This window comes from Homalodisca vitripennis, chromosome X, assembly GCF_021130785.1.
Source record: "Homalodisca vitripennis isolate AUS2020 chromosome X, UT_GWSS_2.1, whole genome shotgun sequence".
Classification (NCBI taxonomy): Eukaryota; Metazoa; Arthropoda; class Insecta; order Hemiptera; family Cicadellidae; genus Homalodisca; species Homalodisca vitripennis.
This window is the reverse complement of record NC_060215.1, coordinates 70,319,932-70,576,350: the sequence shown is the minus strand read 5'-3', so window position 1 is coordinate 70,576,350 and position 256,419 is coordinate 70,319,932. Positions and strand designations below refer to the sequence as shown.

At 32.9% G+C, this 256,419-nt stretch overlaps 3 protein-coding genes across 4 annotated transcripts in view; 2 read left to right on the top strand and 1 right to left on the bottom strand.

Annotated features, from left to right (window-relative positions):
• The window catches only part of LOC124368523 (mucin-4-like), a 23,254-nt gene extending 15,956 nt beyond the window's left edge, over positions 1-7,298 (top strand). The window contains exons 3-5 of the mRNA XM_046825765.1: positions 1-600; positions 1,883-2,032; positions 5,596-7,298. The exon at positions 1-600 is cut by the window's left edge and continues 81 nt beyond it. Of these exons, the coding sequence (XP_046681721.1) occupies positions 1-600; positions 1,883-2,032; positions 5,596-5,814 (969 nt within the window). The 3' untranslated portion in view covers positions 5,815-7,298. The remainder of the gene's footprint in view (positions 601-1,882; positions 2,033-5,595) is intronic.
• Positions 7,299-19,923: 12,625 nt separating this feature from the next.
• LOC124369165 lies at positions 19,924-151,516 on the top strand. 2 transcript variants are annotated; one of them, XM_046826959.1, is made up of 14 exons: positions 19,924-20,037; positions 48,745-48,794; positions 84,740-84,891; positions 85,672-85,767; positions 88,378-88,472; positions 92,635-92,701; positions 118,215-118,317; positions 123,823-123,962; positions 125,129-125,318; positions 128,809-128,889; positions 129,571-129,697; positions 132,949-133,232; positions 134,852-135,114; positions 146,300-151,516. In XM_046826959.1, the coding sequence occupies exons 2-14, from the start codon at positions 48,771-48,773 to the stop codon at positions 146,721-146,723; spliced, it is 2,046 nt and encodes a 681-aa protein (XP_046682915.1). In that variant the 5' UTR covers positions 19,924-20,037; positions 48,745-48,770; the 3' UTR covers positions 146,724-151,516. The 2 variants fall into 2 exon arrangements, with proteins under 2 accessions (XP_046682915.1, XP_046682916.1); XM_046826960.1 differs by lacking the exons at positions 19,924-20,037; positions 48,745-48,794; positions 84,740-84,891; ... (1 more) ...; positions 88,378-88,472; positions 92,635-92,701 and adding an exon at positions 107,564-107,800.
• Positions 151,517-165,165: 13,649 nt separating this feature from the next.
• On the bottom strand, positions 165,166-201,757 carry LOC124369164 (pyrethroid hydrolase Ces2e). Its single transcript, XM_046826958.1, has 3 exons — positions 201,283-201,757; positions 171,599-171,708; positions 165,166-166,678 (listed from the first exon to the last, which is right to left on the bottom strand). Exons 1-3 carry the CDS (start codon positions 201,674-201,676, stop codon positions 165,365-165,367), a joined length of 1,818 nt encoding a protein of 605 aa, XP_046682914.1. The 5' UTR covers positions 201,677-201,757; the 3' UTR covers positions 165,166-165,364.
• Positions 201,758-256,419: the final 54,662 nt, after the last annotated feature.

The window sequence follows — 256,419 nt, the reverse complement described above, 5'->3', positions numbered from 1 at the left end:
GTAATAGACATGGTAAAACAATTGCCACCTCCACCAAAACCTACAGGAGTGAATAAAGTCAACGCGACGGCAGAGGTAACAACAATCACCCCGAGTCGTCAGACTGAGTCAACACCAGACGTAACAACAAGCACTCCGATTAAAACTGAATCAACGACAAAGGTAACGCCTAGTACTCCGTCTCAGACTGAGTCAACACCAGCCGTCACACTAAGCACTTCAGTTCAGAGTGAACCGACAGAACGGATAACATCAAGCACTCTAAGTCAGACTGAGTCCACGGCAGAAGTAACACCAAACCCGTTGAGTCAAAATGAGACATCAACAGAGACACCCCCAAGCATTCTAATTCAGACGGAGTCAACATCAGAGTTCACACCAAGAACTACAATTCAAACTGAGGCAACAGTACAGATAACATCAAGCATTCCTAGTCAGAATGATTTAACAGAGAAGATAACACCAAATAACACAATATCGTCAAAAGAACGTATTCCAGGGTCAATAAGTTACACCGAGTCACCAGCAGAACTAGCAACACAAGGCATAACTCATAATATCGAAGAGCACACACGATTTGGTTTTGAAGACACCGAAGAGGTAAACTATGAACCTTTTTTTTATTCTTCAATCAAGCTAAGATTAGTTAAACAACCACCTGTACTTTTCCCATTGTTGGACTAAGAGCCGTTTGTAGAAGAACTACCCCACAAAAGCAATGGCGTGTTACACTTTAATTTCTTATTTGTGTTTGATCTCATATGAAATATGTGGTCGGTCAATATACATTCAAATGCCTTTTAGTTCTTCTTGTATAGTGTATAATTTTTGAATATTTAAACGATCAAGTACAAAATGTTTCGGATTTTTTATAAAGAAAGAAAAACATAAAAAATAGTAAAAAAATCGTATAATCATACCTTTAAAATGAGACATCTTTCATAATCCTAAGCCTAAAAATAAGGCCGTTAAAGTTTAACAATCCGTGTTGAATTCAGTATTAGTGGAACAGAAAAGAGCTCAAATTGTAAATATTGGTTTCCACGTTACATTAGGAGCATGATTCAATAATTAAAGCTTATAATGAATTATAAAATATTTTTGGACTCTTGTCACACGAAATTTGAGTTATATTTCAATTATATTACTCAGTTTCTTTTCTAGCAAAATTTTCTATTTTTAAAATTATTATTGTCTTCAATTCGTGTTTTAAGTTACCTAATTATTTCATTATTTTAATAAATAATTCATTCCTTTAATTAATCTGGTTTGATAGAGTAATAATATCGCAGAGAGCGTTATTCTGAATGTTTTTAGATGTGTCATGTCTATACTTTAAGAATGCATTATGATTTGATATTATTTTTTGTATATTTATGATATCCATAATGGTCATTTGTAGCTTGCTCTAGTTTTCCAGTTTCATCAGCTAAAATTTATTTGCTAATTTACACTTCAAAATACACACAAAATCACTTGATTATGCAATAATTTATTATTGTATATTTTGTGTTAATAACATATTATTAAGGAACGTCTGACAACTAAGCCAGATTGTGAGCGACTTGCATAATCTTTAACCTGTGTTTTTCTTAGTAATAAATGTTTTAATACCAATATTAATACCAGCACTCCAATTGTCTGTCTAACTTACTTAATTTAAGCTTAATTACCTTAGATATGAATCTATTGCAAATTACTAAATAGCGCTTTTAAGTGTATTCTAGCAAGAAGTAAGAATATAAGAATTTCTAAAAAGCTATATTTGCATATTTTTTAAAGTAAAATACTTACTTGGATGTGTAAAACTGATCTAATTTTACTTATTATTGGATGGATATGTAACATTACAGTGAGTATAAAACATGTATCTCTGCTATAGTCTCTTCTAAATTTCGACAAGGACGCACTACGGGGATCTTCAAGATTTACAAAGAGGCCAACAACGAAATCCAGTATTTTGATTAGGCTGATCAAGCTTGTGAACGCTCTTAACAAAGAAGCTAAGCGACAAGGTTTTACTTCAATTCAGGTAATGTAGTTTTAAAAATATTTATACTACTTTTACTCACCCTTGTAAGTCTATAAATATGGTATGCCTCGAAAATTGCAACATGGGGTAAAATAGTAATTTTGTAAAAGAACTGTTTTCATTAAAACTATTGAGATTAACTCCATTCCACCTTCAGCTTAGTGCAGTGTCTGAAATCAGAAACTGGTACAGAGAGATTCCTGGAATCAGGAGTATACGTCTATCTGATGAGACCCACAAAAAGTCGGAGACGAAAACGTTCTAAAAACAATCTTTGGGTCGTTTCAACATCAGTTTCTTTTGGAGATCTCTGAGGTCGTAGAAAGAAATACTCGATATTACAAAGTTTACTTATAAGTTTAATTATGGCAAACAAAACCTAAAGGAACCACTTTTAGATGTTTAATAAAAATATGACTACCAAAATGGACTAAAACTTAATTAATGTTATATCTTGTAAGGTGAGCCTGGTGGTTCCAATGCTCTTTGGAATTTTTCCTACAAACTTAATCACTTAATACAACTTTAAAACGACTTCCCTTTCCGTTTATGTCTCGTTTATTCCGGTGTTTAACCGTGGCGTCAGCTTATTGGCTCATCATTGAAGCTGTAGTAACGTAAAGCAAGATTGAATGAAAATATTCCTCAAAGAAGCATCATTCTAGGATTCAAGAACTCCCCTAAAACAAAATCGCGACGGGATTAGCAATTTATCTAGACAACTTATAATCACGAGAACGTGGTCTCATCAAAAGGACATCACCTCAACTATATCACTATCAATGTGACAAATAAAACATCAAAATATGTGTTACTTTATTATTTAAAAATTTATTTGATAGTAAATTCAAAATAGAAGTTTTGCATGAAAGGACTGATTTATAACACGAAAATATTACCTACGAGCAATGCGCGCGAGGTAGTAACCGGTTGTCGAACTTATACAAAGTCTAAGAGAGAGAACATTACTATAAGTACGAATTAGGTTATTATTTCACCAAGAATGTGTTTCCCAGAACATTGGAGAAAAATACCACTATCCAGTAACAGATAACTGGCTTGTGAAAATACCAGTATATATAGTACAACTAAATAACGGTACAAGAGGTATTCTCATTGTCTCATCAACAGTCATATTGAATGAACCCTTCCTATCCTAGCCATGTTATTTGTTATTATTTGGTCAATGGATTGATTTCCATCTGAAAAGTACGAATCTTATTAACTTTTAGGACGATGTCTTGTAACAATGAAGGGTAACTCAATCCATTTCCGTAATTAGTAATACGATATTCCAAATATTCACAAACCAAACAAAGTTTCTGAATCGTTTCAATCCAAGAAACTAAAACTAAATTAATCCAATTAATTGTTTTGTGATCTTAAAAAAAGTAAAACTGTAGGCGAACGAAACAATATTAGAGCTGCCGAGTTATCTTTGATAAGCTACTAGTCTATGATAATGTAGACTTAATATGAATAAGATGTGAACGATATTTGTTGAACTGAAGTGGCAGAAATGTAACTGATTCAAAAGGTTAAAGAATTTTAAACAGTTAAGCAATTCAAACTTAGACGACGCTCTCAAGACGCACAACTTATATTTTAGAGTGGCTGACATAAATGGATTGCTGTCAACATTTCTTTTCTCCGTGAATTTATTTAACATAATACTATTTAGATAGAGCCTAGGATTTCCTTCGTTACTATATTAGTGTGTATCTAATTAAGCGCACACTGTACAGCATGTAAGTATAAATAAAAAACGACAAGTGAAATTTTTATAATAAAACACATTTTTTAATGAGAATATTGTAAATAAAAATTAAAAATATTTATTTACGAGTTTATTTTAAAAGCTATAAGTACAAATACAGTTGTAAAAGATAACCCATGTCCATACCTGATTATCAAGGCAAGTAAAACTACACAAGTACTGGTAACTCAAAATGTTATATATTTTACAAAGTTTATTTTTATTAAGGTCGTCTCTTCGTATTACTAAATTTCTAACAACATTGCAGCTTTCTAAAGACCCAACACCATCAAAATGTATACAAAGAAAACGTAATCTATTAAATTTTTTACACTACAAAATACTATTTGCTCATTCATAACAATAAATGTACGCACGCATTTATATGTTCATATAAGCATGTACGTACAAAATATCAATGCAAACACCGACCGTATGTATTACATCTTTTCTCGCTAAAATCTGTGATAGTTATCAGAACAAGTCACCGTTTTCGCACCTTAACTCTCCCTACTGCACAAAGGCCGTAATATTAGAAACTTTGGATATCATCAAATACAGTTTCATACTGGTAAGTAAACGTTTTAAATTTTTATTCAGAGTATATTTTAAAACCTGATATCCAATATTTACGATGAATATTGAGTCACGTGGGTGGTTGCATCGCGGAGATAGTATAATAGGTGCTTGCGATTGGTTATGATAACATGCAAAAACTCGTCTTGTGTGTGTTTATAGGACTCATGTGCGATTCTAATGGCAATTTTAATATTTTAATTATGATTGATGTCATAAAAATTATGATTAAAAGTATTAGGGGTTTTCTCAGATTTCTGCGCTGCACAATGTGCAAAACCGTTGATTGGTTAGAGATTAGAAAAACATATGAATCCGTTCTGTCGTTTTGTAGATACGTTTGTGATAAGTTAGACAGTGGTGTTTTCCCATTTTTTCCATAGATTAATTTACACTCTGCCTATATATTAAGGCTTGCTTTCCGTTGAGTGGTTCGAACAGCAAGACAGAAACTGTATATTTGTATTACATGCAACCTTTATCATAAACCGAATATGACATTTTTCATTTTTCGGTTAAAGAATACAAAAAACATTTTTAGTATAATATAGTCTGTGTCCTTTGAGTAGGACAACCCTTGAGTAAGTTGAAATCAGCGCCTGAGTTGGGCGATGAGTTACATCGACTGGCAAGCATTCTATGGACTGCTGACTAGTTTACTACCCTCATGCTGTATGCTATACAGTTTTATCCTCATAGTGTTAACTAGTGAGTTTACCCTGAACTTTTACTTAGGCAGTTTGCCCTCTTTGCTGTTCACTTGTCAATTTATTTACCCTCATGTTTCTATTTAGGCAGTTTATCCTCTTACATTTCATTATTTACCCTCATGTTTCTCACTAGGCAGTACCTCATGCTTCTTTCTAAGCAGTTTGTGCTCATACTGTTTACTAGGCAGTTTACCCTCATCCTTTTTATTAAGCGGATTTTTTCATGTACGGGAGGGATTTAATGTTTTATATTTACAACAAAATAATAAAACAAATCAGCATGTACGTTTAGAAAGAGGAAAATAAGTTTGCATTACATTTAAAATAAGTAATAATAATGAAGTCGTTTTATATTGAATCATGGAGTGACTTTTGCTTAAAGAGATAAAGTGATGTTAAAAGTGGTTTTTGAACCATGAAATCGTGAAAAAATGCGTATACAAGCTATATGATTGCAATTAATTACTCCATTAACTCATTTCTCTTGAACTGTAATATCTTATATTTATTTTTCTTTGAAGGGATATTCGCAGGCTGTGCTGGAGACGTTGGAAAAGAGTTCTCTGCAGAGTACGTCCCGAGATCAGTTGCGGACTTTAATTCAGCTCATGCTTAAGAATAACAACATTAGGACAAAAGATGCTATCTCTAAGACTAACAACTTACTCGAGATCTTGGGTAGGCCAGGCCTAATGCAAAATGCCCTCAACCGTATTCCACCACTTAAATACACTTTATAATTTAAATGCAACAAATATAAAGGTTGAGATTTCGAGTATATCAATTTTGAACAATATTCATATGGTGTAATATTGTAGGTAATGCTAATTTTTGTCATTATATTGTATTTTTGGTCACTACCGAATTTTAAATTTGATTAATGTTAACCAAGTTTTTGCTCGACATATTTTGTTTGTCAATGGAAGATAGAATTGTGTTTCCTTCTATGTATTGAAGTCCAGATCAAAATATAGTTTATCCATGTGGATATGTATTGTAAGATTTTACATTTATTTAATCATGTAAATCGTTTTACTTTTATTTTATCGAGCGTGATTAATGTTAATTAATGTTTTTAATGAAGTTATTACTATTTTAAGTTCAGTAGGTATGGACAAAATTTAAACTTTAAGCTTTCCTTGTAAAACTTTCCTTTGAACTATTCAACTGTGCTGTGAATGATGAGTCTGATAAGTTATTCTAAGTATCAAAAGGCTATATTACAGCTATAGCATAGAAACCTCTAAAATAACTTACAGAAAGATCATCTAAATATTTTCCTTAGACTTTGTGTACAGAATGTGCCAATACTGGAGGGTACATGTTTTGTTCTCAACATTTTAAAATGTAAACCTGTCTTTAATGGCATATTGTTTTAAAGCTATTTTTAACAAAAATATATGTAAAAATTGGTTCTCATAATATCAAACTATTCCAAAGTAACCACCTAAGACATAAACTAATTGAATTTTCACACAAAACTCGCATTTCTTTTTAAAGTTAAAAAAAAATAATGAAAGAAGGATATTCTTAATCTGCATTGACCTTCTTTCAGAATGACATACAAGATAGTCGTATTTACCAAAATCTTTCTGAAAATAAATATTTAAACATAGAAGCCATACCAAAGACAAAGTAAGAGAGTTACGTCATTTGGTGCCCCATTTAAAGGTATTTGAATCACAACTGATTTATAACTATAACAGTTATCACTCTATAACTATTTTAATTAAGATATTTAAGCGTGTTTCAATATTCAATGTGTCTACTCTATGTTTATTAGCCTAACATTTCTAAATAAAATGAATATATTAATATCTTCTCTTAAAGAACCACTTAACAATGGACATATATACTAAAATTAACATTTAACAATGTTATAAAAATAAACATGACTAGCAGTATTGATTTAACTTAGCAGTAGACGTTGATTCTATTTAGACAAAATATGACAGGGCTCTTCTTCTTACAATATGTCGGAAACGTAATTAGAAATATTAGTTTTACGAACAAACCTGTTGGGATAAAGCATAGATAAATTTAAGAAAATACAGTTGAAGAAGCAATCAAAATTTAATATTTGTAAAATTTAGTATATACTTTATTTTTAGTTGATATGGTTGTAGTATAGAATTTAATTTCTTAAGTATATATAAAAGTTAATTTCCTTTAAACGTACTCTTTATTATACTTTTCATTGGAGTAAAATGTATTTAGTCATTAATTGCCATTTTGACCGTTTTTTTCCTTTTCTGTGTATGTTTATATACCAAACTATTGGTTAAAACAGTCATTCAGATAATCATTAGGCGTAAGACATGATGCTGGTAAAATTGTTATTAAGCAAAATGTATACTAACAATAGTTCAATATCCAATTAGTCAGCACCATTCGAACGCTCAGTGAATAATTTGAACGACAAAGGAGTTTGTAAATATACAAAAGTGCATAACAGGCTTTGTTCATTGCCTTAAGAAAACTTTCGATTACAAAGAAATGTTCAATTAGTCTAACCACGGTGTAGGGGATAACTTGTTTAACGATGATTTAATGTGAAACTTCTGGATCCTGAACTTTCGGGTAATCTGTCCTGGCCAGTTCATCGACGGGACGCGACGCCGTGATATTCAGAATGAATAGCTATGGGACTCAGATCAGAATCAACGGGCCCAAAAAAGGCGGTGCCACAGACTGATGCATGTGCAGCAAAAACCTAAGACCCTTGGCCACGTCGTCTGAGAATTTATCGAGAAAAAAACGTCCGAGAATCGAAATTGGGTTTGGCACAATTGGAATGTTCGGCTAATTTAGGAGCACTGCCGCAAAAGAGGAGTAGTCGTCTCTAGAGCGAGGGTATGTATCAACCAGAGTAAGCGCAAGAAGTTCGCTTTCGTAATTAATTACGGGAATCGGGTTCTTTCATTGACGTCACAGTCACCTGCGAGCTCCTTGACTCGTTAACGGAAGCCGTCCTTTGAAAGGTTAGGCTGCGGCGTCCTGGCTGGACGGAAAGAGCGCAGCGATCTACGAGGACGACGGTCGCTGCTTTCGGCCGCAAAATGTGTGTCCACGTTGAGCGTTGCGTCATCACCTGACGAAAACTAAAGTTGCCGTAGTAGATGCCGCTTTGTCGCGATGCCGGTGTAGCTCTACAAAATACAAAATGACTCCTGCGGCAGCCGCGCTTGCTGCTCAGCTAGGACACTCACATTACTTACTATGTGTTTTGTTATGTCGCCTTTGCCGGTCACGTCGCTTGCAATTCTCAACTTCCAGGTGTCCCCCTAATGCGAGTACGGGGCGACTAGAGAAGAAGTAATACTGTGGCCCTCAGCTCGTGTGGAGCGTGACTTCGTTCTCTCATTACAGAATTGGAGAAGTTGTGCACAGCTGTACGCACACTTCGTGACTTCACCACGGTGAGCGCTAAGATCGTCGTTGGATTTCGCAAGGTGTCATAATGACACCTGGTTAGACATGCAGGTGTGCGCATCATACATTTCATGCAGAAGAGGGCGAAATTGAGCTATTAGTTCATAATATGTGTTTAAAGTGTTAAGTAAATACTGCTAGGAAAATCAATAAGGGTTCCGTTCTCACTATATGTAAGTGGTTTGATAAGTGTTCAAATAAATCATTTTAAGTTACGCTTTGACGTAAGAAGAAACGTTACTTTTCATTTTGAGATTGTAGTTTTCTTTGGGTGACAAGAAAAATCTATCTTTAAAAAAATTAATGCATAAGTTTCAGAATAAAAAAAGAAGCAAAACAGGAATAAATTATCCACACAATGCACGCACTAGAAGTTACAAGTATAAAGTATATGCAAAACAGAGACAAGTGTCAATAGCTAAAAAAATATTTAAATGTCTTGTTATAGTTAGTGACAACCAGTATATAACGACTAAAATCTTCCACTAATCTGCGCACATTGATTTTCTGCAATAATCACGGTTCTCTTTGTCTCACACTGCAAAGTGACGCGGTGTTGGCCCCAACCATTGATTTGTAACATGTGAATTCTAGTACACGAAGATACCACGTGGAAACAGTTGGACTATGAGGTAAGAATATTAGACACGTAGAACAATATTGTGATTCATGTATGTTAAACCAAGGTTTTACTGATTTCCTAGGAAGGTTGAACTGGCAAAAGGCATAGCCAAGTGGAACTGAGAATCAAGTGCTAGTGGCCATTGCGCTTTCATCCTATGACGTTTACATTGATAGTGCTAAAGAGACTGGTGTACAGAAGGAAAGTCCAAAGCGAGGTCCTAAGATGGAGTACGTGATGAATAAATGATCGTATGAAAAATTTTAATAACAAATAATCCCCTTTCAAAAATTAGATTTTCAAAGTCACTAGTTAAGATTTATCTTTTTTAAAGGGAATAATGATTTCGTCTTACCTGCAATGTTGCGTCTCTACTTTACTGATAACAATTCTATATAAGAGGAAAATCGGATAAAGTACCTTTTATCGTTACGAAAGGAACAATACTATTGCCGTTGTGATTTACGTTAGTGTATTATGAGAATGCTATAGAAGCGTAATGAGTTATGCAGTCTGACTATAAGGACAATATACACTCATAACTTGTATAACGCACTCAAGTTTATTTTTCCGTAAGGCTTTAAGGATTCTTGTTAAAAATGTTTCGTTCGGAAAAGGATATTCAGTGACCTTGCCATTATCGATTTCACTATAATATTGCTCTTGCCACTGACATCGTCACTTGACTACATTATAAACATCCCTGACGATGACACCTGTCATTAAAATAGACGTTAACGACATTTTTTAAACTCTTCGGATATCACCAACACTAAATAAAAACCACAGAATGCCAAAAACTCTTTCCTTATGTAAAAGATACTCTCCTATTATACCATTACGCTATTAGAAATACAAATATGATAAATTCAACGTATTTATGCCAAATTTGCAAGCCAATTTACGTAGGTTTTCGTTCTCAGGTAATAAACATGTGGAATTGGCAAAAGTAATGTGAGGAATAATATTGTTATCATTCCAACTTACATTACTCCACATATTTATGAAATCTACCGCTGTTATGCAGAAGCTACAGTTCTGTCACTATCTGATATTAGTAATGTCGAATCTACTATTGTACTGACACTGAAGTGACAGCTAATTTGCACTTTAAAATAACATGACCTAGTTTTTCGTGAGTAATTCCCAATTACAATTTACAAACAGATAAAAATATTTATTATAGTGATACATATTATTAATAATAATTTCAGGGCACTTTCAATCTCTTTTATGCCGTTGGCTGACGTATATAATTTACAGGTCTGACGTCTGATTTTAAGTCAAGGTAACATATATAACCTGTAGGAAAGTACATCATTATTATTTAACCCTTTCACTACCCTCTCAACGAAGTATACGCAAATTTCCTACAACGATGAACATGTATGCTACCATTATAAAAAGTCTCTGCCATTACTTCTAGGCATGCTTTTTTAAGAGTTATTACATCAAACTATGCCAAAACATTCTGTCCTTACACAAAAATATTCGTAAAAGTTCTTTAGTAACAAAGGTTTATAGTTTGTAATGATAGAAATGTTATTGTACCCAATATCTCTATCAAATATTTTACTAGCTTCAACAGTACACAAGCAATATTATTTTAGCAAGCTGCTATGATATACTCTGTTATTTTTCAAACACCTTATTAATATTAAAGTTATCCTATTATTTATTTCGTTATGCTACATAATCAAGTACTCGTTCATATGAGGAAAGTTGTATAAGATCGTTGTCAATCGCAGAATATAGTTTCTGTGCCTGTTCGTAGATATATTCAGTACCTAACAAACTATGTTCCTATAGGAGAGTAAACCCGAAACACTGTTTGAAGCCAATAGGAGGGTTAGTATTACTCATCAACAGTACCTAATACTTATTTTTTAAAAGGTAACTTTTCAAAGCAGTCCATATTTGTATTTAAAAAATATTTTGTTTGTTGGATGATTATTCAGGTGTAGGGAATCTTTTCCTCTGCTCCACACAAAAACCTTAAATGGAAACTTTGCCTAATAACACTATTCAAAATTAAATTCGGACAACACTTTGTTCAATTTTCCTTAAACTTTCTTTACACGGAGTGTTAAAAAAATTGGTTAATATCTGGAATATAGTTCACTAGGTGAAAATAAAAAGGTTCCTTTGACACTATGGTCTATTTATCTTGAAATCCCGTCGATCCGTCTGTCTATGATTTTAGCTTTCAAATCATATTTTAGAAACGGTTTAAGTTACGGCATGTCTTACTAGAGTGTTATTTCCTGCTGAAAAAGTTTGTTAATAATTTCAAAACGACCTTAAACATCTTAAACGGACTAAAAGAACATCAACATTTTTAAGACACGTTAGACAGCATGTAAAATCAATGATTCAATGAATATTTATTTACCATCAACTATTTTGTCATTTGCCATCCGTTTATAACTACTTGTCTTTGTACAAGCTATCTTTTAAGTGTATTGATAATCTTTTGTAGTAGTAAGTTAGTAATACGTCAAAGTCAGCCACAAATAACAAGAAAAGTTTGAATCTGTTGACTAAAATATTATAATGTTATATTATGATTAGAAAAATTAAAATCTAGAATAGCATAATCCGTACAGAATACCTGTTATAATCTGTCTATATTATATAACTGTACTTTAAAATGTATAATTGAATTTTAAAACAAAATTAAGTCCGTTGTACAGTTGTAAAATTCATTGAAGCAAAGAACATTTTTTGGCTGAATGTATTTTGTTATTTCTAACGCAACAGCTTAGGATTCTTATTCAAATGTTCTGCTGAGAATTTTCGAATGTTAAATCATTCGGATCATCATTGGAGATCAAATAGTCGTTAAATCTTTTAAACTATCACACTCTCCACTCATTTTGAACAAAATAATGTTTAAACGTACTATAACTAATTTGGCAAAAATGGTTTTAACGCGACATTGTATAGATGTTATAAACAAATTACTTATTTTAAGGATATTTTAAATCTACAGAGAATTACTTACCAAAAACGTACATTCGCCGTACCCAACTTATTCAAAAGAACTCATGAAATAGTTCACCATAACATCATACCACAATGAAATTCCTTATAAAGGATAGTGGTAGCTTACATTCGTTCTATCTCCAAACTTAAATTGTTATTTGTGTCATAAGAGCGGAAAGAATCACTTTGTTGCTCCGAAGGGAAAATTTGCTGCACGAGCGCAGCTCTTCGCCCATAAAACAAATAACATTTCCTCTCCAGTTACAATTGTAATAATTTTATTGCAATCAACTTCCCGAGATATCTGGAAATATATTTTATTTTCTTTGTGAGAAACGCTTGTTATTTTTGTCTCTTCTATATTTAACTTTACATAAGTTAACAATACAATGCACTTTCCGCTCATACAAGGAACAAAGGAAACAGTTACACCTTTGCTTGATAATTCCATCTCGACATCTGGCTAAATATAGGCTTGTTTCAGACTTATTTAATAATAGTACGCAGTGAAGCTTATCTTTCTGATTTCAAGTATTACCAGTAATAACCAAAATAGTTGTGGATTTTATTATTCAAAGAGACAAAATTAATATTACAGTGTGTCCATCCAAATAGGGGTTTACCGTTTCAGACAAAACGACGTCTTGTCTTCATAAGTAGTGTTATTATTCTACTGGTGAAAAATTAGCTGAGTTATTTTTATTAATAGAGATTTATTGTATTGAAAATAAAACACTAGCTAAACCTGATACTATGGATATGTTGATTTGGGCTACAATTAAAAGGGATGCTTAACGTTCTTCAGCAGGAAGAAAACTGGTTTCTGGCTGCAGAAGTGAATACTGAATTACCATTGTGGTCCAGAGAGAAATGATGTCTTGTTCATGATCTCATTCCTCAGACCTTTCAGTTGAGAAATAGTTTAGTGCTAATAATTTCTCACTTGTTTGGAAATGCTATCACGTTATTATTTTCTTGGTAGGGATAAAAACCTGGGGGGGGGGATTTCACACCATAAAGAGATTTTTAGAAAAGGAAGAGCTGAAAGTTTAGAAAATTTGAATTCACCGTCAAATATGGCAGGTAAAACCTCAAGCACTCTCAAAAGTCATTATGTGTGTTGCTCCAATATTTATTCCGAACTGGTTACACATTATGTACTCAGGAATATGGATTGACTTTAAATCAGCTGTTCAGAGTAAAACTCTTTAGAAAACTATACTTCCTGTTGTGTAGTGTGTAAAACATGGTATTATGTTTAATAGTACTAATCAGTTGTTTGTTATCCGATTTTAATGAAACAACCACTGTTAGATGTAGAATAAAGGTTACAACATTTTAATATTCTTGTGAAATTTTCATACAGGGTATCAATTTTGCGGAATTTAACATCAAAATTTATGATTGGCTGGCATTTTGAAACGGGTAAAGATAATTTGTTCATTTTTTTTTATCAAATGGGCATAAAAAGACCAACACAACTGCAAAGTTTCATAACTTTATCATTACTGGTATAAAAGATATAACTTTTTTGGTAAAAGTCACGTACAGACAGACGGAAAACTAAACGTTTTAGGACATACCTCCATATGAAGTTTTTTGCTCATTTTCACGTCTAGATCAAAATACCAAAATATTGGAACACCTTTAGGAAACACCCTGTGTAAAAAACTTAACCTTAACGTTGATGGGACTTTTGTATTAAAATTGTAAACTTCTAGAGCTTCATTTCATATTCCGGCTCTCATAATACGAGGTCTCATTAGGCTTGAATTTTTTACAATAGCAGTAGGCCGCACATGAGAAGAAAACAAATTAGTGACGCAGTAATGCGTCTGACACAATTAACGTGAGGTTTGACTGTGCATTAACCAACAATCCCAACTATCTAAAAACATATGCAGACAATAAATTTTTCTGCTAGCAGCTGGCCAGTTCAAAGGAGTGAAACCAATCCGCAATCCTCACTGAAGTAAATAAATCAGTAGGTTATGTGCATTGATATGTATACTGTTTCAACTTGGTACTATTCTAAATTTTGTAAGCACTTGCATTACCTAAAATTACAACACTTTAGTACAACGATTTTATTTGTTGTACATACATTTAATACAAAAATTAATTCATTTAAGTCTAAATAGCGTACAGTTTTAGAGACCTGAAGAAAAGCTGTAAATCGAATTCAACAGCTTTGAAATCACTATGCTAGATAGGGTCGTTCATTAAGTAACGGCTCGATTTGCTAGCATTACACTGGTAATTAGTTGAAGAAATCGTCAACTAATAAAACTAATCGTCAACTAATCGTCGTTGTTTGTGTTATTGAAAACAACAGCAACGGGAAAGTTAATAACTGACTTGACAGTTCATAAATGGACCATTATAAAGTTGTTGAGAACACAAAAGATTTTACACTAGATCTTGTCTACGAGTAATAATGACGCAGTATTTGTGAAAATGTATGAACAAATAACTGGTTGTATTCCAAATTAAATGCATTAGTACCTACTTGAAACAGAAGAGTATCTGCTTTTGAATTTATTTACTGCGATTCCAGATATGCAACAGAAAATATAGCACAGGACTATTAAAATCACGTTCCTTATAACGCGTTACACAGCTCACAGATCGTATTACCTCTAGTCCCATACGGTGAAGATTATTCCTCTAATATCCGTGCTTTGTGAATATTATCCGTGCATGACCATATGAAAGAGGTTGCTGAGGTATACGATAGTAGTGTCACTTTGGCTTAACCAATGTTCATGCTGCTTAACTAGTTGCCGTTCCGTCATTAAATCATACATAAAATGTCGCTAAGCTAAAGTTAACAACAATGTATGTACATCTAGTTATACCTAACAGCTTATCCTCCATTTATAATGTATTATTTTATGATTTTTTGAAGCAATGTTTTTTCTATACTTTTGGACTAAACATCGAATGAAAGGACATAACACATTTCTTCTCAGATTATTCCAGTAAATGTTAGTGTAATATTCTAATTAAATTAAAGTTCTGCTGGCTTATACTACTCACTACTCCTGTGTAATATCAAAAATTCACTAATATTGTAAAATGTAGATTGGTAAAACGTAAAAACTGTAATTTACACCAAAAGATACGTAAGTCAAATAAATTATAATGAAATTATAAGATAATGTGTATGCAAGTAATAGGAATATGGAATTACCTTCTTCCGTTTCCTTAAAATATTTAGTAGGATTTAGTTTTTGTTTTATGAAAGCATGCGTTTACACAGGATTATATTATATTAACATAAATAGTTAAGTAGAAAATAATTGCTTTTAATTAAGTGAAGGTATATAGGGAAAACTTTATTTCGTGATTGATAATTTACATTAAACCTAGAAAGCATATACAATAATAAACCTTTGAACACTGTTGATATATTATTTTTATTTTGTACGATGTACATTTCAAATTCTATTAATTCATCTTCAGCTACATGTTTAGGAATCTTAGGTACCTGAAGATGAATTCATAGAATTTAAAATGTACATCGTACGAAATAAAAAACATATCAAAAGTGTTCTAAGGTTTATTATTGTGTATAATATCATCAAACACTTTTTGAGGCTACATCTCTAATTAAACCTAGATTATTGTAACGTAAAATACATGTAATGAAACAATAATACACTTTATCAACAATTGCTTTATAAATGTGCAATTTGAAATAGTGTGAAATATTTAATTGATTAGTTGTTAAAAATGTATTCCACAACATTTTTTACTTACGAGACGTAAAGTTCAAAAGTATGATTTTAGGAATGTAGGTCAAGTCCTAATTTTGACGAAAGTGGATGACGTCACGTTTTTACAATATGTGACAATGAGTCCACGCCGACAACCCGTAGACTACCGATTCTATTTCCAACACTGACCTGGCTGTGCACTAGTGTCTTTACATTAGCAACAATTTATTCAAATCAAAATTTGAGCTATTAAACATGGAATCCTTACTATATTAAAACACTAATGTTAATCTGTGTCGACGATCTAAATAACGGAAAATCCAAGAACAAGGACTAAGATATAAGCTATCACCTTAAAGGAAAGCAAAGTGAAATGAAAATCATGTACTATACTCACTTTATAGCTCTTGAGAATTTCATTAAATAATAATTTTTTAAAGTAATTGCTTGGGTATAAACTAGTAAATGCTTGATACTAGTAGTTCGGTAAACAAGAACTCGCATTGTATTGAAACAGCTGTTATTGAAAACAAATATTGGCACGATAGCTCATTAAATGTACCATGTTACTTTTTAATTAACGAAGTTGCAGGTTTCAGTGTTTATAAAGACTATTGTTTTTGTACATGAAACAACTAATGTTTACTTGATTGAAACATGCTTGATTGCTCGACACATTTGTTGATAAATTATTGCATTTATTGTATTCACATTAAAGAATCGCAGTGACTGAAAATAATTTTCAATTCTGTGAAAGGTCTATGAACAAGAAATATTATATTAAAGCGTATATTGCAGTAGACATAAAACTTGACTTACACAACAAATACTAATTTATTGACCATTGTATGGATAACTGTACACGTAAAGTTATTTTTATTAATTGTGATTAGTCGAACTATTTTCAGAAGTCGGAATTAATGAATTCTATCTTACTAAAATTAATGTATCTAAATGTAATGCTGTTTTTAGTAGAGCAGAAGAAACATCCAGCTTCAACACAAACAATTACCAACGAACCTTTGATTTGAATCCAGTATAAGTCATATCTGTAGTTGAAGAAAACTACTTTAAATGGTTAATTATACGATACCAAGATATTTTGTTATTTTAAAGATCATTTCGACCCATAATTGCATAATTAAATTAATCTTATCTATCAACATTACTGTGCGTATTTTATAACAAACTAACATGTCTATCAAGATCAAAATTATATTAATAAAGTTTTACAAGGAATAAAATACAGTTTAGTGACATTGGCCAATTATTTATGCCGATAACTTTATTCCTAAGCTCAACAATATGGAAAATCTGAAGGATAAACAATTTGTCACAAATTATTTAAACCTAATAATTATATCATATTGTAAAACTATTTTAGAACTATGCTATTAGTCATTTTAATAACATTTAGAAATGGTATATGTCTACAATAATGTACTAAAAGAGTCAATTGATTATTTTCTCTTGCAGCTCTGTTTGGATCTCGAAACATTAAAACCTTTGAATTACTGCAGTGTGTACAATTCCTTGTCAACCCTTCGTCAAAAATCCCAAAGTCGGACAGTGGGTACCAGACCGTGACTGTGGACTGAGTGTCCGCCCTTTAAGAAGTAAGTAAGAAATGGTCCCGGCAGTTTTAAGGCGTGGATCTACAGCCCAGTTATCCAAAAGTATATGTCGTATACAAATATTTATATGCAAGTATATAGACCAACACACATTATAATGTACCAAGGAAAGAATACAACATATACGTGTCTTAAATCAATAGATTCATGTACAGTACAGAATTTAGTTAATTTTAGTCAATTTACTTTAACTAGTTAATGCAATTCGAGTATATAGAACTATATAGAATACAAGGTGCGGCAATAAAGTAATGAGATTTTCTTTGGAAAATGTGTCAACCCTGCAGGCTTGCACAGGCACAATATCTTTAACCTTGATCTATAAGCTGCTTCTAATCCAAGCGCCACATTGATGTAATTGCTCAGTTGTGAGTTGTGCTGTAATAAGTTAACACGTGTTTATGTCTCTCGTCACGGAAATGGAACCGCATAATTTTGCACAACTGCAAACCATTTCTTTTTACGTTAAATTGGGTAAAACGCAACAACAACTTACGGTAACATTCAGAAGGCTTTTGGAAAGGAGGTCATGTAAAGAGCTCAAGGTTTTAAAATGTTAAGTGAAGGCAGAACGAATGTTGAAGATGAAGATCGCACCATCAACCTCACGGACGGATGTCAACTTGGCTAGGGTGCGTGAACTCGTACGATTTGATCGAAGATTATCCGTGAAAATGATTGCAGAAGAACTGAACATTGATCAATAAACGTGTCGATTTTTAATAACTGAAGATCTTAGTATGAGAAAGATATTTGCAAAATGGTCCCCAAAAATCTCACACCACAACATTTAGAAACACGGAAAAGATGTAGCAGCCGATCTGTTAGAGCAAACGGAAATCAATCCAGAATTGTTGAGACGTGTTATCACTAGTGATGAAAGTTGGGGTTTTCAGTACGATCCAGAGATAATACGCCAAAGTTTGCAATGGTGCTCAAAGGGATCACAAGACCAAAAAAAAGCTCACATGTCAAAGTCGAAATTGAAATGCATGCTTGTGTGCTTTGATTCAAAGAGAATTGTTCATGAAGAGAGGGTGCCTCCTGAACAGACAGTTAACCAATATTACTACAAGGACATTTTAGAAAGAGTTCGTAAGAGAGTTTTAATTTTTAATCTCAAAAGAAATTTCAGTACTACCACAGCCTCCTTACTCACCAGATATAGCTCCATGCGACTTTATTGTATTTACTAGAGTCATAACGGCGGTCATGGGAAACCATTTTCAAAGAACTCAAGATATCCAAAAAGCTGTGACGAGGGTCTTTGAGGATATTACAGAAGCTGAGTTCCAGAAATGTTACCATCAACGGTAGAAGCGCTAGAAAAAGTGTGTTCAATCAGGTGGGAACTAGTATGAAGGAGACAACACTACACTTGACTGTAACGATAAGCACAAATGTTTATCATATCAGTCTCATTACTTTATTGTCGTTCCTCGTATAGCTAATTCGACTATAGAGACTGCCGCAGCGGATAGAAGAAAAGAATATTAACTATTGTTTATGGTGCCTAATTATAGCGTTCTGCTGAAAAGTAAATAGATATTAAAGTATTGATGTAGTTGAACAATATTTATAAAAGCATCCATTCTTTAACACGACAAGTAAGAAAATGTTAAACTACGATATAAATATACAAACAATGGAAATCATAATAAGTTAGAAATGTTACTTGTAAATGTTATTTTTTTATCACAGTTTGGCTTTTTAATATTTAAAAGGTACTGGTAAGTTTTATTATTTTTTCAGAACATTACTTTGATAACTTTGATGCCAATTTTCTCTGCACCCACATAAGATAGATTCCCAAACTATTTAGAAATTTATCATAGCATGGTTTAATTTTGAATTCTACCAGGGTTAAAAATGTGTGCAATTCTTCAATTCGTTTTAGAAAGTAAATCTCTAAAAATATTTAAAAGTATTCAATAGTTATATATATATATATATATATATATATATATATATATATATATATATAGTAATCACATTAAGTTAAACTCTTGCCTCGAAGCTAATAATAAACTATAGTATAAATTCTCCGTACGTTACAATATTACTGTTAAATTGAAATAGAAATCATCGATATTTATATAAAATAGATAGCAATTGTAAAGAAATTCAGTTATTTTATTTTGTAATAATTTATTCAAATATAATCACAAACAATTAACCTGTTTTTACTTTACGTAAGTATCAATATGGAGTAAAATTAAAATAACATTCAATACCAAAACAGTTTTTAAATACTGATGGATTTCTATTTATAGGTTAGCTGTTGGTCTCATTTTCATAATGGATGTCTCATTATCGCAAATGATTTAACCCGGGAGAAATTGATGATATATTGAGTAGTGTTGTTGCCAGTCACATGAATGGGTGAGCAGCATTGAGCGAACGAGGCAGCAGACGCGCAGGTCCGTTCTCCACAAGACTTTGTTAGTCGACTCCGGGCTTCCAAAGCCTCCTCACCACCCTGTGACCTCTTGACCTTTTATAGGGCGTACTCTGACCCCATGAGTGAGGCTCCCTAGTCTCTCCTAGGCTCCCTTCTGCATCATGTACAAGGTATGTATGCGAGTTACACTAAGTTCTTCTACTAGGATCGATCGACATTTTTATCCCTCACTAGTATCAGTTCTAGGGTTTAGAGTTCACGTGAATAGTAACTGGTGTACAGGTTTTTACAAATTGACTATACCTAACTCCTCAGAGAGCGTAAACAGAGATGACAGTTTTTACAATTCGAAAACATTGATGCATCCCCTGTAGAGACGCTGTCACCAATAACAATGTAAAGATTCAAAATCACAATAAGCATTCAGAATTTTTAGATTTTACCAACCGGTAGAATCTAACGTTGTGTAGAACATGATCGTTTGTGTTTTGCTGCTTAGTTGTCAATGTAGCTATACATCACACTAGAAGCTACATACACAAAGCAGTTTGTGATGTCATACAAGTCAGTGTTTTTATTTCTGTGTAAGTATAAAAAAATAGTTAAAGTGAACTTCCTAGGTATTTAAAGTTAAACGATCGATCTTATTCATTTTTCAAGTATAATGTTATTCAAAAATGTGTCAAATATAACTGTTTTGTAAAATCTGTATTATGTAAAATTAATACAAACATATACCACCTTAGTATTGTTATGTTGTGTGTAAATCTCAATTACGTGCTCTTATTAGCTTATTATACTGTTTTCTCGATTATGGTCGATTAACACAGTACAGTAGCTTTGTAATATATTTTGTGGCGCAAACATCAAGATGAAAATCTATGTTGATAAACTGAGTGTACTTCAGAAAGACACAGACACATCAACTGATTCACTAATTTACAAATCAACTTACACTAAAAACAGTAAGTTAGAATCACCAAAAGATATACAGGGTGTCACAAAAAAGCTTTTTCTGGCTATCCTGAACTGCATTTTACAGATGAAAAGAAGTCGTAAACGTTTAATAAAATATTTCCATTTGAATTAGTTTAGCATCAATCCGTCATTTTATGTGTTTTGTTGAAATGTCCATTTTTTCCAATGTCCAATACGCATTTAAAATATCTGAAACTGTTGATATGTAAGCCTTGTATTTCATAACATTTTAAAATGATTGTTTTGAATACAAAATATATTTCAGAGTCTTGAATATTGAAATTAGTTCACAAATAAAGAGGAGGGGGCAATCTTTGTTTGGCGGAGGTTTTCTTTAATAACATATTTAAAAGTAAAAAAGAATTAAAATAGCTCAAATCTGTTATATATAACAATTTCAATGAAAAAGATATGGTCACGTTTTTACTGACCGGTCCTAAAACTTTTTCATTTCACATTTCTTAGACCTGCTGGTCTATTGAATTTGATCTTAACAATTTTAAATGTGTCCAAGTTTTAAAATTGGTGAAATATAAAAATATATATTTGAAATTTTAAATATCGGAATGATACTTTACAAAAATGCGTTAAAGAATTTTTAAAACAATAAAGATTTTCAAAAAAATACTAAGTAGTGGTTTGATTATAGCTACGGGTTATTTAGATTTTTTACCTATTATTGCCGGTTAAGCATGAATGATAACTTGTAAAGAGAAAGTCAACCTTATATGTTAATAAGACTAAATAAGGTGTCTTAAATGTTGATATATATCATTATTGTCATTTTTTAAAGGAATGCAATGTTTCTTTCCCATAATTTTAAAAACTCCACAAGCATCTACACAAATGTTGTTTGTAAACACTTAATTATCGATGAGTAATTAAACACATATAAGTAATGTATAAATGATACAGAATTAAAAAATATAAACAAAAGAAACAAATTTGAAATTACGTTATTTATAAACACGTCTTTAAGAGTGATTGCTTAAATAATATTATTTCGAGAGGTGCGATAAAAGATATGACTAAATTAGTTGTAAACTAAATTGGTGTGGAAATAATGTTATTGAAAATAACTTTTATCACAGCGAGAAGTTTTCCTCATTCTTATGCTTACTCCTCTCGCCACCAAGCCTGGGAATATTTTCCAGATTAAAAAAAAAGTTATTTATTTACAAATTAAGGAAACAATACTTTCTCAGTCTTATTGTGTTGCTTTATTACTACACTTTCTAGAAGAGTAGTTCCACTGTCAAAACAATTTACGAGAAATTTTATAGAAGTGTATTGGAGTTTTGATTAACTATAAATAATTGATAGATAGCTCTTTAGCTACCTGCGCCTATGTTGGTGAAATTTCATAAATATTTCTTCCAAATGCTTGATGAAACATGGCTAAAAATGAAATGAGTACAGGAGGTATCTAAAATGAAATGAAAAAGGATAATACTAAATCATAATAAATACGTGCTCTCAAATTATTCTCAGTATATCAGGTAAGCTCATATTATTTTTTACTAATTAAGTTCTATAATAGTGATTTCTTTACTCATGTTTCTCGAAGTAAAAATGAAAATAACTGATTTATTGATTTATTTTTAATTTATTTTATTTCTTGCAACAAACCTGAGTTAAATTCGAATTATGAATCTTTTGTGTGTTACTAAAAACCATTGGCACTAATTAAATGACAATAGTTAACAATTTTGATTTATATATTTTACGCCGAATCACGTGTTTATAGTTATGACTAAAATATTTAGTCTCTATATAACTGAATATTCATTTTTTAAATGTTGCTTTTATGTACCAATTTTTTATTTCTCGATAGTTTTCGTAATATTAAGCTGAACTACAGTTTAATTTACCATTATTTCCTCCAAATTTATAATAGTTGGTAAATTAGTATTCTAAGCTTAATGAAACATTTTAATTAATAAAACTGAAAAATTGTCTATTGTTATTTTTAGAAAAAATTAAGCTATAAGTTTATTCAGTTTTATTTAAGAATATCACATTTATCCTATTTTCTGAATATTGAATTAGTTTTCATCTTCAAGCATAAATGTAAAAAGTGCTATATACCTTTAGCTTTATTTTTTCTTTATTACCTTCAGAAAAAAGAAACAATTTGTATTACTAACCAAAATATTTATTACACAGTTACTACACAATATCAGAATTATTCGATTAAAATACAAAACTTTTGTACTGACAGAACTGAACAAGGAAAATGGCCCCCTCACGAGTTAAAAACAACCCCCACCCCAAGTGGCTACATTATCTCACGCAATCTCACCAGTCCAGGCCGCAAAGATACAAACAGATGACACACTTGCTTGCTATAACGAGGTTCTTGTCTCGGAACTTCCAAACACAACAGTTTCCAATTAACAAACTAGTATAATCGTCCATGCCGTCTTGGTTTAAGATAAATTATCCTTTAGGTTCAAAAACAAAATTAAAAGTTTGTTTTGCAAAACACCATTCCAAACATTGTGTATTTATTTATATTTAAATTTGTTATATATTATATATATATATATATATATCTTTGACATAATACATGGTGTACAATATAATGTGTATTTAAGGTTTCAAATAATTTGGTACAATGTTAAAAAATTACATTTGTAGGACGTTGTAACTACTAAATACTACCTATCTACTTCTTCATTATTTATTTATTTTATTTATTTATTTTATTTACATGCAACAATACAGGTTACACACCCAATTACATTGTGCATGTTTCAATCAAGATGACATGCAATAATATCCACACATTCAAATATAATCCAGTCCAGTCCAGTGTTCCACCAAAATAGTTCCCATTAAATAGATAATTAAGCCTAAAGATAAATAACAGATATATATATATATATATATATATATATATATATATATATATATATATACATACATATATATATATATATATATATATACATACATACATATATATATATATATATATATATATATATAACAACGTAACTATAATAAAATTGTAAACAAAATAACAACAATAATAAACTATTGTAAATATTAACAAAGTCAAGATAAGCCATAACAAAAAGAACATTTTATGTTTACATGATACATGCTATATTTACCTTTCATTTCAGGGAGGATAAATTACCACTAAAAAGTCAAACTTGGCACACCACTTGTTCTCTTGACGATGAATTCTGTGTATTGTGTGGCATGGCGCAAGACATCTTGGCATAGTGTACTCGTATTGACAGGTTAACCGTCCCATTCTGTCGCTGGAAACGATGATCAGTTGATTGAAGCGGTTGGTTACAGTAATGACGGACTCGTTACTCCTACCACACTAGTGGAATAATAAAGGTTATTATATTACGGAGGGGGCACCCAATAAATACATTGAAAGATAATTATTTAAAACAACTGTACACAGAGTTTATGGAATGACGCTTGCAATACAGTTTTCTTAATTGTTTTACTAAAACAAACTTCAACAGTTTTCATCAGTTTTGAATGTTGAATCAGTTTACAATGATAATACGCTATAAGTTACAGTAATTAAAAATAAATAGAATGATATTAAGGACAGAATACAACATATAACACAAATTTTTATAACAGAAGAAGTGTGAGGTGCAATTATAACACCAAATGTTTACTACCGATAAAAAGATCTGAATTATTAAAGGATCTGATTATGCAAAATATTTAGTGTTTGAAATAATGTATATGCAAAATGAAATAATCTATAACGATTATTAATTTTATTTTTAAATGTTAAGGGATTTTAAACAACACTGTAAATATTAATTTCAATTAAAAACTTTAGAATTGATAATTTTTAATATGCGAAGCTGTCATTTGTATGTTATACAAAATATAAGTAAAAAATTATACAACTATACTAGTTGTCCAATATTAAGCAATATTGTTGTTATAGTTGTTGTTATTTATTTGGCAATTAATAAATATGTCTAAATAAAGAATCATTGGATTCACTCTGAATCTTATTGTTAAAAAAGTACTTATGCACTTTCAAAACAGTTAAAGAAGCACGCTGAAATGTATAGAAGTTTAATCACTCCAGCCACTTGATAAATGTATAACAAATATTTGAGAAAATGCCATTTATGAAAAAATATAACTTTTCTTTGGTCAAAATTTCAACGTCAATTATGCATTGAATTTAGACACATCATTAGGCTCAGAGGCGGATGTAAATTTATCCTGTAAACAAAATGGCTATTCAGGAATATCTACCTGAAACGTTTAAAGCAAACTTTTATATTCATGAATAAAATTAAAATGCAAGGAATTAGAGTTTAAAATATTTAAAGATTGAAGAAAATAAAATTAAGACTTCTTAAAAACACAAAATGTATTTTCAAAATTTAAAACTGGTAGAAAATTATGTCTGCAATGTACTCCATATTCAATCCTTTGTAGCACCCATTGCTAGATAATGTTATTAAACTGGATGTAAATTTCCAAAACTATAAAACTAGTTATTATTGCCAATTAATTAAAAAATGAAAAGTTAAAATGATCTGTAATTAACAACTTACAAATACTATTTCTTGATAGAATTTCAAGTTTACTTAGCTATAGACATCTCAGTCCCAGGAAATAACTTGCTGAGTATTTAAGAAGTTGTATATATTCAGCCTTTCGAACAGTCCCGTGATTGTTAAAACGTTTAATTGAAGAACGAAATGTTAAATGCCTACTGTAAGTTCTAAAAAAAATTTACAACTTCAAAAACCACAATTTTATTTCGATAAAACGACCTCAAAATCTCGTATGGTTTTTCTCAACCTCTTTACATGAAACTACACACTAAACAGAACAATGAAACATGCGCGCGCAGGCTGGTCTAGTTTCCACCTAACGTCCAATGAGCAAGCCGCAAGTCCACCAATTGAACAGCCTAATCAACGATGAACAATACCTCAGACAATCGCATAGGCTTAGACAATGCTTTTGTACTAAAGTGCGCCTTTATACTTTGTGAATTTCCTACAAGTGTCTATAAGTACATTTTTACATCCATCGAGATTTAAAATTCCCGTAACATACCTATAATAATACAAACATATATTTTTCAATTTATTTCTAATTCTTTTTATTACAAACATTTCAGTTATATTTGAATCTTATTATAATAACCAAACTGCAATCATACTTCCCTTACTGGCATATATATTACATATCTTAGAACCTTTTTGTTTATAGTGAAGCTCAATAATTTGTTTTGTTAAGTAAGCCTTTTCTTCAATGTACGAGTATTACATATACTGCGTTAGTGCTATTCTGATTTGTCGTAGAATCCAAACACGATAAAACCCCAACATCGATTAAAAAACCTGTCGAAATAAAAAAGACGCATGGACTTTAGTCGTTTACGATTAGGCGGTTAATCAAGTTTCTCACTAAATACATTGGGCGAATAAAAAAGGGAAACATGAATAAAACACAAAACATACACCAATAAAATATATCGTATTTATTTATTTCAACGGTACACACCATTTATACAAATAGAATAGTACAGAGTATCTTAGTGTTTTAGTTTTATATATAAGTACAACAGTAACAAGAATATGACTAGGATTAATAATTACTACATAACAATAACAAAATATGAAACAAATAGATACATTACTTAACGAATGGTAACAAAACAATATTGAATTAAACTAGGAAAATAAATAACAAGACTGACATTAGTACCTATAGGCTAGCTGGCTAGCTAAATTACACATAAAATAATGGAAGCTACCTTACATTTAAAAGACACAACAGATTCATTGAAAAAGTCTACATGAGTAGCAATATCACTTCCAGTTCCCAGGAGTCTAGAGAGTGGTAGGAGTAATAAGTCGAACGATGGCGTCTTTGAAATATCGTTCTGGAACGGGTTCCTCTTGAGACAGAGAGATCAACACTGCTGAGTAGAACCGGGCAGTCAATCAATCCATTTACTAGCTTGTATAACGTAACCAAGTCACTGATTTGACGCCTCGAATCCAGTGGACGGAGAGCAAATTGGTTTTCAATCTCAGCAATGGGAGTGCTAAAATAGGTCCAGCCAAGCCGGCAGCCAAGCATCCTGACAAAGCGTTTCTGTACGTATTATTACAAATATGCTGTAGACAGAACTTTCGGCAATGGTTTAGAGAAGCATTGAAGCTGTTGTACAATGCAGATAATGTACGGAACCTTAGAAAAAACTTACCTCAAAAAATTTAAAATTTGATCTCAGAAAACAAGACGTATTTGTAATGCAATAATATTAAATTAAATAACATAAACACCACAACAAATTTTAAGTTCAATAATTTCACACAAATTAAACAGCCTAACTGCAGTAACTTTAGTTGTAGCTGAAGTTGATGAATTCCATACGACATCAACTAATCACAAACATTGTCTTCAAAGACGTCCGATGCATGTTTCGACCATTCCAAATATTCTACTAGTCCAAGTAGTCTATTGCAGTCATTTGGTGGGGACCACTATTTTTAAGATGTGAAAGGCGTCCAACTTGGGGACATATATTTTCTGAGCAGTACAAATCTGGGAATCCCACCATACCCCCGGAAGTTGCTAAATTTTGGGCGTACCTTTTTGGTATGGTAAGAGTTGATGTCAGCACTCCATTGTTTCCAGTAATGCGTTTTAGTGAACATAAGTTACTGTGGAAGCAAATGTGGGTTAGGTTAAATCAAAGTACTTCTTATATAGGAAGGGCCTAGCTAGAGCTCAATGTTGACTATTGTTGACAAAATACAGGTACTGAATGATTGGTAAGTCTAACCTACTTGATTAATAAACGGAAATTTTACGTATTCCAGTACCAGAACTAACATGGATTTTAAGGAAATGTTTCAACTTAAATTACCCCCACATTGAATAGGGTAGCATTAAAGGCATCTATTTTGCATCATTCCCAATAACCATTCCCATCGTGTTGTTCTTTCTTTAATATCTAAAAAATATATTACTTACCCTCAAACTGCACCGTTTCCAGGGGAAGAGTTGAAATGTTTTAGACATAAAAATCTCCTCGGTTGGTTACATAAGACAAATAAGTTTACTATTTATAAAATAAGTACTCGTATGTAAATCTTATTTATTATTTATAAGGTATTAATAGGGTGATTGGGAATTTCATACGCATCATTGTATATGCACCAATACTTAGTGTTTTTTTTTAAATCGTACATATTTCAAATGAAGTTTCAATACATTAAATCGTATAGCAATCTTTGGTTGGTCGTATATCATGTCTTTTTCACAATTTGCTAAAATATTAATAGATGGTTAGACTTTTAAGGCACTCTGTTTATCAAGCAGCATCTTAACTGATGTTACATGAGATAATGTATGAGCTTACATGTTATTAATCGTACGATAAAAAATATCTTAATTAATATGAAGACCATCACGTGGTCCACGTTTCGTTACTATAACTTTTCCACGCGCTATGATGTTATTGCCAGTACCAGGAATACTAATGATTTTATATGTCATACTGTTATAGACTTCTGAATAATATGGCCAGCGTTGTTCATAACTAGGGTCACTTCCTGAGTCAAGTCAAGTCAAACATTCTTTATTGATGTCACAACGTATATGGTGTATACAAAGCGTCACTCAGCATGACAAAGCGTGCCACTCACTCTCTCAACCAAACATACAAATCTCAACATTTATACAAACATTCATACACTTTCTGTGCAACCCCCTCTAGTCTGAGCCCGATATATTACAGTCTTCAAGTTGCTAGGAAGGAATTCCCCCACCGAGTAGAAGGCTACAGAAGCTAATTGATATTTTAACCGAGGTTTGAACGCCTTCGGTGTATGACCTCTTTTCAGAGAGTCAGGGAAATTGCTGATGAAGACAACACCGGCCTGAGAGGGCAAGCGGGTAAAAACTACCGTCCTGTTTTGTTCAACTCTTAAGTTATCTCTCCTGTAGTATCACCACTTTAGTTATACAGTAAAGAGTAGTTTTGAGCATATAGAGGCAGGGTAAGGTCAACAGCCCTAGCTCTCCGAAAGCTTGCTTGTACGACTAGGAATCACATTAGACCGTAACAGCTCTTATTTACAGTCTAAATAATACTGCGACTGCAGTGTCTGAACAGACTCCCCAAAGTGGAATCCCATACGAGAGGTGGGTATAAATAAGGCCAAAATATTCGGCTAATAGTGCTTGTGTCGTGCAGAACTTGGAGGCCTTTCTCAAGACAAATACGCCCGAGGAAACAGTTACACAAAATGTTCGATTTGTGGATGCAGCTGTTAAACAAAATGAGTTTCATTTTCTCTACAGGATAAATTGATGGAGATTCAATCTCAAAGGAAAGTCGTGTCATCGGTATACTGTAAGAAGTTTCCGTACTGTAGCGATGAACCAGCCTTGTCCATATACATCAGGAACATCAAGGGGCTACGTATTGACCCTGATGGACAACATACTTCAATTTTATTTGGTATGAAGTCCTATTTGACATTTTGACCAACTGTGATTAGTCATCCAGATACGAGTTGAGCCATGCCCGATGACCTCCTGGCACACCGCAAGATTCCAGCTTGTTAAGAAGAATGCTGTGAACTACGCAGTCGAAAGCCTTCGAGGGGTTAAGAAAGACACTGAGCGTGTCTTTTTGGCACTCAATGCCATCCACAACCCCACCATTGAGATTAAATACCGCGTCCTTCGTAGACAGTCAAACTCTGAAGCTAAATTGTTCTTCTGATGGAATTATACACTATTCAAAAAAGTCTCATTGATAGCTGAGCTGGTCAAGAAAGGGTTGTTCAAGAAATATGCTCAGAACCTTAAGAATTGAAGCCGGTTCAAATTTTGTGATCCATCCATTTTATAAATTGGGATAACCTTTGCTGCTTTTAGAGGCAAAGAAAATGTTCTAGCGCTGAACGAACCATTGATAATCTCCGTCAATGGACGAAGAATATGCTGAAAGCATCTCTTTATCAGCCACATTGACATTAAATTTCAATCATTGGTACGTTCAGGAGGAAGCTGTTGCCATACACGGGTGATATTCACCTCGGTGACTGGGGCTAACAACATGGAGCCCATCGGACCATCTCAAATATTTTTTTGTTGGAGTTGTGATGTTAGGATGTCCTTCCTCCGCTACTTTTGAGAAATGTTGAGCTATTAGCTACAACCTTAGGGCTTCTAATGAGTTCATCGTTAATTTTAAATTTGATTGTGTTGGTGGAACTAAATTTCTTTTTGCCATTGATTATGTTGCAAATAGGTTTTGAGATGTTATTTGAACTTTTCATTGTGTTTTATATGTAGCAGACCTTTGCCGCTCGTATCACATTTCTATACACATTTTTAATTTTATATCTTAAAATTTGTATATACAGTTTCTTAATAAATGATTGTTGAGTAATGATACATGAATGTTAGAGTAAGAGTATAACTGAATTACCTCGGCGTTAACAATCCAGTTACGCAATTCAATTACTTTGTTGTTATTGTCTCCGTTCTGACTCTACTGACTTGATGCTATATACAGGGAAGTTTTAATATAGATATTCCCTTCGCGTTTTAATATAGAACACTGGTTGTTTAAGAAACAGCATTGAAATTTATAAAATCGACTAGACGAATGTATCCAAGAGTAAATGGTTGTTAAAATTTAGAGAAGAGATTAATTAAGGATAGTATTTCTTAGTAATGTTGTGAAAAGGCCTGTAAAGGATGCATCAATAAAGGTGGAAATACTGGGTTCATAATACGGCCATAAACACATTGTGCAGATCCCGTGCTCTTCGGTAACAAATAGGCAACAGTTTATCCACTAACGCCGCCCACTTGTACTATTAGCCTTCCACTATCGACCCGGCCGGCCTTGCACACTACTATAGCAACTGAAACTGAAACTAGGGGTACTATTGAATCTACTAGTGCCTTGACAGATATAATCATGTCTACCGTAAATATCATCCTGAAGCATGACCGCAATATTGTATTAATTATCTGCGACCGTAAATATAAAAAATGCAGCTCCCCTTCTATCTAAGGACCTGATAGTTAACATATATTCTTATTAGGGTGGAAAACTCACGGTTTAGGAATGGCCTAAATATAGTGCAATTCACTAGAGCACCTGAAATTTCAGCACCTCCTGAACGTTGCCAAAATTATGACGTATAAAACCATCACCACCTATTTGTTCACGATTCTTCCTCCAAACAGGGATTCCTTGTAAATGGATTATAAGGAAACAGAGGATTGTCGCCATTTTGGATTATATGGAATTGTCGCTATTTCAAGACCTCTTGCCAATGAAACATAGGTTCTCGCTTGTAGCCATAGGTAGTCTCTCCTGAGTCACGAGACGTTGTATGTCAACAACGTAACATACTCGTACATCACGAAGAAACAAACAGAATTATAGTTTCCATTCGTTGCCCCGAACAAGAATAAAGAAGTTAAAACCTCAAATCTGCCCTCCACTCCTTTTAAATCTTCCAACCATTTAGAATCATTGATAAACAGGGTTTTCAATTTTACCAAATTATACCAGTGGTGTGTCTGTGGGTGACGGGGATGGATCCCACCTGTGGCGGTGTCAGGAGGCTCCTTTTTGGGTGAAACAAATGTTATTTATCCAAAAGTACTAAGTATCATGAAGGTACAGGGACTGGTGACTTACGGACAAAAGGAGATCATTTAACGATGAAGGAACTACAAAGGGCTATAGAGAGAGTAAGGAGCAGAAAACAAGCCCCACGGACAAATGGATTAAATAGTGACGAGATTCAGAAAACGATACCGATAGTGAAAGAAGAAGTATAAGAGGGTTAGTGGTGGCTAATATGTATATGAAGAAAAGGAGTTTCCTGAAAATTGATCCCTAATTGTGAGATAATATTGGCTTAATGTTTTTTATTTCTTTTATGGAATAGATGCGTGTGAGAAAATGCAATTGGCATATGCGGGTGGATTGTCTGGTGCTGGTACGGAGTTATAACAGAAATGGTTTGGACAGGAGAGCCACAAAGGTATGGAAAGACATGCGCTTCATATTAAGAGACGAATCTAAATACGTTGAGGAAGTCTGTGTTTATGATATAGGAGGAAATATTAAACAGGAATCTGCCTTTGATACCAAGCGTTTGTATATTGGAGGACAGTTTGACAGAGGGGTAGACAAAGTAAAATATCTAGAAGTCGAAATTGGAGTTGATTTAGATTAAAGACATCATGTTTCTATTTATTTGGGGTTCCAAAGCCTTTTTGATACTCTTTCGAATTATTTACAGCAGGTTTTAACCAATCAAAAATCTAATTTTTATAAATTACAGAATATTATTATTTTATTTTCAAATTCCTCATGTACCAAGTTGTGGTAATCATTTCTAAATGACAAATCATATTATTTATTCTATACACTTTATTGACGGAGTTGTTCTATTATTTCTAGTTACTTTATGTTGTCTATTATACAAAATACTATAAAATACATACAGTATTAATGTTCAATATAGTAAAGATAATCAGGATGGTGTCAACCTGGTTGTCAAAAACAAGGGTGAACCATCATACTTTTTTATCAGTCTTAATTTGTAAACTACATTACACTTATAAATACTGAATTTCAGTATCGTATCCTCATTTCAATAGATATTAGCACTCAATCCGCTCTCAATGTAATATGATTTTCAAATTAAAACTGTAAGTATTACAAGCAAATTCCTAAATAATAGTGTCAAATCTCAGACAGCTCATAGAAGAACACTCATATATCACAATTACCAAATAAATAATAAAACAAGGAAAGGCAATAAATAACAATGATTTTAAACTTCAAAAATCGACTTTATAAATAGAAATTCTTCTTACAATTAATGCAAAATATCATTTAAAGGAATTTATCTAAATTTAGCCCACTTTAAAGTAATCCACTAGGCGTACTCTACCTATCAGTAGTTTCACGGAAAATGGAGTATCGTTTTCAAACGTAAAGTAATAAATGTATACATTTGTTGTAAACATACGTCACCTTTCTGGAATTAAATTTAACCTGCACGATTATTTAGATTTCTTCTCAGACATAAACGTTTGTATTTTCCTTTATTTTCTCACCTGAATTCCTTTTCAATGAAACAATGTTTCTAAAATTGTTCATTTCAAGAGTAATTATATTGTTTCTGAGATTTGTTTGTAAAACTGACGTAAATACTTATTAAATATGTAATTGTTCTTGTCACTGTTATATATGTGACAGCCACTACTTATGTTTTACAACAACCCCCGAATGAAACTGTACAAAAATAGTTGGGGTTTACTATTTCCTCGGCTGCGGTCGAATTAATACTACAGTCAAACCTACTACTCTTGTTCTACACATTTATTACAAACCGATGAATATTTCCATTCCTCATGCAACCTCATAACTGTAGTACTCCTTAATTTCACTAATATGCTAGTGTCTTCCTTCTGTCCCTGGTGGACTCATTTCGTTTTTTTCATTCTCAACAGCATTAACCTTTTTTTTAATTTATATTACTTCTTATTTGTTTTATATTTATTTATATTCTTTACTGCTTTCTCTGTCAGTAAGGTCGTACGTAGTTCTACATTTTGTACAATGTTATTGCAACCTAAGTTTTCAAATGCACCTTCAAGGTACTTTTTCACTCTTTACAATGATGTCACTCCAGATTAGGTTCCGAAGTAATTCCTTATTAATCGACTTAATATGATTAGATTTCATTTCATTTCAGTTCAGTTCAAATGGAACAAAGGAAGTGGCACAAACATATGTATTTGTTTGTCTAAGAATATTATTTCCACATGAGCATTTTATTCCACAGAGACTTTTATTAGTGTATGAGCGGAGAAAATAGTTTGCTAATCTGTACTGAAATTACACTCAATATCTTTCAATGATGCAAAAGGGATCAGTAAAAAAATATATTAAATTATACATATAGAAACTACAATGTAAAATTTGGAGCTGGGAACACTTATATCCATGTTTGCCAATATATAGAAGTAAAACAATCTGGCCTAGATGGTGGTAAACTAAAAAAGTACTGTAAATAAAAAATATTATTAAATAATTACTGTATGTCCGAACCATACTATGTAGGCTACCCCTATTAATAAAATATTACTTAGTTTTATAGATTGATAGATACATTTCTGGATTTCCTGCTTATTGTCCTGCGCAGCTTTTGACATTAATCTCCAGGTTTTAGGTTTAACTTGACTTTTTTTTTAATAGAAGCTCTTATCCCAGGTCTTACAAATAGTATGGACCCAAAATGGTCTGTACCGTTTCATGTATGTATATAAGTTATGATCCTCAATTAACATTACTCCTATCAACTTAGATTTCGTCACTGTGAGTCGCAATCAAGAACAAAATAAATATATACTTTATGAAACAAAATTTAAATAGTACTTTCAACACGAAAGCCAACAAAATCCCCAAAAATACGTACTTCAAAGTTCAATGATATACAACCTCATTTTTAAATAGATTTTTCATATTTTGCGTAATTCTATTTCAAATTTTATTACAGAATAATGACCTAATTCTTTTGGTTCATACACTGGTTTCACGATAGTAATGTTTGGAAGTTCACTTATTGTTTAGACTTAAGTTGTTATATTGACAGTCAAATACTCATTTATGATTTTATCAACAGCAATAACAAACACTAACCAGTGTCAGTAAAACAAAACAACACAACAGGTAGGTCAGATAACAGCAGTATATGTTTCTTATTGGCCGAGAGAATACGTGGAATGTTGTTACAACCACAGTATCTGTGCTGGGCGTAATGTGAGGTTATAGTATTTGGTCTTGCATTTCACCACCTTATTTAAAATATTTCTAGGTTTATTCTTGCTTTAGACCTCTGAACTAAATAAAATATTTTACTGTTTAATCAATCCAAAAAACAGGCCACAAAAAGTCCATCTCGTCATAGTTTTAAAATATAAACGAAAAGTAAAATCCCCTTATATTTCGGTCTAGTAACATTTTGGTATTTACTTAAATCTTGTTTATGTATTAGGGCGTTATCGGAAGAACGTAATAAACAGCATGCAATCCCTTACAGATCAGAAATAACAAAAAACTAAATAACATAGTTTTAACGTTGTTGGGTTTTACGTGTGCCGTGAGGTACATGTGAGGTGTTTAATATTAATAATTGTAGGGATGTGTTCACTCCTATAATGCCCAACCTTCTGGTTCAAGCATATATACAAAAATTACAAAGTTAATAGGTTTCAAAAATTGTTTGACTCTAGCAATCCAAACTGATGAATAATAATTAGTTCGAAGAGAAGAATGGCATTCTGTAAAATACATGTACTTCAATTTAGAGCACATTCTTTGTGGTCAGGAATCGATAGTATAATAATTTCTACAAAAAGTCCTGTATAACTATAATCATGGTTTTTACAGAAAGAAAACATTAATAATCTGTCAGCTATTAGTCATTAAAACTATGGATGACAAAAGCAAATAAGACAAAAAACCTAACTGCAGTAGGGTAACAATGCAAGCAACTTTTTGACATCAGGAATCAGACAAACCTGCAACCAAAAAACTGGAAAATCATTTGACAACTCCGACAAGCCCAAGCCACTCATTGGACATCAGGAATCAGGCAAACCTGCAACCAAAAACTGGAAAATATTTTGACTACAACTCCGACAAGCCCAAGCCACTTTTTGACATCAGGAATCAGGCAAACCTGCAACCAAAAAATTGACTGTGTCCCCCAACAAAACAGAACCACTCCCTGATTATCAGAAATCACACATGCCATTGACCAGAAACTGACTGACTCCGTGATAGGCTCTAAAACACATCAACACATCTGGCCGAGAAGACAGCCTGACTACTCACAGTACCCAGCACACATCTCTCCTAACCAAGAACACAAAAGGAAACTTCTACAGTGTTTCTTTTCAGTTGCAAACTGCTAGAAAACATAAAACTCTACAAAACACAATGTCTGTCAACTCCTAAAATAAAATTGAATGTGAACAAGTCACCACCAATAAATGCAAAAATAAGACTAGCAGATGAAAAAATATGAAGATTTCTTTTTAAAAACACATAGAGTTCTATAAAAACCTTTTGAGAATAGATAATACCTATGTCAGGACCAACCCGCCACTAGGCGACAATACTTCTGCAAACTGCACCCTTGACTCAAGAGCTCTCTACACAACAGATTCACATCTTTTCCCAAGACCCCAAAGTCAGAAACTACTGCAAGCTGATGTGCAACAACCTAATCATTTTTTATTACACAGCAACAAGACAAACAGCAAAATAAAAATACAATAATAAGCAAAGGAAAAAGACACTCTTCAAAAATTAGTATCCTCCACCAAAACATAAGGAACCTAGGAGAACAAAAGAGAGCAACTCAACCACTTATTACATGACACCTCTCCAAAACATATTAGTACTAACAGAACATGGTCTAAAGCAGAATGAATTGTTGAATACAATAATTCCTGGATACAAGCTAGTCACAAATCTCTGCAGAACACAACATAAATATGGAGGAGTAGTTATTTTCACAAAAGATGACACAGTGATTGAGGCAGAATCTATGAGTGTGGGAGATCTTCTTAGTGAGGAACTTACATGTGAAATAGCAGTAGCAGCCCTAAACATCAGTAAAACCAACATTACTATAATTGGAGTGTACAGACCCCCACAAGCAAATTTAGAAGATGCACTCAGAATTTTGTCACAAGTTTTAGAGCAAACTGAACCACATAAAAGTAGCGTTGTTCTGGTAGGTGACATAAACATTGATTGTTTAAAGGTACACAAATCCAAAAACAGATTTGAAGAGACTCTAGCAGCTTATAACTTTAACAGACTAAACCTTCCGCCAACTAGAAATTACTTATCACTCAGCTTCCTCACGATTGATTGTGTTTGTACAAACTTCCCCATAGAGAGCCTCAAAGTGCACATACTTGATACAGGTCTATCAGATCACAAAGGACAACTTTGTGTGCTAGATATTACCACCGAGCAACCAAGACAGACATCCCAAATCAGAAGACAAATAAAATGTTAATACACTTAACCACCTTAAACTTTGGCCTTGCACAACAAAATGTGGACCGAAGTCTAGTCAACGATATCAGCCGATGAAGCCTATAACAATCTTCTAAATACTATGACTATGGAAATAAATGCTGCATGTCCACTAAAGAAACTTAGGCAGAGAAAAAGCAAAAACCTATGTTAACTACAATGGACATAGAAATTACCCAACTAAAGCAGGACTATCTTCAGTTGCTTCGTATGTATGAATTGACAGGGCTAGAGAGAAACAGATCTGCCATGGCTAGTAAAAAGAAGCAATATGACCTAAGACTGAGGAAATTAAGGCAAGAGAGTGCAGCAAACCATATACAGCAGTCCAGCAATAAATCCAAAGCAGCTTGGGAGATAGTGAACTCTGAGAGGGCTACAAAAAGAGGGGAGAAGAACAATCCACTCATCAAATTAATTACTGAAGGGAAAACCATAGAAAAACCTGAAGACATTGTAGAAGAACTCAACACCTATTTCTCAAACATCGCAGAGGACACATTAAGAGCACTAGCAACCTAAATCAACCATCTACTAGAGTCACAACACCTAGGCCTAGGCTAACACAGACAAAGCTTATTCTAACAGACACAACTGTGAGGGAAGTTGAAGAAATCATCTCCTCCCTGAAGAATAAAACCTCCAGTGGTCTAAGATGAAATCTCTCTGCTAAGCTAGTAAAACACTGTTCTGAAACAATCATTGCTCCTCTTGTTGATGTTATCAACAAATCCTTCAAAAGCGGCATTTTTCCTCTCTCTCGGCTCTCAAAGTATCAAAAGTGTACCCAAAACTGAAGAAAGGAATCTCAACCAACCTCAGCAACTATCGCCCCATTTCAATAATTCCCACCTTTTCCAAAATCTTTGAGAAAATCGTCCTGAAGAGACTCATAGACCATTTGACACAACTTGACCTCCTCACTAACTGCCAACATGGTTTTTTAAAGGGTAGATCTACAGCCACAGCCTTAACAGACCTATAGTAGAATTAATTAATTATTCATCACATTGACAAAGGCAAATACACCACTGCTGTTCTCCTTGACTACTCAAAAGCGTTCGACTGCCTTAGCCATGATATCATTCTTGATAAGTTAGAGGCACTAGGGGTCCAGGAAACTGCTAAACACTGGTTTTGAAAGCTATCTCAGAGGGACGGAGTCAACTGGTAGAGCTCAGTTTACATGGAAAAATGGTGTTACTCGAACAGTAAAATCAAAGTTACGTTCGATTGAAAGAGGAGTACCACAAGGAATCGGTGCTTGGGCCTGTACTTTTTATACTTTTGACAAATGACTTCCCTGATTACATCAAGGACTACAGTTCGGTGGTGATGTACGCAGATGACACAAACCCTTTTACTGAAAGGAGACACACCAGAGGACATCAGCATCAGTGCATACATTGCCCTAAACAAGACATACGACTACTGCCTTACAAATAACTTGGTAGCAAACCCTTCTAAAACAAAACAGATCAATTTCAGCAGAAGAGTGTGAACAAATCCCGGCCCTTCCTGATATTGACCTTGCAGACCAAACTGACCTTTTGGGTCTCACTCTAGACTCAAATTTTGACATGGGCCCACATGCTGACATCCTGTGCAAGAAAACTCAACTCTGCTCTCTATGTAATAAGAAGAATTAAATGCATCAGCAACATAGAAGCAGCAAAGATGGCATACTTTGCTTTATTTGAGACATACTTGAGGTATGGTATAGTAGTATGGGGTGGCACATCAACTACCAACTTAAATCGTATACTCACCATCCAGAAGTCAGCTATAAGATCCATAGCAAACCTAAAAGCACGAGACAGTTGCCGAGAAGAATTTAAAAACCTCAAAATTAAAAACAGTAATCTCAATTTACATACAGGCAGTCATACTCCATGTTGATAAATTAGGACTCCCAAAAGAAACAAGATTACATTTTCATGACACTAAGACATTCATCAAGAATCCCCGTTGCGAGACATAGGACAGCTCTTTATGAAAGAAAAACCATCATTCATCGGGGCTAAACTCTACAACCATCTCCCTGCTGACTTCAAGCTACTGACAGGCGAAGCGCTGAAACACAGATTGAGCTCCTGGTTGACAGATAATCCAGCCTACTCAATCGAAGAGTTTTTCTTGACAAGACCAAAGACAGTGGACTTAAACTTAAGAACATGATAACATTGTATATTCATCAAATATTGAATTGTCTAACCTCAACATACTTGACACCATTCTCTGTACTTGATGTTCAAGAAAATAAAGCATTATTCTATTCTATTCTATTATATTCTATTCTAAATAATATAAGTTTCTTCACTAGATGCGATTTACATTGTTACTAGTAACTTTATTACTTTTTACTTGTCGGTTTTTACAAACTTTGATAAAATCGGTGGTGATTGCTATACCATCTTTAACATTATTAACTAATACAGTTGATTAATATGAGACTAAACAATAGAATAAACAATCATATCGGGCTCGGAGGATTAGTGATTAATTTGAGACTAAAGAATGCGGTTAATCATTGCTGTACAGATTAATTATATTATTTTTACTCTAAATATAAACAAAGACTAGACCAAATTGAGACGTAGATGGGAAGGAAAATGTAGAGCGAAAGAAAAAGAGTTGAATAGAGGAACGATGACACTCACCGAAGTCATACATTCATCTGTTACACGCACAGGCGACACGGCTGAGATGCCTCATCCTCTCAAAAGACTCACACTGTCTATAGGCACACTTGCAGGTGAAATCAGATATAAAGTATAAACACAGTTCACAACAAGAATCACTGGCATCAGAGGACAAGTATTTACACGAGAATTAACATCTGTAGTGTCGCAAAAGACGCACTCCACAAAATCTGAATCGGGACAAGGAGAAACTAGTCCACGCCTTCTGTGAGGGAAAATCACATAGGATTTAAAGAACGAGTACAATTAGAGTTTTAAAAGACATAGGTCCGTTACAAATGAACGTCGAGATGCAAACCACTCGTATCACATTGTTTTGAATGAAGACTAGGGCAGCGACGCGAGTAGGGATGCCACCGATTACAGGCGATGTCTTTATAATCTAAGCCCTTGTATTTTAAATTGTATCGGCCAATGACGAGCAACCTCCTGATTATACAGTGCAGTATAGCTCTCTTGTTGAGTACTTCATAAAGAATGCAAATATAAATCAAATTAATGTAACAAAGACATGACATTTTACACTAAGGAAACAGAGTTGTAAATATTGTACAACACCTTTTTCGTGGTGTCCTAATTTATAGTTGATCTGTATTTAATTTTAAAATATTCTTTTGTAAGGTCCCTCATACTTACAAGCGACTAGAAAAATAACACAAATCCCAAAAACATTTACCACAGCACAAAGATTAAGCGTCCCAAACATTTATGTAAATTTAGCCATGTTTTGTTTCTGGGAGGAGTTCCTTCCTTAAGTCTCATTGTGAATAAACAAACACACGCCGGTGTCTTCCTTGGCGTTTCAAAGGCTTCCGACTTTGTAGATAACAACATTCTTCTTAAAACGCTAAAATCCTGCGGACCAAATTTCAAATAGGGTTTATCCATATGGAATTGAAATATGGTGTCCCCCAGGGATTAATCCTCAGCCCCGTTTCTGATTTATGTGAACAAGGCTGGTTCAACGCTACAGTACGGAACCTATGACATTACTCTTCTTTTTAAGTCTCCGTCAATCGAATCTGTATAAAAGCTGGCGTTCGTTGAACTGACCAGATAAATTTAATTAATTAATTAAAGGAATTAAATCAATCTAAAAATCGACATTTAAAATCAAAAGTTCTTAAATTCCGACTAAGATCGAGTTTCCTCGAGTGTAGCGACACTAATATGTAAAGATCGACGACACTATTCTCGCTTATCGTGACTCAGTCAAGTTTCTTGGTATTCACCTGGATAGAAGGTTGACTTGGAACTATCATGAGGACAGTGTTTATGCAAACTTTTCCACTGGTATACGAGGATTCATATTGAGGAAGCTTTCTAAGTCCTGCTCGAGACAAGTATTATTAGTCGCTTATTTCAGCCTTGTTTATACTCACCTCTCATACGGGATTCCACTCTGGGGAGGCTGTTCAGACACTGCATTCGCGAGGTTATTTACACTGCAAAAAAGAGCTTTAATTGGTGTCATTAAAAATTTTAAACATACTGAGTAGAGCAAGCCAGCTTTAAGAGTGCTGGTGCTGTTGATATTACGCTTACCTCTTGTACTCGAAACTATTTTATATTGTACAACTAAACGTAGTTTCATACGAGGACAAGACGTGAACTACACACTCACAAAGTTAGATGCAGGGATAACTTTTTACGCGCTTGTACTCTCGAGCTGGTGTAGGCCTAACTAAGTTTCCTTGATCCTCTGAAGCGAGCTTATTCAGACGCAGAAGGCGTTTAAGTCACAGTTAAACCGCCAATTATCATCTGCAGCCTTTTACTTAGGTGGGAGGATTCCTTGTTTGCAAATGGAAGACAGGTTATACATCTGGCTCAAACTAGAGTGGGTAGTGTAGGGAGAGAATGAATGCAAATTTTGAGATTTGTATGTCTGATTGGGGGATTAAGTAGCACGCTATGTCGACTTGTGTACTGAATGCAACACACAGGATTATTACTCCATATTCATGCCATATTACTCTGGTATTTTACCAGAAAATTTTATATGAAACGCGTTTATTTGGTAGGTCAAAAACAACTTTAGAAAGCTTAAAGTACCACATTTCAGACTTTTAATTAGATAGTCATCACCAATTAGAGTGCAGTCTCAAACATGAAACTTTTATGTCAATCTATCTCCTACCTTTCCTGAACTTCACCTAGTATTAGATGATGTGAATCAGTGAATGAAACATTGGCAATGATGAAATTTATTTTGATTCTTCTTTATTACTAGAAAGCAAGACGGTAAATAAAAATAATTGAGAAATGATAACCAGTTATAAACTTTGGCAAAATAAGAGCTTGTAATTTTGTTTCAGCTAATTAATAATGACTTCAACCTTTGTTTATTAGTATGAATGTTTCTAAATATTCTCTTTATTTCCTCATTATTTTATTACAGTCTTAAGCTGATCTATGAGATCTTTAGTCAAGACTGAGTGTACATGTATACTGTACTGTAGTCAAGAATTTCTTTGGAGTTTTTTGAAATCATATGCATCTTCAGTGTTTACAGTAAGTTTCTCAGAGTTGTAAGATGAGTACTTTGGAGTTAGCTTTTACAATAAAGCTCTGATCTTCCGATGTGCAAGAATGGCGAAAATCCAACTTGTGTTAAGAAATATATTTATTTTGTGGCTTCTGTGTTGGTTCTGACGCTGCAGTTAATTCATTACTTCCGTAAATTCTGACGTCTAAGCATCTTTCGTCTATTGAGGAGATATTCTATGAAAGAAGTTGAAGTTCCTTGAGTCTTTTGATAAGGAGATTAATAAAATGCAATCCACCGTAACATAATTAGCTAAAGAAAACACCAACCTCTACACTTTTGTACCCTTTAAGTTTTATTTACTTTATATTTTCTTTAATAAATATTTCAAAATAAACTCGCATCGTACTTGTGAAAAGTTGTCTTTCTAGTTTCATGATATTAAATTACGATTGGGGTATCTTCCACACTGAATCGCTATACTGCCGTATTCTATTTATTTTCTCAGCTAACCTATCAACTTGGCACATAATAATAAGCGAAGTGACATCCATCGCCATCACCGATGTTTCACATGCATTTTGTGACGTGTGTTATCTTAGTAAGTTAAGACACTTACTTCGTAATCCAAATTGCCTCAGCCGAGCTGTGAGCCAATCCAAGGTTCAGAAGTTGAACGTTTGTACTCTAGAGATTGAGAAACGAATCCTGTCTTAGTGATTAGGATATATATAAATTTCGCGTAAACCAATTAAAAGACAATCTGGAGTTACAAAATTAAATTACTGTCGAGACTGAATGCAACAAATGATTTACCCTATGTATTTTATGACATTTATATATAATTGTAATTTACCACTTGTTTACTTGTATAATGACATTAAGTCCACACTAAAAGTTTGGATCATTCAAACACAGAGAAAATCACTAATACAAGAATCAAGAATAATGTATTTTCCTCAAATGTAGGTATAAACAATACATAGCTTACAATAATTCCATTTTATACCAAAAATTTACCCACACAAAGGGAAAACAATAGGGCCTCAAAGGTAAGCCTGTTTTGAGGTTCCTTTATATTTAATAGCATAACCTGCTATCATCAGAATTAAATAATGGTATTATACTCTTTAGATATAATCATTGCAGTCTTAAATAACAATTTGTCTTTGTAAAATTCAAACTAGACACAAAAAGATAAATACAATTTACATAACAATACAATACAAACAATTTATATAAAAGATACAATGACCAAAAATCAATAAATAATACTTTATCACCTAAGAAGTTATATTTAATTCAGCAGATCTTCTATGTTGCTTATGGTAAACAGCCATTTTAAAATGCCCTTCTTAAATTTTTTAAAACTTTTTACACTTTTTAAATCATATGGTAGCAAGTTGTACATTTTTTGGTGCAATAAACATATAATTTTTTTTATAAAAGGTTATGAATGGTCTAGGGACATAAATATTTTTCCTACTTCTTAATTTATTTCTAAACATATTAAAATTTTTTTGGGAAATTACAACTCTGCTTGTAAAATGCTGCCATAACTTTAAAAACAAAAAGATGTCTTAATGGTAGAATTCTCAAGCTAAGGTGGTTAAATGGCTAATTGGTTTATTAGTCGAAAAATGAGGCAAATATTTGATATATTATTATTATACATACACTACCGTATTTGCTCTGAACCATATTTTGAAAAACATATATAAATTGAAAAAAGCAACAAAACAGGTTTAATTTTATTCATATTTTAAGTAATAAATTACATTAAATTGATATAAAGACTTTTAGCAAGATAGTAGACTAAAATTTGAACAATTAAATTTATGATTGTATAACAAGGAGATTACTAAATTACTAAAATTTTGAAGGTTATATCTCTAGTTCAAATTATCATGACTTTCGAACTATCGGGGCGAGGGTTGAAACCAAAAAGGCGTGTGCCGTCCGCTTCTGGCTCCTCTATAATTCATGTGACCTTGGGGTATGTGTGGTCTTATCACGTCGCGTGAGTTAATATTGGTCTTATTTAATAAGAAGATTACGATTAATTTATTACCATCCATTGTTACTGATAGTTGGGCCACAAGTGTCGGCCCAGTGTACTGGAAAATTTATGTTGTTATAATCAGAAATGACGCTCGTTTGTCATAATCTGAAAATAATTACAGGGCCTTTAAAATTATTAACCCATATAGGTTGAATTAATTTATAATCCATGAATTATAAATTTATATTTTCATAAATACACTAGTTAATTTGACCTGTGTTGGTAAGTACTCAGAAGTCATTAACCTTAATTCGGAATGCCTGAGTAGAACAAGATCAACGTGACTGTCAAAGTTCAGTCTTTCAATATACATATCAAGGTACTTAGTAGGTTTAAGGTAATGCTAGAAAGACTTCATGTAAAAAAACATATAGGGGTGTTCAATCTTTTGCCGTTGATGACAATTAGGACTTTGATTTCTTACATTTTCTTGTAAGCGTGCCCCAGAAAATACTAGATGCATAATTGCTATTTAAAGAATGAGATGATTTCAAAGAAACAGATGGTATTGTTTTTAAACAGAATCAAGTTATCAGTGTATTTAACCAGATCTAAATTTATGTATGAGCTTGAACTTGCTGAAGTAAGCAAAAAAAGTAGAATCCCAAGAATTGATTCATGAGAGTCACCATGAAGACAGACTTTCTGAGTCTGTCAATATCATGGTGACATTATTATAGTAATCTATGCATTCTGATATATTAATTTAATTATGTTACTAGTGCTTGTGACTGTTGGTTTGATAAAACGATATTGGCACTCTGAGTCATTTTCGGTGTCTTATAATAGTACTAGACTAATTTTTATATTCAGTCCTAGTCCACTTAGAAAGATATTGGGGTACTTCCTAAATTGGTGATGGCTTTAATAGCATTACTAAAACCAAAGAGCTCGTGATACCCCATGCTATTTAAATGTTTAAAAATTGTATTTAAACTTGTTTGCTTTGTCGTCGGGGAGGGTGTTCTATTCTTCAGATTAAAGGCAAGCCATAAAGCAATCTCTTAAAAGTATTTCCTTTATAATGTTGATGCATAGATAGAAAGATAAAGAGTTAATATCATTAACAAAGGAAAATGCTCACATCCGGATTTAATTATAATGTCACTAGGAGATGAGGAGATTAGGAATGTTATCATCAGATGATTTAGCGTATGAGAAGGTGTGGTAATCAGGCTAAGTTCAGCAGCTTGAATTTTTTTAATCATCTGTAGTACAGTTTTACTTTGATTAACGTAGAGAAGTCACGAGGCAAAGTATGTCCATTGGTATTTAGAATCATCTGATGAAGCTACAGTCATTAGTAAACGGTGATTTAAACAGTTTCCTATTCTATATCCGATGAAATCATTCCATCTTTGACAAGCACAAGTACTAACTCTCTCGCTCTGATCTTGAAATGGATGTCTTCTAAATATGTCGCTGTATCGCTCTATGTCTTATAATTTCCTTGTTTCCAAAGCTGATATTCAATATGATAGTTAGAACTACATGGAAAGGGAGGGGAGAGGTATATCTTGCTCACTGTCACCAAACATTTATTTTGATTCAGGAGATCTGATCGGAAGTTTTCTCTGGAAGAGTCTGTGTTGGGGTTCACTTAGTTGGAGGCCACACAAACTTTTTGTCACTTGTAATCACTTCTCTTCTTCAGTTCATCTGTCCTCCACACTTATTGTGAAATACTGTTCGGGAGAATTGACCTTATCAAATATAACTTCCTAATGATTTTCAACTTCAGACCTCAATATATGGATTGGTTAACTGCTGTTTTCCCAGTATAATATTATTTAATCTAAAACGTAGAATAGATTCTCCTAATAATTATAGACTATTTGAATCTGACTATCTTCATAAGAACAGAATATGCCATATATAATCCTTACGAACAACGATTACCTTTGTTCCTGACCTGACGGTATTGCACTGGGCTTCCTTCTCAGAACCTGCATCCATATCGTGAGTTGATTTGTCTCCTTAGATTCAGTACTCCCATTTTAAATCCGAAGCATTTTTTGTTTATAATTCCAACTTCTATCTGGACTAATTAATTCCCTTTCCTTTATATTGAAGTAGAACTTGTTCGTTCTTTGATTGTATATAAATATACAAGCAAATTTATTTTGTTAAAAGTCAACTTACAGGTGAAGATGGACGACTGTGTACTGTTGTTGGTGTCTTGATGGTTTAGATTGAGGTGAAGTAGTTCTTATTGAGATCCTCCAAAAGAACCCAAAAAGTTTGCTTTTTCATTGTTACAATTAATATGATACTATTATTTATGCCGAATTTATATAGGCAAAAAGGTAGTAGATGGTATACACTAATAGCTATACACAGTCGTAATCAACGAGCTCCTGTAACTGGTGGAGTATGCGAATAAACATTATCCAACAGTAATCTGCTCTGACGTATTATGAAGTTAGGTCTTTGGTGGAGGCTTGCAAATGAATACACGAAATTTCAGAAATACCTATCTTTAAAACTCATAAAAATATACTCTAGGCACATGTTATTACTAAAGGAACAGAGGTTTTTGTTATTTTTCGTTACTATCATACGTTTAAAAGTAAAAAGAATAAATAATAGTAATAACAGTATTGTGTTTTATTTTTTCAAACAATTACTGTGGTTGAGTCGTAGAAAGAGCTTGATAGCCTCAACTCTACCTCTTTAATAAAAGAATTTTGAATTTCATTATTGTTATTTTGTATGATTTTAGGTTATTGATTGAGATTACAGCTGTCGTTAGCACAAATTTTTTTTAATTTTACGAACAAGACACAACTTGAAAAATGTTTGAACTATTACCTTCAAACACGTGAATAACCCAGAGAGTTTTATATTTATGATAAGCTTCAATGTGAATATAATATAATATATAACATGAAATTTGAAAATATTTTGGTTAGTGAAATACTTTTTAAACTGTGAGCCTTAATCACAATGTTATATATATATATATATATATATATATATATATATATATATATAATATATATATATATATATATATATATATGTATATATATATATATATATATATTTATATATAACTTGGCTATGACTTTAGAGTCTAGAATCAAGTCTGGACAGCGTCAGATTTCAGTCGCTGTACCAAGCAAAAGGTGAATTGAAGCTAAACTCAACATTCATATTCTATGTATATTGAAATACTCGGTAAATGTGGTAATCGCTCATTTTTAAAGCTTTTAAGCTCTTTTTTTTAGTTTAAAGCTTATCTCTGTATACAAAATGCAATGCCTTCACTCACACATTCATAATTAATTCTCCATTTTTCCGTTAATGCAGAAAACTGTAATTCGGCACTCTTATGCCTCATGACTTGAATAGAAAAATTAAAGAATTGTCATGATGATAAAATATCCATAGAGGGCAAAATGGGGTTGCAACCCCTAAATGAACTAAATTTTAGTTTTTCAATATTCCCATGTCCAAAGAAGATGAGATTGAGATAGGGTTGGGACCCTAGAAGAACTATATTTTATGTTCTTTAACTTCCGGACGTCTTATAATGAAAAATTTTTACACAAATGTGTCTAACGAAAAGACAAAGATTATATGTGCAGTTCAACCAACCATTGAGAATGAAATATAATTACAACCCCTTGAAGAACTATATTTTTCCAACTTTCCAACGGCCTAGACAGATTAAATTTCACACACATGTGCCTCATTACTTAAATAAATACAAAAGTATCTTAGTGGAGGAAACCACCCATAGAGTTCTCAATAGGCTTACAATTCCATAAAACTATAATTTGTTCTTTTACATCCAGATGTCCTACAACGACGAAATTGACACGCATTTGCCTCATGCTCAAGATAAAAAGGAAAAAATTGCTTTTCCATCTTTGCAATGTCCCAAAAAGATTATATTTGGCACATACGTGCCTCATCCCTTTCAATAAAAATCAAAATCATATTCTTGAAAATCAACGAACAAATAGAGGTTTAAATAGGGTTGCAATTCCTTAAGAAGTATATTTTTGTTTTTCAACTTCTATTTGTTCTAAAAAGGTGAAATGTGACACATATGTGTATTTAATTATGACTCACAACAGACTACTAGCTCCGTAAATAGCTTGGGTGGTAAGTCGACTTCAACAGCCTGGAGTGGTCACTCTTTCGCCAAAGAAGACTTCCCTGCCCTATCTATGTACATATTTTATTGATCGGCACAACAATACAATTACTACTACGGCGGTCAAATACAAATACCGCCGATCGAAGTTACAATGGGTGAAGTAGAATTTTTACACCAACAAATTATATATTTTTTGTGTGTTTATTATGCCAGGAGTGTTTATTATGCTATTTAAAAAAGATGTGTTTATGACGTACATGCTGTCCAATGTGAAATTGCTTGCAAGCTGCGAATAAATACTAATATAATATAATACACCTAAGATATCAAAATAAATGTTTACTAAAGTTTAAGTGAATCGGCCCGTGCATAATATAATATTGTTATGTCGAATGTTGCAGAGGGCAGGGGAGTAGGGCTTTATCTGATGAGCTCATCTGCTCGCTCTCCGGTAAGTATCAGTGTAATACTAATGTTTATACTTCACCGTTTTATTGTTTCAGAAATTTACAAAAATGAAAAATTTACATACTGCATATTATTTATGTATGTATGTAAAATATTGATTGTAGCTATCTCAAATCACTAATGTTATTATTTTTTGTTGTAATGTGTACTTATTAATGCCCAGTGTTTATCAAAAATCGTAGGTTGTATGTGTACCACGTCTTTTCTATTAGAGGCAATATCATGGAATTAATCACTACTACCTCGAGCACTTGAATGGAGTAAAAGTAAAGTATATTTTGATATAAAGTGGCACATTTAGAATCGGTTATTTTTTGTACGTTTTGTAACACGTGTTACTTTCAAATACAAAGCAGTCTGAGTGTATGGGGCAGCTGTGATTAAAATCTAAAAAAAGTATCTATTATACGACTAAAATATACGCAGCTGTAATAAAAATGTCATTTTTATAATCACGGATGTATTACACGCTTTGAACGGACAGATTCAAGATTTGAATTTGAGGGTTTGGGAACTAACCATTCAGTCCATTAGACCTATTTCCTATTCCTTCCGTTCACTAGTAAATGAAAAATACGGCTTTAAAAGTGACGTAAGTAAAGGTTAACTAATATAAAGCACTTTTTTCAAGAAATTTTAAAAATAACGTGATTATATAATAGTTTCAAATCAAGTGAGATTTGGAAACAGTGAAAAAAGGTTTTATGACCACAATGCTATAACATATCTTCGACGTTCATATTTTCTTTCAAAACCATACCTTAAAATTGTTGAATTTACGGTACTATAGTATCGGAAAAAATGGAAAAAGTACATTACAATTATGTATTACTATAATTATCCTATAATTATTTGTTTAACGTGTTTTTATAAATACAGAAAACGTTTATTTACCTCCCAATATTTTATGTTCCACACTAGAACTTTTTCACTCTTCTTGAAATAAACTAGTGTTAAAATTCTTATGAACACTACTGTATTCTGCCTTGAGATTAGACTTAAATATGTGAACATTGCTATTGAATCCTAATTTATTTAAGCATCTAATTATTGCATAAAGTTTGTACGAAAGAGCAATGCATTGGTAAAATATAGTTCTGCCATTAATACACTTGGCAATAAATATTTGTTAAGTTATCTTCAGGCTTTATCAAAGGTGAAAGAAAGGTGGAAGGAGAAATAATAATGTTCATCACAGAAACTACATAAATAGTCTGCATCACCAACTGTCTGAAAGCAAAAATGTAATTGTGAAATTTCCTCATAACTAAAACAGGAATATATTAAAAACCAATAAACTTGAATAGAAACTAACTAAAGTACTAACAAAACCAAAGTAAAACCCCATTATTCATGCATCCTAAAGGTTTATTCTATAAAAATTTTTGAATAGAAAAGTAACACTTATAATTATTACAATTCCGTATCTATTTTCATTGAAATTGAAATAAAGATAAAGTATAGTAAATATTCAAAATAATTTTAACAGCATCAAGATTTTTTGCAACAACAAATATTATTTCAATCAAATCACAGGTGGTACATTATAGTGTTTCTAGCAAAGCATGGTTATTCCAGTAGCACCTTGCGGATGAAGATACAAGGTTGTCGGCAATGCCGCGGTATTTTCAATGCTGGTATTTTCCAAATCCAAGCCAATGTACTCGGGTTACCGAGAGAGCCTGTGTATTCCAATCTGTGAATAGGATTAGATAGATAGAACTGTTAACAAAACCATCGTTTTGTCCTCAAATATTATGTAAAATTTTACTATAACGGTTCAACCCGGTGTATTTAATAATACATCCGGGACAGCCAAGATAGTTTTCATTGTAGATGTTTCCCAGATCCATCCTTAAAATTGGTGCAACAGAGTTGCTGGTGAAGCCGGTGTGCCTTTTGGCTAATAAAACTGAGTTTTCCGGAAAGCTGGTTTATTCCTAACACAGCTTTGAATGGTACGATATAACATTGTAGGCGCAGTCATTTTTTACCAATGTCTGTAGATTCTGCCATGAAAAGCTTCTTGTAATGCTAGTTTAGTCCCAATAACATCCTTGAAATTGGCGAGAGATTAGTTTGTTAGTGTTTGCCTAATAAAGAACAGTGGAAAGTCTACTGGAAATATATTTATTTACTGTGATAGAAATAGCCAAAAACTTTATTGGACATTTTGAACTAAGGAATGGAAGAAAGATTGTGCTCTGTTATGAGGTATCATTTATTATTTCGTTGGTTCGTAAATTATCGATTTCAGCTTTCACCCTTTTTTCGACGGAGATGAAACACCTAGATTTGTTTCTTTGTTTGAATTTTGTTTTGGATTATGGAAGAATAGTGAAGAAAACAGGATTTTCCGAACATTTGCCTCCTTTCAGTGATACAAAACCAGTAACACTTCGTGGTTATATGTGGTTCGCCTGTGACAGCAGAACTATTGTGACTTGTACTGTGTAGCTCAGTTTAAAAATTAATGTTGTATTTCCTTTATATTAAGTGCATTTTTAGAGTTAGTGGTCTTGGAGTTGACATACAAAATGGTTGTTGTGATTCCTGACTTATCCATTTCACAACGCTTTAGTATAATTTTTTTATTTTAACCTAGACTGTAGTTAAGAAACCTGTTTACCTGAGGAAGAGATCAGATTGCAAATCTCGAAACGTAACATTACTGGCTATTTAATCAATAAACGATGGCTAATGTCCAGAAAAATACAGTTATATTTGTTTGTTAACAAATGAAGAAAGTTGTTAGCGTTCTTAAAAACTTAAACTTAGAACTGTTATTATATGAGGACAGGAAATATGGAATTTAGATTTATTCCCTTTATTGGAATGGTGATTTATGGGACATGCAGATCAGTAGATAGATAAGGTACATGAAAAGGTAGGTTAGTTCGAATCAACGTATTAGAACATATACACACAATAGAAAATGATGTTTTATAATATAACTAGATGCTATTTGATACCTTAGAATCTAAGCAAATACTTGTTTTGTATTCGAACCGGTTGATAGATAAGAAACTAATTCTTTTATTTTTTTATATTTAAGGAAATTGTATCGACCGACATGGTTAACAGGTGAATATAAGTGGATAAAAACTTAAAACGGGTTATTAAAAATGCAGGCTGTTCACCAATTACTATCTACTAATCAACTGATTGTAATCAACTAACCACTATAATTACTTACTCATATTTGTATTTTTTGTACAATTTTTAATACTTTTTCTTGGATGCAATACATGTGATCGCTGAATTGAACTTCAAATCTTGTTTTATTTGTTTCTGTATTATAAACAAATACCAGTTATTAATCTTACAATAATTATTTTAAACTATTTTATTGTTATATTTTATGCATTAAATGATTCAATTTACTAAAGAAAATATCAACTATTCATAACTTAAACTTTCAGTTTAATATTATTTCAGCTATTACTAGTTTATAGCTGGTTCTTGACAGAATTTAGTAAATAATGTCATTAGGAGTAAGAAAAATATACAATAATGAAACTATGTAAATCGACTAATTCTATGTTATAACCTATATATGGTTATAACTAATAAATAAACCAAATTTAAGGATGAATCCGACAAAATAACACATACTGCATCCAAAAATGTGTACACATTGTCAACAACGGGCAAGTAATTTTAGCTGTTACTTGCAACAATCAGTTCATTATTAATCAGCAGTTAAACAACAATAACAGCCTGATTAGTGCATTTAAGTGAGGGATGGCGCTTAACAATTACAAACCTATACAATTCCAGTGTTACTGTCGTATCGAAATAGAATTGGTATCACAACGTTCATATAAAAGTAATCCATATATCAGTATCCATATAAATATTTTATAAGCTCCCCCGTTTTCGAGCTATTGTAGTTTGTAAAGTGTGTGGCATTTTAAAACCTGACATGATAGTTATCTGAAATTTTTGAAACAGATCTTAATTAGATTACACATTTTGCAAAGTTTGAACTGTATTTTCTTTAAAGATATTTTTTCTAAGAAAAGCAAAAATAGGCACACAGACGGTAAATTAAGCAAGATAGGGTCAGTTATCTGCTCCCCTTACCAGCCCAACTACAGCAAACTACTCGGCCTTCTACAGCAAACCCAGAACCCCTCTATCAGGATACTGAGCCATCGGCTTGGTTACACCTTCTGCAATACCCCTGTTCGCTTTGTGGAGAATCAGCATGGTATTACTCCACTGCATACAAGGTGGCAACGTAGTGACCTGCTCCATAGGCAGGTTAATGGCTCCATTGGTTGCCCTGTGTTCCTTGATACCATTGCAATGTCCATCTCGCTGGAGACTCGGTCCATGACAATCTTTTTCAGACGTTACCATCCAACTAGTTACAACATTTCTCGACTGTTGAGACTTGGAGTTACAGCTGTCAATTAAATTGACTGTTCCAATGAATGTGAGTCAACCACGAAAATTAAGTTTGCAAAGATTGCAATCAATTTGTTTAAGATACATGTACATTTTTAAACAATGATATACTTTATGTGTTTTGCTAGAGTCGGTTGATTAATGCAATTGACTATTTTGTCGCATGGATGGAGTCGGATTACTAAGAATACGTTGTTTGTAAATCATTTTTAATTCTTATTGGTTTACTTAAAACGGCTCTTGTATATCTTCATGATCAGTTGGTAAGTCAGCAATAAACAGGTGGCTACAGTTATGTTCACGCAAGCAGGTCATCTGCCACGCCATTGGTGGTGGTTCAGAAGTCATCAAGGTGTTAGTTAGTCTTCATGTTTCTGAAAAGGTTTCTTAGTCCTAATTTTACCTGGTAACGAATATTCTATCATGTTTAATACTGATTTTCGTTTGGATTGGGTATATAAATGATCTCTTTGGGTCTATAAAGTGAAAGGCTTGGTTACACTTTCCGCAGTACCCCTACTGATTTTTGTTATATAATTTTCACTGTATATAGAATATATATATATATTTCGCGGTTTTCCATTTTTTAGATTGGTGAATTCTTTTTAAAACTCCTAAGGCTTATAAAAATGTGGTCTTGTTTCAAATTACTTCCATACAATTAATGCTAGTTTATTTTATTTTTGGGACTCTGTAATGATTTTCCGATTTTTGTGTCAAACACAAATTTTTTCCTAAACAATAAATAACTCTGTTTCAGTTTTATTTTGTACACGCAGAACAAAAATGTCACAAAACTAAACATTTTGTATTTAAAGAGAATTCTACCCACTACTGGGTGGAGCTGGGTACACTGTTTCATACCTGACAAGATCAATAGTCTTATTTTATTTCATCGCTGGAAACATAATATACAGATGCGGCTGTGGTCTAAGAGTTTATTTATGCGTCTAACACTTTTCATCTAATAAGTATGACCAATCGTACCGGCTAGCAATGTTTCGGTGTGCAATGTTTATTGCTCACCGAAATGTATTTTGAGAAAAAATGAAGTGAATCCCAGAGAGAAATGTTTCCTTTCATTAACGAGCGAACATGCCATATTTATTAAACTAACCTTTAAACCTTTTACTAATAAGTTTATTCACAAAACATTATAGTCAAGTTGAGTGAATTCCAAATAAACTATATTCTTTGAGATTGTAGAGTATAAAAGAAGATTTATGCATTAAAAGTTGCTATAGTACCTTATAAGTTTCCATTTACACAGCAATGCAGCGGAGTAATCGGAGCGAGCATTCATAAGGTGAAACCTTATTCAATTGATGAGGTGAAATGTATATGAAACACTCAATTCAGTAATAGGATGATTTTCACATTTCAGATTGGTTGTGTAATTTGTCCCAGGATGTTGCAATTAACATATACATTATGTAATTTTAAGCATTATTAAGTATCTACAGTAATCATTGTAGTGAATTAACGCCAACAATTTCATCGTGATTACTTTCAATGTTCTTTAATTAATCGAACACTGAATAAAAAGTTTTGTTTATCGATAAAGAACTAGTACTACTCAAGTACCTGCTTTACTCGATTGTTACTGTTTACTTAATATATTCAGTATTCATCCATCCTATCATTTAAACCTTGTATAAGCTTGACTTTATATACAGCATAACATTTTCTAAAGCAGATATTTTCTGTTAAATTTACCAATCTAATTTTTAAAATATTAACATTTTGAAAGTACTGTTCGATTGTCTTAAATTAGTTCAATTTTAGATTAGCAGTATCGAAAGATAAGCATACACTGAACAGAACCATATCTAATCAAATTACAAATCGCCAATTTTTATTCTAAAGTACTATTCTTTATCATAGATTCAATTTAACTTTGTATCATTAGTTGTTAATGTTACATTCCGTCTCGGAACATGAAAACATCAACAACTGTTACAGTACAGAAAAACACGAACCTCGACATCATAAAAATGGCAGTTAAGATGCCAGTTCTACAGATGTAACTTAGCCGTTATAAAAATAGCAGTTAAGTTTCCAACTCTCAAGAGATAGCAGTCGTTATAAGGAAGTAACGATTACAACTCGATTAAGGTAAACTCCCCCATAGCCTCTATTACACCTCGTCTTTAAACTAATTCTCGACTGAGAATAAATTTTTCATAAATTATAAAGACAAACAATAACTTTTTTTTATTGACCTTGAAGTTTTATAAGCGAAAAGCTACGCTCATAACGTAGTAAAATCACATTAAAACTCCTTATACTAATAGCATACACGTTTTCTGATGACCTTTCAGCCATGGCAATATTGATGTTTTTCATCAATCTCTCAATTACAGGACGAGGAATGACAGAAAGATAAAACTTGGTAAACCGCTATCTACCCATCATCTATATAACAATGAATTTTTTATGGCTTTCATACAAGTTAACATATTTAAAATGTCCCGAGTTTTTTATTATATTTTTAATACTAAAAGTATATTTATTCTTATATTATTATGAAGTTTTAACAATATTGAGGTTTTGTACAAAAGCAGTACGTATAAAAATACAATATTTCATACAAACACGATCCTGTGCTTTTGATGTCTATTTTTATTGAAAAGCTCTTAGAGGTTTTTTACACAATTAAATTTCAATTCCACCAATTTACTGTATACATGACTAGGGAGTAAATTTACAAATTAAGAAGTTCCATACAGTGTTATCCTGACAGAATACAAAACATGAAACTCATGGTAAAAAGAAACTTAAAATTTTGATTCAAAGCCTCCCAAAAATATAAACACGGTCGAAATAGATATTATATAACTTAATACTAACAAAATAGGATGGGATATTTTCACACTTGGCAAGAACTAGCTCCAGGTTTTATGACCTGATGTTCGGTCATATATCAACTAGCTGATATATGACCGTAAAGCTAGGTCGTAAGCGAAGAGGATGAGGAACAGAAGAATTGACAGATAGTAGGAGACAGACTTCCATTAACTCAGCGGCACAGTATGAGGGCGACCGAGGTTTCAGCAAACAATTCCGGGATTTCAGGATATGGCTCCTTTTTTAAAGAGCGACTTGATGTTTGATACTCTGGGCATTACTAATACCTATGATAGACTTCATAATTTATTGAATGTACATTGAGCTTTTAAAAAATCTTTTGTTATTACAATTTTTTCGGATTTTAATTTAAACTTAAAACCTTGATATTTATTTTTGCTTTTTTTATGACGATTTATTACTTTCCACAACTTTTTGGATTTATTTCTGGCCTCATTGATTTGTGTCGTACTTGGCCTAACTACATTTTAATTTTAAATACATTCTATGCGATTTTGAATGAATTATTATTGTTCCTATTTCATTGTTGTTTTTTCCATATACCGTAATTATCAATTACTGTATATCAATCAACCATATTTTCACCCTCCATTATCTGAAATAGTATTTTTAAATAAAATATAACGAAATCAATACATTTCTGATGTCACTTAGTGGTTCTGAAGCATTATCGAAAAATAACGGTCTAAGAAATTCGAGATAAACCTTTCGTCTAAGAGGTTTATCAAGTCATGTGAGCTTGTATTTGGCTGTACTTTTAATGTTAATGATTTTTAAACTAGTTATTCTTCATTGCCATCAATACTAAGTTAAATACCAACTAAAACATACGTTGGTAACAATACGTACGCATTTATTTTAGTGATAAAATAAGCTCAAGGAGAAAGAATGCCATGAGGTCTAAATTTAGTATTAATAATGAATCCGTCAAACACGATGCTCCAAATGCAGTTAGTATATAAACCAGAGTGTGACATGCGGTCGAGGTTGCAACATTTATAATAGGAACAGATATAACAACTGTATTGTAAAGCTAATAAACATACTAATTGAAGCACATAAATAATCGGACCTGGCCTAAAAAGGATACTTAAATTATAATAAATATAAATAACATATTTTAATTATATAGAACTATTTAGCGATTGTTCAGTTCACAGAATTACTTTATAAATACTAATTAATTCAAGCAAATAAATTAATCCCAAAATATATCAATAGCAGATTAAATTCATCAAAATAATTTTAGTACTCAAAAGATACTGTTAATTGTACTTAAGTAATAACAAACTTAAGAAGAACAAGGTTTAATGGGAAGGGAGGAGAGTTGATTAGTTTTACGGTTTATTATTAGTTAAGAAAATCGTAAAGTATTTGTAATAATAAATTATTTCGAGAGTGGCTAGACTGTCATTAAAAGCATACTTAGGGTAAAGAAAATGTTTTGTAGAAATATGTAGATGAGCTACACTACTATTATAGAATTCACAACTGTAACAAAATGTATAACTCACTGATCCTAGAACTGTCAGAAATTGTATTTCAGTCGAGGGAAAGAAGGTTTATACAGCATCAGTCACTTACAACAGAAGTTTCGGAAAACCTTATTAAATTGACAACATTAGTTTTGAAACATTAGTTCGTGTCTTACGCCCAAAAGCACGATTTATGAGGGAGATTTAGGTTTTAAAATAAAAATAAGAAACAAAAATTTAGATTTTTTAAAGAATGAGCGTACAAGCGTGCTGACACTGTAGTTTTGGAGAGAAAGGTGAGAATAATATCTCTTCTACGTACTTGAGCTGACTACATACTTAAAATAGGATTAACTTGGTAGTAAAAGTTGAATTACCAATACGATCTTTACAATAGAATAAGCTGGCTTTCCTTGTTTGGTACACTATTAGACACATTAAATTAAAATTGAGTTTCTTTGCATACTTAACCTGCCTCCTCCAGTTTGGTTTTTAACTTCAACCCATCTTTAAATTTCTAGCAGAATAATAGAATATAAAGCTGCAGAGCTATTGCTATTGCTATGAGCGGTAAAATGAAGTTATTGTGAATTGTGTAATTGTTTTGTATTTCTTTGTTTGTTTTGTAATTTTTCATCCTTGCAATTAGATTGTTTGTTATATTTAATTTTAATATCACAGTTAATTAGTGTTAGTTATAAATTTGAATTTTCATATAATGATGATGTCAGTTTCTTGTTTAGGTAACATTTGATTACAAAGTTCTGATGTTCTTCGTTACCTTGTTATTGTTTTCATAATACTAAATTATGAAAATTTCATTATTTATGTTATTATTGTTTTAGAAGCAGAATAAATATATTATATCTAAAACTCGATAATTATTACACACAGTTTATTTTTAAGTAACTGCAATTTATATCAACCACACGTTTCGGTCCTTATATTATGTACCATCTTAAACGAGATATAAAGTTAAACTTTAGATGGAATTGTTTTATATATATATATATATTTGTCTTATACAAACACTATTTAGTTAGTAATATTGTTGAAAATGTTAAGATAGACCTTATGTTAAAAAAATGTATTACATTAGATAAAATAGTCATACACATGCATGAACAAGGATATTTTATCAATTTATAAGTTATTAAATTTGAAAAATATTACAATTTTATAATTTAATTATATAAGCCGTACAAAAATGTATTTATTATAATTTACAACTTAGCACTTTTCATTTGCTATATTTAGCGGACCGTTTAAAATGTGAAAACCTCGGATTACAGATACAGTGAATGAATTTATACGGTAGACGTGGGATTTTGTTTTTGAACTATAAATTGCAATGTTTACCAAAAAAGGTTTTGTGCTTTCGATGTTTTTCATTATTTTAGCAAATTATTATTAATTATTAATTTTTGACTATAAGGCCTAGTTATATTTTTAATAGCATTTTTTATATATGTGTGAAATTTGACATTAACAGATATAGACGAACTAAAGACAATTATAATTAAAACTAATGAAAGGTAATTATAACTTAGTATATATGTGTGTATCAAGCAAGTGCAGTAGATATCTTGAACAGGTAGTAAGGAGAGCGGAGCTGCAGCTGCAATGTACAATTAAATTTCTCGATGAGAATTAAGGAGAATAAAGGAAGAAGATTATGAATAAAACAATTTGTTTATATAAACATTTTCAACTTGTATACACATCAAATACTTTCTTCGACTTCATTTATTTTTATAATAGGTGAATTATTGTAGCTACTATTTTTGCTGCATTGTAAACATGATACATAACAATTAAGCCACTTTTCTGGCATCTACACAGAGATGCACATCCCTTTTTAAAATTACAAAATAACATTTGCAATAGATTATCCAGAGCAGGTTATTGGGATGTAAATGTTATTGGAATACTTGAATCCTCAATTTCCAATAACTACGACATTTCATAACTACATCTTTATTTGCAGGTACACGTTGTTTACGAGTTCAAATGCTACATCTAATATAGGAGTTAATGATGACAAAATAACACTAAGAAGGAAAGAAACATACAGTTTGGGAGTTTTTGTTGAAGCTGCATATAAACTCAAAGTATATGCTACACCCATTTGAAATATCTTATTGGAGTCTTCAATGATATTTTCAAATACTTCTAGGATACTTTGTCGTGTAAATCATTTCTCAAACTTTCTGGCAAACCTAACATTTCTTTTATTACGCAGAAGTAGTATCACAACCAGTGAAAGCATGTTTAAAGAATATGTTTTTTATCGATTTTTCAAAGCTTTTCAATGAAAATATTTTCTATTGAACTTTGCCTCGAGATGGTATTAGAGGGTATATTTCATAATGCACCTCCACCAAAGTCGTCAATAACACCAGGATATCGATATCTTTTGAAACTATAATAAGTTTTTATATTAAAATATAATAGCTGTATCAACAATTAATTTGTCAGCATCGCTTTCTTCTTGGCACGTAAAAATATTGTTGTCAGCTAAGTTAATTCTGACCAGAATTAATTAAGCAACTTTTATTTTAATTATTTGACAAAGTTATTTGAGCGATTTCTAAAGTCATGTTTTTATCTAATTCAACATCAGCACAAAAATAAATTCAATGTTTACAGAGTTTACAAAAACCTTTATTTCAAAAATTTACATAAATTTACAGAGTCAGGTGCTTGGAAGCAAGTGTGACTTATTATTACAATATAATGCAATACATTAAACAAAATATACATGCAGTTGGCAACTCAATTTTTTCCCCTTTTTTATGTTTTCTTCCACCATGGTGCACAAATACTATACTCTTACTATCAGCCCATAACATATACTTAATTTACTACTTATACAATCTAGATTTTAACAAGAACCATGTCACAAAAACGAGGTAAAAAATTAACAAGCATAAATATATTAAGTTTTAACAAATAAATAAATATATAAATAATAAAATATTAAATATCAAATATCAATTTTCAATTTTTGGCCAGAACATTTTCTATCTCCATGAACAACCTAAAAACAGTAAGATCAACAAACAATATTCAAAATATCGATAAGCATAAATATTTAAATAGATTTAACAAACAAATAATTATCAAAACAGCAATAGAGTATTATAAATTTCAAAAATATCAACAAGCATAAATATATAAATGTATAAAAGATAACAAATAACAAACAATATATAATAAACAGTAAATACGATAACAATAAACATATAGCAATAAATATCTAACAATAAATATACAACAGTAGATGTGTAAAAATAAAATAAATTATAATATATAAATAAATAAAGACTTTCGATAAAAACTATAATTTTCTTCACTGTTTACAACATACCCCTTTACTTTCATTTTAAATTTTGGTTTGGTTTCAAAAATTAGATCATTACCCATATTTGATATGAATCTGTCTATGATCCTAGGACCCATATAGCTGAACTGTTTTCGTGCAATTTCTTTGGAATAACAAGGCAATTTTATAGAAATTATATGCGATAGTCTTGTATTGATGTTATATCTTTTTATTAATGTGCGACGGTTCCTTTCGGCAGATTTAATACCGCCTTTTTTATACTCCTCAAATACCACATAAGTGTTACTATTATATATTAGAAAGAGTGACCTCCCAATGATCTAAACAGTACATACTATTCTTTAAATATCTTACCTAATGTTCACATATCATTGTAAACATTGCATTTATTTGTCATTTATAACGATTTACTGACATGCCTCCATCAATAACGTAATGAACATTTTAATTAACTTTTTTTGTATTATTTTATTAATAGAAATTTCCGGAAAAAAGTTGGTAAACAATCGGGTTTTTGCCTTTTGCAGGTAGCCATATTCAAATACAGCGGATATTGTGCCAGTTCATAAAGCATATAATTTTTCAGTACTTCGTCGGTTGTGTTTTCTAAACACAAATTCATTGAAACAGTAGCTATGGATCACCAGAAATAACATCGCCATGAATTTTAATTATTATTAAAATTTATTTCGCCATTTGAGGATTTACTTTACGTTTCCTTATAAATTTCAATTCGCATAGATTTTGTCCCTCTGTTTTCTTCGTGATTTTCAATCCTGCTTCAAAAGCATCGTAACAATATATTTCTTTTTCCACAGTAATTCCCATAGCTATGCACATATCAGCATCTGTATTAGGAAAAGAGATGTATTTTTTGAAGAAGTCCACCGATATTTTACATCGGTATTATCCCTTTCCATTCCTGCATCTGTATAACCAGTGTGTTACTTTTATTGAAGGTATATAACATAATATTCTATAGCTTCAAAGTTATCTGGCTATAAATAACTCTCATGATTCATTTATATACTGCGCTTTCAGTGGCACCACGTTAAAAGTTCCTCCTTCAACACTCATTCCTTTCTTCAATGTTTGTTTAATACTTTGATCACTTGCAATATCAGAAAAAACTATCCGAACGTCTACATGTAAAATAAAATAATCCTTCCGTAAACTTTTTAAAGTCCGTACGGGCCATTTTATACTGTAATTCTTTCGTATACAACAGATTAATTTGGACATTCAAGTGATTGTTATTAATATATTTTGCCGACAACTTGTAAGTTTTTTTAGTATTTTTAAAACAATAGCAGTGTGTAAGTAAGGAACCAATCCATGATATCGTTCGCTTGTAGCATCTCGTAAAGAGGTTACTCCTCTACTATTTTTATTATTCCACGAAAATCTTAATTTCTTTTGCAATAGGAACCCAGGTGTTTAATTATGACGCCGATATGCTCATAAGTCATGCTACTCTTAGCTAATACATTGTTAAAAAACTAATAGAAAAAAAATTATAAACATTCATTGTATTTTATTCTTTATTATATGCTTATACTTAAATAGTTTTTTAATCATCGCTGTCTATTTTTTTACTGATGATTCATTAATGAACTGCACTTTTAAATCAAATTAAAACTACAATACAAAAACGAAACCAAACGTGTTGTAAAAGTTTAATATAAAAAAAAACGTCTTGAATAAAACTGTTGATAAAAATATAAATAACTATTCGTAAAACACAGAATTTTCACTTTTATACGAGTATATACAAAACATATTCGGAGCACGTATCATTTTATAACTAAACTAGCCGAAAAATTCCGCCCTGCTTTGCACCAGCCGCTCCACTCTTCCCTCCACGTTTTACAATTGTTTTAGGGGCCCTACGACCCTTCATATATACTGGTATCTTTAATAGATGTTTCTCTATATCTATTTAGGGTAAAATTCACATATAAAATAAAAAAATACTATTTAAAGCAAAAGTATATGCTCAAAATAAATTTTTATAGTAACTTGTATAAATAATGAAACAATCTAGAGCACAAAATGTGTTTGTAAATATTTAAATTTATAGTTTTAAAAAAATACGGCACCGACCATATAAATTCATTCGTTTTACTCGTAATCAAAGGTCAAAACCTTCAGGCCGTCCACTAAATTTTATTAAATTAAAAACAATTAATACTTTCGTTAACCATATACTACAAAAAATAATGTTTATTCAACAAAAATTATAATTTAAATTGGTAGATTTTTAGGAATATCTCCTAATTCTGAAAACACGTGTATTGGTGATGGATCGCAAAAAATATTGGAATCTAGTATAAGCATTTCGACGATAATTCATTTAAGGCTGCTATACTGTACCTCGAACACAATTAATACACCATACAAAACGTTAAAGGAAAAGGATGTCGTATGTTATCATGCGAAGTTAGCCCCCTCTAACACTTAATCTGGAGACCAACGACTTCACCACCGGCAACGGCCAACAAGACGGACTGCTTGGCTGAAGGACAGGATAGCTCAGCGGTCACCTATACAAACAGCAGCCACGCTCAACATTGCTTTATTCGGTTACACTATAACCTCTGTACCCGATACACTGTGCCATTGGCGATTAACAGTCATACAAGGTTGGTCCTCTGTAGGTTTTGCGGCCAGGAGCAATTCAGCAGCATATTTTACAGTCAAGTTTTAGTGAAAAAATGGGAGATTGCCTATATCGATTGTTTAGTATTATTTTCTTATTTTAAAATAAATTAAAACATTAATTCAGTATCAGAAATATTTACGATACTGCATACTGTTGATGCATGAAAAGCAATTAACTGTTACATTCTACGCTAAGTAAAGAACATAATTATTTGTGGATAGCCCCGGGTCATTTCTCGTGCTATGCAGAAGGTTCATGAAAACAATTATAATCACTCTTTGCAGCTTTTAGTCTGTGACTTTTAAAACTCCCTTCTTAATTTTATTAATCCCACTATATTAATTTTCCTTGGTTCTTTTTGTTCTTTTATTTTGTTCATTTGTAGCGAAGTTTTAAGTGTCCCTACAAGCAAGCGCGCGTTCCACTATATGAGGATAAGGCTAAAACTCTTGTTGCCCGGCATCCAGAGTTTTTATATTTTGTATTAAATAATGCATTGATCATGCAGATTACAGTACATGCTGAAAAGCAAACTTAGGCTTGGAAAGTTGATAAGCAACAAAAACTATTATGGTCAAAGACCATTACTAAACAGCACAGGGGAAGCAACGTTGAACCACGTAGTGGTTGTGCACTAAAGAGCTCTTAGATTCACCCTTACCCATAGTTGTGTGTGCTTTTTATGTATGTGAGAGATCAGCGCGTTGGTGAGATATGACGACAATAAATTACACTTCACACCCTCACGCATACTTATTAAATACCCAAAATAAAATAGTTAAATGTTGTTTTGCATTTTTCTAAATTCAAATTTATTTGTTGTGTTATATCGTTAACATTCATTGAGTAAAAACCAGGCTATGTGATTTCATTGTATTTATGAATATTTTACCTCGTAGAATTTTTACCACTTAACCAATAACCTTAGTTTTCTTCATGAGCTTTGAACTTTTGAAATGAAACTATTCGTTTTCTTAACAACTAAATTTAAATAGATCTTATCCACGATCACAGAAATACATTTAGATAAAAAATACATCTTTAAAATAAAATTAAACAGCTCCTTAGAACTATTGCTTGCAAGATCAGATGGTATTTGTATTTATGTACAAATAAATGCAATAAATGTAAAAATAAATATATGATTTCATACAAAAGATAACCAATTGGTTTATAATATAATACAATTAAAGTAGAGTAATGTAATTAGTTAACGCAAATATAAAACACTTTTTGAAAGTCATAAAAGCCTATTATAACTACGAGAGTTTTTCCATCACACGTGGACAAGTACCAGTCTGCAGAGTTGACTTGCAAGCGGTACACATGTCTCTCAGATTATCTGTTTCTTGAGTTATTAAACTCTGTTCGAAGGGCTGTGGTATTATTGTTACAAACCCTTAACGACGTCAGTGCTCTCATACACGCACTTTCTTTTCTTTTGCAAAAATGAGAAGCCGAGCCCATTTATATTATTATTATATTCATCCTCCATGGGCCTCAAACGAGGATTATATCAAACAGAATAAGATGGAGAGTCGGTATAGTACAAAGTCGACAGTACTGATAAGAATTGTAATGGTTGCACACAAGATTTGAATACATAACTCACAAAGATTGAGATTAAAATAAGTCTGTACGCTGAAGGAATGCTTTACAACTATTGCATGCAATTTTAATTTGCACTTATAGGCTGTGAGGCAACCTGATCCCCTTTTGACTCATCGACTTTGATCCCGATCTGTATTAGCTTGTTTTTACAATTCTTATTTAATCCAGCCAATGTGAAATATCTAATCTTCGTATCAAATAAAGACAATCGGTTCAATTCAACGTCCTTATGAAATAATAAAGCTCACATGTAAATGTATAGGAATATATTAAAACACCTGTCTATCATTTTATAATGTCATATGTGTGCTTTTGTTTTTGTTTTTTCATGGATTTGTCGTATTTTATATTATTTTTCAATATATACGAAAACAAAAATTAATTTCATACGCTATGATACCATTTAATGACACACAGCATCGAAAGAGAGAGAGAGGTTGCGTCTAGCATTTGTGGTAGTGTGTAGGTACTTTAATGTGTGTGGGAAGTGTATGATCAGAAGATTAGGTGTCTCTGGAAAGTTCTACCAAATTTAATATGAGATATTACGTGTTTGTCTGTAGTTTGTGAGTACTGAAGGTTTCGCTCAGTGGTGACTTGAGGGAAGGTGATGAGGTAGAGCCTCGCCACACAGAAAACGAATAGGTATATACAGACTCAAAAAAAGAATACATAATATTTTTAGGATGTAACATCTGTAAACATTTTGCTTACAGAGTAATTTAAGAAAACTAATTGAGCTCACATAATTTTGATTAATGTCAACATTTTCACTCTTGAATAATATCACACTGCCCCGCTTGGACTGTCACGTCGGGGCAGAACCGTTTTAAGATCAGCTCTCTTTGAAGAATTCTCAGTAGATTGATCGTTCTCTACAATCCCCGCATCCTTTCGCAGACTCCTAGGCCACGCCTACGTTACCAAACCCTACGTACTCTCATGGCGGTTGGTTTTTAATTCAAAGATTGCTCGATAGCAGGATACGCCTGGAATTAGTTATAGAAGGTTGGATAATTTGCAATAATTTCATAATACTTTGTAAGTATCAAGCAAATGAGGGTTACGAAGGATAAAAGAGTCTGCAAAACTTGATAGTTCAGGCTTCAGGGGTGCTTAATGTCTGTAAGATTAGGTTACTCTGGACAGTTAAACGAAGTTTATGATGAGACAGTACGTGTTTTCCGTAGACCCTGAGTATAGATGTTACGCTCAGGAATAGGTGGTGACAAGAAACAACTAAGAGTAATTTTCAACAAAGATTATAATTTTTTTCTCAGAACCAAAAGAATAATATAAATCACAAATATGGCATTATTTGGCAATCATATATCACTAAATTATTAAAAAATACACAGTTGTTCTACATTATTTCAAAACTAAAATTTATCTAAATAATTTGACCGGTCATAATTTGATAGGCCATGAACATTAAATTTAATGGCCAATCATTATTTTTAGAATTATTTCATTGAACTATTTTGAATTATTATAATAAAAATTGTAGAATAAATACATTGACGTGTCACAGTATTAGAAAACGACATGTGTGTTAAAGGAATACTAAATGAGATAACTAATGCACCGCAGTACTTAAGCTAAGTAGGAAGGCCAAGCTACACGCCCACCATGACTTCTTTAATCTTATAGAGGCTATAAGATTTTATCCAGTCATGAAACGCATTTCAAAAATGGTGCCAGTAGTTGCAACCATAAAATCTTGTTAATTTTATTTTCAAAAATGTTTGTTTAAAAATTGCTGATAGCATCTACTATAGTACATTATATTACCTTTACAGTAAGAAAAATGTGTCATAATGTCTAACTGCTAAGTATAAATTGGTCTATCTAATACCTGCAATATATTTTACTAATTAATTATGAAATAAGGTGTGTTTTACATTTAATTACTGGGCTACTGGCGCTTTGTACCTGGGTTTGATGATGGGGCACCCAACCACAGCTCCACGCCACTTCACTAGCGATCCACTACACTTACACACGGTTAATCGCAGCCATTGAGGACACAAACTTGATAGTTAATAACATTTTATCCATTTCTCTAAACAGTAACATTTTGTTTGATTTAATGTAGGGTATGTCAGCACTATTTTCTCATTTTCCTGACCACCACAGCAGCGTGTATTCGTCTTATTTATCATTTTAGGAAGATGATCCTTGGCGGGTTTTTTATTTATGTATTTACATGTTTATAGCACAAATCGGTTAGAATAGATTATCCTTTGTAAATTATTATCTGAGACTAGAAGGAATAACGCCTGATACGGCGAATGTGCTGAAGATACGTGATTACGGTTAATTCCCTGGGTTGCTCTCAGGTACTGCCAGTTATTACAATATATCTGAAATTCAAAAATGCACGGCGAAATAGCTCACATTCCTGAATTTGTTCAGGATGGACTCCGGGATAAGAAAACTCGTACAATTAGTTCAGTTCCACATGCAATACAAACACAGGGGACTTTCTAAGTTCGATGTATATCGGCATGAGAATAAAGTAAGCTGGGTGGAGAAAAGTGTTGATTCCACCCTTGGTAGTTTTACCTGATCGCTTTTGAGGAAATTGCCGATGTTTACATCATCACAAAGTCTCCTTTTGCACTTTTTGACGCTCCGATACAGATAAAGGTACTGCACCTCTTATATGTGTGGCATAACTTTATTGAGGGACTCGTTTAAAATTGTATTTAAACTTACAACAATTGGATTTAACACTGATCAAACATGTAGTGACCAGTTAACGTATTTTGGTTGCTTTGTATATTCATCTACAGAATAAATTACCGTTTATAGAAAATCTAATTTTTAATTTCTGGCTGGTACGGCTTGTTACCTAATAGATTGTGCCTTTCCCAGTGGTGATATTGCATACTACTTATTACTTAATTGGAAGTTGAAGCGGAAGCTGATGTGATTTGAAGAGCCTAGATTCTGTTATCAGTTTTAATAAAGCTACATCTAAACGTAATCACTGCCTGACATATTCACTCTTTGACGTAAAACAATGTATGTTTCCATATATGTGTCAGATGTTTAACAGTTAGAGAGTAGCAGCTTAATACAAGATTCTAAAATTCATATTTAAAACAAATTTACAGCCATCTTATAGAGATCAAATTACCTTAATTTTTTCTTGGTGGATACAATGGAAGATTTTCTTTTTTTTAAACAGAAATTCTATAAAAAAGAAGGTTGGCATCCGTATACTCGTATTTTAAACATTCTATACTAGTAATATGTAGAAACTCCTTGAAGTCACGTGTGTACATTTCAGAAGACTCTAAAAAAGAATGGTTTATATATATATATATATATATATATATATATATATATATATATATATATATATATATATAAACCATTCTTTTTTAGAGTCTTCTGAAATGTACACACGTGACTTCAAGGAGTTGAAGTTGAATGAGAAATACATACCTTTACTCAGTATAGTATATTTCACAACATGCATGACAATATCTCACAACAATAGACTAAGATAAGAAAAATACCACAAATTAAACATTCATTATTTTGGGTTTATAGCAACCTTATTTTAGCCTATATAATTATTTTGTAAATATAAAAATATGTGAATTATTGACCAAATGCAGTGAGATATCAAATGAAATATATTATATTACTTATCATATTTGTTTCTTTTGGTGCCCTCATATGCTTTTAGTGCTTTTGATCGTAGAAAGAATTATATTTACACTAGGAATCAGAAATAAAATACATGAATATTTTGTTTTAATACAGAAAACAAAAAAGAACCCGATTGAGATATAAAACTTTAAGCTCTTTCTGAATACAAATATGACTTTTGGAAAAGAATTTAAATAATATAAAGACCTTCACTGTTAAACATTACTATACAATTATTGTACCATTTTTCGAAAACTATTACAATTAATAGTTTTAGAAAAATATGTTTTTATAACGTGTTCATGTGAGATATCACATTTAAATGTTACTAATTAATAATAATTACTCATTGATTATAGTTATGACACGAGAAATAAAAATGTTGGCCTAAATTGTCCTGTTAAAACTTTTATATTTGATTCATATTATACTGAATGAATAACTTATTAAATCCTACATCCATTTAATGCATTTATTGAAGGATACCTCAAGATATGCTACTGATTAGAAATCTAATACAACAGTGCGTATGGAATTGGAATAAAAGTTCCAACAATTCAGATTTTTAGAAACTACATATTGAGCAATGTAACGATTTCTGTGATATCAATATGAGCTCCAAAAAGAGGCAATTTCGAACTCATGTTTAAGGAGAGTCTGATTTTTACTTCTAGAATAGGTTCTAAATGGTTTTAACTGTAATCAAAATTGTCTTCCAGTTAAAAAAATATCCATCACAATCTTTTTAAGAGCTATCATATTTTTTGTTTAATAAATCCTAAAACTAGGGAAGTACACACAGAGTGCACAGAAAACTCTTCCTTGAAGAGAGTCAATACATTTTTCTGGATATTGAGGATAATTAGTCCTGGTCCCAACCACATCAACAATAGTCTTACTACCGAGAAAAGAGACGTCTGTGAACAAATTACCTAATAATTTTAAATTTTTTGCATTCACAGCCTGCCAGGATTTCGTAAAAAATAATTATACTTGCTGGACATCAATGTATTGAAGCATAGAGAGTTTTTCTGCTATGTCTTACAGTCTTTAGGAGTGACAACTAAATGCTTCAGCAAAACGTGCGGGATAATCTATTCACAGCACCAACAGCAACAATTAACCTATTGCCTTGGACTTCATATAAATGTAGGCTTTGTTCTAACAAAAGGTAAGTATTGGTTATTGGCAAAGATTGTTTCTAATAATAAATCAATGAGATTTCTCACCTCTCCTAAATCCTTTAGAAATTGCAGAGTAAATGTGGATAGAAATATGGGAAATGTACATAGAGAGAAAAGGGTTGAATAAAGGAATGATGATATTCACCTGACACAAGCACAGTACAGCTGATATGTCTCGTCCTCGCACAGGGCGATAAACCAGACAGGCATATAGACATAGGCACATTTATAGTTGAGAGTAGAGCACATTTCACGCTCAGAGTTCTGAGGCACCAAAAGATATTAATATCAAATCACATGGGAATCGACATGTAGGGTCGCGAAAGACGAAAATTAAAGAGAGTTTAAGGAAGATTTATCCAGCCCAAAATGAGTAACATCACGCGACTGTTACAAGAACGATCCACGCACTCAAGAGTTACATTTTGGAAATGCATTTAAAACCGAGTACAATTAAAGAATTTTAATTGACATTGACTCAAGATCCTCCACTGCCTCAAATGGATGGACTATTTGAGAACTCTATGTAGATATATTTGCTGTATAATAGGATGTAGGTACATGGTAACTTCGAAGAATATCGTTTCTATATACCAAGCTAATTTCAAATGCGTAGATGGAGCCTCTTATCAAGTATTGACTAGGTCATTTGGTGGAAACATCAGCAAGTTGGGTGACATTTATTGGCCCATTGACCAGCTGATCTAATGAACACCCACTTTCCTATACAAATTTTGTCAATCTTTCCAAACAATCAACATCTATAACTGCACATTTTATCTGTACAATATATTGAAAAGAAACATGCTTCGCGGTTTCATAATATATCTATTATAAAAAACTATTCTAAATTGAGACGTAATTTCCAATATGTGTGTTTTATTAAAATATTAATTTATCTTCATCCATTTATGAAAAATAGCTACTCAACACTTTTTGACTTTGGAGACGTGGACTCGTTATTTAATTTAATTTTGTTTCACTATATTTTCATTCAATCAAAGAGAATCAAATATGCCCACGGATCGGAAATCGAAACATTTTGTTTGAAAATGTTTGTATGAAACAAACTGGACTCCATATTTTTAGTGATAGTCGTAAATCATAATTTTGCATGTTTACTCCAAACCTTTGCTTTATACATCAAACCCGTTATTCCATTCTCATGACAAACCCGTTACAATTACTGTTCAATTTTCACGTATTTTATGTGCGCACGTATTACTATATATTAATGTAATTACTAAGTCAGAAATCGTCAGCTAGATTAAATGTATTTTTGAGCATAGACTTACAGTATATAATTTTGAACTTTTGAATTCCTGTAAAAGGCTAAAATATATTGTTCATTGTAATTTATTTTAGTGACGAGAGATGGAGTTTGCGATGTCAGGCAAGCAAACTGGAAGAAGTGTCAGGAAGAGAGACATCATTCGGTGAGAGGTTGCATGGGTTCTGCGCTCTGAAATCCGCATTAGAGTTCAGTTGGTGTGATATTTAGGCTTTTTAAAATGCATTTACTTATAATTGTGCACAAATATCTTTTGCAAATACTACACAATATTGCCTTTAATTATTTATATGCTTTATAACAATATTTATCAGTTCTATTATAGTAGTAACATACCGATCAGAATCTACTAAAACAGCAGATTTGAAGTTTTGGAAATCATATAGAAGATATCAAAAATATGACGTTTCAGGGGACTTGTTTTATACGGTTAACAAATTTTACAACTCTAATCTGAGAACTATGCTGGTACAATAAAGAGGTTTATATGTGTTAGGTAACATATAGTACCTCTTACTCCGCACCATTATATTATTTATGTACTGTCAATTTACGCTTTTACAAGGTGCTTTCAACAAATTTACAACTGCAATGTAAAATAAAGATAAAATATTGAAATTTTAAATGTTTTGGTATAGTAACGAAACTGTGCAATTGTTATGGTCATGATTCTTTCTATCTATTTGTAGCTGAGCTTCTATTATTTGCATAATATAAAGAGACGATAATTAACAAACCATTATGTACGAAGGTATTCTACTCTACAACTTATAACTTGATAATACTTCACCCATTCTAGCTAGATCAATTATTTTATACCTAGATCCAATATATCCATGTTAACCTTACAGCCATGTGCGACTTCAGAGGCTATAGTTTTGCTTGACAACAGCTGCTGGCATTGAAAGGGTTAATCTTTTGATCCTGGTCTCTGTGTGAATACACCTTTTTCTCTGCCAAGTTAAAACTCTTATCACTGTTTTTCAATGATTGCAAAGTGTGGTACTGTTTCGTTTATATTTTTAAACCGTTGAATATGCATGTCTATATATTAAAAACACAACCATAAAGGGCTAGTAAACATTGATCATTTGGAACATAAAGTATTTTTAAACGATCACCTCAGTACTAACGATTCTTAAGTTTTAGTACCAATATATAATGAACAAACTATCTAAAACATTGTGTGTACTATGTGGCTAATTAACAAATATTTGTGTTACAGATTCTTCAACAATTATTTATCCGTCTTCCGTTTCTGTAGACCAAAGATCACTTGAAGTTAGGGAATTTATTAAACACTAAGTGACCTAAACTCTTCCCATTATATTTATTTATGCCTTACAATTTGAATGTTTAAAATAAAACGGATATCTTATTAAAAACTTTAGGAATCCAGTTTTATGCAACTTTTTTTAATAATGGAATAAATTGACTACCTGTATAACTAAGTAACCATGTTGCCACAAAATACATATTAATGATGTTAGTATAAATGTTGCCACCAAATCATTAAAGCTAATCTCGGAAGGAGTTTGGTTATGTGCGCAAAGATTCTTTAATATTGTCTTTTATGCCATCTCATCGCAAAATGCCGTTGAGATTCGTTTAATGTAGAGCTCCCTATTAGACTAACCTCTCCAATATGCATCATAAATGTAGAGTTATTACGGTAAACATCTAAAGAACTATTAAAAATTGCATTTTTCATTTCATAATGATGAAACCTACTTGAAGGGAACTCACGGACTACTTATTTGACTTAAATTCACTTATATATTTAAGTTAGTACTGAAAAACCATCAAATGAATACAAATATTAATACTCAAATACAATATTAGTTAAACTGTTCTTTAAAATCTACGTCTTGTATTTCACCCGCTTTTTACAGATTGAAAGCATATTGAACATTTCCCTAGACATTCTGTAAAATGTCTACACGCTCACTTTTCCATTGATACACTTTTTAAGCATACAATCTTTAATCTTCACTAGCTTTTCAACTATCGATAAACTTAGTACGTCGAAACATTAGTTTTGGCTTAACACCTTTTGACTGAATAGGTCTCTACTTAAATAATTTCAAGTATTTAATTGTTTTAACTGTGTTTCCACCCTGTGTGAATCGGTAGTCATAGTACCGGCACAACCACGCGCCCGCGTAAGCATCCCATTACTGGTAAACACAGTCTAAAATCCTACATTTGTTTTTACCATAACATTTCTTAGATGCCGGGTATATATTTTGTATAGATTCAAAACTATCGACTATGTGCAGTAAAGAAATACACAAATTCTCAGAATGTTAATAAATGTAATGAACGATGTCTTTCAGCATCAATCAATTATTACACTATGCCATTTTCAAGTTTGGATTAAAATAAATTTAAATTATTAAACAACTGTGTGTTTCTTTTACTGTAATTATTTTTCCAATACGAAGACCTCCTCTTTCAATTAAATATCGACTCTTCTTTCATAACCATAAAGGTAACACAATGGCAAAACCTGTATGTTTCATACAATGATTTTCATACCATTCTGAAACAAATAACAATGATACACTTCTCAACAACAAAGCTACTAACAATGGAAACAATAGTGATGTAGTTTAGTTTGTGTGGAATGGTTTTATGTACGTTTAGACTTTAATTCAACATTTTACAAGCGAACTGTCAACATCCATGTCTAAATATTTCATGTATTAGTATTTATAAGCTAATAATAACAATGAAACAATAATAAAGCTTATTCATGTTTGGTTTATACAGATAAGAAACATATCACGTTTGTTAAGGCTCTTATATTTTCACCAACAACAATTTGAGAATATAATTTATTTATTGTTTAACCAAAACCAAAAAACAAGAAATCGTTCAAAAATGAAACAAATACTTTTTTAACGTAACAGTTTATTTTCATTCAAATAATGCTGTGATTTATTTTCAATGTTGTATGTTATTTTAATTAAGAATTTTCGTCATTTTGAATAGATTTAAATAGAAAAATTATGAAAATAATTGAAATTACTAGAACGTTAGTAAAAATATTACTTAAAGTCCAAAAACATAACTCTCTTTCTCCCTAGGTAAAAATCGTTATTTATTAATGATTATCAATTATTTAGCATAAATTTTCTAAAATATGGAACTCAATGTAATAAACTTCTCTATGAGCATTTTAAATGGATAATTTTTATAGGCTAAGTGTCTTATGCGCTATAAGTACAAAACTGATTTTATATAAAAAATGTGAATACACTTAAAATCTTTACAACAGAATTCTAAACAATTACAAAAACTTATCCGAGAATCCACTAAAGACATTGCGTGGCAAATGTTTTTAAATTGTTTGTTTACGCATATGAATCAGTGTTTTTTTAAATATATTCAAAACATGTTACAAATAATATATTTATAAATATATTTATTTAATAGGAATGAATATATAAGTTTTTTTAGTTTACCAAAAATTGAGTTTGGTGCCAACTCGCCTTTTAAAAAAACACTGATTCGTTTTCGATAATTATACAAGTGGACATTAAGCATTTATCACTCTTATGAGTGATTCAAAATTCCAGGATATTTATCCTGGAAAACATTATTCAAATTTTCGGACTATGACAACAATGTTGTAAATAAAGTATTAAACAAATGATTAAATAAATTAATCATAATAAATAGATTAGTAATAAAATAAATTCCCAGAATGTCTTGCGTACTTCTTTTAAGCAATAATGAACAATATCAAAAAGTTGTTAGATATCAGTAAATCTTATGATTCATTGTATTTTGAACTAAGTGTAGTTTTTAGTGAATTGAAGAAAATAGATCATGTTTTGGTTAATTACATTTCTTATACTTATATTGATGTACTGTATCAAAACAATAAGAAACCAAGATTAGTTAGCTTAAATCTTACACAAACTAGCATAATATCGACGCATATTTGTGTCTTATACCAAACTTTATACACAAAGTTATTGCACCTACACTTAAACAGCACCGAAATTAGTATTTCCTACAACAACAGTAGTGGCTGCAATAATGCGCTTGTCTCTGTCAGGCAGGTAGAGCTAAGGTAGCAGTATCTTTCTTTATTGCGGTACGTCCTTCAGTAGATTGCTTTCTTTAGAAATTGTCAGTAGTGTAAACGCCTTTATTTGTGCTTAGTATTGGTACTACATTGAAAGAAGCGAGTGTATCAAAATACAGTATGTAATTATACCAAGACGAGTAGCAATCGTATTGTTTAATATATGGACATTTCAAATATTTAAACAGCATTGCGTGCCTTTATACCAGCTTTATTAAAATTTACGCCTTACTACATAACGCCTAAAAAGTAAGGATCTACGGTTTGGAACAAAGGACTATAGGTCATCTAGTTGTTTTTTAATAATTTAATATCATATTATTATTTCTTACCGAGCTCTTAAAAATACACCATGAAGTCATACATATCACAAATTGTTCCACAGTTCCATATTTAGATTAATTTATTTTGTACTTGTATTAATATATTTCATGAAATATATAGGCTATAGATTAAATGTATATAAGATTAAGAAAACTCCTAAGCTACTTGATAACATTAGACAACATACTTTAATCATGCTTGTATTATTTGATAGTTTAAGTTTCTCTAGACGAATATAAAAAAGTGGCGAATAATTATGAAAGTATGGTCCTAATTGCAGTCCTTGTCAGTAATACTGGGTACTATCTCAGTCATGCAAGTTGGAAGGATGGGAGGCGCTGTTCCAAGAGTGAAATCTGGAAGAAAAGGGTTCACACTAACGTTTAGGCTGCTAAAACCCTTAATACTATTAAGTCCCACTAACTCCAGCGATTATCTTCCACTGTACACTGGAGATATCGATCAAGTTAGTCTTTGCCCTAAAGTATCTCGACAATTTATCCTGGATGTGTAAGGTCCAAAATAAATATAAATGCATGGTAAAACTTTTTTCCGAAAGGTATGGTAGACCGTACTGGGACTCTGAAAGAAGTTAATGAAATGCAAAACTGAACAAAGAAGGAGTTGTCGTCAATTGTTGAAGGAATTGTTGCAGAACAAAATATTTGACAAATAACTTTTTAAGGAAATAAAAACTGGACAAATCTGTTGTTCTACCAGTGATCAGATATTGTTTAACAATTAAGAGCCTAGAGAAAGACTACGATCACAGCTTTCTGGGGTGGAAGTAATGATACTGGCGCTTTAAATCTGGCTCAGGTATTGGTATGTACTAAATGCATAACATTTCTGTAAATACGTCAATACAAACACTAAACTTTGGCAAAACATGAGATTATTGTAACAATAAAAGTACTTTGTTCGTTCATTTCTATAAATTCTACTGTCTTATTAGAGTATATTATTCTTCAGTGCCAGCACAGACAATTGAATACAGAATTTACAGACTTTGGGGTATTTACGCGGAAACCTTTTACTTAGAAGTAATTTATAAATAATTAACTTTACATGAAAAATAATATAATAGATAATTTATTATCTAAAATTACCTAATTATCATAAAGCTAGAAAAGTTACTCCTTGGACTACTTGATAAACTAAAATACAAATTACAGCTTAGTCATTTTTAATATAATTTGACAAAAGCTTCGAATTTATTACAATAATCAAGTAATAGAATTAAACTGTAAATATTATTCTCTATTTAATTTGTTTGTTTTCTAAAATTTGAATTATAATGTTAATACTGATTTGATCTTATAGTTAATTCAATTATGAATGTATTTCTGTACCTTCTAATTAATAAACAATTTACAGATATCGTTTGATAAAAACAACATTGACCATCTAATCTGGATATTGATACTAATAAGAAGCCTAGTACAATCAACACACAATAGACACATTTGACCTATACAAAAATCACGATTTTATTAGAAAATATTAAAATTTAGTGTTTAGTTTAGAATTTCCTTAAAGGAGTAAATGCTTTGAAGAATTATTTGGACTAAATCATAAAGAAGTACACAATTATCAATATTATACTATATTACATTAAAGGCTTTAAATCATGAAATTCTTGCTAACTAACATTTTAATAATTTACGAATATATTAATGATATAATATTAATAATATTATTATAATAATATAAGATTATAATATTACTAATATATTAATTATTGATTAGTATCAAGAAAAGTAAATGTAATATGTGAATATGCAATATGTGAATGGTCAATTAGCTAAAAAAGTTACTGATTTATTAACTGCTGAATTTAGTTCGCATAATTGTAAGATAATTAATAGCAAAATTGTGCACTCCATAACACTTTACCGCTTAGGCCATCACGTCAGTCGTAGCGGATCTCTTTCGCACGCAATCTGCAATCTTTAAAGAAATCCCCATACATTGATTGTTTTTCATTATCCAATATCCTCTCGAAGAGTCCTTGGCCATGTCTACGCTACCAGAACCAACGAACTCTCATTGGTCGAGATTATTGGTTGATAACAAGGTATGTCTGGAGTTAATTAATTATAGAATGTGGGGAAATTCCAATAATTGTATAAAGCTTTGTGAGGACCATGAAATGAAAAATGCCTTTATTTACAGAGGCGAAGTTAGGACTTAAAAGTCCTCTCTACCACTTAACCTCCAAACAAAACAAACAAAGTAAAATATAATCATACCTATTACAACATTGTAACTGACACTTAAAACTAAATCACTTTAATAATTAATTACATATTGGATGTAACATAATAATGTATATATATAAATTATAATTAAAATTAACCATTTAGATTAAACTCTAACATAAATCTATTTAATACAACAGGCAACTAATAAAACTATCCTATCCTAATCAGCTTTCATTCCCCCATCCACGCCCCTTATATACAGTTACCACAAGTGTGACCACAAGAAAACCGTCACTCCCCCGCCGAGTCCGCAGCAGAAAGGCTCTAACCTCCGCCCCAAAGCGACCGCGCTTGTCAATATTTCTGATGTTGTCTGGGAGAGCGTTCCACAATCGACATGCGGAAACAGTGAAAGATTTATTATATAAGGTTGTCCTATGAATTGGAGTTGATAGTAAAGATGCACCCCTACGAGTTCTACGTGCACTATTATCAGACATATAAAAACGAAACTTTGGGCCAAATAACTTGGACAACCATCGTGGATTAGTGCGTGCAACAGACTAAGTACATGAAGATCTCTAAGTTCTTTGGATTTTAATAGGAATAATTGCTCAAAATAAGAAGATACGTGATCATCACGTCGTAAGTTGAAAATAAACCGAATACAATAATTCTGTGCACGCTGAATTTTACTAGAAAGGTCAACAGTCATGTCATTGATCACCACGTCCACAGTAATTGAAGTGAGGTAAAACTAGAGTTTTTACCAACATCACTCTAAACATTCAACGGCAAGTATTGTGCAAATCGCTTGAGGCCAATGTATACAGGCAAAAACCCTATTACAAATTAGTGACACCTGATCAGCCCATCCCAGGTTTTTGTTGATAGTTATTCCCAGGATTTTACTTTTTCATTGTAAACTATTTCTTTGTTTGTTCAGTATCAGTCCCTTGGAGCAGTATTAATGTCGATTTTAGTAATAAGCCTTTGATAGCCCTATTACAATACAGTTAGTCTTGGTTTCATTAAGTTTCAGTCCATGTCTGCAAGTCCAGTAAGCTATTGAATCAATATCAGAGTCATTACTTGTACACAAGTGTCCATCTCATTAGGTGAAAAGTGGCGGTAAATTTGTAAATCGTCAGCGTACAGATGGAACTTTGAGTGGTCGGATGCTAGTAGTTTATGTCATTAATGTAGAGTGTAAAAAGAAGTGGTCCAAGTACAGAACCCTGAGGCACCCCTCGGGTGACAGGTTTCCACTCGGAGCACCCATTGTCAGTCTTGACACGCTGCTGTCGCTCGGAGAGATATGACCCCACCCACCTGACACAACCATCAGAGAAACCATACCTCTTCAATTTGATCAGTAAAAGAGGGTGATACACACAGTCGAAGGCCTTGGAAAAATCGAATAGAGTCAAAATTGTAGCTTGTCGCTTGTCTATAGCAAGTCTTATATCTTTCTGTGATTTTTAAAAGGGCTGTGGCAGTACTGTGGTGAGGGCGAAACCCAGATTGAAATAACCGACAAAATATTGCCACTGTCAATAAAACGGGAGAATTGTTGGTGGACTATTCGTTCTAAACATTTGGATAGCGCAGGCAGTATACTAATAGGTCTTAAATCAGATGGAGCTTTAGGGGAAGAACACTTATTTAAGGGACGGAATTTGAGCACGCTTCCATATATCTGGAAAAGTTGAGGACATTAAAGATTTATTAAATATTGCAGTAATATCTGGGAGGGTGACTGGCAGAGTGCTCTTAATGAACTTGATTGGAATTTTGTCGGTCCCTACTGCATTGCTAGACATCCTCATGACCGCCCTGAACACCTCAGCCTCAGTCACCGGAGTGAAAGAAAACTGATGAACAGGTCTGTCAAGCGGAGAAGCCTCTAGCTCTATGACATAATCACGAGCACGGGACAGATCAATGGGGACGTTAGCAAAAAAGTTATTGATTATATTTGGATTTAAATGGGTTTGTTGGTCACCATCAGATTTGCCCACACTCCCAGCTCTTTCAGTTTCGTCCACAGGGTTTTAGTTGATTGTTTCTGAGAAAGAGAATTGTAGTAAAATCTAATTTTAGAATTTCTAATTTGTTGCTGTGTCTGATTTCTCAATCTTTTATATAAGCTCCAATCGTGCTGATTCTTTGTTCGCTTAGCCCTTGCGGAAAGCGGTGTCTCTCTGTCTTTGCAGATGGCGAATAAAGTCAGTAATCCAGGGAGCAGGTTTTTTTGTTACACGTTTGAAAGACTATTGGAGCATGTTTATCAAACAATTGAAGAATTAGGGAATTAAATTGAAAAACCATATCATTCACGTCATCAGAAAATAGTATTTCATGCCAAGAAATATTGGAAGTATCGAAAATCCGAAGGTCAAGATCAATATTTTTGTAGTTTCTGTATTTAATAAACTTTGGTTTGGGTTTGGGGAGAAGAAGTTTGTAGATGCAAAATATCAAATCATGTTTTTGAAAGTCCAGGGGCAGGCAGTTGTCCATGGTGCGCAATGAGGGTTGGGTCACCGACAGCAATTATGTCCAGCCCAGGTGTCGGCAGCGGCAGTATGGTGAGTGGCATGAAGTGGTAGTATAGTCATGTTACAAGAAAAAAACATGTCGGATAAAAAGGTTTGATCGTAGGTAACTGGTCCAAGTAAATCAGTGTTAAAGTCCCCCCATCACAATAACATGACTGCAGTGAGCCAAGAGGTTTAAGAAAGTTCATGTTCGAATTCAGCAAGATAGCCAAGGTTAGGAGCTCTGTAACAGACGGCAACTAAGATGTGTGATCTGTTAACACTGACATCTAGAAACATACATTCTGGGCGTCCAGCTCTGGATGTGTCAGATGATAGAAGGATAGAAGCAGGAAGGTGAGACTTGACATAAACGGCGACACCTCCGCCACCCTTATGTAGACGGTCATTCCTGAACAAGGAGTATCCCGTCAACTCAACAGCCCTGTCACTCAAAGAAGGTTTGAGCCAAGTCCTCAGAAACTAGAATTAAATCCAAACTGTGAAGAGCAAAATATAGTTCTGAAATCGTCAATATGACAAAAAAGCGATGAGCATTAACGTGGGCTGCCTTTAGAAAATTATCGTAGGGAGAAAGTGTTCGGCAGATAATTTGTGAGAGAGGGAGAGCGCTATCGCCCGGGGCGGGACCATCAGCCGGGGACCCCAGCCCGACAGCGCGGGCAGCGAGCTGCAGGCGACTCCGACAGACACGAAAATTGTGGGTAACCCTAGCACACAATATACATTCTCACATACATTCGTAAAAACATTGTAAATTTACACAAGATGCACACTTAAACTTACGGCTAATCATGACACTGCCAAGGTATCGGCTAATTTTGAAACAAATAAGCAATATGTAAACATAAAAATTTATTTCTACTTATACTAAAAAAAAATAAATAATAATAGTCAGAACTGTAAAATATTTGAAGAAGAATATACACATACCTACTCAAATATACATACATACACATATACACAAACACACATACGTACATGTGCACATAAACCTAAACTACAATATGTAGTAAAAAGGAATTATGGAAACACTTGTTTTCAAAAGAAACATGAAATGTACAATTAATTGCTAAAAAAGTAATAATAATAATAATTGTTATACAGCATTATGCTGTGTTTTATACGAAACTAAAAATATATATCTGAGCTTACAACAAACTAAATTAAATCATTGCTAAATTAGTAATTGGAATATAAAACTGCATATTTAAGTAAATGAACATAAACAATACATACATAACATACATATATATATATATATATATATATATATATATAATATATATATATAAATATATATATATATACATACACACACACACATATATATACACATATACATACACATACATATATGCACACATACATCATAAAGTGTTGTAAATTGACAAAATAAGTGTATTACTATACTGTAGCTTGAATAAAATACTTGAGTATGGAATTTGTTTAAAGTAAGATAAAATTAGAAACTTTAGATTTAAATTGTAGTGCAAGCATTATTGGTGAAAAATTTATATTTACAGTCAAAGAACCTGAATTTAAGGCATTTAACATTAAAAAATAAAGATATATAAATATTTATGTATACCTATGCTTTGTGAAAAATAATAAACTGGAAAAAATAATAATAATTTAGCATTTGTAACTAAAACTAAAACTTTATTGCCAAATTATAAATAAAAGCGGAAAAGAAAAATAAAACTTACAACTAGTTAACGTTGGTGAGAACTCTGCGCCGAGGTCAGCTCTGCCAATCTTGTCGCCGCGCCTTTGTTGCCGTGTCGGTCGTCCCACAGTACTCTTCCGTCCAGGGTCCAAGTACTCTTCGGTCCATGTTGTGTGACTGCTGCCCTGTAGACCTCCATCCGGCGCGCAGTCAGGTCTTCTCGGATGGAGATACCGGACCCTTTAAGGTTCTTCTTGGCCCGAGAATGCTCGTTGACGCTGACGATAGCTGGTGAACCGCACTATGATAGGGCGGTGCCGTTTCACTCCCGTCAGCCGCTGGACGGGGTTGCTGACCGACGCGGTGGCTTCTGCTGATGGACTCCGGTGGCAGCTCAACCCCCAACTTGTCCCGACACAACTCCTTCCACCAACTTGTCCGTGTCCTCACCAACAGTCTCCTCGATTCCGAAAAATCCGCAGGTTGTCGCGCCGCTGGTATTGTTCCAGATCGTCCGTCCTTTTCCGCCAACCTACTGTCCAGCTCAGTCACTACAGCTGTCAAGTTGGTCACCTCATCTCGCAGTTTTCTCACTTCTTCATTGACGGCCGTAAGGGCTGCACGCACCGCCACTTCAACAACGGTCCTTATTTCTTCGGACATCCGCGAGACAAGTTTGCCATGCACGTGGAAGTTAATATTACGTGGGGTTAAAGAGTCGATAAGTGAGAAAAATTTAATAATTCATGATCAAAGATAGTTAATGTCTGTGGGAAGTCACGATCGGAAGATTAGGTTACTCCGGAGAGTTCTAGGAAGAGTAAGATGAGACATCACGTGATGAGACACATACTCACATAGTGTCTATAGTATGGGAGTTCAGATGGTATCGCTCAAGAAAAAGTTGGGACATTAGTTAAGTGAATGTCTTACATACCCAATAATGTAGAGTAAACCTATAATCTTACGATTTTGAAATAATTCAAAACTACATATAAACCTTTATTTAAATCCTATACTTTGTTACATTCAAATTCAATGGCATGTTTCTTCTACTAACAATCAGATTTGGGGGATTAAAAAATACCGCATAATCTAAATTAGTTAAAAATGCCACTTAATAGGCACGTTTTAAATAAGTAGATTTTTAAAGGTGGGTTAAACATTTAAAAACAGGTGTAATGATTACAAATAATTAAAATGTAAGTTAAACTTAAGTATATACTTAAGTTTAACGTACATTTACTATGCATTTCCATATGGAAAGAGAACAGTTTTACCACAAACGTAATACATTTCTAAAACCTTGAAAAATCCAAAAAGACAAATGAAAACCAATAATATAATACTTAAGTTTTAATACTGTATAAGTTGTAAATATAATAAAGCACGTTATTATATTATAAATAATTTAAAACTAACAATTTAACTAACAACTAATCATTTTGAGTCAAATTTTATTTGAAAACCTTTCTTAAATGAATCTAGTTTCTTAAAACTACCATTCAAAATTCTTTTACTCTTTACCAGGAGCATTTCTGGAGAACTAAGGAAACGTAGAAATCTACGCAATCAGGTAGATCTTTCGCAGACATTTATAATGCATTAATACTAAACATATTTTGCGAGAATCTTTGCTACACAGCTTATGGTTATAATGCTATTGGCTACGTTGCTAGTGATTTATGTATAGTTTTGCAGCTGTGTAAGCCTTTTCTCTTTCCCGATAAGCCGTAATGAATTATGTGAAACTTGTAGACTCGTCATTAGTACGAGTATCTCGTTTGGGCTGAGGCGGTGTTTATGGGTGACATTAAAAAATACCATAACTTGGTTTAGCTAAATACACGACCACTCTTAAATACATTTAAATAAACATAGATATGGAGTTCTAGAATTTTATTTCTTAATTCTGGAGAAATCTATTTGGTTTTTGTATGACGCATTAAAAAGTAATTCAAATCAAAGCAAAATCTTTTAAGAGCCCTCTGTTTACAAAGATTAAATGTATAATATCGAACATGAAACGCCTATGGTCGTCGGTATTATGTCGCCCATTGTTTTGCCCAGGTGTATAAATGATAAAACGTTTTCTACTGTATCCTTTGCAGGTTCTACTAACAAGTATGAACCAGCCAGAAGTGAGCTCTCGTGAGAAAAGAAATGTAACATGTTTAACTTCGAGATTACCCTACCGTAGTAACACGCATATTAAGTAATGTAATATTACGTATATGCTAACGAGGATCCACTTTCATCATCACTAAGATGGTCACAGATAACTTACATATACACGTTATGTATAATGTGTATTGCTGACATTTATAACGTAAATACCAACCATTACATGAAATAAAACTATAAACTACTCTATATCGAGCTAGTGATGGATAATGCAATGTATAATTTACGTGTTTGAAAGAAATTCAAAATAGTACACGTTAAATTTTCACTAGGGTTGTCATGTTATAAATATATCGTGTTACGTTACTGTGGACGTAGTTCACTGCGAGGACAGCGCGAAACATGATACAATTTTATCATCGGATGTTATGTTTCAGGGCGTGGTACCACAGTCACAAACTGGGATCGCGGTCTCTGGGAGTAACAAGTACGTGTCTTTGTACGTTCTTCTCTCAGGAATAATTGGCGGCGTGCTGCTCATCCTTTCACTCGTCCTTTTCTGCAAATATTGTCGCGGAAAATTTCAAGGGTCAGTATAAATAGATTAATATGATGGTTGAATCCCACAGTTTCCATTCTTTCATTCACACAAAGTGTTCAAGAAATTTCTCTACAATTGATAGTTATATTTTTATGCAAAGCATACATAAATCAATATATTACCTGTAGTTTAGGTCATAATATAGATAATACGTTGGATCGAATTTTATTTTTAAAGGAACAGAATAGTGCAGTAAATCATAACAAAACTATTTCTTTTAGATTTCTTAAATTTAAACCTCTATTATAATTGTTCAACTAATAATGCATTTTTATTTTTCTTTGGGACTGAATTTACATTGCTCTTTGCTCAATTAATCCCGAATTTTTGCTGCGAAAATATTTTTAAACCATAATTTTCACTTATTTATATACGTTTTAGCTTTTTAATGAATGTGTACTTTTTAATACTCTTATAAGAATTATCTTATTATAATTAAATATCTATAGAAATGTTATGGTTTAACCATATTTGACAGTTCTGTTCAGATCAATTGCAAATACAATGTTTTTGGGTAGTTTTCTACATTTGTCTCCACAAATACATTTCACACTTATGAACATGTGAAACACTAAATATTTCCATTGGAATATGAGATATCATACTCATCTCAGTGTATTGATCTAAGTATACCCAACATGTGTTTCATATTAAATTTGCTATACTTTGTTCTGGTTGTCAAATATTACACTGTCTATTAAATTATTTTATTACGTTCTTCAAATAATAAATATTCATGTGTGTAATGGAGAATGTGGTTTTGTGCAGGGCAGAAGGCGTGGGGGTGAGCACAGGAGGTAACTGGGTTTTGAGGGAAGCTTCCTTCAGTCTAGAGCGACCTGATCATGAGGAGGGCAGTATCAGGTATAGCATAACGCTGAAGTTTAAAACTACGTTATAAATATGTTTTACTCTACAATACATAAATGTTTCATCATAGAAACTTTGGCGATAGTGTCTTAATGCTAATATCAAAAAAATCGATTATCTGTTACTGCTAATGATTTATAATTTATATTCTTTATTCAGTTTCTTGTAGAATAATCTGTACTGAATATAAATTATAAATCATTAATAAATTTAAATAATATTGCTTTATAAAAATCCGTTTAACTTTATATTATGTGTTTCTAAACTTTTCGAACTGTCTAACCTTTGACTTATGTATATTACAATAGTATTTTTTTATTGGGTTTAGCCTATTTCATATCCTTCAAACTAAGCCCAGCAGAATAACTCTCGGAATAACTATCTAGTAGCTGTAAAAACTATACATGTGTATTTGTAATGACTAGTTTTGGGATAAATTCATGAAGGAGCACTAATAAACCTAATACTTAAGGTACATTACTTTAAATTACTTAGGCCATTATTTTGAATAATTAAGCTGTTAATACTCCAATCGTTTGTCCTTATTAGAAAAATAACATCCTTTAAATAAAACTATCTGAGTAAAAAATTTATTAAACGTACGAAATATTATATACGGAACATTTAAAACATAAACTAAGTTCACTGGTCTATCGAAACATTCACTCCCACCAAAACATTGTAGGATAACGATAAATTCAATAATGTAATTTCCATTTGAATTTATTTCAATCTAACATTTTTAAACAGTTGAAGGAAACAGGATTTTAGGGACACTTGCCATCGCTCAATGATCAATCACATCATTCGTTTGAAATAATGTCAAAAAACCCTGTTTCCTTTGCATACTTCCATCACCTATAACAAACAATTTAATTATTTGCTAAGCATGCATGGTTTAGTTCCAAATAAATTCAACAAAATGATATAATTTGATCACAATTACCAAAACGAGCCTTTATGAGTGGTAATATATTTTATAGGTTTTAATATAATTTTTATCGTTGAATAAACCAAAACAAAACTTTTACCGTTCAAGAAATTAAAAGAAAATTTGAGCCTTAAAATATAAATAAAAGTACCATCGCTTCACATCGTTTTATTTAAAGTTTTTAGTTAAAGGGATGTTATACTCTTATATACTCATACGAGCTTCCAAGGTGGTAATCTACTAATGATAAAAGTAAAACTTGTCATCAGGAGTTTAGCAAAATACTTATATAAGGCATACTTAACGATTTCGTAATTTTCCCATACACAAATTAAACTTAACCGTCCCACTTTGCTGCAATCCTAGAAAAAAGAATATTTAAGGAAACTCGCGATAAAAGTCAATATACATTGTATTATTTTATTGCAACTTTTCATGTACAATAATATAAATTTTTAAGTATGTCGATTTTATTCTGTTTATTTATTTGAGAGCTTCTGGATCCAAGACATTTTTCCCATTTCGTCTGATTTGTATAAAATAAATCAGGCTTTCCTGTTAGATTCGGCCGGACTTGAGAAAGAAAGAAAAGAAAGAAAGAAACACTTCTTTATTGAGGCGAAATTAGGACCATATATAGTCCTTTCTTACATTTAACCTCTTAAACAAAATTAATCTTAATAGTGCAAAATAAGGCTTATTAACTAAAACTTACACTTACGGTATTCCATTCACTCTTCCATTCACACAGTCACGTTTCAAAGAGTAGCTCCGCCGCCCGCCACGATCATCCGGTTCAGGTATCTTCGTCTCAGCTCCGCCACAAACGAGCAGTGCATAATCGATTTCAATCTTGTCTCATGATCGTTGCTCGTCTATTTTTGAACCTGATAATGCCTTTTTCTTTCGTGCTTGACATATATATCGACTTATCAATTGCTATTTCACATAAGTGCTTGCACATTTGCTAAGAAAATTTTCAGTATTCCAAGGATTATGAGGAATAGAAGTCGATTAAACTCACATGAAAATATTATTCCGCGTCTCACACTGCGGAATGAAACATTACTGTTGACGACATACATCACCCATGAACTGAAGTGGTATTGTTTGCATTCAATTTAACAATGGTGCGTTGTATTGTCTTTCGTGTTGGCCGGCTGGCGTTTTGTCAGCTGTAATAGCACCAACGTAATTACCAGCTGGCATTCGCTCGAGGGCCACCCTGAAATCGTGTAATGCGTCCATTACTTCTCGATTAGTGATAGTATTGAATCGACAGCGTCTCACACGTCGAAATTAAACCCAACTCTTATACATATCTCCAAACTATCGTAGTATGGATGAACTATAACAAAACCCTTTGCTGGAATGTACTCTTCAACATCCTAACATGTTTTGGAAATTTGATGAATTTCGTAGTAAAGCGTAACAGACATAATACAAATAGGGTTTCATAGGGTTAATGAAATGCTATTTCCCCTGAGTCCAACCCAACAGACAAGTATAAAACAATTCCTATCCCACCCTTGTTAAATTAACTAATTTAAAGTGTTTCATGAACCATAAAAACAACGTTTTCCAATTTTGCAAATTGCTGTAAAATCTAGTTTCTGGCTGTTTTAACCCATCGTTTAAATCCATCGTTAAATACTGACTGGTATGTTGTGTAGTGCAGGTGACAGGGACAGAGAGGAGGTACAGGACAGGCGGGGGTCCTGGTCGAGCACTCACAGTAGATACGACCCCAGTGAGGAGAGCATTCCAGGTAAAATAATAGTAAATCATCTATAATAAGAATAGTATGGTCTAGTGAATGTATTAGACGTAGTTCAATTAATATTTACAGTTTGCAAACGCATTGAAAAGTTAAGGAAATATGTCGATGGAAAATGTACAGGTGGTAACCGTTTGTTGACAAAACATAGCTATTGTTGTTTGCCAGGCCGAGAAACTCGACCCAACCTTTAGAAATTCCGTTCACCGAGGAGTCCAATATATTCTATTACAAGATGCTTTATCTGAACTGAGGATTCCAAGTAATTGATGGCGTCTATTTTTATCGACATATTGACACGACATTGTTACAACTGAGAACACAACGTTTCCTTACTGAGGTTGGCCTACCACTAATATTATTATACATCGCAATATACTAATGAAATATACGATTGTTAAGTAACAACGTATACAAATATATTACGGAACGTTTTTTAATACACACAGTTAACTAATAAAACATATTTTTACAGCTAAGAAATAACATCAAGCACTACACCACTACATGAAACGTGGTATTAGCAACAAGCGTATTCTGTATAAAAACTAAAGTTAGTCAATTTCCGGTTCAAGTATAGAATACTGATTACAAGAATTGGAAAAGCAGTAATTGTGAATAACATTATACCAGCAGATGAAAATCCAAAAGGAAACTGACAGCTACAGTCATGTAATGAATATTCACCTGGAGTCAAGTAAAAACGTAACTTTACTAACTAATGGGTGCTGCATTTTCATTTAAATAAATATTTAGTTTATATAAAAGGTACTGCTATGTTCCAACACTTTTAGAAGTTCTCTGTTAAAAGTTTGTTATTGACGATAGAAGCTTGAAAGGATAATAGGATTTCGGACATTTGGCGTCGTTATATGCTATAAAGTGTACAACATTACGTTATCAAGATCCGCAATCTGATCTATTCCTCAGGTGCATATCACATAACTACAATCTAGTTTCAAATAAACAAATTTTACCAGAGCTGTTTGGAGTCCAGTCTGTTGAGATGATGAAAGCTTCAAAAGCCAAGTTGATTTCGGTGATATCTTGGATGGTCTTTTAGAGTGTCCATTCAGAGGTATTATCCATATAATCCATGTATAAACGTCTTTTGAGTGATTGGAAGCTACAAACGTGAGTGAAAAATTATGGAATTTACTATCTGAAAAGAGCAGGTTTATGGACGAAACCTGACCAGATATTTTACCTTCTTTACCTTATTGGTTCCAGCTTCTATAACTGGAATTATTGCTTTGTTCTAAACATGGCTGTCAACTGACCAATTTTGACAGTTGTACAGTTGTACCATATTTGTATTATTTACAGATTTCAAATACTATGCCATTGCACCAAGAGGTAAGCGTCTTTGTCTTTCTCACTGTCACCAAGGACTATTTTCTTTCTGGATAAACCTGATCTGGAAGATTTTCTTGAAACGTGTAAGGTTCGACTACCTTGAGTCTATACTTTTTATTTTTGCAACAGATCCTCCTGATATCTTCGACTCTTATTACACATTTACGATTATATATTAATAATAATAATAATAATACGAATATATATTACGATATATATTAAATCGATATATAAAACACAAATATATTGGCGGTGTTGCAATGTCCATTGCATTCAGGTATCATCCTCCTCTTGAGACATCATTTGCATAAACAAGTATCCTTTGCTTCATACTAGTACTTTTCACCCGGAGATTATTAGTTTTCATGCTTCTGGCTTTCATCCTATAACTTAGTTAATAATCTTCTCTCTTCTTCTGTCAAATGTGTTTCAGTAACTTGCGTAAGCGGTACATTACTACTTAAGCGGGTGTGCGTAAAATATGTATAATAAAATTACAGATGACTAATTTAATTGAAGCCTGAGATAGGAGTTAAAAGAAGAACTTCTGAGGGCAATCTAGAAATGTATAATGGTATCTGAAGTCGAAAGTGGCCAAATTTAGAAACAATGTTTTTACAGGTTCATGAAATATTCACTCTTACTTCCAGTTGCCAGTATCTAATAGCCCTGTGCTGTGTTAGAAGTTTGGAAAATACTACGTCCCTTTTATTGAGTTAACTAGTTACACAAGGAATCTGAGATAAACATATATGAGCGATCTATAAGAAGTATATACATATATACCTCCCGTATTGGTTGATACTGTCCAATCTGCCATAAAAAACTTAAAATTCACCCAGTTTGTTTTATTGATGGTAGTCTTGTAAAACAATATAATATCGTTGCTCTTATTGTGCCTTTTTTAAGGCAGATTATATTAACAGTACAATTTACTTCCCATACGGAAAACTGCGCTAGTCATGATTTTAAAATAGGCCCCAAAACTCTATACATTTTAAACTAGTTTTCTTCCGTAAATGTCGTACGAAAGATGTTCAAAAAGGTGGTACATATTTTACTCTTTAAGAGAGTATTTCATCTTGACTCTAATTATATATCAGTACAAAATATAGGTTTCATAGTTTCAGAGTTTACATTTTAACATGAGGGACTTTTGACCCTATAACACCTCAAAGTCGCAATGTAGGTTTTTCACGTTCCTCGAATTTTTGCGTGGCGTGAAACGATACCTGAGTTTGTTCTAAGAAAAGCTTAATTTCTCTTAATCGTTACTTGCTTGGGTCTCTTTACTGTTTTTTTACTGATTTTTACTGACACGTGATCTACCGAGAGGTCTACGAGTCTGATGTTATTGGCCAGTAGGAAGGCTGGTGAACTGTACGCGTGAGTGGGAGCCTACCCAAATAAATATAGTAATCTGTAGTACCACTAAACGTAATTAGATAAATGTTTCAGGTTATTCCCACCTCTTTAACACTCCACCTTTCACTAATTCGCTAAGATACAGTTTCGAAACCTCGCAATTCAACAATTGCGCAGTTGAAATCTGAGAAAACCGGATATGTTCAAACAATAAATAACTACAATAATTTTAATTTCATGCTTGAAATTTGTAACTTCAATTATATTTACTTTATAAAAATTTTCCAAACAAAAGATATCTGTGACAAAACACGCGTCTTCAATCTCAATATTCTCTCAATCATTGAGTTGTGATGCTTGAAAGTTTAAACTACTGTCGCATAACTATTAACGCAGTTATTATTTGCATTTCTTACTATTCGTATGAACGTCCGCATAAAAGCATGAGACCTTGAACCTTTTTCTGAATTAAGCAACTGAACTAGGTCACATAAAATGTTGCGTAAAATGTTTATTCAAGTCGTGTCTCAAATATCCTGTAAAATACGAATTTTTTCTCTCATCTCAATAGGTCTCATTTCAAAATTAGAATAAATTTAAAATACAGAACAGAAAAACTAAACCAAGTACCATAAGATTATGCAAATAACTAAATTTAAACCCGTGGGTTCTCACTATGAAGCTGTTTTGATATCCAAATACAGTTGGAACTCCGAGTCATTGAGTATAAAATAAAAAGTACAAACATTTCAGAAACTGCTGTTTAACACACTTATTAAAGGCAAATAAATTACACAGGCGTTGATATTACAATAAAGGTCCTGTCTAAACAACTGGTTTCCTTCTACTTCATTGTTTTAATTAGCCAATATGGTGGAGCCCTCCACCGTACTGGCTAATTACAAATAATCAATTAATATTACAATTAATGTTCTGAAGTACATACCACGAATATTTTTACATTTACATTTATTTGTGTAATCACTAATCGGCTTAACAACAAACTGGTATGCTCTCCGAGTTAAGAACTTTGTCTCATTAGCCTTTAAATCCCAACGTGTCTCATGCCGTTGTCAATAGACAGTTCTGCTAGAATTACAAAATGCTTTCTAGATTAGAACTTTGTAATACTGAGAGTCTAGTAAGAAAGTTGCCGAGATACAAGTCTTGATGAGTTAGAGTGCACAATTTTCTGGGTGCGTTGGAATGGACTTTCCTACCAAGAGTTACAATATGTATCAAAGTCATTTTATTTAAATATAAGCAGAGACAATTTATTTCTTTTTTTTATTATTAAATTTGCAATTTTATGACATAATCCTATTTATGAAAAACTCGATTTGAATTCATAATTTAAGGGATTCTGAAATAGTCTAAGATTCAGTTTATATGTAACGAAGAATAATTGAATGATTTGATTTTGATTTTGTAGGTGCAGAAGGTGTTCATACCGAAATGGAAGACTCACCTAGAATTTGCAAGGTTTCCAATTCTTCCAGGTAAGCTACTATTCCTTTAAGTAAACAAAATTAATTAGTATAGACAATTTATATTAGTGTTCATTTAAAACTCTTTGTAACCATAATGTGAGGTATATTGAAAATCAACATTTGACTTAAATATACAACATTTACTATTTTATATATATTTTATCTGGAAAAGTTAAATATTTTTTCTTGATCGTTCGTTTCAATTTCAGCCGTAATTCACATGTGCTACTTTAACTTCAAATAAATAAAATTGGAATATTATTTTAGAAAATGATATCTTAGTTTCAAATCGCATACACGTTAGTTTTAAAACGGTTGTAAGATTAGAACGTGATAAGAAATGTAATCCTACATTGTAAAAAAATAGAGATAGTTACAAAGAAGAAGCAACACAACTTGACCCAAGTTGGCCGCGCATAGTTATATAGTAGACATCATTAATGATAAAACTGTTCAAACAACCACTTTTTATTGCAGGGCTGATCTTTGTAATTCTATTCTACCATATAGATTGTACTAACGGTTTTAGGTGCTGTGATTAGTTGTTTTCATTCATAGTCACTCACAACCTCTAAGATATATCTAAGACAGCCCTCTAAGATATCTTCACTGAAGGGATAAAAAATTTTAAAGTTTTTTTATTATTACACGAGGGATTGTAGGCATTTAAAGTAGCGGTTCGGATCATCTTTAATCAGGCCCTCAAAAATTGGCTCAAGATAGACATTTTTCCTGTATATACGCTTACTTTAAAAATGACAAGGAAAATATAGGTTTTTTACAAAAACTAAATTATTTCTTATTTCCTATTCTATTAAACATCATACCATGTTTCATTTTAAAATGTAATCTCGTCATACATTTCATTAAAAAATGTATAATTCGCTTAGGTTATAGCTTAAGAAAGAAAAGCTTTCACCAGACATTACTATATTTATTGGAAATTTAGATTCAGCAGAAGGAAATGGGTGATAACAAAAGATCAAGATTAAATTAGACTTAGAAACTGAACCACATCTAGACCAGAGGGTTATTGTTCTAGCATGACCCTGTAATCAAATTAATGAAAATGAGTTTAATTTTAAATATTTTTAGATAAACTAAAAGCATATGCTTTGAGTGGTGTACCTGCGAGAGTATAATGTGTATTATGCGATATCTTGCAAGCTAAACTTTATTATAATTTAAATGCAATTTGAACTATATTTTTAAATATATAGTTCATTATTAATAAATGCGTGCCAAATTTACGAACGTGGTTCTGCAATTCTGCTTTTAATCGTACAACTACTAACTTATCGTATAACTAAAACTCCCTTACAATCCACTTTGGTAGGAATAATATTCTTAATGACATTAACGAAGTGATTACTTCAGCTGAGGACTGTTCGTGGTCGTGAAGCATACATACACTGATGAATAACAGGAATGAGCTCAAAAACTACTTTGATTTCATATGGTAAAATTAGTAAAATTTTACTGTCACGTTATATTTTTTTCTGCTTGTATACAATTAGTGCTTTTGTCAAAAGGTCTTACAGTGAGATTTCACTTAATACTAGTACAGTGCTTAGAAATACAGTTTATGATCTTTACAGAAGACAACTTTAATTCCATTTTCGTCAAGCATACATATTTCAACAGTTTGTATATTATACCTTTCCATTTACGCTACCATTTGTGATGAAATTAGACAACATGCCATGAATTTCTACAAAATGCAAAATTCATCAGCGAAAGTTTACCAATCTTTACTATCAGACCTATTGTTTTAATATTGCACAAATTATGTACATACAGCATAATATTTATATTAATAATGTTCTACGTTCAGGAGAGTTTATACCCCAGTTCCAAACCAATTCAGGAACTCAAAATTTAATGTATACGCGACAGTACAATAAACTCCTTTACCCTTGAAATCTTCAAGCGAATTGCAGCCCACTTAAAATAACAACAACATATCCATAGACTCGTCTCTATTAAATAGCTTCAGATTACCTCCATCAATACCTCCGCCTTCATCCCCAAACCCGTACTCATCGCTACCTCCATCATCTCGACAAAACAATATGCTTATACAATTTGCAATGCATTGTTGTCTAAGGAACGTAACATGCTCCAACTCCAACTTTTGACCGCATTCAATTAGTGATGGATACTATTCAATTTGCCCGAAATGTCAGATCAAACAAAAAACAACTTTGTTGATAGTAAAAAAGACTCTCAAATGAACACACAAAAATAGTAGCAATTTAAATTGCATGAATGTTGAAATGAAAACGTTCACTGAAGACTTCAAGGATACGTACAGTTGGGAACCACCACCATTAAGTCCAGACCATTCAATTGAACAATTTTTGAATGTTATTTTATCTAATATTGCTAATCCAAATTTTTCTGATGATTTTTCGACGTCAACCAATCTTTTTAAGGAAGAATCTAAAGCCATTTCATCGCTGAAACATAAAAAAATATTGTAATTTTTCCTGCTGACAAAGGTGACGTAACAGCAATCATGAACATTTCAGATCAGTCGTCAATTGTAAAATGAAGACACTTATCAGTTATTAAAATCTGATATGACAATCCACTTCAATAAAGAAATAACTAAATTTTTGGAGAAACTATAGAGTTTAAAGAGAGATTTCCAAAAGAGATACTTGATATTTTAATAAATATAAATCCTCCAACACCCGTTTTCTACCTGTTACCTAAAGTCCATAAAACAAAGATATCACCACCTGGTCGTCCTATAGTCGCCTCAGTATTATCCCCCACAGAAAGAATACCAGGGTTTGTAGACGGTTACCTACAGGAGTTTTTTAAAAAAATGTACCATCTTACTTGTAAAACACTGATTATGTTATTGAAAGATTAAAAGAAATAACCCGACATGTTGCAACAGATGTAACGTTAGTAACGATTCATGTTCCTTATATACCAATATTGACCACACTAACGTTATGGAAGCTGTGAAACAATTTCTAAATAAAAGGCCTGGAAATTCAAAATCAAGCACTAACTTTATCATTGCTCTCATAAATTTTATATTATCTTCCAATTTGTTTTCGATTTCAAAACCCGAATGGCATATGCCCTATCATAAGCAAATCTTTTTATGACGAAATTTGAGCAAGAGTTTTTATATTCTCAAATGTTTAAACCTTTATTCTGGACTAGATATATAGCCGACATTTTTATGTTATGGACAGAGAGGAATAAAACACTTTTAGGTTTCTTAAACGCATTGAACTCTTCGAAAACAATTTAAAATTGACTTGGGAAATTTCATCAGGTTCATTGACATTTCTGGATATTGACGTTTACATCAAGGAAGGTTACTTGAAACATAAAAATTAATGTAAAACCTACTAAAACCAATATCTTCACTAAAACAGTTGTCACCCTGTATATGTAAAAAGATCGATTCCCAAAAGTCTGGTTTGCAAGAGCAACAAAATTATGCAGCGATGGTGAAGATCTTAAAAATTACTGTAGTGACATATATGATGCGTTTTTTAAAACGAGGATATCCTGAGAAGCTTTAGAATGAAAAGCTACAGCTCAATGAAAGTAACCTGAATAATACTTATGACAAAAAGAAAGATTATAATGAGCCGAAATTAATACCACAATATCATCCTGGTCTCTAGAAAATTAACAACATTTTTAAAGTAGCTTACAAAATTATCCACTGACAGACTCATTTCTGAAAAGTATTCCACGCATTGTTTTTAAAAGACCTCCTATCTTAAAGGACTTTATATCAAAGCAAAATTACCAGCTGATTCTGATGTGGAAACTAATTTCAAGGGAGCACATCCTTGTAATAAATCAAGATGCATGGTACGTAATGAAATAGAAGAGTCATCAGAATTCGAAAGGAATTCAACTAATAAGTTTACAAAATTATTGTCAATTTGACATGTGATACAAAAAACGTAGTGTATCAAATTAAATGTAAAAAATTCCCGAAAGACTACATTGGCTCTACAACAAATAATCTAAGAATAAGAATTAACAGATCACCGTTATAATTTCAAGTATTATGATGAAACAAAACCATTAGTCATTCATATTAAAATACACAAATAATCTTTTGAATATTAATATAAAGTGAAACCAATACGATAAATTAATCATAATTCAAATACATCAAAATTAAGAAATTTAGATCAAGCATGTCAAACTGTCACAAAATCTAAATTTCCTTATGGATTGAATCTTCGATAGTAAATTTAAATAGTCTGAACACTCACCACATATTTTTTGAGCACAGTTTGAACAAATGTTTTACATTTCAAAAATATTATGTTTATTGATTTATTTATCTGTTTGTATTTATGTTTTTGGTAATTTTATGTGTTTCACTTTGTTAATTTTACCTGAAGAAGGGTAATGCGAAATACATAGTACATCAGCGTAAAAAATATGCAATAACGTTAAAGCCTACAACAATAAAAATATTAAACCGACAAAGACTTAATGTGTAACGTTCTTGGAAAACGATGAGATTTTATACTTGTAACTCTTTACTAACCAGGAAAGCTCCCTTATTCCGAGGGCGTATTACAATTCCAAGAAAGTAATGCAAAATCCAGTGAAAACTTTCCGAGAAAGAAATATGTGGTACTTTTTGTTATGGTACAATAAATTCTATAATATAACAAATGAATTTTGACTACGTTTCCTGCTCTTGCAGTTTTTGTTGAAAAAAATACATTTTTGGAGTCCTAGTGTTTTTCTGTAGGATAGTATTATAATTGGGTAATGAAATTTAAAAAGACACAGATATTTTTAGTGAGGTATATAGGATAACAATACAACAACTAAGGATAAACAGTTGTTTATCATTGTAACGAACTATACCGTAAGCACTACGACATCGTAGTGTAAGCGACTAGTGTTGTGACAGCACTGAAGCTGTAACTCTTTTCAATATGAATTTATAAGTTTATTTGTAACTAGTTTTTTCTTGTGTTTGTTAAACGATCGGGTAAGGATCTTCTAAAATAATTCCTTAGCTAACTTGTTACACTAATGAAAACTAACAGTGCCTATTTTACCATATGAACTTTCATCGATCTGTTCCACAGGAGACTAGTATTGTGATACATAAATGACCAAATTAAAACCTGTATTTCTATATTGTATGAAGTAAAAAAATCAATTTATTGCTTGTGCGCCTTTTCAAACCTTGCACAGGCTACGTTGTCTTTAACCTTCTTCTATACCATCTGGTTAAGTGGATTGATTGATCAGCGACCAAAGCTTCTTTATTCCGAACAGTAGACAGAGTGGTATTAGTTTCATTTGAGATCTGGGAATAAACTGATGAGAGTTTGCAGCCAGCAGACTCTTGTATCTCTTACCCCACCCACTCCCTTCTTTGGCTCCCTTTATTGAAGACTTGTATAATTTCTACAATAAATTATTAATAATATTGATTTTAATGTATTTACAAAATATAATTTTAAATGTTAGTTGATGTTATACCAATTTTATAGCCAGAAGTATCGCGTGTAGTTTATTTTCATAGTATTAAAAAAATAACGTATGACTTTTTTATAAGGAAATAGTCATTTGATAGTAAACCAAATCTTTCTAATAACACAACGGAAATCCTAAAATTTTCCAAAACTTCCATAGACTAATTACCAAATGATGAATGTGCCGATAAAAAGTTAGTGTTATTACCTTTTTTTATTGCTTGTTGTATTTTGGTGTTATTGCTTTCTTAAGGGGCCACCAAAATTAAAGAAAAAGTTTCGTAAGTACCCTAAGAATATTTTCATGGAAATTAATGTAAAAAAATGTGTCCTCCAATCCAATAAGCGTTTACATCATTCGACGCCCATAACTCATAGCCAAGCTTTACAAATATATTATACCAATACCATTCATGGTAGAGCTCATGGCGGGCTCTGTGCCGTCGAAGGAGCCTGAGATTCGTTGGCAGAATGCGTTTGGCTGTATGCGACCTGGTGTTCAACGGTATGAAATATCCCCTATAAGAGGCCAGCTCCTTTGCCCGAAAATATTTTACTCCTCTTGTTATTGTCGCCACTGGTTCCTATGCTAATGGGATTGAGTGTGAGGGAATTCAGTCGACTGATGCAGGATTATCGGAAGGATGGGCTTAGTCACGGCAAACGTCGCGGACATCGATACCTGACTAAATGCAGACCATTCCTGACGTAGCTTTTTAGGTTTAAAACCTTTCTCTCGGAATCAATAACAGAGGGTCATTGAAGTCTGCCATAGCTACAAAAATAAGAACACCAAACTCAATCTTCCAGTTAGAAATCAATAGACCCGTTCTGCCCATCTCTCTAGTATCAAGAGTGGGACGTCGCTTCCTCAGTAAAGTCGCTCTAACACACTGGAGTTGATTATCGAAAATACCTATTTATTGAGAAAAAAAGTTGGACCTTAATGGCAATTTAAACGTATTCTATTGTAATTTCAATGTACTTACAACACATTTATGTTGAAACTATAAGTTAAATACTAGTCGGTTTACTAAATCTGAAAAAAACTTGACTTTAAAAAAATCGGTGAAATAATTATGTGTTATAGTAAAAAGTACAAATAATTTTGCTTCAATTTCCATTCAAGTATTATTATACACACACATCCGACTGTCAGTACCCAGCATAATGCTTTTTAAGCGTCAGCCCAACCAAAGTGGTTGTCTATTATATTCACGAAGAGAGTTCTATGTTCGACATGCAGTGACAGTAAATATCTGTTGAATGCCGTTGTTCTGGGTGGTGAGGAGTACACAATGCAGAAACGACAGAGCGAGTATTTCTTGAGCTTCTCTCAATATATTATAGAATATAGCTTGCCACATATTCAAAATTGCGTGCAATGTAGAGAATCAAACCAGTCTGTAGTATCGTATGTAACAGCGATGCATCTCTCATTTGTCTCTAGTGCAATACTGTAAGTATATTAAGTTGAATCGAATTGAATTGAATTGAATTGAATTTATTTCCAACAGCAAATATGTACAGTCATTAACAAAATACAATCTTTGGAAAGACTGACCACTTTTACAAGTAGTGTGGCCAGTGCGAGTACTTAAATTACAAGTATCTTATCTACGTCCAGATACAAGTTCAATTGTTTCAGCCGGGCTGCTCTCTGTGGCGTCCACATAAGTCTTATCACTACTATTGATCTAAAACACTACCAACTTAAACTCAGAACCAAATCTAAAACTGAACTAAAATCTTCCTGAAGTACAACTTGTTCCTTTTACTCTAAAATAGTTTTATTTATTTACACACAACTACTTTTCCTTTATATATCATAAAAATAAGTTTCTCTGTTGAAAATGAACTACATTAAATAAAAATAAAACTTGGTTAGCAGTTTAAATGAAATTAAAATAAACTTTGTACACAAAAATAATTCAAATTCAATAATAAAATAATAATAATATAATAGATTACATAACATTACAAACAAACTTAAAATTAATCCTAGTTTATTTACATGGTTTTTATTATTTTTATTTATTCAGTCTTTATTTGTACAAGTAATTTTATTTGAAAAAGAACAAACAATCCTCTATTGTCAGTAAAAACTCTTTTAATTTCCTATAAAAAAAATTGTTGTTAACGGCAATTTTCAACTCATATGGTAATTTATTGAATAGTTTCGGCCCATTGTACATAAAAGACTGCTTTAGGATTGATTTATTGACTTTTGGTAGTCGAAACATTCTCTGGTCTATTCTTCTAGTACCGTAATTTAAGTCCGTAGTTCCCAAATTACCACTTTTAATGTAAAATAGCCTAAGTACCTTAAATACAAATAGATGTTGCAAAGTTATTAAGTTATTAGTGCAGTGTTATTAAGTTCTTTGTATTATTGAAAAACATTTGATTCCCACGTCGGATTAAAAAAATTTAATGTATGCAATAATTTTGTGTTCGTTATAGTTTAGTCTGTTACTTAGATGTACAGTCATATCATTTATTTATATCAATGCTAAAGTAGTTAAAATGAGAAAAGAAATATGTGACTATCCAAACAAAACTTTTACATGAAACGCTATGTTTAAACCGATATATACCTGGAAATACGCTGTTACATGTATTAATCACTGTCTCATTCAATTCAGTAGTGTTAATTATAATTAACCCTGAGCTTTTTTACTTTGTTGAAGTAAGGTAAAAATGATCAATTGACTTTAACTTTCGCCATTGTTCCTTATTCAAAGAGTTTCGAGTCCAATTAGTATTGATTTATTTTTGTCTCAATTAAGTTTGAGTTTACCGTACAATATGTACAATATCTCAATATGTTGATTATCTTATGAACTTTAGTAACTTTAAAGTGAGTATATATTTTTAGATATCAGCGTGATAGTCAAAACGAGTGTGTTAAAGTATTTTGTACTAACACCATTTATGTAAAGATTAAACATCAATGAGCGTATTGAGGATATCTGTGGCACACTGCATAATTATATGAATAATTAACTTATTTCCACGGTTAAATATATAATACATAATAATATTAAAACTAGGAAATTAGCTGATCACTTTTCCAAGTAATTGTGATCAGGGGATACAAAATGAACAAAAAGTAAACAACGAAATATTGAGCCCAGTTCAGCAAAAACAAACATTGTCCTCAGCCGATACTGTGGTGGTAACTCAAACTTAATTACTTCTTTTACAAATAACATGAATTGTTTGAAACATGGCATGTGAAAAAAACTAAAATAAATGTAATGGGTAAAACAAAAATACCTGTTGTTAGTATAAAATAAATTAGAAAATAAAATAAATCACTTCAAAATAAATTCACATAATACCCTATATAAACAATCAAAAACAGCCTCGCAATTTAACAACCAAGTTTTTAATGATTTGAATTTTTATTAGAGCAAATATTTTTATCACTTGGTAAGTTATTACAAAAATGTGGTCCCAAAAAGCTTTATGTTCGTTTGAATTTTATTATTTATATGAATTTTATATTTTAGCTTTATTAACTTGGTATTCTAAAATATTATTACTTACCTTTCTTGCGTTGTAAAATAAATTTTGAGTACCAGTATTACCACTGGAAATGTAAAAGATTCATAAGACTTTAAAAACAAACAAATGATGTGAGTTGTTCTTAATTTTATATGTGAACTATAAAAAATTCCCCCCCCCCCCCAAACATACAATAGCATATTGCAAACGTGAATGGATCAATGCAAAATATAATGTTTGAGTAAGTTTTCATCACAATTATTTCGCAAATTATAAAATTGTCTTATGGACTGTCTAGCTTGGTTTTGTAGATTTGAAATGTGCTTTGTCAATGTGAGCTTTTCATTCAGAGGCACTCCTAAATCTTTAATACTATCAACGTTTGATATTTGTTCACAAAAACAATTATTATGTAAGCAATTAAAATTTGGAAAAACTAAAGTAGAGCTCAAGTTAAAAGTCATATCAAAATTAACGTATTTCGTCCTAAAAAGTTTGACTTGCATTATATTTTCAATACACCATTCACTCAGAGTTACAAGATCAGCATTAATTGCATTCCAAAGAAACCTTACGCCAGAGTGTGAATAGAGTAAGTCTATATCATCAGCGAAAGATTGAATGAGTTCGTGAAATAGTTTCCATAAAAGGTCATTTATAAAAACAAGAAAAAGTGTGGCGGAAATCACTGAGCCCTGCAGGACTCCGACAGCGACAGGATGAAGCGAGCTGAGGCGATCCCTGACTCTCACCACCTGCTCCCTGTCTTCAAGAAAACTGCTGAACCAATCAAGCGCAACACCACGTACACCTACAGCATCTAACGTTTTCAATAAAATATTGTGGTTTACTAAATTGAAACGTTTCTTAAAATCTATGAAAAGTGCAGAAGCTATTCTGGAGTTGTGAAAGCTACGAGACAGTAGTTACATAGATTTTGTTTGTTAATCTAAGAAGTGCGTTTTCCGTCGATTTCCTCTTTTGAAAGCCAAAGTGGTTAGAACTTATTATTTCTTGCTTATCAAGAAAAGATACAAGTCTCTATTGCATTAATTTCTCTATGATTTTTGAAAAAAAGTTACAAAACTCTAATCGGCTTAATAATGTCTAATTTTTCTAAGGGTTTTCTTTCTTTTGGATAGGAACAACTACACTTAATTTAAATATTTCTAAAAAATATTGGGGGTCGGTGATGAAGGCCCAGCTCTACAAAGCTCGGAACGTTGACTATCCTTATCAGTTTGGGCCAAATTGACCAAATAACTATTTAACTTATTTGCTACAGATTTTATCTCGCTGATAATTGATCCGTCTTCTAAATCAATCTTATCAAACCTAACATTACTCTGCGTTACTATTACTATATTACCTAATATTACTATAATAACTATTACTATAATTAATAATTGTAATAACTATAACTATAATTAAAAGAAAACTTGTTTTCATAACTTTTAAAAATGTTGTCGTAAGGCCTTTTCTTTACTTCTTATAAATATTATTTCTGTTTTTAACTTTATTTAATACTTTTTCTGACATCCACGGACTAATTACCTTGGCTTTAGAAATGTTTTTATTTCAATTCAATTATATTTTACTACTATTAATAATATTACTTAAAATGTGGTAAAATCGATTGAAACCAAATATAAAATTATATATTATCGATTAAAAACAATGCTCAATAACGTTATTAATCAAAAATATTTCACTGTAATCAACTGAATTTATTTTTTATAAACGTTACTGTAATCAATAATTGAGTTTCTTAGTTAAATTTCTAGATCATTTCCTTTGACATTTAAATTATCGGTTTCTATTTTCAGGCCTAATACAAAATCATCTGTAAGATCTGTGTCAAATATTTCACAGTTAAAATTGAGAATTTTTTCTATTTCTGATAAAAATATAGTCATACATGCTGGAGAATTAGAGGTTGATTTTGTTGGTTTATTTATTAAAGGAAAACACACATTATTATTTCTTAAGCTTAAATATTAAGGAGTAGGGTATCTGCATGTTTCATACTATTAATATCAGATTCAGTTGTACAAATATTATTTAAAAAACGGCATAAATCCCCTCTCGACCTATAGCTACTATTACAGTGCGCATGAATATTATAATTAGGTAAACAGCATAAGTCCAGTTTATCTTTGTTAACCCATATCTTGCTTAAAACATGAAACTAATTGTTTCATTCAGTTGAGAAAAGTATAATAAAAACTTATTAAAGTTTTGTCTTACGCTTCCTATATAACAGTAAAATGATTTGAATATAACGTTTTACAACCGCCTAGTTCAAAAAAACTGTGATCAAAAAAGGAGTATTCCATTTATAATATTTTTATAATTGCAGAAATTAAATATTTATTTGTTATAACCTATTTTTAATTGTATTGTGCTAAAGAAAGAAAGCACAAACTAAAACTTATTTTCTTAAATTTGTCCAACTTTAGTCCAAATAACAACTAACATACTCAAGTTTTTGTCAGTCAGTCACCTTGTATATCCGATAGCATCTCTCACCGCTGACTCTTCTCGCAAAGAACTTACTTTCGCGGCACCACACGAAGGCAATGCCCAGTTCCTGGCTTCTTTTTCGTTTAATCCTGGAGAGGAAGAGCTTGTTGTCCGGAGATCGGTGCTCATTTACACACACTCTGCTCTTGGAAAATGAGCCATATACCTCATCTGCTGTGAAAAGGCTTTTGTTCTCCTTGAATTTTGAGATCCATGTGTTCTTAAGCGTTTTGGTACAGAACCCGACTACCAGAGATGGGGTGCGCTCCTACTGACGTGTCACTCCTCCACCTGCACACAGATAGCCGCTCCCACGTCCTTGACGATGCTCACGATGTCTTCCTGGGGAGTCAGCACTCCGCTGATCTCAATGTTTGTTCTGCGACTGTATTACTCCAGTGCTCTCACTCGGTCTTGCTTCTCACACATTAAAAGAGTGTTTGCAACGTTTCCCCGCAGTGACTTATACTCCTTCTTCAATGCAGACAGATCACCCCGCAGCTCACCCATCAGGTTGTTAGCAGTATCTACCCTGTCAGAAAGGAAGTTCATGGACACAGTCATCTCTGCCATTTCACCCTTAAATGTATTCAGCATAGGGAAAACCTCCTCTTCCATTACAGTTAGTAAAAACACCTTTGCCGAGGCGCAGTACTGCGCTCAGTAGCTGCGCCTTTGCAGTACTGGATTCAGAAGTAGCACTGCTCCGAGGTGAGGCTGCTTCACGGTAATCCTTACTTTATCATTACCTCACCGAACGCGTCTTCTACTCATCCAAATTGTCTTTAACATACGTTATATGAAACACTTTCCCGCAAACACCCGCTCCTGAGCGAGCCACCTGTAATCGCACCACTCGCATTACAAACACTACATAGCGACGGCATGATTAAGTAATTAAAATTAAGTAAAGAAATCACCTTAAAAGCACAGGTTGAAACCAGCAAGCAAGCACAAGTGTGTTACCTGACTTTGACCGCTGCTGAGCCGAGACGTTTTATCAGTTCAGCTGTCTGAACTAGACTCATATCTGTGGTCTCAAGTTGGTGGTGTCCTTCAGGCATAACCCTCATACTGCCTCTGACCACCGAGATATGGTCGCATCCAAGTGCAGCACTAGAGAAACCGATATTTTAGCTTGGTTTGGAAGTAAGCTACGGTTGACCGTGTCGAAAGCTTTGTAGAATTCAAAAACACAGCCAAAATTGTGCAATCTCGGTGGTCCATGGCTAGTAGGATGTCGTCAGTTATTCTCAATACGGCTGTCCCAGTGCTGTATAGTTTATGGAAACCGGATAGAAATATATTTTAATATTGTTAGAAGACATAAAATCCATAACTTTAGAGTTCAGAATGCGTTAAAAACTTTTAAATTGAACGGGTAAGGTACTAATCGGTCTATAATATTGTGAAAGATTTAGTAATGGGATCTTGTTAAGTACATAGACAAGAGCACACTTCCTTTAATCTGGAAAAACATACCAGAAATCAAAGAACTGGAAAAATTCTGAAGATACTGGAGAAATTACAAATAGAGTTCGTTTTACAAGAAGAACAATCCTGTTGCATTGTTTCGTTTGCACGGATGTGAAGTGGCAAGACCGGCTTAAAATTAAAAGGATTAGGGTGGTGATTATGTTAAATTAAATTTGATAAATAATTATCTCATTTTGAAGATTTAAAATAAATCATTAAATTATACTATTATATCTTAAGGGAAATTAAGGAAATTATTTCACTAAATTAAGCGTTTTTGTAATTGCACCAAATATTACGTAAAGATTGGCACTAATCAGCAATTAGTGGATTAATATATATTTGCTTCAGTTTCTTAGTTTCACCTGATCAAGAAACCGATGATATAGGTTCATCTCATCGACATCCCAAGACTCACTAGTTGTATACGAAGTCTCTTCGAGTGAATGTCTTGCGTCTGCTACGGAAATGGATGCTTTTTGTTGATTTTTAGTTATGGGTGCATGTTTATCATAAAAACGTGGAACCAGGGAATTATGAGAGTGCGCTATGTCATTTAGGACTTCATCACAGTCATGAGAAAGGATGTGTTTCTGGAATTAATAGATAATGCTGGTATTGTAGTCAAGACGACAACTGACTTTAATTTACCGGTTTACAACACTTCGAGGAATAGAAGCAAGGTGAGGTTATGGAAGGAATCGCACCACTTCGGTGCTGCAACACAACATAGGTGTAGGAAGACCTGTGGTCGCTGCATGGGAAATGTCGTTAGGGTGGAACATTTTAACTAGATAACAAAGTTAACTTCGTTCCCGGCGCCCCAAACTGCAGTTGTAATGTTATGGACAGTATATTGGATGCATTGTTTTCGACCCATCCAGTTAAGGAACACGAGAGATTACCTTACAAGAACCTGTGGAGATCACACTTTTCACAAAAACGTAACATTCAGATTCATGCGGTGCTCCAAGTTACTGGTCCTCGATTTAGTTTCAGTGGAAGTACTTGCATGCACGCAAATCCTGCTGAATATAAACAACCACTACAAAATCGAAGTCTCGATGGAAGGAGTATTCTTCGCTCTCATCAGTAAGAGCAAGGCGATGCCGGAACTCCATATTCAGTCCTGTACGGTACATACGGTAGGAACTTTTCGTGTGGATGTTGATGACAAGGATTGGAAAAGCAGTCATATCTCAAAGTGATATTTCGTGACTACCTCAGGAATAAGAAGGCAAAGTTTACGTCATCTGATCAGAGGGGGTTTACGGCAGGGGCACATGAGGGCTCGATCCTCGGATCAAAAATTTTGACGTCTAATGTTTGATATGATGTCATTCGCTATATGTAAATTATTCGGAACGTAGCTTTCTCATTGGAATCGGGAACTATATCACCTAGGTTACTATCACTACAATATTATAAACGGCACTTTTGTTGCTAAATGAGTATTCAAAACAACTAAAATACTTAAAATCTTTGCATCTATTTTAAGTGCTATAGTTAAATTACTGGAATACTAAGTAGTTCATAAATACTATTTGGAATTTCATGTCGTCTATTTTTATCAAATCTTCGAGATAAAATAGTTCGATGAAGACTATAATTAGGTTTGCGCGGTGTAGTTGAAGGTCATGAACTCGTCGATTCCAGTTTTCGGAGAGGAGGTTGTGGCCGGTGATGGAGGGGGGAACGGGGCATGATGTGACGGAGAAGATCAATGCGAGAGGAGCGGGAGGGTATCAGAAAATTGTTTTGTGTTGTGACGTAGGGTGGTGGGTGGCCATTGATTGAACCACCCTCCACCCGCCGTCCGCCTCCTACCGCGACCACCTCTGACGTCATTGCACCATACGGACCACGCTGCCACTGCCGTTCCATTCACCAGGTCCTGTCTCCACACGCGCTGTTGACGTTGGATGTGCCCGCCGTGCCGAGCTTACACAGAAATGTGGTTTTGTTGTCAAATATGGCAATGTAGTGTAAAAAGCTGTTTCTCGCCATCAGTGCCGTTCGACATGCAGTGGAAAGGATGGACACACGTAGTGTATCCGTCCAGTTCAGCTGAAACGAACAGCCGTTCTCTCACTTTCCTAGAAACCAGGTAATTCATAGCCATCCACAATATTTCAACCGATTCATAAGTAAGCATTAGTATATAGCATTTATGATCGGTTGGAAAATCTATACGGTATAACGTAATATGTAATATTAGAGAATTTTAATGTTGCTTAATTTATAGCACAACGTTAAATGCTAGTTTTGAATTGTTTTGAGTCATAATGATGTAATGCAGTCATTTTTTTAAGCTTTGGATTGGTGTACTATTTGAAGTAAAAGTATCAAGAAGTACCTATTTCATGTTTTACGGTACACGATATTGATATACAACCTTAAGCCAAACTTTATGATAAAATTATAAAATAACTGTTTTTAACTGAATATTGTGTCACGATTGGAAGAAAGTACTGTTTATGTTAGTAATACACGTATATGTTACAACACGATACATTCTTTTAATATATTATATTACGTAATGTCTACATTGCGGATGACGTATTTATAAATATGATTTAATTTTGGTACCGTGTGGGGGTGTATGTATAGTGATAGCGGAAAGGGATGGGAGGGGGGTTACGAGGGGCCTACGTCAATGTGAGCACTGTTGCCCTCTCCCCCTCCCAAGACGCCAACTCCAACATAGGATTATTGTGAGTTCCTTTACTAAGGTTTGTTTGAGTTCACTCCTGCGTCTTTAACTTCTCTGCTTTATTAATAAACATGCACAGGAGACATGGCATACTAACACTGCTAAACATTTACTGACTAAGCCATGCAAACAAGACAGTTTCCTTATAATATCAATGGCATTCAATTATTTAATAAAGTTTTTATATAAATATATGGTCTTCCATGTTACAAAAATCAACCGGCACTCTACGAAATTCAATAAAATTACTTCTCCTCATTTAAAAACTAAATGGAATAGTTTGCATTACTAGTATTAATTATTTTTTATTGTTTCATTCTACCCTAACAGCTTTTATTTTATTACAATGGGATTAGTATTTAACATTCCCACTCATAATTTTTCCTACTTTATTACAATTTTAAGAGTTCCTATAATATGTGTTTGGACATGAATAAAATTTATTATCCTACATGGTGGGTAAACACAAATATGGAAAATGCTCTATTTCTTGAATAGCCACGTGGTTCCAGAATCTGAAAGATTGCCTATCTTTGTACATTACACATCGATTATCTTATCTCAGTTATTGAAATTCTCACATAATATGACCAAAAACCAACTTTCTTCGTTACTTTTTGAAATGAAATTATTTCCGATTCAGAAAAACTATTTCATAATATTATTTAATAATTTATTTATTATTTGGCGCTTATACGAATTTACAACATTTTAAATTGATTTAAGAGGTCAAACTGACGTAAATACACTGTATCGCAGACGTCTTGACCGTAATTAGAATATAATGGCTTAACCAGCCTGCAACTCTATCTTACCAAGCACATGTCGGTATTAGGAACTAACCGGATTCGCCGTCAACCAATGTCTGCATAAATACAGAGATAGGAACACCACATCTTCACTAACCTAACATCTCCGGCTTATATACTGTCAATAATGAAAATTATATATGCGCTATAATTTATTAGGTATCAATATTAATAATGCGCAATACACTAAATTTACATGTATATTTTATATAATAAATTGTGTAAAAGGCTCTTCTGTCTATTTGGCAAGCTGCGCTCAGGTATTAACAGCACTGTTTCAGCCAATGACGGAATATCTTATTTTAACCTCAAAAGCAGTTTAAGTTTCACAAGATGTCCTACTGTCACTATTAATTGGAAATAATCACTGTCTTTCAAAAATAAAATTCTACTGACCAGAAAAAACAAAACGTATATTAATTTATATAACTTAAAAATGACTTATAATATTTGTATATTGTAATATATATATGTATAAAGGTAAAAAGGGAACTTAACAAACTGCCACCTATGTAAAACGCATAGATCTTGTATTAATTATAAGGCACGTTTAATTTTAACTTTTCTGAAATAAATATAATTTGTATGTGATTTTGTACTTCATTATGAATATCATAGTTACATGATGTAGTGTAGCGTAAACTGTATTTTGATATTCAAAAGAGTCTAGAAGTACTAAGCAACTGTATTTGATTTTTTTAGAAACTTTTTACTTTTGGGATTTTTTCTTGAGCTTTTATTACAGTTGGCCTTTTATAAGGACCTAAATTTTTTATTCTGTAAAGTAAAGTGTTTCAAGACAATCTTGTTTGAGAACAATTTTTATTTATTATTTCGAACTGAACTATTCCGTAGCTCAAGCAGACATTTCAACTAAATTGTTATGGAATTTTCTTAGAAAGTGTTCTTTTAACTAGTTATGATAAGGGCTTATACTTAATTTATTATAGATTATAATTTAGTGGCTCTAACGTTCTAAAGAAGACTCATACCATTAAGATAATTATAGATAAGTTTGTAAATATGACAAGTTGATATATTTTAATAAAACCCTACCTTCAGCTTTGCTTTAATGTGTGGTTTGAATTGCAGTTTTTGATACTGAATGTTTATTGATCTATATCCATAACAATGTGATTGGCAATATTGGTAAGCGTGGTCTAATAATATTAAATTTGAAAAGCGATCGTTAGCACAAAATTAGATTTGAAGCAGAAAATTAAAAAAAAAATACGTCTACAAAATAATGCCAAGATGAAAAATACTAACCAATCGGTTACTAGCAGTTGTCATTAACAGATGTAGGTACTCGAATAGATATAGGCATAATTCTTTACAAGGACTAATTTTTTACCTCAATGTACAGTATTTCAAAATTAAAGTTTCAGTGTTTTATTTTTATAATTGATAGTTTAATTTATATTAATATTAGTTAATCAATTTAATGATACTATTATTACATTGATCAATATAAAGCTAAATATTATGTACATTAATTTAATATTAAATGAATTTATTGATCACTCACTGGCACCGATAAATAGGTATGAACTACTCCTAAATTATACAGAAAAATTGCACAAAAGTTTTGTACATTATCATTTTAAGGACAGGTCTCAAAACGACAACGGGTCATTGTAAAAACTAAGCTATGTTTGTTTTCTTCCAAAACTACAAAAAATTGCCAATACGTGAGTAAACAAAAACTTCAAAACTAATCTGTTGTTTTTTAGTTTCAAAAGTAAAGCCTTATAGGCATAAATCTAAAACACTGATCATTTAAAACTCTGATCGATAAATTACGAATCTCTCAAAATTATTTTTTACGTATTATTTTAAAAAAGCAGAAAAGGGAAACCTCCTTTCCATTATACCAAACGTTAAATGTACTACCTTTCCGTCATATTTTCGTGTTTAAAGTTTTAAGTCTGTTCTACAGGAGAAGTGGCAATAAAGAAAATAATTTAATATATCACTATAATACTAGGAGCTGTTCTGCAGGTAATGTTAGGCTAATTAAAGTAAACAAATGCATTTTTAGGCATTCCTATAGTTACCTTGCACCTAAATATTTTAATCAAGTCCCTTATTATATAAGACAGAGCATTAGACTTAGGGAATTTTGTTCACTGTTGAAAAGTTGGCTAATGACTAAACAAGATGTAGAATTTTTGAATCTTGTAATTAGTTAATATAGTTTAATTATTTCCATAGCATACAATATATGTCATAAATTAATGTTAACGCACATTTGAAAAACCTTTTCACAGTTCTAATTAATGAACAGTTATTACAATATTTAAGTAGTCTAGTTTAGAGTTTGAAAGCATAAACATTGCAGAGAGTGTCTTTCTTGAATATTTAAACTTTATGTGCTAGACTGAAAAAAAAAATATATTATTGTATTTTTATCTTTGCCTTATAAAAACTGGCCACACTACTGGTTACGTGGCCAGTCAATTTCCAGGTTTTGTATTTGCAATTTCTGTTGTATGATGCTGATGGAAATAAATCATTTATTCATTTATTCGTTTATTCATTTATTCAAATGTTAAAAACAATTTTAGTAGATACAGTACGTGTGAAAGGTCTTGTGAAGCTCAAAAATGGTTTAAAGGGACTGACCTAGTATTTACTTGCACCCACAGCATTCCATATGTTAACTAATAACGTATTAAAGAAATTGAGAACCATATTACGTATCTTAATTTGCATCTTATATGAATTTTAACAAAAAGCTTATTTTTCAAATATGGCGTATTCTTTCGGTCCCCCTTTAAAAATTACCGTAAAACATTGGAGAAATTGTTACTTTAGTGATTCGACCTTTTATAATGTCCCTCGATTACAAATGTATAGAAGGGGTATTACCACAGTAATACCAAAAATATACTTTTTTAATACTATACAACCACTTCCATATTGCCTGGAATATAAATAGTGGTTTTAAGCCCCTAATTTTAATGTACTCGTATACATATTTTTGTATACAAATTGTTTCGCTACCTTTATCTACCCACTTTATCTACTCGAGTCATTACCAAAAAAGAGTCACAGGAAATATGCATAATTCTTGTATTAAGGATAATTTGCAATAAGACTGACTATACACCTTCCCGATTTTCCTATTGACCATTGACGTTTGTTTAGTAAAACTGTTAAACATTCGAGTGTACAAAACAGCTCGGGGGCCCAAAAGCACGCAACATTTCAGTAAAAAGGTCTTGCTTGAGTGTATTTAACTACCGGGTCATACTCCATTAAATAAGTACAATCAAACCAGTACTTGGTACAAAAGTACAAAATTCTTGGTATATGGAACCCAACGGCCTATGTTTTATTTTGTTACATAGTAAACATGCTTGTATAGAAAACTAAAAACAAATTTATAGAAGTACTACAAATTGGAAATGGGAAGATGACGCTTTCATCGACATCTAATTCAACTCAAAATTTTCAGATCATTCACAAAATAAATTTCATGTACATATCGTTAAATGTGCCTGTTATAAACTCTACGTAAGACTGGCCTCTGTTCCACACAAAAAAACATTATGTAGGTATTTTTGGACGGAGAATGTGTAAACAACACGCAAGAATGTACGTAGTTAAATTATGTACATAATAACTCAACTACCTTCAACATGTCCAAACAAAAATGCATAAGAATTTAAGAGAAAGGCCCCATGAAATTTATAAACACTAAGTACTACACGAGTATTCCGTCCAAGGAGTTGCCAAGAATATGCATCTTCTCTAAATTCATATTTACCATATATACCTTTAATGATCCAGTAGTTATTATTTGATTTGGGTCCTAACTACAAATATGTTATTATTAAGAATGCCACGTGTGTGAAATGCCTTTCGGATGAGGTAAATTCCGAGATTCGCCTCAGGAATCTCATCATATGATAGAGAATCATCGTCGCATTTTGTTACTAATTGAGCATTCCTCAAGGGCGCTGTCCAGGATCCAGTTGCACGGCGATTACTCTATAATCTGTATAAAACTATAGTTATTCTTTCTCGTTCATCGTCCAGTGGTACTGGAGGCCTTTACTCGACGCAGCTATCCCCGGCGTCCAATATCATTTGAAATACCTTCCTCTAAGTGGAGTGCAAGGATCCTTGCTGTGCTGTACGATGTTCGATTCCAGTAGTATAACTACGAACAACTAACATAAGACATCTTTACTAAACTTTTTTCTTGTTATTAATAGGTGGCATACATAACACCTATGAATACACCCACAAAAGTTCATAGGAACTCTTGTGGGAATATCTTTTTATATATGTCCCTTAGGTGAACTAGATAGGGATTTATGGACAATCGTTTGGTGGAGGTAAGACACGTAAGAGTGGATGCAGTCCGGTTTTCCAGCAGTTTACACACTTTTACGACGGGCCGAAGTTAACGCTATTCTCTTGCTAAACCTCCAAATAAGATTTTGAGGTAACGGGAATATGTACGAGTCTCAAAATTGTACACAAATTATATGAACAGAGAGATAAGAACATTCCTTCTGCTAATGGGTTGTTGGAGCATTGAGGTCGGCGTATTGGTAATTGCACCCACTTCGCACAGATTTAACTGTTCTTCGAAGAAGTGGTTTGTTTTTCCTTGGAATTCAATGGATTTTGAGGAGATTTAGGCCATCACAATCATTCTCCCTCTTCTGAAACAGAAATCTATGACGTTACCTGTGGCTGAGAAAAGTTATTTCAATTCGTAATGAAGCTCTTTTACTGGATCTCGTGCTTGGTTCTGGAGGTTTCCCTGACAATGTTTTTCGTTTTAGAGCGATTTCACTCCTCAAATGACCGACACTGTCCAGTTAGACGCTGACCAACCCTTCAGCATCGCTTAAGTAATTGTCAAATATCTCCATAAGATTTTTAACTCACTGTCCTCCGTAATCAACACTCATAAGCGTTACTTTTTTTAATTAGTACTTAGTACTTTAAGTTATTTATTTTGTTATTTTACCAAAACCACGATCAAAGACGCATCGATAGATGTCACTATAACGTTTGACAGAGTCAGTTTATGTTAAGCTTAAATTGCTCCACTGGTTTTTGTAGTACGTGACAATTCTTTGTTAGTGAAGTTTAAAAGTGTTTTAAGTGACAGACAAAAGGTCACTGCCCTATTGTGCGGGACGTGAGATAAGACAAGGTGATCCGTTTTCATCAACATTGTTTTACCTCTTTTTGAATGCTATTTTGAAGACCGTTCTCCGGAATATTAGCTTGAGAACTAGCGAACCAATTCTTTCCTTTTGCTATCTTCCATGTTTACTGAGGCAATTTTTATCTTCAGAAAACGCTAGATGAGGAGCCACACGGTTTGAGCGCAATATCCAATTGCCAATGCGGTAAAGTCTCTTGTTACGACGAGAAAAGTTACGAAAACCAAGAAGTAATTACAGCTTTCACATTCACATCTGTTATGTGATTTTTTAATTTTAATTCTTGGAAATGGCGATACCTCTGTGTGATTTGTTAAAATGTGTTGTTTTCATGGTTTTCTCGTATAACCATTTACTACCACAATGCTAAATATTTTCGTGGGTTCTCATTCAACATCACTTCCGCCCTTCCTACCTACTCAAATGTCATTAATGCCCTTCATCTTTCAATATTAACGTGTCCTAATCGATATTTCATAATAATATCTTCAATGTTCCTATTCACAATTCTGTCGTACATTGAACATCGTCTCCAACTAACATTTTGCCTATTATCCATATTTCCCGTTGATTGTCATTTGAAACAATATACTGTCTACTTTGACAATCATTTATTAATAATGAAGATTCCCTGTATTCATTACCTTGCTACATGGACAAAGACTTGAAACTGTGCCTCTTAACACATATATACTCTTTCAATCTTTCTTTTTGCTAGTTGTTTTATGCACTGATGCTCTGTACTACAATGTGAGACTTCCAACCAGAATTTCTTCATACTCTTGTTCACCGATATCTGTACGTGAACTCATCTTCTCTAGTGGTTCTAAAAGCCTATCCTTAATATTCAAGTTTACTGGCTTAATTCCTTCATCTTTTAGCTGCCCACCAACATCGTGGTGGGCAGCTAAGAGATTGGTGATTTCATCTTAGTGAACATGTCTACTTTTAAATCTGCGTCCCGTATGGTATTACTCTTTACTAGATTCTCTGTTCAATTAATTATGTTATACTCTTCAGGATAGCCTTTCGTTCTTCAGCTTAACTGGTGAGCCGTGCAATTAGCACCATTCAGGATGAAGAATTATTCTCACTTTAGATTTAAATTATCATCATATTTGCATTCTTAGCCTTTTCCAATACCTCAGTGAACTCGTTTTTTTTACCTTCGCTTTCCACTACTTTTTCCTTTATATTCTATAAACCATTTCCAATCAAATAATGTTAAAATATGTATCGGAATACAGTTTTTATACAGGGTTGTACTACTAGTATAAATATTTAACTAATTTAGAGCTTGAAATATTGATTTTTTCCTCTGCATTTCTGTTAGCAGCGACACGGTGATCGATGACTAGTTCCGATAAATAGAGCCATCCTAACCTTCAAATGATTCATGAACAATTCCTTTACAATAAACACGTAATTTAAATCCATATGTAATGTAACCTCAATAATTTACATTAATAATTACCTCTCTTAGTTTCTCAGACGATGTTTTCCATTAGATTGATATCTAGAAATTGGACGAAAACTCTAAATATACTGTAAATTGAGATTACTCAAATAAATTAATAAACTATGAATAGTAAATATTAAATTACTAACCATACCCGTATTCTCCACTCACAGTCTAACTCCAACTCCCCTACAACATTCCTGCATTTTGAAATTTTCAGGAGGTTGCGGCCGTCAAGATCACTTTCTCATCCAAACCAGAAACTGATAACATTAACCCTAGCGGTTAAAAGACATATATCATTATAATGTCTCAAATGTTCCGTCATAGCCCTCTCGTACATTGGACATCATGTACATGCTACGTCTTGTCAATCATCTAAACATGCCTCTCTTTCGCACCTGTAACAAGATATATCTCATTGTTTACAACTATGAGAGGATTCCTGTATTCGTCACCTTACTATATCGACATAGTAGTTGAGCTTCATCTCTCACCACATATTCTCTCTCAGTCTCTTTCTCTTAGCTTGTTATTATCACGCACTGACGCTCAGAAACACTCCTTAGTATTCTATTGTGCTCTTAAATTTAAAAAAAGCTTTCTGGTTAAGCACATGTGAGCTGAACTAGTCTACATTATTTTACGGAATAAAAAGGTGAATGTACCATAACTGTACGTGTCATATATTAAACTTTTTTTATTTAACAAGTGGCCTATGACTTATTAAGATTATTAGTTTTAGCTACAATTGCTCACGAACAAGTTTTTAGAGATCAATGTGTGGCTGAGACAATGACCCTAATATTTTAATATCACCTATATAATGTAGCTCAGTCACAAAACAATAGGGAGTGTTCAATAATTGCAATTATAGGATCGTAAATTACTATATAATTAAGATCTACTATAATCGGTTTAATACCTCATATACTTTCTCTAGATATTACCACGTTTTAACAACAGATAACGCGTTGAAACTCCGCTACACCTCCAACCAAACGCCAGACTTTCTGAGCCGTGCGCAAATTCCAGAATGAAAATTTTGTTGAATAAGTAGATGATATAGCATCTAATAGATGACACCGGCTTGTTGATTTTCTCAGATAGCCAAATATGTGTGTATTTAACTTTATTAATAAATTCTATATTGGTAATGGCTACCCCAATAGTCTAGATGTTTGCAATCATTCTTTCAACGGCAATGCTAATATACATATGAGTGTAACAAAACGACAAGATGCACCGAAGTTGAATGAGTAATATACAAAACAAGCTGTTAACAACAGTAGATGACTAGATACAATGATCATAACCATTGAAACCAAAATAATAATTTGACACATAACACTAACAAGTACACATATCATAACAGTAATATACAATCAATAATACAGATACAACCAATAAAATGGGCAATGTTAACAAGGCTAACAGTTATGCAACAAGATTGGAAAACTCATCAGGTTAAATAGAAAAAATTATGCATTTTAAGAAAAGGAAGAAAAATAATTATATAAAGGCTTTGTAAATGAAAGAGACGTGACTGTATATAGGGTGGCAAGCCATGACCTTCCTCTTAAATATTCGTAGTTTATTCTGTAGTTAGCTTCACCCGCAACACAATTACCAAGCCTACGTAATGTAGCGATAGTTCCAGCCTTCTTCAAATTCCAGGTAATTTGACCTGTGGTGGTTGTAAGCAAATCGTCCAGTGGACCTGGTAGACCCTGAAAAGTCCTGAAGTCTATTTTGCTAGTAGAGTTGGACATTCTATAAATCTGTCGGCAAATCAGTGCCATTTGATTACATGCTAATTTTACTTCAAATTCTATTGCATGCAATATCTTTTTATGATTTTATGTATTAATAATTTTTTACCAAGTAGTACAGAATATAAGTATGAAGTCTGTACACTTACCTGGTAACAGAAATTCTAGTGTTCAGTATACCATAAATTTTTTATTTCGAAGAAACCAAAGCCAAACGAATAAACTAGGATGAGACTGTACGACCTTGCTAGTGGAAGATGCTATTAAGAGAGAATAAATTACAAAAGTATTTAAAAAGATACGAACTTCCAGTTTTAGTTTAGCGGAATAATTTCATGTAGGAAGTACATAATAGTCCTTAATTTTCAATATTATTTAGTTTTTAATCATAAATCAACTATTCACCAAATTGATAATATGTTTTGACGTTCATTTTGGTGATAAATTGCAATAACCTTTCTTTCTGCATTGCTTGACGAAAGGTTGTCTCGAGCAGCCAACTGCAGTTGATTTTCTGTGCAAATCATTAATACCTATTATTTAAATCAATATAATACCTTGGTACCTATTTTTCAGATTGGTGGATGACCATGTAAAGACAAATATTTTTCTTCATCGACAAAAGTCTTCTACACACCACTCGCCACCTGTCACTTGCTTTTCCAAACCGAATCCAGAGGTATGTACAACTATTTATATAAACACAGTCCAATTAATGATTTTAATATAATCATTCAGCACTTTAGTCTCTCAAAAAGCTTGGCTTACCTCCATAGGTACGAAATACATATGAATTTCATGACAAAACAAAAGTATAAAATCTTTAGTATTATTTTGTTTTGATTGTAAACTGACTTTATATTTTAGTATTATTCTTTACTAGTAAGTTGTACACATATAAAATACGTGGACGGCCTAATTTTGAAGTCATAAACCTCATTAAAATAAGAATAGATTAATTTATAGCTCACACAAAAGTTGACAATATTAGTGAAATTAAACGATTTAGTGACGAAATTACAACCTTTCATGATTCCTAAAAATTGTATCGGTTATAATTAACGATTTCTTACAGTTTTTTTAAATAATATACATGTTATTGCATATCTTAAGAACCAGATAATAAGTTCAGAACATAATCAAAATCAGAAGAGTGGAAACAGACTTGAAATAGGTGACTGTATTTTATTTGAATGGGATCCCGTGATATAGCCCTTAAAAGGTCGAAAATCTTCATTCCTATTAATATAATTCAAAGAAACCAAAAATTTAATAAGCAGTCATTAATTTTATTTATTATTTCCATTATTGTTACAAAAATCAATATAAGAGTTTCATTTAGGGGTATTTAATTTTAAAATTTTAAAATATTAACTAAATATAATTAGTCTAGTAGTTTTAAAGCAGTGGTGATGGTCAAAATAGATTAAACCTGTACTCAACTTACACGCTTGCCCTGCAGATTGCATCAAGTAAGATGCTCAACTTTGATTACAATAATATCCTGCTTTAGCGGTTCGTTAGCGATGACAAAAACTATGCTCACTTTGGAGAGAAGGGTTAACTAATCCCACCAATTCCAATATGAACGCCAGCTTTAAAGTCGCACGCTGCAGAACAGAATTATAAGAGACCAAATTTTGTCTAGTATTGTATGTTTCTTAGTAATCACTTTTAATTATTGTAAATTATTAACACTTAATTAATTTATTAAAATAAAATAATTAGTTAAAAACATTTAATTGTTGGAAATTGCGATATAAGCAATAAGAAAAATATGTTTAAAGTGTGTTAAAAACATCAAAATATGTAATTAATCTATAAAATTTGGTGTAGTTGTAAAGCTAATGGAAATCAGTTCAACACTGAAATAAATGGATGGATACAAAAGTTTCTATTCCCTTGGCAAATACTTTTTAATGTACGGGCCAATTTCTTTTATAGATACATTTAAGATGATGTAACTTTATTTTAATTCCAAGGGCAGGATGTCGAGTTTTCTAGTGTACACACCTGGCGTTAATAAGTAGGTACGGTTTTTAAGTTGAGGTTTTTAAGTTTTGTATGTGTTTTATATACCATTTTACCAACATTTCTAAACATAAAATAATGTTTGTACGTTTGTGCTTATATTTAATTTTTATAAATATTAAATATATACATATAAACAAACGAGGTACGATAAAGGAGAGCGTGCATTTATTTTACAGCTTTTATCATTTATAAATACAGAGAACGACAATGAGAATGAAGCGCTGTGACGCAAGTATGAATAAGTTAATGCGATGTTTACTATTTAATTAGATAGACGTTTTCAAAGAAAAATAATATTGACTTTTTTATCACTTGTTGAAGGAGCTACATCAAATGGTGCTGATTAAGAAATAATTCTGAATCTTTATAATTGTGTGCGTTATTGCTTTTATTTTTATATTAATGTTCTCTTAACTAACATCTAAGTTTTCCGAGCCACGCCAAATTGAAACATTGCTTACGCAATTAAATTCTTGAGATATTTTACGAAACTCTTATGAAATTCAATTTTAGATGTTTCAATAATAATACCCAGAGTGGTACTCGTAATTTAGCCAAAATTGAATTTGCCAAAACGTTCTGAAAGACAATGGAAGATAATTGGATATAGCGAGACATTCAAAATTGATTCAAGATTTAGGTTCTTAAGCTTGCTGCCCAATTCTCTTATATGACCCCTGAACTGGCTATTTGCCTGCCAGTCAGAATGACAATAAAACTCAATTGTACACTCTGAATCAGTAACTGTATCGTCTTCTAGGGCCCGATAAATATGTTATGGCGCAGATTTTGTCTTTTTGTCGAAGACTGAGCTAAGGTGGACTAATTCAGTTTTTATTTTAGTCGTTCTTACTTGTGGAAATTGGACCGCAATATTGCGCAGAGGGTTTGATCTCTTAAAATAGTCTCGGTTTTGAGCACTTGAACTTCGATTTACTGAAGTTTAAAATGTCAGAAATCGTTCTCTGCTCACTAGTAATAAACTATGGCTTAACCGCTGACACTGTTTAACGTTGTAATCGCTCTTGGCAACATAAAATAATCTAAAATCATGAAGAGCTGGGGAGTCTTTTTAGAATCGACCAGATTACCGGACTCACATAACAATAACACAAAATCAGGAGGAATAATATTGTATATACATTAGTTAATGAATACAGGAATGCCATTTATCCTACAGGCGAGTGTTTATGTTCTCGGTGGCAGACTGAACAGCGTCAAGTGATACGGGAGGAATGTCAACAATTGCTTCAGATATGTTCACCATCTCAGATTTCTCTCGCAACTGTCTTTCTTCAAAAAATTGATATACGGAAGTAAAGTTTATCACGTTTTATCACAGCACTGTGACGTCAGTTACATTTCCATCATTACTTTTTTCACCATACAAATTTCCAAATATAGTTCAAAATTAGGATATTTCAAACTCGTAAAACTCAATGACTATAATGAATATACGTAGCCAATCAATGGTATATTCATTACCTCTTAAAGAATGCTTTTTATATTGTAAGTTTGTTTTTATCATAGGTGGTTGAGAAAAGACGCCAAAATTACAAATTTTAATGACGTTTTGCTGTGTTACAGCGTTTTGAATTCCTGTATTTGGCTTAGGTTCCTTGAATTAATGTTTTTTTTTTATTATTTTAAACACTTTTACTCGTTAGACGCTGTAATTTAAATCATTAATACTCCTACAATTATGTAGGTACTAACTATTTCGGTCCAACAATTGTGTTATTCTTTGGCTAATTCCTGCATTGGTAGCCACTCTTCTAGATGAGTTACGTGGATTGAGCTGGACCGCATCCAAAACATTTGGTTCCTTATCATCCCTTGCATGCCTAGTGAGCTGCTTCCCTTTTTTGTGATCCGGTTGTACATTTCTAGTTTCACGGACACGAATAGGAAAATCTTTCGTAAATGATATTCACGGTCCGGGTATCGTTTAGCAAACAGAGCAGCAGCAGCTGTGTAATTCTGTAAACATTCACCTTACACCATCAACATCTAGAAAACTTCTCCATTGGTGAATAGCACATTTTACAGAAAACAATACACGTCTTCACCGACACGGCACAATCGTGACTAACTAAAAAAATTGACTAACTAATAAAATCTGATAAGACATGATTTTCATCTCATAATTTCTCCCAAACCTGTGCAAAAAGGTTTAATTGTTGTTGAAGATAAGCTTGTCCGTACTGATAAACAGTAATTGAATGTACGAACACGTGTTTAGATTAATTAAAAACTTCTTAAAACATTGCTGGCATTCGTATGTCATTTTTTGTCAAACAAACCCATCACTGGTCACGAATAGGCAATTCGTAATCAACGTTTAAATTTGATAGGAATTATCACTTTTAGTATACGGTGCTTCCAATTATGTGAAAAGTGGTTAAAAAACAATTGGTAGAGACTTTGAATGCCATGAGGCAAAGTTATGAGAACACAACGCCGCATTGCACCGTAGTAAATGCATAAAAACGTGGTGAATATTACTACCTTTGGTGCCATTTCTCAACCATCAATTAAGCTTAACTTCAGATACAAAAATGTGAAATATGATTTGAAATATCCTAAATTTGAACTACACAAATTGGAAATGTAGTGAAAAATGACAACTTGTAACATGTGTTTTAAAAGAGTACTTCTTTAGTAACCTTGGATAAAATTTGAATTTGCTGAAATTTTAAATGAGGTAACGATTAAAGAAAATTGTGAAACCGTACAAGTTTGAAATTTTAAACCATTCTGTATACAAGAATCGAAATAATTTAAAAGTGTTTTCAAAGTGATCAGTGAATAGACCTTTAAACTGAATGAGGTAGGCTCGACCTACCTTTACATTTGAAAATGTTTAAAAATATGACCCCTACCCCTGACAAAAGTGCCATTTCGAGTATTAAATTATCTTCCCGAATTTGTTGGTGTCAAAATGTGGGAGGTTTTCGTTAAAAATAATAAAGTAGGTTTCTCGGTTCAGCCGCTATACAACACGAACGGGTTTTGTCTGTCTCGCTGTGTATATAATTGAAAACATGAATTCAGGTGTATTGATACCCTCCTTCGTTTTAAGATGGTACAAAAATGTAATTTAATACATGTAATAATGTAATACGTTGAACATTGTTTTACAAACAAAATAATTTTACCTTTACACTTATGTATACAAAAAGACCCGTTAGTAGTCACGAGCACCCAGAAAAATTAGAACTACAGTTAGAGGGAATTTATGGGTGTCATAATTTATTCACAAAATCTTAAAATTTTCTAATAACCTACAAACATAACCGTATAGACCATCTGCGATGTTATCAGAATTTTATTTGGGGTAAGGTTATGTCCAACCCAACAGAGAAATCAGATTGTGCCACACGATGGTTAGTTTCTATTGTTATAATGGGCCGAGGATAAATCCGTCTCGCTTGACCCGACCTGGCCGGTACAACATGCTAGGGTTGACGGCCCTGCTCCGAAAACTGAGATTGTAGCTTCTTGAATCAAGGTGCCATGGCTGTTTGGGCATAAATCAAAGACTGGTAGCTCACACTGCTTGCAGTAAGTGCTATCAGAGACTGTGGTTTGCACTGTAACTCTGAAATAAAAACTTGTACCTCAAAATAGGAACACAAGTAAAGTTCTATCAAAAATTGATTCAATATTTAAATTAAAAATATATTTACTGTAGTACAGAATATTATTAATTATGTTATGCCCATGATATTGTCTTAAAACAAACATATAATACATATAAGGGTCTTAAAAACTAAAAACTGGGTCAATTTCCTTCTATATTAAATCTCATAACTTTAATTACCGTATTGTAAATATAAAAAGAGAGTAAGCAAGTATGAAAATTACAATTTTGGAAGTAATAAGGTAACTGTAATGTACTTTAGTCGTTAAACTGTATTCTAGCTAACATTGACTAGTAATAAAGTTATTTTTAAAAAAATTTACCATAAGTATATAGGCTATATAGATCAGACGAAATATGGTCTTGCTTTTTATATCACAATATCTATTTAGAAATTATTTTCTCTAGTTCTTTAAATATTTTAGTAGTACTCCATAATTTTGTAATTAATTTTTAAATGGACATCTACTAACTACACGGCAAATAAAGTGGAAAGTGGTGCTGTAGGCAGTGGAATGTGAGGTGGCGGTAGAGATTCATCCTGGGCCCAACGTCAATAGTTCTTCCTCTCTGAAGGGCGGACAGCCTCCTCTGATACGGCACGCTAGCGTCTCAAGTCTCGACCCTTGCCACGCTGTCTCCAAGGGGTGAGTCTACTCTCAGTCGTCACCGATCATAAGGGTTCTCCAGTCGTTCTTCTTTAGTTGTACTGGTCAAGATGTTTCTTAAAAATTTTGTTGGATCTAACGCTGGCACATTCCCACTGTCTTATTTCAGAAACTAACTATTAAATGAAGATTTTACAACACTTTCTTAACGATACTTGATAGAAAAGAATAGAAAATTATACAGAGATATCATTAAATATATATTTTCTTCAAACAATACATTGAGGAACCACAAAAACAATTTGAACTCTTGCACATTATGAATTGTATACCATGAAATAGAAATCCGGAATGACCAGTTTTATGTGAGAAGACACGTGTAATCCAGAAGTTTCAAACGTATGTCTGCAATAAACTGTTTAACTGCTCAACATTAAAGCTTTATATCTTCTGATAAGCCAAGTAAAGGATAAGTTGTATCTATATATCAACTTACCATATTCCCTAGTCGTCAAAAGTGAATATGACATGAACCATTTCTTAGCGTACAGTATTTATGGGAAATATTGTGCAAACTGTTTATAAACTATAAAGATTATATTTAACTAATAAAATTAAAGGTGATAAAAGGCTAAAGTTGACCCGAAGTCAAAATTCACATTTACTTTAAACGTCAAATATTTGCTGATAAGCTGTCGTCCTTGGCGTACAGTGTTTCAAAAACTCATTATGACTCTTACATTACCTCTTGTATAGGTACTTTTCGTTGAATTATTGCATTGAATATAAATGCTAAATTTGAATATTACCATAGCTTACGTTTTAAACACTTACTGAGCTCATAATAAGGGATGAACTTGGTCTTTTATAGCAATAGCTAGTCTTTACTATAACTCCACATCCCCCTTTCGTGGGTCGATACAGTATATATAGATTTCTATTTGTAAAAAAATATTTAATCATGACGATTATTTCTTAAGAAATTACCTTTACCACAAATTTGATATTTTTTTAAGATCAAACTAACTTATGTAAGCGTATTTAAACATTTATAATGATTTTTATGTAATTAAAGAAGACTAAATTAGTAGAACAGTAACGTAATATTGTTAAAATTATGTTGAGTTAAACGAAACAACACCTAGAATTATTCGTATTTTTATGTTTTGTGTTCGATTATTAAATCTTTTCGCATGGGAACATAGGAACTGGGAACGATCAGAAGAAGTAGACGGTGAAGGCGAGCAACGTGTCCCGTGGCGAGCTTCCAGCACTGACTGGACCAAGCTGGAGACCAGCCTGGATTTCTGGAGACAAGAGCACTCCAGAGCCCAACAAGAGGACTCTAGCCGGCTAAGCAAAGTGCGCTACAATGATACTGGCAGTCTCGAGGAGGTATGATAATAGTTTATTTTTCATCTGCATTGAACAGTTTTGGTTTTCAAACATTAAATCTCCTATTATAAGAGGCGATCTTCAAGAACCAATGTGAATATAATATTCAGGTATTTGAGTAACCATTAGTAATCAGTCACTGTTCTAGAATCAAATAGGTCCTCTTAGTGTTGAGTACATAAAAACACGAGAATCGTCTCTTTTTTTGAAAAAAGAAGTTGTCTTGATGTCAAATCAGGATGTTTAGTCTTAAAATGTGGAAAAGGTTTATTCGGACCAATAGAAGCAAATGTCCAGTCATGTCTTCTTGCTTCGTCACTACAGTCTTAGATAAATAAGAGAGTTATATGTCATAAATAAGGAAAACATTTGGATAGTTAACTTCTAGATCCAGGATATTTTTTTCAGCAACATAAGAAAAAAATGCAGATTGGTAACTCGTTTTCCCAAGGACGTTTTAACGATGCTCCACAAAAGGTAAAAGCCCGTACATTAAAACATCCGTAACTAGACGTTCATTTGGAAGAAGAAGTAGGAGTGGAATTTTCTCTATGTTTTTGAACATCCCTATGGTAACTGGGTTATCCTGATTATTTCAGCATGATTATTTAAACAAACAACATTAATACCATGCATCTTTGCTAATTTCTACGGCTACCATTTCTTATGAGATGTCTTATCTGCATCCCTTCCACAGACAATTTTGTTATTAGTATTAAATAAAACATATCATGTAACAAACCACTAGCTCTGGAATTTTTGTTTTATTACAAATGATATACAATTGCTTAGTCTTTAATATAGATTGATATAATAAAATATTGGAGATTCTCCTGCCTGCTGCCTTTAAGTTTGAATAATATATTGAGAATACAAACTAGTTGATTTATTGTGCAAAACAGTTATTATAATAGTACAAAAATCTAAACAAATGCAATAGATTAATTCAGTATATGAAAGCAAATAAAATTTCATGTATGTACTGAATATAAAATACATTTGATGATTAATATCAACAATTATTTTCAAATAATTACAAAGAAGAAACAAAATTAATTTCTTTTTTATTTTCACAGCCGCAGCCTTCAAGGTGCCTCCCCTGATCATTTTAGTTTACAAACATGTAATGTCCTTATTAAATTACATTTCATTGAAAATATATTATTCCTTTTTAAGCTTTTTAACATTTTTAATTCTATATTGACACTATTTTAATTATTCAAATTTATTTTCAATCGATTAATACATTGTGCAATAAAAAGACATTTAGTTATCATCGGCACCCGAACCATCTCAATCTCTATACAAGTATTTGGAAATTATCTGACATTTTTATATCATTTGGATAAAAAGCGATAAGTAACATATGCAGACAGCAAACTATGTTACATCTAACTAGAGTTTGACAACTTGTCTGTTTTCACCTAGTCAATTATAGTGTAAGAAATGGCTAAACGCCACATTCACTGGAAGCATCCTCGTAACTTTTAAAACGAATACGTTTACAGTAAAATACAAGAAGTGGAGATTTTAAACTTAAAATTGAAAATACTGCCTTGTATTTATAATGTAATTGTTTTCTCTTTACGTATTAAAAACTTTACCTAAATAGCGGAAGACTATATCCTGTTTATGAATAACATAGGGTACTTGGCGTGTTTGTCCCGTGGCATTTTGCTATATCTTCAGTTTTCAGACCAGGCCGATTTTCGCAGAAATTTTGTACGAGGGGGCAGACTTCTGTGATGAATATGAGATTTCTTCTTCTATAATACTATTATAATGAAAGTAAACGATTACACAAGGAGCTGATGTTGATATAAGATGAACAGAGTTGTTTGTGGCAGGCTAACAAAAGTGTTTCAAGACTTGTTTGTGACGCGAACTAGATTCTCATTCAACATTTTGGGAGCTTACAGGACGTAACTGAATATGATAACAAAAATTACAAACTATATATATTGTGGAATTCATTTTAAATTTGTCCATATGTGGTGTTCATACACTTCTCGAAACGTGCTTATATTGCTTGTTAGATGATTATTATACTTAATAGAGATTTAAAATTAATCTCTTGGTAATCCAAAATCCTTCCAATCCCAGCCCCACTTTTCAACCTCATACAAAATTATAATTCTTGGTGGAAAAACCCAAATTCAGGCCATTATTTCTCTTACGAAGGTACTACATCTATAATACATTAACACCATTTTAACTCTTCGGTCATTTTTATATAAGTAGCATGCTGTATATTGTAACCCATCATTTTAAACCCTTTACAATTACTATGATTCTTATATATAATTTTTGGAAATTTCAGTTACAATTAATTGTGCAGTTTTTTATCAATCTATTGAATTTTATATAAACAAGCAGACTATAAATATAAGAACTCAACAATCATACAGCTAATTTTACACTTTTATTATTACTTAGTAACCTGGAAGCTCTTTAATTGATATCTCATATGTTTGTAAAAGGTATCAGAAAACGAAAATATCTTAAAGATAAATTCGGTAGTTTGGTTATTAAGGCGGTTAAAAAATAATGTGTGAATAAGAACCCCACTAAAAAAGAAAGCAATAAAGAAAGTTTGAACTAAGCTTAGATATCTTTTAACAAACCAAATGAGTATTTCAAAACGTTTATTAACATTATGTAATGGGTAATTTCAAAATACGAAATCTGTATGGTATTCTCTTACTTTCTATCTGTTGCAGAATGACCTCAAACCCTTTGATTTTCGCAATCAAAATAGATTCTTATATTGAAACTGTGTTAAGTAGACGGGATTTACATGTTAAACCTATCTGAAAAGGTGTTGGTTAATTTTTATTATGCACTGTTGCAATAGTGAACAATTAAGTTTCAAAATAATATTTACTCATTACCAAGAATATCGATAAAAATTAGGACTCAGGATATAAAAAAGAAACAAATTGTAAGGAGAAATCTTGAACCATAATAATAATTCCTTTTAATATACACACAGAAACAGGTTATTCTCTTCCAACAAATAAACCACTCACTATATATTGGTTCAAAACATTTATAAATTTTCTTGCATCTAAGTAAACTTCTTCAGATAAATATAAATTGTATAAATATTTACATAAATTATGATATAAAAAGTAGGTAAGAACTCAAACAACAAAAAACATTCCAAAAACATTATATATATTTGCAATTTATACTAATTTTACTTATTCTAAAAGTCGTTTGACAGGTTTTCGGTCTTCCGTTCTTATGTTAGTTTGGTTATCTACTTAAACACATGTGACAGAAACGATCAAATACAAAATAATTGAAAATCATAACAAATGTAACCATTTCCAAATGAGTTATCTCTCTATATGCATAATTACGTATTACGTATATATATTTATATATATGTATAATTTATTTGATTCTCTAATATTCTAGTCTGTCTGTATCTTACTAGAATACTGACTAAATGACAGTTATACTGACTACTGTTTTTACGCTCTAGGTCAGTGTAGATAACTGTGTGGACTACTTTGTGGAGGATGAAATAATGGTGCATTTGGAGGCTGACAGGGAAAATATGAGAGTAAGTATTTACAAAGCATCTAAAATTCAGAACGCAATTATTATGTATTCAACATTTGTTATGTAACTACAAATAGCCCCATATTTTTTTAATTAACCTTTTGCATGCCAGAAAAATCCCAAAACATTTTTAATTATGTCATATTTTTCACTGTAATGTAGGGGCTTTACTAATAGTGCAATATTAATGTTTATCGCATTTCTATTTTTAACGGTAATTTCAATTGTGTGTAGCAAGTTATTTGAAATAATTTGACCACATGTTTTTGTATTAGACATATACATTGCATTTGCAATTAATTAAAATGAAATAATAATATTCTATATCATGTCACGTTAGTTCTATGAGACACGCAGAATTTCAAATCGGATTTGAAATATTTAGGATACATTTTTGAAGATATTTTGCATATATTTTAAAATTATTTTTCAGCTTTCAAGGATGCAGACAACTTTTATTTCAGTTATACAAACTTATTTCTTGGGTTAAAAAGATAAATGAGACAAAACGATGCTAAATTAGACCAAAGATTTAATAGCATCTCATTATTCTCATATATTTACTCGGATGTTTGCTTTAAATCAGTGGTAAAATTGATAAAGTTCATATTATCATTATTATAGATATAATAATAATAATGTGAAATTACAGATGTAGTGTCTGATATGGCTGATGTTTCAGCAACAATACCGGAGATTGTGGCAGTTGAGGGCGACCCTAGAGGAAGACGAGGACAGCAAGAAGCCGAGTGTGAAGCACCAGTCCGTACCCACTCAACCCGCTCCCCCATCCCCTGACCAATCACCTGGTAGGTCATATGGTACAGTACACTATATAGATTAACTCTGTAGACGAATGAGGCCAATAGCTTAGTTCAACATCTACTGAATTGTATGTAACTGCGCAAATTTGTCATATTTGCGATTGTACATAAAGGTTTTTTGCTATAGTAAAATTGTGAATAAAATCTATTTTTACAATTTCATTGCATACTTGACGACCTATGGATATTTGGAGTGAACCCACTAAAATTAGAACCACCACTCCTAAATTTATCCCAAAACCAATAGGTCAAAGGTCTTCATTTCCCATATACACAAAAATTTAACATTCAAATGCTCCATTGCACATCAGATACATCGACTTCTCCCTTAACCTTCACCTTTCTTTCCTTGCGCCACATCCGTATTTTCCGAAACACCTTCGCGGCTCTTCTTTCCAAACTATTCCTGTTCTCATTTACCAACACCTGACCTGGTCATTTGCGTAGACCATTCTCTCAACATCATCTCCAAAGTTTATCCCCAACACTCCGTTTGCAGGAAATATCCCATAATAGTGGCCCTATGTAAGAACCCTGGGCACCCCTAGTCATCAACTTTCTTAAATGCACCTCCACCAATCGTCTCTGAAACATCTCATATCACTCTTTAAATTTTTTAGTAGGAACTACCACTTTCTTATACTATACTCAGTTTATTTTGGTAACATGTACACTTCCCGCTCTATTTCTTCTGTACCTCAATGGTAACTCGTCTCTCCTGGAAACCATATTGTCTGTCACTAATTCTCCTTTCCTGTATAAGAATTTCTTAATCTTCTCTATTCCCACTACTAGCTTTATTCATCTCTGTCTATGACCTTTCTCGGATAAACACTATATATAAGTGGTCAGTTACCTATTATATTGTTTGCAGAAAAAAGTTAAGCTAACCCGCTTACAATGTCGTTAGAACTGAACATTTTGCTTCTTTCTTCGAAAAATACATTTTCGTGTAGTATTTTCATCAATAGAAATGCCTTAAGTAGTATCTTAGGAAGTATCGTTCCTTTTCAGAGGGAAGTAGAACGAGATGGCAAGGTAATCATAACTTAGGGGCTTCATACTTGGTATAAAATTATTTTAAAGAGCTACGATTTTCTTAGTCATTAATTCATACCTACAGGGATCCTTTATATATAAGGAGTCTGTCTTGGCCCTAATCCTGGGGTGCCATAACTGAAGGCAATATTTGCACACTCTCTAACGACCTCAGGAGTCTATTAGTATACGAAACGCTTTACTTAGCTGTTTCCCCTCATGGAATAAAGGTTTGGCATTCTGATATTTCATTACATATGATAATCATAATCTATTGTGCTTATGAGCAACGGTCACAAATTTAATTTTAATGTTTTTGCGGGCCTGTACTGAACCATCGAAATTCCCCATAAAGTCTTTCCTGAGTACTTGCGAAGTTCAAAACATACATATTATTGGCTATTCAATTTCTTAGTAGCAACACACTTAATGTATATATTAGTTTGGTTAATTGAACTTTCGTAAACGAAAAGCTAAATACGGTGTGTTGCTGGCTCGATTGATGTAAAATATGGCACGAATATCCTTCAGAATACCTGAAAATAATTTAAGAATGATTTTACGATTGGTTATGTTAATATATATTCCTATATTAAGTCGTAGTATTTGTATTCAAAAGTAGTAGCCGATCGGCAATATGTTCAAGTTTGAACCTTGCGTCATTCCTGATTGTCTTATCTAAACGGGCACTAAGATGGAACTAAAGAATAATGATCGTTTGCTATTACTAAGAAACTCAAGACATGAAACCTTTCACCATTCTAAGTCCCATCTTACCACAAGTTTAGATATGGAAATCAATAGTGAATGTAACGTAAGGTTCGGCTGAACACGTTACCGAGAGTCTTGTATTTCAAATTATTAAAGTCTACATACTTCCGTGGATGCTATATAAAGAACCTAAAGCTAATGTTGACATTTTATAAGCGTAAAATCTGGTCACCGTTTTATAAACTAATGAAGATGTAGATTATGAAGATGTGTGATGGTTGTGGTGTAATAACGTGTATTTTATTGTCTTGTTTATTGTTCTAACTATTGATCTGAAAATACGTTTGCAAAACTACAAGTTGTACTAAATTTACATGGTGCTAAATTAAAATCAATAAAGGAAATATCAGAAATATTGTATTAAGAATGAACTAACAGTTTAAGAATATGGATGAAATGTTTATAATTGTTTAAAATCGTTGGATTTTTGAAACTCGGTGTAAACATCGAGCAATGATTAAAAAAATGTAAAAGTGTTTTACTTTATAAGCCCTACTACTGTTTATTTGAAAAAACTTTCAAATAAAACACTACATTTTATACAATCAGCTGTACATTTTTAAAGTTTTATATTATACCTGCGCGATGTTTGAAATCCACCTAGTATTCCATTAGATATACTGAATTGTTTTTGTCATCAGTCAATACAAAATTTATTAACTTATTATAACCGACTGCGTTGGTGACAAAATTTAAACTGGATACTCAATAACACTATATACAATCATTTGATGTTAGCAACCGAGGAGTAAGCTACTAAGATTATGACATGAGGTACGTGTGTTTGGTCTCGGTTCGGGCATGGTATTTGGTGAGGTAAAAAATAGTCATGTGAGCCTAGTCTGTACGATGATAAACTGCTCTGGGCCAGAGGTTCCTATCTCTCACAATAATCTAACTCTAACATTGTGCACAGCAAACATGTTCGGTTGGTGTTTGGCATTTACCGAGAATCCTTTTTCCCTGAATGCAGTTTACTCTTAGACAGAATAAAATGAGTACTCACGAGTTATGTCATGTCAATGCAGACTCAAATACAATGAGAGAACAATTCCTTGGTTTAATAAAACTTATCCATTTCTAAAATTATGGAAATGGTGTTATAACTACCTATATTTTCAAAACACACTACCGTTATATTGAAAATACACAAATTCACTATTTTGTAACACTGTTGTAGGTGTCGTACGAAAGGTTTCATACATTACCAGACACCCCTTGAATAGATTTGATAACAGCAGTCAATGTAGATGCAGTTGTTTGCCATGTACTGAAGCACTACAATGAATTCGTAAATGTCAAGAGATATTTGTAGTTAAGTAGGATCTGGAGTTATTTATTCTTTCTCCAACCTTAGCACACGAAACCCTTAAATATTCCTGATTTTATACCTCCTTTTTTGTATCATGCGAGATGTCATCTTCCAGATCCAGAGGCACCCGGCAGTCACACGACGTCGTTCGAGTCGAATACAGAGCCTCTTCTCGAGGAGACCAGGTTCCCACCTCATTTACTGCAGTTGCCGTCTTACGAAACGCGACGGCAGAACTACCGCAACATTCTCAACTGGCGACTGCGCAAGATGGAAGCGAGAAACGCGCGGAGGCACGGGACAGTCGGCCGACAAACCTCCTTGGAGGATACGAGCTTCGATTCCATGGACACGGTAGACACCGAAGAGTCCTCGACGGACGCAAGTCGTCTAGACCAGGTAGGTAAACCATTATACTCGTACACATTGTATGTGGTGCTCGATGAATGGTGACAGGATTGCCAACTTGGATTATACTTCTTTGGTCTTGAATGCTGAACGTCACATCGTGAGTTAGTGTGTGTGTGTTTGTGTGTGTTTGTGTGTGTGTGTGTGTGTGTGTGTGTGTGTGTGTGTGTGTGTGTGTGTGTGTGTGTGTGTGTGTGTGTTTTATTATGTTAGGCTTAGTGGCTGATTCAAACTGATATACAACTGGTATGATGTGAATCCTGAGAGTCGTGTCACAGCGCTGATGTTTTGTATCTTTTATAGACAAGATACAATAGGAGGAGATGAGGAAGATACAATATTGTAGGCACCGAAATGCAGGTTTTTGTGTTTTGAAACATTTAACGATGCCAAATATTAGTGACAATCGCCCGTATGAAATTAACCGCCATTGTCAAAAATTACTTACTTATGAAATATGACGTATTTATTAAAAACTTTTAATCTTTGGGTAACTGATACAACTAAAAAGTTAATAAATATTATAATACTAGCACACTAAAGTATTGCCATTTATAATATTAGACTTAGTATTTTCTATCCTAATGATAGAAATAATTAAACATGCCTTTATTACAATAGCTACCCTCAATGGGTTCGTGTAATGACCATTATGTACAACTGTCCTTTTCTTTATTTAACAGATTTGGTGTAATGATTCCAGTCATATGAACAAATTATTCAAAAACGTATAGTTTATATTAGTAACTCATGTTATAAATATATTCACTCACGACACGGCGACCAATATTAATAGGCCAAAGAGGCAATAAATTTTATATTTTCACAGTATGTAGCAAGTGAAAAAATAATGAGTTGATAATCATACGTTAATTTATTTAATTTACTCTTAATTGTGCTATAGAATTTAAGCAGTTATTAACTTAGTTATTACTACACCAAATAAAATAGTATTACACTAGCAATAATATTAACTTTAGTGTATATGAAAACTTTTCTGGTTAATCAGCAAATCTAAATGAGTAATTAAAGTATTTATTGGATTTTAGGTTATACAAGATTACATTATTTAAGTTCTTTGTATTTTCGGGTACTTATGTTTCCACTCATTTTGTTGAATATTGATTATCATAAAACCGATTCAAGTACACTTTTAATTTCTCTTACCTTTGGAATATTTGTATTTCTCTTTACACCATTATAATTATTCTGATTGGTTGTCTTCTTAACGGGGACGGAATTATTCTTCAGTCAATATTATAAGTCTCTGGTTCATGATCGTCGTACCTTTTTCCGCTATTTTAGTTGATTACACATTTCACATGCATTCCAGAGAACAATTTTAGTAAGACAAAGATGCCTGCATTCGTTTTATATTAAGATCTATCTTGATGGTTTTTTGCTATGTACATTTATTTTTATATAGTTATCAAGTTTAAATTCAGAGGTTAAATTTAGAAAATTTCAATTTTTTGAATCTTTGTGTTGTGTTTGTAAGTATGATTGTTCGTATTTTGGTCTTATTGTGTTAATGGATGAATATTTGAAATAATCTAAACTGTGACAAAATTAATTCGGTATGATAATTCTGTATGGCAAAACAATTGCAGGCAACAACGAGTTTCGAGAGCACAACGGACAATACGGACAGTCCAGGCGAGCAGCAGGTACACAGGCTGCAGCAGCTGCGCGCTGACAGTGGGTATCGTAGCCTCGAGAACCCAGTACCCAATAGTCTCAAACTGCTGTATCCTCAGCAGCACGTGATCAGCTCTGACGGTGACCCTCCACACCGCATCCCATCCCTCGGGGAAAGTTTCGAGGACGTGTCAGAGGCCGAGGAAGCCATTCTAGACGATATTGACATCGAAGGGTTAGTAGTCAAGCCACGGTATATATTAAACAATAGTTTGAAGTCAAAAGATTAGTGAATCTAGTTGAACTAGGCAAGGCTATAATAACTCCAATGAATGATTATAATATGATTTCGGGTATTTTTCATCGTTATATTTTAACAAAAAGCATGTATTGAAATCTCTTTTTCAGGTGTAGAAAACACTAATACATAAAAAACGTAAAAACAGTGAAATACCATAAAACTTAGGATAATTGCAATGCATTACATTACTAATTTTAAATACCTACTACTACATGTTTATATTTTTTTAATGCTGCAGACAAAAACATTGTATTTAGTGTAACAATATTACACCTAAAAAAATTCGCACATAGTGAATGGTACATTGGGCAAGGCCACGTGTTAATTGAGGGCAGCTATATAAAGCATCTATATTCACTCACTCACTCCTCAAGAAGTCTCAAAAACCACAGAACGGATTGCAATGAAAGTTTGAACACCTTCCTCTTGTGTCTTAGTCTCACTAAGAATAGATTTTGAAAAACTTGGTCTGGATTGCGGCTAACTCGCGAAAAACACGATTTCTCACGCATTGTAAACTCTTTGAAATAGCATTACGGGTCGTACTAAAACTTAATGGATTGTTTTTATGACACGTTATATTCGCAATAAAAATTATTTTCTAAGTAGTTTGTCCTGTATCGGTACTACAAAGCGCGAAAACTAACATCTATATTACATCACGTTTCAAATAGTCCAGTGCCTTTAAAAGTCGGGAAAAGGTGCTAATCTACAGTGAATCGATATATGCGATTGTCAACTGAGTATTACTGTTAGTACAATTATTTGTATTAGGGCTCCCTCTATGTGAAATGAGTCTTTAAGTGAATAAGTTTGTTATTGGATAATAGTTTTCAATTTTAGCTACAGTCGAACTAAAAATATTATTGTTCAACCATTACGTACTCTCCTCGTATGACTAATATAAAAAGTCAGTGCAGTAACAGTAAGTAAAGACTGCGGTTTCGAAGCTGCTGTTGAGTCTATTCCTAATGATCTTAAAGATTTTCCAGGTAGTTATCAGTGCTGACATAAAGCCTTTGAATGCTCACAGAGGAAGTTACAACAGTACTTCCACTAACGAAGTTGATGTCTTGATTTTTGATAAGGTGTTCGAAAAGCGAGACGTTGTTTTTCACAGCAGGGACAAAGAACTAATAGTAATAAGTGAGCTCCATCGAGTGTATAATTCTCAGAATCCTTTAATGTTCTGCTGTGGAAAAGATGGGAATTGCATTAAAATCCTCACCAAACACCAACTTAAGATCACTCCGTAACAGATTTCAACTATTCATGTTGATGGAGCAGAAGGCGAAGAACCTTATTCACTTTTGTTTCGTAATCTTCTCAACCAATTTTTTATTGTTAGGTACGTAAAAACAGAAACGGAAAGATTATACTTTATTCAGACCAATCAAAAAAGTTGGGAAGTGAAGACAATATTTACTTGAAGGATGCCATGAGAAAAGCTGATGGTCAGATATCGTATCGCAGCTACGTAAGATGGTAGTGCTACCATCAAGCTTCACTGGAGGCCTCGCTACATGCATTAGTGTACTCAGGATTCCTACTACGCGGGTTTTTTACTTAAATGTGAAAGATTTTATGAAACTTCTTACCAAATGGTCAATATTTGGGTCATGTAAACACATTATCCTTTGGCTGAAAGAAAAGATAAAACTAGCCATGATTGAAAAAGTTTTGTTCAGATATACCTGGCTTAGAGCTAGCTAGACCCTGCCTTTCATGAGGCTCTCAGGTCAGCGATGATCCACGGCCAGTGTGAAGCTCTCAACAGATACTGGCCCTGTACAGATCCTGCAAAAAGAAGTATCCCCGTCCTCTTCTGAGAGAAAAACAGATTGGTGATGACGTTTATCCTACATACCGCAGGCTTTCTCCTTCAGATGATGGATATGTTGTTTACATTTACGGGATGCAGCGTGACAATCAATGGGTGGTACTTATAACCCTATTCTGTCTTCTCAGTCGAGTAGTGCAACTGTGTCAAGTCCATCAAATAAATTTGTAAGTACGTCAGCAAAGGATCCGGTCAAGCTGTATTTACAGTTGAAAATGAACTTAACACGGTATCAAGGTACGAGTAAGGGCGCTACATAAACACTTCCGATGCTGTCTGCGAATCTTTTGCTTTCCCATACACGATTGCAATCCTCCAGCCATTTACCTTGCAGTTCATCTTGGATTTTTCTTTACATTGACTATACAGATAGATGATGGTAAACTGTTAGAATACAATAAATTTAAAATACCTCAAAATCTTTGTCATTCTGTTAGTGATAAGAAGTCACTGCTTGACATGATATATCCTAATTTAAATTACAATGTGTACAAAAGTCCAACGTGGTTGTAGGAGAGGACAATGCTTATTCCAACTAATGACTCTGTAAATGTAATAAACCTTTCGTTGTTGAAAGAATTACTTTTTGCAGTTTTGAAGTATGAATCAAGGTACTCAGTGGTTGAGACAGAAGACGCTATTAACTATCCAGTGGAGTTTCTTCACACTCTGAACTCCCCTGGAATTCATATAAATATTATTTCTCCCTAAGATGGTTCTTCTATAATGCTACTCCACAACTTAAACCCTCCCAAACTCGGTAGCGGTACCAGGCTACAGGCGAAAACTCCACATATACATGTTATTAAAGCGACAATATTTACAGGCGCAGGTCAAGGAGAAACAAAGGTCGTATTTCTCTTATTCCGTCGGACTGTCATTTTGAATGCAACCGTTTGCAGTTCCTTATAAATTTATGCTATGCCATTAGTATCTACACAGCACAAGGGCAGAGTTTAAAGATGGCTGGCGTCACTCTGAGGAGTTACTGTTTCTCCCATGGCTAGGTCTACATGCTCCATAGTAAGCCCAGCTGCCAGCCAGGTCGCCAGAAAAAGACTTAAAATTGTGTTTACAAAGAGGTACTCAGGACTTGGTGAAAAATAAACATCAACTTTGGTAGCCCTCACATGCACAGGAGGGTGTTAGCTGAAGGTCTTCAACTAACTGTTAAAATTGAATTAAAATTCAAAAGTTTAAAAAAATTAAATTAAAGTTTAAAATCTACAAAATGTATACAACTGTAGTATTAGAAAAATAACTTTTTGAAATTATTTTTAAACTGGAATTCTTTGGGTTTATTTAATTAATTATCAACGTTAATCTTAACTTTAACTAATTTCAGTATTCCTTAAGTCTAATGATAAGCGGAGCACTGGTGCTTTCAGATAGTAGTTACATACAATTTATGTTCTGTTTATTCTATTGGTCAATACAGATTTATATATTTTAAGCTTAGACATACAGAAGGATGGTATACTACACGGATACTAAATTTACACATATTTTTAGTATATGGAGCCTCCGTGATACTTTCAGTGTATATCCCTTAGTAGAATTAAGGAAAATATTAAGTATAACTGTAGATCGGTAAATATAATTAAAGTACTGCTTGAATAACACGTATTCAACCGAACCGCACATACAGCTGAATTGGTTCAGTTGTGGTATTCATTGTAAATTAATTTATTCGTGGTTATTTATTAATCAAAAATCTTAAATCGTTAACTGTAACAATTGAAATGTTCTTCATGGATTATATTGACAATGGCTCAGGTAAGTCAAGCTGGATTGCATAGGCTCGAGTATCGTTAGATCCTATGGTGAAGAGATATTTATTTCAAACTGTAACGTCAACCGACTTAACAATAAATATTAGACATACGTCAAACATCCTCTTTGGTCTGACTTATACTCAGTCCTTTCTCAGTCTCATCTAAGATTAAATTTCATGTTGAGAACCTACTAATCATTATTGGTTTCTACTATTAGTGACCTAAAACTATTATGCAATTATTATTCTTTGATCTTAATCTGAAATTAGTTGTTACAACTGGTATTATTTTAACACGTTGACTGTGACAAACGCCATAAGCATTCAATCAGATTACTGTTTCTCAGTATCACTCAGTATAGAGTCACAGTGAAGGTTTATAGTAATTGTGTAACTGGAGTTAACTGGAATTGAGAGCATCAATGTATCTTACTCATAACAGCGGTTTTATCAACGAGATTCAAATGCAGATATTCATGACAGGAAATTTATTTTGTTACTTATAATAATTTATAGAGTTTTTGCACTGTCCAGTGTTTTGGGAAATGGAACGTTAATGAAATAATAATAATACGATACGTGATTTAAATTTTTTCTTGAAAATTCTCATCCTCGAAGGTGGCAAAAAGTCGATATTCATAATGACGTGTTAACTCTGTATTTCTCATGTGTATACAGATGTAACAAAAATACCATTATAAGTTGCGTCTTCGACATGAAGTGTCCCAGGATTTTTTAGATCATTAATTCTGTGGCACAATGATATCAAAAGTTATATACATATTCTAATTGTTGACAACTATATTTACTAGTCAAATGCAATTATAGGTGAATCAAAAATTATTTCAAACGGAAACGTCAACTGACTTAACTATACGTATTATATTTGTACAAACAGACACATTTTTCTGGCACAGGTTTATATTTAGGACTTCTTCAGACATACAAAAGGTAAATTTCTGGTTGGGAAATTTTTAACTCAACATAGTTGGTCCTTTTATCATTGATAGTAGTTTGAACGTACTACCACGATTTTACCAAATTTATGGAATCTACAAAAACCAATCCAACAATATAGAGAAATTCATGACATGGCATAGGTACGATATCTGTTAAATATTTCAATCTTTAGAGGAACGTTTGAGAGGTTAGAGAGAAGAGATTATTAGATGGTCTACTAAGTTATATGACATGCCCTCTTAGATTCATCTTTCTTAGAACATTCAAAAATAGTTTTTACGTAACAAAGCCTTATGATATTAACGCGCATCTTATCAGCGCGAACACTGTATTAAGCGGTAGAAGTTACCTCCTCAGCACCGAACAACCAACGATTTAAACTAATATGTACTGCAAAATGTTATAGTGGGTTACCATCGATTAGTCCAAATACAACCTGCCCAACCTGTCAAACACCCTGTCTGTTCAAATACTCTTATTACTACTTTAGTTAGCTATGAAAATTATGACTACGTAATACTTTTTACTCTCTGTTTCCCACTTACTGCAGAATATGGTTATTTCGAGAGATTTTTCTGAATAATAACATGGTGGTTTGCAAACATGAACGTAATTACAGTTACTAAACTGGTTTTGCTGCTTTAATATGTAGTACTGAAATGAATGAAATGACAAGTATTTACCTTTACCTTTTTTTGGTTGCCGAAAACACTCAAATACTCTTATTACTACTTTAGTTAGCTGTGAAAATTATGTCTACGTAATACTTTTAAGTACTCTCCTTGAAGTTGACGTTTTTCGACGTCCACTGAAGGGTAGACAAAAGCGCCAAATACTTGAATTCGTGTAAGATTTAGTCCATCTGTGTGTCTTTAAAGAGCCATCTTAAAACGTCCTCTAAGATTTTATCTCATTTTCGATAATGGCTTAAAATTTATGTTTGTAACAGTAGTAAACATGGAATAAACATTTTGCAGTATCTGAAAAAGTTAAAAATGTACAAACAACTACTAAAATAATGTTTTAACAGTCTGTATGTTTAAAACACGTAAGACTGAACTTCTTGGTTTTGATAGAAACATTAAATATTATCATAACGGAGACGGTGTATGCTATACGGACCACTTATGCCTTTTTCTACAACCTCAACTAGAGAAGCTGGAGGAGTCAACCTGCCTATTACGTGCTCTGTGGTTCAGGAAACCAGTGATTTACTGCATCGGAAACCAATTGGTCGTCTTCCTCGACGCGCGATGCTGACGACAAGTGCCGTAGGCTCCGCACCTTTCCGTGTTTAGTCGACTGTTTCCTAGCATTCAACCAATCAATCATGTGGCACGCTGCCCTACAGGCAGGTTTGCATTTAAAAAGATGCAAAATAAGGCAAATGGTTCTCCTACGAAATTGATTGAATTGAAAAAATGTATGAAATTTCTGTACACGAAAAATTTATTATTACGAAAATTAAGTGATTTCAGGAAAAACTTTTCTGAAACCTTAGGATAAAAAACCTCTTTGAAATAAACTATATAAACAAATTTTAGTTTCAAATCCCCGGTTTTAAGACGAATATATATTATTAAAATGTAGCATTTAGAACAACAGGATAAACGTCGATAACCACTTTCAGTACAGGAATCAGAAGACCACAGGGGAATTTCCTGGGATGGTTTTCAGCCAGTATGGGGTGTACATGATTAATTTATTACTGTGTCTAAATGCTCAGTAAAACCTTTTGTTCTTTGTTACCAACTCAATAAACATAGTCTTAAAGCGTTCATGTAGAAACAAGCCATTCTTACTATTCCTATAAATTTTGCATAAAATCTCTCTTTTGAAAATTTGAAATAGCCCCCATTTTCAGACCTGAAAATTATAATAGGAAGCAATTTCAGATTTACAGTTTTATTAATTTAATAGTTATTTATTCTGATATTAGGTATACTTTTCCAGGAGTTTAACTAAACAATGTAAAAACTATTCTTTAAATAACATTTCTTACTTCTTATATTGAATTGTGATAGTCTCCATACCAATCTAGATTTGCGTTACTATGCTGACCTATGTTATTAATTGGATTGGGAATACTGTTAGTATTATGAGTTGGGAACCTATATCCTAACAACACAATATCGTATTTATCGTTGGAACCATAATAAAAGGTGAAAATCATCATCAAACTTAACACAATGAAGTTTAGCATAATCAAACGCGCTCTGTCATTGCATAAACAATGATTGCTTTTTACACTGTAAACAAAGATGAGGTTGTTATTACTATCCGTTCAATTTACTATGGGAATCTGGCGAATGATACTGAGTATTAACTATTAGCTTTGATGATGAGTAAGTTGCTAATATTTAACGATTCAGATTGAAAGAACGTTGAAACCCCCCTTTCGAGGGCTTTAAAAACTTACCACAGTTATCTCAGATTCTCCACACTGTACATATATCAGTTTACACAGCTTCCATGATTCATAAATAACTCATTAGTAATCATGATTCATTAATGCCATATTTAACACATATGTGCCATATTTGTATGCGCCATTTTCCTACAAACTTTTGTAACCAAAATACTCTTTTTTTAACTTTGTTTAGAGTATTTTTTGATATATTTGTCGTTAAGAGGAAGAGAGGATTCATAGTCTCAATCTCTAATAAAGCCAAGTTTTATTTCATTCATTAATTTGATACTTTTCATGTATACTATTGATTGTGGGAAAATTAGTAAACAATCTTACAGTTTGAGTGTTTATCTGAATAATAGTTATGATACTTAAGATATTTTAACAATTAAGTTAAAATTTTACTTTTCCCACAACATTTAAAACTGCGAACATTTAGCGTATCAACAATTCGTCATATCGTATTGTAGACTAAGTATTCACTATTGTGAAAACTTTTCTTATTCCCTTTTTAATATCCACTACTCAAGATTTTCTTATCGTTACCATCATTACCCAACCACCTCTGGTTTAGCTAAAAGTATTAGATATTCGATAACTGTAGTTCTACAGTAAATTCTGTCCAATAAATAGTTATTTGAAACTCATTTATTCGGTCAAAATCATAAAATTGTGTAAATGTTCAAATAATACTTTTTTTATCAATTATGCTTATATTGTTAGACCGAAGTAATTAAATTTATCTAAGCATAAAATCCATATAAAATCGATTCAAGTGAACGAGTACAATAATCATTGATTTAGGAAAATATTTTATGCGTGAGTTTAAGTGTACTATATAAATATACATAATGTCAACTAATAAATACAGTGTGTGCTGTAAAACTGTTTAACTTTTTACTTCAAAATTATGTAGTTTTATTCTCTGATTCTTAACAAGAAGATTTATACGTAACTTCTTATACATATACTGCACATACAATTTTTTTATGCAATTTAAAAAGGAAACCTGAAAATATCAAAAACAAAACAGGCACACTCATTATAATTTCTGATATCCACTAACAATAATTTATCACCACTTTATTCATAAGAGTGCAGACTTGGGTAGAAGTGCGAAGCATTTCCAAATTCGTATACTAAAACATTGTACTTGCACATACTTCCATATAACATGATACACTCATTCATTCTTAGGATCAATCACTCAAGCAATAGATCTCAGCTGACACACAAATTGTACCAAATTCCTGTCTATTCATACACACAGCACTTGTATCTGAAAGTATTTTTAAGGCTGTATTTTATTCTAAAACAAATCAATCATACTCTTTTTGCCCTGCATTACCACTACTGGCATCTCTTGTTTGTTTCAAATCGCATTTCCTATTTAATATATGTGTAAGGACAATATTGTATCCATAAACGTATTCATCACACTATTGCCCTGCATTACCACTACTGGCATCTCTTGTTTGTTTCAAATCGCATTTCCTATTTAATATATGTGTAAGGACAATATTGTATCCATGAACGTATTCATCACACTATTGCCCTGCATTACCACTACTGGCATCTCTTGTTTGTTTCAAATCGCATTTCCTATTTAATATATGTGTAAGGACAATATTGTATCCATAAACGTATTCATCACACTATTGCCCTGCATTACCACTACTGGCATCTCTTGTTTGTTTCAAATCGCATTTCCTATTTAATATATGTGTAAGGACAATATTGTATCCATAAACGTATTCATCACACGATTGCCCTGCATTACCACTACTGGCATCTCTTGTTTGTTTCAAATCGCATTTCCTATTTAATATATGTGTAAGGACAATATTGTATCCATAAACGTATTCATCACACTATTGCCCTGCATTACCACTACTGGCATCTCTTGTTTGTTTCAAATCGCATTTCCTATTTAATATATGTGTAAGGACAATATTGTATCCATGAACGTATTCATCACACTATTGCCCTGCATTACCACTACTGGCATCTCTTGTTTGTTTCAAATCGCATTTTTCCTATTTAATATATGTGTAAGGACAATATTGTATCCATAAACGTATTCATCACACTATTGCCCTGCATTACCACTATGGCATCTCTTGTTTGTTTCAAATCGCATTTCCTATTTAATATATGTGTAAGGACAATATTGTATCCATAAACGTATTCATCACACTATTGCCCTGCATTACCACTACTGGCATATCTTGTTTGTTTCAAATCGCATTTCCTATTTAATATATGTGTAAGGACAATATTGTATCCATAAACGTATTCATCACACTCTTGCCCTGCATTACCACTACTGGCATCTCTTGTTTGATTCAAATCGCATTTCCTATTTAATATATTGTGTAAGGGACAATATTGTATCCATAAACGTATTCATCACACTATTGCCCTGCATTACCACTACTGGCATCTCTTGTTTGTTTCAAATCGCATTTCCTATTTAATATATGTGTAAGGACAATATTGTATCCATGAACGTATTCATCACACTATTGCCCTGCATTACCACTACTGGCATCTCTTGTTTGTTTCAAATCGCATTTCCTATTTAATATATGTGTAAGGACAACATTGTATCCATAAACGTATTCATCACACTATTGCCCTGCATTACCACTACTGGCATCTCTTGTTTGTTTCAAATCGCATTTCCTATTTAATATATATGTGTAAGGACAATATTGTATCCATAAACGTATTCATCACACTATTGCCCTGCATTACCACTACTGGCATCTCTTGTTTGTTTCAAATCGCATTTCCTATTTAATATATGTGTAAGGACAATATTGTATATCCATAAACGTATTCATCACACTCTTGCCCTGCATTACACTACTGGCATCTCTTGTTTGTTTCAAATCGCATTTCCTATTTAATATATGTGTAAGGACAATACTGTATCCATAAACGTATTCATCACACTATTGCCCTGCATTACCACTACTGGCATCTCTTGTTTGTTTCAAATCGCATTTCCTATTTAATATATGTGTAAGGACAATATTGTATCCATAAACGTATTCATCACACTCTTGCCCTGCATTACCACTACTGGCATCTCTTGTTTGTTTCAAATCGCATTTCCTATTTAATATATGTGTAAGGACAATATTGTATCCATAAACGTATTCATCACACTATTGCCCTGCATTACCACTACTGGCATCTCTTGTTTGTTTCAAATCGCATTTCCTATTTAATATATGTGTAAGGACAATATTGTATCCATAAACGTATTCATCACACTATTGCCCTGCATTACCACTACTGCATCTCTTGTTTGTTTCAAATCCCATTTCCTATTTAATATATGTGTAAGGACAATATGTATCCATAAACGTATTCATCACACTATTGCCCTGCATTACCACTACTGGCATCTCTTGTTTGTTTCAAATCCCATTTCCTATTTTAATATATGTGTAAGGACAATATTGTATCCATAAACGTATTCATCAAAACTATTGCCCTGCATTACCACTACTGGCATCTCTTGTTTGTTTTCAAATCGCATTTCCTATTTAATATATGTGTAAGGACAATATTGTATCCATAAACGTAGTCATCACACTATTGCCCTGCATTACCACTACTGGCATCTCTTGTTTGTTTCAAATCGCATTTCCTATTTAATATATGTGTAAGGACAATATTGTATCCATAAACGTATTCATCACACTATTGCCCTGCATTACCACTACTGGCATATCTTGTTTGTTTTCAAATCGCATTTCCTATTTAATATATGTGTAAGGACAATATTGTATCCATAAACGGTATTCATCACACTATTGCCCTGCATTACCACTACTGTCATCTCTTGTTTGTTTCAAAATCGCATTTCCTATTTAATATATGTGTAAGGACAATATTGTATCCATAAACGTATTCATCACACTCTTGTCCTGCACTACCACTATTTGCATCTCTTGTTTATTTTCGTTCCAACCTATTTCTTGTTTAATTTCGTCGAGATAAGACGGGGAATCACTAAAAAAGTAGTCAGTCACATTACGGTGCAGAAAAGTGCATTATCATATAACTACATGTTGCAAATGTATCAAAGAATACAATTAACTCTGAATCTTTTATTGTCCAGGTGCCCGATTCAGAGGCATTCTTGTGCGGAGTCGGAGCTAGACGAAGGGGTAGCGGGACTGAGGTCACCACCGTACTCTCTGTACGAGAGCACCTCGTGGGACGGGCGGAGGAAACCTGGAGGCCAACCTACGTCCAAGAAGAGAAGAGACTTAGGTGGAAGTGCGGAATACACGAGAGACTACTCGGTAGACGAGAAGAGTGACGCGCTCTTCAGAGAGTTCAGCAGATGTGAGGTAGACAGCAAACGTCACCACAGGCTGACGGCGTACCGGAGACTGCGAGGACCCTACCCTTACCCCAAACTGAACGAGCCTCAGGCAGACTGCGTCCTCGGATTCAGTCTCATAGACGACGAGGTCACATTGGCCTCGGTTCCTATCATCAGGGTAGCTCCTGACGAAGACTCCTCCGACCACGTCTAAATATGAGCCGTCAACGCCAAGTACTTCGTTTACCAAACGTGATTTGAAATCAATGGTCCATTTTAATCATATGTGATGTATTTTTCTGATAATGTTTATAAGCGAAGACGATGTTGTGTATATTCTGTTTTGTATAGTTTAATAAACTAGTTTGCAGTAGTTACGGACTTGTTACCTGACTCTCGGTTCATTGTAATGTCACGTTCAATGTTTTCTCCTTGATTTAGATGTTTACGTTATCTTTTCATTTGCTATAGCATGTTGTAAATACGTTCATCATACTTTCACTATGTGTAAATAGCAAAACAGCAGGTAAATTAAAATTCTATAATTCGATTATTTTTATTTGATCTCGACATCTTAGATAAATTGTGAAGTAAAGCGTTCAAAGGAAGCTTCAGATGCCTCAAACAAGATATTAGATCATACAAGAAAGAAACTTCTATAAATAGTGTCTTGACATACAACTACACTGTATATCCAGGCACAAAAGGTTTAAAGATCTGTATTGACTACCTACCAATCTAATAGCCCACTATTTCACTAAACCAATGACATTTACGTCATTTAAGTTTGATTCAGTTTCATAGTTTTCAAGAGTTGAACAGACTAATTTGTTTTAAATTTTAAATTTATGTTATCCCTTTCCAAAAATACAGTATAGGAATCATTTTCAACTTTTAAATAGTAACATAAATCTTTTGTATTTCTATAAAAAGACCAAAATAATTTAATTGCAATGTTATAGTGTATATACAAGATTTCGATTCGGGTATGTATTCTTGAAGCCAAACCTGAAGTTTTACTGTGTTCAGATCCATCGTCTAAAACAGTTTCTGTACTCAAATATGCACGGAAAAAGGTTATAAGTCAACATTGCTTTAATGTTTACACTTAATTTTGTTGCTTCTTTGATGAACTGTAGAGAACTACTATAAAATGAAAATAAAATATTTTGAGGCATCAGAGCAGTAATGGAATGGCTAGGAAGAAATAATTTTGCTCAATACATGTTGTTTTGTAATAACTCACCATGCTTACTAGTGATAGATCCAGGTAATAGGGATTGGCCGATCGGGGGTTAATATAGACAATAACAGTTTGATTGAACTATCGAAATTGTTATAAATCACGTGTATCAGACGGACTGTCATCAACACCATACGTTTTCATTATTTAGCTCTTAATGAGCTGCTTAATTTTTTTTATTAAACTATTAATAATAAGCACATTTTCATATTTTCTTTGTGTATTTAAATGTGTTACTAGTTTCATAACAATTTGCACAACCTACTTGAATAAGCTGATATTTTTTTAAACCTGACTGATTTAATAAGGTGCAAGCAAAGTGCTTAAGGTGCATTCTTGTAACTGATTATACTCGTATACAAGCTTTACAGTCATGAAGGATTTTTCTAATACAATAAAAGGTCCATCTATAAGTTAGTTTTCAATTTAAGTTATCGTTGGAGGGAAGTATAAATTTAATGTAAGTGGTTACACTTTGTGAAAACACTAACTTAAGTTATTGCAGTACTTATGTAAGTGATCTATCTACCTTGAAACCTAATTTAGGAGTGAAATTATCTTAGATGTTCATTTTTTACCTCCATTTATGGCCTAATTCACATGGTACGATCATTATTTTGAAAGGTTTTAATGTTAATATTGGTTTTTACTATATATTTACGAATTATTTATTTCTGATATCTGAACTGTATTGCAATGAAAATTGCAGGTCACAGAACACAAATATCATGAATGTAACTTATGAATAACAATTACATATCATAAATGTGTTTGCATAAGTTCATGTGTAGTTGAGTTTTCGAGCACGTTTTTAAACTAAAGAATAGAATGTTTTATAAAGATGTTATAAGGAATTTTTATTTCACCACACTCACTGTTATCTGTGAGTGTAGGCTACTTGTCTCTTATATAAATCAGGATAGTTCATAGAATTAAATAACCGTCACATTAAGAAAATTGTTTCGTACAAATATACGTTACGTTTATATCTTAGGTATATCTTGCTTTCACTATTTTGCACACTAACTGAACATATAGTGAACAGTATTTTTAAACCACAATACTTTTTAGTGTATGTTTTTAGAAAAATCAACGGACATTAGCTAGTAAATTACAAATCTTTATTTATAGTATAATATTATCAGTTATTGGTGCACAAAAGTTTCAACGCCAGCGTTATTTACGTTTTAATATTAAATATATGTGGATTATTCTAGATTGTTATTATAATTATTTTGCCATTTGTTGAATAACACAAAGATTTCAAGGTTGTTACTACTGTGATGGTTTATTGTAAGATTTTGTATTATATTCGTTATTTTCTATTGGGTAATGTTCTACACGAAACCACCTGTTTGTAAAATACAATACATGTTTCCAACAATGACACAATATTTTTATCACTAAATATTTAATAGTTTATATTACTTATACAACTGATTACAATATTTAGTGAAGGAATGGTAGATCTGCACCTTACATACTAGAGTACCCTAGAATATCAAGTTTTAAATAATTGATTTAAAACAGAGATTTAAACCAACAGACGTGTTGTCTCATAAAATGTACTACTCTTAAATAAATTTCATAGCGTTCAACGATGTTTATAGAGACAATTTACACTGTTCGATTAAGTAATACTATTGTTTGCAATAATTTACTAAAACACAACACTCAAGTATCCCGACTTTAAGTCTAAAAAGCAATGTTTTAGGGAATTTTATTTAGCGCTCGTCCATCCTACTTCTTTTATTTAGTATTAAAACAATATACTACATAATAATTGTTTGTTGCCTATGAATGGAATGTGTTACAATAACAATACTAATTTGTATATGTTGTTCGCATTTATATAATTATTTTATATACTTTACTAAGTTTGGTAAAATGTGGCCAAGCACTTTTACTGGGAGTAAGTTAAGAAACAAATCTTTATGTATCGTGCTTTATTGATTTCTTCTTATAGTATAAAATGAATATCTTTCAAAACCCACGGAGCCATTGATTACAGGTTGGCTATAGATTACGATATTAAATAGTAATTACCGTACTCGCAAAGCCATAACAAAAAGAATGAAAATCTGAAAGATAAGATCGATCTGATGTGACATGTAAGCTGAATTTTAGCCAATAAGAGCAATCTTAAACCTCAAACCCGTTTACACCCATATTTGTATCCATGAAGAATTATGAAAGCTGTGTCTTTTTATAATTATCTACGCATCTGAATACGTTTAGTTTTTCAATAATGTTATTAATTATTGGGGGGGGGGAATTCTCTAACTTATTACTTATTTGTGTATATATTCAAAAATACACGCTTTACAAGTCAGATGCTCAAGCATTTGAATGCATATTAATCATATATTTGAAATGAAACTCCTCTCTTTATTCTACGGTCGGTCACAAATAAATGCCTAAATGCGTTTGAAGACTAACACATATATTATAGGGTAAACTTCAAGGTCGTTGTCCTACAGCCGATTCTTTACGTCACTTAATGGCTTACACTTCACAGTTAATGTCTCAGCTTAGTTATTGTTCATAAACATAATAATTTGACAAATCCTTATGTTTTGAACGTAATGACAACATTTAACTAGCCTTAGGCTTAAGAAATCTAAATGTTCTTTTATATAAAGTGAAACAATTTTCATGCATTCACAGTGTGCACAAAACAGTTGTATCTGCATCTGTCAAATTTTGGTATAAGCCATATATTTTCGGGTCAAGTTTGTGAATGTAAATTCTTAAGTGTCTTGGATATATAATCTTTTTTCTCTGGGACACATTTGGACTCTAGTGGATCTTCTACTGTACAAATCTCCAGGTAAAATTTGATAACTTTTTATCGATTTTGTTATATAAAAATGAAACTATGCCTATCTACATAGAATCTAAAAACTACTTTCTACGCCATCATGATTGACCCTACACCCGTGAGAAGTCCCTCAAAATTTGAACTGAAACTTAATAAGTGAATAATTTCAAAATCTTTTGATAAAAATAAAGCAATAACTCCAAATAACGTGTAATTAAAATGTAGAAAAGAGCATCTTTCGTTTACAGTCAAGTAATAGAATCAGTTTATAACCGTTTTACGATTAAACTGACAAATTCTCACCAAAGATATGTCGATAAGTTAGCCTGGCTTTAAATACCACAGATCACTTGTGACTATTATGTGAGTAGAATGGTATATGCTTTAAAATTTTAAAATTAACATTTCCTTTTCAATATTTTTAGTATTTCATGCATTTCGATACTGTGATATACAATGAAAATGATGCTCTGATATTGTTCATAGAATATTTTGGTGTTCATGGAATCTTCCAGAATAACATTTTGTTTAACTACCATAGCAATAGTTTGCATTAAAGTTTCAAAATTATCTTTTTTTTTTACTCTATGTATTTATACTTACGAAACTGTCTGTAATTTGGTCTTTGACTATATTTGCAGCCAAGGTTTCACACAGTACTAGTGTACTACTGGACCTCAAAGAAACGTTAATTTCTCTACATTCTTTAATGGCGAAAAACTTACTTTTCAGCGACTTATATTCATACAAAATGTTATATAAATGTGAACTTGTTTTAATCGACCCAATAACATTGTATTATTCGAGAAACTGTATCAAGCTAAGTAAGTGATGTGATCTTTTATGATAAGTTTTTAATAATACTTGTAAACTTGTAGCCTTGAACTTGTAAATTTGAAATTGCTATTGTATAAATGATAATAAAATGTTTTGTTTTTAAACAGTTTCTTTATCATCAATATTCCTTTTCATACATTTTTCATGGAAAATTTAAGGTAAGTTGGAAATAAATAAATACCTTGATATCACTATGTAATGGTATGGGAGCTGCTAAGGGGGTTGGGAAAAACTCTAAAATGAACTTATAAAACTTTATTCCTCTTCTTTTGAAACAAGTTCCAAGGTGATGGGAGGAAATAAAAATCAATTTTAAAAGTTAAGTTGTAACTTTTAGGCATTGATGTTAAATAATATAAATTACAGTAGGAAATTTGTTTTGTTCATTACCTATAATTTTTTGTTTTAGTTCAATATCAATAAAGTTTGAAATATTTAATTACAGCCATGAAAATCAATAGGCACTGGATAAATGGTTCTGTTACTACTGCAATACTTTCCAGTAGATTTTAAATTTAGTGTTTTGAGGTTGAAACTGAATCCAATTATTATTTCACCCAAGTTTCTTGTTTCAATGCTTTACTTTCAAAATAACGATCTGACAGTATTTTTCTGTACATTATAATTCTCTTGGGGAGTTTTTTTATACATTATAACACTTTTTTATTTTATATTACTTTAACGTGTAGTATCCTTTTTTGTGAACTATTTAAAAATGATAATCAAAAACCAATAACTTAACACCCGGAAACTCAAATTGTTTATGTTTGCGCTAACATTGTATTTATGAATATTTTTTATTGAACCCTCTTTTACTGTACATATTTCATACACTTCCTCACATTTCTTTCAAGCTATTTCCAAACTGTGATCACTTAAACAGTAAGGGATATGGCCCTTTTATTTATTACAAAGTATGTAAAATTCAATAAAAATTCAGAAGTTTTGCTATTATTTCACCACATTTTTGGTCAATAATCAAAGGTCTGCTGGGAAAATGTCAAGTTTTAATTTTCGCCGCTGGCAAAATACATTTGCCATGAATTAATAACAAGTTAGACGTGTCCAATTTGTATACTTAGAAGTATTTTGTCGCGGCAAGTCTGTAAACCTGGAGTAAACTTAAATCAAACGTGTTAGTTGGCATTCGCCAAATGTTCAGAATATTGGCTTCTGAAATTTTGCTACAAAGTGTAATCCTACATGTACACACCAAACATCAAACATATTATAAAATGTTTGTTATGACAAGTTTGTATTATTGCATCTAGCCTGAGTCAAAAGTGTTTGTAAAATGTACAGAAGGTATATAACATCAAGTTAGCTGCAATTATACTAAAAGCTTTAGTAGTGTAGTTGCAACTTTCCATCAAACAGAAAGACATTGTACAATATAGTTATCTAATACAAAACTTAAAATTTCGCAAACAATTTCCCTCATTAAATAATATAATTGTATCACCTACGTGACCTTTCACCTACAATATAGTTATCTTCAGTTTGATACAAGTAACATCTATTGCGTATTTACTCAAAATTGGATTGTTTTGTTTGTTATACTTGCGTTTTAATTTTTTTTAAGACTTGGATTATCAGATTTAACAAAGTTTAAAGACACAACATTTTAGACTCCTCATACAAGGAACGTATTAAGAGCTGCCACAAATCTATCACATTAGTGTGTTAAATAATGACAAATAAACCAAACCATTTGAAAGTTTAAAACATCATTTTTATATAAAGAATAATTTGGATACGATGTCAATATCTACATAATACGTAGGTATTAATCTCTACGTAAAGGTATTACAATAACTATGTAATGTCTTGATACGAGAAACATTTCATTATATAATATTATGATAAACCAAAACTTCTACGTATAAGACTGTGGAGGACTCACACAAAATTCGATAACTTCGTCAAGAAAAACATAAATATATATTAAATTGTTTGTTATATACAGTATGTGACAAATCAGTACTTGTAAATGTTGTTTTAATTACAAATAACCCAAATTATCCAACTGTGACATTGGTTAAGCTTTAAAGGAACAATCAAAAAAAGTTTTTTTTTTAAGCTGGATTGAGGTTTTATTATTGGATTTATTTATATTGTGTCATTAGGATACAACATTTTCGGTTCTGGAACTCTGACCCAGTTGATAAATAAAATAATTCAAAAATCATGTAACTAACAAAGACGTTGTCAATAAAAAAACTAACGATATGAATTCGAAATCAACTATTTACTAATTAGTGGCGTATCTATCCAGCATATGAGTTTGGGAGGGATGGGCCAAACTGTTATCCCTCTGTAACGCAAATAAAGGCATGTTCTTTGTTTGAAGGTTATTTTCCTATCTACTTGGTTGCGATAACACGGACTACTGCCCTTTTTACGTTAGTGGCATCCCTCCCTTAGTTCCTTTCAAGAGCGTTACAGCTTTCATAAACTTGACGCATACTAGATACTAATAAAACAAGCAGTGGGCAACACCAGATTTAACTGAACATCTAGCTTTTTTCTATGATATACGTAATAGTAACATGTCCATGAAACGTGGAATTATGACTAGATAATTAAATGTAGGAATATTTATTACGACTGCTTTGATATTAGTCGTGATATTTTAAGCTTGGCAACCTTGAATTAATCGGAACTACTTCATTAGATTTATATCGGGTTTTTATAAATTTATCACCCCTATTTGTTTTTATTCGACATTATAAAACGAAAATTAAGTAATAGTTCATATTAAAGGTATTAGTAAAATTAAATTACTGTTAGAATATTTTGTTTGTTTTTATATGATTTGAGGAGAAGGCGACCTGCGGCCCCTCCCCTTCAATATGCCACTGTTTCTTATTTGAGGTGCTGATGTTTAATTCCCATGTGTGTATAAAAATGATATGAAGAGCTTTTACAGGAAGAAAGTATTTCGGCATACTTGTCAGACACGAGTAAGCCTTCCTGAGTATTTAAGTTTTTCTCTCTCGTCAATGAAGAGCGTCAGTGCTCTCGGATACTTGTTGGCGGCTGAATTCTGTGCTCCTGATAGCTCTTGTGAATTCCATCTATGTTGCGACATGCCGCACGCCGCCGTGCCGTGTTGTGCAATGCTTTTAACTGTTCACACCTTCCATCGCTCATTTAGTAGGGGCCACTAAATCGAAGTTTCAGTTTCCTCAGTACTAGTAGTTTCAAAACGCTCTACATTAAGTAACAATACTATCAAATATTATCTGTAAAAGTTGTGTCATAAATCTGCGTTCTTTCAAAGCTATTGAGGAATTAAGATTAAGTATCAACTGCCTTTTGTGTTGTTTATTGATCACAGTGTTAACAATGAAGTCCCTAAGTATCGATCGTAGTTCTGTGCTGTTTATTGTAAGCAGGATTAAGTTCAAATATAACGGTAGTTGTAAATTTCAGATCTGTTATTACTAAGGTGTCTTTTTAAAGTGTGCTGTACTTCTCTGCGTTTTTATAAATCGAACGCACATTGCTAACATTTTGTCTGAGCCTACTCTGTTTACAAAAGCTTTTAGTTTAGAATAAATAAATTTTACATATATTACCTTTCACCCTGTAAACTTTGAAACTTAGTTTAATCCAATAAAAGGGCGTTTAACAGGATTTTCGACATTAGCCATCATTATGAGTTAGTAAAATAAATCACTACGTTTCTAGGATTGAAATATTTTCTTCTCCGCGTGTCAAAGCAAGCACTAACCCTCTTATGTATATTATTCTATGTTTTGAGATCTGAAGAAGAGTATAGATTCAAATCTTTAAAATTTCTATTCCTAACTTATAACGATGACAAATGTCGGAAATCTTTTCAATTCGTACCAAGTACGAAAAAAATTCGTGTGTGTTCTTTTCGTTTTCAAGTATATATTTTCAACAAAGGACAATAAAAGGGTTTCTATACTGAGCACTTGTTAAAAAAATCCTTATGAATGATGGAACGAATATTGATTCATTGGCTTCACATTTCTGCATGATTTATTCCCACGAGTTTTCAATAGACTACAATAGGCTATAAGAAAAGTCCATTTTGCATTTGTTTTTTTCTGATCCCTTCATTAGCAATACTTTAATTAATTGAAGTGTTCTTAGTGAAATTATTAGAACAAAGAGCACATTGTAATATAATTTATCTAAAAATTTTCATAATAATTTTTGTACATACAATATTGTACCTCAAAAATGAGTAGTTACTTCAATTATGGATTTAAGAATGTATATATACTTATAATTCTAGAATATAGGCTACAGCATAATGTTTGGCATTATATATATATATATATATATATATATATATATATATATACACTGTATATATATAGTAACATCTTTGAAAAAATATTAAAATAGAAATCTTTTGCATTTTTAGTATACGTTTTCTGTAGTAGGTGGTTAGTTAATAACGAATTTAAGAAGCAACTATTTGATTGCTATATATGAAATATTGTAGCTACATGTTTCTACATGCGAACTGGGTTCGCCACTTTAAATTCAAGGATTTTACACCAATTTAATATTAATTACCTCAAAACCTTAATATGTATCATTTTAATGAAATCTGCCGGAGAAATTTAGGTGTTAGCATGCTTTTTGAGATTTAATCACGAATCTAGAATAGAAAAAAGTTTCACTTCTTGGCTGCGCGGCAGTACTCTACACTAGTCACGTAGTAGAAGTATGTTATTGATTTATGCCTCCCTGATACCTGTCATTTCCAAACAACATAAAAAGTGATGACGTTGCCGTTACTACACTGACATCATGTAATGATGATGTCATGTAATACAAACTCGTACTCATACTTCGACTCATTTCTGTTTTCCTAATACACCAGTGCCGTATCTAAAATGCAAAAGGGGGGCAAACCGGGGGCCCCAAACCCCCCCCCATTATTTGTTATTTTTATATTTTAAATATATAATGTATATAAGCTTCTTACTAATTTCATGTGTAAATAAGTCGGCTGTGTCAGGAAATTATGTACTTTATAAGAATTGTTTTTAAAATTATTACCTGTCATTTAACTTTTTTTTCTTTTTTTTAATTAGGTGCATTAGAAAGATGCACATTATCAAAAACTAATGGGTTTTTGAGGATTAAATCACTACACATGTCTGTGAAAACGCAAATTTATAAAACGTATATCTTGTATAATAATAATAATGGATTCCATTATTACTATTATACGTCTATCTTATGTACTTACAAAAGTACCATATCGGTACATCTCACTGTGATTGCCCTCCAAGTCTAGACACAACCCCCAGAATGACCAGAGTCTATGGACAGTTTATGTTTGCAAGAGACACAGTTACAAGATTACTCGATATGTTGGAGGCACAGTTGGCATAATGTGAGATTAAGGACTCAGTTCATTGCGATCAGAATTGGCCACTACCCAACTTTGTATTATAGGCTGTCCATGATTACCTAAATGTACCAATCCCGTTAGATGGATTGGTCATACTACAAAAGATGTATCCTCCCCTGCAATCACCAGACTTAATTCCCTCAGGTTCTCTTGCTAGGGTTTGATCTAGTCTGAGGTGTACCGAGTGAAGATTAACAGCATACCACAATTACATTTACATTTATTTACCTCATTTACATACGTATACAAATCTAGTGCCAATAGATAACAAGAGAAGGTTCCCACAAGGGCATAAGCCTGTGTATGAGAACCGAGTCCACCTTTAATCGAATTTGCAATAGCAATATTACTAATGTACGATATACGACTTAGAACAAAATTAAAATTGTTTGATTGAGTAATAACTAAATATGACTAATAATAGCATACTCTGTTTGGATGTATATAATGTAAATTCAAGCAGAATAAAAAAGGTCGTCTGCTGAACGATAATCATATATGTTAATTAGATAGATAATGAAACTACGTGACAAATATGCAACAAAACCAAAAAACCATGTGTGATTGTGGACGAAGAGTAAGATTCATAACAAAAACGGGATGCACTTAACTTCTACACAAACAATATAAAACAGACAAAAATATTTTATTCCAGCCGATTTCTAAAACTGGACTGTTACAAAATTAAAACACACCACTCATACGCGCTCACACGCGCGCAGGCACACACTGAAACACAATTACGCAACCGCATGCACTAAGGATGCTCGCCTAATTATATTGTTAAATTGATTCAGGTAGTTTTACTGTTTACAATATTGTGAGAATGCAAATTGATAAAATAATAAAATTACATCAAAATGAGTTTTGGTTAGACATGGACAGTGTACAGTTGATGATGTCCTTATCACACTGTGAATGCTTCAAGACCTCAGAGAGAGTGTTGTACTAGATATTCAGATTTTACATGACTTCACCAGTGCTTGTTGAAAGTTGGTACGATCCATAAGAAGTAGGTCCAGTGTATGACTTTGCTGTCAAGGAAGACTGGACTTCAATCTACAGGTCCCAGAGTCTTTGAAGTCTAGTTGAACAGTGTTCTTTATTTCGATTTTCTGCAGCACAACTTTCCAACATTTATTGCTGAAATTGAATCATCAGGAAGATTGGAAATACTATTCCAACAAGCTGACGTACCTTTTGTACACGTTTGTTAGAGGAAGTTCGGTTGAAGTTGATTGAGAAGTATCTAATTTATATTGGACGTGGAGATATATTGGCGTGCCCCCCTAAAGCCCCAGACCTAATCAAATTGAACGTTTTCGTGTACATGAGGAGTTTAGTGTATGACATATTTGTAAATAATAAAGAAGAACTAAAGCAAAGTATGATGGATGCAGTGGTAAAAGTTAGAGAAAAGCTTTCCAACAAAGTCATTGTAGGTGCTATGCGCAAGCGGGCAAGGGCCTGTGTGAAAACGAATAGAGGAACGAAAACTTTAAAATGTTTATATTTGTACGAATTTATACTTGATATTTGGTTTTGTTATTTACCAATACATTAAAACAGTTTTGAAGTGCAGTTTCAACGGTGTTCAGTTTTTGGTCGTACAAACTTCATATGGTAAGTTCTTCCAACTTTCTTACTTTCTAACCCCACCGTGTTTTATTCTATTTAGACCTACCTTCCTCCATTGCAGATAATAGCAATAGATAGTTGTATCATCCCAATTGAAAGCTTATTGACTGAGGAAGCTGTTTATAGTTAACACATTCCAGAGTGTATAATTTCCTAAATCTAAAGTTGCTAACGTTATTTGAAAAATACACAATTTACACCTCAGACATGAACAAAAGCCTATAGATATACTTAAATGTAAACAAATTTGTACTTATTCTTATGATAAATGCTATGTAAATTTCTGAAAACTACTTTAAACATAACAAAAATCAATGTTATAACTTATTAATGTCCATTATACTAGAACATTACCCATTATTTTGGTAAATTTTGAAATAAACCTTTACTCCCTCACAGTTATAGTATGACCCCTTAAATATGCATATTTAAGTAGTTATTACCAAGTATTTTAACATAAATTTTCTTAAAGCTTTTCTTTAAAACTAATTTGTACAAGGTATACAATGCAAATTTGAGAAGCATACTTTTTACTAATTCAAATTCAAAATTCAAATAAATAAATTGCATCAACAATCGTCATTACAAACATTTTCTAAAAGCTAAACATATTTCTTATCTAAACAATCCTTAATATTATAAAAAGTATTTTTAAGGAGAAAATGTTTTACATTTCTTTTGAAAGTAATTGCATTACATTCTTGTTTCAGAGCTATTGAAGATTTTAATACAATTATAAATAGTGTGGTTTTTGAAAAACTTTGATTTGTGTGGTGGTATATTATAACTGTGCTTGTTCCTGGTTTTACTATTCGAAGATGGTTAAAATTCAGAGAAAATGTGCTGGTTCTTTTTCATGAAAATAAGTGATTCCAAAATGTAAATAGATGGAAAGGTGAGCAAATTAAAAGATCCAAAGTAAGCAGCACATGATTCTTTTCTGCCAATTCCTGCAATAATCCTCGCAGCTCTTTTTTGCAGAACGAAAAGAGTCCTCGTATATGAGCTTTCAGGTCCCCAAATCACAACTGCATATGAAAGGAAAGGATAGATGAGGGCATAATATGCTGAAAGAAGGATTTCAATACTGGAGAAGGTGGACAGACGTCTTAATACAAAAACTCCTGACGACAAACGTTTAGCGACATTTTCTATGTGAGAGTGAAATTTTAAATTTGCATCAAGGTGAAGTCCCAAAAATGTTACGTTATCCTCCGCAGTAACGATACTTTCACCTATGTAAAATTTTTTATAAGATGGTTTTTATAATAGTCTTTAAACTTATAGTAAAGGTTATATGGTAACTTTGTCTTTAATACCTGCATTACAGTACTTATCAAGCACTGCAACTTAATATTTGCTAAGACATGCAGTACAAAGTATATATCTACTACAACTTTTAAAATTCTTATCTGGATATTTTATTATTTGTACTCAACAGCGTTTGCAGAAAATTTTTAAATAAGAAATGCTGTTACTATCAAGTTTGCATGTTTTCAATATTATAAAAGCAAACAAATTGAAGATGGCGGTTAAATTAATTAAACATGTGGTTATGCTGTTATAAAGCAATGTTTTCATAAAACACTTGATTGACAGTAATAGGCTCTTTCAATTAATATTTCTCAACTTTTGAGACCACGATATGATTTTAAAACTTTAAAGACCAGTAGTGCGTAGCCCAGAGGGATTTTCGAAATAGGCATAGGGACCCTAAGAATACCAATGTAAAACTTCACTGCAATCAGTCAAGAGTCAATGAGTAACACACAGAGAGATACTTATTACATTTATATCTATTACGAGTAGTATACATTAAGCAAATTTTCCAATTGTAAATATCAAAATATGAATACTGAATGCTTTAATCTCAGTGTTATAGTACAGTAGTATATAAGTGGTTTCTCGATTCAAATAAGTTTTGATTGGGCTAAAACTATTTCCCCCAATTGACCAACAAAATATCGCTTAGCGTATCTAAGTTTAACCTTGTACGTTATAAAAAAAATTGTATTTACTGTAATGCAACATAATAAAAATGTATATTTATCTTTATATAGTTAATTAGCGAATGCAACTGCTTACTCTGAGAATGACAATCTCAGTTACTCAATTTGAAAATCGAGCAGGGATTTTTGTAGATAAAACCATATTTGAGTGTCCATTGTATCCTACTTAGAGCAAGTGGGTCAAAGACATTTCCCCAGTACTTGGACTGGAAGGGGAACAGGCCACTAGGCTGTTCTATCGAAAAGAGGATCACATTCCTACCTTAATTTACAGATTAAGACGTGAATCGAATCGCTAAAGGATTAATCGTTTAAAGTGATATCGGAAGTACAGATTTGAGCATTAAATAGTCGGAGCTATTCGATTTAGGACACAGAATATATTCCGACTCAGAGCTAGCACAAAACCAGGTTTTGAGAAGTTGTAAATAACAGCCCTTAAATACCTTTTATAACAGAGAGACCAAAATCTTAAATTTAACTTTCTATGGATTTTGCAGTCACAACAAATTCTGTGTGTCTTTTTATTTTGTTACAATAGCATTCATTACGCTTTCTGTTTTTTGTTATATATGACTTTCCTTTGTATATTGTGTACACTAACTTATTACAGAAAAGTAATCATCTTAAATAGCTTTATTGTCTCTGTGGGTTAACTTTACGTTGTATGAATAAGCTTTTTATCTAATTGTATTTATGAAATGTAAGAGATGACTCTACAGTTCTAACTTTGCCTCCAAAAAAGCTAAGTTTCATTTCATCTTTGTTGTTGCATTATTACCTGAAGCATATTTTTACGATGTAAACAATAGAAATGAGTAATGTAAGGAACAAGCATCTATCCACATTTTATCTTTCTAGCGGTGTATTATTAAAATTGAAATAACGCAATACACACAAGTATCAAAATTGTAAAAGCTAACACATTTTAGTAATTTATTACTGTAATCAAATCTTAATTATTTTCTTGGTATTAACATATTGATTTGGTTAATGATTTGTGAGAGTTAATTGATGTTCACTTAAGCTAAAGAATCAGAGTATATTTCAAGGTTTTGAGAAATATACCCCCTAAAACGAACGCTAAGTCCTGAGACTTTGGCGTAGTTACTTATAGGAGATAAATCATATCAAGTTCTTAGCTTTGAGAAGGAAGATTAACGTATTTTACTAAATATTTTGCTTCCATGTTCACTCATGTACAACATATTAAACCTAATTATTTTATCAAACTAACCATGTAAAATATAAATTGTTTACATCTATATCATTATACACTTGGTAATTAAAATTAGCCTGAAGGAAGAAATTAATGTATTATATTACTCCTTGACTTGCTTTTTACGTGAGTAGTGAAGAATAAATAATGATTGTTATTATAACAAATAAACACAAACAATTGCATAATGCCAACTGTACGGCCAGAAAACCATTTATAATCATTTTTCTCTGAATCTCTTCACATGTCTACAGTAAATCTGCTTAAATAATGAATTACATCCATTAACACTCTTAAAAATAATAATGACGATGAATCTTCGATATGTTTGAAATAAAACTCAAAAGTGGTGTGAGATAATCGCTTTGAAATAAAATTTAAGAGGTAGAAAGTCTATCTAAATGAATTAGATGTGTTAGTTTATTAGTTGCATATTTGCAAATACTAAAAATAAAATGTTTTTACTAGAGTTTTGTTCGTTTAAAGTTTAAACATATGTTTTGAGAAATATTTATAAAATTTACTCTCACATACAGTACATTTTTATTTACCTCTGATACAATATTTAAGACTTATCTTAATTGTGATACTTGTCATATGAAAAACATTGTATGAAAGATACACTAAATTAAGTGAAACTTAGTAAAGTAAAACTTTTATGTTTTACATTAAAAATTATAAATATATAGTGGTGATGCTTTTATTGATTGGTGAACTTGTTTCTATTTAATATTTGCAGCTATACAGGTAATATTGAAAAGACATATTTACATATAGGCTATCTTGTCATCGTTTGCTTAGTAGCTACGACAGCCTAATCATTTCATATGAATCCCTCAAGAAATTATACACAGTATATTTTTTCTTTTAAGTACAGTTTATGTAGAATTTTAACCTGATCCATTTGATACATTATAGAAATTTAACTAAAGTAGAAGCCTGACTTATTTAAAATATATTGGTTATTTTCATTAATATTCATGTTTTTTCTATGAAAGAGTTTTTGTTGAGCGATAGATTAATTATCTCTGTAGCATTCGCTAAATGGGTGATTTAAAATGTATTACTAGATACTGATGGGAGAACGGATGTAGTAGTACAATAAGACAGCAGGTTTGTCTAGTGGTCTTGTTTGATAAAGGGATTACAATAGGGGATGACATGAGTCTCTGTGGTCTTGCGATTCGGAGCCAATCTAAGGGCTTCGGTTACAGTTAGCTGGTTAGAGATAGGATTCGGTATAAAAAAAAAACTCCGACACGCACATCCCTGCGTCTTTTTGAGTATCTTTCTCGGTTTAATTGTTGGTGGTTTTCGATTTAACTATTACTCTACAAACCTGCACGGGATTTTGCGTAATATAACGACTTGGATTGGAGATTAATTCAAGACTATTAATATTTAAATTATCAATGAGACATCCAAGACGATATAAAATATTTTTTATTAGTAAGCTCCTAGTGAATATTCAGTACAATTTATTACTAAATTGTTTAACTATTAAATATTATCTGGTTTGTCTAAAATAAAAATCACAGTTCTAAATAAAAACAATGGATTTATTTTAAACTGGCAAATTAATCAGTTCAAAGTTTCAGAATTTTCATCACTCTATTTTCCACAAAGAATTGACAAACCGTTTAGTAAATTTAAAAGTTCCTTTGGCAAGAAATAAAAAATATTAATCAAACTAAAAATCAGAGCTCTCTTCTAAAATAAAATAATAAAATTTTAAATTAAAAATCTAATACCACTTGGAAATAACTAAAATAAAAATTTTCACTTCTAAGTACACTCACAATTTAAAAAATAAAAATTTAAACTTTTCTTTACACTAGTTGAACCTTAACTTTCAAGTCTCTGCAATTCAGATTACAACTCTCTCAAATAATTATTAATGTTCAATTAATTTCCAATTCATTATTCACAATAAAACAGTTCCAGTTAAATATTAATAAATTACTACTTTTCCAAATCTCAATTAAAGTTATTAACAAAGTTCAATTTTAATACACTTTTCTTGCAAGTATGAACCAAATGTAACTTGTATGGTTCTATTATGCTCTATTGTTCCTCGAGAATAAGTTATTCAGATTGCTCTGTAGTTTCTATGAATTTAATTTTTTCCTCAAAATCCCTCGCGAAAAAATGAAGAAACACGGCGCACTGTAATTAACTTAATACACGAAAATAACCAAAAGAAAAGGGCGAAAATTATGAGCGGGCGCTTGAAATTCTTCCCTTTCCAATCAACTTTGCAGGACATCCGCGGTGTTCTCTCATTGGTCAAGCTGTATCAAACAAGGAGAACAATAGTCGCAACAAGACAAGTTCTAATCAATTCAAGGCAGTCAACCTGCCTTCCTAACAATTTGAAACTACCAGTACTAACTTACCATAGGATTACATGTTCGTTTTTACCCTGACTTTTCACAATCTAATCTAAAATTAAATCCCAATATTGCGATCCCGAAATTTTCATTTAATTTAAGTTTTAATTAAAAAAATAAATCAATGTAGCTTTAAAGTAGCGTGTTTATAGTCGAATCACCATTTGCATATGGGAAATTTGTTTTCAACTAATGTTAGCTTCCTTTACAGGGATTATTGTATTGTTTTGACACAAAGGGATATAAGAATATTTGAATTCACTTGATAATTAACGCAATTTTTCAAGAGATTACGTGTCGTCGCAAGCATTGTTCAAAGTAAAGTCTTCAATTTTAATATTATTTAAAAGTTACTTAAAATGACCATTTAGTATACAACAGTCTGAATAATTAATATTATTCAAAAAATAAAGTTTTTAGTAAATATTTCTAGGTGAAACATAACGGTTTGAAATTTGAATGTGTACCAATATAACAGGTTGTGACACAAGCGGTACGAACAATGTTTCAGTTCGGTTTTGTTTAGCCTCGTTTAGAATAGAGCAAGTACATTATATTTTGAATTACATTAGAAATGTTATTTCATTTGAGTTTGATAAAACATTTTAGTCTGATTTTATTTTTGAAATAATAAGTTAACTTTAATTTAATTTATTTTATTTGAAAGAAGAATACCTTTTCTTGTGAAAACTTTCACAACAAAATTGGTTGTCTAAGTTTTTGGGAGTACGTGGATTGTTCTTCTAAGTCCAACTTAATTTGAAATTACTGAACTGTAAATGAATAAACAATTTTAATGTGATTTGAAAAAGTATTCGCCTGTCTATTTAACCCAAATATATAATTGTTTTTTAAACTGGATAATTAAGTGCAGTTAAAATAATCAAAAAATTGTGTAAAGGGATTTTTTTAAAGTTGCGGAACTCTCTATAATCTCATCCCACTGTCATTTGAATATCCAGCTCATTAATTCAAGATCTTTATTAAAACACTGGAAAAAATAATGATTTGTATCCCTATTTTTGCTTAAAAGTATTTCAGAACAAATTATTGATTCTTGGGTACACATTATTCAGAGAAATAAATGTATTTATTTATAGTAAAAAATGATTTATTCAATACTTACATATATACAGAGATATCACATACATCCTGACTATAGAAAAATATGTACATGTTTCCACATATGACTAGAACAACTTCTCAGGTGAGACTGTTTTACATATTTCAGAACATTGCCGATTGTTTTAGAACACAACAAAGCACTCTCTATGTACAATATTGGCCAAGCATGTTACAAAAATATCGCCAACAGAGTATAAAATGTGTAGACAGAAAATAGCCTGTAAGTGAGAGTTCTGTCAATCTTGTAGCTCTGGTTCGTCATATTACAGCACTGGGTGGCTATTCTCACCACCTTGGGGAAATATTCATTCCAGAATGTGAGCGCCTTATAGTTGATGGTGGCCGGGTCACTCATGTTGAATACCTTGTCCAGTATCATCACACTGGGCATGTCCGGGTTATAAGGCTCCCACTTGATATTGCGTCCGTGTTGAGCGGGGTTAAAAGACTTGGTGAAATTCCCCCAAAACCCCATAACGGAATCTGCTACTTTTTTATCCGCACTGTTCCAGATGATCGGAGAAGAGACCGAAGTCCAGTAGGGCATACCGAACACGAAAGGAATTTCTCCGAACTGAGGTGAAGTCATCCAATCCTGCAGATCCAAGACCCCCATAGTCTTCAATCTGTAGTCAAAACGATACAGAAAAATCTGTTTAAAGTTACTCATGTAAAATGACTGATTGAATATACTAGCACCGTACTTCTTTTCTGTCATGTAGTACATATATTTTTGTTTTAGTAAAACGTCATCCAAGTTATTCGGATCTGAATTATAGAAAAAAGATACAGAGTCTCTGATGAAAGTTTTATCTAAATAGCAGGTCTCGTTGTCCTCAGGTTCGGATACTCCGTCCAGAGCGCTATCTCCGATAAGTGTGTTGAAAGATTCCTTGTCAAAGTCGTTGCTGTCAGGAGAGTCGTGTTTACTGAACTCCAGTGCGTCTTCCATGTCCGTGTAACCGGCCATGAGTGGTACCTTGGTGAATCGCTGCTCCATGAAGAGGACGAGTGGATGCGCGGGCAGAAAAGCTTCTGCAGTGTTGTTCACGTAGAGTCCATCCACGACTGGACCCCAATCTGCCGCGGTTCCCGTTTGAATTAGTAGAATGAGGGGACTTATTTTTCGCAGACAAATGAGCAATTCGTCACAGCCAAAGTTGTCTCCGATGTCGGCGACTATACCACGCTGATGTGATTTGATAGCGGAAGTCATGAGAGGCCCTCCACTCATCTGCAGAGCAGCCGAAAACTTGCCCTGAGACAGTGGTGACACCAAGTGCAGCCCCACACTGACAGCTCCAGCGCCGTGCCCGCCTATTACCACCTTGTCGGGGTTTCCGCCGAAGTCTCGGATCTGTTGCTGTACCCAGTCAAGCGCCGCCACCTGGTCCAACAATCCAGAGTTTCCCGGGGCCATTCCGTCCAATGTTGTAAAGAATCCAAAAACGTTCAGCCGGTACGCAGGTGTCACTACTATAACCTAAACAACATAAGAAATGTATTAATATATCTCTAAACGTAAATAATATGATACTTTTGCCGCTCAATTTGCCCCTGGTTTGGAAATCGCAATGTTACAATGCCCTTTAGACATTAAAAATATTATATTAGTAACTAAAATACCACTCCATTTTCTAAATGAATAGAAATAATTTACAGAAATCGTCTTACATGTAAAATTAAAACAGTCAGTGTAATAAACAACCAAAATATGAAAACTAATATATGGCTCTCCTTAATATTGTTAGTTTGGACAAAATAAGCAAAGGAACATTACGCTTAGAGAATAAATGGTACACATTAGAATATTGCAATGGCCTGAACTGTTATAAATGTTTATCTCATACAGTACCGAGTATTCTCGTTTTATTGTTTATTGCATTCCTAACATAGATCGGTAGTCAAACAAAAAAATATATAGCAATGTTGAAATCTTAAAAATGCTTTGTTCTCGGAAGAATGGTACTTTGTTGGATTTCGTTAAGGCATTAGAACGTAAAAGTAATTTTTCCATCAATAAGATTATTGAAGAATTATGAATGCCGCGTTGTTTCATAGTGTCCGAAGGGAATGTATGAGGGACGTTCTACACTGAATGCAAAATGTTGAATATATGTAGATTGGCCCAGGATGAATCATTACCATTTGATTCGTTATAGATTTTGTTTTGAGGGAAATGCTACACGATGTTTGCTTTTCGATTGAGAACCAGCTAGTAATTTTATTGTCGCTTCCAAATGAGTGAACGATGTTTTCAAGTAGAGATGATGTTTAGTTTGTTCTAATTAACTTTCTCACTACCAGAATACGAGCAGAAGATGACATCTACATTTCTAGGTATGTGCTGGTATTCACGTATCTAACTCATACATCTATACATACACAAAATATCAGTAATAATTGTATTTGTAATGACTAATTTACAAAAATACCATATACAAATATTTTTCAATTTGTTGTCAAAAGTATGGATAGAGACAACATTTCTGTAGGATTCTGATAAATCATCATACATATTTAGTCCATGGTACGAAAATATTCCCTTACCCACTTTCTGCCTCACTCTAAGAAGAAAAACTGCTTTAGATGGCGGGTGCTGCGCTCGGTACAGCAGCTTCTCGCACAGTTACCACGGCTCCCCGAGCATCATAGCTTTGTGAATCATGGAGCTCACTATCACGCTGCAAATTATTTCCATCAGATACACTTGTCCCTACATTGGGGCACATGGCCAAATCGCTTCTGGCACAACACGAAACATAATCCCGAATTCTACACATTTTATATCCTTGCTGTGTTCTCCATTGAAATGATGTTTCCGTAAGCCAGATAACAGTAAAATTATGGATAATACCGAAGACTGTATGAGATCCAGCTTTAGGCCAAAAGGTTGTGACAGAAAATGTTTAAATCTATAGAGATCATCATATCCTAGCAACGGAACGTTGAACGTTACATGATCGGAAAAAACTCGAGCTCAGAGATTATAGTGACGCCCAGAATGTTATTCCTGGTCGCATATAAGTTATGACCTGTACTTTATGGACTTTGCAGATTTGCACACAGCTGGGAAAATCAAATATGTAGAAATTGTACAGCACATGCCTCAGGCAACTATTGCGTCACACCTTGTTACCTAATGAAAGTAACAGATTGTTTACTTCCCAACTTTGGAATTTTTTCTCTGTTTTCGAATAGGATCTTCTCAACTTTGGTTGTCACGTTTTAGCTCTATACAGAAAATCACCACTAGGGTTCTCCGAGGCTATATGAATATGAGGTTATATGAGGTTAATACATATATATGAGGTTATATGTAACAAAATGATTAAGAGTTGCGTGAACATTAAGGGGTCCTGCAGTGCGTCCACTGATGCCATGTGTAAGAGTTTGATAAATTAAAACGGACACCTCCCCCCTTCCCCGCCAGGGTATCGATGATATCAGTGCTCATACAATTCTTTCATGTTCTATTATTATCGTCTATTACTATTATTTTCTCATTTGTATTTTTTTCTTTTATTTCGGTATTCACCTTCGGGTAATTGAAGACTGCAAAGTTATTCTCTGACAGTTAACATTTAGATTACAGCGATATACGGTTAATAGTTGGCCGAAAAGGTAATTTCTAGGGCCTGGCGGAAGAATTAGTACTTCAGTACTTACAGTTCGACAGGCGATCTCGATATTAGGGAGATTTCAAATGACACAGCTCAACTACCTTTGTGGATTCTGCTTCGTTTGGAATCTCGGAGCAGGACGATTCAAGCCCCTCCAACAAAAATACATTCATGTTTAAGAGACTGTAACTTAATGATACACCACTAAACTCGTTGTGTTTATATCAATCGTCTTGATTCTGAATGTCACTTGATTCCTCCGGCTTTTTCTGGAGTTGATTGACTGTAGTTCAAACGTAGTTTGTCAATACTGGAGGAGGACTCGTCATGGGCAGTTACGTGGTTAAATTGAATTCCTGTGATACTAGCATACTGCGAATGTGCCCAATCATCTATATAACTAAGCATTAATGCTGGCTCTAAAATGCTATTTTAGAATTACAATCTCGATACCAATAAAGTACTTGTACTTTATACCTAAGTAGTATATTCATTATTATACCATCGTCATATATGAATTTATGACAAAATATCATGGAATATGGTCATACTTGGCGAAATATGGTCGTTTAAACACGCACAGTTCTTGGTAGTGTGTAGTTGATATTTTGGCTACTACAGATAATCACTGATAGTGTGTTCTCCGAGAGAGCCATATGAACAATAGGTAAGAGGAGTTAAGAGGCTACCAGAGCTACAGGGGTTGTGCGGGTTCATATAGATCATCCACCTCTCACACGCGCGGGAGTCGAATAAAATAAACAAGAGAAAGTATGGTGGATACCGGAAAATTTTAATCAACCTTCTCTTTTCCTGTTTATATCGTTAGTAACTCTTATTCCAATTTATGTTGGTAAAAGTTTTACACACACAAAAATTAAGTATAAGTTTAAAAACTATTCCTCCTTTATTAAGTTAAAAAACTCATATCACTGTCCAAAAAGAAAAAAGTGAATCAATATCTTGCGTATGTAAATTACTTTAAGTTACCTACTACTCAGTTGGAAACAATATTTATTTCTTGAAATTATTTTAAATTCGTGCTAAGTAAACTTAAAAGTGGCTAAACACTTGACCTTTATTTTTACTTTGAGAGTGAGTCAAGAGCTAACTGCTGGATTGTTAGGCCCTTACTCTTGATGTTGGAGTACTTTTTACAAAGTACCTATGGAAGAGGTAGTGGGCCACAGTTCAGTGAGTGGTATTGAACAATATCAGTGTCCACAACAGAATGATAAAAAAGAGGAACTTACAATCAGAAACTTAAAATGTTAATTATGTACTTAAAAATAGTGATAAATAAATAAAATATGATTAACTTCTTTCACTTCATGTGTTTATGTTTTTAACAAAATACAAAGAATTAATTTAAAGTAATATACAATGGATATCATATTATGGAACATTAATGTTTCTCTTTACTTCTTCCTATAATATTAGACTTTAACACCTGAAAACTAATCTTTTATTTGGTAAACATGAAAATCTGATGATTATTTTTTTTAACTATTCATTGCTATTGTCAAAGTCGAAGTAGAAGAAAACGTGATCAATGAAATTTGTTGTGACAAGTAGGTTATGTACAAATTCGACACTAATAAATTATTATTGATTTTATTTTGGTCATAAATCCTAAAATTAATAACACTAACTGTATATTTGTGCGAACACTATAATATATAAGTTTATAAGTTGTATTTTACCGGTTTTCAAACATTTGAAGAAACTGATTTAAAGATAAATTTAATAAAAACAAAGAAAAACTACTATACTTTAGGTAAACAATAAATTGCTTAATATTTTTTTATATTAGAATCTTGTTTATATATGCACAAGTTCTGGGAAACAATTAAATATCAAATCATCAACTGTTTAATGCCATAAGCATCAGGGACAATATGCACTTACATATACAGTTAACTCTTTAACGTCTTTTAACTATTTCTTGGAACTGCACTGTATATGACTGTGGGAAGAGATGAATACAATAGATAGGTGAGCAAAACTGCAGTACTGTTATTGTTTTAAAATTCAAAATTGTTTGTTAAAATAATCTTTATTTCGGAATACATTACACTAGTTTTTCAAAATTATCTGATATTTTTTATAATCGTGTTTTTTCTAAATCCTACCTTAATGTTGCTATATAAATGGGAGGCAATATTATAACAGGATATTTTTCCATTCTAATAATTTATCCAAGCTATAAAGAACTAAAGTATAATTTCAAAATTTCAAACGACTGTTCGTTACAAAAGTTCAATGATCTTATTTATTTTTTCAGAGCCATGAGTTTGGCGAATATTATATGACATTATATAATCTACATCCAACGTCCTGTTATATTTCAGATTTTGATCTTGAGTCTTTACACTTGTTTTAAAGAATACTGTAACGATTTTAATTAGATTTCATTTAACATATATTTTTAAACGAATATTGTAAACTAGAAAAGTATAAACAAACAGTGTGGTGTGTGTGTGTGTGTGTGTGTGTGTGTGTGTGTGTGTGTGTGTGTGTGTGTGTGTGTGTGTGTGTGTGTGTGTGTGTGTGTGTGTGTGTGTGTGTGTGTGTGTGTGTGTGTGTGTGTGTGTGTGTGTGTGTGTGTGTGTGTGTGTGTGTGTGTGTGTGTGTGTGTGTGTGTGTGTGTGTGTGTGTGTGTGTGTGTGTGTGTGTGTGTGTGTGTGTGTGTGTGTAAAGCTGACACGCCATATAAGATTAAAACGTAAACATAAAAGCAGATTTAATCTTAGAACTATGAAATACATAGCCTGAATGACCTTTTGCTTGACAGCAAAGACGGAGAAGTCCCAGATGTGTGGAGCTCCCACCTTAAAGTCGCCCGAGTGAAACCAAAGCAGAATGGGCCAGCCCTCATTCGGTGGATTTCCTAAAACAAATCAAAATAAAGATAAGTTTTTTTCATTGAACTCTATGGAAACTATAATTAAATGTTTTTATAACGGGAGAAATGAAGATCGGAACTGATTTCAATGTGGTCAAGACGATCTCCAAATTCATTTTGTATTATACTGGTGAAGTAGTTGAGAGTGATAGCGAGTAAAGTTCCCTACTGACTTCATTCAGTTCTAAGGTAAGGAAAACAAGAAGCTAAAAAACTAGGACTCGCAATGTTAAAATAAATAGTAGCCACAACACATAAAATTAGTAGACAATGATTGCATATTGGACATACTAGGGGTACATCCTATACTTTTGAATTCACTGTTTATCTGGCCAAATAATTAAAACAAACTTTATTTGATCAAATATAATCCAGAAAATGATAGCAAATCGGTAGATAATCTTGCTACAAACATAAAATTTATTGTAGCCGTCCATTGCGAGCAACAAACGCCAGCTTGCTGAAATAGAGTAAATGAGAATGTAAAACTAGGCTTATAGCAAAGGGATCTATTGAGACACTACTGAAACTACAATACCACCTTTTTTTTCCAGACACATCAAGATAACTTTCAAAGCCTGTTAAATCTGTAGCAAAAAACTGTACGATCACTAACGGACTAGTACTCAGACAAACAGAAACTACAATGACACCTTGAGCCAGTCAAACCAACAGGAACGAAAGATGATCATCATATTTTGACCAAGACCCATGTTAGAAATCTAATTTTGGCAGACGAGGGCAGTAAAAAAAAATGTAAAACCTAATAAAATGTTTTCACTATCTCTCTTTAGGCCCCTAAACATATCTACGACCTGCTACAGTCAGCAGGACAGACTCAGTTGCCATTTTCAACAAAAAACAGCGTTACTACCTTACAACCTCAATAACCACTTCCGAAAAGTCGCCTTAAACTCTAAACTGTAGAGATGAGACATATGAAAACCTCTACATTAAAGAGACTGTAGGGTGACCCCTAATCGAGAACAGCCATTGATAATTATAATAGAAATATTTCTATTGCTCTAGTGTCTATGACAAACACAGCCATTTCTGACCAATTTTCACTGGAGATTATAGTTAGTAGAGTGATGTGCTTTAATGATATTTAACAGAGTTTTTAAGCTACATAAAAAAACCATCAGAATATTTTTTAAATTAAAACCAAGAGAGTTATGGCGATTTGATTTCAGGGAACTTGGTTGGTTGACCTTATATTCTTTGTAACTTCGTAGGCATCCCAATCTGAATTTATGCAGAACAATGACGTCCATGGTTATGGTACTAGAAGAAGGAACAGCTTCAGAGTACAAAATTGTAGAGCATGAGTATTTAATCAACTCAACCATCACAAGCTGGTGTCAGACTAATCAATTGTCTTCCTGGGAGCATTAAAAAGTTAGACGAACAAAAGCAGCTCAAATGTCGATTAAAAGACACTTCAGTGTCTGAGATGTTTTACTACGTGGAAGAGTTTATGTAACGCCTTGCCGCACAACTGGTACAATGATTTATCGTTTTACCAAACCGATACTTTAACAGTTCAAGATGATATTTAATACGTAATAATTCATGAATGAATGGTTACGAATGTAATTTAGTGTATGCATGAGTGAGGTATGAATAAGTTTTGGTAGTAGGGAACGAGAGGAGAATTATTAGTCTCCAATTAATTATCGTTATTTTCTTGAAACAAGGTTTAGTTATGAAATGAAATGACGTTTGCTAATGCAATGTATATTTTTTAAAGCTATAAAAATATGATTATTGATTATTATTGATTACTGACATTTTCAGAAAGCATAAGCTTATGGTGGTGGTCAGTAAATACCGTGCCTACCACTGCAGTTACTCCACCAAAGGGGAAATCTGAAGGGCTCAGATTCAGTAACTGAAAATGCACACAATATTAGTACATATGGGAATTTTAATGCTAACTCCATCCCATTATATTATAGAACTTATGCGAACAGAACAGTCTGACATTGTAATACTGGCCGAGCAGGGACTAGGAAAACCCAAGTAGCAAACTAAAAACCTTCGTGAGCGTACATTAATATTAATGTTCTGCCTACAACTACATCATCTTAGCATAACAAAATTGTATGCACCATTCACAATCACCTTTGTCACTACGTAGTGATTTGACCTACAATAACATTCCTAAGAGAGTGCACACTTGAAGCTGTTGTACACAAGTCTAGTCCTTAGTTGTATAATACATAGACCAACTTCAAATTCTCTGTCGGAGAAGTGGAATTCTACAACTTCTTGTCTATATTAAATATTCAAATAATTGCTGGACAAACTTTCAGTTGATATCAGTCGATAAAAATACGTCTTGTCAGAACTACAAATACCTGTTCATTGAATGTGGCTGGGCCAACCTAGGCTACGACCTAAAGGTGGAAGTTATAGACCCTGGTATATATGACCACAAAGTTAAAATATGTATTCTACAATTCAAATCTTCAAACAGTCAAACTATCTTCATACATTAAAAATTGGTTATATATATGTTAAATAAAAACCATTTTAGCTGAAAGTGGCTGGCTAAGTGTAAATTTTATTTTTCGAACTCATTGTTTGTTAATAAACCTACTAATCAATAGTATAAATATTTATTTATTGTGGCTGTTATCTTATATTTCTATTTTTACAAGCAATTTTTTTCTTAAGTAGTTAATGAATTGGTTTTAAGAAACAAATTTAATTTTGTCTTTTTCTTTTATTTTAAACGGACAAAAATGTGGAAGCTCATTGAAAAACTTAAATTTAAAATTTTTTTTAGATACTTCATTCTTGATCTTTTGGTTTTAAGAATATATTTTTCTTGATAACAGCTTAAGAGTATGAAAAAATATTAAAACTTCAGATAAACAAAGTTAAAATTTGTTTATGCAAGGAGTGAAATAAATCAACTTGATATAAAAGCTATACTTGATGAAAGTTCTATAAACCTGTATAATAAATATAACTAATATAGCAAACATATCGATATAAACAAGAAAATCGTTATGGTTTTGACAGAAAAAATAAAAATAAAATAAAATTATTGTATTTTTATTCGTAATCTTAACTCTGTATTGTATAGGGTAACTTATTAAATTTTTTATCAGCTACAAAAATTTCAAAACTAACAAAAAAAATTGTTATGGAAAATTTGTCAATTGATGTTATTACAACAAATTATCAAACCAAGGCGTTCCCAAGGTATTGTAGATCATATTTTGTTCTATATTCCATTGAATGGCCTCGCAAAATGAGGATAGAGTAATGAAGATATGGTGATGACACAGCAATTGCTTTCACCCACAAAGGCCCGTCAATGTTTTTTCTGGAGATTTTGTTCAGAAAGACTACAACAATTTACTTAAGTAAGACACAATAAAAATCAAAACTGATTTCAGAAAAACTGAAGCAATTCACTTTCATTTTTTTACAATTTAACAGCTATTAATCATGTTTGTATTTTTCTCAAAAGTACGGATAACTGTAGAAGGATAACTGTTGGATAATTATATGTCATTGTTTACATAAATCTACCTTGGGTTAAGGATTAATTCCACAATGAATTAGGAATGATATATCCAATAACTTAGTGTATAAGTTAAAAATAAAATTGAAATATAAATCGGCCAAATAGTTTTATTTAAGCGAATCACGACCACGGCCACCTCTAAAACTTATAAAGTAAATCAATGTTCGACTGCTTCGTTAAAAATGATCTAGGAGTGTGGAGTACAGAATCTCATTCCGCACTGGTGAGCATTGAGTATTTAAAATAAGGTCACTCTTTTCAATTCGAGTCTTCCTCATCGCTCAATCCATACGATCCTACTAATTACATCACTTTGCTTCCAAAGTATCAAACTGTTTACAAATCAATAACATATAACGCGCTTAATATAAAATCTAATTATACATTTAGATCTTTGGAAAAATGTAAATTGTAAACATATTTCAACCCTTACGGGCAGAGCTTAATATTAACTAATGATAAAGATTAATGTTTTGTTTATATTGCAAACATGTGCTTTGCGAAATGCAGAATAGACAAGGCGGTTTGGTAGCTATTGCACTTACGTCATCCCTCGCCAATTTAATGTTGTTGCCACAGTATTGCAGAACAATAGTTTTAAGATTTCACATTGATTCAAAATGCTAATCAGGTATCTTTTTTACAATATTACACACGTAGCATAAGGTTAATTAATCTTTTCGAATATTGAATAAGAATTACAAACTTAACATTCTTTTTGTAACTCAGACTCACTTTAAAGTTAGTAATAGTTGATCAAAAATATGACTAGGGAGATCTGGAGTTCTATTACGAAGAGACAACATACTGTTTTCAAGAGAGTTGAAATAAAAAATATTTATCATAAATCCAACCAAATTTATATTATTCAGTATTTAAAATACGGTATTCGTGTTAATTACCGATATTATAACTGGTTAATTATAAACTGTGGTAGAGTTCCAACAATCAAAAACGGGATTTTTTATCTAATATCGGATTGAAATTTAAATTTAAAATCTAATATCTTGTTTGTTAGAAACACTACTATTCAATTATGTTTTATTTCAATAATTATACAAACAGAATTATTTATAGATAAATAATTTTATTATTAATCAAAAGTTTGTAATAATAACTTTACCGATCTGTTTAAAACATGTAGAAGTATTAAGGGCATAATAATTCACAATATGACTAAATGTTATTATGCCATAAGTTAATTTCCTAAAAAAATTCATCCCATTTTAATTTATTTAGTTGATATATTTTAAATGAATTACGTCAATATTCATTTTAAAAGTTCTCGGGGTAAGTTTTATGATTCCTAATAAAGATTTATACTTACTAGTAAAATGTAAGGCGTGTTATCTAAGAATACTTTTTGTAGATTTTAATGTAATAGTATAATCATCATTCAATAAAACACTTTTACCATCCAACAAATACCTCAAAACATGAAAATTGAATTTGTAACAGAATACGTACATACTTATATTTGATATCTAATGCAAAAATACTTGGAATAACGATATATAAACTCCAATTATTACAAATGTTAAAATAAAACTTTTAATAGGGTAGATTCATAAAAGACGTTTTCTCTCAATTTGCAGTTTTACTCTTTGTTCTTTAGGTTACAATCTCCTTTTAAAAAAAGATAAACATGATTATTGAATATGAATTCTATTTAAATTCAAATGTTACTATACACGTTTTATTGGATTATGTATTTGTATTTTTTAAGAGGTTAAATGTTGAAACAAGACATCTTTGTACAAGGGAAAAGTTTACGTAATTGTGTTTCAGTGCACTATTTTTTCAATCATATCGGTGTACATAATAAATACGAGTATATAGTGTGATTTACATAGCCATATGCTCATTGTTTATTTTTATATTACATATTTCAGTTCAAAGCTGTATATTTACTTTCCTTGTTCTCAGTGATAGTGAGCGTTAACAACACAGTGATTGTTTACTGTACTTGAAAATGAACTGTTGTTATTTTATAACGTTATTGCTTAATCTATTCATTTTTGTTTTTACGTGTATTATAACTAATGCATTTAAGAAAAGAAAGTTTCATGTCAAAGAACAAGTGATTTCACTACAACGTACCAGGCAGTTTCTATGAAAATAATATAAAGCAAATTTATACTTTCCGTTTTTCCTAAATTACAAGGTTCTTTTACGTTCATTTTTCTAAATAAATAATAAATCTTCATATCAAATATACAATTTCATATAAAGTTGCAACGGGTTTAACTAAAGAAACGCATCATTAGAAATCTAGGCTACCTAAAGTTAAATTGTTTTAGCAATAAACATTTTTTAACAAATAATTCACTTCATATGAACAGAAGTTTTTTAGTTTGGAAACTTAAGAAAGGTCAAATATTCACTTTTTATACCTTCCTTTTTATGAGTTTTGGTTTTTATTCACTTTTTATGAGGTTAAGTGTAGAGAGGACTTTATAGTCCTAACTTCGCCTCTAATAAAGTCATTTTTCATTTCATTTCATTTCATTTCATTTCCGGGTGTGTATTTAAGACCAAAAAACCAAATTTTTTGCCATGTTCATGACATATAGCTTATAATTCCCCATCTCTGAATTGTATCCTAGGATAACAATCATAAACTCAACAACATCAAAAACATTAAATATTGCAGTAAAAAGGACAATACGTTACGTAACTATTTGTTTTAATATCAAAGACGTTAACTGTGTTTTTGAAACATGCTAATCTAAATGAGAAGTGGTTTAAGAATTTTCGGTGGAAGATCTGTAGGTACAGTCAGATGCACTCTGTATTTAAAATACTACCATATTAGTAGAAATGTAATTATAACAGATACAATATAATGTTGCATTGCTACAGAATGCATATTTAATTTATATCGTGGAGCGCAATTTAAACTTTTTAGTTTTGCACTTTTCAGGCTGCTGGAAATGATTTCTACTAATACAATAACTTAATGTAAATTAATGAATTATTGAAATCAATATTGAACACAGTTTGTTTCGTGCATAGATTATCTATACAGGGGTGCTGAAAGTCCCGGGACGGTCTAATAACTTTTGAACTAATTACAATATAAGAACCAAAATTTACATCAAGCTTTTGCTCATATAAAACTATTATTTTATGTATTTCACCATGATATCCTGCTTATGGGGGACGTCCCGCTAGGGGTTGGTGAAAATTCTTAAATAGAAGCATAGGTCGAGTCGTACATCAAATTAAAGCTCTTTTAATTAGAAACATGTTGGCGAAAATCTGACGTAAAACAGTTTAACGCATTACAAAATGGCGGGCACTCAAAGATTATAAAATACAGAATTTTTCAAATGCAAACATTCTGGTTGTTAGAGAAAACTGAGACACTTAATCTTTTATTTTACTTCTTTTACTTCAAATCACTTACCAAAACAGTTATAACAAATGTTCAAAGTGTTTGCCTTCAGTTTGCTGACAATATCCGAATCGATTGTAGAACGCTGATATCGCATTGTTTATCTGGAAATTCCTTATCAGCAGGTAAGGTTATTACCTTCCTTATCTGGAAGGTAATCAGCTGGAGCAAACAAGACCAAAAAGACAACAATGAAATTGCCAGCTGACAGATACAGTTGTTTTATCAACTCAGTCACTTAGAAGTCTTCAAGCCCTAATTTTGCAAGTAGTTTCAGTAGCGCTAGTTTATTTTGCTACGGCGCTTTCCGAGAGAGAAAGAATAACTTTATTAATGATGCGCGGGTTTGGTGACCGTATTAGATCATGTGATGAGGTAAGGCATCTGTTTAATGAAAATATCTGGTTTCAGCAAGATGGAGCCCCTCCACATTATGGCGTACATGTAAGACATTTATTAGACAATGTCTTTCCACATAAGTGGATTGGTAGAAGGGGAACAATAGAATGGCCTGCCCGTTCTCCAGATTTGTCCCCTTTAGACTACTTCTTTTGGGGCTACCTCAAAGAAAAAGCGTTCAAAACAAAACCTCAAAATTTGGATGAGTTGAGAAACCGTATTGTAAGAGAAGCTCAGGGTGTTCCTGTCCAAGCTTTAAACAATGCGATATCAGCGTTCAACAATCGATTGGGATATTGTCAGCAAACTGAAGGCAAACACTTTGAACATTTGTTATAACTGTTTTGGTAAGTGATTTGAAGTAAAAGAAGTAAAATAAAAGATTAAGTGTCTCAGTTTTCTCTAACAACCAGAATGTTTGCATTTGAAAAATTCTGTATTTTATAATCTTTGAGTGTCCGCCATTTTGCAATGCGTTAACTGTTTTACGTCAGATTTTCGCCAAAATGTTTCTAATTAAAAGAGCTTTAATTTGATGTACGACTCGACCTATGCTTCTATTTAAGGATTTTCACCAACCCCTAGCGGGACGTCCCCCATAAGCAGGATATCATGGTGAAATACATAAAATAATAGTTTTATATGAGCAAAAGCTTGATGTAAATTTTGGTTCTTATATTGTAATTAGTTCAAAAGTTATTAGACCGTCCCGGGACTTTTCAGCACCCATGTATATTCACACTATAGCCCAAACCGCTTTATCGGTTTGATATCCAACTATAGTTCTTCCAACCATTTTCACTCCTACGTAAAAACATTTTCTCGTTATTTTGTGATATATTTTCAGATAATTAAGTAAGATTTGGCAGATAAGTGTACTGTTAAAATTTAAAACTCGGTAAGAAGTGATCGGCAAGTACGAAGGATAGTTTAAAACCACTTTTTTGTATATTTAAAAACGTTTCTAAAATTTCATTTTCAGAATAGCAACTATATACTTCAAACCTAGCCCTAATTTAGAACTGTTTCATTATACTTATCTCCACTCATTAAACCATTACTTATGGATTTGTTTTTTATTAACATATTATTATTATTATATTTATATTAATTTTTAAACGTTATGAGGTTGTACCAGTATTCGCATAAAATCATATAGTGTAGTGTGTTCTAAGAGATATTATACTATATATTCTGTGAATACATGACATATACAATATTATATAAATTATATAAAATATGTATTTTTAAATCAAACTTTATATTTAACAAAGTAGAAGTACACTACACCACGTGTTGTAACAGGCTTCGTTGAGTTTGTATGCAAAATGTTAATATACGGTAATTGAAGCATGTAACCCATGTCTATGCAATAGAGAGCTTGACAATGACTATAACTATTACTATATATAGATTATCTATATATAGTAATATATATATATATATATATATATATATACACCCAAAATGAAGCTTCATGCAAATTTCAAGTCTATAGGTCAGTTGATTGAGATATCGTGCTAACAGACAGACAGATTTGAAAATTTTCCAACGTCCTTTCACCAGGGTAGTTGGATAGATTGCGTCATTGGATTTAAAATTAATGAAATACTATTTAAAATAAAACTCTAGGCATAATGACGGTACTATATCGAAAGTCGAGTCCCTTCCTGTTTCCACCTAAAGAGCCGGAAAACTCATCAAGAGAGTAGAATTATTTGAAGAGCAACAATAATTTCATTTTGACTTCTAAACCATTTTTCTCCAAACATTAAACGGCCTAAGGGAGGTCTTTAAATACAGAGAGCCAGCACTCGCTGTTGTCAGCACCACTGAGTTGTAGGCTTCGCTGAAGCTCAGCCAATTAATGATACTACATATTATTTATTCAGATCTTGTGTGAAAAGTAAAAACATTATTGGTTGCGTGCACTATAATATCCTAAATGTGTAGTGTTAACAACAAAGAATACAATACACCATTGTTCACTGTACACGTGCTATAGGCAATGACCGCAGAAGGTCACGGCTACCTCTCACAATTCACATCAAGTATAAGAGCGCTCATTAAGATGGCACGGCGATAAGCCGACTCCGGCAAGACGTCTTGAATCGCGTGGGTTTTGACAATCGTGCGCAAGGCCGGGTAATTATTATATGCTGGCCTTTTTATGCCACAACAACACGGAATTTTGGCGGCACTGTCACGCAGCCCCAGCTGACAGGTGTTGTAGACTTCCGCTGCGCCCCTTCTCCGGAAACATAACCTGCTGATTGTGCACATTAACTGCTTCAACCTTAACAATTCAAATTTCTTCACATTAAACACAGCACATATCAAACAAACGTCAGGGTTTGCTTGCGCAATTTGCAACAAAGAAAGACAATACAGCCCATAAATATTTTTCTTCTTTCTTTTGCATGGCAGTTTATAATTTTAAATATTTATTACAGCGTGCAACGTTGAAAGAGGATGAATTCAGCATCATTTGAAAGTTTAATTTTTAATATAAACATTTCAAATAAATTTTCTTGTTAATAGATCTTTTTCTTTTTGGTTAAAAAATGCATTTGAAGACCAATAATTATAAAATATCACCCACCACTCGTAATAAAACACATTTAAGAAAAACCAAATAAAACACCAGCAACTAAAATAACCGTAGGTCATTTATTTTGTATGTAATTCACAAATATATTTACACACATATAATTTCCAAATAAAAGAACACGGTTATCGGTTTTTGTGACACTAAACTAAACCTTTTAAATTCCATAGCTTTAAATTGATAGTGATATTATTTATGTAACTTGTCAACATTTCCTTTTGTTTTGTTTAACACGAATGCCAAACAAGTTTATTCGCTTCGACCATTTTTGAGATGTGATTTTCGAAATAATAAAAATATAACCAGAGAGACACTAAACAAATTCAAAGTGAAATGGGATTTATATACGCATGAACTTTTTGCTATTTTATGTTTGCTATTAGTACTTGATATAGGGCTACCCTCATGCCAAAAAACCTTGTAAATAGGAAAAAAAGTTCAAGATCAATATGGAGACCACATAGCAGAATAAAAAAGGTTATTATAATAACGTATATCATTATAAGAACTATATAACCTTACTTTAAAAAATATGTATTGCCTCCATACATAATCTGTCTGGAATGACTAAGATTTCGTAATCTTTACAATCTATTTGTTTTTTCCTCACAAATATTTTATCTCATTTAAAGTCACGATTGAATTTATGTAAGTTAATATAGCATTATCTTTGTTAATCTATGTATTATATGTAAATGTATCACTTTCGTATGAAACCGAGGATATAACAATGAGAAATTACGGCTAACTTTGGATTTAAATACGTAGCTCTGTCATGGATAATGTTAGGTAGAGGATATTTTACCGCGTGTCCAGCATTTGAGCTCGAGCCACAGTGGTACAAAAGTGAATCCTCTGGCAATAGACCAACATTCAATTGCTCCCCCACCCTCCCCCACCCTCCACCACCCCTCCACTGCGATACATCACCTGAACTCTTGATTACCGTTGCTGATCGAAACGCTGCTACTGATCAATCATAAAGTAAGTTTTATTTATTGGATTGGATTGTACATCGGCGTTTACGGGAATGTAGTACACGTATTACAGATGATTCATCTGTTTAATAAATAAAAACTATATATATTACATATAATGAACTTTTTTAACTATACATCTGTATGCGTAATTTGCTTGACTCGACTATTGTATTTTCTATATCCTTTTTAACACCTTGTGAAGAGAATTAAAGCGTTAATGTGTGTTAAATGGTGTACGCTAACTAATAATAATAATTCTATTTTTAAAATACGATTTGTAATGTATTAAAAAAATAGCTACCTGTTACTTTATTTTGCGTGGTTTCAAACTAAGTTCTATTGTGTTGTTTTCCCTTCCTCATTAAAACCTTTAAAATGAGATATCATAATTAAGGGGTTTACTATTAAAAAATATTTGACCCACCTCCAACCCATATTTTGAGAACAGTGTTAATCTATCCACCAAAAATCATAAGTTTAGATTCTATAAAGTGTCACTGAAGTAAACGTTCTTATCTGAACCTATTCAAAAGTTAAGAGGAGGGAACAAGACTTATGGCCACCCTGCATACGTCTACATACTAATACATATACCTTTATATATTTATTATTTAGCAACCACAGAATGGAAGAGGCCTTCTTTTCATTAATAAGGTTGTTATCGTATACTGTCCTGCCATTAAAGCAAAAATAGAAACACGTTCAATTTAAATCGTAAAACAAGAATATTTTCAAGTCTCGTAAAAAGGGGAAAAATATAGGCCAGATATTTTTTTACCATTAGCGCAATATATGAAGTTTAAATTGACATTAAGATCACAACTCAAATCGCCTCAATTCACAACTAAAAGTCTTTGATTTTCGTAAGAAGGTTTTCAATGAAGAGTTCTTTTTACATCAACGTTTTCTTTATATAAAAGTAGAAAAATTGAATAATATACCTGGATATATTTAACATTGAAGTTGAAGGTCTCATCTTTTAAATATTGATGTTATTACAACTACAGGTCTGAGAAGGAAGTAAAGATAGTTGTGCAAAAAACAGTATGAACTGAGACACATACCTTCTCTTTAACGGTTAATACTGATAAGGTTAGCAGGGTGGGGAAGGGACACCGACAAAAATAATGTATGCATATTACGCTATGGAAAGTGGAGAACACAGTTAGCCTAACATGGAAGAGTGTGTAATGGACTTTCACTTTTCCACAAAATGCCGGATTTTTAGGTGAGACTGTGTAGCGTTTACCAGATCGTCGCCCAGCGTTAACTGAATCGTTCCCCAGCTATTTCTGGATCGCTCACCAGCGTTGACTAATATCGTCCAGATATCTCAATGCACAGCTTTAGGATTGTGTGTCACATCCCAGAGATTGCTGTCAAAAAATATAAATTTAAACCCTTGACAACTTCTTCATTTTTCAAAAGCGAGTAGTTTTTTAAACATCAAAAAGATTTTTATTGCCAAGAAATGTGATATGAAGAATAAGATTTGAAAACCCTGTTTGAAACCTTTTTTTCTTAGAATTAGGAAAATTTTGAATCTTTTATAGTTTTTGTAGTATCGTCTATATTATTTGTAGATTAAACTATGTTCGAGCCAGATATCATAAGTCTTCGAAATAATAAATTTAAGTAACCAGCATTATTTACATGGTTAGACAATAAGCAAAATTACGGTACTCATGTACTTATGATAACAACCATTTAGGTTTATTACAATTTTAGTTACAACTATGTTTGAGTAAACTCTATCTCAAATATCGAATCAATTAAATTTTAAGAAACGGAAATTTAACGTGCCACATAGAGTAAAAAAACAAACGAATTCGTCTTTAGGACTCTCTTTTTTTTTAAAAAAAAGAGAAACGAAAGTGAATTACTTTACTAGATAATACTTGTAACAAATCATCAATAGATTAAATATGTTATTTGTAAAACTATTAAGTGACTTAAATTTAAAATATTTGCAACAGTTTATGATACAAAGTCCAATAAACCCATTTAATATATATCGTAAATGTATAGTTATTGATAAATTTACAGTTCCTAAAGTGTTATATTATATTAGTCAAATATTTAACTTTTATAGCGAGGTAAGTTCTCATAATTTATGTATTACTCTTCACTTTCGGTTTGAATACTTCAATCCAATTCTGTTTCACAAAATACTCTAGAAAATCGATAAAAAATCGCTTTGGATTTCTTACCTGACCCGGTTTGAAGCAAAGTAAGAATCTAAAAGGGTTTCGGACAAGGCCAACAAGTGTATCTCAGTCCTCACCTTTCAATAATTTTAAATGTAACACACATACAGTAATTTTAACTTGCACGGTTCTCCACTCTAATGTCTGTGCCCATTTTACTTAGACTAAGAGTGAAAATATTATGATACCTCATAATTATCCACTGAACTAAATTTATAAACTTTCCGAAACATTTCAGCTAAAACGTGAAATCAAATTTATTATTTTAAGATTATAAATTAAAATAACTTACTCTATATTGGTTGCGATTTTCATCTTTTACTCTTTCAGCTTACGGTACATACAACATAAGAAACTTATTCTACATGAAGTTTTTAAAAACTATGTAACGTTCACAAACCATTATAAATTAAATATAAAACACCCCGAAAATATAACATAGTTACTGCATAAATAATTCCCCATAAATATCGTACATAGAAAACACATAAATTGCATTTGATAATGTTTTAAAACATCGAATCCACATGACAATCGAATTAATTATATTTTTTATGATAAGGGTTTCAAAACATTTATTTTTAAAATGAGGTACAACTGTTACCCGAAGTAATCAAAACCTGTTGTAGGTGAAGCTCGTGGTTATGCGAGTGTCATGTTTGTGGAATCCTATTACACAAGATAAGTTCTTGGACGAATAGTTCAGCTCTTTCGACACTATAATTCAGTTAATAAAATATTCAGAATAAGAAACTTTGCATTTAATGCTGCTTACAGTGGCTAATTTAATTAAAGGCGTGAGAATAGCTGAGCGTAAATAGTGGAGCTATTCTCGCTTCTAACTATAATCTCAAATATTAGTCAATAGCAACGTACATTCATTAAGGCACAGATATTGCAGGTATTGTGGTGCTTTCTGCAACCACACTGCAATTCGGATATATTTTATTATTTCCTACATGCTTTATAATCCAACCAATATGTAAAATTCATTTAACTATGAAAGCTTTAACCTTCTATATGGTTGAAAAATAGGTATTTACTTAAAAGTCACCTATTCTGGAAGATTACTTAATTTAATTTCGGCAAGGCGTGAATATCTTGGATTTTGGATCCTTACAATTTCTTAAACTAATTAGGCATGTTACTATGTATTACTCTACCACCAAATGATAAGGATAAGGCTTATAGAGTTTAAATACTCCATCGATAACCACTATCCTTAAGACTATGGCACTTATAGCCGATTTTTCATAGTTAATTGTTCTTTGCCTTAGCAAGATTCGAAGTGGCCTGAAGGTCGATAAGTTTATTTAATAAAGCAATATGTTTAATTTCTTATCTTCCGTATAAAAGAACCTATTTTAAAACTATGATTTATTCTTTTACTTTTTAAACCAAAATATCTATCACATTTATTTTTGTCCTAATATCTCCTTGCCTTAAGCACTTTCAAAATTCTCAAGAAGTCTAAGCTCTACTTATTATAACATTAATGTGTTATAACTCCTTACATGTTAACCAATCATTATTACTTATAGTATTTTACTAGGTGTTCTTCAATTCACACTTTAACGTAGACAACCAAAAATTCATGTTCTTCCATGAAGTCTTCTTTCAATGACTCTTTTCATTACTACTGAGAAAAACTTATTTGAAATTGTTTAATGTTGGTAGTAACGAGTAGATCAATGTGACTATTAACGTTACATTACTTCTTGTGGTCTTTTAGGAGTCTTACTGACCATTTTAAGAGGTTTGACTGCCTATATAAAACTTTAAAATCTGAATTTCCTCACTTTTGCCTTAAATGATCTCAAGTTTATGATCAGTAATCCAAAATACTGGGAGCATCGACCACACCAGCATCGTCTATTTGTGTCTTCTTATCAGCAATGACTTAATTAATTGTGCTGCTGAGGTGGTTGTTACGCTGATCGGCTAAATTATGTGCTGAACTATATTAAAACATGTAAAAAGCCGTATGAAATATCTTTACTGGTATATTGATATCACCAATCCAAGCAATGCATTTAACTGCAAGAGTTTATCAATAAACATCGCATAAAACACTAAACCGAAGTTTAATGTGGTGGTACATAGACGACAAACGCCTGGGCTAAGACTCCGATACTTAAGAGAACCATAACAATATGTTCAATATCGGGTTTAAAATATGACAGCTCATGTATGTGGAACGGAATATTTTAGGAGTGTATTTCAGCACCACTTCAGATAATATGGTAATGGTGTTGAGTATTGTATTAAGTCTGACCCATCGGTATCTGAAAGCGGACGGAGGAATTATCAGGATTAAACCATTTCCCTGACACCAAGAACAAGAACAAAATAATTATCAAATTGGAGATTTGCTGCTTTCAAGATTTTATTTCTCCCCTCAGAATCTAATGTCGTAATACTAGAGCAGATTCTTGAGAAAGACTTCCTCATGACAGGATTGATATGGTTATCAGCCTTGATAATTGCAAGTGATAACACTAACACCCATATGTGCCATTACGGATTAGGTCTCTTCTAGGTACCAGTAAGGTGCTCCAAACATGCGCGTTACATTTCGAGCACATCGACTCAATCCGATTACCAATTTTGTAATCATCTTATGCCTTATAGAATCGTATGAAATAACTGTTATCCGCGAACAGCAAGTCAGAAATATTGTGGACTACAAATCTGTAAACTCTTTTGTAATCGGGCCCACCTCCTGTTTTAAGTAACATAAGTTTTAAGTAATAGTAATTTGTGTTTTATTTAGTTGATTAGTTTTGTATTATAGTTGTTAAACTAACATACACAAGCTACTAAAACATTTCATGTTTACTTAAAGAGTCACACACAAGTTACATCCTTCCAGAGTTTTTGAACACCTTAACGTAAAAAATACTTCTGCCAGATTTAAGCTACAAGATAATTTAATTTTAATTACTAAAGAAATGACAGTTTTACTGCCTAGAATAACAAAGAACATTATTAATTTGTTATTGCCGTGTTACATGTGGTAGGAAATAAAGTAATAACGAGCAACAACATGCTAGCTGCAGCCGATAAGTACATTTCAGAAAAGACCCTTCATCGTAGAACCCTGAAACACGCACTGGTTTCATATATCATTTTACTAATAATAATAGTATTTTTATATAAGTGCAGTAAAATTTTAAGCCACAATGGTAGCTGAGATGTCAACCGTGTCTTTTGTGACCTAAGTACAAACAGCGAACACGTCCAGTCACATGCTAGTTAATTAATTCTTTATATTTCATTAATTATTAACTGAACGGTACCAAATGGCTGGAATAATCTCTCGAGGGGCTGGAATTACTTCATTTATGAATATATGTCTGTCCGTACGATATCTAGAAAACGAACTGGCCTACAAGCTTCAAATCTTGCATGACGCTACATTCATATACGGGCAATATCGAGATTAATGATGGTATAGGACACTCCATGGGATTTGGCAGAGCATTAGCGAACATTCATATTACAGTGATCATACAAGTAACAATTGCGGCAAAGAAAAAATCGCAGAATAAATAATATTGTAAACACACTGAGTATAACCATATGAAACATGTGGCACAGTAAAACATGTAGCATAAATATCCACAAGATATCTCAAGAAATATTTCATTGCTAGACTTACAATTTTGCATGAAACTTCATTGCTACATATTCAAAATGAGTTCTATGATTATACATGTCAATCCATGGGATTAGATGATAGTCGATTATATCACTTGATAGGCTGGAATAATTTCTAATTCTCGCCGGGGGATTTGAACATTTCTTTACTTATGATTGCCTGTCTGTCAGAACATCTCAAGAATGAAGTGAGATTTCACTTCAAATCCTGAATGTAGACTCTTCGCGAAACATGGTATGGGGTACCTATCTTGTTATTATTTTGAAGTACGAATGTAGCTTACAGTTTATTTAAGTTAAATTACCACGTTATTTACCAGCCAGCTAGAAGTATTACTGTATGACTCGTGTCTGTAGGTTAGTAAGCTAATTTATACAATTAGTTTTTGTAAGCAGTTCGTTGTCGAGCACAACTTTGGTGGAACGCTTGGCGTGATATTACCTGGAAAATACCTCAATATAATAGCGTTGTTTTAAATGTTTTAAACCTCGGAACGTGTAAAAGAATAAGTATTAGCAATTCAAATCTTACACGAAGTTAAACGATTTCACCCGAGGAACGCCGAGGATTTGTCAGACACGCCATTGCCATTGCATTACCTCATTATTAAGCTCCTTCTCATCCTTTAACTAGTTTATATATTCTCGAGTTTCAAACGAATAAAAGAAAGGCATAACAATTCATAGGAAGACGTTACGGTATTAGATTTTTATTGTCAGTAAAAGAGAGGTAAGTGTTTTAAATCCGGACTTTAATATGAGACATTGGTCACATACAATTTGGTTCCAAAATTCTTTAAAAAATCCTACCAAGAAAATATATATTTCTATGTACACATATGATATCAGATTAAAATTTGGAAATTATTTCAGAATTCTTTAATATATTTTTGTTTCTGTTTCTTTTTTGTTTTGTTTTTTTTCCTATGAGAGAACTGATAGCCTCATCGTCTATGGCGTGGGACTTTAAATCTGAATTAAATTAGCGTAGATTCAAATCCTGTCTCTGACCAGTTCTCTTTATGACAATACTTATCGACTTTGTACTGTACGAACTTTCCTCTTTAAACAGCTTGATAAGAATTCTCACAGGCAAGTGGCCCATGAGAACGGACAGATTGTCAAAATAGAAATTGGCCAATCCGTTAAAACATTATATTAATTCTTTATTTAGTTTGTATTAGTTAATAAATTCCTTCTGTCATAAAAATGTTTAGCAACATTAATCAGAGAGCTATAGCACTACTCCTTTAGTCATCCTTCGATTGTTTTGAATAAGTCATTTTTGGAATTTATAATGCTAAAGATTGCAACAAAACTTAATGGTTTGTATTTTTCGTTAAAATTGCATTATTTAATGTTTAAATTTAAATCATTTCAATGTCCCTCTCTTTTAAATGGAGAGAGACATTGCATTTATTGTATTACAATGCCAACTTGATAGATACAGCATATAAGCATAATTTCAATTATGTAGTGTAAGTGGTTATTAAGTAAGTAGGAAGGTGTTATCTTTATTGGAAACTCCTACACTAACCAAAAAGTATAAAAATATAAATGTGAATATCATGCTACAAATGATTAACAAGATAACATTTTTAATCCGGAGTAACCCATTAATAGACTACACAACAACAACAAAATAACGGCCGAATAAGAAAATACGTAAGAATAAAAAATACTAGTGATGGTTTTGTTTTTCTGTTTGAAAGAGTCGGAGATGAGCTGTGTTGACAAAATAATATGACAGTTAATTTTCATACAGCCAAGCTACCAATCCTCTTTAGAACATTCTGTGGGAAACAACACCTCAAATTTTGTGTAGTTTCCAATGATCAAGTGAAAATCGTATATTTAACCTTTATAAAACACATTTTAATACTTAAACCAAGTTATGACATTTTTGTAAATCTCTTCAATTGAAAAGTATATGAGTACATAATTATGACCGTATCCATTTAGTTATAATTATAGAATGTATATTGAATATATCTGAGTGAATACCAATGTTTTTATGTAATCTAATCCACCACAACTTTTTATTATTTATGAAAATGAAGTAAGGTTATTTTAATAATATACTTTATATTTTATGTATTACGTTCCTTTGTATTTTTTTATCTATTTAATATGTATAAAATGTGCTTCCATAGAGGTTTGTTTTATTAAATATTTTTTCAGTGCAACTTTTATTTTAACATGTGCATGTATACCTAAAAGACAATTGCAACGAATTTAATATTACATACCACCCTATATTCAGGTAAGGATGTCCCTTATTATTTAGACATCTGCTAGCAGTATTAATGTTTATCCTTCACAGTTTTATATTAAATTTACCTATGTTGTGTCTCGAAGTAAGTTATTGTTAAATAGGTGTACTTCCAATAAGTCCAGCCCCATTATATCTCACAGCTGTCTTTAATGTCTTAACACATTATTTTCATTATTCTATTCTAAATATTGCTCAGTTATCTTAATACTACAGAATAGTGAGTACCATATTAAAAATCCTAAATTAAAACTATACTATTAATATTATGTAAACAATACTTATTAATTAATTACAATTTAATACAATCACCTTTAACCGATTGGCCAATGATAATCATTTTGTAACTTTATGTCCGTATGGAAGTGAATTCCAAAATATACGTTTTCATTTACAATTTTTAACTGTAAGCTTAACTTCATCTTTTTCAAGCACACTATTTAGACTTTTTCATTTCCGCGTCTAGGAAACTTTAGATTATTTACTGCACGAGTATGTTTAGTTGAATGAAACTTAATTAGTAGCAATTAAAACCACATAACATAATCTAAACCTTTTTAATTTCATATCCTGCATTATTCCGTGGACATTTTTACTTTTAAGGGACATTAATGGATTATTCATTATACGGTTATGCTTACTTAAATAATATTACAGAAGTAAAACAATGTCTCAACCTATGACATTCAAACGTCATGTTCCAACAATTTCCTGTATTCAAAAGTGGCCTTTTCATACTTTTATAGGACGATTATCCATGATTATGTGAGAGGGATTAAAATTGTATTTATTCCATCAGAGATTCTATAATCCATACTACATGAATATGTAAAGTGGTACTCTCATTTTTAAGTGTTTTAAAGTTAAGTTGTATATTAAAATTACCGTTCTTGTATTTACTGATTACAAACTAAATATGTATATTTCCAAAAACATTAATATGAAATACACATCTAAAGGGTTTCGTATTATTAGTTCTTTTTTAATCCGTGTTTTGGTGAGTCACATGTATAAAAGAAAATTATTGCTCATTCTCACATAAATCTTAAAAAATATTTTTATTAAATTTAGATTTTTTAAATTTCGTTTTATATTTGTGTGCGGAATTTCATTTATTTTATTTAAATTTAAGTTCTAGGTTCAAATCTATAATAAAGACATTTTTCATTTCATTTTATGTTTATTACTGCGCATAGCTCATCAACAATAATTTCAACAAGTTTAAGATACTATTAGGAGAGAAAGTTTAAAAAAATTCCGTTTTCTTGAACATATTATTTCAGTATTTACAGTATTATTATATTTCAAGTTACCAATAATATCCCAGTTATAGTCAGTATTCAATCATTCAAACTATCCCACAGCATCGTTTTCTCTTCCATATGACAACTACCAACCAGTCCAACCATATGTCTACTCAACCAGTTATGTACATCACAGCACTATCCCGAGACTTCACAGACTTGGAAACCTCGTCTCCTCCCGGCATGACTTTTGCAGTGATAGTGTTATGCACCTGAAAAAACATTTTCTTTTGATGTAGACATTGACACCTGGCTCATTGTAATATGTGTATTTATTTCTTTCTTTCTATTTTTTCCTCTACTCTTTTCTACATGTATACATTTGATTCTTTTTTTTCCTTTTCATTGTTATAAATTATTCCTACGTAGTATATGTGTAAGTGCAGATGGATGTATATTTGATCGTATAATTACTGTTACTATTTATTATTGTTGCTATGCTATTATTGTTATTTTCTATATAGTCTATTTTATATGTTATTGTTATGTTGTAGCAGTTTACTTTGGCATTGTTATTAATTTATAATGTGGATCATTTTTATTGGCTCATTGTTGAATATAAGAATATCTTATTGTTTTTTTTTTTTACATGTACTAATGGTGTTACCGTAGATAAATAAATAAATAAATAAATAAACTGATCCGTGCTTATCCAGAATGTCTTCAACCTCAGCAGTGACAGGAGAGTCAGAACTAGCTCCTTAGCCACTTAAGAATCTGTTATATCCTGCCACAGTATGGTCAGAGTTGAAACCCTGGTATCGTACCTATTCAGCCACGAGAAAATGGAAAAACTCATGATAGAAACTCACTACAGTTTTTTATTTCACCCTGCCACGTTTGTACGAGGAATTCATTACTTCAAATTAGACACTCTTATCAGAAAAGTCGCTGAAAATAAGATCCATATTTCTTAAAACTGCGTGTTTTTTTTAGGTTTTGGAAATTAGATTGTATATTGAGATAGAATATTGGCCCAACAAATCATAGAATTACAATTTTTTAGTTATACTATGCATTTATCCAAGCTGAATTGGGTTTAGTTATACTACAACACAAGCCCAGAACGAAGGGTATTGGTTCAATTTTAATATGGTAAGAGATGGTGGTCGCAGTTGGCTGTAGATGCAGGGTCAAAAGTCAATATACTCGCGTGTCAAGGAATGACGCACAAGCGACAGCAAGCGAACTTTTCCTAGTGTTACTCGACAAACAATGAGAATCGAGATTATGTGATGACTCTATTTGCTCGGTAACAATACTTAAAGTGTCTTAAGAGCAAATAAAGCTAAGTTTTGTATAAAAGTAACAGACCTAACCTTGGATTAGTTATAAAAGATTGTTGATAATACAGTCGGCAATCTTCTTCGGCATACGTGTATTTTTAACAAAGCCTTGTCCTTCGGAGAATATTTTTGTAATAAAAATAATGCTTATGGAATATAAGAGATAGTACAGTAAGAGTACAATACTTTTTTAACGTTTAACCAGATTTTTCAGTAATATAAAGAAACGTACACGGCTGCACATGCTTTGAAGTGTTTTTGTCATAACAGAAAAAATCCAACCCTTTGAGTTTAAAAGTGAATGTTTATTAAATTGGATTAATACTTTTGTGAATAATGATATACTGAATAACGATTTTACTGCAATAGTTTTTGTATGTAGTTTGTTGTAACTATCTTTGTAATTGGGTCATTGAAGAATACATATGTATCATTCTTTTAATTCAACCATAAATAATTTATTTTAAGCAGATTTGCTGTGACAATACATGGCCCACATTGAGGCTCTCAGCGAATAGCCAACAATACTAAAGTGAATAAACGGCAGCTCCATTAATAAATATCGTATGCCTATTGCACTTATATCCGAGCTCTTATATTTAAAGGGATGAAGTACACCAAGATATGTTGCTAAGTAAATTTTGTTTTATTTAAATAATTAAATCACTATAGAGATATATCCTATTATAAAAATGTATTAACTACAATAAACTTCTTTATGAACAATAACAAAAACAAACAAAAGCAAACTTCCTAATTAACAGTAACAAACTGTTTTATTTACAGGTATGCTTCCTTTAATCAAAATACGAGGGTCGTCCAGAAAGTAAAGAACGATTGCGCATCACGGGCGGCGCAGTTCACCCACCACCGCGGTAGATAGCTTGTTCGTTAGCCACACCTTCTGCCTCAGTGTGAGCTGAGTAGCGGTACCGTGAGGTCACGTTTGCGTCTCCTGTGAAAGTTTAAAATGGCGGCGTTAATTGAAAATCCCGCCAAGTGTGAACTGCGTAGTGTGATACGGTTTCTGAATGCACAGAATGTTCGACCTATTGAAATTTATAGGCAAATTAAGGCGGTTTACGGTGACAAAGCTCCAGTCAATGGAATGGCATCACTCGAATTCACCAACAAAAAACAGGAAAGAAAAACCAAATTTGAACACCAGGAAATTGATGGCAACAGTTTTTTGGGACCGAAAAGGCCTAATCCATGTGGAGTTCATGCCGAGAGGCGAAACAATCAACTCAGAGGCCTACATCGAGACCTTGCATCGGCTTCGCCGCGCTATTCAGAACAAACGACGCGGAATGCTGTCGTCAAAAGTGGTGCTGATCCACGACAATGCTCGGCCTCATTGCAGTGCACGAACCAAAGCAGAACTCAATTCTTTCAAATGGCAAATCTTCGGACAACCTCCGTATAGTCCAGATCTGGCTCCGAGTGACTATCACTTGTTTCCAAAGTTGAAAGTGTTTTTAGGCGGAAAAAACTTTTTGGGTGACGAAGACCTCAAAGAAGGAGTAAAAACGTGGCTTCATTCCTTGGCGGCAGAACAGTATAACGTCGGTATAGAAAAACTGGTGCCACGCTACAACAAGTGCCTTGACAGTTCCGGCGATTTTGTAGAAAAATAGAGTAAGTTTATAAGTATTTATAAATAAATTTTCATGCTCTTATCTTTTGTTTTTATTGACTTATAACAAAACGTTCTTTACTTTCTGGACGACCCTCGTAATTCTTAAAAAAAACGAAATAAAGTTTACTTTAACTAGATAACTTTGGCCTATTACAAATTTTAAAAAAGTAGCCCAATCTTACAGTAATGATCATACAAAAATGTATTTATAATTGCCAACAGTATTGATCGGTTGTTTTATGGAAAAGACAGATGATTGTAGTATGGCTAAATTTTAGTAAAGAAATAACTATTGAGAAAAATTTTGATTTTTATGATATTCAAGTTTAGAAGTTTTTAATGTCCACTATTTTGAAAACATTAAAGTTTGTATAATTTTCCCAGTAAGTTGCCTTGTTATAAGAAACGTTTCAGCCAAATGTTTTATATTTTAATTTCTAATTTTATAAGACGTTAAGATTTATATGTAAACACACATACAGGCAGACATAAGGGAAACTCAACAATGGAGACCCATGTCCATATGGTAAATTGTGGTAGTTTTGACCTGAGCAATAATGTAGAATACCTTTGTCCAGAGGGTTACGGGACACCCTGCACCGGTATAATGATGTTAATATTTCCCGCAGTCTATAAGTAATTATTATTTATTTATTTCCACTCTCTGAATATTCCATCAATGAAAGAAGAAATTACGTAAGAGAATTCTTGAGATTATTTTACTCATGTAAATACTTGTTATACATTAAGTATATCTTTATGTATATTACGTTAAAACTGGTTTTATGTCATGAACTATAAAATACCTAATAATAATAATTTTAAAAAATACACTTTTTGTACACAAATTTCTTATTAATCGTAATGGCTAGTGGGAAAAATTGGTGCAGTGCTTTTAAAATTGGTGCCATTAATTATTATAATATGTTTGAGCTGTGGCAGCGTCCGATAGAGGGAGACTTCGAAAAGCTCTCTCTAGAGCTTGCTAGACTGCGATTATTCTTCAGGTTATAGAAGGAGCTGAAATAGGAGATGATATAAAAAGCCATTTGGTTGAGCTCTCTAACCGAGGCTTTGAATGTCCCAACCTTTCAAAACGCAATCTGCACTCGTCATGAAAGATCATATGGGACCAAAGGAATATCAGGGTAGATTTTTAACCTTTGCAACTATTTAAACCTTCGATTTTTTCCATGTCTCAATAACAGTAATTTGAGTGTTTATGTGGCTTTTCCCAGGCCCTAGGAATTTTAAATTCATACAATTTATTTTCTTATAACTTCACAGCCTCTTAACCTCAGCAAGATTATAATTTACAAACTTTAAAAGGAGTCCAATTTTTCAGGGATGATACGGGGACTTGGTATCCATTCATATTGTAATATCAAAGAAAAGAAAAGACGTTTTCAAAACTGATGATTACTAGTAACTTTTTGCTTAAAAATAATGTAATATCTTCAAATTTAACATAATATATTTAAACTGTTGAAAGACGCATATGAACTCATACAACTTGCTACCCGTTTAAATACCTTGCACTAAACTTCTGAATTGCGTGATTGATCAATAACATAACTTTAAACAAACCTAGCTGTGCCCAATTGGTTTGCCAGTAATTATAGATAAAACAATGGTAGTCTGAGAAGTGGTACCAGTTGCTTAATATGTATGAAGTCATATATCCTTACTTTTATGTACTATGTATTTGCATATCATAGCTTATCTTTATAAAACCTTATTGTTACAACAAATTATTAAAGGTTTAAAAATATAAACCGATGGTGTACCTAAAATCTGAAATTAAATAATGGTCTACTAACGTTGTGTAACACAAGTATATTACCATTACCCTTTAATTCAAAAGTATTGTATAATAGATTGTACAAATTTGCTGAATACTACAAATCACACGATGCATATACATATCATTACAAATGAAACACTAAGCACTCAGCGAAAAGAATACCGTGAGAGCCGAGGGAAAATCTTAAAGAAAGGGTTGCGTGCGTTGTTTGACGGCGAAATACAGAGTAAGGCCCACTGATGAACGAGATATCAGGCGATTTGAATTCTCTTACTCAAGTAGTCACACCCTTGGTTCAAGTTTCCTCTCGTAAATATTAATTGTAATATAACGTTTGCAATTCTCCATGTATCTTTTGATAGTTCATGTAAATACAGATACAATTTCTTGATAAATACATAAAAAATCAGATTTCTCATTGCAAATTTTACTTTGCTCTTTTTCTTTAATCCTCATCTTTAAATTTATTATGTATAATGATCAAGACAGTCCCTTCTAGACTACATTATTCTACTGAAACACACCCATTGCTTCAAATTAGTACTCTTCTTGTTTTAATTGTTATTGAATATTGCTTTTTATTCGAGTATTATAAAACAGTAGACGGATAAATTAAACGGAAATAAGAAAGTTTTTATGAAAATGCGTGCTGTTAAGAAATCACTTAGGGTAATGACATGGTTCTCGGGCCGTATTGTAGCCTATAAATAATTAGTTGTATATAAAAACCTTAATTTAATATTATTAATTATTTAAGTTTCAACCCGATTAAAGTGGAAAGTTGACTATGTTTATGGTAATTTTAAAAATAAAAACAATTAAAATGTAAATAATAACACACTTGTGCCAAACTTCAATATTCTTACACCCATACTCACAAACTGCCTGAAAGGTGATTTTAGAAAAGCAACAGCCAAATAAATTAATATTTTGGTTTATACGCTTTCAAGCCACGGTAACTCTTTCGTCTTAAAATGTATATCGGCTTAATTTCTATCTATTTATATTTCGTTATTCATCGTTTACTCTAATCTCAAAGCGCTTAAATTGGATCCGGGATCTCTAGCTCTTAAGGACAAATTCTACACAGGGTGAAATAAAATTATAGCAAATGTATTCGAGCAGGAAAGCAAGCGACTTAGCTTCTAAGCAAATACAAAACCCAATGAATTGTAGGAAAACTACGTTATAATAAATAAGTTGTGTTGTTAATATATACTCGTATTAGGGAAAATGTGAGTTTAAACTAATGATAAACTATCATGCAACATTGTTAACTAATCAATAGAAAAGTGTTTAAAATAAAATAATTCTGTTTACGATAAGCGATAGGATACTAAAATTTTTCACTGAAATAACGAAAAGTACATTAAACCATTACTTCAATCATTCGTCAAACAAACTGTGGCGTCTAGTGCTTTAGTACATTGGGTTTAAGGGAAACAAAGCTCTGTAATATTTATGGCAATACATTGCAAAATAAAACTGTTTACGTATATTTATATTTCTAAAATTGTTTTTTTACAGAATCGAACAATATATAGAGTAATATATTTCACAATACACTAAATTAAATTCACCAAAATCTTAAATGTGCTGATAACTTATACAATGTTAAAATGACTTTCAATCGATTCCAAAAAAAGGAATATTTGAAATAGACTAAAACTGTGTATGTATTATATAGTATGTAGTATAATAGCCTTATGATCATGTGGCTAATATTTCTCCATTTTATTTTAGGACAGTTCTACAAGTCCACTTCCTTCCTATGTTTCACGTTCTGGCTATTTCTGAAATCTCTGTGAGAAGTGCACAGCCAGCTGGTTCGTATGGAAACCGTATAATGTCTCAGCTTGCTTCAAGATAAATACAGTAGATATCAATGCGAACATCGAGTTTAGTTCCATTCACCTTCTGCTTAGTGCAGAGTCTGAGATCCAACACTGTCACAGACTCGACTCCTTGAATTTGGAGTTCACGTTCGTCTGAAGGAATCTAGCAAAACCAAAACAGTACAGAACATTGGCAATATTACTTAGTACTTGCAACGATTAGCTATTGTGTACTCTCGGCAACACGATCAGTATTTAGTTGTTTTCGTGTTGCATCGTTTCGACATACACTTGCTCTATCTGGTTTACCCAGCAGTAAACTCACAGATTGGCAATGCAATTGGCAATAAATACTACAGTTACAAGTATAATGTAAAATATATCCACTGGTTGGATGGCCACATTGACGCTTTGAGAGTCTTAAAATAAAAATTACCAGCTATTATTAATACATTTGAGAATCTGGAATCCGACAATTCCAAACGCAACCCGAAAGAAATTATCAGCAAACTAGATGTGCCACAGGAACAAACTCTGAGGAGCAGTTTTTACAAATTATGTGCGTGGAAGACAAAGATATGTTGATAGTTAACAAGGCAGGTTTCCAGATTTTCAGGTTTCTTGTCAACTTCTAAGATCAATTAGATTTTATTTGAGATTAAAGGTCTTGTTGAATCATTGAATTGACATGAGCCTGATGAATACACAAAGGTTTGTGATGATTTTCCTCAGCATAATGACACTTTCTAGCTCATAAAGTTTATAATCAACACTTGAAGCTTTTGCACTTTAATGAAATATATTTTGAACATTTTTTATAACGTTCCTTTAAAATATATTCTGTATAAACAGGAGGAAGTTTAAAAATTGATTTAATTATCGCGTGAGGAATTGCAGTCACTTAATAATTGGGACCGTACTGAAATAAAAGCCATGGAGAAACTGTATGAAAATAGCTGTATGAATTTTTATGATATGTCTTATTTTCATACAATATAAAAAATTACATTCCTAATATAATATTCAATATTTAGAACATTTAATTTTCTTATATGCTATTTCATTACATTTTATATTCCATGTTAATGATTTGTGCTTGCTTGTACTACTTTTACGCCATAATGCATATCAAAACGTGTTACACACGTTAACACATAATAATTCATGTATACAGTGTGAGTCAAAAAAGGTGTCCTAAACGTATATTAGGAGAACGGTTAGAGCTATTAATATTATTGATTTGTAAATGGTGAGTTTAGCTCCAGCTCACCCTCCTCTCAGTGCAGCGTCTGGAATCTGACACTGTCACATACTGACTCCTAAAATCTTTAGTCGTGTTCATCTGTAAAGATACAAAAAATGTTGGTGACAAAGAAGCTCAAAATGAACTCTTTACATCAGAGACACGTAGACTACAAAATATGGTTTAATGTAGGTGAAGAGCTATTCTCATTGCCTCAGGTGCACTGAGAGAAGGGTAAACTGGAGCTAAACTCAACATTCACGTGGACTCAACCCTCCCACCACCTGCGTTATGTGTAAAAACTCGGTTTCCCCACTGTGCAAAGAGATTCTCAAAAACATCGTAGTGCACTCAATTGTGCACATTTGTTCATTGTACAAACTACATGTACCCTAAATGCAAAAACTACCAGGGCGGTGCACACTTGATCTTTGGCGCAACAATTTGTGCATCCGGCCTGCTTCCTCAAAGTGCTTAGACGCCACTTAGCGTTATATTGAACCACATAAAGTGAATGTTGTAGGTTCAAAACCAATGTCGGCTGATAAATTATGGATTCTATTATCAAGAATGTCTGTCACTGACACTATTTTCAGTATTTCTCAAATTCTTTTCAGACAGAGGCAAATAAACATGTTGAAATTTATACTGTTATTATTATCTCTTCCGATGAATATATACATGGTATATTATAAATTATCTAAATATAAAATCAATAATTTTATATAAAACTGTTTTATGTTGCATTAATAATTATCAATTTTGTATATTCCATGTTTTTTATTTGTGCTTGCTTGTACATTCTCCACCATAATGTACTACTAAAAATATAATTTTGTTTCTCTTACTACTTTTATGAGTCTCATACTAAACAATAACTATTAGTGTAGTCCTCCTATATTGACACCATATGAAGAATATATCTCATGTAATATGGCTGTTTATAGTAGTAATGGTGGTTTTTTAAAGAACAAAAAACTATTTTATAAAACCTCGATGTATAGTAATTTTATGTCTGCTTTAGACTAAGCCCTAATGAAGGTTTTGTATGTAACCATTTACTTGTTCTTGAAATTTTAAATTATTTTTGTTTTTGGGAATAGAATATGAACCAATACATGATTAAACGTAAATACGTATTTTATTATGAAAATGGCTTTATTTAATTAAATTGAAGAGTTTCGATGGTAGCATATACAATACTTTGAGCAAAGTGATGGTTTATAGGTTTTCTTTTCAAATTGTTCGTTAAAATTCTTATAACAATTATTAACATCTAAAGAACACAGACGTATATGGATACAATCATTGGCAAGCCAGGAATCCAGGAGATGCTAATTTTTTAGCTAACATAACACGTAAGGTGAAGTGTTTAAATACTCACCATCAGGCGAGAACACGTTGAGGTAGAGACAGTCCTCGTTGAACTCAATTCTTTCGTCCGGAAACAATTTGCTCTCGAGGCGAAGCTTGTCGTGGTCTTCGAATCTGTCTCGGTCTTGCATGCATGCAGGCTGAAAAGACGAGTTACGAACATCGTCCCAGGACGGAAGTGGCGAGGTTGCGGGCGGTGCGAACCGTAGGGGGCCCACGGGCGGCTGGGCGAAGGGTATGCCGAGGTACTGACGGGCCCGCTGAGTCCTGGTGACGAATACCTCCCTTCCAGCCAACAGTCCCTGCGAGGAGATCTGCACCCTGGGTGCCTCTCGCACGGTAACGCGGGCCCCCCAAACACTGGGGGTCGTCAGCAGCAGTAGAAGCGGTTGCAGCAGACACATGGTGAGGCAGCGGCGACGGGGACGGCGCGCAGAGGAGTGAGGGCCTGAGCAGGCGCCCCACCCCCCCGCGCACCCAACAGCCCTGGCCACACTGCGGCACGACAATACTACATTAACATTTATGTAACAAACAGATCACAAATGTAACTATATAATATAACATGAAATCTTATATGTCCAGTTAAATTAGGTTAAAGCACAATTTGATAATTTATAGTCACTCACGTAATAGGGCGTAAAATGCTTCCACCTCCCAGGAATCAAGATATCGTTCATGAGGATTTGGACTAAAGTCACTTTTACGTGTAGGGTAAACAGCTGTGTAATTAATAAATAATCCAATGTTTTCAATAACCATTCTTAGACTGTTCAGAATGTACAGCGTTCGTCACCATTTAGGGTTGGTTAAAAAATTGTTACTCATCACGGCTCTAAACTTTTGTATTATTTGATTATTTGCTTAGCTTTTAAAATATTCTCCACAATTGGTATTTGAAAAATGAAGTAGAGATTTTATTTATGTAGATTTGTGTACCCAAAAAAAATTACAAGAACCTAATAACACCTAGATATATAATAATAACAGCAAAGAGGCCGCACCAACAAAAGAGGTTGGCACAAAATTTGCAGAAAGATTACATTTACTTACTAACTAAACTGGTTATTTAATGAACTGTCGGTGGTTATCCAGACTCAAAATCAGCATGTACATCATAGATACCACATGTTAAACGGGAAACCTGTGCTCTAAGGTGTTCACAAGGATCCATATTAGTCCCTATATTGTTTCTTATTTATGCCAGTATTGTGCTGCACATTGTGTGATGTGAATTTCCCAATATACGAGCTAAGTTTGAATTAGTGATGCGAAGAGACTGAAGACACAGATGAGTCCTCTTCAGTAGATGTGAGAAGCTGACTCAAACCAGAAATACCAAACGTTGATATGGGCATCAGTTTTCATGAACTTAATAAGAATAACAGCATTTATATGTAACAAAAACAGAACACCTCGTTTTGAGGATTTTTTGAGGATTGGAAACCTTTTCTTTAAGTGTAAGTCATAAAGTTCAGCAAGCAAGCACAAAAAGTGAAAACCAATCAATGATTAGTTAAACTATGTTTTAAGTATTTTACATACAAAGAACAAAATAGATTCCAATGTTTGGAACGTAGTATTCTATTTTTTCAACATATGACTATTGTAAATGTCCTGTTTTCCTTTCAACTCACAATCTACTGAACTTTAAACAAAGAATTGATTTATAAATAAAATTATCCGTCACTATTGAAACTATAAGAATATAATGTAGTAAGAAAACTGAAAAGAGAGAGAGGGAGGGAGGGAGAGAGATTGCTGTAATCGTAGGCCTATATCTATTTCTTAGGTTTTTAGTATAAAACCTCAAAGTTATTATATCCCGTACTGGTTGTCATAAAACGCTACATAACGTTAAGTAATTAATTCCAAAGATGTCAAGTTTTCCAATAGGTTACTTAAGTTTTAAAACTTGTTTTTATTTTTGCCAATGTTATACCTGTGTACTATTCATAATTTCTTCAGCCGATAAACAGAGCAACTGAACATACCTCAGCAGCGGAAATGCGCCAAATCTGCACCCTGTCAGGAAAAACACTGCCAGTGAAGTTCACCTCCTCCAGAATTGAACTTGCTACCTCCGTCGTCCAGCCTATAAAATTCATTCACCTTCAATGTGTGGCATTTATAATTACATCCGTTGTTTATTTAACAGTTAAAACAAGTTTAGAATGTTTATTACAGTTTAACACAATTTTTGTTAAGAACAGTTTAAGTTGAGACAAAAATGCTCTGAAATTATTTTACCTGTTTAAACAACGTGGCAGGTTAAAGATACAGCCATGTTTATTTTACTGAGAAAGCAATTAATTTTGTGTGAAGTTCCGCACACATTACAATACTTCGTCATTACCTTTTAGGAAATAAACATTCGTTTCGTTAGTGCCTTAAAATCATTGATAACATTGTTATAGTCGTTGTTTATTTATTTCATTTCATCATTCGTACATGTGTATAGAGCCAAGATTAACACCATATGGTTCTTTATTACGTTTTACATTAAAATTATACACTACAGTATCTAAAATTAAACTTGTAACATATTATATTATATCACATGTTAACTGTATATAACTTCTTTTTAAACTTTATGTACTATTTATAATTTAAAATAAAAATTAAAAGTTCTTTATCACTTTCGTTCACTTTACACACTCCCGGTACACAGCAAACTCTACTCCACTTTCCTCTGTTGTTATCTTTGGTAGGTAATTCCAAGGACGGCAAGATGATACTACGAATGATCTGGTGTACTGTAGTGAGGAATACGCAACATGGATGAACCCATGTGAGTGTTTCTTGAGCTCTCCGCGTTCCTTATGAATAGAAATCTTTTATGAAATATTTTGAATAGTTGAAAATTTATCTAATTTGTATAATTTTAAGAATAGAAAATAGGATAGTTAAAAATCAGATAATCAGATTTTGAAATTGAGTTGCAATTAAAATATGGGGTATTATGATCCTGTCCTTTTAAGTCATGTAAAAATCAAATTAATACAGTAATTTTCATACCTTTGAAGCTTGTTACTCAGAACAACAGTCATTAGTCACAGAGCTACAGTAATTGAAGTAAGGAAACACAAGTAGAAGTTAAGGTGATTAATGAAAAGGTAAAAATCGTTGAAATGCTTTATAAGAATGAAAGTGCCAACACATAGTCCGTCCAGTCTAAAGTTAAGTTTATAGTTAATCCTAAAGCAATTACTCTGCCACAGTAACGTATTACAGTTTTATTAACCACTATCCTTTCGTCATTTTGGTACTCTTAGAGTTAAGTTACAGTACATGATTTTTTTCCATAGTACAATGATAGGTCTGTAATCTTGAGGAAGAGAAGGGGATGCGATCAGAGCTCGGTTGAGTACATATCCGGGAAGGATGTCCTTCTGTCTTAGGTTGTGACATTCTGAAATGGGTAAATACATCATCATACGGTACTCATATTGACGATCATGTGCCAAAGTTTTGATCGGAAAATGAGAGGAAGTAATCATTCGGTTCATCCAATCGAATCTCTATTCATATGAAGAAGGCTGCTATCTTCTCTACATACGCCAAAGACTGCTAGACGATGCATTCCTGTCGGCTAATAATCTATTTACATATCTAAAACTAGAGTGTCGCAAACGTCTTTTTACTTTGTTTCGAAGATGACAATTTTGACCCATGACAGTCTTAGTTACTGGACGTCTTTTATTTACACGATTTTTACCATTGGAGCATGCTTATTATAAAATTTTAATATTGAAGCGTTTAGTTTGTCAATCATCAATATTTGCAATTAAATCCCATGGTGTTTGGAGCACGTCCGCTAAAAAGGAGCCTCACCCATTAGTTTAAAATTTCTATATAATAACAATTTTTCGTTCACTAAAATAGATTTATAGGATAACACACAGTATATTAACTTGTGTTTTAAATTAGCGGGTTGCTAACAGGTATGCTAATAGCTTGCCACATATGGACTTTTTAAGTCACTTATAATAATCAAGGGTTATTAGAATGTGAGAGCCAGCAGTGTTATGAATCGCCTTCAGTGGCAGTATAGTCATGTTGCAAAATTGTCAAATATCGTATTCAGCTGGTTGTAGTCGTGATTGTGGTGTTACATTAGTAAATCCGTATTCATATCACCCGTAATAAGGACACAAACATGTTCAAAATGTGTCAGGCGCCTAATCTTAGGAGGCCGATAGCAAAGTCCTAGAAGGAGGGCGCCGCTCTCTCGCGAATACTCCTAGGGAAAAGCATGAAAAATTTAGATTCCAGGTGTTTTTTACATATACAGCAACGCCTCCTCCTCTTTGTTCAGTCTGACATATCTAAACAATGAATAATTTGCAATATCTACCTCACCGCAAGAAATACTCGGCTTTAACCTGGTTTCTGACACTGGAATTACACAAAAAGTTTTAAGCCGGAAAATAGATCTGTAGTCATTAATGCGGCTTCGGTGTGGTTGTGCATTAATGTGGGAATTCTTAAGGTGTTTTTCATAAGGGAAGAACTCATCGACAAGTAACTGGGCAGTGTCTAAAGGGAGGAGGACGAGCCAGGCTCGAGTAGGCTCGAAGTTATCAGCATGTGATACTATCGTTATCACTTAATCACAGTGGACCCTAGGGCACCGAACCTGACACAACACAACACAACACAACATAACACAACACAACAACACACACACACACACACACACACACACACACACACACACACACACACACACACACACACACACACACACAATCATACAAGCCAAATGTGCCTAATAAACGAAATGTCTGTAACCTATGCAACAATTCCTGCCTCTACTCTTAACAAATAATACATTTATAAATAATAATTTGCATATAATTTAAAATTGTATTATATATTACATTAACAAACAATAATCTGAGACAAAATTACTATGAACAAGTTAAATCAAATATTTTCATGAATTTTAAACCCCCAATAACAAAGTGTATTATTTAAATACAGAATTTTAACATGATATCGAAGTTGTGTTAGCAGTAAAAAATTTTTTTTATTTACCATTTTTCGCACATTAAAATTAAAATTAAACTTTATATCAGTAAAACAATCACCTTACAGGACACACTGCTACACTACGTCTAAGGGGTTTTCAGTAAAAGTGTATCTAAAATACGACAATAAGCTATACATAAACAGCACAGAGTCACACATAATATATATACTCGTATACATATACACAATTATAATTTATATAAATTAAATAACTCTTCCCTATTTCTATAATAATAAATACATCAAGAAAGCTCATTCGTTCTTGAGGAATTTTTAAAACAAAATCAGAATTTACTTTGTGAACAAAATATAAATTGTAGGAATAAATAAAAACAAACTTTAAAAAAAATAATAAATTCAACCCTGCCAGTTCGTGAATGAGAAATAAACTCAGCAATTTCGGACAGTTGAATAGCAGCGCCGCGCCGTGCGCCGTTGCGATCCTTCCCCAGCAACCCCAGTAACTCAGGTCCTGCCATGCAGAGTCCAGGTTACCGCATTTGCAGGCGCTTGAACGCTTTAATGCGATGGTTAGTAGTCCTCTCTGATGGTCAGGCCTGATTTTTGTTCTTTGCTTCAAAGACGCGTTGCTGATCCCTGTAACTTAGCTATGAAAACGGACAACGATTGGTTTGTGGTTCGGCTTCCCATCGGGTCCGAGCTGCTGCTGAAGGCCCCCTCGGTGAGAACTGAGACTCGTCTACATTAAGTTTATATTTATATATTAAATATTTATATTTCAAATATATACTTCGAACCTGAGATCTATGTTTGCGTTAGAATATCTCGACCACATTGTGAAGCAAATTTGATGTTTAAGCTCGTTTTCCACTGGTTTTAGAGCAAAAGTAACCTTTTCTAAATGAGAGTGAAGAAAAATTAGGCAACTGTGTTCTATATAGAGTTGTGTGGTGAAGCATTAGAAAGCTACTAAATTACACCGGATTTCGCTGGTTAACTTGTGAATATCTACTTAGTTCCAACTTTGCATGTATATTTTCGAAGTTACAAGTTTTCGAGGTGGTTAGCGAAAATCGCACATTGTTAAGACTACATGAATACTTTACGTAGTTTTCTTAAATAAAATAGTGTAGTAGTATAAAATATATACAGTTGGATTGGTAAATTTGTATAAAAAAATACAGTTGACATCAAACATGGAAAAATGACTTCTTTAAATACGTATTATAAGTTTGTATCGATATTTTAATATATGATATGACAAGTAATGTCATACAATATGTATGTGAATTTTTACTTTAAATAAAAACCCTCCTCTCATTAGGGAAATATTATAAAATCATCTTCCCATTTACTATTAATTTATTATTAATTGTTTATGGTTCAATTGGTAAGCGAGAACGTCTCTGTCTTTACAAAATACAAAATACGATAACACGCCGATTAATACAAACTCTGTTGCAAATTAGCCGTATGGAGAACAAAAATCTTTAAGACAAATGAAAAATTAAAACAATAAAAATCTCAACTACAATCATACCGAGGTCTTTGCTCTTTATAATATCAGTACACTGTATGAGAAATTGTTGTATTGTGTGTGTTTTGTCTGAACACGAAGTCTTCTCCTGAAAGAAAACCTTGATTACATATCTCAATACGTTATAGCTCCCAACGATGGCAACTTACTGTCCATAAAAATCCTTATCTTTTTAACCACAGTACAGTGGTTCCAAGAAAATTTCGCAGCTAAAATGTTCTCCACAACGTCAACCGTGCACGACACAAAACGACAATAACGTGTGCGGTGTGTGGCCTTTAGGCACGACACTTTGGAACATTATAATTTTAATACTTTTCCTTCCAATGGCACGGCTCGCTTTATATAGATGACCTCCAGGGCACACGCTACCCTCACATCCGCCGCAGCGATACCCGGCATGAAACCTGACCACCACCGCCTCGTGCGCCGCCGCCGCCGCCGTATGATTACAGATAACAGTTAAAGCGTTGCCCCTGCCTTGCGATTTACAGCTACAGGGTCAATTGATCCTGTCAGTCACACACCCCCTCCCGCTCAATCACACCGTATGTTTGACCCTTTACTCAGAACACTAACAAACATTTCCAAAGCTTTAATGTCCGAAAAATTTATATTATTATTTAATTTGAATATTCCCATGTTCCTGAAACAGGCTGAGAGCACACCTTACAAACAATAAAGCATTAATAAATGTTCATCACCGAAAGAAAAAGCTTTGTTTGTTGTCCATATTGTTTGTCATTTATATGATTCTGTTATTGGTGATCCAGAGTGGGGATTAACTAAATGAGTGACTCTGATTGGTAGGCAAACAATGTGTGTACTCGTATTAGTTTCTAATTTCTTAGTTGATTGTTATTTAAGGAGTAATTTGGGACAACGTAACTACTGGGAAAGCAGCTGTGGGAGAAGCAGGTAAGGAAAGAATGCAGATTAATTGAACCTAGCGTTCAAGGGAAAATCTTATATGCTTCTATGGATATCATGGAAGAATCGGAATCCGAAGCGGAGAGAAGGAAGAGAACAAGATGAGGGAGTAAAATTCCGCCGCAAGAGAGGAAGAAGGAGAGGGCCAATGTGAGGGTGGACGTAGAGAATGAGACGGCATTAGGATAGTGCACTCTTAGAAATGATATTCCTCTAATTGCGGTAATGTGTTGGTTTCAAGGCAGACGAAATAGACCACGAGCCAGAAAATGGTCTCAGAGCAACAGGTGGAGCCACTAGAAAGACTGATGGTATCGATCAGAAGTGTTTAACGCCATTATATCTAACTATCGGATCACACACTACAAAGTAGGAAGTAATTTAGAGATCTACCATATAAAATGTATACCCTGGAATTTGTCATCTATCATAAAAAATTATAAAATACAATAAGTTTATTATATCACGACGACCTAAAGGTGCAAGAAGTGAAGTTTCTTGCACATACAAAATTCAACCAGCTCAGGAATCTAATGTAGACGAAGGAATTTCCTTTGCACAGTCTCGATTTTTATATTTGTGCAACTTCTAGCTTTTCAGACAACAAATGCATACTCAAAATGGTTGCGGACCAATGGCACTTATTTATAAAGTAAGAAACTGTTTTTCAAACACTCGGGTGATCCACACTGCAAGATTTAAGTTCCTCCTTAGCTGTTCAAAACAATCCTGCTTACGTGTGGTCAAAGTTACTACCTCTACATAGTAAAAAATAAATGGTTTTACGACGAAAGTAAAATATTACTGTTTTACTCAGTTTCAGGTTTTGTACACTCCACCGTACAACACAATCAGTGGTTGATTTCATAACTTAATAGTTTGTCAGAATCTACAGAAATGTCCTTATAAAGATGACAACGTAACAGTTCACGCTATATGTTGTCATTAATGCATAAAAGAAAAAATATTGGGCCTAAGTGGAACCTTGAGTTGAATTTTTAAAGAACCTCTCAGCATACACCTCATCAAATCGCACTCTAAAAGTTCTTTCATAAAGTACGAAAAGTGATTCATACGATAATCTGATTCAGTGAAGAAGATATAATAGGAATAAACACAACCTGAACTAACAACAGAACATTATCAACCTAACCATTATCTCGACCGCAGAACACGTCACTGAAGAAAGGACAAGTTTACTAGCCGAACGACCTGTCATGAGGCCATACAGATGTAAAGAGAATTTTGGTATTCCAATAACCTGATAAAATCTCTTATAAAGAAAACTGCATATTACGTTTTCAAATATTGTTCACAGAACGGCTATTACAGAAATATGTGTAAGATTAGAAAGATTTTTGGGCCTTCTTTAGAATTGGCATGAGCACTGGCCACAGTTTTCCAAATGAAAGGAACCGTTCTGTACATAACTCCATCTCAACAGTGATACAAGCACAAAAGCAATGATATTCGGCAATGAATTTATACATATTTTGTCAGTAACTGAGCGGGTATTTAGGAATTGACAAAATGGACAGCAACCTAAATTTATTATATTAAAAAGTATATTTTAGAAAACACTTTTGGTTTCGGGATAGGGGTCGAGGGTATTAGAATTAACTAAAGAAAAGTAACATTTGGAAAAGACAATTAATAGACTCCTGCATCTAGGGACAAAAACTTTGTGCCAGACACTTTAAGGGGAAATTGCAGATCGGATATCTTGAAAGAAAATATATATTTTATAATTTGTAACAAATCACCCATAGTAATAAAATATTGTGTGGACATGCTTGCACCCACAATATTCCCACCTTATCTAATCAGTCCTTCACAGCTGGTGTTTTTCCGGACATACTAAAGATTGGCTACATTGCCCTTGCACATAAAAAAGGGTCCGATCAACCTTGTGACCAACTATAAGCCTATAACTATCTTTTCTGTGCTGGCCAAGGTGTTTGAAAAGCTTGTGTTAAGTAAGTTTTAATTTAAATGCCATCAGATAATATCTGAGAGCCAACATGGCGTTATGTCTAGTAGGCAGCTGCAACCAATCTCACTCTTTTCCAAAATTATATTTTCACGCTTTCTCGGAACGAGCTCAGTTGGACTCTTATCTCACTCGATTTTATCAAGGCCTTTGACAGGATCTCCCACGTCCAGGGTTCTGTGGCCATTTTTTGCGATGACTCTCCACTCGTATTAAGGGAAGAATTCTGAGAGTCAGATACGGTTCAACTTTGTCAAGAGAATTTAATGGAACATCGGGTGTTCGTTCCCCACGGCTGCCATCTTGACCCTGCATTATTCAATATCTCCGTTAATGACATCCTAAATGGTTTTCATTACTGCCACCTTCTTTTGCAAATGGTTTTGAAGCTTCAAGGTCCTGTCTGTACAGGATGAGTTGCGACTCAACTAGGACCTCCAGATGGTAGTAAGGTGGTGTTCCTGTAACACTATGGAGCTGATTGTTTATAAGTGTAAGGTTGATAAACGTCACCTTTAGCATACATACGTTTCCTCTGATTTATAACTACTCCGTAGACAACGCGTCCCTTTCCAGATGGTCTGAGTTGTAGGAGTTATCTTCGACTCTTCACTCTCCTGGGATTCGCAAGTTCGCTAAGCATGTAACAAGACATCTCGCAGCCTGGGTCTCATATGTTGGCTGTCCAAGCCCTTCGACGACCTTTACACACTGGGGAGTCGTTTCTGTACATTTTTTCGGCCTCACATGTGTGATCACCCCATCAACTATTTTCGTAAGGATCTCGACAAAGTCTAGACACGTTTCCTCGGTCTGGTGGGGTTGCGTCTTGATTATAAATATTTTTAAGTCCCAACTGATGTGGTGGCGGAGATGCTGAACCTGCACATTCTGGAGCTCAGGTGGTTTATTTCTCGACGGCATGTTTTTGTTCCGTCTTCTGAATGCAGGAAGGGGCTGTCCCGCTCTCCTTGAACTATAGTCAACATTGGAATCCCTAGTGGCACCCGTTATAGGGCCCTTTTCTTCACGTTAACTGTCTCGACATATTATATGGCCAACAGCACGATGTTGTGAACCCAGCGGTGTGGTAACCAATTACAGACACCATACACTTATTTAACTCCTCGACATATGTTTTAGGAGGTTCTTGGCATGTAGACTGCCACCATACATAGTATTTGTTATGTACATATGTACATAGCATATTATTAATGCTGTCAAGATGTTGATGAGTTAGTTAACACTGTCATGTATCCAGTATGGTCAGTTATTTATGTTATCTCCAGATTTTTTATTAGTTTTTATTGTTTATATTGTTTTGTTTATAATATTGTTGTGATGTTTATCTATTTATTTTTAAGAATTTTAGTTACTATATTATGAATGTCTAATGCTTTTCGTCTCTACATTGATTTATACTCCAGTTTATATAGCTTTTAGTTATATTGTTTAACTTATTTTTAGCATCTGTTGTGATTTTTTATATGTTATTTATTTATTTATTATTAGGTGAGTTTTGATACTTGGTTAACTTGTTGCTTGATAAAAATCTTATTTTGTAATTATTGTAAATTGGCTATTCCGTTGAAAGTAAAGAAATAAAACGATTGCACAACTAATGATACATATGATCTCGTATTTCTTGGCGTGTCCGAAAGCAATGAAATTATCTGGAATGAGGAAGCAAATACATGATCAAATAACAGCCAAGGTTTGGACAACGCCAAAGCTATGCTATTACTGGACAACTGATACTGAATAGTAAAGCCCTACATTGCTTGCTCACTTCGTAGTCTTCTTCAATTACTCTAACGGCCCATATTTGTGGTTGTTATCAACTGTTTAAACGGACACAATAAAATACCTTCCGACCGAATCTCTGGATCGTTAAACGTTTATGGTGCATTCAGCTACAAAGATATAAATAGAACTGCAGCTGTCTGCTTCTATATTTGGCTTGCTTACAGCAACTTTTAACTTATTGTACTCTTTGACAATGTAATTTATCATATCCTGCATTATACTAGGCTTAAATATAATCATGAACAGGTTTTTTTTTCTTTTTCACTTATATTACATCCTCTTTAGGTTGAAAATGCACAACTGTCTAGGCTTAAGAGCTTTATAAATTAACTATTTGTTGTGGAAATTTTCAAATCAATATGTCATTATTTATAAATGGTTTACCAAAACACGAAAAGTTTTAGAGTTTAAAAAATAGCTCCTATGTTTATGTTTTTACAGTACAAATAAAGTATAAAATATGAAAAACAGTTAATTTGCAATGAATTCTTTAAAAAGTACATAGCATATGAGTATGTTTAACGAAACTTCCCAAAAGGCTAAAGTTTAAATATATTGAAAAAGAGTTAAATATCCGTAAAATAATACTATTTCTAAGGTTTAATATTTTAATTGTAACATAATATCATAGAAATAGGAGATTTTTGTGAATCCTGAAACTTTTTATGTTTTCGTCCGCCAAGTAGGTAAATGTTTATTGGAAAAATTGCACCAAAATGTTTCTTTAAATTTCACCTAAGCTCACATACTGACACACAGCTGATTTCACTGTTTTATTTTAAGATTTGTAGAAAATAGAGGGTTCTATGTAAAACCCCAATTTCTCTACGCTTTTGGCTCAACATTTTCAAATTGTAAAATTGATGAAAAATCATCTTCGCTATATTTTTTTCTATCTAATAGACCTTTAAAACAATGTGCCATGTGAGGTTTACACTTGAAAATTGAGATTCGAACTCGGCATCACCATTTTTGGCCCCTTTTTTCTTAAATTGGATGAAATTATTTTAGATTACCTCATGTAACTTATAGGGTTGCATTTTATTTCTTTGTTACAGCTCTAACCGTTCTAACATACGTTTAGGACTCCTCATATGACTCGATATGGGTTATAAGGTTTCTTCACGGCAGTTTAACTTTCAAGTTCAGTTCCAGTTTAATGGCACCCAGTCAACGTTCAATTAACAAACATTTAGTTAGCTATTAGCGTTATCGGTTCCCTTATCGTAGGCATGATGTGAAGGGTCACGTAAATTTCAAGTGCCATACGGTCGATCAGCAACTCGACTCTCCTGATCGCAACCATTGTACCAGCTAAATCCAGTCTTTAATGATTCCTAGGATTGAGGCCCGTCGTCTAATATACCTGTACCTCAGATCTCACCTTTCGTTATCAAAAACGTAATAAATCGTTAGATAAATTTTTCTCGTCTTGCCAACCATTTTAAATTTGTTTTTCCAATTTATGTAAGATTTAAATATTTATATCAATTACCCAAATTATTATTATACATAAAGAGGAAACCAGACCACCTTACCGACTGATTTTAGCGATATAAAAAGCGAAGGTAAAAACTCCGTTTCAACTAAAACCTCCTATTTTTTGCAACAAAAACTATTAAACTATTTTGAACATCTGTAAGTGGGTGGGTGGTTGTTTTTAGGAAATTTTTAAATGTACAGGTAGGGCTTGTTGTACTCATTTTAAAGGTCTATTGACACATATCATTTAAAAACTAAGATAGTTCACTTCCCGAAAACTTTTGAAATTAAAAAATTATTATATTTTGAAAATTTAAAAATGTTTATGACTAAAAAATATAAAACACAACCGCATGGTTTCCATTACACCAAATTAAAGGTAGTGAAAAAACTCTGTATTAAAATATTAGCTTTATCTCAAGCGGTTTCGTAGGCGTATTTCTGTAGGCAAAAATAACAATTTAAATTATTTAAAGCATTTCTTCATGCAATAAATTGTAATAGGACAGTAGAACACTACTAATACTTAGAAAAGTCCTTCATAAAGCCCGCCAACACCTTACAGGTGTCAAACTGCTTCCCATTGTTGCTAATGCAAAACTCCACCCACCCACCTACTAAAACTGTCTACTGAACGGTTTACTTCTAGAGAAATGGAAGCTATTGCATTTCTTATTATTTTATCATATCCTCTCTAGTAGGTTGCCTTTAAACATTAACCATAGATTTAAACCTCTCCCAAAAGTAGTAGTCCAAACAGGTCAGATGGGGAGAACGGGTGGAATAACCGACTCCCGACTGTTGCATCGTGTCCTATCCATTTATCAGAAAACTGTTCATTAAGTGTATTACGAAATGCAATAGGATAATGTAGAGGAGCGCCATCTTACAGCAGCAACGTTCCTTGTCTAACTTTATTCGGAAGACCCATCAGTAGGTTAGGTAAGACAATGTTAAGGAAATAGTTGTACACGTCTTCATTTAAATTTCTTTTAAAGAAGTGAGGGCCAATTATTAGTTTTCCAATTATGCTACACCACGTGTTCAGCGCTCAGTAACTTTGATTGTCTACTGCACGCGACCAATGTGGATTCTCAAAGTATCAATAACGCATGTTATGCCGAGTCACCTCGCCGTTACTTTGAAATGTTGTTTCATCACACCTGAGGACATTATTAAAGAAGTCAGGGTTTTTTATTCATTCTATCTTGGGCCCATACAAAACACAAGTTGATACGCCTTAGATAGTCATCTTCATAAACTCTTTAACGATATCTTGTTGGGGTGTACCTTGTTTCCGTGAATTATTCTCAAAACGGTCGTTCGACTCAAACCAGTGTCAGCCGCTATTCTGCAGCTTGAGTCCTGTGAGTTTCGTAGAGCGGCAGCTAAAACATCGGCAGATTTTTTGCTTCTAACAGGCCTCACCATCTTCTTACAATTGTGAGCACAATGCACACTTCCAGTTTCTCGAATACGATCAGTTCTTCGAAATACCTTTCGTGATCAGTGATGTCTTTCAGGAAAACGTACAGCGTGCAATACCGCTGCAGCAGTGAATATTCGATAACACTCGCCCAAAACCACCAACATATCAAACGCCTGCGCCAGGTGTAAACCATTTACAATTTCTAAATGAAAAAATTACAAAATACACAAAATAAATGTAATTTTACTTTAAGTTTCAGAAACTGAGTATTACAACTGTCGCAAGAGTAATACTCAAAGGCAATGCTTCCTACCTAGCTATCGTTTGTTCGGTACTGAATAATTGGTTGTTTCAAAATTAGTAAACCAAGTTAAGTTTTATAACAATAACAAAACCTGCATTAATGTTATTGTTTACTAGAAAAATAATGCACTCCTTATCAGCTGACAAAGGTTGACGGACAAATTCTAGAGAAGCTAAAAACATAAGAACATGCAGAAAAGGCAAATTGCCTTGCATCCCCATGGAAAGACATTGACATTGGGGTTTTTAGAAGATGAAAAGAGTTTGAAGACCTGCAAAAATTGTACGAATTTTATAAGGACATTGTTTTGATAAGAACGTTTGAATAAAGCATTGTCAAGATAAAAGTCGTGACTTTTAACGTTCTTCGCCTAAAAATATGTATGTATTCTTACTACATTTACAATAAATACTAATTTATTTATTTATTTATGGTTTACAACTTCTAATTGCTGTAATTAAAATATCACACATAGAGATTCTACTACGCTATATTTTAGTGATATCTTTAAGTACTGACCCTAGATCTAAAATTTTAAATAAGGCTCTTTTTTCTATTTCTACAGTTCAACTCATAAACTTTTGTAGAATGTTAACTTACCTAATTAAATGTACACACTTAAAATGTTATCTGTACATTGCGATACAGAGAAATTCGCGTTAAAGGCAAGATTTAATTTTATTGAATATTCCTAACCAACTATTTGATTACAATACAAATGAAAAAGTGTAAACTTCAAAATCAAATTCATGAAATAGTGATTACACTGGATTTACATTACATTATACGTTTTAAATTTTAAATATATAGTATGTGTGAGAAAGAAATCATTAACGCAGAAATATAGCTGATTTCCTTCCAAAAATAAATGTTTGCTCGTCAAATGAGAATGTACAACGCTCACATTTATGCTTTTTCTTTAGCAGGTACGTAGAGCCGATAGCTCAAACTTTGTTGCAAAATTTTGTATTTTTATTTAAAGATATTACACATTTACATTAGTAATAAACTGACTACACACTAAATTAATCTGCGGACAGTCAAATTCATCTGCTGTATAATACACTATACTTAAATGCAATTTTCAATAGCAAAAAATTGATAAAAAATATTACTATAAAAATGAGTGCAAATTAGTCGCTTACAATTGAATAAACGCTTTTTAAAACGACTTATTATTACTAGTTTTCAGTCTAATCAATATTCTTCTACAGTACATAAAGTAAGATGATTTAAGATTACCTAGGAATGTATCTTTTTAATGTTGAAACATCCTTAATCAACTTTTTTTAATAGGTCCTTTAATTCCTTACTGAGAAAATAAGTAGCCTTAATAACACAAACTGTTCAGTACATGAACAAATCAACAATCAACAATAACAAAGAACAATAATCAAACATGCGCTCCTTAAATAATCATATTATATTGAGGTATGTTATCATTCTGAGTGAGAATATACAATAGTATTTAGACAAATCATAACCAACAACGGGATAATACTCATGCAAGGTTAATGGACTTGGTAAGTCGCTCAATGACAGTCCTTGTTGAAAGACCTGCTGCTGATGTTTATATGATAATCAGCACCCCCTTGTCTAACTAACTGACCTTTGTTTAGTGATAATAGTTAATTATTCTTTTGTTATTTTCTTACCTTTACACGTGGTACTCCACACGTACATGCAAAGTTTACTAGATATTTTTATACTTTAGCTTCATCTTTATTTTATTTTTACGATGACCTCAAACTTTTCAACACATTAAGGTTTATGATAAGTTCAAAACATTTCCTTCTTTCAGTAATTACTTACAATATACGTATTACGATATCGATCTGCTATACCAAATTGCCGATTTAGATCATCTGCTGCGTTCCATCACTTTGTTTATGTTATCCATATGTTATACAATTGTTGAACTAGCAGCTAGTGTGTTGGACATTGAGTAACTTTGAAATTGGGTAAGGTTCGTGATCCATGTTTCATCAAGTCTTATCACTTATTGTTTGAATATAAAATTAAAATATACCATTTTCTCCTAAATCAATTATAAACAACCAATTACTGTAGAATGGAGTATAGGAGACCCATCAAAATTGTAAAATTTTCACGGCATTTCTTTACGGCGTTACTTAAAACGTTGCTGATTCCAAAATCAGTAGAAGTCTTCCTTAGTCCAATCTATATACCAAGATTGAAGTCTTTAGTACCTTTTTATCACTAGTCCACACACACACACACACACACACACACACACACACACACACACACACACACACACACACACACACGCACGCACGCACGCACGCACGCACGCACGCACGCACGCGCACACACACACACACACAGCACAGCACAGCACAGCACAGATGAACAGACGGATATATATATATATATATAGGTTTTTAAGAAGGACCTCTCTGCTTCTTAATAAGACCTTCCAGACGACAATGTTGATCGACTTATTATACCTCAGGCACTGTACACTAACTGAACGGCATTGGCAAGTCCAGGATTCAATTCTTGAGGACGGCAATTCCATGATTATTTTGTATAGATCCTCTCTCTAATGTTATTACCATTAAGGTTTCCTAAGAGCCCATGCCCCGCTAGACTGCCTTGCTTGCGTGCAATATGTATCCATATTTTTAAGAAGTGTTTCATTAGGCACTGATTGCATAACCACTTATAACATATTAATATAAACAGTTTGCGTAAATTCACTACTGTAAAATATTGCCAAATCATCGTTTAGAGTTTGCAAGTTACTATAACAGTTGCAACGCTCGCCACACTATAACAACAGCGGTCAACTCACAATGTGGTTTAAATATGATTCGTAAGGCACATATAAATATGCAGTCAAAATAGTAAAGGGGTTTACAAATAATTCGTGTTCGCCCTGAATGTTTTATTTGTTCAAATTGTTACCCCTATGATACGGTACTATTCCAGACTTCAGACATTCCTGCTTAGCCTCATATGCTTTAAGGTTTGACATATGAAGAAGAGAGGAGATATCAGTCCTCGTAACGCCGTGTTTCAATTTTTTAAACACTTAAATGATAACGATGATAAATATTTACAGCCCTGGTTCTTTTAACGTCCATAAGCATTCCAATGTTACAAAATTCAAGTCATTGTCCTATTTAATAATACTTAATTTGTATTTTATGCGATGAATTTACTTTGTACTTAGCAAATATGTTTTCCAATAATTTAAGTCTCTTTAATTTTAAACGATTGCATAATTATTCAAGTTTTTATGATTTATTTATTTATATACGTTATTTCAGCATACAGGGTATTTTATTTTTAAAAACCTGTTATGTCTAAGGTGAAAATTGTGACTGGAATATCATGAAAGCTTAATTTATAGGTTCTTTTCCTATAAATTATTCAACTACAGTTCAACATGTACTCCAGTATTGGTAACACATTTCTGGAACCGCCGTAGGACATCTGCCACGTTGGTATGCACATGTGTGCTGGAATGTTTGTTAATACTTCCCGCACTCTGTTTTATAGGTTTTCATAAGGCCCACTCTCCCTATCTGTTTCGTTAGTAGTGATGTATTCAGTAAAGCTGTAACCATATTGGTAGTGCAAACAAATAACAAACTACAAACTACTTACAAAGACTTAGAAGTCACAGGGGTAAACATTCACAGAAACAACAGCACAATCCAAATAATTGGAGTGTACAGGTCCCCAAACGGAGATGAAAAACAATTCTTTTCCAAATTTGAAAAAATTCTGACTGACATGACAAGGAGGAATCGAAAATTTATCGTCATTGGAGATTTTAACATCGATGTCCTAGATATCGATGGTCCCTTGACGAAACATTTTGCTGACTTTTTGGGGTCCTTTGGTCTTGTCTGGTCGATAGACACACCAACAAGAATTACCAGCACTTCAGCGACAGCAATAGATAATATCATATCAAACTTGACTGACCTCAGGGTGTCTGTGATCAACACAGCCATCTCAGACCACTATGGCAAACAGGCCATTGTGAGTGGTCTCAAACCAGCACGGGATCCAATCATACAAACAACCATCAGAAACACAAAGCCCTCAAACATTGCTCTTCTAAACTCTTTTCTTTCGAGAGAGAGTTGGAACTGCCTAAATTTTAGGGATCCCGTTGAGTTACAACTCAAAAATTTTGAAGACACTTTTATTTTCCATCTAAACGCGAGCTGTCCCCTAAAAACAATCCATCAAAAGGCTTCAATAAAAAAATGTGAATGGATTACAAGAGGCATTTTGGTTTCAAGGGAGAAATTACGATTTTACTCTGAAATCAACAAGCACTCGAGTGACGAGGCTTTCAAATTTTTTTTTACAAATTACAAGCGGATTTATAAAAAGGTGATCAGAGCTGCAAAAGCATATGCCGTCACAAAAAAATTGCTCACGTCAAACAATTTTTCAAAAACGGCATGGGCTATCATCAAAAATAAAAGTCCACCAACTGAAAGACAAATTGAGCTTCAGATTGGAAACGATCAAGTCAGTGATGCAGCCAAAGTCGCGGACGCTTTCAATAATTTCTTTGCCTAGGTTGGTGCTGACCAAGGATTCAGTCCAAAGCAGCATCAGCCTCATTCCACTTTGGTACGGAGCCCAGCAGCTTCCATGGCTCTGGCTCCTACTACAGAAGAGGAAATTGCCAGAGTGATGAGAGACCTTCCTTCAAAAAAATCACATAATTTGAATCATGTTTCAACGTGGCTTCTTAAACATGTGTGCACAGCACCTATTGAGGCCGCTTGAACATTTGATAAATCTCTCTCTTCGTTCAGGAATATTTCCATCTTCTCTGAAAAAAACCAAAATCACCCCGATATTCAAAAAAAGGTGACCCCAAATTAGTTCAAAATTATCGTCCCATCTCAATTTTACCAGTTTTCAGTAAAGTTTTTGAAAAGATCTTCCTCAGTCGACTCTTGAATTTTTTGGAAAAACACAACTTACTATCATCAAACCAGTTCGGTTTCCGAAGTGGGAAATCGACAATAGACGCAGTCGTTGGGCTGGTCGAGATGATAGTAGAAGGAATTGAAAGTCATAGAGACACACTTAGTGTGTTTCTTGACTTATCTAAAGCATTTGACTGCGTTGATCACAACACCCTAATTCACAGACTGGAGTATTACGGGATACGAGGAGTGCCACTCTTGTGGCTTGAATCGTATCTCAGTAATAGAACAAAATTCGTAAAAATTTCTGACGTACGGTCGGAAGGGGGTGAGCTGGGTTGTGGTGTTCCTCAGGGCTCCATTCTCAGTCCGCTACTCTTTCTATTGTATGTCAACGACGCTGGCTCATCTTTGCACCAAGGACGAGTAGTCCAGTATGCCGATGACACGACTCTCTGTTTCAAAGGAAAATCAAACACACAACTTGAAATGACAACATTCACTGAGTTCAACAACTTAATTCAACATTTCAATGAGCTCAATCTTAAAACAAACCCGTCAAAATCGGTGTTTGTTCAATTTCGTTTGCGGCCGACCGTCTCTGATCAAAGTCCTATAGTGATGTTGGAGGAGACTGAGATCGAAGAAGTCTACTCGACTAAATTCCTTGGAATATACCTTGATCGAGGGTTGACATGGGATACTCATATAGACAACGTTTGTTCAAAATTGTCCTCAGGCATTTATGTTTTGAGGCAGCTATCCAAATACTGCCCAACTCAGGTACTGATGACGGCGTATTATGGATTGATATACCCCCACCTGTCATACGGAGTGGTCTTGTGGGGAGGCTGTGCAAATTCACATTTCTCTAGAGTGTTTACACTCCAAAAAAGGCCGTTCGAAAAATTGCAAAACTACAATGGAGAGAGTCGTGCAGACCAGCATTCAGAAATCTGAAACCGTTGACATTACCCTGCCTCTACATTCTAGAGACGTCTATTTCTTTCAATTCAAAATGCAATCTCATCAGAGGTAGTGATATACACTCATATGAGAGTAGAGGCAGGGACAACTACCGAACTGGGAGACACAGGACGGTAGTACATGAGCGTTTGCCTTCTCAGGCAGGAGCTCAGTTTTCAACAAACTGATTTCATAAAAAGTGCCGCAATGCCTAAGGCATTTAAAACTCGTCTGAAAACTGCATTGCTCTCAGAAGCTTTTTACAATACAGACGAGTTCATGGCACATGTTTGGGTGACCTCATAATTAGCTGACTGACGCTGGTGCTAGAGTGGGAAATTCGAATAAATGAGCAGTAGGATGGATGGAATAAATTATATGTATGAAAGTAACCTAGATGCCATGTATGAATCCAAAATTTGAGCTTATTTTCTTCTTTGACAATTGCTATAACATGTACATGTTCTAAAGCAATAAGATACACATAAGCTGTACTATAAACTATAATATACTATATTTGTGGTCCATTTTATTGTATCTGTAATATAATTGTAATTTGATACAATGTAGATAGTGCAAGCTATGCCAGGTGCATAACAGTCCCAGCCCTCTTCGCCTCCTTATCTTTTGAAAGGTTGACAGTTTTCAAATTTATTTTCCAAAAAATGATCAAGGGTAAATCAAAGGCTTTAAATGGGAAGACCCATCGACCCATGAGGTAGTAAATTAAAGATCTTGGTGAGACAATACCAACGATTATAAGAACAACTCGTTTTGAAAGTATGGCTGTGAAAATTTGATGCATGCGAAGGAAACTTTTAAATTAAGGGGAAATGTCTAAAAAGCAATGTCCTCTCAAACAATATTCATCCCTCTTACGTCTGAGAAACTCCATGAAATTCTAACTTTTTAGTAGATCATTTTCTATGCTTGTGTTGAATTGTTTCATCTTTGGATTCTCTAGAGGATCTAAAATATATCTTTGTTTCTTATAATAATATGATTCTATATCCATGATTAATTCTTATGATTTGTCCCAAGATCATGCGTCGCTTATAAGCATGAACTAACTATTGTATAAAATTTCAAACTAGAATTTTACGAATTGTTTAAGGGAAAAGCTCAAACCATTAACTATTGAACAGTTTCCGTGGCATTGATACGAATAGAAACCACTATATTATTTTTTTCAGGAACAGAAAATCAAAATACATGGTTTGAAATAATATAACATATCTTTTTTTGTAATAATACCTAACTGTCTCGAATAATAATTGACATATTGTTTAATTGTATAGCAGCATACAATAGCATACATTTAGTATTATAACAATTTAAAAAAGGCACGTACTAAAATATATTATGTAAAATATTTTCATATTAATATTGTTTATTAGAGATTTAATATTATAACTCAAACAAAAATAATGTTAATTTTATGAAATATGTTAGGTATTGAGTGTGGTGCTGTAAGCCATATGTAGTGTATTCGTCAAGATTAAATCAATAAAAAATGTAAAATCTGTACAATATATAGGATATATTATTAATTTGTGAATTTATTTACTCATTCTTGTAGAATTGAATTTGTTGAACACTAGTTGAGATGTTGAACACAACTGTTACTTTATTAATAGCTCTCTTGTATCTTTATATTAACTTAGTTATTTATATTCGTTTCATTACAAAGTTAGTATTATTACGGGTTTGTATGATATACTATAATAACAGTTATATGCATCTATGTGGAATACAATAATTTGAGTGTAAGATGTTAATTTATAAGAGAAGCGTTCAAACATATACCTAGCCATTACTTCCACAAATCACGTTTGAGTCAATAAAAATAACTGTGCAACGTATTAGTTAAATAATATTAACTTAATAGTAATTAAGTTAATATTATTATTACTATATGATTATTATTATTATATGATTATTTTCATATGGTATGGAATAAGATGTTGAATGGGATGAGAAACCCTACTTACGTGTGTCCAGTGGTCCGCTCTCTCTGACAAAGCTCCCAGCTTTGTGTCAATAGTGGTGCTACTCTGTGCTGTCCCTTCTCCTGCTCACTCCAGCACCGCACGCCATCCTGTAGTCCCATCACCCTCCTACCCATACCCATCTCTATAGTCTTTGTTCCTTTCTCCTCTGTTGCCTGCTTCCGTTTTTTTAATTTCACACTCAGCACAGAGCAGCACCTCTTGTCGGGCACGACAGTAATTGCCTTCTTTCCGCACGAATCTTGTAGTACAAGGTGATTTATTTTCACGAAGAAACGGGAAAATTTGAAAAAAAAGACCTAACGAAACCTTAAATGCCTGGTAATTCATCGAAGAAATGGAATAGGTTTCAAAGATATAAATTTATAAAAATTGGGTATAGAGTGACGCGGTTAGTGGATGAAAAGAGGTAAGCAGTGAATATCAGCAAATACAGACAAAAATAACAACATTAAAACACAAAATATTGAAATTCGATTCATTAAAAATGCCACGAATCCACGAATTCACACATTTTTCGCAGTAAAGCGGAAGCGTTGAATGCAATGTTTTTAATAACCATCCAAACAAAAAATCTCGTCTTTGAAGTTTTTTAGTTACTTTGAAATTGCAATGTCTTAATTTAAAGGCAATTGTGTTGGGGTCGTACGCGATAGAAAATCCTCTCTCAGTGACCATCTACTAAGAAACACGAAGTTCGTGATTGTTTCGTAAACGTTTGTTTATAAAGCCAGAGGCTGGCTACATAATCCCGACCTGTATGTGAATATCTGTGCTGCAATTAATGCAACCTTTCCAAACTATTGTGGTAGCTATATATGTTTATAGGTGAGAGCTAGAAGGTAACGTCAATTATTGCAGATTCATGGTTCAGTAGTATTTACTTGGCAGACAGAGGATAATAGATTGTTAGAGCTTTGATGAGTTGTTAGCCAGTATCTAACAATAAAATGTTTTGAGGTAGCACCCGTTCTTGTTTGGTGTTTTTCATTTATAAATCTACTATTTCCTAATATATAAAAAATGACACATTTTTATAAATGTTAACCAATTTTGAAGACCTTTATTCTTAATGTGCATTTTATCTTCAGATTTCAATACGGTGGCCTTTAAATTCTGAGAAGGATGATTATATCTTATTTATTATCCATGTTGAGCGAATAAGAAAAGATCACAGTAGTACCTAATTGTCTCACCTATTTACATGTAACACATAATTAACCGAGTTTAGGTATCCCATATAGAAAATTGTGATGTCATGCCACTTTATTTATTAAATATAACCACTTCTGGAGGAAAAAATATTGAAATCGTAGAGCGGAATAGAAAAGTGTTTTAGAATGTGGAAATCATTTACAACTATTAATGGCGGCCGTTCATATTTTCTAAAATCTTTTGTCTTAACTGTTTCAAAATACAGACAAATAATAATATGTTTCTTTGGAATATTGAGCGATATTAAACATGGTATATTCCAACACATTTTTTATATTTATTTGGGTTCAAGATGGTGATCTCTGAATTGTAAGAAATCTTATACCAAAATTCCAACAATTACAACTAAACCAAGTAATCATTTTTTTTAACTTCTTTATATGCTAATAACAATTTTAATCTTGTAAGATTTTAAGTATTATGAGTTTATCGACACGCCATCCATCGGTGTTCTAAAAACAAATCTACAAAACGAAACTATGTATATTCATTCTTGAAGCTCTTGTCTTATTTGATTTAACTAAATATAAACTTTATTTTTATATATACATATAACATACTGTGCTGTCATAGAATATTACCTCTTTGTATTTTTAATGACATATGTTTTTATTTAGTACAAAATTGTTTATGTTACTATTGTTATTATTACTTTTATTCAGTTGTGTGAGTCCGAAGATGTACTCATTGAGTACGAAAGGCCTCACAAAAATAAAAAATTTATATTATTGGAGAGTTTGTTTAAATTAATATATTTATATTCAGTTCAATATTTTGAGATGGCAGTTACACTAGATTTCTTCTAACTGCTGAAAGCGATATTTTTGTGCGTTGTAAATCGCGCCAGTAAAATTGCTACAAAAATGTATGTAACCTTCACCTAAGTTCAACAGCAAGGTTGCGTAAGGTTAAAAATAACTGTTTCCTAGAGAGTACTTGTGATTTAATAGTACCCCATCCAGTCTCAGCAGGTAGTAGGCGTATTAACAAAGATTTCGTGATAAGCTAATAAGTGAAAGTGTAATTTCTCGTTTCGATTATTTCTGCAATATGTTTCAAACAATTTTAAACAATTCTTAGAGCCTACATGGAACACCATAGTTGATTTGGAACACCAATCATTAATGTTTTAAATTTTCTGAATGCGACAAACATTGTAATTAAAATCACGGGTATTATTTATTACTTATCTGTATTATTTTGAGATCGTTCCTTAGATAAAACCGTTTAAACCAAAAGTAATTCATGTTTTAGATTTTACGTATGAAATCTGGTGCTGTTTCAGACTTGACACCTGCATTCCAAACAAAAATTGCTCGGTATCAAAAAAGGTATCGAACTCCTTGTATCGTTTCGATATCAGAGATACCTAGAGTATAAAATATAGTGTAATCTAGGTGAAGAGTATATTTTCTCATTGTCTCACCAGGTGCACAATAGGGTGGACTATGATATTTTAGACACGATCTTAAAGCACGGTGGAGCAACCGAGATTTTTACACATACCATAGCTATGGTAGGGAGGGTTTATTCAATGTAAATGTTGAGTAGCTTCCTCATACATGCAGCGTATGAAATCTGATGCTGTTACAGACTTGACTCCTGGTATCTGGAGTCATGTTCGGACGAAAAGACTTAAAAAACATTCAGCGACCATGAAGCTCAAATAAACTCCTGCATCATTTCGATATCAGATAACCTAGACTACAAAATACAGTGTAAGCTAAGTGAAAAATTCCAAACCAAACTTTCATATTGTCTAAATTGACACCTTAATTCAAAATAAATAAGTTTGAAAATTATTATTATTATGTTGAAAACAAATATTATTAATTATGAAATTTTGATGATTTACTGTGAGGACAAGCAATTTAGTTTTACTCTATGTATATTGTATTGATTTTTAAATATATAACATTTTAACATAATAATAAAGACGACACTACATTTTCCGTTATATTAAAAATCACCTTTAAAAGCTATTAAAGTGTTAGATAAGTAGGGTAATAGTTTAAAAGTACAAACTGTTAGGTTTGAATATTGGTTGGTTCAAACATGTAAAACTGAACTTCTCTTCGGATTTTCTAGAAAATAGTGATAACAACCAATTTTTAACTCTATCGGATTTAATTATTATTATTATCATTATTATTATGAATTATATGCTAATACTAAGAGTAATACAAATATGTATTAAAAATCAATAATTTATTCAATTTAAAATAATTTTTAAGAAATTGTAGTCGTGTAGCAGTGCTGAATTAAATATTTATAAAATCACATATTGCATTTTTTATTTTTAAGAATTTGTCGATAAATTGGAAACTATCCTGATTTTTTGTCTGTTTTTAATGTTAGACATTGATTGCTCTGTTAAATATTATAGTGAAGTGATAAACGTTCTGTACAATGTTTTTATATACAGGGTGTAACAAAAAGGTTGGGCTGGCTATGCATTGTCAGATTATATTGCATATGTGATTCTAAGCTAAAAGTGAATAATAACTTTTTTCCGATTTCCATTTCGTTCAGCAGCTATAAGTCATTTTGTTTATTTTATTACAATAATTTTATCTTTATTTTTATCTTTACGATTGTTACAAAATTTGGTAAAAGAATTCATGTCAGAAGGTATTATATTAGAAAAAATGTTAAATAAGTTTTAATATTTTCAAAATGGCGGACATTTACTTTTTGTTTTATGAAATATAAATAAACCACTGTTTCATCAAAATTGTAAATGGCACAAAAAAGTGTTAAGTATTTTTAACTGTTTTATTAAAACACTATTCCAATATTCTGGTTGTAATGTTTTCAGAACGTTTTATTTGGTTTTCTTAATAAAAATTTTACTCTTATTTTTATAGATTCAGCATATTTGCTATTATCAATGTGATAAATAAAAAGCATTCGTAGCGAGACAAGCATTCAGACAAGCGAGATTGGAGAGTATAAATTTGTTATGTGAAAATACAGTTTCTCATTTGTCAGATCTCAGGAGCAAATAGTTTATCTTTAGTTGTGACAAAAAAGAATATATAATATGGTATTAAAGTCTTTTTTATGAGGAGCAACATAAAATGAAATCTCCAAACAAAATAGATTGATATTTCGTCGATTTATGTTGGTGTTCATTTACAGTTACGAAAGTTATTTTCCGATCGCTTACATGTTCTTATGCCATACTTTGTGTATGAAAACCCAAAATTAGATAACCAAAGTATAAAAAATATCGTGCTTTGTAAATATGAAACTAGAAGTTTATAGTTTCAATGTCTACCTACGTGCATTTATCGCCCGCGCCGTGCCGTGCATCTGACACGTCTGAGCGTGAACGTCAACCGTCCGGCTATTAAAATAGCACGATTACTTATTTTACATGTCATGATTAATTGTGTACTTGTATATGCAGTAAATATGCAATCTGTAATATATATTTATTGATTTAAATTCCAAACATTTTAATCGTGGGTGGTACGATTTGAATTTTTTTTAGAATTTAATGTACAATACATATAATTGAAATAGTAAAATTTCTTTCCCATTCCCTAGTAAAAACAAATATTCAGGAAGCCCATTTTATAATCTGTAAATTCAAGGTAAAATAAAGAAGGTGTGACTGTAGTTCTTAAGACACAGCAATTTTGCAGAGCCTCTGAAAATCCCTTTAAACTACTGTCGTTTTCTTATTTTTATTTATTATTAGGTGATCCAATAACTGCTTTGTGTAAAATGAAATAAGAATAATATGCTCTCAGAAAACTGCAAAGCATTCGTTATATATATGTGTATGTAGGATTACCTAATGGAGAGAGGGTAAAATCTGGGAGTTTTCTGTACACCACAGCCAAGCTGCGACCCGAAGGCACTCCCTGAATATATATATATATATATATATATATATATATATATATATATATATATATATATAGTAATAAAACATATTCAGGGAGTGCCTTCGGGTCGCAGCTTGGCTGTGGTGTACAGAAAACTCCCAGATTTTTCCCTCTCTCCATTAGGTAATCCTACATACACCGATATATAAATCAGTAATCAGTGCCCATGAATGTTGTACGTTCAGAGAGATAAAATTTGTTGTTTTTATTGCAATCATTGGTTACATAAACAAAAAACGGGGAAAGAAGAGAGTTAGTGTCCAACAGTAATTAATTTTTTCAATTCACTCAATTCCAAACCCACGAAAAAGTCTTTCAGTAGGTACCATTTAATACAGAATTGCTAGGATAAATAACATCTGCAGGAGATTTCGGTTGCCAGATCGACCATCCATGCATCGTAGTTACAGATATGTTGACGATCAATACCAATACGGTCGTAGTTGTGAAATCGGTTTAAAACATAGAATGTTTGTCACAGCCCAATCCTAAAAGATTGCTTAAAGTATTCACAATTGAAAAATAATCTTTAAAAAGAACCAAAAATGAAAAATATCACGAATGATTGGGCCAGTTTCTACAGCTAACTGAAAGTTTTTCCACAGATTTCGTAATTTTCTTCTTTGCAGTTTGCTCCTAACAATATTTGTTACCTGATAAATTAATACAATTTATCTTCCAGAAACTAAAAAAATTAATCTTATTTTATGTTTTCCTGGTTTTAGTTTTATTTTAATCTCACCTTCGGTCCAACGCATTCCACTTCAATATTTCGGCATTCACAGTTTTCTCACTCCTGTTTCAAACTCTGCATAAATTCCCCACATTCGCAAATCTTCCACAGTTGTTTTAATCAGTTTTGAGAGCATAAAGTTATAGGCTACACATATTTCATCACTTCTAAATTTTCAACCCAGTTTCCACCCAAATAATATATTCTCACATAAAATAAAAATTATGCATCAAATAAGCTAGATGAGAGCATACATAGGGATTCGTATATATTGCTATAGGGATCAAAATAGCATACAGGGATTCGTCCAATAAGACACAAATCTTATGTTTTGGTTATAACCGGTTATTTTGATATATCGGTACTTTGAAACCAAGAAGCTATAAATTTGTCACATTATATACATTATATTGGCAAAATGTTTTAGAGAAAATTCAAAAGGGAATTCAAAACAATTACAAACACATCTTTTTAGTTAGTCGTCTTTACAAAACTATTTAGAATAGTTTCAATAATGTATTATTTAACTAAACAGCTAAGTTTATTTTAATTAGTGACTTTAACATCAGTGATATAAACTAAACCGACCCTCAATCCATCGACTCTAGATGGATTTACCTCCTTTGATCTAATCTGGTCCGTAAACTCGACCGCAAATGACGACCACATTTATCGACAACGTCCTAAAAACATGCCAGACACCTACGTCTCTATGTTGAATGCGGCAGTCTCTGATTACTTTGCCCAGGATGTCTAAGTCAGTGGATCTAACCTACAGATTGCCCTAAAAACGAGCATTGGTTTTTGTAATGGGTTAAATTGTCCAGAAAAAAACTTTTCAAAGTTTTTATTTTTTAAATAATAAATAAGGCGCCTTATCTATTATTTGGACACTCCTGGTATTTTAAAATCATGGTTAAAACTCATTTTTTACCATTCTAATGTTTTTAAAAACGAAGAATACAATAACCTTTTTTAGATATCATTAAGAACTTACAGATATGTCACCAAAGACATAAATTAAAGTATGAAAGACAGCAACAAGCTTTCAAAGAATGTCTGGAAAATAATTAACGTTTACTAATTAATAAAACCTTTATTACATCAGTTTCAAGAGTAATGAGTCAAATCAATAAAGTAGTCAGTCCTCAAATGACTTATAGATAAGAAGATTGTACTAATTTATGTGTAGTACAAACGTTAAATTTATTTTCTTGTCGATATTCAGTAATCTAATATGCATAAAATAACTAGCCATCTCATATTATTATATCTGTTTTTATAGCAAACTTCCCGTCTTTTGACACAAATGTTAAATAATACTCATTAAGGAAGTGAAATGTTGTTGACTAATGACTTTTTCTGAATACAAATGGGTTTTACCAGTATAACAGTTGCTGATTTTACCGTCTCTTCCATCCCTTAATATGTAAATCAAAATATTCCCGATGCTAAATGGATAACCAAATCAGCAGCTGATATCAAATAGTGTAGCTCCTTTCCGACAGAATTAATGTTTCTCTATGATTTACCATTTAGTAACCCAGTAACTTACTCAATTGCTGTACCCTCCTTAAGAATGTTCTGCCAAAGATTAATTACTCTTTGGTTCCGGCGAAAGATTAACTACTGGTTGGATTAAGTTGCTAGATCACTACTAACAGCACTGCAACTCTAGGGCTTGAAAACGCAGACCAAGTTGTAGATGTGCGTATCCTTGACAATTTTTTGAAATGGACTTCTTATGATCGTGTAGTACAGTCCGTTTTATCCAATTCCCAGCTTCGCACTGGCTAACTTAGCTTCGTAATTCTTCACTCCAAGATGAACCAAGTGTTCTTAGACCCAACGAGACTTTCTTACAGAGTATCATGCCTCGTCCACTGATGAAATGTCTACTTGGTCACCAGGTAGAACAAATGTCGACCTTCAAACTCCAGATGAGCGCCTTATCCACCACCATTAATTTTTCAGCTCTTCAGAGTGGCCGAACTTCTTCCTAAACATTTGCTACATCACGAGTGATGCGCAAATCTGTGTGTCAGAGCATTAATATGGAGGAAACGTAATTGTTCCGGGTAAACAGCTATCAAACTTCTACTTTAACGAGGAAGGGAGTAAGCAATCTTCAGTACTTTCTCATGTTGCTCCACCTAAGGATCACAAGCCAGTTGTTCACACCCTTGTGTAAGTTTGAATATTAACTCCTGGGTTGGCTTGTCGAGGAATCCTTTATTAGGCTATAGCAAATTAGATTACCGCCAAATGTAATTATACGGGGATTGGTGTCGCTTCTCACAGAACTGTAAAATCTCGGAACTGTTTGTGCAACCCACTACTTTTTGTAGGGCTTCCATTCATCTCAAGTTTAGTAAACCTGGGACTCTTGGGATTATAATATTTGTTCATATATGAATCTAAATAGAAATCTATAGAATAAACAAGTCTGTCCACAGCGCAGCGAGTTGAGAGAACAAGGTGAGGGAGCTCATTTCGCACATATACTCTGATCAGTTCTGGAAACTTCCAGACCATGCATGAAAAGAATGTTCTTCCAGATATTTTATTACACAGATATTTGATTTAATGGTACCTATTCTTCATTGGTTTCTAGAATCTCTGATTAACCGTTATGATATGAATTTTTGTCATATTAAGCCTTATTTTTTCACATTATACAGTATATTCTTACTAATATATTTTATAGTTTTTAATTTTAGATATTTTATATTTGTCTATATGGATTTACACACAATTTTAAGATGATGTTTTTTAAAAAATATATATGCTAATGCATGAGCATAGTCTAACAAAATACAAATTAATAGCACAATGTTGCTATTCTCTATAATTAAGTATTTAGAATATCAAAATTAATACTTTAACTTGAAACAAACAGCGGTTTTAGTACTCAAATTATTTAAATGCTTGTAAACTAGAGTGACTCTCGCTTATTCATTTATTTTGGTATACAAGTTAGATTAATATTTTATTACAGACAGAAAAAATTTTAAAAAACTCAAATAGTGTACAAATATATTTTTCAGAAGTTTTATTACAATTATTTCGGTGTGATTAAAAAATTTTAATTGATATACCAAAATTTGTTTTGATAAATAGTTATAAATATTATTATATAACATAGTACCTTTATTTTATGTTGAAAGGGGTTCAATACTGTTACAAAAACATTCAATTGTAAACAAATTAAGATTGGTCTCAGTAAGCTTCAAAACTGACTGCATTGAATTAAATTTGAATGTTTTACCAGAGGGCCTCAGAAACATCATCTCTCATGCAGGTTATTCCATATATACCTCTGCACATCTCCTTGATCTAACTGTATACGATATCACGGTTCCAAAGTCCGCTTCTTTGTATTTGTCATAACGTTCTAGTAAATAATTCATGAAAAGTCATTTGAAATCTTGTTCAATAAATTCCATGCTCCTAGGATAAAGTCCAGAACCTCGTGCAATGTACAAGTTGTTTGTCACAAAATGCTAAAAGGCTGTCCCGTTTTGAATGGAGTAAAAGGGGTTCCGGTGGTGTGTTTTGACCGGATAATGTGGGGGCAAACCCGTTTGGTCGCGTGACCCGGAATTCCATATCTTCAACCCTTCCTCCCCCTTCACCACAAGAACCCCACCATTTAGCGTCTCCTCGACAACATATGTAAACATTTACAAACAGTGTCTCCCACCAACACTAAATTGGAAACACGAGTTTGGGTTGCTTACAATACCTAACTTCTCCACAATTCTAGTCCTCAAATGTTGCAAATAAAATACGCTTGTTTTTGTTGAGTTCACTTTCCTTACGTATAAAGATGGAACGAGGCGTATAAAATCTAAATTGAATGAATCCTTGATATTCAAAAATCCCACTACCATCTGATAAGAATTATTTTGTTACTTCTCAGTTTGTTCCTTAGTTGGAACATAAAAAGCAGGATTTAGATGTTTTTTACTACAATAAATAAGCAATATAATATTAGTTATATCGAATATATTTGAAAGGCCTAAAAGTTATGGAATTAGGGAATTAGTTGCATCAATTCTTAAAAATTTAAAGCATGCATAGAATAAATATGTTTTGCATACATTTTTCTTTAGAATTTTAACATTTTCCATGGATCAGCAGCTATATTCAACAATTTTTTTCTTTTCACACAGAAACAGAAGTTAATAAAGCCAGAAGGGTAATAAAGCCAATATTAAATGACACAAAAGTTTTTGGATCATTGCTTTAGAAACTGTATTAATTAGTTTTAAAGCCATTAAACATAGATGTGATGTTGGGGTTGGCATCTAAACAGGTTGTTTTTGTTAGTTCCTAGAACAGTGGCTTCTTGTTTTGACACAATTTATCGATAAGGTTTCTTTCAATCTATTGTTCACCTCATTTATAGAACATACATGTACAATCATCGCCTCTTTTGATATTAGTATGATGTATCCATTGTAATAGCAATATACACGTATCTTAGTATGAGTAATTCAGGAGCATAAACTTGTGGTTGAACGACATTTATATTTTCGTGAAAGAAAGTATGTATACTCTTGGCAGGATGAAGTGTAAAAAGACGTAGGCCTTTATATTACTACTATTACTTTAATTACGCCATTATATAAGGACAAATTAAAGTTTTGTATTTATAAAGGAAGCTTTTGACACCCAATCCTACCGGAATGTTTACAATGTACGAAAATATTATATTCCTTCAGTTGGCTGTATTTTAGGTTGGGCCTGCTTTTTTAGGTGCACAGTTCTTTTCCACGCTTATGTCAGTAGTTTACAATGCTTCTGTCAATGTTACCCACATTTATTAAACTGTCATTAACAACTGGTGAGGTTTAACAAATTTTAATTGTTAACTGTTTTAACAACGGAATGTAATACCGACTTTTACTTTAGAGACAGGCCATGGAAATCACTAAAGTGCGACGGGCTGTAAAACGGAGCTGTTATAATGGCTGAAAGGCTGCTTTAAGGGTTGAAGAACAACACTCAAACTGCGGGAAGTGTCGGAGCGCCTGGTTATTTTTTTTAATTTTACATTTTTTTTTACATTTGAAATTTCTGAGTTCCTACCAAAATCCCGCATTTTTGGGGGACACACAAAATGTTCAAAATCATCAAATGAAATTTCCTTTCCACTATGCACTAATACCCAAAGGATATCTCCCTATATAAACTTTAGAAAAAATAGAAGGGACTTTCAGCCTGTATAAATAAATGTCCTTCAAACAACTCAATACATCACTAACAGACTAAAGTTCACAATAAAAGGGGTTTGAAACTAAAACATCGTGACACGCATGGTATCAACTGATACGAAGACATTTGTTTCATTAGTGTAGTGTGGCTAAAGTTTTTCATACAAAAGTCCTTCACTCACGAAGCTATTATTTTCCTCAAAATGTTATTGGCAAACACTTTTAGCCGGAATATGTCATTCCTTTAGTCATAGTTTACCAATCCCAATGCAAAAATGTCCGTAGCACGAAAAATATTGTATAAGAAAATTAATTTTGATAGTCACCCCTCATTTCCCTCACTGAATTAACCAATGGGCATCGTGTAATATTTAAAACTTAAAATTACTGGGTATAATGCGAGTGCTTTCACTGGGATGTGACGTATCAATCGATTCTCAGATGAACCTCCGGGCAGTGCCCACACCACCCGGACTGCCAAGTGAGATTAAATTTACATGTTTTATAAGTTAAAGCTTATTATATAATAATAAAAACAAGTTAAATAAATGCCTAATCAGATCACATGAAAGAATAATGTAATAATACTGTTAATAGAAGATGTTTCAAAACTATGGTATAATTGTATATATAAATGAGTTTCTAAAGAGTTAATCTGCTACTTTCAACTTACACAATCCCAGAAACAAATAAGGAATTCTACTAGACTTCTCTTATTTTCACTATCCTCGGTTTGATGCCTGACAGGTTGTAAAGCTTAAGTAATAATCTCCGGCGGCCCATTCCAAGAAACTAACTGCTTGGGCTCGGAATGCACTTCTTCTTGATGGTTGAGAATAGCTGCGTATTAATTGCCCACTGGAACGGATTTAGGCAATAACACTTCATAGTTCTACTGACTGTTTGGGACTTATATAATTCTGAATGTCACTGGCTCGAATGATTGGGCGGACTTGGCTTTCATTGGGCTGCAAGGTAGAGAGTAACTGATGTTTGTTCATTAACTTTAAAATAGACTGCCTTCCAACAATTTAATACACTCGACAAAAAAGAGGCTTCATTTGGTTGTCCAGCGCCGAGCCAGTAGCCATGAGTCAAGAGACTGTCAGAAATGTGACAGAGAGTACCACCCAGAGGTGGTCAAACGTCGTGATGCTGTCTGTACACGACACGGTGATTATCTGAAACTCGTGGGACAGTAACATGGGTGTGTCATTTCGGTACTGAAGGACGCGGCGCGGCGTACGTTTGTTTAAGAAGTAGCAGCCACTGTCTGACACTCATATGGTAAGTAAAGATCGTGTGATGTGTGGTTTGATTATTGAGAAAGTGGTCGAGATCAAATCTTACTTTCTCTCAGGAGTATAATGTTAAAGGCACAAATATTATCTTCTCTTCGAGTGCAATCAGTTGCCATGAGGTTTATTCGTATCAGGTCACGGCGTGGCGTTTGCAGAATTTGGGTTTAACATGTAGGATGCATTTGAATTTAAAATGGGTTTCTGATACGAAACCATATGAAATCCAGTTGGGAGTATAAAATTGCTACCAGAGCTGCTAAAACTGAGGGGTCAGGTATATGAATACACTTCGCCCACCTCCCGCATACGAGGGATGGGTGAATTAATCAGGACATAATAGTCAAATCATCGTACTTCAGTTGTTGTTGTTTTTATTTTTACTTTTTAGCTAACAATTTGATTTGAAAGAAAATTAACTTTCAAATGATTGAATATTGATAGAAAACTTTAATTGTTCTGTGCTATTTCGTTATATGATTGTTTATAAAATCATGTTTAAAGTTATTTAATATTTAAAAATCATACAGCAGAAAAGTTGCAGTAGAAATTAATGTTCAACTCTTGGACATTCCAGAACATCAAAATCTGTAACGCCAAAAAGAAAAATTACATATAGTAAATAATAAACTGTAAGCATCAATAATAGAGACGAGACGTATAAGAATGTTTATATTGCATATTAATTGACGTGACAGGCGCAGTTGTTTGGATAGAAACGACGACGACTATTTCAAAAAGTTGATAAGTCCCCCCAAACTCTACGCTTGCATCTTCTTAGAATAAATACCTTCTCGAGGGTAGGAATAGGAGTAAAAGTCGACCCTAACTAAAATCCGGGAAACACTAGCGCGCATCACCTTTATCTAACCCACATCAAATCAAATCTTTAATTGCCCGTAACAATTTTACATTGTATAGCAAACGTCATAGTTAATTCTAAATTTTAAACTCTCATACCACATTACCACCACGTCCAAACTTACATCACTTTTCATACATTCCAGTCTCATTCATCCTTCGCCAATCTCAACCCACTTACAGCGCTGGAGTCAGTCATCGAATTGGGTGGTCTCCCAGTTAAACGCCAGAAACTCGTCAACGCTGTAGAATTCATTTGACACCAAAGAGCGCTTAAGACGAGCTTTTGACGCCTTGGGTGGTTTTTATAAAATTTGGCAATCTGTTGATGAAATGAACACCTGCCTGCGAAGGTAAGTGCTCATAAACCCGTTCTGTGTCTTCCAGTACGGTAGTTATCTCTTCCTCTAGTCTCATACCCGTGTCATGGGCACACCCCTGGTTAGGGCCCATTTAGACAAACAGAACAAAGATGTTTCTAAAATGCAGAGACTGGGCAAAGTCAACAGTTGCAAATTTCTGAATGCTGTCCTGCACGACTCTCTGAAATTCAATTTTGCGAAAATACGAATCGTGAGGACACCTCAAAACTCTTCTACTGTATAACGAAAATATTCTCACTTTAATATTACTCAATGGTTATTTGTTTTTCAAATACTGATCTTTAATCATTTCAACAAGAAAAATGCATGAAAATATAAGTGAAAAGGAGTATTTAAGCTCTAATAAAAGTACAACTACCTTTATATGTACGCGTAATTTCACATTATTTGGGTGGATACTGAACAATCCCTAATTGAGTTAAGATTTATGCTAATAATTATCATATTTGCCGGCTAATGTACTTTATTACCTAAACACACATACAAGAGTTCTAATATTTCTATAGAGTCTGCTATGTATCCAAGGATCAATAAAATTACTATTTCTTTTCGAATGGGGTTAGTAGGTATTGGGTCCTGGTACAACAAACATATCTGAATTGATCTGTATCAATCTAAAATAATTAATACACATAATTAATACAGCAAAACACATGCAAAGGCCCCCAACATATTGTAACCTATATTTTTACCTACCAACCCTTCATGGCACGTGGCAACACTGCCCTCTGCAGTCTGGGGGTTTGTGCGTTCCGACGAGCAGGCGTCAGACGCGGAAAATAAACAAAATTTGTACAATGGAACCGATTTTAGGAATTAAAGTTTTAAATTGTGGTTTACAAAATTATACGCCCATAACGTGTCCAACGCCGATTTTTTTTAACCACCCGGTCAAGAATAATAAATAAACACGGTTAAATCGTAATTTGAAACCAATTTTTTTCACATAAGTCTAAAAATGCATACTAAAAAACAATGTTCGTGTACCTTCTATTAATATTAGCTATTAAAGGGATCATAAGTTGTCATGAATGTTCAAAGTTGCAATTTGGTTTAAAAGAGTACTGGTTTATTACTGGTTTAAAAACCAGTACCTTATTTCGTTCTCACCGACATAAAAACTTGAATTTATAGTGCGTTAATAATTTGCTTTATAGTTCTGAACGCAGTAATAAACAAGATAAATGTTAATGTAACTCTAGTAATTTTAGCCCTATCAGTTGTTAGTTTGTAGTTAATGTTCAAACTCGGGTAGCGCATATTTAAATTAGAGAATATAACACACATTTACCTACAACCTTTAACATCGTATTAAGGTTTGTGACAGATTAAAACACACACAAAATTATATTGCAAAACTACGAAATAAGTACAGTATAAATAATCTGTCATAAAGTACAGAAAGTATAGCTTTACCAAAACTGTAACTGCTTTAACCGTTACGAAGTGGATAAATAATTTCGAAAACAGCAGGCATACATTTTGAAATCGCAGTTCATAATCTAATACATATTTGTTTGCTTAATTGTTAATTTTGCATTGTTATAATTTTATTTAATTAAACTTGTGAAATAAAACTATAAGTACGTATTGAGTGTTTTAACTGTATTTGTGTTTGCAGGATATGAAATAATGAAAACATGTTCAATGAATATTAATTTTTATAACATTTATCATGGCTAGCCTAGCAATACACCAAAAACAGATTTTTTAGCTAAAAAGTTAACTAGAAGCAAGTCATAAAAAAACTATCAGACTAGAGTTAAATCAATGCTACCTGGCCCTTTTCGGCAGATGTTTGAATTATAGGCTCCAACCTAATGCCTCTAGCTAGTTTGGATTTAATTAATAAAATTCCAAGATCGGTTAACCTTAGCGAGTATAACCCAGCATGGGCCCAGGTGCTCTACTATGAGCTGTCTCTAGGTGTTCCGACTCCACATAGCATAGCTTTTATAATTTGACTCATCCGCCGATCAGAATAACTGAATAACTACTCTCCATTAATTCATCCTAATGTCCTTAACACTTAACATAAAATGCTTTTGGGAAAAGTAGACTTCATTGAATATAAGATCTCTAGGCTTTAATAGTGTGAGTGCTCCTTTACTCCTGGCTGTAATGTTTATCCCAGGACTAGAATATGTTATTTTTTAAGATTTGTGGGTTATTTAAAACTTTCACAGCTGTATCGTGTTCAGCATGTTATAGACCTCATTCTTACAAAAGTAAGATCAAATCCATCTCTGCGAGGTTACAGTGGTCTGGAAAGACCGGTCACTCTCTTCTTGAGATCTGCATCCATGGTTTAACTTTTCTGTACAGTTAATCTGATTGAAAACTACCACCACCCATTCGGAGGTTTATACCTCATATCTTTCATCTTACAACTAGGCTAATTTTCTATCTATGCTTCTCTCGATATTTCAGCTGAGAGGCTTTACTCAGCGATTATTACATGTATAAGGAAAGTATGAAAAGGAAAGATAAGGAATTATGAAAAGAAGAAAATGTTTCAGGTACCCAAATATTTTTTTCTAATTTGATCACTTTCAAAGTTAATTTAAACGTCTGGAGTTATTGATGACTATTCAGCGTATTCTGACTTTAGATGAGAGATCAAAATAGACCTGGTCCCTGTAGAAGAAAAAGGAAATTATAAATATTGAAAGTATGCTGAATATATTTGTATGAAAATTGTCTGGAAATATGTTAACCTGTTTAAAGAACTCTCTTGTGTAGCTGTCAACGCTTACAAAAGCCTTACTACTGTGCTGTGGTTTACGTTTGAAAAGTGTGTATACACATTTTTTTAAGACTAATTGCAAAAGAATATATAGATGGTAACTATATCTGAATAAAAGTTGCCATTCTTTCCAGCGGTATATCCAGAATGTTGGTATGTGGGAAGCCAAATCCATTAACTCATTGGCTGAGCCTTAGCAAAGCCTATCACTTGAGGGGCTGGAAAAATTCATATCTGGCTGGCTGTCTGCCTGTCTGTAAGTACGCATATCTCAAAAACAAACTAACCTATAAACTTGAAATTTTGCATGAAGCTTCATGTCTATATTGGCAACACTGAGTTTGATGATGGTGCATGTCACTTGATGTGATTTGACTGTGTTAGCAAGTATTTTTAAATTGGTGTTATAGGTAACTATTATTGCAATTTAACATGTTACTCGTTGCTTACACATAACATAGCTACGGTGGAAAGGGTTGATAAATGTGAAATTAAGTTCAGCTCCATTTAACTTCCAGGTTTAAGACACTGCACTAAGCGGAAGGTGAAATAGAGCTAAACTCAAAATTCACGTTGAATCAACCCTTCCCACCATAGCTATGTTATGTATATTAAACTCGGCTGCTTTGCCGAGCTTTGGGATTGTGTCTAAAACATCGTAGTGCACTCAATTGTGCACCTGATGAGGTTATGACAGTACTTCATCATCTACATTACGCTTCTTTTATAGTTTAGGTGTCTCTTGATGTCAAAACGAGGCATACAGTTCATTTTGAGTTTATTCGTCGCCAACATTTTTTAATCTCTTAGAATCTGGATTGAGACTACTAATTTCAGGAGTAAAGTCTGTTACAGCGTCAGATTTTGGATGCTGTACTAATCAGAAGGAGAAAGGAGCTGAACTCAAATTCGGCATATGTAGTTTATGTATAGTAAAAACAATATATATTAGAATAGAAAGACAATAGGGAAGATAAATACACTGAAAGACTTGAAAACTTACAACATCAACTGATAGAAATGCAGGCTCAACTTGACAGGGAAAAACAACTACGACTAAATAGTCAAAATGTCTTTGAAGAGCACGACACTAAACTAGGACTTATAATTGATGACTACTCAAAAAAGATAGATAATCAAGAAAAAATTATCAAAAACCTAAATTGAAAATCAAAGTGACCTTATCAATATGCCTGAATCAATTACTATTTCTACCCAAACCCCAAACAGCGAAAATGCAAATTCATCCACAGCTAACTTTTCATCTCTGCTATATGAAATCCTAAATATAAATAAAAAACAAGAGCACATGGAAGATATGATCAGAACACTGACATCACAGATCAAACCTTTTTTTACTGCCACAGAGATAACAGATATTATTAACCTGACTCCTGGAGCCAGCCAAACCAGTCGAGAAAAACTGAACCATCACCATTTGACAAATACTGAGATGACTAATAGCAACAACCCGACCCCTGGAATCAGTCAAACCAGAAGAAAAAAACTGATCAAACCTCTTTTGACAACCACAGAGATTACAGATATTGACAACCCGACCCCTGGAATCAGTCAAACCAGAAGCAAAAAACTGATCAAACCTCTTTTGACGACCACAGAGATAACGTATATTAACAAACTGACCCCTGGAGCCAGCCAAACCAGCCAGGAAAAACTGAACCATCACCATTTAACAAATACTGAGATAACTCATAATAACACCTTGACCCCTGGAATCAGTCAAACCAGAAGAACAAAACTGAATCATCATTCTCTGATAAAGGCTCATCCCATAACACGGTACCAGATGGAGGAGGACTTTAAACAACCAAAACAAACCTTGAAGAAAAATGCTTTTAGTGTCTCCCTCCAAGCAGCAAAGTATCGAAATGCATGTAAAGTTGACTCTCACTCCAACCAAATAAGAAATACTTTCAACGTTCAAATTGGCCCACCAGTGACTGCCAAACTACTAGGAGAAAATGAATCACGAAGAATTTTTCACAAAAAATATAGAAGAAGCTACCAAATTGCATATCTCCTTCTCTTCTATCACTAACCCAGGATCCTTGAGCACACCAGGACATCAGTTGAACTGCCAAAAAAGGGAACCTTTTTTAGCCCAACCCTCAGAGAAAAAACAAAATTCAAAACTGGACAACTATAAAATACAACCCCAAAAACTATTTGACAATACTGCTCCAAAATATTTGTGGGCTAAGAAAAAAATTAGATAGACTTCATCACCTTCTTCGTGACATAAATCCAGCTATTGTGGTCCTTACAGAACACGGTTTAAAAAGAGAAGAATTATAACTAACACCAGTTGAAGGGTACTCTTTAATAACACACTATAGCAGAGAAAATCATAAGTTAGGTGGAGTAACCATATACGCAAAGGATGTGTTAGCCCCCAGCTGTAAATCAATTGACATATCCCACCTCTGTCTTCAGTTCAGCTGTGAAACAGCAATGGTATCTATTGAGTCTGGAAAAAACATTGTACATATTCTCGGAATATACAGATCACCAAGTGAAAATGTAAGGGCAAGTGTAAATACTCTAGCAAACATCCTCGAGCATATACAAGCACACAACAAACAGCTCGTACTGATTGGTGACATCAATATAGACAGACTGAAGAATACGGTGGATAATACCACTTTAGAAGATGAACTTACTTCTCACCAAATCAAAAGACTGCCTTTACCAGCCACCCGCATCACCCATAATACTGCGACCTCAATTGACTGTATTCACAAATTTACCAGAAGACAACATCGACACAGCCATAATTCAGTCCGGACTCTCTGACCACACTGCACAAATTTGCGGGATTCACAGCTTTGAATTGAAAACTTCTTCAGAGTATGCTTACAAAAGATGTTTCAGTAAATGGAACCTTGATACGCTTACATCTATCCTTTACAACAAAAATTGGGACCAAATTCATCTCGCTAGTGACTCAGATGCAGCATACAATATCTTTCAAGGGATCCTACAAGCGTCTCTTGACATTGCCTGTCCCAAAAAGAAATGTATTAAGAAAAGAAAAAAGAGAACTTTTCCCCTATGACAATGAGGCAGAAAATTTTAAATTTGACTTTCTAAAGGCTCTACATAAATATGAAACAACAGGAAATGTGCAAGACAAAGAGATCATGGTAGAAAGGAAGAAAAATTATGACAAGAAACTCAGACAGTTAAACCAAAACGCAAATGCAAACTACATCAAATCAGCTGATAACAAGAGTAAAGCCCTATGGAGCCTTATAAACAATGAAAAAAGAGGAAAAACCCAACTAAAATATCCACAAATGCATATTAAAATTAATAACAGAGAGACTGATAGCCCTCAGGAAATAGCTGAACATTTTAATACTTATTTTACTAATGTAGCCGAGCTGACGCTGAAAAAGAATAGACAGGTCATAGGGAACCATGACATAAATGCACCTGACCTTCGAACAGAAATAATCTGCTAAGAGTCCTTAATTCTTACACCAACAAACAATGACGAGGTCAGGGATATTATAAACTCCCTTAAATCAAAACAGTCAAGTGGAATGGATGAATACTCATCTAAGCTTGTCAAATACTGCAGAAAAGAACTGACTCCACCTCTTGTAAGTATAATAAACAAATCATTCAGCCTAGGCCAGTTTCCCTCTGTACTAAAGTTGTCGAAAGTATACCTGAAGCACAAAAAAGGATCTACAAAATGATGTGCAAAATTATCGTCCTATCTCCCTGATTTCTACATTTTCAAAGATTATTGAAAAAGTTGTCCTCATCAGACTTATGACACACCTCAAGAAGCTAAATTTAATCAACGACTGCCAACATGGATTCTCAAAAGGAAAATCTACCATTTCTGCCATAATCAGCCTAATTGAAGACATTATTGACCAAATAGACAAAGGACAATACATCTCCGCACTTCTTCTCGATTATAGTAAGGCATTGGACTGTTTGGGACATGACCTCATCTTAAGGAAACTAACATTACTGGGAATCACAGACACAGCAAATAAATGTCACACAGCTACCTGTCAGGACGAACCCAAGTAGTTGAGGTACAGACAACCACACTTGGAATTACAAAAACACACCAGTCAAAACCACTTCCTATTCTCCGAGGAGTTCCACAAGGGTCTGTACTGGGCCCAGTCCTCTTTATTCTATTTGTAAATGATTTCCCAACACATACCCAAGATAATAATACATCATGCGAAATGAACGCAGACGACACAACACTCCTGATAAGGAATCTCACTGCAGAAGGTGTTTGTGCAGCTGCTACAGCCTCTCTAAACAAGGCTCTGAATTATTGTAAAACAAATGACCTGGCTATAAACCCACAAAAAACAATACAAATTAATTTCAGTAAGAAAAGAGACACTACTCCCAGCATCGCCAATGTAACAGTTGAAAATTATGTAAAATTTCTTGGAGTCATTCTGGACAGAAACCTAACCTGGACTGAGCAAGTGAACAATGTCTGCAAAAAATTAGCATCTGGAATATATGTTGTTCGACGCATTAAATGGATCAGCAACTTGGAATCAGCCAAAACAGCTTACTACTCAGTAGTAGAAACTCACATGAGGTATGGACTTGCGGTTTGGGGTGGCTCCTCAGTTGGAAACCTTAATAGAGTTCTTACCCTACAGAAAAAAGCCATCCGAGTTTTGGCTGACTTAGAACCAAGGCAGAGCTGCAGACATGCCTTCCAGACACTCCAGATAATGACTGTTACTGCGCTATACATCCAAGAAGTTATCGTGTATGCACACCAGAAGAATCTCAAAACTGGAAAGGACCTTCATCACTACAACACATGTTATGCAACAAGCTACACTCTACCCATACACCACACAGCACTTTTCGAGGAGAAACCAACCTACATTGGGCGAAAGCTATGGAACCATCTACCACAACCATTAAGAGAGCTTCAGGGTAACCCTTTTAAAAAAGCACTCCATGACTTGCTTGTTGGACAACCTTTCTACACCATTGACGAATTCTTGAACCAAGACTGGAGGCCTCAACTGGAACTCAACAATCGCTCTCAAATGTGATGCATCATCGGACTCAAAAATTATTTTTCCAAAACAAGTTTATCTAATTTCTGACTCTATTACTGTTCTTGATGAATATGCTAATAAAGAAGTTTGTCTATTGTCTATTGTCAATGTTAAAAGTTGATGATAAGATTTTATTTTAGTGCACTTTTAAATTTAAACAATATGTAACCTAACTCAATTAACTAAAAAATGTGGATGTATCATTTGGTAAGATAACACAAGAAAGATTCCATCTGCAGACTTTAAATGTTGTGCAAAATTTTGTTTCTACATTGACAAGACTGAGTTCTATGATGGTGCAGGTTTAACCATGGAATTTGGCTGAGCATCATTGAAGCTTATTACTCGGTAGGCTGATACAATCTCTTTTTTGTCTGCTGGAATGTAAAAGTTTCTATTTTTTATGAATGCCTGTCAGTTTATCTGTAGACAGAAATGAGCTGTTGACTTGAAACTTTGCATACAACTTCAACAAAGCCTGTTACACAATACATGGTAGGGCGTACTCCTATCATGTATTTCAATGGAAGGGGACAGATAAGCCATGCAGATTTTAATAATTTATATAAAATAAATATGAGATTATAAAAACCTTAGGAAATGGGTAAAGGTATCTGATTTTAAAAACAAATACTATTATATACCCTCATAACCCACTTTAAAAAGTGCATGAAACTATTTTCATACCTACTATGTTGCGATGGATAACATGAACTAAAGAACATGCTGAACTTTCCTTAACTATACTAAATTCCTAAGCTTAAAATATGAAAGATACATCAATCAACAAGGATACAAATAATGCTACATTTAAATTACTAATGTTATTCCTAAATAGAAAGAAAGAAGATTCTATATTAATAGAAGTCTAAATTATGACTACTCTGATATAGGTACTTATCAAGTGTCACGATATAACATACAAGCCAAGTCCCCATGCCACTGAACAGATCAATACCAATGTCCATGAAATATACAACTTTATTCTATATTAAAGTGCCCCAAGGGTTCAATTTGGGCACTCTCTCACTCCTTGTTTTTATCAAAGATAAAACAACATCACATCACAACATAACATCTATCTATTCTGAATTGTGACGTCCAAATGTATGCTTATGATATTAAATCTTTCTTCTGATTATTGGAGTGATAAAACATTTAGCTCTGCAATCAGTCAATACTTCTACTTCTGCTATAGGATGGTCAGGAATCAACTGTATATCCATGAACTTTTGTTATATAGTGTTTTCTAGTTACTTTGATTGTAAAATTAATCTTCCATTCTTGTTATGTGGGTCTGAGCAATAGGATCAAAAGAAAGCACAATGTGGTGTGAAAGAACAGGACCTTTGTGTTCTTATAGATTCCATGCAGTTTAGAAACAGAATGTATAGAAAAAAAGAACATGTTTTCAAACAAAAATAACTGATTGTAACCAGTGACACACCCAGAAATCATTTCTGGGGGGTGTCTGAATCACGGGGTAGTCGGGATTATGGAAATCCCAGATATCAACATGTGGGGAAGTTCTCATAATTCTCATATACTCATAATTCAGAAGCTTCTGATTTGATTAAGACCAAATTATTATATAAGATAGATAAAAGTGTACTGTAAATTGAATATGTAATTTTAGAATGTATTACAGTATGAAAATAAAGTTATTAAATTAGCACCTTATTTTTTATTCTTAACTGGGTGGTTTACAAATTTTGGCACTGTCACATTATGGAGCTTAGAGTCATTATCTTGAGCGCATAATTTTATAACCCACTATAAAAACATTTAATGTTTACCACAGATTAAATCGAGCAGATTTGGTTAATTAACCGTAACTGCTTGTTTTAACACGCAAATCACCAGGCTACGTACAGGGAGGTGTTGCCTGATGGTGGCAAAATATGAAAACAAAATAACACAATTCAGAACTGCTGTCCATATGTGCCCTGTCTATATGTGCCCTGTCTATATGTGCCCTGTCCATATGTGCCCTGTCCATATGTGCCCTGTCCATATGTGCCCTGTCCATATGTGCCCTGTCTATATGTGCCCTGTCTATATGTGCCCTGTCTATATGTGCCCTGTCTATATGTGCCCTGTGTACATTACCAGTAACTGAACCATTTTAGGACTCTAGCACATATTCTAAATCAGTACGAGTACATTTTGTACTGAAAGGTACTGAAAGGGATACCGGATAGAGGTAGTAATCGCAAGAAATAGTAAGAACTAACCTCACTGTCGTAGTTCCTGAGTGACGGTATAATTCAAATATTTAGTGTTTTGAACAAAATTTAATTATTATATGTGTAACCAAATTATATTGTGTATTTCACAAATTAAAATATATATTAAGTTTGAATTTAGATATTTTATTATGACTGATTTCAAAGATCCGTGATAACAGTTCTTTTTAGCCAAAAAAATAATATTAGGCAATCAATTATTTTTAAATAAAATGCTCTTGGAGGGGCTGTCCCCCCTCACCTCCATATGGTTCGCCCCTGATTATGACTAATCACTGAGAATTCCTTAATTTCACTTAAAAAAAAGGATTCAATTTATCAATAAGGCTATAAAAAATGTAATTTTACCAACTATAAAATTAATTGCTTTTAGCAATGCAGTGCCTGTGATAATTGAAAATTTAACTTAGAGAACAACTACTTGTATTCCATACTAAAGTAATTAACTTCACAATTAACAGAGGATACATTATTAGAAGTATATTATTTTAAACTAAGTTGTTAATGGTAAACATAGTGAATTTGGAAGCCAAAATAGAAGAGGTTCAAAAAGAGGAAGAAACCTATTTACGGAGGATTGAATCACTACTACAAAAACTAGAAGAAAGGGATAACAACTAGAGAAGGAAAAGCAACACTTCCAAGAAATGCAAGACATTTTTGAAGAGCATGATAAGAAACAATTACATATCATGGAAGGATATATCAAAGACATTTATAATTTGAAATCCAAACTCCTGGAAAAAGAAACAACCCCTCAACATAAGATTGCGGACAGACCTTGCCCTACCAGTGAAATAAAATAACATTTTAAAGTTCAATCTACAACCACTAGGATGTCACCAACTTTTCTTTGTGACCTTAAGGAATTAAAAGAAAAACAACGAGCTATGGAGCAAAAAATTGTACTATTGGAAGGAAAAATTGCTTCCCAAATTCAAATTAAAAATACAGAAAATACTAAAGCAATTAAGCAAAACAGGAAAAAAACATGTTACCGTCGAAAAACAGATAACTCAAAAAACATGTTTAACATTACTAACATAGAAAATGAAAACGAGCTAGCAAATACCTCAACGATTTTGAAGAGTTCATCTCCGAAAAGCGACGGCGAACTTCACATTTTACTACTTGATAGCGAGGCTGCAAGAGATGCTTCTCCTCAAGAACTTAGCGATGATGAGGACAATGAAATCACTCAGACAAGAAGCATGAGCAGGAGAATTATTAGAGCTATAGCAGTTAACTCTAATACCGATCGCATCTCCACCATAGACCCTCAAGATATACCAGTGATTGGAAAGCTAAAACTGTCCGGCTTCATTCCAGATGAAACACCACTAATATCTACAACTCTTTGCAACGATGATGATAGACTTAAATTGTGTGAGATTGGGTTCTTTGACATAGAAAAAACAAAATGCTCCTTGAAATTAACCTCAGAAACAGCGGAGGATATTTTTAAAAGGGTGAATGAACACAAACTCTCATACAATAGCTTTGTAACATTTTTAGATAAAGAGAAGATCTACTTTGTAATATGTTACTCATCAGAGCAAAACAACTGGAAAGAAAAACTTTTCAAATTTAACAAAACTATCAACGAATGCATCAAATTCCCAGTACTTTTCTCATTGGATGTAAGTGACATGCTTAGCTCGCTGCAACTAGGTATCACCAGTGTTGCGGATATCCTTCAAGTCTTTCAACAATTCTCCTGCAATGCATACTTACATAGATTCAGATTCTATACCATTGACAAAACAATTAAAAAATCTTTGGACAGAATACTTGAGGATCAATACAATTCACAACTTACAATATCCCGTTTGGCACCTAAGACAGGTATTTACAATGTCTGGAGAAGCAATGACACTCTGGAGTAACCCCTGCTCTACACTCAACTACAACAGGAGAAGAATCAATAGTACAAAGCTTTGCAGTGGCTGCAATGGAAGAGCAAAAAACACTATGGAAAACTGCAGAATACAGACTTCTTCAAAAATTCTCCCAATTCTACAAAAATAACACACTAAACAACAGCACGTTGGACCAAATTAAGAAGAAGCTGACTGCTTTGAAATTCAGTTAGGATGTAATTGATCTTAAGACGGGAAAACTGCTTTTAGGTAACCATCCAAAAATAAATTATCAATTTGGCTTTGATGGTATTCATTTCATAGAGCTTCAATGCAACAACAATTTCAAGTACTCGGTTCCCTCGAGTGCCAAACCAACAAATGAAATTATTTTAGTCTCTGACGAAATAGTCATTATGAATCAAATCAGACTCTACAAAAGTGTAAAACGCCTCCAAATTAAAGATCCCTCTAACATCAAAATCAAATTGGTCCAGGGAGTACCAGGGTGTGGTAAAACCACTTTTATCATCAATAACTATAAAGATGGAGACCTAGTGCTTTTCCCAACGAAAGAAGGGGCAAAAAATGTTCGAGAGAGACTAAGCCAGAAACAACCAAACCGTGATGACACAAAGGATGCATACAGGACAGCCCACTCATTCCTGATAAACAAGACAAAATATATGGAATCGGGAGGCACCTACAAAAGAGTGATTTTTGACAAAGCCCTGATGATGCACGCTGGTGAAATGCTCTATGCATGCGCATTAGCAAATGCTCAGGAAGCCCTTCTCATTGGTGACACTAACCAGATACCATATATAAATAGAACAATACATGACAACCTACTACGACATCATGAAGCTGACAACTGTTGATAAAATCCTAAACCATTCATACAGGTGCACAAACAGTATGGCAGCCCTAATGTCTCATTTCTACCCACAAGGAATGACAACATGCAGCTCCATAAAGAAAGAAACACAAACTTTTAAACTGGACGACATCAAAAAACTCAACATTGACAAACATAAACACAAAGTACTAGTGTTTAAACAATTTGAAAAACTGGAGCTACTAAAATTAGGGTATGATGTGTCATCTATCCACGAGTATCAAGGAAAACAAACTGACCACATTGCGGTTGTACGAACATCAAAGATCCCAGAAGAGGAGCTCTACAACTCTAAACCACACTGCATTGTGGCAATTAAAAGACACAGTAAAACCTTCAAATATTTCTCACCAGTGGCAAATGACACACTATGCGAATGGGTGAAGCAAATAATGAACGGTTATTCGGACAATGATCTAGCAAAACATCTTAGGGCTGAATCACACATAGTATCACACATGCAAGCAGATGAACACATCCCTCTAAGTCAATCTCTTACACTTCAGACTCACAGTGCCTCTACTCTGGAAAATACAGAGAAAGGTAATAATAACACACCCTTGCCGATTACTCAAGAGAACTCAACCATGACACACCATACCTTGCTGCCACCCATTACAGTAGGTGAAGACCACCAAGAAACCCAGGAAAATGGACATGAGACAAAACTCACGAACAACACCTCTTCAGATCAGTATTACCATACTGAAAAAGCTCCTTTTTTAGAATTTCGACGTCCAAGAAAGACAAGGCACAAACAGGCTACAAAAAAACACAAAATCAAAATATTTTGGAATTCTATCCTACACAAGATGAAATAGCTCCCATAACTATATTTCATCAAAATGTTCAAGGACTATCAAAAAAAGTAGAGAGAATAAACCATCTAATGAATGATTTAAAACCAACAATACTGATACTTTCTGAACATGGATTAAGCACAGAAAAGCTATTACTCACCAAGATTAGTGGATATGAATTAGTAACATCTTACAGTAGGAAAAATCATAAAATAGGAGGAGTTGCAATCTATGTACAGGAAAAAGGTAACCTAAAAACAGAAGCAATTGACATATCTAATAGGAACGTGGAACTGGTATGTGAAACTGCATTAGCAAAAATTAATATCCAGAATAAAACACACTAAGTACTTGGTGTTTATCGTCCTCCAGGAGGACAAGTCAAATTAGCTGTTGACATATTAGCTGACGTACTTACTACATATAAAGCTGAAGCTAAACTCCAAATCTTAATGGGAGATGTCAATATAGACAGATAAACTGTAAATACAGACAACACTTTCTTTGAGGATGAACTATCAATTTTTGGTATCAAGCGGCTATCTCTCCCAGAGACAAGGACTACTTATCACTCCAGAACATCTATTGATTGTATTTGCACAAACATATCAGAAGATATGGTGAACTTTACAGCAGTACAGACTGGGATATCAGATCACACTGGCCAGATTTGCACCGTCAACATGCAAACAAATTTGTCCTCTAAGAAAGAAGCTACTGTGAGGAGAATATTTTCAAGGAAATATCTTGACGTACTTAAAGACGAGTTCTTTCCAGAAAATTGGGAGAGCGTGCTTGCTGCACCAGACGTTGAAGAGAGCTATAACTTATTTTTAACAACAGTAAGACAAACACTAGACCATGTATGTCCTAAGAAGAAAGTACAAGCAAAACCAAGTAGGAAGCTTAATGTACAATACGATGAAGAAGTAAAAATTCTAAAAAAAAACTTTCTAACTGCCTTACACAGATATGAACTAACTGGAAATAATGATGACAAAATAGCAATGACGGAAAAAAAAGAAAACCTACGACCTTAAACTCCGAAATCTCAAACGAAGCACAACAGCAGAATATATTAATCAGGCTGACTAATATAGCCATCTGGGACACAATCAACTCAAAGAAACAAAATAAACAAAAAGGTGAAGCAAATATGCAGTTGGAGATGGATGGCAAAATAGAGGATAACCCTGTTCTTGTGGCTGAACACTTTAATAAATATTTTTCAAAAATAGCAGCTTCCACATTGGAAAACAATCGCGAACAATTTAAAAACACAATAATAACTCACCAAATTACCCTCCCACAAAGTGATACCCGGTTACTATTTTTAAAACCTACAACACAAAGGAAGTCATTGCAACAATATCCTCGCTAAAATCTAAGTTATCTTGTGGAGTAGACGAGGTTCCATCAAAAGTCGTAAAACACTGTGCCAAACAACTAGCACCTCCATTAGTCAGAATAATAAACAAATCATTTAGTTCAGGACAATTCCCCTCTGCTTTAAAAACTGCTAAAATATATCCAAAACACAAGAAAGGATCCCTCATCAAACCAGAGAATTACCGCCCTATCTCGCTAATATCAACACTCTCAAAAATTATAGAAAAGATTGCTCTGTCAAGAATGCTAGACTACATGGAAAGAAATGAACTTATTACAAAAAATCAACATGGATTTCTCAAAGGTAGATCCACCACCACAGCTGTTACAAATTTACTTGAAAAAATCACAGACAACCTGGAAGATGGCAAACATGTCTCAGCTATTCTACTTGACTACAGCAAAGCCTTTGATTGCTTGGGTCATGACCTCATCCTGAGAAAACTCTCAGCTTTAGGTATTGACGGTCTAGCAAAAGATTGGGTGGCTAGCTACCTGAAAGATCGTACACAAATTACTGAAATTCAACAAAATCTGAATGGAAAAAAATGTGTATACAGATCAAAGCCACTGCCAGTGAGAAGAGGAGTGCCTCAAGGCTCAGTACTAGGCCCCTTTTTATTTATTCTTTTCACCAACGACTTTTCTGTTTTTATCAATGATGACTATGTAGAGACTATAATGTACGCAGACGATACAACTCTTCTATTTGCAAATGACACATCACATGAATTAGTAACTAGCATTTTATCATCTACATACAAAGCACTCCAATACTGTCTTCAAAATGACTTAGCTATCAATCCATCCAAAACCACGCATATCAATTTTAGCAGAAGACGTGAACAAATACCAGATATTCCCAATATTTCAACGGAACAAAAGACAAAACTACTGGGGCTTACAATTGATGCTGACCTTTCCTGGGGAGATCATATTAATGCATTGACCAAGAAACTCTCATCTGGGATATTTGTAGTTAAAAGAATGATGTGGATGGGAGGCCCGGAATTAGCCAAAACAGCCTACTACGCGATGGTAGAATCTCACATTACAAGACATATATATTAGATATGGATTTGTAATCTATAGTATCCATTTACAAATAGTATCCATTGTAATCCATAGTAGGATATGTAATATCTAGAACATATTAGATATGGATTAATTTCTTGGGGCTCAACATCCGAGGCCAACCTTAACAAAATCCTGATCCTCCAGAAAAAAGCTATTAGAACACTTGCAGGCCTAGGCCCTACAGATAGCTGCAGATAAGCGTTCAAGTCACTTAAGATCTTAACCGTCACATCACTCTACATACTTGCAGTTGTCATCTACACCAATCAGCTGGACCTTCCAAGAAATGAAGACATACATTCATACAACACTAGGAGAGCAGCCGACTACAGTCTTCCTATTCACCACACAACAACATTTAGCAAAAAACCTCCATACATTGGCCGCAAAATCATCAACTCATTGCCACAAAACCTTAAGGACAAGAGAGGAAACCAGTTAAAAAATGAACTTCAGAACTGGCTAGTGGAGCAACCCTTATACTCGACCAAGGAGTTTTTTGACCTTTTATAAGATGACAAAACATTACACAAATTTAATAAATAAATAGATACATAAAATTGTAAAGCAAGATTACCACATGTTGACGCCATTGTATTTCTTAAAGAAATTGCAAATAAAGAATATTGTCTATTGTCTATTGTCAATAATGACCATTATCGTTGGTTTTGCTTTATTCAATAAGTTAAACACTGCGTCACAATTCTCAAGCCTCACTTGAAACATTTGACTATCATTTTAAAAAGTTAGTTATTTAAAGTTATGTGTAATAAGACAAGTTTATGTATGAAATTTGAGAACGCCTTAACTAAAGATGGGTAGATACGTGTTACATTTATATGTACTCACTGAAAATTTAGGTTAATTTAGGTACTACAAATTTTGCTAAATTAGATGTGTTGTACAAAAAGATCTAGTTAAAGAAACTGCAATGAATAAATTTATATTTGGATAACTTGAACATTGATGTTTGTATTTAATAAACAATATGTAAAATATCCATCGTAGTGCTGTCAAGACTCACTAAAGAACCATTTATAAAATTGTTTATCAATCATAATTTGACAACACTTATTTTGTATGTGAAGAGTAATACAATATGGTTGTTGTAAATAAATAATCCTTATATAAAATACAACCAAAAAATAATTATTATTCCACAAAAATTAAGTTATACGTAATTGACAGTAATCTATCTATTATCAACAAATGTTTAAACAGTTGATCTTAACTAATCAGCTTAACACCTTGACTGCCACACCTATGTTAACATGGGCGATCCCACTTTGCTTTCAACTGCCATACCCATGTCATAACGTTCCAAACAGCTGCTTTGCTACACACCTGACAACTGTAAGATGACATATTGGCCTCTAGTGTGATACACAAAATCCACAGTAGTACTGTTTAATTGCTACTACACAGTGGCGGTCAACTAAAGAACTATCAGAAAACACATGGTGAAGTTTTACCTAGACGTTAGAATCAGTACATTATTGTTTAATAATTTTATCAATTATTATTGTTTTATAAATATATCAATTATGTATTTGAAGTTGACTCTGCAGTTTGTTCTATTTTATATTTTTATTGTGGTTCAGTTGGTATGGCAGGAATTATCACAACTAAAAAATGATAAAAATGTTTTATCAATTTTAGATTTGTCTGAATGTGTTTTTGAGAGTTAAGAATTCAGCAGTCTAACTTTTCTGAGAATGATGGTGATCAGCATGCAGATTAACTTTATCAACCACAACCTGGGAGAGGTTGATTCTGATGGTAGTTTAGTAAATGAAGATATCGCTGAAGTTGGCCGTGGTAAGCGAGAAACATGCTACATTTGCGGTGACTGTGAAGCAGCTCTGTGCGTTTCAAATAAACCCAGCAGTAGTCTATAAAAACACCATTGAAAACTCAGCACTTAATTGGTTAAGGTTGTGCAATCAGTTTTGGGTTGAGTAAAATTTTTTTAATATAATAGTCCTTCAAGATACCTTTCCTAAAGACAGAAAAAATTTTAAAAATTTGGGACATTTCAAGTAGTCATGTTGGGTCGTTTTATATTCAGGCCCAATAGCAAACGTCTGATAACATGGATTTCAAATTTTTACAGTAACTATGTGAAATATGTTTGGAGGGATTGACATATATTTTATTGTGAAAAACATGAATTATAAGAAATGGTGTATTTTTTCCAACAATGTTTAAAATGTTACAGAAAAAGTATTAACTTTATATAAAATAATATCTAAAATTTAGAGTTTTTAAATTGTAAAAAACGCATTCATATGGAATCTGTGTTGATTCTTAAAAAGACATTGCGAGCCTTCGGATTTTCAGTCTGCTTCCTGCTGCAATGCTCTTGGATGCACGAGCAGGAGCGCATTCACCCTTTCCCCCACTAAAGGGAGTTCCGCTACCCCTCCAGCCCCTTCAATTAATTCCTCTCTTACTTTGCTCTGCATTTGATGTCTCCTTTCTTGGTTCTATTATAACCAGACAAATAGTTTTACAAGGCTAATCTCACTAAGTCTTGCATGTGTTAAGCTGAGCACACTTATTTAATTTCATTCTGAATGAAGATATATGTATATAATATTATACTAGTACGTTTCAAATAATTAAAACATTCAAAACATCATTAGATGTTAAAATTACATTTTGGATTGAATGAACTTCAACTCTTGATAACAAGGGCATTTTACGTGACCTGGGCTAAATGTTTTAAAATTTGGCATTCTTTTTTGATAACGTAAAAGAATAATAAAATTATCATTTTCCCTGATAACATAATAGAACAATTTAAAAAAAAAACACTACATTAATTGGAATCAGTCAGGTTAGAATAAATAGTGTAACCGTCTAAATAATAAATGATCTATCCGTAAATGTAGAGGCAAGGAAATTAGAACAAAACTATATCAATTGATCAATTGAAAAGGCTGCATTTGAAGCAGAATGTAGGATTATCTTACAATTAGACTGAAAGTAAAACTGTTGAAGATAAGGATAAGATATTTTACAAGGTGTATGCGAAAGATACTTTCAGACGAGGAATGGATGT

Coding starts and splice junctions, on each gene's coding strand:
- LOC124369165 (XM_046826959.1), top strand. CDS start 48,771: ATGAGCTCATCTGCTCGCTCTCCG. Junction 85,768..88,377: donor CATGAGGAGGGCAGTATCAG/GTATAGCATAAC, acceptor TATGTTGTGTAG/TGCAGGTGACAGGGACAGAG. Junction 118,318..123,822: donor TTTCCAAACCGAATCCAGAG/GTATGTACAACT, acceptor GTGGTGCTGTAG/GCAGTGGAATGTGAGGTGGC.
- LOC124369164 (XM_046826958.1), bottom strand. CDS start 201,676: ATGTGTCTGCTGCAACCGCTTCTACTGCTGCTGACGACCCCCAGTGTT. Junction 171,709..201,282: donor CAACGTGTTCTCGCCTGATG/GTGAGTATTTAA, acceptor GATTTGTTTTAG/GAAATCCACCGAATGAGGGC. Junction 166,679..171,598: donor TCTTTGCTGTCAAGCAAAAG/GTCATTCAGGCT, acceptor TATGTTGTTTAG/GTTATAGTAGTGACACCTGC.